General features: G+C 37.7%; 21 protein-coding genes and 1 long non-coding RNA gene across 54 annotated transcripts; 12 read left to right on the forward strand and 10 right to left on the reverse strand.

The window, feature by feature from the left end:
* Nucleotides 1-62,993: 62,993 nt before the first annotated feature.
* Nucleotides 62,994-76,157, reverse strand: LOC143361525 (uncharacterized). 6 transcript variants are annotated; one of them, XR_013083480.1, is made up of 3 exons: nt 75,347-76,157; nt 66,204-69,691; nt 62,994-65,403 (listed from the first exon to the last, which is right to left on the reverse strand). XR_013083480.1 is itself a non-coding variant. In XM_076800998.1 (2 exons), the coding sequence occupies exons 1-2, from the start codon at nt 75,452-75,454 to the stop codon at nt 69,398-69,400; spliced, it is 402 nt and encodes a 133-aa protein (XP_076657113.1). In that variant the 5' UTR covers nt 75,455-76,157; the 3' UTR covers nt 66,106-69,397. The 6 variants fall into 6 exon arrangements, 1 of the variants encoding a protein (XP_076657113.1); XR_013083478.1 differs by lacking the exon at nt 62,994-65,403 and having other exon boundaries at nt 66,106-68,388; nt 68,774-69,691; XR_013083479.1 differs by lacking the exon at nt 62,994-65,403 and having other exon boundaries at nt 66,106-66,359; nt 68,174-69,691.
* Nucleotides 76,158-77,650: 1,493 nt separating this feature from the next.
* LOC143361227 (dolichyl-diphosphooligosaccharide--protein glycosyltransferase subunit 1) lies at nt 77,651-79,763 on the forward strand. Its single transcript, XM_076800462.1, has one exon. The coding sequence runs from the start codon at nt 77,798-77,800 to the stop codon at nt 79,622-79,624; it is 1,827 nt and encodes a 608-aa protein (XP_076656577.1). The 5' UTR covers nt 77,651-77,797; the 3' UTR covers nt 79,625-79,763.
* A 198-nt stretch (nt 79,764-79,961) lies between these two features.
* LOC143361521 (deoxyribonuclease TATDN1) lies at nt 79,962-82,267 on the forward strand. The gene is made up of 5 exons (XM_076800991.1): nt 79,962-80,087; nt 80,248-80,427; nt 80,850-81,243; nt 81,312-81,515; nt 81,585-82,267. The coding sequence occupies exons 1-5, from the start codon at nt 80,048-80,050 to the stop codon at nt 81,688-81,690; spliced, it is 924 nt and encodes a 307-aa protein (XP_076657106.1). The 5' UTR covers nt 79,962-80,047; the 3' UTR covers nt 81,691-82,267.
* Tmem214 (Transmembrane protein 214) lies at nt 82,197-86,237 on the reverse strand. Its single transcript, XM_076800990.1, has 9 exons — nt 85,887-86,237; nt 85,474-85,673; nt 84,708-85,391; nt 84,414-84,624; nt 84,208-84,347; nt 83,234-83,360; nt 82,881-83,146; nt 82,665-82,816; nt 82,197-82,591 (listed from the first exon to the last, which is right to left on the reverse strand). The coding sequence occupies exons 1-9, from the start codon at nt 86,119-86,121 to the stop codon at nt 82,465-82,467; spliced, it is 2,142 nt and encodes a 713-aa protein (XP_076657105.1). The 5' UTR covers nt 86,122-86,237; the 3' UTR covers nt 82,197-82,464.
* A 207-nt stretch (nt 86,238-86,444) lies between these two features.
* On the forward strand, nt 86,445-89,245 carry LOC143361524 (NPC intracellular cholesterol transporter 2 homolog a). 2 transcript variants are annotated; one of them, XM_076800996.1, is made up of 5 exons: nt 86,445-86,556; nt 87,498-87,636; nt 88,620-88,733; nt 88,812-88,993; nt 89,066-89,245. In XM_076800996.1, exons 2-5 carry the CDS (start codon nt 87,537-87,539, stop codon nt 89,147-89,149), a joined length of 480 nt encoding a protein of 159 aa, XP_076657111.1. In that variant the 5' UTR covers nt 86,445-86,556; nt 87,498-87,536; the 3' UTR covers nt 89,150-89,245. The 2 variants fall into 2 exon arrangements, with proteins under 2 accessions (XP_076657111.1, XP_076657112.1); XM_076800997.1 differs by lacking the exon at nt 86,445-86,556 and having other exon boundaries at nt 87,481-87,636.
* LOC143361523 (serine/threonine/tyrosine-interacting protein) lies at nt 89,175-91,259 on the reverse strand. Of its 3 annotated transcripts, none has more exons than XR_013083474.1 (6): nt 91,047-91,228; nt 90,561-90,659; nt 90,319-90,470; nt 90,053-90,241; nt 89,642-89,978; nt 89,175-89,543 (listed from the first exon to the last, which is right to left on the reverse strand). XR_013083474.1 is itself a non-coding variant. In XM_076800995.1 (6 exons), the coding sequence occupies exons 2-6, from the start codon at nt 91,083-91,085 to the stop codon at nt 89,768-89,770; spliced, it is 690 nt and encodes a 229-aa protein (XP_076657110.1). In that variant the 5' UTR covers nt 91,086-91,103; nt 91,182-91,259; the 3' UTR covers nt 89,175-89,767. The 3 variants fall into 3 exon arrangements, 1 of the variants encoding a protein (XP_076657110.1); XR_013083475.1 differs by having other exon boundaries at nt 89,175-89,564; XM_076800995.1 differs by having other exon boundaries at nt 89,175-89,978; nt 91,047-91,103; nt 91,182-91,259.
* Nucleotides 91,260-92,795: 1,536 nt separating this feature from the next.
* Nucleotides 92,796-94,980, forward strand: Eif1 (eukaryotic translation initiation factor eIF1). Its single transcript, XM_076800468.1, has 3 exons — nt 92,796-92,978; nt 93,188-93,345; nt 94,150-94,980. The coding sequence occupies exons 1-3, from the start codon at nt 92,951-92,953 to the stop codon at nt 94,294-94,296; spliced, it is 333 nt and encodes a 110-aa protein (XP_076656583.1). The 5' UTR covers nt 92,796-92,950; the 3' UTR covers nt 94,297-94,980.
* Nucleotides 94,981-96,859: 1,879 nt separating this feature from the next.
* Larp4b (La-related protein 4B) lies at nt 96,860-110,032 on the forward strand. Of its 7 annotated transcripts, none has more exons than XM_076801096.1 (11): nt 96,891-96,978; nt 97,074-97,230; nt 98,613-98,979; nt 99,543-99,792; nt 99,928-100,068; nt 100,429-100,653; nt 101,052-101,197; nt 101,690-102,532; nt 105,560-105,779; nt 105,995-106,098; nt 106,201-110,032. In XM_076801096.1, exons 2-10 carry the CDS (start codon nt 97,215-97,217, stop codon nt 106,088-106,090), a joined length of 2,304 nt encoding a protein of 767 aa, XP_076657211.1. In that variant the 5' UTR covers nt 96,891-96,978; nt 97,074-97,214; the 3' UTR covers nt 106,091-106,098; nt 106,201-110,032. The 7 variants fall into 7 exon arrangements, 6 of the variants coding, with proteins under 6 accessions (XP_076657214.1, XP_076657211.1, XP_076657212.1 ...); XR_013083490.1 differs by having other exon boundaries at nt 96,906-97,230; nt 106,201-106,487; nt 106,566-110,032; XM_076801099.1 differs by lacking the exon at nt 97,074-97,230 and having other exon boundaries at nt 96,860-96,978.
* A 465-nt stretch (nt 110,033-110,497) lies between these two features.
* On the forward strand, nt 110,498-117,488 carry Unc50 (Unc50 RNA binding protein). Its single transcript, XM_076801102.1, has 8 exons — nt 110,498-114,239; nt 115,639-116,093; nt 116,214-116,313; nt 116,408-116,559; nt 116,638-116,824; nt 116,927-117,060; nt 117,126-117,224; nt 117,326-117,488. Exons 3-8 carry the CDS (start codon nt 116,222-116,224, stop codon nt 117,460-117,462), a joined length of 801 nt encoding a protein of 266 aa, XP_076657217.1. The 5' UTR covers nt 110,498-114,239; nt 115,639-116,093; nt 116,214-116,221; the 3' UTR covers nt 117,463-117,488.
* Nucleotides 117,489-117,971: 483 nt separating this feature from the next.
* LOC143361584 (uncharacterized) lies at nt 117,972-121,993 on the reverse strand. The gene is made up of 4 exons (XM_076801101.1): nt 121,663-121,993; nt 119,372-121,539; nt 118,895-119,181; nt 117,972-118,572 (listed from the first exon to the last, which is right to left on the reverse strand). Exons 1-4 carry the CDS (start codon nt 121,735-121,737, stop codon nt 118,403-118,405), a joined length of 2,700 nt encoding a protein of 899 aa, XP_076657216.1. The 5' UTR covers nt 121,738-121,993; the 3' UTR covers nt 117,972-118,402.
* A 787-nt stretch (nt 121,994-122,780) lies between these two features.
* Nucleotides 122,781-127,260, forward strand: Egl (Egl_like_exo domain-containing protein). 2 transcript variants are annotated; one of them, XM_076801494.1, is made up of 8 exons: nt 122,781-122,905; nt 123,526-123,669; nt 123,755-123,927; nt 124,062-125,531; nt 125,618-125,698; nt 125,799-126,043; nt 126,176-126,558; nt 126,828-127,260. In XM_076801494.1, the coding sequence occupies exons 4-8, from the start codon at nt 124,122-124,124 to the stop codon at nt 127,187-127,189; spliced, it is 2,481 nt and encodes an 826-aa protein (XP_076657609.1). In that variant the 5' UTR covers nt 122,781-122,905; nt 123,526-123,669; nt 123,755-123,927; nt 124,062-124,121; the 3' UTR covers nt 127,190-127,260. The 2 variants fall into 2 exon arrangements, with proteins under 2 accessions (XP_076657609.1, XP_076657610.1); XM_076801495.1 differs by lacking the exon at nt 122,781-122,905 and adding an exon at nt 122,973-122,994.
* A 2,105-nt stretch (nt 127,261-129,365) lies between these two features.
* On the forward strand, nt 129,366-132,933 carry LOC143361886 (bifunctional purine biosynthesis protein ATIC). Its single transcript, XM_076801594.1, has 7 exons — nt 129,366-129,729; nt 130,540-130,743; nt 130,819-131,107; nt 131,187-131,678; nt 131,765-132,157; nt 132,246-132,510; nt 132,581-132,933. The coding sequence occupies exons 1-7, from the start codon at nt 129,711-129,713 to the stop codon at nt 132,698-132,700; spliced, it is 1,782 nt and encodes a 593-aa protein (XP_076657709.1). The 5' UTR covers nt 129,366-129,710; the 3' UTR covers nt 132,701-132,933.
* LOC143361888 (uncharacterized) lies at nt 132,662-133,200 on the reverse strand. The gene is made up of 2 exons (XR_013083546.1): nt 133,106-133,200; nt 132,662-133,051 (listed from the first exon to the last, which is right to left on the reverse strand). It is a non-coding gene; the product is annotated as an uncharacterized LOC143361888 (long non-coding RNA).
* A 76-nt stretch (nt 133,201-133,276) lies between these two features.
* LOC143361887 (prefoldin subunit 5-like) lies at nt 133,277-134,167 on the forward strand. Its single transcript, XM_076801595.1, has 2 exons — nt 133,277-133,641; nt 133,766-134,167. Exons 1-2 carry the CDS (start codon nt 133,437-133,439, stop codon nt 134,044-134,046), a joined length of 486 nt encoding a protein of 161 aa, XP_076657710.1. The 5' UTR covers nt 133,277-133,436; the 3' UTR covers nt 134,047-134,167.
* A 12,082-nt stretch (nt 134,168-146,249) lies between these two features.
* LOC143361596 (mitochondrial intermediate peptidase) lies at nt 146,250-161,831 on the forward strand. Of its 3 annotated transcripts, none has more exons than XM_076801131.1 (11): nt 146,658-146,768; nt 156,751-156,936; nt 157,012-157,274; nt 157,391-157,577; nt 157,674-157,753; nt 157,837-158,025; nt 158,099-158,240; nt 158,316-158,654; nt 158,927-159,148; nt 159,227-159,457; nt 159,522-161,831. In XM_076801131.1, the coding sequence occupies exons 2-11, from the start codon at nt 156,802-156,804 to the stop codon at nt 159,822-159,824; spliced, it is 2,091 nt and encodes a 696-aa protein (XP_076657246.1). In that variant the 5' UTR covers nt 146,658-146,768; nt 156,751-156,801; the 3' UTR covers nt 159,825-161,831. The 3 variants fall into 3 exon arrangements, with proteins under 3 accessions (XP_076657249.1, XP_076657246.1, XP_076657247.1); XM_076801132.1 differs by lacking the exon at nt 146,658-146,768 and adding an exon at nt 152,287-152,374; XM_076801134.1 differs by lacking the exons at nt 156,751-156,936; nt 157,012-157,274; nt 157,391-157,577; ... (5 more) ...; nt 159,227-159,457; nt 159,522-161,831 and adding exons at nt 146,946-147,346; nt 147,554-148,092; nt 148,173-149,563 and having other exon boundaries at nt 146,250-146,768.
* Hdac6 (histone deacetylase 6) lies at nt 149,709-156,129 on the reverse strand. 2 transcript variants are annotated; one of them, XM_076801129.1, is made up of 19 exons: nt 155,624-156,129; nt 155,045-155,212; nt 154,538-154,960; nt 154,361-154,458; nt 154,131-154,304; nt 153,862-154,054; nt 153,588-153,647; nt 153,389-153,478; nt 153,210-153,316; nt 152,991-153,134; nt 152,813-152,919; nt 152,436-152,605; nt 152,017-152,357; nt 151,749-151,944; nt 151,236-151,365; nt 150,583-151,146; nt 150,354-150,520; nt 149,970-150,257; nt 149,709-149,880 (listed from the first exon to the last, which is right to left on the reverse strand). In XM_076801129.1, exons 1-19 carry the CDS (start codon nt 155,630-155,632, stop codon nt 149,803-149,805), a joined length of 3,507 nt encoding a protein of 1,168 aa, XP_076657244.1. In that variant the 5' UTR covers nt 155,633-156,129; the 3' UTR covers nt 149,709-149,802. The 2 variants fall into 2 exon arrangements, with proteins under 2 accessions (XP_076657244.1, XP_076657243.1); XM_076801128.1 differs by lacking the exon at nt 153,588-153,647 and adding an exon at nt 153,688-153,747 and having other exon boundaries at nt 155,624-156,128.
* Cul4 (cullin 4) lies at nt 161,166-166,291 on the reverse strand. The gene is made up of 11 exons (XM_076801130.1): nt 165,868-166,291; nt 164,921-165,284; nt 164,473-164,661; nt 164,255-164,401; nt 163,994-164,180; nt 163,712-163,904; nt 163,328-163,629; nt 163,024-163,254; nt 162,654-162,932; nt 162,418-162,570; nt 161,166-162,318 (listed from the first exon to the last, which is right to left on the reverse strand). The coding sequence occupies exons 1-11, from the start codon at nt 166,166-166,168 to the stop codon at nt 162,223-162,225; spliced, it is 2,442 nt and encodes an 813-aa protein (XP_076657245.1). The 5' UTR covers nt 166,169-166,291; the 3' UTR covers nt 161,166-162,222.
* A 491-nt stretch (nt 166,292-166,782) lies between these two features.
* Nucleotides 166,783-169,117, reverse strand: Ak2 (Adenylate kinase 2). Its single transcript, XM_076800574.1, has 4 exons — nt 168,799-169,117; nt 168,419-168,655; nt 167,999-168,166; nt 166,783-167,923 (listed from the first exon to the last, which is right to left on the reverse strand). The coding sequence occupies exons 1-4, from the start codon at nt 168,913-168,915 to the stop codon at nt 167,684-167,686; spliced, it is 762 nt and encodes a 253-aa protein (XP_076656689.1). The 5' UTR covers nt 168,916-169,117; the 3' UTR covers nt 166,783-167,683.
* Nucleotides 169,118-169,557: 440 nt separating this feature from the next.
* LOC143361566 (guanine nucleotide exchange factor DBS) lies at nt 169,558-187,522 on the reverse strand. Of its 11 annotated transcripts, none has more exons than XM_076801059.1 (19): nt 183,429-183,558; nt 181,982-182,418; nt 181,390-181,632; nt 180,836-181,301; nt 178,359-178,454; nt 178,155-178,269; nt 177,991-178,081; nt 177,667-177,897; nt 177,338-177,597; nt 177,010-177,244; nt 175,795-175,989; nt 175,327-175,503; nt 175,064-175,249; nt 174,663-174,995; nt 174,269-174,586; nt 174,000-174,197; nt 173,719-173,927; nt 173,281-173,479; nt 169,558-173,088 (listed from the first exon to the last, which is right to left on the reverse strand). In XM_076801059.1, exons 3-19 carry the CDS (start codon nt 181,540-181,542, stop codon nt 172,861-172,863), a joined length of 3,690 nt encoding a protein of 1,229 aa, XP_076657174.1. In that variant the 5' UTR covers nt 181,543-181,632; nt 181,982-182,418; nt 183,429-183,558; the 3' UTR covers nt 169,558-172,860. The 11 variants fall into 11 exon arrangements, with proteins under 11 accessions (XP_076657174.1, XP_076657172.1, XP_076657175.1 ...); XM_076801057.1 differs by having other exon boundaries at nt 181,390-181,655; XM_076801060.1 differs by lacking the exons at nt 181,982-182,418; nt 183,429-183,558 and adding an exon at nt 184,777-184,895 and having other exon boundaries at nt 181,390-181,655.
* Gyg (glycogenin 1) lies at nt 187,523-206,925 on the forward strand. Of its 5 annotated transcripts, none has more exons than XM_076801070.1 (9): nt 187,523-187,680; nt 197,944-198,079; nt 198,165-198,339; nt 198,444-198,733; nt 198,860-199,040; nt 200,452-201,618; nt 202,306-202,509; nt 202,596-202,716; nt 204,490-206,925. In XM_076801070.1, exons 1-9 carry the CDS (start codon nt 187,674-187,676, stop codon nt 206,043-206,045), a joined length of 3,837 nt encoding a protein of 1,278 aa, XP_076657185.1. In that variant the 5' UTR covers nt 187,523-187,673; the 3' UTR covers nt 206,046-206,925. The 5 variants fall into 5 exon arrangements, 3 of the variants coding, with proteins under 3 accessions (XP_076657185.1, XP_076657183.1, XP_076657184.1); XR_013083488.1 differs by lacking the exon at nt 200,452-201,618 and adding an exon at nt 203,171-203,246 and having other exon boundaries at nt 187,525-187,680; nt 204,490-204,628; XR_013083489.1 differs by lacking the exon at nt 200,452-201,618 and adding an exon at nt 203,144-203,246 and having other exon boundaries at nt 187,525-187,680; nt 204,490-204,505.
* An 862-nt stretch (nt 206,926-207,787) lies between these two features.
* Nucleotides 207,788-210,371, forward strand: LOC143361707 (leucine carboxyl methyltransferase 1). Its single transcript, XM_076801300.1, has 4 exons — nt 207,788-208,137; nt 208,873-209,056; nt 209,137-209,488; nt 209,792-210,371. The coding sequence occupies exons 1-4, from the start codon at nt 207,928-207,930 to the stop codon at nt 209,994-209,996; spliced, it is 951 nt and encodes a 316-aa protein (XP_076657415.1). The 5' UTR covers nt 207,788-207,927; the 3' UTR covers nt 209,997-210,371.
* Nucleotides 210,372-212,646: 2,275 nt separating this feature from the next.
* Nucleotides 212,647-216,158, reverse strand: Acadvl (Acyl-CoA dehydrogenase very long chain). Its single transcript, XM_076801299.1, has 8 exons — nt 215,887-216,158; nt 215,394-215,601; nt 215,103-215,321; nt 214,475-214,903; nt 214,060-214,323; nt 213,611-213,967; nt 213,303-213,515; nt 212,647-213,217 (listed from the first exon to the last, which is right to left on the reverse strand). Exons 1-8 carry the CDS (start codon nt 215,955-215,957, stop codon nt 213,080-213,082), a joined length of 1,899 nt encoding a protein of 632 aa, XP_076657414.1. The 5' UTR covers nt 215,958-216,158; the 3' UTR covers nt 212,647-213,079.
* Nucleotides 216,159-282,177: the final 66,019 nt, after the last annotated feature.

Below are 282,177 nucleotides of genomic sequence, written 5' to 3' on the forward strand. Positions count from 1 at the left end.
GTGTTAGTAGTGTTGAATTGTTTGAAATTTACGATCTACACCCGGTGTCCATCGGGGTTTACCGCGTCGCCGTGGAACCGTTTTATTTCTTTCGCGTCGTCGAATTTCGGAGAGTGAATTGTAAGAGTACAGAGAGTTTCGAGCATAGAATAATAAGCCATGTTTTCATCCTCACGATACTACCACCTGCAAAATAAATTGAACATTTTAAATTGGTCGTGTTGGTTCAATACCGAAAAAACACGGGCCCCACGTTGGCCGAGGTAAGTGACACCCGATTACCAAAGATTACCAAACACAGTGTTTACTCTATATATGTCCGAAATGCCTAGACGATAAAAGTCGCAGAACTATCCCCACTCCCACGGGGTATACCCTGTGAGGGGCCAAGAAGCTCCGATGCGCCGATGCAAGGTCGCGTGGATCAAAGAATATTACCTCCTACCCGATATATGTCACTGACTAGACCCGTGTTTTGGACATGTATCGAGTAAAAACACTGTACACCTCTTTACCGTAGGAATTGAGTTTCTATTTCTAACTTTCAGTATTTATGCGAGTAGTTTCGCCACCGTAATGCGCAAGAAGACAACGTTAACGTGCGCGAGTTGATCAAAAAAGGTAACACAAAGAATTGTGGTGGAACAGTAGACCACGAAGAGCTCATGTCACGACGATCTCAGGAATTTTGAGCTCGACCTGGAGGAATGTAATAACGCTGTGTAGTTCCGTGCTAACTGCTCGCAAGATGTTTAACGTGAAAATTAGGCCAACTCCGAAGTCTAATCAGACACGGCGGGAATTCATTGGAGCGCCGGGGATCGCATTATTTTCGATACGTACCCGTGACCGACGAGACCCGGCATTATACGATCGAAAGCATTGACGAAGAACAACCGCATAATGTAGTTCCGGGCACGCACGCAATTACGCACCACCGACAATCCATTAGTCCTGGGGAATACACGCAACGCCGCGTCCGCTCACGTTCGACGATCGATTCCCGACCTTTGCGGGAAGGTCGACAATAAGCGTAGCTTATTCCCAACGATTAATCAAAACCCACCGGATAATGGGTAATATCCAGTATCTGGTAAATAGTAGGTCGAGAGTGGATACGCGTTTCCGGACCGCAATCACGGAGAATTGCGTTGCTTCCTTTCCGTTAAAATACACGTCGTTTCTTCACCTTCTGATATTTCGTATATTAATTATATATATGAATTTTATATTGTACTTTATATTCTATTTTATATTCTATTTTATATTCTATTCGTTTTAGACAGTTTAATATGTACCATCTCAGCACACGCTTTTGCACACTTAATCCTTAAATGGTACAGTGAGTTCGCGATATATGTCGCCGAGGCTCGGACGATAAATGTCGCGGAACTATCCCCACTACCGCGGAGTATACCCCGTGTGGGGCCAAGAAGGTAGAGTCCTGCAAGAATACAAACCTACAAAGAATAGTAGGAATCCATTCCTCTCGCACTTCTACTCGAACTGTCACTCGCAGGCCTGACGATACGACATTTACGGAGAGTGTAGTCTCTGCAAGTAGTATAGTCCGGAGCGACGCGCGACATATGGGTAAAGCAGTGAGTGGTATGTTGTTCCGAACGTGAAAAAGGAAGGTAAGAAAAAATTCATCAAGCGGAAATCGATCGGCGACATTAGAAATGTAAGAGAACAGGTACGTGCATTTTTTGAAATTTTCGTGACAAACCCACTTAAAAAAATTGTGAACAGCTAAAATTACTATTTCTTTCGTAATTCAGACTGAACGCAATTTTCACGAAATTTTCGTGACATATAATCTAGTAAACTAATCCGTTTAGCTTGGCAGTAAAACTGAAGTCGTGTGGTGCATTTGTAAAAAAGTTATGCTGGTTTTAAAATGTATGCCCAGTCGATTATGCGACTGACTGTATACGTTGCTTCCAAGATGTTCAGCCGGTGTTTTCGCTTATTTCCATGCAGTGACTATAAAATATCGATCGATGCCGCAAGTGTTTGTTTCGCGATGGGGGGGAGTCCACCCAGGTCGCAATTTTTCATGGCGCGACGGCTCGATTCGCCCCCGGAGAAGAAGAAAACAGGTAACGAAGAACGCCGAGGAGAAAAACGCGGATGACGACGTCTTCACGAAGATTCATACCTCATTGAGCTAACAAATTCTGCGAGACTTCCGCATTAACATACTACGATCCCGTTCGCGTTGTGAAACTTCCGCGTGAAATACTACGCATTACGTTCTCATTTTGGCACCCGTCAACCGCCGAAGTACCATTTCTAGCCATCGTGAGTTCGGTGCAAAAATAACAATTGTTTACGACCAGCTGTAAACCAATATTCACGCACCGTCTTTCAGTGTAGCCGAAAAGAGAACATTAATTTAGATTGTCAACAATAATTTACTGAAAATTGGTACAAATATTTCTAAATTTTTTAATGGATGCTTGGAAGTCAGAACGGACACGTATCGCTTTAAACAATGGACATATTCATTGCAGCTATCGTTTTTAGGAACCGCAACTAAAGCTCAGCGGTAATATGTATCATCCAGGAGACATGCCCGAGGCCTCTCGAGCTTCTTGGCCCCTCACGGGATATCTCCCGCGGTAGTGGGGATAATTCCGCGACATTTATCACCGAGGCCCTGGCGACATATACAGAGAAATCACTGTATTCCGTTGGAATCACCTCAACCCCACACTCCTCGGCGACAGAGGTCTCTCGAGCTTCTTGGCTCCTCGGAGGGTACCCCGCGGTAGTGGGGATATTTCCGCGACGTTTATCACCGAGGTCCTGGCGACATATATAGAGAAATCACTGTATTCTGTTGGAATCACCTCAAACTCACACTCCTCGGCGACAGAGGTCTCTCGAGCTTCTGGGCTCCTCACGGGGTATCCCCCGCGGTAGTGGGGGTAATTCCGCGACATTTATCATCGAGGCCCTGGCGACATATATAGAGAAATCACTGTATTCTGTTGGAATCACCTCAAACTCACACTCCTCGGTGACCGATGTCTCTCAACTTCTTAGCCCCTCACAGGATATGCCCCGCGGTAGTGGGGGTAATTCCGCGACATTTATCACCGAGGTCCTGGCGACATATACAGAGAAATCACTGTATTCCGTTGGAATCAACGCGACCTTACACTCCTCGGCGACAGAGGTCTCTCGAGCTTCTTGGCTCCTCAGAGGGTACCCCGCGGTAGTGGGGGTAATTCCGCGACATTTATCATCGAGGCCCTGGCGACATATGTAGAGAAATCACTCTACAATATATTATTCTCTGACAAAACGCAAGACCCATTTGCAAGGTATCGTTACAAAATTTCGAGGTATATGCATACATAAGGTTAATAATTTTTTCCTTCCGCCGATTAGGCTTTTCGCAAGGGACATTCTTTCCGTGGATAAGGGAAATTGCTCGGACTTCAAGAAAAGCCGTGGCGAATCGGTCGGTTTCCGCGAATTTCGGACAGTTTAACATGAAATATTATTCGGCTGGACAACTGTTATTGAATGTTTCAACTATTCCCAAGCGGTGGGGAATGAATTCAAAATGAAGCGCGGAGACGTAAAGCGCGCGAGCTGTAATAACGGGCGCGGGATTTTCGCGAAATTAAGTTAATGGCTCAGCCATGTATCAGCCTTCACTTGAAGATTACCTCGCAATTCCGGCGAAATAAAGGATTTCTCTACTCTCTAATTCTCTCCTTTAAACGCGAACCTTGCAGCTCATTTCCGTGAGTACCTACATATTAGATAGACATACGCGAGAATAATGGTCGTCCCGACGTCAAAACACGGTAATTTTTAATACGTAACCTGTAGAACGCGTGTTATCTCCTCCCTCCCGCTCGTCCCGATTTTTCTTCCGGATCCTTATGAAAACTCGAGGTTGCAATAATAAAAGCGTGCTCCACGCGTGACCCGGTGTGCAACTGAAATTTTACTGACGAGCTGCTCCCGCCGTATTGATTTTACTATAAACTCATACATGATGTTTTTATTCTTATATTATTCTTATTTTTGACACGCGAACGTTTCTCGCACATTTTCCTATCCTCCTAATATTTTGATTTTGCCGGAAACCTGCGAAAAATAAATATCGTTGTTTATGCAGGAATAAATGCAAATCGTCAATACTCGCGCAGGAGTTCGAGCACACATATAAAATACTCATTGCGAATTGTAAATCTGCTGCAGTTTTTGTGGTTATTTAAACAACACTCTGGCAGGCATGCTTTGTTTCTCATTCAATTCACAGTATACAATTTACAGTATACTTTTGAGAATTCAACGTAATACTTTCTGTATTATTTCATTATTAATAACATTCTAAACACAAAACCCATTTTCGGAATTAAATCTTACAGTTTTGAGATAGAACTTCCGGGAAATAGGTGTTTACAATTTTTCACGGATCATGATTTCTTAAACTTTATTAACTAAAGCCGAAACAAGATTTTCAGCTGAAACTAAGGGTGTCGTGCAACGATAAGGAATTTTCTTAGTATGCCACGTGTTCTATTATTAGTTCACCGAATATAATACTATGTACTTCACAATCTGAACTAACGGACAAGTACAAAATTAAATTAAATTAAAACTGCTAAATTCAATTAAACGAAAATAAATTAAAAGCAAAATTACATTTTAAATTACAAAATTAAATTTTCCTCGTGTAAAGTACAAAATCACAATGTCGAGTGGAACCTGTTAAAAAGTTCCATAATTCTTTCGGTCGCTGGTCCCTTGTTCCGCTGCGTGTTCACCCGGCTCTCATGACAGACTCGCATGAGTCGCTGTTATGGTTGCATTAGAGAAATCACTGTATTCCGTTGGAATCAACGCGACCTTATACTCCTGGGCGACCGAGGACTCTCAGGCTTCTTGGCTCCTCACAGGCTATACCCCGCGATAGTGGGGACAATTCTGCGACATTTATCGTCCAGGCCTTGGCGCCATATACAGAGAAATCACAGTATCCCGTTGGAATAAACGCGGCCTTACACTCCTCGGCGACCAAGGTCTCTCAAGCTTCTTGGCTCCACACAGGGTATACCCCGCGATAGTAGGGGCAATTCCGCGACATTTATCACCGAGGCCCTGGCGACATATACACACAAATCACTGTATTCCGTTGGAATTGACGCGACCTTACACATCTCGGCGACCGAGGACTCTCGAGCTTCTTGGCTCCTCAGAGGGTACCCCGCGGTAGTGGGGATATTTCCGCGACATTTATCATCGAGGACCCGGCGACATATATAGAGAACTCAGTGTATTCTGTTGGAATCACCTCAAACTCACCCTCCTCGGCGACCGAGGACTCTCGTGCTTCTTGGCTCCTCAGAGGGTACCCCGCGGTAGTGGGGATATTTCCGCGACATTTATCATCGAGGACCTGGCGACATATATAGAGAACTCGGTGTATTCTGTTGGAATCACCTCAAACTCACCCTCCTCGGCGACAGAGGTCTCTCGAGGTTCTTGGCTCCTCAGAGGGTACCCCGCGGTAGTGGGGATATTTCCGCGACATTTATCCTCGAGACCCTGGCGACATATATAGAGAACTCAGTGTATAATATATTATTTTGTGACCAAACGCAAGACCCATTAGCAAGGTATCGTTAGAAAATTTCGAGGTATATACATACTTTCCTGCTCTCATGACAGGCCCGCAGGAGTCGCTGTCATGGTTGCATTAGACGCGGTTATCTCGCGGTGCAGTTTCAATTGAAACAACCGCGTAAATATATCACAGAGGAGGCGAGGAACGGTCTGACTTAATTGAAAAGGGCCGCGCGGCGGAAAATAGTTCGGTTGGTAATAAACCGAGGCGTGGAAGGGAGTGTTAGCGGGTCGAGTTCTGCACTTGGCGGTAGTGCACTTATGGCGGAAACTGGATCAAATGCGCTCATAAAACAACCTGTCACCGAGGCGTTTAATCCACTCCTGCCTCCATCGGTCTAATGCATCCCCCTTCGTCGACCTCTGTTTGCATCGTGCGGCGAAAGATCGCCGACGAGGAACAACAACCGACAGAAAAAGGAATCTATTGTCTCCGCGAACGGAGGGCTGCACCTGTTGGCCGTTACCGGGGATCATGGCCTGTCGGCTATTTGTCACGAAGGCAGCGTTCGATAAGCTCTCCACCCTGACCGAACAATCTTTAATCTTTCCACTGTCATACAGTGTCATGGTTCGCCTACGATTACGGGCGAGAAATTTCCAAAGTGCTCAACGAGGCTTTTTCTTGTCTTAACCCCTAAATTGTGACGCCCGGCGAGAAAATACAGTGAATTCTCGATATATGTCATCAATACGGGTCTTGCCAGCGTCGTGTATCATCTAGGAGACATACTCGAGCCGTGTTATGTTTGTACTCGTCGGCGTCCTAGACCTCACGGGTATACTACCGTGGGGATAATGCCGCGACATTTATCATCGAGGTCTTGGCGACGTATATAGAGGAATCAGTGTAATGCGTGACAAATTTGGAAGTACAGTAGAACCTCGCTCGTTGTGCACGAAATTATTTCGTGTTTAGTGTCATTTTAATCAGAAGAATGCCACAAATAAGTTGGCGAAAGTCCCATAAAAAAATAATTAAAAATAAAGAAGTTTATTAGATTAGGAATAGTAGTGAATTAGTAGTGGTTCACACCGATATACCCGACCCGGTGTCGGATTACGCGACATGTTTACACTTTATACCGTTCGGCGACCGACTCAGTTCAAGGTTCTTGGAGGTCAGTGGTGGGGATAGGCGAACTGACTAAGATCGTGTAGCTCTGTTCGACTTAGATCGTGACTTTACTGTAAGTGGATCGTGTTCACGCTAAAATTAACCCTTTGCACTTAAGTGGTTGCAGTTGTGGCATTATTTCAAAGAAATTACAAAAGATATTACAAGATATTTGTTACATTACAAAATTTGTATTCAATAGATCACTAAACATTTAACTATTATATGTGGAAATCGGATCAGTTTCGTATGAACAAAATGAAAAATTTAGTTTTAGAATCAAAGTACCGTCGAGTGCAAAGCGTTAAGTCCATATGGTTATGGCCAAATCGTGTATTGTGAAAATTTGCAAAACAGCGGAAAAAGTAGCGGACCGTTTGAAAATAAAGGAGTCAAGGCGACATGGTCGCGTGAAAACGAAACTGGGATACATATCGCTGTTAATATGAAACCGATAATCAACCGGGGGCGGGACAATTGGTTCGGACTACTCGTTCGACATCTACCATTACACGGAAAAAACGGGGTGCAGAGAGAACCAAAAAAAAAAAGAAGAAGAAAGGTGAAGAGAACAGACGGAAATTGAGCCGATGAAAACGGCTTCTCGGTCGCTGACGAACAACAGTCTGCTCGTCTTCGAGCCGGATTGGAATCCATTCTCCCGATTGCTCGGGAATAAAGTTACGCGAAAAGAATACCCGTCTCCTTCTGTTCTTTTCCTAATACCTCTCCCGACCGCTTCTGTTCATTTCCTAATACGTCTAAGTAATTAACGGGTCAGGATACCGGTAATGTCGTCGCCGGTGGTTACCAGAGTCGATCGAGGAGGTCTGATTGAAACATTGACTTCTTCTCGACCGGCTGTCCTCTGACGAAGACAATCAAATTTCGCCCTCCCAAAGTATTTAAGCGGAAAAATTTTCACATTTACCATTCGCTTTTCGAATGTTTTCAAAATAAGCGAAACGATGTCTGCTTTTATTGTCGGAGTCACTTTCGGTACTTTTCACTCCTAATGCAAAAGCGTGGTGTCCGTCCTACGTTTACCCATACAGTGTTTCCTCGATATATGTCGCAAGTATCTAGTCGATAAAAGTGCCAAAACTATCCCCACTGCCGCGGAGTATACTCTGTGAGGGTCCAAGAAGCTCGGTAGACCTCGGTCGCCGAGGAGTGTATCATAACTGACGTATGTTTAGCCGATATACGAACGAGTATGAGCGACAGACGATTGTTTGAACTCTTGTATGTCTTAACTGCAACAACAAATTGCCAATAAGAAATTTTCTAAAAGCAGCGCGTTATTCTCGACGTAAGTTCAAAATTCAGTGCAAGGTCGCGTTGATTCCAATGGAATACAGTGATTTCTCGATATATGTCGCCAAGGTCTGGATGATAAACGTCGCAGAATTATATCCCCAGTACCGCTGGGTACTGTGAGGAGCCAAGAAGCTCGAGAGACCTCGGTTGCTAAGAAGTGTAACATAACCGATATATGTCTAGCCGATATACAGGGTCATCCGTTTTTAAACGGCCAAACGTCAACCAGCTATAGAGGACCCCAAATGAAACAACTTTCACCCCTAACACTTTTTTTGATTCGGTCTTGATTTTTAGATAATTGCAAAAACCCGTCATTTTTTGCGTTCACTTAAGATTAAATATATTAGGGCTGCAATTATGTATCTTGATGATTTTTCCTTTGTTTGGTTTAAAATAAATAGGGGCATCTTTTTTATTAAGTCAACTTTTTTGTATGACCTTTGGATCTTGGTTTTTTTTACATGGGGCACGCCGAGGAGACTGAATGAAATAACTTCGAATCAAAAAAAGTGTTAGGGGTGAAAGTTGTTCCATTTGGTGTCCTCTATAGCTGGTTGACGTTTGGCCGTTTAAAAACGGATGACCCTGTATGTCCGTGGGTCGAACCGCGTTGTGGACATGTATCGAGAAAACACTGCGACAATTAAAAAATTGATCGATTTACAACTATGTAACGGTTTAAAATATACTGTAAAGGGGAACAGTGGAATGCAAAAATGAGGAATGTAATAAAAGGACCTGTTGAAGACAGGTTCCGTCTTCGGGAACAGAGGGGAAAAAGTTCGGACGGTATTGTGCGCCGGAGAACTCTTCCGAAGCAAACTTTCGCCGTCTGTGTAGACATTCATCGACCTCCCCTTTCAGTTTTCGGTCGGTCCATCGAGGTCGCCGTCCATTCCATTGTCTCCATCAACGAGCATCCAGCAAAGTAGTTTATTTCCCGAGGGTTGGCCGGACGGTCGGTGCTTTCGCGCTAAAAGCTCGGTCAGAAAAGCGGGCAACGCGGCCGCCATTGTTTCCACGCACGAATCGACACGTACACACACACACACACGCACACACACACACGTTTGCACGCGGTCCGCGTGGCAAAGCGAAGGGGACAAGCAATCCGCGCTTGCCAAATTTTATAATGGCAATTATAACTTCGAATGGAAGTTTCAGCGCGGCCTCCGATTATTTCGTTGTGTGCCCCGGTGAATTGAAAATAAGCGATTAAGAAGAAGCGGAGCGGCGTCACGGCCATTTTGATGAACAACGGGTGGGGAAGTTTTTGTCGCGGCCGGTCGCCCCTTGTTTTCGGTTACCGCTCGCGAACGAACAAATAAAATATTGATCAAAGAGCCGCAGCCGGGCCGCTCCTGGGAAAATAAATGTGGAATTCAGACGACGATCAACGCTAGCTGGCGAATCAAAAGGCGAAACTGCTCTTTGTCGGAAGCACGCTTGAAGCCACTTGAAGAGGGCTCGGCAGTGGCCACTCGGTTTCAAGCGGAGCCGAAGAGGATTCAACGCCGTGCATTTTCAACCTTTTAATGGAACTTTCGGGGTACTTGCGTTTTGCACGTTGCAAATAAAAATGAAACTCGGGCGACGCCGCGTGTCTGCGAAAGCATCTTGGCCAACATCCACTTTCTATGCATTAACCTTTATGTAGACGTAGATAACATTTTCGGAATTGACATAGATCTACAAAATGTATTTTATCGGTTTTCAATATGGACCCACATAAAAAAGTTTTAAAATACAGTGATTTCTTTTTATATGTCGTCAAGGACTGGGTGGTAAACGTCGCGGAATTATCCCCACTACCGCGCGGTATACCCCGTGAGAGGCCCAGGAGCTCGAGAGGCCTCGGACAACATAATCGGTAAACATAACACAGCTCGGGTATGTCTCCTGGACGATACACGACGCTGGCAAGACCAGTGTTGTTGACATATATCGAGAATGTTGACATATATCAATTCCATCGTTTTCAAACATCTTTGTCACGGTATGTAGTAAACTTATTGTTTTCTAACTTCTAATCCAAGTGGTATGGTCCAGTATTAAAGACGTTATCGTCCTTTTAATAATGTCCGAATATTAAATAAAAATGGACTATACAATCCTATGTACTGACTAGACAATATTAACCTCGCGATAGTCAAATTAAATCCGCCTAAATATATTTTAAACGGTAAAGTAGCGAGCATGTAGCATTACATAAATGAGAAAACGAAATAATAATAAATCCGTGCAGATTGAAATGTAATAGCATGATTGTATAGCACTGTAAAAGTTGATCATGCGTTTGACCATAACCATAGAGGGGGTCTCATCGATGCTACCAGTCCGGAATCGGTAATTCAAAACCTGGCGCAAACAAATACTCCGTTTACCATTCTCCGCGAGCACAACCATGGCTGTATCGACTCTTATTCGAACTCGAATAAAACTCAAACAAAAACTGATAGGAGCACAGCAAATATCATCCGGACACCGCCGCAAATGCGACCAACGAGTGCCAAATAACGATCGCTATCGTACCCGGCACACGTTCAATAAATCGATAGTCGCCGTAAAATTACCGGGGTGTATTAGTTCAACGGGCAAAATAAAACAGCGTACTCGCCGAACATTTCTGGAACACGAAATAACGATAAACAAAGCCGACAATAAAAACAGACGAACCGATTTCTCTCGGTGACAAAAAGTGGACCGCGCAATATCAGATTTATTCCCAACTATAGGATGGGTGGGGCACGGACTCTCAGGAGCGTAATTAGGCCGCAGAAAACCCTCTATGGCCGAATCCGGCTGTTTTGATTCCACCCAAGGTCCCCCATTTGGGCCCAGGGTGCCCGATTTGGCCCTGTTTTGGAGTTAAGGATTCGAATCGGTTCATGATCTTCCGTGTTCACTGACTTGGACACTCAGGAGCGTAATTAGGCCACAGGAAACCCTCTCTGGCTGAATCCGGCTGTTTTGATTCCACCCAAGGTCCCCCATTTGGGCCCGGGGTGCCCGATTTGGCCCTGTTTTCGAGTCGAGAGGTCGGATCGGTTCATGATTTTCCGTGCTCATTGACTTGGACTCTCAGGAGCGTAATTAGGCCACAGGAACCCCTCTCTGGCCGAATCCAGCTGTTTTGATTCAACCCAAGGTCCCCCATTTGGAACCGGGGTACCCAACTTGGCCCTGTTCTGGCGTTAAGGGTTCGGATCGGTTCATGATCTTCCGTGTTCACTGACTTGGACACTCAGGAGCGTAATTAGGCCACAGGAAACCCTCTCTGGCTGAATCTGACTGTTTTGATTCCACCCAAGGTCCCCCATTTGGGCCCGGGGTGCCCGATTTGGCCCTGTTTTCGAGTCGAGAGGTCGGATCGGTTCATGATCTTCCGTGCTCAGTGACTTGGACTCTCAGGAGCGTAATTACTCCACAGGAACCCCTCTCTGGCCGAATCCAGCTGTTTTGATTCAACCCAAAGTCCCCCATTTCGTCCCGGGGTGCCCGATTTGGCCCTGTTCTGGTATTAGGGATTCGTATCGGTTCATAACCTTCCGTGTTCATTGACTTGGACTCTCAGGAGCGTAATTACTCCACAGGAACCCCTCTCTGGCTGAACTCGGCCGCGCCAATCCGGCTGTTTTGATTCCACCCAAGGTCCCCCATTTTGTCCGGGGATTTGGCCCTGTTTTGGTGTTGGGGAGGTCGGATCGGCTCATAACCTTCCATCATTGTCTTCAACTCTCAGGAGCGTAATTACTCCACAGGAACCCCTCCCTGGCTGAAGTCGGCCGCGCCAATTCGGCTGTCTGGATTCCGCCCAAGGTCCGATCCTGGATTCTACACAAAAGGCTTCACTGAAACAGTGTCTTTTTTTTTGGATAACAGGTAAACACATTTACATTTCGTTCAGACCACCTAGCTCCAGTCTCTCCTCTACACATTTTCACTGCGTTGTGTTTCTCCCACGATCGCCGAGGAAGCGATCATTTTTGTGACGCATTGGACTGATGATTCGAACTAATTCCTGTGATTGTTTGCACGACGACGAAGGTGGAAATATTGCGGCCGCAATCCACCAGGAGGAAAAGTGCAGACGTTTCCAATTAACCGACTTGGAGTCCCGTGTCGCGCGGCACGGCTCAGCGGAAAGACGTTACAGTAAAAGACGGGAAGATAGATATTGCGAAACGATGATAATCCAGAATCCAATCGGTGGTTTACACAGTAGCGGGACCGTATCGGCCGATTCCGCAGGATTATACGGATCGTGGGGATTTGTGGTGGCGGTAGTGGTAGTCGAGTGGTAACGTAACATCGGCGTGTATTAGGCGTGTGCTTGCCCTTGAAGTATATGTACAGAACGGAATTTCCAATCTTACAACCGGCTATCGACGATATTTGGAATTAGCGCCGGCGAATATATACCCAGCCATTCTATCGGAAATCGATATTCCGGTGCGACACTCTTCGAGTGCCAATGTTCACGTAACCGTATCTCCTCTTTTGTGTCTTTACCCCTGTTTGGCCAGCCTTCCCAAAGGCCGTTCACCGGTCAGTTTATTTTGAACGGTCGGCACCGTCAATCGTTTGACCACCTACTCCTGTCTATTCGTGGATTATGAGACGCGTTATGTTAATAATCAGACCGAAAGATCCGTGGCTAAATTGATACCGGTGTACGTTTCACGGGTCGCGTGTCTCTAAACGGTTGAAAAATAACGGAAATTCAACAGCATTTTTGCGGCACCTCTTACTCGATCGCCCAATCTTTCCATCTCAGTAATATTCATTTCCATATCAGTAATATTCGGACACTCTTAACAGGACGATAATAATATAGAGGTATCCGATAACTTCAATAGAAAATAAGCGAATTTAAGTTCCTGGAATTTTTTGAAAATCAATTTTATAGTAAAAAATTTGGAAAAAATTCACGGTCCCGTGTGCTATTCGGTAGAATGTTCATGAATTTCTTTGTCGTTTATTCTAAAGCAAAATAGGCCAACTAGAAGATAATTCACTAAACCGTGCTCACCCTATAACTACCCTTGTTGTGGGAATACCAACTTGAAATTTGCCACAGAGGGTTTTCTTTGGTGGCCCTATCGAATGATCCGGCTATACCCTTCGATCGGAACCCATCCGCAGATCGATCGATTTCTCCAAGAGAATATAATAAAATCCAAATTTTAAAAAGTCGGGTCGAAAGGTTTAAACAATGTTGAACATTTCTGTGTCCATTCTCGTGAACTTGGGCCCTTGAGACCTGCCACATGCTGCCGTATCTCCGACAATACAGGGAATAAAATAATAATTATGTTGACCTTCTTGTCAGGTGAAATCGCTTTTCTGTACAGTAATTCCGGCTAGGACTTACACACACATACACGCGAAGTCCTCGGATAATATTCGTATCGTGCGACCGGCGCGTGAAGTAAAGCAGCCTGTGGCAGGTATTCTCCGCTGGTACGTCAATATTTGCGTTATTAGGGGTATAAAATTCCGCGGGCGTTGGGCTCGAAGGTAAATTTGCGAGAAGAAACCCGAAGAATAAATAAGGCAGACAAGAGGCGGTGATTAAACGCTCGCGGAATGAAATCTGCATTTGATTACCGTCACTGATTGATAGTGGGCTGTGTATATTCCGCGTACACCTGCTAATCATATTGGAATATTTTATGTCATTAGCTGCAATTTTAGTGTATACTCTCCGCCGCCGCCGCCGCCGGTCCCGCTTGTTTACGCTGGCTAACTTAAATCCACGATTCATCGCAATTCATGAAAATGCAGAAGGCGCCCGAAAATTACTATACCGCTTTTGGTTCGTCGCCGCGACGCGACGCGACGCGTTGGTTTATTTCAGATGTAATTTACATAGATCCCGCGATTTCGTTCGAAACTTTCGTCGGAACAATGTCTGGTCCGTGGCCATTCATTTTTTAACAGATTTTATTTCATTAAATGTTCACGGCTGCAGGTGATAATGGCGCGCAGCGAGGGACTCCTATTCGTACAGTGCGGACGTGGAAACATAGGAGGCTACATTCTTTTTTTTTTTTATGTAATTAATTATGTTATTAAGCCTGCACTTTGCAGAAGATACTTAACGCAACTTCAGCACGGCCGCTTTTTATTTAGCCCTCGGTAAATTCTATTGTCCAATCGCGTGTGCGCGAAATGAGTGGTCACGCTGAAGATGCAGGGTAAAACGAATTAATTCTTGCTCGCGTCCGGACTACACGCAAGCCACGATGTTAATATTACGATGACAAAGGCGACGGACGGCACAAAGGTTCAATTTTCGAGAGTCGTGGAAATGCAAATGGTAATTATCAACGCTAATGGCAACTCTATTAATCCTATATATCCCTTTCTTCTATTCCTTTGTTGTAACCTGAATTTTGAACTTACATGCGACAATAACGCGCTGCTCTTAGAAAATTTATTATTGGCAATTTGTTGTTGCAGTTAGGACAGAAGAGTTCAAACAATCGTCTATCGCTCATACTCGTTCGTATATCGGCCAGACATATATCAGTTGTGATACACTCCTCGGCGACCGAAGTCTCTCGAGCTTCTTGGACCCTCCCGGGGTATAGGCTTTTATTAGATAGATACTTCAGACATATATCGAGAAAACACTTTATCAAGTCGGTGAGTATGTTCAAAGATTTTCGACCACTTTCCTTCCTTTCCATCGACAGGTCAGAAGGAAGCTGCTTTATCGAGAATCGATATTTGAAGTATTAACACAGACGAGGTATAGGAGTACCTATTTACCATATGGGGTTCCGTGTCTCACACGAAACAACTCCCTTTCTTACGCCCTCTACGCTGACAAATGATAAATGCTGGAACTAGATCCACGAAAACGCGATCAAATCTGATCAAATACATACATACTCCAAATCATATTACACACACGTTGTAAAATTAAAGTATATGGAATATTCAGTTCTTCTTAATACTAATATCAGTAAATATTTTTCAGTTCGATTTCTTCACTGTTTTCGTGTTACAGTTTGCGAGTTGTGTAGCCAGGAAAATGATTAGAACAACAATTCGAGCTCTACTTAATTCTACTTTTCGCCGCTGCCTTTTTAAGTTCCTGCGAGGTTCCTCCTTAAGTAAAACACTCGTCAACGCTGCACATGGTATCGGCTGGTACAATCGCCTGTACACTTGCCATTCGACCAGCATGCAAAACGGCCCATACCACATTCTACATTTTAATTCTGTTTTGTTCTATCTTGTAATGTACACGATTAAAAAATTGTAATTTATTTGGTGAAAAATAAAGATAATTAATTATAACTATAATGTGTTCTTCTTTCTGCACCCTGGACATGAATATTTGACATTAGAATTAAGTTTAATATCGTCGAAAATTTCGGGAACAGCAAAATTTTTGAAATTGCCGCGAAGTTTCATGCCACCTCTTTTGCTATCATGTTCTCCTAATACAAAAGTTATATTTTTCGAAAATGTTCGGAAAAATTTCGACCGCCTGGCCTGTCGTTGACTTGTACTACTGAAATTTCGAAATTTTCGAGCGGCTGGCCTGACGTTGACTTGTACTACTGAAATTTCGAAATTTTTCGAGCGGCTGGCCTGACGTTGACTTGTACTACTGAAAATTGGATACCTCCTTCGATGTCATGTTCTCCTAATACAAAAGTCCAAATTTTCCGAAAATTTCGTGAAAATCTCGACCGTCTGGCTTGTCGTTGACTTGTACCACTGAAATTTCCGAGAATTTCGGCCGTCTGACTTGACGTTGACTTGTACTACTGAAAAACGGATACCTCCTTTGATATCATATTCTCCTAATACAAAAGTCCAAATTTTCCGAAAATTTCGTGAAAATCTCGACCGTCTGGCTTGTCGTTGACTTGTACCACTGAAATTTCCGAGAATTTCGGCCGTCTGACTTGACGTTGACTTGTACTACTGAAAAACGGATACCTCCTTCGATATCATGTTCTCCTAATACAAAAGTCCAAATTTTCCGAAAATTTCGTGAAAATCTCGACCGTCTGGCTTGTCGTTGACTTGTACCACTGAAATTTCCGAGAATTTCGGCCGTCTGACTTGACGTTGACTTGTACTACTGAAAAACGGATACCTCCTTCGATATCATGTTCTCCTAATACAAAAGTCCAAATTTTCCGAAAATTTCGTGAAAATCTCGACCGTCTGGCTTGTCGTTGACTTGTACCACTGAAATTTCCGAGAATTTCGGCCGTCTGACTTGACGTTGACTTGTACTACTGAAAAACGGATACCTCCTTCGATATCATGTTCTCCTAATACAAAAGTCCAAATTTTCCGAAAATTTCGTGAAAATCTCGACCGTCTGGCTTGTCGTTGACTTGTACCACTGAAATTTCCGAGAATTTCGGCCGTCTGACTTGACGTTGACTTGTACTACTGAAAAACGGATACCTCCTTCGATATCATGTTCTCCTAATACAAAAGTCCAAATTTTCCGAAAATTTCGTGAAAATCTCGACCGTCTGGCTTGTCGTTGACTTGTACCACTGAAATTTCCGAGAATTTCGGCCGTCTGACTTGACGTTGACTTGTACTACTGAAAAACGGATACCTCCTTCGATATCATGTTCTCCTAATACAAAAGTCCAAATTTTCCGAAAATTTCGTGAAAATCTCGACCGTCTGGCTTGTCGTTGACTTGTACCACTGAAATTTCCGAGAATTTCGGCCGTCTGACTTGACGTTGACTTGTACTACTGAAAAACGGATACCTCCTTCGATATCATGTTCTCCTAATACAAAAGTCCAAATTTTCCGAAAATTTCGTGAAAATCTCGACCGTCTGGCTTGTCGTTGACTTGTACCACTGAAATTTCCGAGAATTTCGGCCGTCTGACTTGACGTTGACTTGTACTACTGAAAAACGGATACCTCCTTCGATATCATGTTCTCCTAATACAAAAGTCCAAAATTTCCGGAAAATTTCGCGAAAATTTCGACCGTCTGGCTTGTCGTTGACTCGTACTACTGAAATTTCGTAAAAATTTCGAGCGGCTGGCCTGACGTTGACTTGTACTACTGAATCGATTCTCGGAATTTTCGAAAATTTTTCGTGAAAATTGAACTTGTGTATTAGGAGAACATGATATTGAAAGAGGTGGCACGAAAAATTTCGAAATTCAGTAGTGTAACTCAACGACAAGTAAGAAATTCAGAACAATTGAGGTTTCGATAATTAAATACGCAGATACGTCTGTTCAATACATTGTCTTTATTCATTCATTGTCGATTTTTACATAAACTGATTGTGCTATAAAATACAATATAAATGTTTATGTGTAATGTGGTTTGCGCGTCGTTAACTGCGTTATCGCACATGGTAACGTCCAGTAATTGTCATCGACGATTGTGCATATTAGTTCTTGCCGATGCGACAGGTTGTGACACGGAATGGTAACACATTAGAGCCCTCCGAATGTGAGACAGAAAAAGACATTAAATGATCGGTCTGCTTCTATACCTCCCGTCGGTGATATCAATTATGAATTATGTAGAATACTGCATTACCGGTAGCCCGTAAACTTACCGACTGTCGCTGCACCCGAATGATCGAAATGATTTTTCATTAGCTTCCGTGCACCGTAGATGGCGCGTACATCACAAGTCGGTAAAAGAGAAGTCTGAGCGAATTAATTCGGACTATGTTCTTGTTCAAACAACGCACGTAGAATCGCAATCTCTTTCAAATTCAAATTCCTTGGAGAACAATACTGGAACGTGGACAAATGGTCAACATTCGGTTCTCTTCGCTGAGACAACAATTTTACAAAAGATTTCGCAATCCTACGCGCGATAAATGCAGTCGGAATGCAACAAATACATTCTTTTTATGTAGTTGCGTAAAACCGAAGGACGGCGTCTAGCTAAAAATAGGCGAGCAAGAACCGCTATCTCGTGTTACTCTAGCCAAGCATGCTGAATCAGCGGTCTTCGGTTTCCCTTTTCTTCGTCTCGTACGAATGAAAAAATACGACGGAAAGGCGAAAACGGCTCCAGTCAGCTACGTTTTCTGCAGTTTTCCACCCAAGGTCATGGCATTCTATCAAAAATTCCACCTGCGAGTTATCTGCGATACCTTTTCAAACCGGGGAAGTCTTGCATACCTCCCAGTGGTTCTCAGCATCGTCGGGTGCCAATAAATCGATAAGCGTCCACTACTGAGACACGTTGTCATGGGTGCATACATGCATACGCAGAAATACGCTTCAAACAGTAATCCTGAAACACATAAATTCGTTAGTACTCGGTACATATTCATTTAATGATTACGCGCAACGAATATCCTCTTGCGAGTCATCGCGAACTTTTCATGAGGATGAAGAAATTGTAACATTGACAAATTTTGGATGACAATTACCCTGTTAACAAACGCGAAGCTGCATCGCGTACTTCATTTGTACTCTTTCAATCCTATTCGGGGCAATTGAAAGCCGTTCGGAGAAGTGACGAAGCGCAGAGGAATGCGTGTGCGGACGGTTTAAAAGTGCGCACCGAATGTCGCTATTGATTTTCACGTTGGCTCGTATCGAATTGCCGTCTAGCTGAGACACGTAAAGGTATAACAGACGGCCTGAAAGACGGTCTTTAGCATTGGAGACTGCAGACTTTAGGGCTCGGTTACGTGCACGCGGCACACAGCAGAGTCTCGCGGCCGGAAAGTGTATGTGGTAGTCACCAAGAGTCTTGGGGTAGGGCAGTGGAAATTTCCACTGTGCCCGCTGAGACGGTCAATACTCTCTCTCCGTGCCGTAACGTGTGCTACACGAGGACCACCCGGGTTACAGGCGGTTTCAATTGCGAGGGTCGCAAAATCGCGTGGGACAATACACGCGGCTGCGTGCACCGCCAAAACCCGTCGACAACAGTTCGACAGACGACAGGACATTCGGCAGATTGGTCTATCGCTTTAATGTGGTCACGTTCAAACGATTAGAGGGGCGACGGGGTTTCCTCTACGAATTCGGTTTGGCGACACCAAGGATCGCTGTACGTGAACGAGACTGTCCTTGCTCCGGATTGCGCGTCTACCGCAATAATATAGGAGACTATGGTTCTACCCGAAGATATTGACTGCACTTGCGCATAACAAACTTCGTGGGCGAACAAAGAATGCAGGATCGTTTCTCAGTGTAGACTTTCTTGGCGTCGAAAATGTCTCGTGGTCTGGAAAGAGACGACATGGGAAAAAGAACGATTGGAAAGTCTTAATTGCAGTTGCTTGTCCTAAAGTTGTCGTATGAACGAAGATTGCGCAACTATTTGCCGATTCTTTGAGAGAAATTTCTTTCCTTTGAAAGGAGGATTTAGAAATTCTTGGTTCCGCGAACGAACGGAGATAGGATTTTTTAGGATGGAAATATTTGCGACCTGCTTAGCGGTTGGGACGTTTTAATTCGTTGATATCCTGGTACGTCACATGTGCACCAGTCGTTCTATTGCCTTCTGTGCCCAGCTACCATTACTTTATATCGTCAATAGAGAACTCTAGACACGAATTTCCAGTGGTGGACAGTAGCACCATCTCGCCGAGACTGCTCGAGTCGGAGGCGTGCAGAGATCGGTAAATTTGACGAGTCATCGGTGGGTTTCTCACGAAGGAGCTGTACGATAATTACGACGAACGTGATCGACCTGCGCTGTCTTTTTTCTTCCGTAACGTTATCCAGCAGAAGCACGATTTTCTAGCAGCTGATATTGCGCACCGTCGATCGATGCGCCAAATACTCTCTTTATCGTCTTCTTTTCCGAAAACGATGTCGGCTTTATTCGAAAATCCCCCCGGGAGCCAGTCGCGTTCTCTCTTCTCGCATTGTAATAGCGAGTTGTTATTGTTGAATCGGTGTCAACAACAAATGCGCGTTTAAGTTCGCAAGAACGGAAAGCGCCACGTTGTTAATTGCAGCATAAAGGTCGTAGGTTAACAAACGGGCAGGCAGGCGCCAGGCGGCTACTGTCGATCTACTAATCAACATGATAACTCATGATACGAACAATGTACTATCGACATAGTTGAGCAACTTGTCGAATGTGTCGGACAGAAAAGACTCATAGCTCTCCCTGTCCCATCTGTCTGTCGCATTTCCGAAAGTAGTCCAAAAGTTAGCCCACCTTTGCCGTATATATAGACCGATCGGTGGGCAGAAAACGGAACAAAGATGGCGGAGCTTATGTCATAGCCTCGCTTGAAGACTTGAGCGAACTTTTGCGAGCAGAAATTGGCAAGCCGCGCAGATTGTACGGAGGATTCGAGTTCTACCAGCGTGAAATGACCTGTAGACACGGGATTTCTCTTTTTCTACACCGGGACGTTCTGCGTGTAGATGTGGAGGTAACCGAGGCTGAAGAAACGGCAGCTAGCCAACGGTCACGTGACACAATTTGAATGCAGCGAGAATCTTTAAATAACTGTCTGCGTGCGAATGCTTGCTTCTTCCAGCCTGTCTCCACGTCCCGGTGGAATGCGACAGGGAGGATATACTATCCTTTTCACTGTACCCGTGCACACTTAGACACGGAGACCGATACACCTCATACCACGACCACGCCGCCTACGTTAATGTTAAGTTATTTTGCGAGTGGTTCGTGTATTTCGGTCGTTCTATTCGTACGTTGCACAGCGTCCTTGTTAATGTTGATAATGAACTTTTGTAATTTGAAACCAGACGTTCAAGGGAAAAAAGGGCCGCGACCGAATATACTTTCGTTTCTGTTTACATTTCAACGTAGCTGGCCAGTCGCGAATTGATTCGTCTTTGGATGTATATGAGTTTAGGAACTTTTAAGTCTAAAAACAGCAGCTATGTACATAGTAACATATCATGTTCTTCGTTACCTTAATTCGGTGTAGTTTTCGTTAGCAAAACGGTGTAGTTTTGATTCGCTACAGTCGGCCCGTAAGGTGTAAATTTGAAAATTTCCTAAAAAAGGTGTCCTTCCCCGCGAATCAAATACGTTAAACACCGCTCTAACTTGGATAATATTTAGGATTTAGTTTAACAACGAGAGCGCAAGTCCTTCGGGTCACCGATTTTTAATTTTAATTTTGCACATTTGTAGATATTGTTCCCCGGTTTCTAGAGATATGGGCCGACACTCAATAGTCCTTTAAATATTTATAATTAAAGATTCGCTATCACTTTACATTCAGTTTTATTTAGATCCGTTACGAAGTAGCTGGATGGCATGGCGGCATCGTACCAGAATTCGTACGCGGTAGACCCGGGTTCGATCCCAATTCGGTGCGGATAGTTTTTTTAGTTTTTTAAAATCTTGTATCTATTTTTCGCACGTGAAAACACATAATAAATTTCGAATAAATTGTAAATAAAACGTCTGAGCTAGACGCGTTCGTCTTCAACGGTGTTTTTGTAAGATTCAGTGTTCTAAGTATAGTCCGATAAAATTATCGTTTAAAGACCAACAAAGTAAAATCGAACTCTTTTCGACGAAACTACATACACCACGAGCATCGATGTGCCAGATAATCTCGCCGACACGAAAGAACAATTGCGAATGAAGATGATTTACGGAGACGACGAACGTTAGATAGGAAGTCATCTGACGTCGATGGAAAAGTTAATTTTATCGCGTCAAATATAGATCCCGTCGATTGTTACGCGCGAGAATCATGAATATCCGAAGCCATTAAAAACCATTGAACGCGATAAAAACGTGCACGGCGCGCGACGTGCGTACATGTAACGACGTTTCCAGCGGTTCAATTGCGTAAATAAAGTAGGCTTTGTCTTTGATGCACGCGCGAATGACGACATTTTGATCTGGTATCATTAGCGCACGATACAGACGCGATTCGATGACCGTAATCAACGGAGGGTTCGCGGTATCGCGTGCGCAAACGAGGCAAAGACGCGACAATTGATCCGATTTAAACGATTCGAGCACGTTAACCAACGCGCGACGCGCATTTCCCAAAATTTCGTCTTTAACTAAATGCGCGTCGGCCGCTCAATTGTTCCTTGTTTTCGCATCGAGCGACTCAAGTGCCGCCGTGCCGCGCCGTTCCCTCAGGGACACCGTAATTACGCGGGGCCGTCGTCGTTGCATAAAACCAGCAATTAGATGAAAATAAAACGCTTCCTGAAAATGCACGTGAATTACGCCATTGTCTCGCGTACAAACGGGATATCGATACGCCCGCGTTGCGACGCGTCGCTTATCATTGTTTCCGTGTAAAAGCACGCGATAGAGACGACCGGTTTCCGAAGTCGCGAAGGATCCGCGTACACCCGGCTTTTTCCGTGCACCAGGATATTTTTAAATATCCAACGTTCGTGTTTTGCTCGCATTCCTTACGACTAATAATTTCGTCTCGACGCGATCGGTAACTGGATATTCTTCCAAGTATTGTATTTGCGTCAATTCGACGCCACTTAAAAAAAAATTGTGCGCGAAGATGGCCTTTGTTCTTCGGTTATCCCGACAATTCTTTGTCTTTAGGTTTCCACCCAGCGCCGTTCCGCGTTTGAAGAATAACGCGTGAAAAGAACTCTGAAACAGCAAATATAATGTAACGCTACGTAAACGTGCACTATGGGTGGAGCACTATGAGCGACTATTTTACACTAATTTATAATAACCCTTTGCACTCGAGTGGTGACTCTGAAGCACCACTAGAAATTGTTGTGGCATTATTTCAAAGAGATTACAGAAAATATTGCAAAATATTTGTTACATTACAAGATTTATATATACTAAACATTTAAATATTATATGTCGAAATCGGATCAGTTTCGTACGAATAAAATGAAAATATTCCAAGACGGAAGAAAACTTTAGTTTTACAGTGAAAATAGCGCCGAGTGCAAACGGATAATAGCAAGAATTTGCTGCCCAAACTTAGGCATCTTTTTTTAAATAGCATATACCCAAAGAAGTAAATTTGTTGAATAATTCCTCAAGGATGTATCTTTACAATCTTAATAATTGTAAATTAGAAATACTAGAGTCCGCCATTTTGAGGAGACCCGTAAGCCTAGTGTTAATAGGATTGAGAATTTCTGCTTCAATTCCGATTTCTATAGAAATTTAAATAGAGGGGAAAAATGGTTAATCTAAAATTGTAACAAGGTGCGAGGCAAATGACAATTGGAATAATAATCAAGAAAAGATCTTGACGGTGAGAATCGTAGTGGCAATACTCGACATGGACTCCGTTAAAAATAGCGAAGAAGCAATTAAAGTAGTTGCGGTTTCCATCGTGTTCTGACCCTGGTACATACACAGCTTTTTATCCGCTTGGTTTTGCGACTGTCAATTCTGACGGAGTGCAGACTTGTTTACGGACTGTCCGAGATATTTATAGAAAATGTTGCACATGTGCAACACACTTCGAACCCGGTGCGAATGTCGTCGCACGATCGACCGGATCCGCGATCGTTCGTGTCACGTGCGTTTTGTATACGAACCTGTCAATGATCCACGTGATCGAACCGGAGCACGGCTCCCGTGAACGAGCGCGGGAAGAACTCGAGAGCGCGGGTCTGCACGATAAAACGTGCATAAGGGCTTCTTTCCAGTCAGCCGTGTTTTATCGTTCGAGCGACGCCCTGACGGCCGACTCGGTCGGTAATCGCGTATCGCACTTCAAATTTCTCGAAGAGCTCCAAGTCATCCACAGATGTCATCAATCTAATTGACTTCGAATCGAAAGAAAAATCCTCGTCTGACTTTCAACCGCCGAAACTACTTTCCAACGCTTCGAAATATTTCCCGCGCGTGCATTCACTCGCTCAGACAAGCCTAACACGCAGTTAGACTAACGTCAGACACGATGCAGATACGCTAGCATGTACCGAGGGCGGTCAAATTACTATACTCAACGAGAGATTTACGTCAAAATGACGGGTTCTAAGATTTTTAACCCTTAGCACTCGAATGGCGACTGTAAGGCGCCGCTAAAAATTGCTGTATCAATATTCAAAATATTTTTTGCATTATTAAATTTATTTGTATTTAATCAATTACTAAACATTTCGGCATTACGAGTAAATTGCACCATTTTTGTATGTATAACATGAAAAAAAAAGGTATATAGAGGGAAAATATTCTAGGTCGGGAGAAATGTTTGGTTTTGGAGTTAAAATAGCTTCGAGTGCAAAGGGTTAATTTGTGATTATTGCAATTTTAACCCTCTGCACTCGAATCGCGACTGTAAGGCACCACTAAAAATTGCTGTATCATTATTCAAAATATTTTTTACATTATCAAATTTGTTTGTATTTTATAAATTACTAAACACTTCAGTATTGTACATATAGAAGGGAAATATTCTAGGTCGGAAGAAATGTTTTGTTTTGGAGTTGAAATAGCGCCGAGTGCAAAGGGTTAAAGGGCATTTCTTTGAGTAAGGGACCCAATAACTGTGTCTATATTAATTATACTTATTTTTAAAGCATAATGAATATTAAAAAAAGATATGTAACATATTTTTTAACTGATTTTAACGAAAAAGATTTAATATCCCTTTTCTAATATTGACTATGCTTTAGAAATAAATCTAATTTTTTTTCAGGCACAGTATTTGGGTCCCTTACCCTACATTATGAAAATAGTGGCTAAAAATTTGGATAGATAAATTCCAGAATTATTACAGAACATGTTGATCAGTAAATGAAATACAAATAAGCTTAGGGACAATACTAATAAAACTAAATGGTTCGAATAAATTGATAGGAGAAAATTCGACTTGCAATGATCGGCTTCTGAGCCCTTCGTATATGTAAGTATAATGCAATATCGAGGTTCAACTTAATCGATGTTGCCTGTAAGCGCGCCTCATATTGCGCAACTGCTCTGCTTCTCTATTTTGTATTTATAAATACAACTTCACTGCATAATAATATGTAATAATAGATACTTATAGAGAGAAAATAATATCATCAGGATTACGTTTAAAGGTTAGTTTAAAAATCACTGCGTGAGACGTTCAAGGAAATTTCCACTGAAAGAATAAATCCAAGTTTCATCGATTCAATTGTTTCGAAGAAAAAATTATTTCACGGTTTATTTTTAAACTGATATGTATCCTAGGATACTAGTTAGGAGATTGTTTTATTTGAAATGAAAATAAGACATAACTAGGATAATGGACCCAATTACTGTGGGGTTACCAATTACTGTGCCTATGTTAATTGTACTTATTTTTAAAGCATAATGGATATTAAAAAAGAGATATGCAACATATATATATTAACTGATTTTAACGAAAAAAATTTAATATCTCTTTTCTAATATTAATTAAGCTTTAAAAATAAATTATTTGCCATATACATTCAATATGTTATATTTCATACAACAAATACTTTTTTCATTTTGTATACATGCTCTGTTTTGATGTGACGATAATGCTTACTCCGATACGTGTCTATTTTTAGGGAAAAGAGATGAGTATAACGATTAAACTTCGAATTGCCCGAGATAAGGTGCTCACGATAATGAAATGTGGGTAATCAATATTCATGACATCATGTTTCGAAACACATTTGTAACCCGCTATTAACACAATGGTTGTCACATCGTTCAGGTGTACAGGTGACACGATTATCGAAATAAATATTGGCGATCAGACAAAATAAAAAAGAAACGAATCCGAATAAATGAATACTCGATAGGTGCTAGTACTGCCGACTAATGACCAGCATAACTATACTAACTGGTGTTTATAATGACTCGTAAATACGTGAAATGCATTCTAATATCCTCAAGGTTGATACCTACTGAAGAACATTTCGACGCATCAGACAGTCAATCTGCGATATTGTCAGCGCAGTTAACATCGTGTCTTTTAATTACGAGAATGGTACTAGGATATACGATTAGACGCAACCTAAGTGGATCCCGACAATTAAATCAAATTGAACGTGTACGCCCGTAATCACGGTAATCACCGTAATTAGTTTGGTTATGCTAATTATAAATGCCCCGGTGGCATGGAATAAAACAGACCGGAAGGAACATTATGTGATCTAACTGGCAAATAATCTAACCCATCCTTGGTGAACAGGTTGCCTGGTAAACACGGCGATATCGATGCGCGTTTGACGTCTGTTTCAAGCGAAAACGGCCATCAAATGTTCATCAAATTCTCTTAGGGAATGATAGCGGAGTATATTACGTTTCTGAGTCGACTGACTACCATCTGGCCTATTATCGTTTCGATTTCGTTGGACGATCTAGGATAATTATCAAGTTTCCAACAATTACCACATAAACTCCTCGCTCGGCAGTTTTTCCTGTCAATTTTTTTGCTCTGACGTGAAACCTCGACCACAAGAAAAACTGGAAACCAGTAAGCAATAGTGCACAGGGCACCGATCGACACACGTGCACTGAATCGATCATCGAAATCCTAACGATCATCTCCAAGCTGAGCAACTTTTGTTCAAACATTTTTTTCCGTGGGTCAATCCAAAACTCTTTTGCGGTGCTGTTAACGTTAATGAATTCTTAATTTCTTATCGAATGAAAATGTAATTCTTTCTCATTCTGCTGGACTTTTTTCGTAAAATTTATATTAGGGGTACCCATAAGTGATCAACTATTTGCAAAGAATTTGTTCTGCATTTAGTTCTGTACCGATCGTTGAAGAGGAAACACGTATTTTTTACAGTTTTCGGTACAGCAGTCTGTGTTCAAAATATTCTAAAAAGAATAACTTTTTTACAACCCTGTAATAAAATGGCGGCGTGCGTACCTTCCGAGGATCATATTCGTCATTGCATACTTTTTCATTTTCACGCGGGATTTAATGCAACGGTAACAACAAAGAAAATCTATCATCTATTAAAATCTCTGGAGCATTATTTAAGAAATAAAACATCCTGTAGAAGATGTAAGGAGCCACCATGAGTCATATTTTGCTTCACGAACCCTGAATTTCTATAAGAGGGGGATTGAAAATTTGCAGGAAAGATGGCAAACTGTCCTTGATAATGATGGAGATTATATAATAAATTAAGAAGTAAAAACCTGAATTTACTACAAACTTTCAAAATAATTGATTACTTATGGGTCCCCCTAATATATTCGTCATTGCTTGATTTTAATCCCCGTGAGGGATTTTGAAAATTAAACTCCGCAGTTAACTGATTAAAGGACATTTTACCGTATTGGGACGAAACGGACACCCAGTAGAGGAGCACGAAGTTACACACGGTTTGCTATTGTCGACGGTAGCCTAATAAAACAGTTCGACGACGTTATCGCGGACGCCAGGACGACGCGACGTCGTTCCTGTCGTTGCGTAGTCCTTGCCCGTCCGACTCTTTCACCGAGATCGATACTGCAGATAAGGATAATAATCCCTCGCGAACGTTTAAATATGTATCCTTAACCTTCGCGCGACATTTCTTAATCAACGTTGAATCGTTATCAATTTTGCACCTACCCATCCCGTTGCTTTGATCGCGCAACCGCGCGCGTTACATAAAGCATAATTCAATCATCGAAGATCGTCGATGAATAGAGAGGAGAATGAAAGGCTAGGGACAACGTGGAAGTCGTAATCCGCGGGTAATTAGCAAAATTACGATCACGGAATATTCGGCACGCCGCGCACGGTAGAACCTTTCCTAGAAATGAGATAGTACGATAATTCTCGAGGTTGAAGATGAAGTGATGCAGAACAACGGAAAATTATATAGAAAGAAACGTAAAAAATATTTGACTTTGAAAAGCTATGTTGATGCGACATTGTTCCAACAAAATTTTTGTTTATCCTTTATTCTGTGCTGTCAGATTTTATTCTTAGCATGTTACACGTCCTTTTCTATACAGGCTGACCCAAAAATGTACTTCCTCGAAAGGAGAGATTCTTCAGGTCATTTGAAGTAACTTTTTCCTTTGCGGAAATGTTCTCCGCGGCTTTGTTAACGAGTTATTAACGAAAAACACGGACCAATCACCGCGCAGCTATAGCGGACAGATTCCCGCTGGGCCACAGGCCCCACTGAGCGTGACGTTGCCATTGGACGAACCGCGATAAGTCCGCTATTGCCGCGCCCTGATTGGTCCGTGTTTTTCGTTAATAACTGCTTAACAAGGCCATGGAGAACATTTCCGCAAAGGAAAAAGTTACTTCAAATCGCCTCAGGAATCGCCCCTGAGGAAGTACAACATTTTTGGGACACCCTGTATAGATCTTATGATGCCGAAATTTAGTGAATTGTCACGTCTGTGAGTGAATTTATCGTTCATGCACGCAGTTGTTAAATCTGTGATTTATTTGAAATTTAGAAACTATTGATAAATATTAGTTAAGCTCACTTCGCGGTCCTAATCTAATTCTACAATTAGTCCGAGGGTCGCGTTCGTTCACAGATTAGAGATTATTTTCGCGTTCAATTTGCAAATGCCCGTAGGCGTTTCGCACCGACCTGCGAAATTTCCGAATGGAAAGTTTTACGTTTCTCCGCTCCGTGTTGGACCTCCCGCAACGTCTGTTCTCCCCTGAAGAAGCCATAGTCGACGGGACTAAGCATTCCACCAGCTTAAAGTCTAATTGTCTATTTGTCTTTGGGAATTAACTGCTTAATCACAAGACAATCAGACGAGCGAGATAAGAAACAATCAGGGGCTAAAACGATTAGCAGACTTTCTCGGATATGTTGAAGTCTCTGAAAGCAGATTAAAGCAGATTAAAGCAGATTCATAAAGACGCTAAGCCGTAGAATTGAACGCGACCTCGGAAGTCCTTCAAGCAATCGCACTATTATTTTTTCAAACGCACAAGATTTCTGTTACAATCGTTGATAATATTATCGTTAATTTTATGCTTTTAAAACGACTTTAACTGCAAAGCCTCCATAGTGCCTTTAAGCCGAAGACGAATTTTTTTAACCACTTGATAGAATAAAATACGTCCCGTTCAATTCTGTATTAATTGTGGAATAATATAAAAACACCTATGCGAGGGATTATGTGACTAATTCTTTCTAATTGTTATTGTATTACCGAGTAGATGACGCGTTTACCGCGTTGTTTTTGAAAATATGGAAAAACTTTGTTAACCAAAGTTTTCCAGTATAAACAAGTCTACAATATGGTAGTATCAGTTTTCTTTTTGTAGATGAAAGAGTTTCGGAGATTTCAAGGTCACCTTCATTTCTTTCAATAGAAACATATTTTTTACAGTATTTTATTTTATTCGGACTTATAAGTAAGAACTCAATTATTAATATATTGAAAATGTTGAACGGGGTTACACAAGTAACCATAGACAACTAAGCACGCAAAAGTAAATGACTTTCAATGACCGGTCTACTGAAATCAATACAAACGCTATTGAGTCTACATATTGCAACGTATTGCTAGGTATTGCTACGTATTGCCACATATTGAGTTTGAAGCGCAGAACATTGAAGAAAAAAGAGATAAATTGCAATTTTACAGACATATCCATAAAAAAAAACAACAAAGTCAAAGACGATCGAAAATTTATTAAGCATTAAACAATAACCGCAAATTGACTAACCTATCAGATGGGGATTTTTCACTAATTCTCACGGATAGAATATTATTTAATTCTAAAATAGAGCCCATTATATGCGTAGCTAAACAAATGTTCAAACTAGAGATCGAAAAAGTTATTAAACTTTTTGACCGCTAAAAAAACATGCGTACAATTTTTTGGAAAGCGTCCTTACGTTAATTTTCAACGGGAACGAATAAAGAAAAAATTCTGGAAAATAAAAGTTTTAGTTCGAATCAAATTCGAAAATATTCATTCCACACGGTGTCCCAGAAATGTTGCACTTCCTTGAAGGAGGTGATTTCCGGGGTCATTTGAAGTAACTTTTTCCTTTGCGAAAAAATTCTCCGCGATTTTGTTAAGAGGTTATTCACGAAAAACGCGGACCAATTAGAGCGCGGCTACAGGGGACTGATCGCGGCTCGGCCAATGGCAACGTCACGCTCAGCGGGACTTGCCGTTGAGCCACGCTCTGATTGGTCCGTGTTTTTCGTTAATAATTCATAAACGAAGCTGCGGAGAACATTTTCGTCAATGAAAAATGATTTCAAACGACCTTAGGAATCAAGGAAACATTTTTGGGACAGCCTGTATAAGAACATTTGTCCAAGGAGTCCCATGGGCCCTATGGGTCCCTATGGGTCCCTTTTCCCCCTGTGTTCTTGAGCAAAACATAGAAGTCGGAATTTGTTTCGAAACGAGTAATAACACTGTTCATTTCGATCCGTGGTGCTAACCTTTTGCAATAAACAAACAGAACGCCGATGCAATCGAATAGGATAGATTAACAATTAGTCGATTAGCCTCGTTCTCGCCTGTGCTCGCGATTACGTAATAACGGAATAAACGGTCGGACGACGAGGACGCGTTCGCACGTACGAAAATACTTGTTCCATTGATTAATTAAATATAAACGCGACGCAGGAGGATCCGAATTAATACCGCGGATGGATCGTTAGCGGGGTATATTTAATTGATTCCCGGCGAACAGCGCGGGTCCGCGGGCGCGTAAGCTGACAGTTTATTGTCCCTCGCGGTAAGGTAGATTAGGTGAAAAGAAGGCCACGACGTAGTAGGCCAACGTGAGTATTGATTTCGGTCGGTCGGAGCTCTCTGCACTCTGCATCCACGCTTTCAGTGTCATTTGAGTACGGCGTAGATACGGGAAAGGTGGGAAAGGGTGTGTAGGGGGGAGACGAACCGTTCTCATTCAGTAAAACTTCGTTCTACATGTTCGAATGAAAATTGTGAAAACAGCGTGGCCGCGATGCCCGGTCCAACGATCGGAACAACGAACCCTTTGTTTTCTAATTCGCTTTGGAAATGCGCTTTGGGTTGCGTCACGTCGTAATTTACGAACACAATGCGGACCCGAGTCGATCGAGTGACACGAATGTCGAACGTTCGGGTCTTATAACGGGAACGCACGGTTCCGGGAATCTTGAAAGCATATACAGTGTTTACTCCGTATATGTCCCAAATGCCTAGCAGATAAATGTCCCAGAACTATCCCCGCTCCGGCGAGGTGTACCCCGTGAGGGACCATGAACCGAGGCCTTCGCTATATGTCCTTGTTCGCTATAGGTCCCTGGCTAGACCCGTCTTTTGGACATATATCGAGTAAACACTGTACCCTGTAAACTAAGAAACCCTATTTAACCATATTGAGAAACCCTGATGGATTTTTGCCCGGAGGGCCTTCGTTTTGAAGAAAAACGAGTTTAAAGTGTCGCACTCTATTTTACACCGCAAAACCAACTTTCGTTTTATCGCCATCATATCATTGTTAGCAATAGTGCTTTTTTATAACGGCACGGTCTTCGTAAAGTCGGAAAAGAAACATCTTGCTACTCCGTCGTACTGACGAAGAGACCGGTATTGATTTTTCTGCACGGTTAAAAGTGAGACGGAGGCTTTAGTTATTCATCGAAGTATGTTCGAATGATTCAAATGTTAACATGTTCGGAAGAAGAAATTCCGAAAAATAGTTTTGCTGCTCGTACCACTAGGGTAAGGTACCTCTAATTACTGTGGGGGTAGCAATTACTGTTCCTATATTAATTATTCGTATTTTTAAAGCAAAATGAATATTAAAGAAGAGGTATTATATTAACTGATTTTAATGAAAAAATTTTATATCTCTTTTTTAATATTCATTTTGCTTTAAACATACGTATTATTGATATAGGCACAGTAATTGCTACCCCCGCAATAATTGGGTCCCTATCTAAAAGAAAAGGTTCAGAAATATGTAATTGAAAATTTAGTTGATTACTACGACAGACTAAAAAAACAGAGAAAGAGAGGAACTCAGAAGCCACGCGGGCATCTCGAACAATTGCATCGGATTGCGATCCTCGATTACTACGAATTCAGTGTTTATGCTCGCACGGAAACATAATCTACTTAGAAACGCAAGAACTCTCTGCGCAGATCGAATTCAATTCAACAAAGCTCAACGATCAGATCGTATCGATCTGAAATCGAATTTCCCTGTTATAACAATCATTTTCTTCAAAGTTGCAGCGGTGGTGCCGACAGCGTTCCCGAACATAATTTATTTCTCTAACATGGGTGCAACTGTTGTAGTCACCTGACACGAAAAATGCGAGAAAAGAAATGATTTTTCAATCTGTACATCCAGACGGGCCCCTTAAACTATCAAATATACAATTTCAGTTGTAACACCCTTTAGAGAGACGTATTTAAAAAAATAGTGAACTCTAAAAAGTGCAAAAAGAGAATTATTCTTTCAATCTGTACATCTTGAGGGGCCCTTAAACTATTAAATATACAATATCAGTTGTGACGTTTTAGAGAGACGTGTTTAAAAAAATAGTAAACTCTAAAAAATGCAAAAAGAATTATTTTTTCAATCTGTACATCTAGAGGGGGCCCTTAAGTCATCAAATATATAATTTCAGTTGTAACGCTCTAAAGAGACTTGTTTAAAAAAATAGTGAACTCTAAAAAGTGGAAAAAGAGAATTATTCTTTCAATCTGTACATCTAGGGGGGCCCCTTAAATTATCAAATATATAATTTAAGTTGTAAAATTTCAGAGAGACGTGTTTAAAAGAATAGTGAACTCTAAAAAATGCAAAAAGAATTATTTTTTCAATCTGTACATCTAGAGGGGGCCCTTAAGTCATCAAATATATAATTTCAGTTGTAACGCTCTAAAGAGACTTGTTTCAAAAAATAGTGAACTCTAAAAAGTGGAAAAAGAGAATTATTCTTTCAATCTGTACATCTAGGGGGGCCCCTTAAATTATCAAATATATAATTTAAGTTGTAAAATTTCAGAAAGACGTGTTTAAAAGAATAGTGAACTCTAAAAAGTGCAAAAAGAATTATTTTTTCAATCTGTACATGTAGAGGGGCCACTTAAACTATCAAACATTCAGCTGTAACGCTTTATAAAGATGCATTTGAGAGATTAAACAGTAAAAACTGTAAACACAAACGATTTTTCAATCTGTCAACTAGAGGGGGGCCTATTAAACTATCCACTATACTAATTCATCTCTAACACTTTAAAGAGATGCATATTAAACCGTAAAAACTGGAAAGAGAAACGATTTTGCAATCTATCAACCAGAGGGAGCCCGTTCAACTATGAATGTTTTTCATCATTGTCGCAGGCGAAAAATCGCGTCCCATCGGTCATGAATGATTCGGTGAATTTGAATGAACGTTCACCATAAAATCTAAGTGTTCGCTATCAGCGCGTGCTTCCTGATGCGACATTCATAATGAAACCGGTTCGACGCGAAAAAAAATGCTAGCTTGTGCTGCGATCCACGGACTTTTAAACGGCTGCATAACTGGTCGGTAACCGGTTGATGGCAGAACCTTACACCGACATCTGTACGGAGGGCAGAAAACCGACGGCGACGGCGAAGCCGGCTAAGACTGGTTTCGCTTGGGGCAAAGGAAAAAAAGAAAGATAAATAAAAGGGAATCGGTCCCGGCAGACAGCACCGGACCACGTCCAGTCAGATGATATCGTCCTTGTTGAGAATCAACAAGATCTCGTACCAAGGTCGATCCGTGCAAGCGCGATTATGCTGCGCCTCCTGGCCGCTTCGCTGAACCGTCTGATCCGATTATCAGCCTACCGGAACTTTCTACAACCACGATCAAAAGCTCGTCTACATACATGGCCACTGTTTTAAGTATTACGAGCATATCCTGCTCTCGATTATGCGGCCAGAACTATTGATGAATTCAATCTTCCGGCAGACACCTGGTTTCGCCATAAACCAATTTGATTCTCTAGGAATTACTTTTTTCTAATTGAAAATAAATATTCGAACAATTGCTAAAAGTTGTTACACATTTACCGTCATACACCACTCATATCTAGATGGTAGAATTATTTCTCAAGCGAAGCAAAAGATTGCAACTTTTCTAATTGTATATTTCTTCTTTTTTAACCTTTATCACTGTATTCGTCTCGTTTTTCCAATTAAAATGACACCAAACACGATCTAGTTACGACCATAATGACTTGTATAACAAGCTAAGTTAATAATTCGTGTACCTCTGCCGTAAATGTCAAGTCCGGAACATTAATCGCTTGTCACGCGAGTAATGGTCGTAATTATATCGTGTTTGGTGTCGTTTTAATCAGAAAACCGAGACGAATACGACGGCGAAAGTTTCATTGACGATAAACCAAAAATTAGAAATTTTGATTTTTCAATTTAAAATGGCACGAGACCTTCGACGCTCTTTGCCCTTTGTCCTCGCAAGTTTGAAGTACATTTCGGAGGTTCCTAGGGGTTAAGAACAGTTGATCCAGGTCGTGGATATGGTTCGTTTCAGCGGGCATCGCGTTCCGAAAGAAGCGCTAAAAGATTAAAAGCTGCATTCGCCCCCGTGTGTTTCAAATTCAGCCGTAAATGGAAGTCGCTAAGGAAGGGATCGACTAAAATAATCTTCCGAGCGTACACTACTGGCCAGGATGGTAGATTAAAAAATTCACGCGCGTCTTCGAGCGGACATTTGGCAAGAAGATCTCGCCTCAAGTATTTATTACCGTTCATACCGTGCCAACACCGCTCACAATCGACAATCGTGCTATCTTCGAGGGAGCAATCCTCGCGCGAGCGTGCGCGATTCCGCGGAGCTGCGTGGTGCGTGTTGCGTGCGTGATCCGAGGGAATCAGCGAAGAAATTTATCATTGCCTGTTACGGTTGTCAACCGAATAAATTACAATTCGATCTTTGGTCCATTCAGGTCAGACCGACAAAAATGTCGGCCGTTCCAATGTCGACGGTCTGCATCGGTACATTTATAACCAGAACTGATAGTATATCGGTACACTAACTAGCTTTATCTCTGGCACTTGCTCTCAGTTATTAACCCTTTGTAACGCCTTGCGAATTCGCAAATTTATCAACCTTCGTACAGTGTTGGAAAAATTCATCCGCATTCTCTTTATCGACATTGTCACGTATCTTCCTTTTGGATTATAAGATCTTCTTCAATTATAAACGAATTAATGTTTGTTATTCTAACCCGTTGAACTCAGATTTTTTTATCAACTTTCTGTCTCATTTTGTTTGTTGTGTTTTAATTAAAAGGCACCTCAAGAGACGCTTGTTGGTTAATGTTGAATTAGCTAAATACATGTGTATTGTTCATCGGACGATAAATGAAAAGATTAATATTATAATGCATATTTAAACTAGCAGTTTAAAAATGTCGAGTCGAGCAGAGAGTTAAAATGTTGAAGAATAGAAAATTGTGTATCGTCTTTTGCCACGATTTATTATAACTAGACTGGGGATCTTTATGCAAAATAAAAATTTTTTACCTGAATTGCAACGAACTGAAGTGAAATAGACATTTGTTTTCTTTCTTATTACGTTTAGCAGATTGAATATAATATAACAGTACGGTTAAATTTTTCTAATATTTTTGCTACTTAAAATTACATCTACTAATTTTTCTCATAAATGCATAAAATCCGCAGTCTAATTATAACATTTTATTGTCCTATCTTTCTTAACCTCTTAACCGGCGATAGCGAGTTAACTCGTCAATCATATTCCCTTCCAGAATTTTTTAATATAATATATATTTAATATACTCTATCTCTTTCGCTTCATTTAATCATAGTGTCAACATTAATATAAACGTTACTGTGCCTGCGTTCATTGTAGTAAACTATTGGTCTTTCGTTGGGTCTTCATAATTGTTCATAATTGAAAAACCACCCGGTTAAATACCAACCGTGGAATTCGCAATTTTTCCAATTGAAATAATGTTATGCGCGTTTCGTTCGAGCTTGGGAAAGATGAAATAATAGCCGGTCAATGTGCATCGTCCCAGCGAAATCAAACCGAGGATTATATCACGATATTCTGCAACGGTGTACGATCGAAGGCGCAATTGTATGGTTTAATTTTAGAGTTCGATTCATGGAAAGAGACGATAACCGTACGAGCCGGATCCGTTCGCTGTAAATCATATTTGCAAAATATGTCGCGTGCCGATAAAATACCGTGTTTACTCGATGTATGTCCAAAACACGGGTCTAGCCACGGACATGTATCGGCCAGGAGATAATATTCTTTCTACATCTTCTAACTCTCGAGCTTCAGGGCCCCTCGCGGGATACACCCTGCGGTAGTGGGTCTGCGACTTTTATCGGCCAGGCATTTGCGACAGATATCGAGAAAAGATTGTAATTTGTCGGGGATGTTCGCGGGTCGACGGAAATTTCGAACTGTCGCGTGCAGATAAAATAACGTTATACAGTGTTTACTCGATCTATGTCCAAAACACGGGTCTAGTCAGGGACATGTATCGGCCAGGAAATACTTTGATCCACGCTGAACGTGGTGAGGCCTCGGTTCATGGCCCCTCACGGGGTATACCTCGCCGGAGTGGGGATAGTTCTGGGACTTTTATCAGCTAGGCATTTGTGACATATATCGAGAAAAGATTGTAATTTTTCGGGGATGTTCGCTTCGACGGAAATTTCGAGCTGTCGCGTGGCGTCGCGGCGTCGATCGATGTTTATAATTGAATAATCAAGGCGGATCCGGCCGTCTATTAGCGACCGTGGCATCGAAGTTATTCGCTTTACACGATTAGGAGCCGTGAATCAATTATGAAGATACTAGTAACAATTCTGCCGGCTGGTAGCGGATCGCGTGCGAGCCAATCGAGGTGTCAGATGCCAACTTCTCGCGTACGCGCGAATCCAATTGGGGGACTTAATGCGAAGCAGACGGAATTGTCGCGCCAACTGCGCACGTCTCGATCATTATCATTATCGGGCTCGCGGGTGCGTGAAAAGGCTACGTATATATGTTCGTTCGGCATGCCGTCATTTAATAGCCTGTCGATGGATGCCGTCCACGTTCTTGGGATTCCGTAATATTATTTCGAAACGTGTCCGCACGCTCCGCGCATCGGCTGCATATCATTTTAATATGTTACGAATCTTGGGCAACCTATATACTAAAGGCCTTTAGAACAACTTTCGGACATCTTTTATTTGCGTCTCTCGCTCCGATCGGCTATTCCCGTTTGATTCGATAGGTAAGGTAACTGCACCTAATACGAAACACACCTGATTTTAAACGCTTGTCAACGATAAGAGACATGTCAATTTTTTCGTAAACGAAACGAACGTGAAAACACGACGAACTTAATGGATGGCTCGTGTGGTGGTGGTTAATTATGCGACAATTTAAATATCTCGAAGTAAAAAATGTAAACGAAAGGAAAACATGACTAGTCGAATAAACGGTAGATATGGAACACCTAGGAAAATCACAAGTGAATCTTGGAAAATTTTATTTTCTCGATGAAGAATTCGTTAAAAGGAACAAATCAACAAATATCTAGCATTTTCTTAAGTTCGTATCATATCACATTAATCTTCTTTTTGTTCTACACGTTGCACCACTAATGCACCACATTCTTCATTACCCCAATGAGAGCAACGAATGCGTCGTACCCATTTTTCACCATTACTGTCGCTTTCATAATTGTCACCGCAAAATAAGCGCGCAACTAATATGGAACGTGTTCCATATTACATCGTGTGTACACTCGCCGAAATTTCTATAAAGTCATCGTCATTTTCATAGATATTTTTAAAATATTACAATTTCTGTTGCTTTATCGTATCTGGCCTTGTGCTTTGTTGTCACTCGGATAGAAGGACCGCGCACTCAAGACCGCATTGTTTACTATTTACGTTTTTTTTTAATTATTTCTGCGTGGTGCAGAACACAAGTGCGAAGTTTCTATAAAGTCACTTAGTGTTTCTCTGGATTCTGAGCAGAGAACTACGGGAAATTGCAAACATTCTAAAAGTATTAGTTTTAGAACTCATAGAAATCCTGTTTTTTATAATTTGATTCGCGTATAGTACAATGCCGAGAGGAAAAGTACTAACAATTGAAGAAAAAGCATCGATCGATGCTTATAAAAATATGGGCTGCTCTAATCGCGCAATTGCTAAGAAAATTAATCGGTCATATACTGTGATTAATAATTATATCAATTTACGTGAAAATTACGGAAAAAATCATTTTAAAGGTGGTAATAAAAAATTGTCAAAGAGACAACATTCATTATTAATGAGGTCTGCGGCTAAGGAAACGAAAAATGCAGCACAATTGCGAGCTGAATTGGAGCTCCCAGTAACAAGAAGACGTGTGCAACAACTTTTAAATTATTCTGGGCAATTTGTGTGGACAAAAATGCAACGTAAACCAGCCCTTAAAGAAACACATAAACAGGCCCGTCTTGATTTCGCACGGGCACACATGTCCTGGACGAAAGAGTGGGAGTCTGTCATTTTTTCAGATGAGAAAAAATTTAATTTGGATGGGCCTGATGGCTGTAAATATTATTGGCATGATCTGAGAAATGAGAAAAGTGTAACAATGAGTCGTAACTTTGGCGGTGGTTCCCTAATGATATGGGCTGCGTTCAATGCTGACAAAAGGACTCCAGTGTGTTTCATAAAACACAAAATGAATTCTGAAAATTATACGGATTTGTTAGACATGGTTCTAATACCCTTTACAGAAAATATTGAAGATGACAATTTTATTTATCAGCATGATAATGCTGCAGTGCACGCGTCGAAGCACACAAAGCAGTGGCTTCTTGAAAGAAATATCAATGTTTTGCCATGGCCTGCTTGTTCTCCGGACATAAATCCTATTGAAAATGTTTGGGGTATCATTGCGCGACAAGTTTATAAAAACTGCAAACAATACAACTCCATTAGCGAACTAAGGGATGCGGTGACTGAAGCATGGGCGTCTGTTAAAACAGAAACGCTACAAAAGTTAGTTTCGTCAATGCCCAATCGCATTTTTAATGTAATTCAAAAAAATGGAGGTTACACTAAATATTAAAATAGATATAATAAAAAAACAATTGTTAATTTCAACTTTATCCGTATAAAACGAAACTGACATTATAGAAATTTCGCAGTCTGTTCTGTGTAAAATTATATTTTTGTTTTCTTTTATCAATAAATGTTATACTTATGTTTTGAAATCGGCGTGTATGCTTTCTTTATGTAATCCCGAAATGCTACCAAATACAAATTTTTCATTGGTAATGGTATAATTATAAGAATTCATTACAAAACACAGTGACTTTATAGAAATTTCGGCGAGTGTATACTCGACGGGTTCCATATTAGGTACACACGTATTTTGACAAATAAATCATAATTATACTAAGGAAATAAATCCGAATCTTTTATTAAAAAACAAACATGATTAATGGTGAATTATGTAAAGGTAATATTTTTTAACTTGCTTTCACTAAAAAATGTCACTATATAACTCTGCTAACAAAATCTTTAATTACGTTCTGTTAACTAGAACTTACGTTCTTTAATTAATATAGTATGGTATAACACAGTAAGAGTAAGGTACAATATAGTATAGTATAATATAGTAAGAGTAAGGTATAGTATAGTATAATATAGTAAGAGTAAGGTATAGTATAGTATAATATAGTAAGAGTGAGGTATAGTATAGTATAATATAGTAAGAGTAAGGTATAGTATAGTATAATATAGTAAGAGTAAGGTATAGTATAGTATAATAGAATAAGAGTAAGGTATAGTATAGTATAATATAGTAAGAGTAAGGTATAGTATAGTATAATATAGTAAGAGTAAGGTATAGTATAGTATAATATAGTAAGAGTAAGGTATAGTATAGTATAGTGTAGTATAATATAGTAGAGAAGGAGCAGAAATCGATTTATAATAATTAGAACTCACTTTTTCAGCCGTAAATGCACTTGCAGCTTCGAGATGTGTATAACTGCACTATTTAAACAAATATAAATTACCACTTAAATACAAATTAATCGTATGTTTAATTCACTCAGAATCCGTGAAATTTTTCCCCACTCGCGATTACTGTCCGCACTTACCGACACATAGCTACGTACTAATAACAATTTCAATATCACTTTCACGACCGATGAGATCGCAGAGTCGATAGGTGGGGGTCAGATTTACTACGCAAGGGAGACGCCGAGGGGTGCATAAGGGCTCGATATAAAAACAGGGTAACCAAATTCTGCCGACAGAATTTCCTTACCCTGTTTTTATATCGAGCATTTATAGACCCTCACCGACCGACCTGCCTATTATACTCTGACCCTAATTGTTCGAAAACAGCGTCCATCCTTCTTCCAGAAAGTTTCTCAAGGGAGGTATAGAAAGACGCCATTTTACCTACCTATCCTCTTTTTTTTATTTCGTTTAACTTTAGGTAATAAAATTGAAAGCTGTTTTGACTTTCTAAAGTATACGGGTGTACTATCGTAAGAAACGAATTAATTGTTTCAATTACCACGACAACAACCTTGTTACTGGCTCTTAATACAAAAAGCGTCTCTGCCACGTTCACCCTATTATAACTGATTGCGTGTTAACGTTCTAATATTTGAGCAGTCACGTTTCCCCGTTTAGTTCGGATAATCGTTCCACCGTAAAATCGTCCCCCATTTCTAAGTAAATTTCCACCGTAGCATTATAACGCAGGTAATCGAGCAACCCCCCGTAAAATCATGATCGTATCAGTCGCGGCGTCAACAGATGTCCAGCCCCACGGATTTACTCCGACGTGCGTAGCGTATTCGCCGGTGGAGGGACCTCCCCATTCAGGTGTCCATTTCGTTCATACCTAGATCACGCATGCGTGTCATGTTCGCGGCACTGATTGATGCGCCGCAGGTTTAACACGCTGCACACGGTCAGATTAACCCTTTGCACTCCAAGCTATTTCAACTACAAAACGAAACATTTCTTCCGACCTGGAATATTTCCCTTCTATTATATTCTTTTTCATGTTACACATACGAAAATGGTGCAATTTATTCGCACAATACTGAAGCGTCTAGTAATTTATTAAATGCAAACAAATTTAACCCTTCGCACTCGAAGCTATTTTAACTCCAAAACAAAACATTTCTTCCGACCTGGAATATTTCCCTTCTATTATATTCTTTTTCATGTTACACATACGAAAATGGTGCAATTTATTCGCACAATACTGAAGCGTCTAGTAATTTATTAAATGCAAACAAATTTAACCCTTCGCACTCGAAGCTATTTTAACTCGAAAATCAAACATTTTTTCTGACTTGAAATATTTCCATTCTATGTGTACAAGAGCCGTCGGACCAATACACCCAGTGGAACTGAAATTTTTCTTTTTCAGTAGGACTTTGAAATTATGATTTTTTTTCATTTTATAATATACAAACAAATTTAATACTGTAAACGATATTTTTAATGGCGCCTATTTCCATTCTATGTGTACAAGAGCCATCGGACCAATACACCCAGTGGAACTGAAATTTTTCTTTTTCAGTAGGACTTTGAAATTACGATTTTTTTCATTTTATAATATACAAACAAATTTAATACTGTAAACGATATTTTTAATGGCGCCTATTTCCATTCTATGTGTACAAGAGCCGTCGGACCAATACACCCAGTGGAACTGACATTTTTCTTTTTCAGTAGGACTTTGAAATTATGATTTTTTTTCATTGTATAATATACAAACAAATTTAATACTGTAAACGATATTTTTAATGGCGCCTATTTCCATTCTATGTGTACAAGAGCCGTCGGACCAATACACCCAGTGGAACTGAAATTTTTCTTTTTCAGTAGAACTTTGAAATTATGATTTTTTTTTCACTGTATAATATACAAACAAATTTAATACTGTAAACGATATTTTTAATGGCGCCTATTTCCATTCTATGTGTAGAAGAGCCGTCGGACCAATACACCCAGTGGAACTGAAATTTTTCTTTCTCAGTAGGACTTTGAAATTATGATTTTTTTTTTCATTGTATAATATACAAACAAATTTAATACTGTAAACTATATTTTTAATGGCGCCTCAGAGTCGCCGCTCGAGTGCTAAGGGTTAATAAAGTAGAAAATATTTTGCTACCTTATTATTTTATATTTTCCTATTTTAGCCATTCGAGTGGTAAGGGTTAAATCTCGCGGACTGCTGGAAATGGAGTGATTCTTGTCCACAGAAAAATGAAATGAACGTGCAAAGACATAATAAGCGGAACAGTTACCTCCATGCGCTGGAAAACTTACCCCTCTGCAACGATACTTCGAGAACTGACGCCAACGGTGAACAATAAGGGAACAAACATTTTTTAATCGTTTAATATCGACTGTATATCATTTACTTATCAGTAGCGAAACGTTTACGGGTTTAACGTTTGAGTCAAAGGGTGAAACCGTGAGCTAGGTGCAGCGAGTGCGACGAACCGACAAAGTATGGTATGGATGCAGGAGTTGGGCCCGTTTTTGCGGACACCATTGCTGCAGCCGGTGCAACGTCGCGACGCACCGTAGCCTGTTCCTCTGTCACGGTTTTCTATTTTTAATGAAAGGGATACTGGCTCGACCCAATCGCGTGACTCATCCCATGCACATGGACGAGAAGATCGATTGGGATAGGTCAGTGGTGACCGACGGTCGCGCAACCTGTGCGATCCAGGAAAACGGCAAAGCCGGGCCCTAGTTCGTCAAAAGGCGCACAAGCCAAATCACGTAACCGTACAGCAAACACGTGTTTATCATGATCTCGATTGGCCTATCGCGATGTGCCAGTTATTTTCGTGCGACGCCACTTTGTAGCTGAAATACTTAGCACGCGAGACCGGGGATAAATATACTGCGACGTCAATGGTACCATTTTATTCCAATAAGTCGACAGGGTCATTGTCGGTAGTTCGCATGTCCAAGTCCGGCCCGGCCGATTATGGGACAGCATGTTCGTCTTGTCCCCTGATAAGGAGGACCAACCGAATTTGAATCGGTGCCCGGAGTGGACCTAATTTACGTGGTCAATTAACACCGGAGATACCTGTTTCCGTCTTATAAGATACACATCTAAATCAAAAGGAAACCAAGAATTTTCTGTTTTGCGTGACACAAGGCGGATCAATATTCTTGTGATTTTCTTTTCTTAACGATACCCCAAATTTATTGATTGGTAAGATATATAGAAGACCTTGACCTTGGCATATGTGGTGAAGGTCAACATTCTGAGCAACTATTCCCTATGTATCTGTCGTACGGGCTTGGTTTCCGAGACATTCGCAAGAAAAAACTTTAGTTAAACTTAGGTTACAAGCACACTTTATTCTGGGACAAGCTGGCACCGAGCGGAAATTAAACTATACAGGATCTCGAAGAGAAAGTATAGTTGAAGGTGGTTGGTGCCAGTGTGATGAGGGTGCGGAGTGCAATGTTCCGCGTTTCGCATGGATTTTTGGACGTATCGACAACATATGACAAGGTCAAGGTCAACCGAACTGAATCCACTTTTGTCAACACTTTCCAAGATTAACTTTCTAGTTTTAAACTTTGGCAAGGATTGGGAAAGATCTATGAATACTCGTGTATTTAGAATAAACATTAGATAAACAATGTATTTTGATGTTTTGATGAAATATGTTCGATGGAACCGTAACAACGAGGAAACTCGTTGAGGAAGTTCCCTCAACAAATGATATGCATGTTATTAGCATTAATAAAAATGCGAAAGAAGAATTATAACGAACATATACTCAGAAACCTTCTTACATTCACGATTGAAAAAAAAATGTAAAGTACAGTACGCAGTGAAATATTTGCAAATACAACAGAGTATTAATCCTTCTCGTTCTTCTTCGCGCATGTTCGAGCACCGAAATATACTGTTCAGAGTACACAGCTCCGAAACGTTTAAGTATCAATAGAGTACTAGCGGAGAGCCAATTTTTTAACGTTGCCAAGAAAATGAAATGCAGGAAATTCGATGTATTAAAATGATTGATATACGCATTGGACCCGATCCCGTCTGGCTAAGAAATTTCGCGATGACTGTCGACAGTGGTAAACAGTCATACTATCCGTCTGGCGTGTAATCTAATCGCAAGGGCACACACGATCCGAACACACCCTTGTTAATGTGGTCAGCGTCTTATTCCGCAAGGACGTACCGCGCCCTTGGCGCGAGGATCAACGTGTGGCGTTCGTTGCATTCCCCACGTGGTCGCTCGTGAATCTTTCTCGCGGATGCACATCGTGCGTTTTCATAGTGAATCGAAACTGTTACATTGGTCCTTGGACATTCCTAAGAATACACCAATGTCGCGTCGCATCTGCCGAATCTCATGGTGCCCTGGTCGTTGCGACCATGATGAACCACATGATTTTGTATTTATTCTAGCTTGACTAGAAATAACCTGACTATTAGCTATACTATGCTATACTATACCATACTGTACTATACTATACTTTATTATACTAGACTGTACTATACTATACTATATTATAATATACTATCCTGTACTCTTACTATACTGTACTGTACTATATTATATTATACTAGACTATACTATAATATACTATACTATATTATACTAGACTATACTATACTATACTATATTATAATATACTATCCTGTACTCTTACTATACTGTACTGTACTATATTATATTATACTAGACTATACTATATTATACTAGACTATACTATACTATACTATATTATAATATACTATACTGTACTCTTACTATACTGTACTGTACTATCTTATATTATACTAGACTATACTATAATATACTATACTATATTATACTAGACTATACTATACTATACTATATTATAATATACTATCCTGTACTCTTACTATACTGTACTGTACTATATTATATTACACTAGACTATACTATAATATACTGTACTATATTAAACTATCCTATACTCTTACTATACTGTACTGTACTATATTATAGTATACTAGACTATACTATACTATCCTATACTCTTACTATACTATACTATACTATACCATACTATACTCTTAGTATATTATACTATAATAACCTGTACTGTACTATACTGTACTATACCATACTATACTCTTAGTACACTAAAAGAATGATAGGATTACGTTCCAGTGGGTGGTTTGCTGGTTCACGATGAAAATCAAAAGATCAATCAAAAACTTATATTATACCATATTATACTATTATATTATACCTTAGGATACTATACTATACTATAGTATATTGTAGTTTATTATACTAGACTATACTATACTATACTATATTATACTATAATATCCTGTACTCCTACTATAGTATACTGTACTATACTGTACTATACTGTACTATACTGTACTGTACCATACTATACTCATAGTACACTAAAAGAATGATTGGATTACGTTCCAGTGGGTGATGAGCTATTATAGAATTTTGTAAGAAATTCTAAGCTGTGAATCATAAACGTTTGGCGCCGGTAGTGTGCTAAGACAACATATCAATACACGAACAACCAAAGATCTCTTCCAGTTAAGTTTTGTTTAAAACCAGTGGATGACGTATCTATAAATCGCAAGATTACGTAAAATTACGTACTATATCACGTTATGTTATATAAAGCGGTATTCGAGCGAAGTCCCCACCAAAGCCAAGAGACAAGACGATACGATAAATAATAAGAAGCAGATGTAGAAATGTGTTAAGAATGGTGTCTGCGTCCAATTGACGACGCCGACGAGAAACGGTGATCGAAACAACGGAAATATCGGGCGAAAATCGGGCAGGTTGCGTCTATTCTGAACGCGAGCCGGCCTTGCAGCGCTGCACAATCGCTGCACCTACGTAAACGCATCCGTACGCGGTTGTCCGTGTCCGGGCTGCCGATGAACTGAACAATTTGGCAGTGTTCGTGACAGCGCGCGCTCCGAAAAATGTTCACGTGGGTGTCGAGACGGCGCGTCAGGACGCCGTAGGCGCCGCACGCTGCGACGACCTGCGTCGCTGTCACGCCGAAAATAACAAGGTAGACCCGGTGACTTATATGCACAGACTTAACATGTTCACGTCCCTCACGCGTGACATCGTGCAAACCACTTCGTCGCGGGCGATTATCCAATAAATCCCCAATACATACGTACACCATACGTGACCATCCTATGTCACCCTATCGTCGAACAGCGTCGGGCGTCTCGTTCGAATTATCTCGATAATTGTCACTGTCACAACGGCCGTGCTACCTGGTAATTCGTGGAAAACCGTGTCATTTTTCTAGAATCGCCCAACGTGAATTGTAACATATGCCAACTACACTGTCTGCCAGTGGATCTTGTTGGAACAGCGAGTTAGCCTGGCTTCGGACATAATGTAGCTGGGACATGTCTGAGACTCAGGTCTGTCTAATTGGCTCTTACGCTACAAGATCCAGTTAAATTCTTCACAGTCTTTTCTCGATATACATACGTCGCAAATACCTGGCTGATAAAAGTTGTAGAACCATCCCCACTACCGCGAGGTGTACCCCGTAAGGGGCCGCGAAGCTCGAGAGGCCTCGGAAGCCTAGAGCTTCGCTGTCCTATCAAAAAATAGTATCTCCTGGACGATATAAGACCCGTGTTGTTGACAAAAATCGAGAAAACACTATGGGAAAGAGATGAACCGCAATTTTTCCAAAATCTTCATTGCACATCATCCGGTAAACTGGTCCATCTAGCTTGGCAGAAAAAACTGAGGTCGTCTGGTCCATTTATAAATAAGTTATCCTGATTTAAAGTGTGTGAAATGAATTACGCGACAGACTGTATGCATATTAGCCGTTCTATAAGTATTTTTACGCGATCGTCTTAGTGCCTGCACGTATGTATTGTGTACACGAGAACTTACATTCGCCTACAATGTGCTCTTAAGAATGAACGCCGTTCAATACGGCGACGTCGTCATAGAATATTAGCATCCATTAACGCCGAAGACTATAAACGGACACGTTCTCGACTATCCTGCCCGTCAATTGCTTCAGCAAATTTTCCAAAGTCGTCATTCGCACGCTTTCAACCTCCGCTCTCTCGGAATAGCTGAGAGGATCGACTCTTGGCGCTAATCATTTCCGGTTTTCACCGGATAAATGCATCGGAGATTAAACGAACGTCCCGCGGAACACATTCCGACGCTTGTTCCGGGATCTCTTGGAAAGAGAAGGTTGATGTTGGCATGGGCCACAAGAAGATAGCTGGCGGATGATGAGTTACGACAAAGACGCGTTTCTTAGGGAACAGTGCAAAAGGTTGCGCGGACTATAGTAAACAGCAAAATTGAACCGATGAAACCATTTTCCCAGAACATCATTATTTATACGTTCATTAAAACGGACTTACGAAAAACTAAAAGGACACGCGATTTTACACTAGTTTGCAAATAAAAAATAATTTGTACATAGCTAGAATAAATATAAAATCACGTGTTTCAGAAGATTTTTGAAACTCTGTCTTTTCTCAATGTATGTCGCAAATACCTGGCTGATAAAGGTCGCAGAACTATCCCCACTAACGCGGGGTATACCCCGTGGGTCGAGTACGACGTTCAGCATGGATCAAAGAATCGGAGGACCATATATTAGGGGGACCCATAAGTAATCAATTATTTTGAAATCTAAAACAAACTTTGTAGTAAATTCAAGTTTCTATTTCTTAATTTATTATATAATCTCCATGATTATCAAGGACAGTTTGCCATCTTTCCTGCAAATTTTCATCTCCGGTAACGATTCTGCTAAGAAATGGATCTCTACGAAATTTGGATAGCAATGAAGTGCAAATTGATCGACGAATACTCTCGTTGGTCTCAGATAATTGACGAGGTAGCCATATTGCTTGCCTATATGCTTTTCCCATTTCGTGTAAGTGCCTTTGTATAGTTGACTGAAGAAGGTACGGACGCCGCCATTTTATTACAGGGTTGTAAAAGAAAACTATACTTTTTAGAATATTTTGAACACAGGCTGTTTTATCGAAAACTGTAAAAGAATACGAGTTTCCTCTTCAAAGATCGGTACAGAACTAAAGGCAAAACAAATTCTTTGCAAATAATTGACTACTTATGGGTACCCCTAATATGTCACTGGCAAGACCCGTGTGACATATATCGAGAGAACACTGTACCTGATTTTTTGACGAAACGGTGCGACTGATTCAATTTTGCTCCCCGCTGTATCGGAGACCGGCCGATCGTAGGCGAGGAAGCAAACGTCTGCTGTATGTTTGTGATCTATCCGCGTCAACTATTCTTCACAGCCCACAAACGAACGCGTGGGCTCGTTGAATTAACGTCAGGCGCGACCCACACGCTGCAACGGTAATGAAAGAACTTTTCCATCCTTCTCGCAGTTCGATTATTCAAATTCCCGTTCCGCCTTCGCTGAAAGGATCTAGTTATTCTGCATTCAATCATTCCATCGGAATCAATGGATCATGCGACGCGCGAAGGAATCGTACATAACTATTTTTAACGCTGAAATAGTTGCACAGTCCGGAAAACCCGGATAGAAATTCTTGCGAAAACAGCAGTACATTGTCGAGGCATTACGCAAATTTTATTGCAATAATATGCGTGCCGATAAATAAAATTTAACAGCTGAAGAACGACCTCGTGAAATATTACAAACGGCCCTGAAGTGCGCAATTTTCACCAGTCCGATAGGTCCAATTTTCAAGTGGAAATTGTACGAAAATAAGTGCGTTATAAATATAGTTCGATGATAAAATGGCTATCAAAGCAAATCACGGGAATATTCCTGGAACATTTGTCCGAACGTTGACGTGTATTCAGAGGATTCGAGAAAGTTTCAGCCAATTAGTCATCAGCGAATCTAATCAATTCATCTATTATTCGCACGAGATTATCGGCGGCGGCGGCGGCAGCGCCTTATCGACAGAAATAGAGTTATTACCGATGATTAAGAGGAACGGGCATAGTCTGCGTGTTATGCGAATTAACGATGACCCGGGGCCGGATAGAAAAATCAATCCAGCGCCGCTAAAATAGGCGCCGACTTCGCGACAGGTCGCGGTGACAAACATGTTTTTGCGAGTTGCAAATTTCCACACTAACACACTGTCGAACGGCTGGCGTATTATCGTTCAGTGACGCTCGGAAACGATCGCTCGTTATTATTAACAACCGCGCAGATAACAGAAATAAGTATCGCTCGCCCGTAGTGCAGGCCTGCACACAAACGTACGCTTCCCTCTCCAGCAATAAATAGCCAAGTTGGAGGTTATCGACAACCCGTAGGCTATCGTTACATATAATTTACATTATTAACATAATGCTGAATTGGTGGCGGACGATAATAGACGCACACCGCAGAAGGAAAAATCGAAGCAATGTCGCGCGACAATTATCACGCAGTCAGCATTGCGGCGCCAACAGTGGAAAATTCTCTGAGCATTCTTCCCCCTGCCCCACCCCAGTTTCCCTCTGTTGTTCGACTTCTTTGACATTAATTGTTTTCTGAAGGATATCGCCAATATCGAGCGAAATTATAATCGAAGGACGGCGATTGTCTTTCCTTTTTTTCGAGACAATCCCTCTATATTTGTCTTACCTCGATAACAGTTACAATATTCAGTAGTTTTCAACAAATAATTAATGAAAATGTAGATACTTTTGCAAAGACAAGTTGATGGTATCTGCAGTAATGTAGCGGAGTATACCCCTGGTAGGGTAACATGATTAGATATACATCGGTGAGATAATACTGATCCAATGATATCACTTTTTCGTTCTTGATTATTTTTTGCGAAACATTCGCCAACATACTTGTGACATTATTCTGATTAAAATGATACCAAACATGACATAATTCGGAGCACAGTTGCTCGTTCAATCGACGATTTCGTGGAACCTCGATTATCCGAACCGATGATATCTTCTTCTGCTAAATCGTCAATTGAACGAGCATATGTGCTCCGAATTATGTCATGTTTGGTTTCATTTTAATCAGAAAAACGTCACAAATGTGTTGGTAAACGTGCCAACGCCGATCCGGAATCCGTCCGCCGTAGCCGCGCTCTGATTGGTCCGCGTTTTCCGTTAATAACTCGTTAACGAAGCCACGGAGAACATTTTTACAAAGGAAAAAGTTACTTCGAATGAGCTCAGGAATTACCCCTCTCAAGGAAGTACAACATTTCTGGGACAGAAAATGTGATTATGATCCTCGGTAACCGCAAACAAGTGGAAACTTTTGCTCGTTCAAGCATTGCGAACTGGACTCGATTCGAGAATCATCTTTAGATCAATAAATAATAGAAGAAGGGTACGTTGCAAATTAGAAAAATTTGATCGAATTAGTCGACAAAGGGACGAATCAACGATGAAAAATTACAAACACAAGAATGAAATGTTTTGTTAAATTGAGAAAATTGTCACGAGTTTTCCTCGGAGTTGCCGTAACCAATATCTCTCGGACTCGTTTCGGTTTCGAAGGACTTCCTTAAACCGCGAAATTGATACACGCGTGTAAATGGATCACGACCTTGCGATACCACTGATCGATACGATTTTCCGAGTCCGAGTTCAAACGATGAAGCCGTTCTTCGCTGTCCCGCCTATTATCCAGCGATTAATCATCAACCGTTCCGTGAACAATCCTGCAACATGATTCCGATAAATCCTGATAGGATCCGATTGATATCCCCGAGTGCGCAAGATAACCGGGTAAAAACAAAACCGCGTTCTTTTGATCTCGGTTATCTCGATGAAGCATCGTGTCATGACGATCAATGGACACACGTACGCTTTCTTTGCTTCGCAATTAGCGAACGCGTCATCGTCGTTTTTACCGCGAAGCTTATTAGATGAATACCGAGAGATTGTCCGGCAAGATTACCATTCTTGGGAAAAAAGAAATGATCGAGGCGGTGAAACGAGCGGCTCGCAACTTCCTGTAGAAAGTACTGAATCTTCCGATGCTCATGTTGCTATCATTTTTACCGATCTGGCACGAAATAACAGGCTACTAAGTTTCCTTCTTCGGCTAAGAAGCGGTGCCGTTTCTTTCGAATCGAAAGCAAAACCAACGGCGCGAACATGCGAGGCGGAAAACGCGCACGCACGCGGGTGCATTTTGCGGGCGATTTTCTTGGATCGTCAACCTTCGCCGGTCTCGTGGCGAGTCTCGAGTGTAAACAGAAGCATTTCATAAGTTTCTCAGCCTTGCCGTATCTTAATCGAACGAACGCGAGGGCAGTTACGTTCTAAGAATAATTCGCTGCAAGTTAGAAATAGTATCGTCGCACGAACGTATTGATCGTCGGCCCTATTCTGCACCAGCCAGAAAGTCCATCGACCTGAATTCTTTTCCGGACCGCGTTGTACCGTGGTACCACCAGTACTACTTCAACGCTCATCGACTGCATCCAACCCGCTCCTTACGTCCTATGCAGGCTTCCGTTTGCCACTTCGGCAACCTCCTCGCTTATTATACTGTCCTCCGTAAACGATTTATATTAGGGGGACCCATAAGTAATCAATTATTTTGAAATCTAAAACAAACTTTGTAGTACATTCAAGTTCTTATTTCTTAATTTATTATATAACCTCCATCGTTATCAAGGACAGTCTGCCATCTTTCCTGCAAATTTTCAACTCCCCTCTTATAGAAATCCAGGGTGAAGCAAAATATGACTCAAGGTGCCTCCCTACATCTTCTACAGAAGTGAATGTTTTATTTCTTAAATAATGTTGAAGAGATCTGAAAAGATGATAGTCAGAGGGAGCAATATCCGGTGAGCACGAGGGGTGCGGTAAAACTTCCCATTCCAATTCTTTGATTTTTTCCTGAGTGAGACTGTATGGGACTGGGCATTGTCCTTTTTGGATCCAGGTGCCCCCTTTTTCAATAGTTCTGAATACAGCCGTTGTAATTGCTGACAATACAACTCAGCAGTGACTGTTTCTCCAGGTTTCAACAACTCAAAGTGAATTATGCCACGACAGTCCCAACAAATGCACAGTAACACCTTTCTAAGTGATAAGCTAGGTTTAGGGGTTGATATTGCGGTTTGATTTGCAGAAAGCCATTGCTTGGAACGCTTTATCTTATCATAAAGAATGCATTTTTCATCTCCGGTAACGATTCTGCTAAGAGATGGATCTCTACGAAATCTGGATAGCAATGAAGTGCAAATTGATCGACGAATGTTCTTGTTGGTCTCAGATAATTGATGCGGTACCCATATTCCTTGCCTATATGCCTTTCCCATTTCGTGTAGGTGCCTTTGTATAGTTGGCCATGCGGACCCAAGGCTTTTCGATAATTCTTATACATTTTTTGAAAATATCTCTCGAGATCTAATAATTTTTTTGCCATGGTGTCCTAATCATTTTTTACGTAGAATGAACAGAAGAATCGATATGTGCAAAAAGAAAATATGCATTTCTATTTAAAGAAATGATGCAATTGTTAATTGCACATGCACTGCTGCATCTAAAAAAAATTTAAAGGCCTACAGATGTAGTGCTCTTCGAACCATTTATCTTTCTCCTTTATCATTTGTTCGTAAATGCAATAATAACAGAGTTATGACTTAAAACAATTGCGTGGATCACCCTGTATACTTAATTTTGGATCAACTTCCACCAGAGATTTTAGGGTGTCATTATCAAATTCAACTGGTCGTCCACTTCGAGGCCTGTCAGAGAGTTCATAATCACCAGCAGCAAACTTTCCGAACCAACGTTGACACTTTTTGACCTTCAATACATCTCCATAAACATTGCAAATTTTCTTTGTTGTTACCGTTGCATTAAATCCCTCATGAAAATGGAAAAGTATGCAATGACGAATATGATCATCGGAAGGTATGGACGCCGCCATTTTATTACAGGGTTGTAAAAGAAAACTATTCTTTTTAGAATATTTCGAACACAGGCTGCTTCACCGAAAACTGTAAAAGAATACGTGTTTCCTCTTCGGTACAGAACTAAAGGCGAAACAAATTTTTTGCAAATAATTGATTACTTATGGATACCCCTAATACTTGGGCAGCTCTTCCCCAAATTATCTTCCAACTGCTGTGCACAGGGTGTCCCAGTGTTGATGGCACAACCGTGAACGGGGTAATTCGATATGAGAAAACAAGTCGAAAATGTGGAAGTTCTCACTTGACGCCTTGTTTCCGAGATTATCGAGTTTGATAATTCGGCGAACCTGCTGTTTATGCTACTGTAAGGGACACAGTCCTTGACCTACCTCTTGGTTGCCACTTCGTACAAATACAACGATTTCTCTATATATGTCGCCAAGGCCTGGACGATAATCGTCGTGGAATTATCCCCACTACTCGAGAGGCCTCGGACGCCGAGGAGTGTAAACATAACACTGCTCGGGTATGTCTCCTGGACGAAACACGACGCTCGACGTGCGTTAATTTGAACTTTAATCGACAGTGATTGATGTCGTTTAAATGTAAACGCTACCGTTCCTAGCACCGGTGTTGCGCAATAACAACAATCTTTCAGGAACACACGTGGACACCATGTGCGGAGAAAAAAAGCTGCGATGTTTCTGCGATGCTAAACGCGGCTTACGCTTCCTCCGTTTCATCGGAACGAGTCCGACATACTAGTTTCCAATGGGATTCCACGCGAAATCGTCTGTATGCAAAGCGGCTCGGCCGAGTACCGTTGAATCGAGCGCCCGTTCACGTGCCGAACGTACCTTCTAATTGCAATTACACCTGTGTAGATCGCTGGTCGACGAGTTCCTGCGGCCAAGGACAGGGTCCTCTCCGCTTCAACGCCGACCCTGTCCATTCTAAAGCGTGCCGTACTTTAAGGTCGCAGGAAATCGTTAGCTGGACTGTACGAACGCGCCGTGACGGAGGAACGAACGAAGAGAGGAATCAGCTGGCAGAAAGAGACCGAGCCGGGTGCAATAGAACGTGATTGAACGTGCCTAGCGATGGGACTAAACATTTCGCGAGCGGATCCGAAACAGTCGAGTACGTCGTTCGTTAGTCCCCGCCGTGCCCACTCCGACTTTTCCTTCGGCGGGTACATGAACAGAATCTTTTCTCGGCATATGTCCCAAATATCTGGCCGATAAAAGTCCCAGAACTATCTCCACTGCCTCGGGGGATACCCCGTGATGGGCCCCATAGCTCGAGTCGCCTCGGTCGTCGAGGAGCGTACTAAAATACGGGTCAGGTATACCGGTGTGAGACCAGGAGACCACTACAGTGTTTACTCTATATATGTCTCAAGTGCCTAGCCGATAAAAGTCCCAGAACTATCTCCACTGCCTCGGGGGATACCCTGTGAGGGACCCCAAAGCTCGAGTCGCCTCGGTCGCCGAGGAGCGCAACATAATACTACAGTGTTTACTCTATATATGTCTCAAATGCCTAGCCGATAAAAGTCCCAGAACTATCTCCACTGCCTCGGGGTATACCACGTGAGGGACCCCAAAGCTCGAGTCGCCTCGGTCGCCGAGGAGCGCAACATAATACTACAGTGTTTACTCTATATATGTCTCAAATGCCTAGCCGATAAAAGTCCCAGAACCATCCCCACTGCGTCGGGGTATACCACGTGAGGGGCCAAGAAGCTCATGAGCTCCGGTGTTCTTTTCTACGTTCGACCTGAATCAAAGAATAGTCGAAATATGTCCTAGCTGATATATGTCTCTGACTAGACCCCTGTTTCGGACATGTATCAAGTAAACACTGTACTAACCCAACAACAAAACTTGTTGAAAGATGAAAGACGAACCGATTTATATACACTGTGCCTTTCCATCTCCTTATCGAATACAAGGCTTTCTTCAGGGTGGGTAGCTTGGTGTAAGTTTGGTAACGGTGTGGTGCCAGTTCCTTTCAGGTATGGTCAGCTCGTTCAAGGTTTGACGAGATTTGAGCACACCAATAACGGTACCCTTTGGAAAACTCTGGGTTTATGGAGACGTTCGTTTGCTGCGGAGGTTTGAGAGGGTCAAAGAGGCAAACGAAATTAGCAAGCTAATGAATAGCCGAAGTCAACATCAAAGATACGGGGGGTCCCCAAGCGGACCATAAACCCAGGTAGTAAAGGCGTTGACACCTTGCTCACAGTGCTCGATTAAATCTTTACCGACTTGTTCGATGAATTGTATTGTTCATGGACGGTCAATTTGAAAGGGTCAGATTTATAAGTAAATTAGTTTGACCATAAATATTAACAGCCCGGCACGCTGTTGACAGAGGTCACTCAAGAAAGAAGTGTTCCTCTAGGATCAATCTAAAATCCTCTAGAATCTCTAGGATCCTCTCGGATGCTCTGGAATCTTGTAACACCTTGTTGGTGGTACGTCGAGCGTTTGTCGACCTTGACTTTGCCAGGCAAAGAGGGTGACTAATTAGAAATAGAAGAACTGTCGTAGGCTTCACTTCGATTAGGGATTGACCGGAGACGGGTCAATCGTCACGTCGTCTTGGGGTCAGACGTCACGGCAAAGGGATACTTTTATCCTGATCATTGCGACCGTTCAACTAATCACGGTCAAGGACGTTTCACGTCCCCTAGGACACTGTGATCGCAAGCAACCCAACCATGTTAACAGGATCGCGTCGTTCCGTACGCGTTGATCGTAAATACAAGTTGGACTTGGCTCCGTCGCTGAGCGTAGGTAGGCAGACTATGCGAACCGGCCGATATACGCCAGATGCGTGGCTACCAGCTGAATGGGAGCACACATTTCGGAGAGGCGATAAGCAGTCGTGGGTGTTGCTCCGTGCCTGCACTCTTCAGCTTCCTTCCTGTCGTCCCCCGACGCTAATTTCACATGCATGAATTACAGACACTTTACGGGTAAACCGGACTTCCTCGAGGGCATGCAACCGCCTCGAAATGATTTTATTTTCCGTAGTCTACTGATCATCCCTGGATCACTCATGCCGGATTTTTATCCAATAACTATTGCGGATCGTCGTCGTGACATTTTTTCGGCTGCCCTTAAGGGCCTTCGTAGATTCGCGATAAGGTAGAGTTACTACATTACCGTCAAAAAATGGGTTTACATGCTTCAAGTTTTCGTCCTTATGTGAGAATATTTTTCGTGCGGAAAGGGCTCATTCGAAAGAGGAAGGTTCAATCTAGCGCGCGCTGGTCAGGAGCTGCCGAGATTATGCAAATATTTGGTGATATAAGCGTTAGAAGTGGGCCAAAAATTGACGATGCGCATGCCGTGGAATCCAAGCATTCTTATGCCATTGGATGAGTTTTCAAGGTTAAATCGAGAGCAGCGCGCACTAGAAAATATCTCCGGTTACGAATTGAGCTATATTTTGTCTTGAAATAAAGCGAAAAACTTGAACCACGTTTCTGGCAAGTCAGAATTCATAATATCGATAATATAAAGCGAAAAATGTGACAAGTTTAGTCATTAAGAGCCGTCGGATCAAGACCAAGACGGATCTTAAGTCTGTGTCTGAAGGCTGTGAATGGAAACTATTAATTAAAAAGTCACGTGACTACCCCGGGCCCTTAAGCGTTTCTCAGCTTCAGCCGTTGCCTCTATTTCTGACGCGTCATTTTCGAAGCAGAAGCTCCGCCGTAAGTGTCCAGCAGGAATTGACAAGTTGCATTTTTTTGTTCATATTTTATTATAGATTTTATCGCGTTCCATATTCGATTCACTCTTTACAAAAATGTCTTTTTTTTCTCTACACACGCCCATGAAATCTGTTGACTGGACATTCGTTGCCGGAAACAAAAGATTGCGATCTCGAAAACCTAACGGCCACCGCATGACTTAAAGCACAATTCCGAGGCATTTAGTCCCAGCGGCACGAATTAATACAACTCCGTGACGCTCCTAATATTTCGTCGGATCGCGAGAGGACATCGATACCTTCTCTCGGTGAACCAGGGAGAGAGAGAGAGAGAGAGAGAGAGAGAGAGAGAGAGAGAGAAGCAGTCACGTGGCGAACAGTGTCCACGGATGAATCAGAAGCAACGGAGCAGTTCGCACGCGTTCTCGTTCTCCTTGTCGGCCGTTCTAGCGGCGAGTATTTTTGCCGGTGCAATTTTCACGCTAATAAGTCAGCCAGTGACACGCCATCGCGGACGACAAGGCCTCGAGGCGCCGTGGAAATTTCCATTCGCGAAAACCATTGGCGTAACCGACCGCGAGAACTCCGTGCGTGCGGATCATCGATCGTGCGGATTCTCTCCGGGTGTCGTTATCGCGACGATAATCGAATCCGCGGAAAGCCCGTTGTTACCGTCGTGCCTGTTCCTTTTGTGTATCCCCGGGTATCTCTAGATCCGGGAACAAAAGATCGGGGAACGCCTGGAACTCGCATTCTTTCGCGCCGTTCTGCTATCTGTCGCCGAGTGGAAAACAGATAATGCAACGATCGTGTTCCGTTTGTTTACTTCCAAGGGCACAGTCAATCGTTGATGAGTTAGCGCGCTGCGATTTTCTCGTAACTCGCAATCAGGCTGAGCTCAACCGCGAAATTCCAACGCCACGAATTTCGCTAGAGAGGTGCAGAATGTTAATTTTTTTTTGTCGAGCTGAAACAGAGCATAATTCCTTAACGCTAAGCCTATCGAGCCTTACAAGTAACTGATGCATGTCGTCTTATAAAAATGACGAGATTATTTGGATTTTGTGCGGTTCGTATCATGACACTGAATATGTATGTTTAATTGTTTTCCACGAAAGTATCTTTATACTTTCGGTAATAGTAAAATGAAAAATTTGGAACCGGTCATTTTGACCGGCGGTGGTAGGTTTAGTGTTAGAACCAATCCACCCTGTAACTACCCTTGCGGTAGGGGTGCCGGCTTGGAACCTGTCACAGAGGGTTTACTTGGGGGGAATGGTGTGACCGAAAATCAATTTGGTTTGGGGTCACTTCTGACCTTCTTATCCGGCTATGCCCTTTGTCCTTATATTATTCCACGTACGGTCTCGATAATCATAAATTTAAAATATTAACCTAGTGAACTTAGTGAACCTAGTGTTAACTGGAGGTTCTGTACTTTTTATTTAATCTTCCAACGTGACCTTCCACTATCTAAATCCAATTAAACCAGTGTTTTATCCGTCGATCTCGCAACTTTTCGATTTGAAATCAGGCGGCCGTACGTTATGAAATTCCATCGTAATCCTCGCAATCGTTTCGGACGTCTGACGCAACAGCAAACGGCTCATCGAATCTTGTTGTTCGCAGCAATGTGTATTGCTCCGTCATTATAGCTGTTTCTCCGCTTATCGAGTCTTTTATTATCTAAAATCTGCTTAAGCTTGCATTTTATTCGATACAACGCTGATTAGTCCAGCACTCGAAGCCCAGATAAGGCCGGCGTCGATTCAGTGTTTCCGGCCGATCTTGAAACCCAGACCACGGTTCACAGTTTCGAAAAAGTGGGACGAAAATCGGTATAACTTGAAAATTTAATTTATTTCCGTGTAACCTGTTCATATTCATAGACAGATGTGTCATGAGTTTTTCCAATGAAAATCCCATCAGAAGAGGTTCCGATAGGTTCCAAAGCAGTACAAATATTCCAATTATGGGATATACAGGGTGTCCCAAAATGCTGTACTTCCTTGAAGGGAGCCATTCCGGAGATGATTTGAAGTAATTTTTTCCTTTACGAAAATGTTCTCCGCGGCTTTGTTCAGGAGTTATTAACGAAAACCACGGACCAACCAGAGCGCGGCTTTTGCAGACGGAGTCCGGCTCGGCCAATGCCAACGCGACACTCTGCGGGGCCTGAGGCCCAACGGGAATCTGTCCGCTATAATCGCGCGGTGATTGGTCCGTGTTTTTCGTTAATAACTCCTGAACAAAGCTACGGAGAACATTTCCGCAAAGGAAAAAGTTACTTCAAATGACCTGAAGAATCTCTCTTTTCAAGGAAGTACATTTTTGGGACTCTGTATTACGAATCAGTGAACTAAATAATTTTTTTGCTATATTTTTTTTTTACTCCAAAGCCGTATTTTCAGTCTCTTAACACTAAATCTACCCAGCATTAACAGTATCCGGTAAATATTGCCTCACAAAAGTGACAATCCTAAATTTATTGAGATTGTCCGTAATTTTCAATATAATAAATGCTTCGACAAGAAGATCTACTCCACTATTTTCCATAAATGAATTGATATCGTTTCAATAATTGTGAGATACAAAATCGGTCATTTTGACCGTGGTAGGTTTAGCGTTAAACCATTCGGAACATGATGATTGAAATAATTTTCCAATCAAAAACAACTTATCAGACCCGCGTGTCAGATATTAATTCCATCAAATTGTACAACAATTTTCAATTTCTAAAATAATTCTTTCTCATTCTTGTCCCAGTTTTCGTTCTTATCGACCATTGTTGCGTGCACCGATTACCTTTTAATCCGGCTTGCGTAACCTCTGGCTCGCCTTATCTCCGTGGAAAGCTGTTGATAAGGGGACAGGGCGCGACCGCGTTTCTCGATCGCCGCGGCAGGTGAATATGTAAAATTTTGCGTTCAAGAGTCGTTCGTTTAGGGTGACATCAGAACGACGATTGCGGCAGCGATGACGTCGCCGACCGCGACGCCGCCGTCCGCGGTTACCAGTATTCTATTCTATTCTATTCTATTCCTTTTTTTTCCCCCGCGGCGCCGCGTGCAAAGAATACGAACCGAGACACCGGCAGTCGATGTCGAAAGTTCTGGAAAGTCTGCGTGGAGTTCTCAGATGGTCGATTCTCGAAGAACACGCGGTCGCATACCGCGCGTTTCGCAGGCCACACGGCGCGTTCTTGATCGATAATCCGTATTAGCCCGTCGATCCCTGGATCGATTTAGCAACTCTTTCACGGTAGAGGATCGGATAAGTTGTTTGTAGTTCATTAGCCGGCAGCGGACCTAGGCATGGGGGCTCTATAGGCCCATAGTTCTCAGTCAATTCAAATTAAAAACTTGAGAAGAATTACACAAAAATTTTTGGCACTCGAGTTAACTTGGGTTAATTGGGCAGGCCCCCAGTGTTAGCTCGGGGTCCCAAAATTAACGTTAGCTCGGGGCCCCAAAGATTAACGATCCGCCGCTGTCGTGAACCGACTGTTTTACTTTAACCCTTTGCACTCGGCGCTATTTTCATTCTAAAACTAAATTTTTCTCTTCCGTCTTAGAATATTTTCATTTTATTCATACGAAACTGATCCGATTTCCACATATAATATTTAAATGTTTAGTAATCTGTTAAATACAAATTTTGTAATGTAACAAATAAATTGTAATATTTGTTGTAATTTCTTTGAAATAATGCCACAACAATTTCTGCTTCAGGTGCTTCAGAGTCACCACTCGAGTGCAAAGGGTTAATATAAAAGAGTTCGGTCCAGGATCCGTCATCGCGTTGATTACCACATTACAAATTCCTAGAAAATCGAACGTATTCAAACCTACAGTAGAGCCTCGACTATCCGAACCACTGATGCATCGTCGCTATCCCCACCACTTCTTGGAACCAGTGTAAAATGCTGCGGTAGAATAAATTAGAATAAATTCAATCTTACTATTGGCATAAAGGAGTATGCCTCAGTCGTGTTTAGGAATATCAATAAATCTCGCTAAATCAATATTAATCGTCATTAAATAAAATAATGTGCATGACATCCTTGGACATTACACTGCGTTTGTCTTCTACTTAATTCCTCATTGTTCGATACAATCGAATGTTTCGACTAGCTTAATTTTTGCAATAAATTTCTGGTATCGCGCTAACTCTTTTTTCGAACCACCGACGAACGATAAAACGTGACGGGAGATCGGTCCCGGTTAACGATTATGTACACGTACTCGCGTGTGTGTACTCGAGATAATCGCGTCCAACACACGTTGCGACATAATTCGCGCAATACGCGAGAACAGATAAGCGTCGCTCACAAACACGAAGAAAATGCTTTTCCGCTGGCACCGGGTCGAGAAAAACGAATGAACTCGCGATCGGATCGCATGAGTAGTTCACGGGAACTTTTTATAGCCAGCAGAGGAAGGTGGTGTTGCATCGTAGCCCCTGGTTTAACGAACTCTAGAACCGAGTCATTCTTTTATTTTTCTCATAGCCGCCGGGATATCGATTCGCTTAGCTGGTTCCCGGAGTTTGCAGCTACGAACGCGTACCATTACCAAACGATAACCATAACTCCGCGTCGCGCGGCGCCGCGTCGGTGTGTTTCACTCGGATTCGTTGAAATTATCCGGTCACACGATAATTACGCGCGATGATTTAATTTCCTCGTGATCCCAGATACGCGGTCGACGATACCATCGCGTCTGCGAGACATAGTCGATGACTATTCTATATTGCACGTGAATCACATACTGTTTTTCGCATGTCATCCCGACGGCCTTCACGATCATCCGCAGTAATTTTAGAACCGTTCTCGTGACTCATTACCGGGGAATTAGTATTGGAATATTCCGCGAGCCGCACCATTGTCGAAACTAATCTGTGAAGAGAGATGGGCGAATACAGTCTTTTCTCGATACATGTCCACCCAGAGACATATATCGGTCAGGAGATACTATTCTTTGATCCACGCCAAACGTAGAAAAGGACAGCTCTAGAGGTCTCGGTTCATTGCCCTTCACGGGGCATACCCTGTGGCAGTAGCGATAGTTCTGGGTCTTTTATCTGCTAGACATTTGCGACATATATCAAGAAAAGACTGTACTTGTAACGCGAAGTAGGGATATTAGGGGGTGTAGATACCTACAAGTTCCTCTGTGCCACCTTCTCGTAGACGAGGAATACTTGCACAGTGTCTACTCGATATATGTCCAAAACGCGGGTCTGGCAGGGCCAATTATCATCTAGAATACTGTACTATTTTTTGATACACCGCCGAACGCAGAAAAGGACAAGTCTAGAGGCCTCGGTCGCCCACGAGTGTAAACGTCCTACACGATGCATGTCCAAAACGCGGGTCCGGCAGGGCCAATTATCGTCTAGAATATTGTACTATTCTTTGATCCACGCCGAACGTAGAAAAGAACAGCTCTAGAGGCCTCGGTCGCCCAAAAGTGTAAACGTCCTACACGATGCATGTCCAAAACGCGGGTCCGGCAGGGCCAATTATCGTCTAGAATACTGTACTATTTTTTGATACACCGCCGAACGCAGAAAAGGACAAGTCTAGAGGCCTCGGTCGCCCAAAAGTGTAAACGTCCTACACGATGCATGTCCAAAACGCGAGTCCGGCAGGGCCAAATATCGTCTAGAATATTGTATCATTCTTTGATACACCGCCGAACGTAGAAAAGAATAGCTCTAGAGGCCTCGGTCGCCCACGAGTGTAAACGTCCTACACGATGCATGTCCAAAACGCGGGTTCGGCAGGGCCAATTATCGTCTAGAATATTGTACTATTCTTTGATCCACGCCGAACGTAGAAAAGAACAGCTCTAGAGGCCTCGGTCGCCCAAGAGTGTAAACGTCCTACACGATGCATGTCCAAAACGCGGGTCCGGCAGGGCCAATTATCGTCTAGAATATTGTACTATTCTTTGATACACCGCCGAACGCAAAAAAGGACAACGAAGCTCGAGTGACCTCGGTCGCCGAGGAGTGGAAAATTTCACTGCACTAAAATTATTAGTGGAAAATATAAAATGTTCAGCCACTGTGTCCGGCAATTGTTGCACAAACATTTTTCATGTTTCATAGAGATACGGAGTATAGTTGTTAGTAATGTTACGACATAGATTGACGGAATACAGTGAAATGTATGGCATAAAATGACACAATCTAGTAACTTACCCATAATTTTGCGAGTAGGCATAAATTTCGTATACATCCGAGACACGAATCTCGTCTTACAGTGAATATCCAATTCCGGACTGATGATTATGTTATCCAAGAGCACAGGAACGCTCGCGGTATATTTTCCTCTGTCCAGACGTGAACCCTATCGATTATCGGTAGAACGATGAGTAAGAGTAATTGGTTCGGTAGACGGGGTACATACTTTAAAACTCATTTATTGAACATGACATAAAAATCACGATACATAATAATGGATAAACCGAGTCTATTTTAAGCTTCCAAACTTTCGATATATTAATCATTTGTTACCTTCGCGTTGTGAAATATCTTATCAAACGCTAACAGATTTACGTTATTCCGTACAAGTTTACGCATAGTGAAGGTCTTGTGGAATGTGCACCCGCCGTGGTGGTTCGCTTCGTGTCGGCGAACGTCGCCGTTCAACGGAAACAGATCTCGCCTCGACTTCCGGTTGAATCCGCGGGACTTTCGACGACGAACGTCTCTATATTAAAATATTTCGTCGCGGGCTTCTCGACAGAAGCGTCTCGATTACAGGGATGCGCGGGGCCCCGTTCAATACGTACTTACCCGACTGTCCCGGACCAGACCGGAAAAAGTTGAGCGGACTCGCACACCACTTCCGCCATCCTCGTCCGAAGGATTCGAACTGCAGGAGCTCGTTCGAGTCCGCGCGACTTTTCCCGTCCCCGCCCGAAATCAGTCCGGAACGGTCAGCCCGATCGGCCCGAGCGCGCCCGATTTCTCCCGAGCCCGTAACGTCAGGTACCCGCGCATCCCTACCCTCGAAACCTTGTATTGAAATCGGTTGTGAGGAAGGGGTTAGAAAAAAGAAACGAGCAACGGTCACGGGTTCTCCTTTCGACAACGAAAGCCGCCTATTCGTATAAAAAAAAAAACCCGAAACGAACGGAGAAAAATAAATACGCTAGATCGAAATACAATAGGAGACAATAGGGAGCTCGGTGACGACGGAATAAGAACCCGGCTGCACTAAAAAAAAAAATGGCGGCAGCCGGTCGTCACGTTTTTCTCGTTTCTTGAAATCCTTGGGGATTTTGGCAGTGACATTCAATCGTCGCGGATGAGGAGAGAAAGGGCTCTTCTAATCGGCAAATTTATTCTCGCGGTAACAGCCTGAATCGTATTATTTTCTCGAGCATCGATCGTTCTACGCTAACAAGAAGAAGCTGCGTAAAAAAAAAATTTATCGAAAATCTATCGATAAAGCATTAAACATAAACGATCGTTCGAACGTCTACGAGCGAAGCAGACATGTACAATTTAGTCCTTCTCTCCTCAGCCACACGCTAAAAATCAGCTCAAAATGTCCCGAGTGAGGTATAACGAATAATTATAAAGTACTTGAAATAGTAATACAAAAAATAGTCAAGTCGTCGAATAATAAATATACATATATGTGTTTAAGTGTGTATATATATAATATATATATATATTTATATAATATATTTCATATAATATTTATATATATATAGCTTTGTAATCGTGCGAACATTGTGACCGTGGAGTGAATATGGCCCGGGCTTGAAAGAAACAAAGACAACCAACCATGTGAAAACCATCTGCCATTTCACAGCTTTTTATATTAAGTTCACGTTCAAAAAAAAAAAAAAAAAAATAACAAACGAGCTGCGCACCTCTGCAGGATCAACAGGATAAATTCTATAGGTATACAAAAAAAAAAGCCAGGAAACCAGGTGAAACGCCCGATTCACGTTTACTCCGCGGTCCGAGGCCGCCGTAATAAATAGATCGTATTATCTCGTCAATCGTTAAACTCTAGTAACACCATTTTTAATTTCTTTCATTCGTCAGTACAAATCATCCGACGGGACGCGGGGGAACGAGGTCCGAGGGGGTCCGAACAGACATCCGAAGGTGACATCCTTTGCCCCTCCCCGTCGAACCTCCGCGGGACCCCCAACGTCCCGTCAAGCACCACAGTGTAATTATCTGATCGGTAATACAACTTTTTTTTTTACGCCTTTTCTCTCGGTTTTTACTTTTAAATTTATTCTTCAGTGTCTCTAAAGCAGTCTTACGTGTAACGGCAAACTTGTTCGCGTTATTAGTCCATCGCGCCCTCTCGTGGAGTTCTTTCCTCTTTCCGACGTATCCTGTACGCTACCGCTCGTTAATCCCGTCTCTTCTATACGCTAAATTGCTCTTCAGAGTCTATCGCAGTGCCGGGCACGGCATAATTACCAACCGTCCCCACCATGGGGCCCACAGTCCCCTCCCAGAAAGAGAGGGTGGGGGAAGCGAGGCGTTCGAGGGGCCCCAACCGTGCCCGGCCCGTCGAATCTCGTTGAGTCGTAATTCTCGCGAGAAATTTTCTCCCTCTCTCTCTCTCTTTCGCGAGGATCGTTGAATTTCGCAGCGAATAATTCGCGAACAGGGCCGAAAGTATTGTATGGTTCACTCACGCCAATCCCGGATGACGAGCAGCTCCGATACACGACCGGAAGAAGAGTCGGGGAGGAAAAGATCGTTTTAATCCCCGTGTGTCGGTTCTCTGCTCGTTCCTCCCGGTCCAGAAACGAGGAAAGAACTTTCCGCCTCCGCCCCTGAAAAAGAAAAGATCCGCGCGCCGATCGACGGATAATCGAAGCGTTCGTACGAAATCCTCCTCGCGATTACAACGTCTCTACTTCCTCTTCATGACCTCTCCCCTCTCTCTCTCTCTCTCTCTCTCTCTCTCTCTCTACTTCATCATCATCTTCTCTTTCTTTTTTTTTTGTCGTTTTGTTTTCTTTGATCGTTGCAAAATAATTCTACCTTATAGCTTACGGTATCACAGAGTTACACGCGGTATCGCTTAATTGCTCCCACTTCGTGAATTTCGCGAAACGATAAAGAGCAACAAATTAGAGATTAACAAACGTGGACGCAGAAGATGTCGTTCTGGTCAGCTACTCGATTCGTCCTCTAGGATCTCTCTTGCCCTACGCGTGGCTTTAATACTGACCAAATTGCAAGCAGTCGGTGCTTCATCGAAATGGAAGATCAACGAGTCGATGAAAATAACAAATTATTAAAAAAAAAAAAACGCGAAAGAGAACGAAAAAAAAAAGGAAAACGTAACCAGACGTTCTTTGGTCTCGAATTTTCTTTCCGAATTTGAATGTCTCTCTGTGATTTCGCTCGATCCCTTCGAAAGACCACGTTCTGCGTCCGAATTTCGAGAACACTTCGTCCATCGTGTGTTTTCTGGATCGTTGAGAGGTCAACAGCATAGAACGTACAGAAAACAAAATTTTATGTCGCTGTTTTGTTCTTTTTTTTTTCGTTGCGATTCTACTAAATTCACAAGAGTTCCAACAACAAATCCTTCGTAACGATTAATCGAAATAGCAGAATCGAATACCTCGGCCGCGGGACAGAGGGAAAGCGCCACGATGCACCTCGGTGCGTTGCGAGGATCGTCTTAAGAAAATATTTCTCTTCGACGGACAGGCTCTTCGTCTAGCTCGTCTTCCGTGAACACTTCCGGTTCGCGTCAAAACGATACCGTGGATCCGATCTACGCAGTCATAAACAGAAAAGAATAGTTTTTTTTAACGCTCCAACGGGCGCGTTGGAATATCATTCATGGCGGACAATGCAATATCGTTTATTTGTTTTTCTTTCGCGAGGTTCTTCGGAGCAAAGAACTTCCACAGAATTTTCAATCTCAATGAACATCAACATGACTCGTACGTAAAATTATATTACTACGGACTGTATTAGCACAGCCGACATTAAAAGCGAACGCGAATTTTCGTTTGCAGTACGAAATGCAATTTTGTCATGCGCAGTTAGAATATCTGGAATATAATTTTACTTCCGATAAGAGTGTAATCATTTCTGAACAAGTTACCTTCGAAAGATGGAAGTCAATATACTTCGTAACAAATACATTGGTAAATCGTGTACGTGTGTCTCTGTGTGTGTGTGTGTGTGAGACTGTGTGTACACGTTCCTGTTCGAATGTAAAATCAAATAGAAACTAGTTAGAGAGAGTTCCTTCTAACCGCGACTGCTCGAGGATCGAGATCGACCTGTTTTAAGTAAATTAGCCCCAGAAGATATCGTTTCGTCGCGGTGTCCGCGCAAGCGCGCGCCTCGACCCAATCGAGGGTTCGCGCGCGTAAGTACGACTAAACCGATCAACGTGATTAAAAGTTAAGTCTTCCGCTTAGGCTTCCGTTCTCTCGCTGGCTCACCTAGATTCGTTACCGAACACGTCCCCGCCGCTCTTTTCGCAAACACGCGCACACATCCCCTTCGGAGGCAGCGAGTAATCTTAACGATGTGAACGAGCGTTTCCGGTCGTCCGTGCACGAGAAGTCGAGAACCTCTACATCGCCGCCGGAATCCCGTTCGTTGCTTCGACGCGTATCTGTGTCCCCCGAATGCTTTAAAAACATACGTTTATTACAATCACCATTTGTACGATCGAAAGGCAAGACGTTCTCTCGCGAATGTCAATCGAGCAAAGAGAAACAAATAATAATTATAGCAACGGATGCTGGTGATCATGCGAGAAACTCGAAACCTACTGTAGCAACGCTGTTCAACGAATTCCGGAGCTCGTCGGACTTCCTCCACTCTATCATCGTTAATTGTCTTACTCTGCCTATCAGTGCTGTCCAATGTTAGCTTGGAGTCCTCCCCCCGTCCCCAATGTTAGTACAGTGTTTACCCTATATATGTCCCAAATGCCAAAGCGATAAAAGTCCCAAAACTATCCCCAGTATCGCGGGGTATACCCCGTGAGGGGCCTAGAAGCTCGAGAGAGAAAGAATAGTATCTCCTAGGCGATATATGTCCGTGGCTAGACCGGTGTTTTGGACATACATCGAGTAAATACTGTATCCCCCTGGCGTTAGTTACCGAAGTTCAGCTCCCCGGTTGTATCTCAGCTGTTTGCTTTTTTAATTGGTCACTTAGTGGAGCCAGTTTACGCGTCCCGCATAGAATAGAATGTACAGTGGACAGCACCGAATCTCTGTTCTCGGAGGTGTCTTTCCGAAAGAGTGGTTGTTCCCGATTGTCACCGAGTCGCCGCGCCTCGCAACCGAGTCGAAGAGAAGAGCGGAAAGCAATGTGTACTCGTGCCAGCGATAGTCACCGAAACTCGCCAGTAGAACTCTATACGCGCGATAATGTACAACGAAGGAACTAGCATTCTTGTTTCATTAGGTCCGGACATATTGAGATCCTCTATCGATCCCGACTGGCCATGAACCCCTTTGCGACTCGCGCACGCCTACACGAACGCGACTCTCTACGTATGTATGTACACTCCTGAACGTGCACCCCGAGCGACCGACTATTGCCGTCGCTATTATGTACCTCTTTCGTTGGATTCTTCGTGTCGTCGTTCTTCCTGTTCGGTCTTCCACGTCGATCCGATCACGTCCCCCCGTGATCCCCGATCCTAATACAACCCGCTCGCAAAGGAGCTGCAGCAACGCCGGCATCTTCTTCGTCATCTTCCTCTTCGTCGCGGAGAGAAGCATCGACCTTCGCCCCGCGCTCTCTCTTAATCATTCCCTTTCTCCATCGTCCTAAACAGATTCTCACAGTTATCCAAAGGAATCAGCTTTGGGTGGATTCTCGCGAGACTTAGATAGGTCAGCGGGTTTTGTTTTGTTTTTTTTTTTTTTTTTCGTTTCGAAAGGGGTAGACGCGAGCGTGCATCGACTCTCTCGTTCGGAAACTAAACACGGTAAACCCGATTATTCGCTTTTGTTTGTCCCATTATGGATTTGTCCGTCCTCGGCTAGCATGTACTGGTCTCGTTTTTGCGTTCGTCCTGCGTCTCCGTGAGCAACGTGCCGAAAGGGGTAGGGGGGGAGGTTGATCGAGCGAAAGGAACACAATATTTTCATTCTATCTCGCGACGTCACTGCGTGAGGAGAAACCTAGAGAAGAGAGCACACGGCAACCTACTGGTTACGCATATTCGACAGCTCGCGAAGCCCACAGCTGCCGCTCGCCGCACGATCCTTCGGCCTTGAACATCACGTACTCTCGCGAGGCTCCCTCTTCTCGCGAGCCGAGGAGACCGGAGAACTCGAAGCGGTTTTCTTGACCTTCGAAATCATTCACGACGCTTCCGTGAGTTTGTTCTTCGTCTTCGAAGCGACCGTGACCGTCTATCCTTCTTCCGTTTCTCGACTTTACTCTTCAATCTGGTGTTACGTTCGATTCTTCGTCCGGATACCACACCGCGTTTTCGTCATCGTCGTCGTCTTCGTCGTTGTCATGTTGTCACGGTTCCTCGGGTCCTCAACCTGATCGCCACGGGCGAACGACACGCCAACACCTTCTCTCCACGATCTTCTTCTCCTTCGTCTTCTGCTTCTGCTTCTGCTTCTGCTTCCGCCTTCCTCATCCTTGTCTTCTTCCGGTTAGCCAAGGTTTTGTTTACCATGCCGACGCCGGCGGATCCGGGCACGATCGTGCCACCGCCTCGTTTCTCGCTTCAGTCGCGGTAACGGGTGCGGAGGTGCGTCGGATCTCGATCGGTTTCGAGCCGGAGATTGGTGGTCGGCCCAAAACCCCTTGACTGTTTCACGACAAGTTCCGCTGGTCCTCCCCGCACTCCTCAGCCTTCCTCAACGACCTCTTCAGCTTGTCGACCAGCCGATTGTGGAACTTGTTCAGGGAGTTCGAGCTGCCGGTCTTCGGCGGTGACGAGCCCGTGCTTTTGCTCGGGCTCTGCAACGAGGACTGCGACGCCCTCGAGGACGTCCTCGAGAAATGACGGGAGGTGAGCGGCACCGAACGATGCGCCGGGGAGGTCAGGAAGTCCGAGCCCGGCGACGTCGACAGCGACGGACCCTCCGACTTTGAGCATTCTGACACCTGCAACCAACAAACGGCAACCCGTTCTTTAGACAAACTCTTATTGACCCACGTCTGACGGACGCCGGGTCCATTCGGACCCGTACGCGCGAAGGACATTAAGATTGATTTGTAGTATCCGCGCAGACACGGAATGTGTTCGTTCAGCACCGATCAGACAAATTGTTGCGTTTACTCGATGCATGTCCTAACACGGGTCTAGCCAGGGACATACATCGGTCAGGAGATCCTTTGATCCACGCCGAACGGAGAAGAGGACAGTGTCTGTGCGGATAATATAAATCGACCTTCAGACAATAATTATATATAGATAATTCCCCCACCCTCCTGTACCCCGTTTTAGAAGATCTTGTTCCACGGATTCGCATAATTTCCCAGCATCAGTTCCTTTTCGTGTTACCCAATGCCAGTGCGTGTAGACTCATTTAAGATCGCACCCGTCGTCTTTACTATGCAATAATTACGTGCGATTAAACGTACCGGAAATGTTATTTTATTTGTCCGTTCGATTGGTGGCAAAGAAAAAGCGGAGATAATTTCATGGTGCTCGAACGATCGGCGAGCTGAAAGTCGTTACTAATGTTTATCGAACGTGCGGATCATCCCATTGAACGCCGGTCGACAACTCATCTCTGCTTCCCGAGGTGAAACCGCGAAGACCGGTCTACTTTCACTTCGATTCTACCAATTTATAGCCGAGCCTCGCGAAGATATAATGGCGGTGCTCGCCAATTCGTTGACTTTCGAATTCCCGCGGTTTCAAGATATTGCCGGATGATCTGCTCTCCCGCACGAACGCGACCAGCGGGAATCGACCAGCGAACGAGTGCATCAAATGCATAATCAAAGCCGCACGTGTGCACGTGCGCCATGACCGCGGACACGATGAATTTCTCGCTGCAGTTTCCCCATACACAACCTACCCTCCCTCTTTCCCCCTTCTCCGCCCTTAACCTCCCCTCCCCTCCCCATCCGGAGTTACGCGCCATTGCATAATACGACTGACACACAAACACAGGTGGATCATGACACGTGGCCTTCCCATCGGATGAAAATAATATCCAGGCGCAACGTTTATCGGAAACAATTTCGCATTGTCTGCTCGTTCGCAAATTCTGCTGCGGTTACGCGATATTTTGAAACAGGAACCCCTCGAGAATTTTTGGACAGAATCTTTAACCGTCAAGGGGGTAACATCTTTTTTTTTTTTAAGATATTTGTAAAAAGAAAGATCTTCTTAGGAAACGTTAAGCAACATTTTAGCTTCATTTTCATATTTTTTTTTATTAGTGTTAACACAGTATCTAGCACCATGTTCAAAGTGACTGGAATATAAAAAATTGTTGCATTAACTTAAACGAGAATAGATTATCTTCGATGCAGTGAACGATATTTTGAATTTTCTAAATTGCTGAATTTTCGTAAGTGCTTTTGCAGCGAGAAAGATATTTCTGGTTTTAACAGTCACCGTTTCCTCATTTTTCAAAATTGCTAAAAAATAGTGCGCTACCTTGAAGACGATCTATTTTTGTTTAGCTTGGTACAACAATTTTTTTATATTCGAATCACTGGTAACACTATCTAATATTGTTAGTTTACGATTATAGAGATGCATCCATGAGGAATTATTCGAGAAATTTATTTCTCCGGATATATATTATTTAAGAATTAGTAATCAGTTATTTTAATTGCATCTACGGTTATTTCGGGCACAAATTGCGAAAACAGTTTTTAATCCTGGCGTTTCTAATTTATGAATTACTGCCGATAAGTTTCAGCCAGAAGCAAGCTTCCGGAACGGCAGTAAATCATTACCGATTGGTCCGGAGGAGCATTGCGCGATAGGGCGAACGTCTGTACTCATAATTGAAAGTGTAACACCAGAACAGAGGCAGACCGGCAATTTTCACGCCGAGCAATACACAGACCGATGACTATCTTTCCCGAGCCGGTAGGTATCGATTAACGCGATTTGTAGTTCCACGCAATTTACAGCGTCTCTCTCCTCCTCTCTATCTCTCTTTCTCCTTTACTCTCGTTTACATTTTAAAAATAATGAACCTCCTATATATGCTCGAGGCGCAATGGAAATGAAATAAATCCGATAATTTAATCGGGCCGAGTCGAAGATACAAATGCAATATTTTGAAACAAATGAATATTAAACAATTGTAAATGTAAATTGTTTCGGATTTTTAGACTTTGATTGTAGATTTTAATGCAATTATAGAAATAACAAAAATTTAATGGTTGAGAACATTTTCACCTACTTAGTACAGTGTCTACTCGATATATGTCCAAAACATGGGTCTGCCCAGGGACAATTATCGACTGGAAATAATATCCTCACGGGGTATACCTCGCGACAGTGGGGATAGTTCTTGGACTTTTATCAGCTAGATATTTGGGACATATATCGAGTAGAGACTGTATTTATTAACCCTTGAAGAAATTCTCTGAACCTATTAAGAGAACTGATATGAAAACTTTATACGCATGTCGGAAATGAATTTTATAACAACGCGCAATAAATTAATGAATATTTACAGATTTAGCAATGTCTCGGGATCAGCTAACAAAAGAAGCGAAGTTTTATCTCGACGATCGTCCCTGGTTTTTCCGTCGATTCGAGATACGAATGAAAGCGAGCTACAAGAATGCAACGCAAAATTGCGTGCGATCCTTTCTGTCTGCGTCGCGAAAAATCGTTTGTGCGATCGTTGACGCGAACAATACGATAACAAAAATAAAAAATATAAAAGAAGAACCTAATTGATACGTTTCAAGTATGAAAACATTCGAGTTTCGTTATCAATAACGTGCATCAGATTGTAACATGAATAAGGTATTCGATAAGGGAGTCCCCTAGTGAGAAGTCATGCAGCGCATTATGAAATTGAGAATCGAAGTTGCGCAATCGTATGTCACACCGACGCGGAGAGGCGTTTGGCCGAAGATATCGGTTTTAATCTAGGTGAAACAAGAATCGCTATTAAACTGCATCTGCTAACCAAATCCAATAATTCCGTAAGCCTTGTAATGTCAGTCTTCTGGTGTCTAGAATTTAATTAGGCGTTTTTGAACAGTAAAGAGTGTACACGCCGAAAATCTTATCATCTTTGGAATCGCCATTGACGTGATTGTTACACGATAAATTGTTCCAATTTTGTAAACCTTAACGTTACAACCATTATTGACGTAAGGACCAGCCATCGTAATGCAATACCGAACGAAAAATAGTTTTAACTTCCGTAAATACAGTCTTTTCTCGATATATGTCCCGAATATCTAGCCGATAAAAGTCCCAGAACTATCCCCACTGCCGCGGGGTAAACCCCGTGAGGGGCAATGAATCTTTGCTTTCCTTTTCTATCTTCTAGTCGATACATGTCCCTGGGCAGTGTTGTTGACATATATCGAGAAAACACTGCAGTTCGAGTAACAGCTGCGTCGCTATACACGTGCTACTTATGATTGCATTTGCTAGAAATGTTGGCCGTAATATTAACTCGCCACGTGTGGTTCTAAAATATGGAAACCTAAAGTCGTACGAAACGAACAGTTAAAACATAACGACATTGACCGTCAGTTTTACATAATGCTAAGCGCACCGATGTTAACCGAGTTGATAACAAAGTTAATTATGAAACCGCCGCAACCTTGACTACTCGAGTAAATTACTGTTCCATAATTTGCGAGAATTGGTAATTCACACGCAGATGTTTGCGCGTAATAAAAATCGCCTGCAGCCATTACAAGCAACAGGAAGCGGATAGAAATGTCTTTGCTCCGTTAATCGCTGTAATAAATTGATAATAATATTCTTCAATTCTTTCAATTCAAACCCCACTGATTCGTGGCATAAATAAATCAAATCGGCGGCTATGTCCCTCGGATTCTCAGTAAAACAATGAAAATTTCCGTCCTCTGTAACAGTAGACCGGCGTTCGCGATCGCATTCCGGACAACGAACGCAAGGAGATCGCCACGCGTTTTTCTTCTGTTGTCTTCGTCAGCGATGCGGGACTGTCAACACGAGTTACCTCACCGAGCACGCCGCGCCGAGCGAAATAAACTAAGCGGGTTGTGTTTTGTCATCCGTTGCCGGTGGCGGCGGCTTTCATCGCGCGTAATCAACCGTCTGACTAAGTGCGAAATTATTTTTAATCGACATTCCTCCGATCCTATATGGCGCACGGTCGAGATATTCCCCGGTTAAAATCCGCCGGACATTCGCGCGCGAGCCTGAATACCAAACGGAATGACCCCCGTCGTCGACGCTTCTCGAACGGAAACACGCGCGTCGATGTTTCGGCAATCGAACCGGTTCCCGTTCACTTGTCCTCTATAATTTTCGCGAATTAGCCATTCTTGAAATTAGGAGGACCCCGGGGATCGTCCTCGACCGGCGTGCCATCGAATCGGTGACTTCACTCCCGAGGAATTTTTTCCCTCGGCAACGCGACCGAGAATCTACCAAATTCAAATTTGACAACTGCGAAATTTTATTTACAAATTTTCCAAATTTATTATTTTCGAGTTCACGTTAACCCGTGAACATACACACCGACTAAAGCTTAATTTGTATTGACAGTGTAGGATATGTATAACTGTTGACGAGTGACAGTGCCCGTCATGCCTCGTTTTTCTCAGCGTTTCGCGTGCAAAGTGGATACATAACACATCATAGTCATCATTTTCCATTTACGGATGCTAGAAGACTCGATCGGAGAACGAGCAACGTCGTCCGTAAACCATAGAGAATTATGAATTCGCAATTGCCGTGAAAATGATTCAGAACGCACAGCTTACCGGAAGATGTTCAATAGGTTATTAATGTTTATGATTCACGGATGATAATTTCTTGAAAGATCATTTCACAGCAACGAAAATTTCGGACAGCAACAAACTACCTTCAGGAATGTAATCGAATCATCTCTTTTTGGAATAATTTTTCAAAACGAGATTTTTAAGTTCTTTTTTACGGAGAAAACACAAATTTTTTTCCGCTGAGAATCATATCAATATGAATCAGAAGTATTAAAAGACAATATATAATATAATAAGTTGAAGAAAAGTTAACAAGTATGATTCGGTATAATTTAATTACATTAATATGGAGCCTCGGATTGTTTCTCGGTTTTTCTAAATAAAAATAAATTTTTATCTTTTTTTTTCCACTGAGAACAATGATTGAATGATTGAATGAAACATGGAATGACCACTGAGAACGACTTCCGGTGAACAATGTGTTGAGAACGATATTATTGCTATTCCTACATGCGATAGATGCAGCTATTATTATATTCAGCTTCGCATTGCAGGTTTTCTAAAGCTTATTGTGAACGTAAGCTATTATCGTGTGATAATAAACATTGTCATGTTATGAAACTCCTGTTTACAGTGATGTCCACATGTCTGGATCGGGAGGGGTTAAACTGCGTCGATCTACGGGCTAACTGCGTGGTTCTACACCCTTTGGGTGCGCGGAAAGAAGGGTTCACTGGAATGTCTCGTTACGAGATCAACATTGTCCACGAATCGCTTTGGATTTCGGATCTCGAAATAACCGGAACGGTTAGTCGAAAAACGAGAGGGTATTCTAATTGAAAAATAGGGGGTACTCTGCGATAAATTTGTTGATGTGTCACTCACCTTTCTGCTGCGACAGGCCTGGGGATTCGAGCACTCCGATGATCGTCGGTTGCGATTAGTTTTGTAAATGTCCCACTCGTTTTTCACCACGGGCATCATAAACGCCATCTCGATCAGCCGGCACTCGTCAGCGCGCACTCTACTCCTCTTTGTCCCTCTCGCAGTTCCTTTTCTCTGTCTCACGCTCCACGCCTCTAGCTGCCGCCGTCTTTCTCCCTCCGTTTCTCTGGAAAGTTCAAACCAGGAGAGTACAGTTTTCCCCGAGCGGGTTTCGCACACCGCGTTCGTCTTCACTGGCCTCTGGGTCCTTTTGTCGCCGCCAGATATCCTACACAGCGTAGATTCAACGAGATCACGCGCGCGCGCGCCAATTTCTCCCTTTTTCCGTCTCTCTGGTTCCGCGAAAATGATATGCCGCGATTTCGGTCGACGATTATCCCTCCGTTTAAGGCGGTATTTATTCGCTATCGATCTGTGTGTGTTTTCTGTTTCGATTTCGTTTCTCTGGTTTGACGCGTCCCGCGCTGGTCCGGTGGTCTCGCTGGCTAATTAATGATCCGCGTGTTGTGCGGTCGATCGGTACGGATTGTTGGTCTCTAGTGTCGACTGGAAAACTGCATACACGTCCGTGTCGATTCCACGGAAGCTCGGCGTGCTGCCTTTTCAACAACGACGTTCGAATACACGCGCGTCCGGTATGGGCAGCTGTCTGCTACGGAATGAGCACGCCGGCCGCCGTGTGGTTAGGTGTAAAAGCTCGCCACGGTGGGGATCAGACCGGCAGCTGATTGGTCCGTACTGAGGCGGGACTCCTACGTCACGGGTTACCATTGATTTTCCAATGTTGATACACACGACGGCATGACGTTCCGGATTGATTTTCTGGCCGCAGTTCCTGCTGGATCGCACGTACGTAACCGCCGATGACAGACGTCAGCGTTAACAGCTCCACGGTCGACAAACGATCCTGTGGACCGCCATCTTCCTGGTGTTGCGCGACACGTCCTCGACCCTTTGACACCGAACTGCGAATATTACGCCTGGACCCGCTCAAGGTCGGCCGGTAAATTACGTAGGAATCGCAGACGAAAAGGCGCACGTGCGTCGCACGTTGACACCATGAACTCTTCTGATGGGAGACGTCGTTTTCTTGCGAAAGATTCTGAAATACGGAGGAATCGTCGAAATTAACTGTATTGTCATGACATTTAAAGAACGATGTTCGGTCGTCGACGTACACGTCGAACGAAGAGATTGCGATAGCTAAAATACAAGAATAATAAGGCTTATCGCACGTTTTATTCTAGTACGACGTTCAAATTGAAAATAATATTCCACTGGAAAATGTAGTTAAGCGCTACATGATTCACCGTTCGATGATAATGTACCGATAGATGGAGCAGTCGGAATACACTGACGGTCGATAATGTACTACATATCGATAATGTCGTAAAGAAATTCAACAACGTCGATAAGTAATTGTGATAGAATAAAAGATTCATTGTTAATACTCTTAAAAAATAATAAATCAATACAGCCATATACGTGGCCAAAACTAACATCTGATATGTTTTCATGACTCAATTTTCTAGAGCGCTGATGTCCAATCATAATTTCCGTGCACAGAGTTATTTGAACTTTATTATTATAAAAAATGAATAAACCACACAAATATGAAACGCCGAAAACACGGACGTGAGCTAATGATGGGCACTATCGACTAAATTCAACTATCGACTAATTACTATTTAGTTACTACATACGTATATCACATATATAGTTTATATCGCATAAATAGCAATAAGATTTTAACATCTAATATGAATTAAAGTATTGAAATATCTATTACATATTTCATTACTTGCATATTTGCACGTCCTGTCATAATCATGTATTTCTAACCTTTTCGTTTCATCGTGTGACACTGACATTTGAAATTTCAAGATGGCGACGTATAAAACAATCGACTGAAAATAGTAACCCAACCACTACTAAATTCGAGTCGATAGTTTAAAAAATCAGTCGACTGAAAATAGTAGTTGGCTAATATCGATTTAGTCGATAGTTTTTAGTCGATGATGCCCATCGCTAGCGTGAGCACTCTCGTATCCTCTCTGGTACCACGTTATGAAACACGTTGGTTCGACCAATAGAAAAATGTCGTATATTGTAACAACCAATTAGATTTGCATTCCTTCCAGATGACTTTCTTCGAAGCTATTTTCAAGATTCGTTACTTCCATGTGTTTCCGTATACGTTGAAAACATTGAAAATTGACTACTGAAAAATACCTGAGTTTCACCTCTGGTCATACTCTATGGTAATAGGTGGCTCCATATAACCGCCACGTCTGTGTTATGTGCCGATTTTATAACCGCACACCGGTTTATCAGAAGTATTGAGAGACAATATAATATAATAAGTTGAAGAAAACTGTTACGTTAACAAGTATGATTCGGTATAATTTAATTACATTAATATGGAGCCTCGGATTGTTTCTCGGTTTTTCTATCCATACTCTGGCCGCTACCGATGTCATTGACTCGGACCTGGTTCTGAAAAATGTGGAGAAACATATTGACTTACAATCTCAATTAACAAAAATTACAACTAGGCTCGTCCTAGAAAATGGAAGCAAAGATCGACACATACGTAATTTCCTATTTTCATTGGAACCCAAACAGAAAAATAGTCTAAGCTATATTGCTGCATATAGAGAACCTGTACGGGTTGAGTTAAAATTGGCTGAAGTGAAGGTAAACACATATCCAGATAAAACCTTTTATAAAATTGAATTAAAAGATCCACTTTCTCCTGGGAGAACTATGTCTGTTGAAGTTGTAATGGTATTAAGTCATGAGCTTATACCTCATCCTAAAGAGATCACACAAAAGGAAAAGCAATTGGTAAAGTACATGGGAAATATTTATCTTTATTCACCGTATACTGTAGTAAAGCAAACAACAACAGTATCTTTGCCATCGCGCAATGTTGAAAGCTATACTAAATTTAAACCAGTTTCGCAAAGCGATTCAATGATTACTTATGGTCCATATGAAAAACTTCCTCCATTTTCAATTGAGACATTAAATATTCATTTTGAAAATAACAACAAGTTCCTCACTGTTGTCAAACTGGAAAGAAGCATCGAAATATCTCATTGGGGAAACATTGCAGTAGAAGAACACACTGATTTGTTGCATACCGGAGCCTTATTGAAAGGTTCATTTTCCCGTTACGATTATGCCAGAGAGACCAAATCAGGGCAGGCCAGTATTCAGAGTTTCGATACCATTTTACCTGCAGCTGCTTCTGATATTTATTACAGAGATGAAATTGGTAATATTTCCACATCGCATACTCGTATCAAGAAAGATTCTGTGGAATTAAATCTTCGTCCACGTTTTCCACTCTTCGGTGGTTGGAAAACTCGATATATAGTTGGTTATAACGTACCTAGTTACGAGTACCTATTTCACTCTGGAGATCAATACACATTGGAGATGAGACTTTTGGATCATGTATTTGATGATATGGTGGTAGATGAATTAGTTGTGAAAATTATATTGCCAGAAGGTTCAAAGAATATTGAATTCAATCTTCCGTATGAAGCAACACGTCTACCCGATTCTCTTTACTACACGTATTTAGATACTACTGGACGTCCAGTAATTTCTATTACAAAGAAAAACTTAGTGGAGAATCATATTCAGGATTTTAAGCTGAAATATACATTCCCACGTATATTAATGTTACAAGAACCATTACTAGTAGCAGCAGCACTATACCTGCTCTTTTTGTTGGTGATCACTTACGTACGACTTGATTTTTCAATAGACAAGGACGAGTTTTCAGAGAGTAAGTTAAAAATAGCTGGACAGTGTGAAAAAATTCTAGCTGTTCAAGATCGACGTGTAACTTCTTACACTGAATTGGATTATCATTTGGGAAATCTCAAAACGAATAAGGATGCCAATGCATTCTTGTCTGTTGTTAAAAGCATTAACAAAGAATATAAAAATGCCACAAATGCTATTGCAGAAATTGCTCAACGATTGAAAGGAGAATCTGGCGATATATATGATCGTGTACAGGAATTACAAAAACATGACAAAACATTGAAAGAACTTTACAATCAACAACAAGCACTTTATGTAGATAAATTAGTACCAGGGAAAATTGGACGTCAACAATTTGTAGAAGCAGAAGCAGTTATTTCAAGGAAGAAAGAAGAATGTATCGAGAAAATTAATTCTATTGTGAAATCTTTGCAATAATAAAATTTATAAACAGTCAAAACTGAAGATTTAAAAAAAATAATTTGAAACTAACTGTAATCTTTTTTTATTATAAGTTAAAACAAAGTCCTTTCTGTATGATAAGTTAAGATTTGTAATAAAGAGATATAAATTAAATACTGTCTACTTGTACTTATTTAGAAATAACAAAAATTATTAATTATATTTATTACAAATTATTATAAATTTTCGATCAAAATAATATATTGTATAATCTCATATAGTTAATGAAACTGATCTGAAACTGCAAAAAAAATAATTTGAAATCATAACTTTCCCTCTCGGATAATGTCGAATACGTATTTAGTAAATCCATGTGTCAGTGTAGAACGCCGGTTAAATGAGACACCTGCTAACCTTTTAGACAGTGCTCGGAAAACTGTCACTTTGTTCGTACGTCGAATGATTGGAGCTAGAATGAGTAATTTACGGAAATTTATAGGTAATTGTATCCTTTCTTCGATGCTAGTCCTAAATATTTACCAATCCATTTGTTTAAATAAAAGCTGCAACATCCCTTTTTTTGTTGTTCATTTAAAATACTTGGCTGAAGGTTATACACTTACTATTTATATGTGCTATCAATCTTCGTTTTGATATAGATATTGGAGCAAATTTGACGGACCCCATGTACCAAGGAATTTATCACGGATCTCAGAAACATCAACCAGATTTAAATAAAGTTTTAGAACGAAGTTGGAATAATGATCTCTCCAAAATTATAATCACTGCCGGTAATATAGAAGAAAGTAAAAAAGCTATTGAAATAGCAAGAACAGATGGTACGATATTATTGCATAAATACTTTTAAAACAATAATTGCATTGTGTACGAATTAGTTAAAGAAATGAAACATTGTTACTGTCGCGTCTCTCTACCATAGGCAGCTGTAGTTCAGTACATAAGAACTCTATTTTGCATAAAAAATCAATAACTATGATACAATTAATAATTTATACACCTTGCAGGCTTACAACTGTGAGGCTAGACTTAATCTTATAATGTACAGCTATTGTTTATTTGTCTCGTATTAAATCACACATGAAGAAACCGCTGAAAGAGAGATGCGATGGTTGCTGTGATTCTGTTTCATATAACTACAACAACAAAATGCATGTCAATGGAAATATCTAGGTATACTTTGTATTATTTTCTTTTGATTTTATAAAAGTTGATCTGATTTTTATTGCTGCACATATTGCAGAACGATTATTTTCAACGGTTGGTTGCCATCCAACACGTTGCAATGAGTTTGAAGAAAGTGGAAATCCAGAAGCTTATCTGAAGTCGTTATCAGATTTAGCCATAGATAATAAGGATAAGGTTGTTGCTATTGGTGAAATGGGATTGGATTATGATAGGCTACAGTTTTGTTCAAAGGAAGTGCAGAAAAAGTATTTTGAAATGCAACTATCTTTATGTTCCACTTTGAAATTACCAATGTTTTTACACTGCCGAAATGCTAGCGAAGATTTTGTGAAAATCTTAAGGAAACATAAAGATACATTAACAGCAGGTGTTGTGCACTCTTTCGATGGCAATCCGGAAGAAGCAAATTCTATATTACAAATGGGATTGTATATTGGCATTAATGGATGGTATGTCAAATAAGTTATACAATTGTAATGTTCAATGCAAGCACAGCTGACTTTAATCGTATTTGTAGCTCTCTTAAAACAGAAGAAAATCTTTTTGCTGTAACAACAATTCCCTCGGATAGGTTGATGATAGAAACTGACTGTCCATGGTGCGAAATAAGACCAACTCATGCTTCTGCGAAAGATGTTATTACTAATTTTGTATCTGTCAAAAAAGAAAAGTGGCAACCGGATCGTATGATTAAAGGAAGGAACGAACCATGCACCATAGTGTAAATATTAACCTATTGTTGGAAAATAAATTAAAAATAACGAATTATTAATTTGATTCCTTTTTGCAGCCAAATTTTGGAAGTGCTTGCACGGATTAGAGACGAAGAAGAAGAATATCTATGTAATCAAATATACAAAAACACAATGAAGGTCTTCTTTCCTCATGAATTATAATTGTAACCGAAATTTACGACCACCATGCACAAAAGAAACGTAAAAAAAGAAAAACACATAAAAAGGAATTTTTACCAAATTCATTTCTTAGAAGAAAGGAAATGAAAATACTCATTTTTACATACATTGTTCTACCTATGTGACTGGAGTCACATAATCATCTCCATTAGTTGCATTATTAGCGCTATTATATTTATAATTATAATAATAATTATTACTATTCCTATATTTACTGATATTATTCTATTACTCCTGTGAACATCGTTATTGTTACTCCTATTTTTGTATCCAATAACGTATAGTAATATTTTACATCTATTAAAAAAATGAATCGTGCTACCCACTCCTACATTAATTTTCTAAGGGTACCAAAAAAGTGACTTTATTTAACATATTTTTCAATTTATATATAAATTTGTTATATTATCATTTAATCCACGTAATAGGAACATAAAAAAAGAAATAAATGTAGAAAACAATAGGTTCAAATTGAATCCTATATCAAGTGGTCTATATATTACTTTAATAATCATCTTGTTTGACATAGAGAATAACTTAAGAAAAAGAACTAACACTTTGATCAAATTTCCAGCATTTTAAAATGTCTCAATTCATTGGAATTATGATACATTCTTCAAATATCACAGGTGAAATGGCCGTCACAATATACATGTGGAAATATACAACATTTCAATATTGGAATGATAAAATTAAATGCTGAGAGTGGGAGAAGAATTACCGAGTTAATCGGTTATAACATCCAGAGAATTTCATTCATGGAACTTTAGATAATGTTTGCACTTTTTCGTACACCCAATCATAAGTTTGACTCGCTAATGTTTGGGTGGTATCAATAGCTTTTGAAGCATAACTTTGTAAATTTTCTGGGCTTAGCTTCCCACTAAAAGAAAAAGATAACAAAGTCATGAAATATATTCATTCACATATTTGTATGAAAAAATGTCACTACTTACATAAATACATTATGCTCTAACCACTTAAGAGTTTTACTTGAGTGTTCAATGACTTTCTCTGCACATATGCTAGAATAAACTTTCACCAGTTCTAATCCTTGATTACTTCGTAAATGAATTTCATCTAACATTCCCGGAACATAATGTTCGATCTACAAAACATATAAAACATTTATATTATGTACGAACACCTTGGATTAGGATTTGAATACTTACCGTTTGAAGTACCACAGGGCCTTTCTTTTCAGCATATGATAGCACATTACCATATACTTTGATAGAAACATTCCTTACCACAAGATAAACATCTCCCGCTAATTTAATATAAGGTTTACATGTTTCAACAGTTGCTTTGTAATACTCTGGTGAACTAGCTTCGATGAATTCAAGTGTTTTAGAAGAATAATCTTGTACTACAATCCATGTCTTCTGTCCATGTTCATATATTCCACTCCTTTTTAGTAGCTGATCTGTACTAGATTCTAAATAATCGTGGTAATAATTTACTATTGATTAAAACGATTATGAAACTTATATAAACCCAATTTTCACTTTTTTTTTCGCCTTACCTTTGTAACTACCATGTTGGTAAACATCGTAACCTACAAAAGCACCAGTCAGAATTAATAACAAAATAATTCCCTTTCTCCAGGGAAACTTCTTATCGGACGACGCTGTCATTTTTAAAAGTAAAACCTGCAATACAATATGAAGAAAATCATAGAACACTGCTTCTTGTGTGATTATTTATATAAATTACCAGTAACTACATATCATCGTGAAGTTTCAGGAGTAAAGGTCAAACATTATGTCGTCAATACGCATACACGAATTACAATTACTCCGATTGATGTATACGCATGCCTTACCTTTACAATTGATGCAGCAAGAAAATGTCTTCTAAATTATTCTGTTTTCACGGTTCCAAATGTATATTTACTTATAAAAAAAAAGGTTCGATGACGACGAAGAATGAGCGATGAATGTCGTCACTGATGGTGTTGGGGGGACAATATGCGATCGATAGTAGACTTCCGAAAAAACAAGCTTACCTAACCTAAGCTTTACGTTAGATTTGAATTTATCTGAATCGATCAAACTTTATTTGTTGCGTAGTATTGATAAGGGTCGAATCAATGTTTCGGCCGGTATCGTCAAACTGTACACTGAGTATTCGTTTCTAAATGATCCTTTTCAAATACAAACTCGGGCAATCGGCCAAAAATCAACTCATGTGTCGCGCACCGTTAAAATACTATACATAGATACATTTGCGCACACGTAATGCGTAGAACTTGTAAGACCGTGCGGCGCGGGTCATTTCAAACGAACTTGGACACAAAGAACTATACACAGCAATACACACAATTAACTGCTAAACAGATATTTACAGATTATACATGCAATGATATATTACAGATTCGAACATGTATTCTCAACTTAAATTAAAACGCGACAGTATTATTATGATTGTTATTATCATGATAATGGATACATAAATCTATTTTATGCAATATTCATTACATTTTAAATGGAAACCTACCTTGCATGTTTTACTGCAGGCATTAGCAAGACTTTCTTCTTTTCCTTTTCTCCATTTCTCGTCAGTGCTGTTGAATAGCATGCAAGTCTCTTCCATGCATTTTAGTTTTAAAGTTGTACGTAAAATACTCCATTTCGCATCTGAAGAATAAAATCAAATAACATTTGTAATTGAATGATTATTTAACTTATAACAATAAATCTTACCAATGTATGTCAATAGTAGTTGAGATTGATATAAATTTTTGGCATAAAGTGATCTCCAAACAGGAAAACAAAGAGGGTCAGTCACCAAACAAGCTACAAGATCTTTAATTAATTCATCTCTATAATTCGCATGCACTTTTTGTGTCATTTTTCCCATTAATATCTCAAACAGCTTCGTATAACTTATGTTTTTATTCTTAAATAATATTAACTGAAAAAAACGTTATAATGTATACATAGTCTACTATTTTAATGTTATTATATTAATATGTATAAACGTATATTGATGCTTACTCTCAATCTTTCAATGCTATTATTAACATCTCTGCCTACAGTGGCAGGAATATTAAACTTTCCAGAACATGTATCTTCGATAATATCAAAATAGAGTTCTGGTTTAAGATCATGTACATTTTCATGCCCAAAAACAAGATCATTCAGAATTTGTGCCACGTAACTAGAATAACTCTTTGTTTCTAACATAGGAGACATTACTTCATGCCATAATTTTAATCCTACAATCAAGTCTTTTCTACCAGCTTGAGATAAAGCCCATAATAAAGACAATCCAATTGTTTTTCTATTCTGGTAAGAATTTTTCACAATAATAAATTTACTAATACTGGCAATAACCATTTCAGGATTAGTATGTGCTAAAAGTTGTAAAAATATTTTATGACCAACAACAGGCGATCCTTTTACCATATCAGTAGCCATGGCTGTCAAAGTATTCTCATAAAAAACTTGGGCTGTCTGTTTTCCTGCCATTTCAATGGCTTTATCTAAAATAGAAAAAATTGGTTTAGGTACTATGCTCAATGGATAGTCTTTAGGTTTCCCTGAGAAGACTGCATCTTCTTTGTCAACAGGTATTTTTAGATTAAGAAATGCAGCAAGATCTTTCAGCCATATCAATGGAGCATCTGGAAATCTAATTTGACCATTGGTCAAAACACTTGAGAGCTCATCTACATAGATCTACGAAAAATAAACGTTTTGTATAAAGAGGTTAATCTACAATTATATAAAAGAATATATATGTAACTATATAGTGTTATACCATATCCAATGCATCTTTTATCGATTTTGGAGGCTTCTCTTTTGGTTCTTGCTTCTTTTTCTCAACATGTTGTTGTTGTTTCTGTTGTTTCTTTTTTTCTTCATTTTCTTTCGTTTTATTCTCTTTTTCTTTTGATGGTTTCTTGTTTTCTTTATTATTATCCAAATTATCATATAACGTCTTGACTTGACTCAAAGGTACTAAAAGAAGTGAACATTTTTGCAAACATATTTTTAAGGTATACAGATATTTCAGTATACAATATTTTATGACACATATTAATATAAAGAAGCCTGTACGTATTATGTTTTTGTTTATACTAAATTACTTTTTGATAGTTAATGTTTTAAGTAATAATATTCTGTAGAAATAATGCAACTTATTGTAAGTCGAGGTTAAAAGTAGTAACTTACGAAAATCTTCTACTTTCGGAGCATTCTCGATAAATTTTTTTTTTTCGGCCTTTGTAAGTTTATTGGTCTTTCCATTGCTTTTATCTTTTTTGTTTCTTCCAACTAATTCCCAACCGCCAGACGACATGGTGCAATAAATGTAGTAAACAAATAGACACTTAACAATACTACTAAAAGGCACTGAAGTGTTTGTTGGCAGTGTGTTGTCGACCGAATACTGTACGTGGTCGCGCATGCGTATTTAACAATTTGCCACGCGCTAAGTTTCGCCTATACGAAGCAATTTTCAATTCTTTCACATTACACATATTTTAATAGTAATATAATATGTCGTATAACTTATTTCAATTCATATAAATAAATTTTTAATTTTACGCATGTAAATTATACAAATATAGTTAAAACATATTTCCATTTAGTATGATATACTTTCTATATTATAATTTATGCCACTTTCACTTTGAAATATTTCGAAATATTTACACTCTTCTCAACTAATTATTGTTCCGTGAAGTATCATGTATCGAATGCCGATATAGTCGAAAATCTTTGTCGGTAACTGACATTGCTCATCCGCGCCAATGCTTTAACACCTATCTCCGTAGACTCGTATAATCTGAAAATAAGAATCTCGACAGCTCCATAATTAAGCCTCAGAATAAGAAAAGTTGTAAGTAACATTCGAAGAATTTGTATCAGATTAATGCCGCGAAGCTTGTTATATCTTCAGATTCCGAGCCTACGAGTTTCGACGCACTGCGCTTTTCTAAACTTCGCACTTGACATTTTCACTTCTACTTTTAATTAACTAATTCCACTTTGTCTTTGTATTTCTTGCAATAGTATCATAAGTGAGGACATCTCGTTTGTAGAACAGTACACACACACACATATATTATAATTCCTATTTTCCATTTTCGATAATCCTGATAGATTTTGAAATTGATGCTACGTTCGACGCAACTTTTCCGAACGTTATCGTGACTAAAAATGATGAATACTTTTTTTCTCTCCGATTGTTAGAATGGAACTGAACGTGCTAATTCTACGATATTCCTTAAAGTCACGCACTTATATATATATATTTAGACTGTATTGCAAAATAGCTGTGTCACCAGCACCATAAATAGTCACATGTACTTGCGACCCTATCCTTATCTATACTGTTCAATTGCATTTATAACTGCGCGCTAAATTTGAAAGTTTACCGCTATTACGAGAAGGAAAGTAACGTTATCTGGAGTGTATTATATTTGCATGAATCATCTACAGAGTTCAATTCGTTGAAGCGAAGTTGACATGCATTAAGTGCGTTCACTGTCTTTTTTTATCAATTGCGTCGTCTCGCGAGCAACGTCGCGTTCCATTTTTCTTTTGTCTCTTTGTTTTTTCTTGATGGGATTTTTTAACACGTAGGTACACCGATTGTACATTTGCATATTTCCATACATTGTATTTTGACCGAGGAAAATCATTCCTCATTATCGTATCATTTCATTATCTTCACGAGAATGAGTAATACTCAAATACATGTGCACACGTAACTTAAGAACAGGGTCGGTGACGCGACTCGAAATGTGGTTGATCGCCGACCGATGTTTATTTCCTTAGAGAGCTTCGCCAATAGTTTATTAGCCGCTCAGAGGTCGAATGAACAAGATGCGTCCAACAATCGTTCCGTTTCTTCTTCCCTGTGTCTTGATCTTTATCTTACCATCGATATGTCGAGCTGTTGAAATCAACGACTGTGGTAAGCTTAAATTTTAATAAAAATCAAATAGAGCACGTAATCGCAGATAAGTTGATATTTTTTGTTTTTTGTCAAAACTTTATTTTCGGATGAATATATAATTTGTTTTTTCGGGGTGTGTAGTAATTTATTCGATCTCGCGATTTTACATAGTCTAATTAAGATACTCATAAATATAAAAAAAAAAACAGTTAAAGAAATGTATCCATATTGTCTTCCCGATCTGAAGAAAAGCTTATTTATTTGAGGTACATCAGAGTATTTCGTGACTAATGGTTAACTGATAACGATAAATGACAGATTCATGTAAATATATATATATATATATATATATATCTACGTAGATCGTGAATAATAATTAAAAATTGTATTTCCCGTGTTTAGGAACATTATTTTGAATTTGTAATTAATTCATTGCGTTTTTAAGAGATATAAGTTGTTGACCTTTTCGTTGCTTAATAATTGTTTTTATTATTAGTTTAATTATATCGCAGATAACTTTTTGAACGCAAAAATGTATTTGATCGAATACAGTAATGGATTATCTAATTATAGGTTGCATAACGTACAATTGAAATAATGATATATGATCTCAATAATAACGGAGATGGGTTTTGCGTCCGGAAAACGAAGTTCAAAGTCATGGCTGTTGCTAGTAATTTTTTCTTATGTCAATATGGGAACCTTTTTACGTAAACAACTGAAACATCAACTGTTTCTGTGATATTTAAGGAACATCACATTCGTATAATTCATCGACTGCAGTATAATAATTGAATAAATAATGCGTCTTGATATTACGAACTTTATCATAATATTTTAACAAAACGCAATTTTACTTGTAAGAGTAACACATTTAACAACGTATACCTAACGTATATAAACGTTGACTCAGCCTATTAGTGCTAATAGGATTATACCCGAACGCTGAATTTGATAACGAATCCCTTATAAGCATTTCGTTTTTGTTTTCTTTTATACAGGCTCGAAAATTGGAAAGCTTAAATCTATAACTTTTAGTGGATGTGATATGACCAAACAAGCTTGTGATTTAGTACGAGATACGAATGCAACAATTGATATAGACTTTTCAGTTGGTTGGTATGCTTTGTGACAATTTTTTTTTTTAAGCGGAGGTTATACAAAATACGAAAAATTATTTGTTTTCTTTACAGAGGCGGATGTATCAAAAGTATTTGCAGTTGTACATGGAATTATCATGGAAATTCCTATAGCTTTTCCATTACCGAATGCAGATGCTTGTGAAACTTCTTCTTCAGGAATCAAATGTCCTGTAGCTAAGGATACAGAATGTCACTATTCAAATTCATTGCCAGTGCTAAAATCTTATCCTAAGGTAATGTAACATTACTATTCTTAATGAGATTTTTCATTTTTACTTTCTAATTAATCATTTTAATGATAATAGATCTCCTTGGTTATCAAATTTGAGCTTAAAGATGAAAAGAATGAGGACATACTTTGCCTGCTGATTCCCGCAAGAATTAAATAGGTAGCATTAATTTGATGTATTGCAATTTCATGTTTAAGAAAACTGTGTATTTTACAAAAGTTGTATGAAATAAATACAAAACTTAGTAATAAAAAATGTTTACCATGTTTCTTAAGCTGCATTGTTTCAATGTACACGATATACAAAAATTTTGTACAATGTTTATTGTAGTCAATAAAATAAATAGTGAAGAGCTTACAAATATTGATTGCATTTTTTTTTGTAAGCGAGTAATAAGTTGTCCACAGCTTGCATTCTGAATAAATAAAAATTAAGACTACTATTTATGACAGCATGTGTCTTAAAAATTATTTACTGTTTATTAATCACTATTAGCATGTGCTATAGTAAAAAATATAGGTAGAACGTCCAACGCTAGTAACACCTTGGTTACCTAAATAAACAATTACTTTAACTAGATACATTTGTATTACAATAAATTTATAATTTCTATATATTATATTAGCAATTTAATTTGATTTTACAATGTACCTGCATGTTTAGGTATCTTTTTGAACATGACGACATATAGCATGCCTTGTTGTTTTGTTAAGTCTATCGGTTTTCATCTAGTTTAAGATAAGTCTTTTAGTGATTTTATAATTTTTACAATTAGTATCAACTGTCCATCTCGTCACATCTATCTTCTGCTCGCTCAGTATCCATTTGATGTATAGTTCGTTTACTTCGTTGTTTCACTGAACTTTGCTGCCCATTTCTTAATGTCTTTTGTGCTTGATATATAGGTTCATATTCTTTTAATTGTGTCATGAAACCTTCATTAGGATTTATGCAAAACCTTCTTTGTTGTACCATTGCATATGCTCGTCTAAAAAAATATTTTCTTTCAGTGTTTTCCTTAATAAAGATGAAATATTACAATTTTATACATCAAGACATTACGTCTGTGACAATCCATATGTTTCCATAACATATGCTAGAACCAATGCAGCAGATCTTGATATTCCAGCATTACCATGTACTAAGACTTGACCACCGGAACTTAAACCTTCATCTATAAATGTTTTAACTTTTTGAAAATGTTGAATAATATTCTCGGTTGCTGTATCAGCAATGTTTAGAACAAGATACCTGCAACATGACTTATTAATACAGATATTCAATGTTCATGCATTATCTTTTCTTTTAAAGATTTTTATATTTCATACTTGAATTTGTCAGGAAAGTTGGGCTTTATAAAATTTGCTTCTATATCTTGTCTAACACACACTATATGAGTTATACCATGTTCTAATAAAGATTGTAATTTTGAACGACTAGCAGCACTGTATGGACCAAGGTATAATCTAGGTACCACCTCCTAATATAAGGTAATAATTAATTTAAGACATATAACCTTTCACCACTTTTTCTACGAGTACATCTCTTTTGCCAACTACATCCAAGATACCTGCATGTGCCTCCTCATTGTGTAGGTCCATTCTTTTGGTTCGTCCATGTGGATAGGTATTCTTGGATAATCATCTGATTCATTTTCACTAGTGGTTTCCTACAAAACAATATTTAAAGTGTAACATCATAAATTGAACTGTAATCAATTTATAATTGAAACAATATAGTGAAAGTTCAGATACAAAATTTCAATAATCTTTCCTTTTTAACAAACGAAAAAAAAGTTGTTTATACGTGATGTGTCCTATTAGAATAACAAAGCTATGAAAATGAAGTATTTTATATAAAATACGAAGGCGAAAATGTAATGTACAGCAGTACACATATGTATAGTAGCTGATTCTATCATTCTTTCTAGAAAATGAGTATACAATTATTAAAACATATATCTTCGAAAATAAAAAAGGTGTATATTATAATGTAACCTAAAAGAAGGAGGATCGAATGTTTGTGACAGTTTCAAATTACTAATTAGTTTACATACCTCATCCTGGTGAGTTTCATTACTGTCTAGAGACAGCATACCACTAATTTTTCACACCTGTATATACGAAACAATCAAATTTACACAACAGAAGAGAGAACACGATACTCTTTTTACCGCGATCAGAATATGTACATTGTTTTCTGGTAAAGCGGCCATTTGTGAAATATTAAACTTAGTTATTACTGCTCTCTGTTGTACGATATACGAAATACATTACTATACAGGGTGTCCCAAACTAATGGTAGTTTAGATTTTTAAGTCTTTTGTATAAAAAGTAAACATTTTTCAACAATTATTCGACTTAATTAGCGATCTCATAAAAAATTATATTATATTACTGATTTGACCAAAGATGGAATTTCTTATTGTCCACGTTATGTGAAAGAAATGTCAACACATGCATACTCAGATTGCCAGAAACAGTTTGTAGTACGCTTCCCTCTCCTCCATCAAATTCCCCTCTAACGGCTCTCGGCACGACGAGAATGTGCGATAAGTGTCACCAGATCGAGACATGTGTCCCCACTCTAACTTCCCCCTCTACCGCCGCGATCCGGTCACGTGACGCGTATTGTCTCTGTCGTACATACTCTGGTACTGGCAGAGAGAGGGTAACTTTTTCCCCTCAATTCGTGCTCCCACCCCTCATCTGGCGACACTGTGTGTGACAGCGGTTGGCAAGCAGAGAGTCGCTAGAGGGGAATCGAACCACATTTAATGGTAGAAAGGGAAGCATTTAGTATTGTAGCTATTGGCCAACGAATCGTCTTAGTGTTAGAACGCATACAGACTGTCCGAAAAATGTTGTACTTCCTTGAAAGGTGTGATCCCTGAGGCCATTAAAATAACGTTTTCCTTTGAAAAAATGTTCTCTGCGACTTTGTTAAGGAGTTATTAACGAAAAACACGGACCAATCAGAGCGCGTCTTCAACGGACGAATTCCGGTTTGGTCAATGCCAACTTCACACTCAGCGGGACCTGTCGTCGAGACCGAATGCATCCGCCGTAGCCGCGCTCTAATTGGTCCATGATTTTCATTAATAATTCGAGAACAAAGCCGCGGACAACATTTTTGCAAAGGAAATAGTTGCTTCGAATGAACTCGTGGAAGTACCCTTTTCAAGGAAGTAAAACGTTTTGGAACACCCTGTAGTATTTCTACAATACGTCATCGATTTGCCAATCAGGATACACCATGTGATGACACTAAAAAAGGAAAATTATAATGTCTATATGCTACTTGATAACGTCGCGCAATGTTACCCAATTTTATCATCCCAAAAACGCCATTCCAAAAGAAATGATTAAAAAATGTGCAGTACCCAAAGGAAATAAACTTGGATCTTATTTATAAACTTATAAAAAGTTCTTATTAAATAAAAGAAATATAAATGAAAACTGTACCATATATAGACAGTGCGACTATACTGTATAGGTATATATTATGTGTTCTGTATGTGTGTCATTTATTTAACGGATGCTACTGTTAATTTACCTTTGTTCTTTTCAATATGAAAATACGGTTGTTAAGATTAATTGAATTATGTTTTACGAAATGTATGTTTCCATTTGAGTAGACTTAAAACTTTATAAGTAATTCTGCATATTACGTATTTACATGGACTAAATTTGCTATTACATTTACCAATCAAATAAGAAAACATTTCTTTCATGTAAACGGAACTTTATCGGTTAGTACAGAGCGCATGCGCAACCCCACCTACTGTTCATGACAAATGCAACTTTTACTTCCGGTTGAGTGTGACCTCTGTACAAGGTTTTTTGGGTTTAGCAGTATTCTTGCGTGGTGCTTCTGTTATCGTACGTCATCCGTAATTTTTCTTAGCTGCACTTGCACTTTGCAATTCTATATCTCCCGGGGATATATTTTGTTTGTCGTATGTCCATCCAGAATCTCAACACATTCGGCAAGTATTATATTTTCTGTTCTGGAGCTGATCATATTCTAGAAGATAGTTTTGTCAAAATGGCGTCGGCGTCTTTAGCTTGCATCATAGTATGCAATCTATTAATGGTCTTCGTCAATTTTCCGTTCGCTCCTTTAATATAACTCTTCTGGTCATAAATACGATCGCAAAATTTTAACGTCAAACGAATTCTTTCTTTTTGTCTGCAGACCCCTTTGCAGATGCAATCAAGGGTTCAGATGATGATGTCCAAGACGGTCTCGTGCATATAAGGATCCAGCAACGGAATGGTCGTAAGACCTTAACCACGGTGCAAGGCCTCTCATCTGAATATGACTTGAAGAAAATAGTGAGAGCATGTAAAAAGGTAACTATAAAATTTTTTTAATTGTAATACGTGTCCGTTCTGATGAGTAAATCTTTTGTCAGTGTCACTCACTGTGCTAAATATAGAACCGACGCAAACGTTCAGCAGAAAAACATATAATTTTACGAAAGCTTTTCAAACAGTTCTAAACATTATATTTTTTAATGTGCAGGTTCGATATGTATTTTTTTCTATAAATATTATTAATTTCATATTTTTTTAAATAATTCAAGATAAAACTTATATACTTGTCATATCAGCTAAATGTAGATAACAGCTCACATCTCATAAATTTATTGTATATTGCTATATATCACTGCTTATTATATTTGTTAATTATGTAGATTAAAATATTTCACTTCAAAATTATTATATATACATTTAATTTATGTAACTTTAAGTATTTTATTGATTTTGGTTTTTTCTGTCTTTCTGTCTTGAGTTGCTTAAAAATCTATATTAATCAATCAAACCATATGTAGGAATTCAAAAGGTAAAGTAAAATATATTAATATGTTAGATACTGTTGAAGTATTTTTATTACACCTAGGAAGGATTAAATTCACATTGAATACACTGAATGAAGTAAATTGACCTATTTTTAACTTTTTGTCTCGCAATTACTGAAATTATGAAAGTGCTCTTGTGAAAAATTATTAAATAAATAACTATTTATTCATTCACATAGTATCTTGTAACTATTACAAAAAATTGAAAACTAGACATTTTTCGACCCAATTTTGGTGTTAAAATGATTTAGGGAAAAATTAGATAGAAATAAGGAAACAAAAATTCTCTTCTTAGGAGTTCGCCTGCAATGGGACAGTAATCGAGCACCCGGAGTACGGGGAGGTGTTGCAGCTGCAGGGGGACCAGCGAGAAAATATATGCCAGTGGTTAACAAAGTCAGGTCTGGCTAAACCTGACCAACTCAAAGTCCATGGTTTTTAACCAGCAAACACCCATGCCACTATCTAAGAACACACCACCATCATCAACACCTTATCATCTTAAATTATCTGTATCAGTCACTAATACTTGTTGATATTTCGTGAGATATCCTATTATATACACATATATATTTCAATAAAAAATATATAACGGTAACGATATAGGCACAATATTCTAATCAGACATTTGTAAGCTTGTAGGAAGCAATATTTTACAGCCCTATGTTAGGTAATCCACTAAACTCATCACGTTTAAAGTAGTAGCGATAACTAACTAGTAATTTTGAGAAAATACATATACAAGGGATAGATACAAATAGCAACGGATGGCTCTTCTTTTTGGAATTAGGTAGTATGTATCTCGGAGCTATAGATGTATTCAGAGAGAGATAAAAAAATAATTGTTTTAGGCTGCAGATTGGCTTACTGTGTGTAATGATGAATGCTTTGTTTTTTTTTTTATACACTAAGAGTAACCAGACATGATTTTATATTATCAACTCCAAGTTTTGTGCCTTTGATTCCGCATTGATTGTATTATTTATTGAAATGATCATCTTTTATTGTAACGGATTTTGTAGGGAGAATTGCCAATTTTTTCCTTTTTAATACAGTATTGATAACGCGAGAATTGTTTCCAATAAAAATGTGGCTGTTCTAAATAAATAAATGGTAATTCACCAGTTATGTGACTTTTAATTTATACTGCCCTCTTTCCCTATTCGCGATAGAAAGATATTGTATGGTTGAACATAATAGGATCTAGACTCTAGATATTAATAGTTATGTATTGTTAAACATCAAATAGATTATTAATGATAACTTGCTTTATTTGTTTAACATGCATTTTTATTAAAATTGTGAATTTTTGACTGTGTAAAACATGATTATTAAGCTTTGTTTGATTATTGATACTGTATGGCCTTTTCTGTGGCAATAATATTCTTCTTATGTTGATGCAGTAGAGTGATTACATTTCCAGTTTCAATTCAGTTAATTCCATTGTTTATTAGTATGTGAAACCTAAATTTAGTTTATTAACCAATTGCGTTGAAATGGTGTGAAATATATATCGATTATTAAATGTTCAAGACTTCCACACGCCATGTATAGCACATTGTTTGATATTCTTGTGCATTAAATTTAGACAAATCTGTCATGCGCGCCTGTCAATTAATTGTCAGTGCAAATACTTAAACGTACTTTTTCTTCCAAAAGTATATATTTCCTGTACAGCATTAGTTTAAATATTTATTGGACAGGCAGTACATAATGATAGTTTTTGCATTTTATGGTTTATTTGCTTTCGTGACCTACGTATCTATATAAAATACCTGCCACACCCTTTTCCTTCTACATTAACTTAATTCTGAATTTGCAGTTTTCGAAATCATGGCGTTTTTTAATTAAGGTAACGTGTGGTAATAATGCAACCTTCGGTTGAGACTTATATATATTTACCATCCTCGTTTCATTATTTGCATGGTTCGACACGCAAACTGGGACTATAACCTATTACATTTTTTATTTATTATTTAGTAATATGTTAAATTTGTATATATACATGTAGTAGTATATGTAATATTTAATACATTACGTATGTATATATAGACGTATACATATGTAATATATGTATGTATATATGATATAAATGAATATATACACACAGACATATATATACATGATATAGGTATATCATATAATATATATATATATTAAATATTATATGTATATATGCACATAAACTTCCTGAAACATTGCCTCGTGCGTATAGTGATCGGCTGACGCAACAATGTGAACATAAAAAAAGGCGCGGCGCACACTAGCGCCAATTACAACCACATTGCACTTTCAAATAAAAATTACATATCTTCAAGATTATTGTGACACTTCAACTGTCTATTTTATAGTATAACATATTATACTGTAGCATGGATAAGAAAATACATCTACAAGAGTGATATGTGTAAACATAGAATTGATTCATATATGAAGTATACTTGTGCATGTTCACTTTTATATGTACGTACAAAGTAGTATGATCTTACACATTTCGAATACATATGTGTATAACACACATTCCATATTAAAATTAGTTTAGTATTTTCATATGTAGACAATGGTTGTGATCTGTAAAGTCATTGTGAACTTTTTTAATCGGTTGCAAATCTTAAGCCAATTAATCAATTTCGATGAAATTTTCATCATGCATATATATAACTTATATGAATCCACAAGACAGATATTTTAAAATGTTCGTTACAACCCCAAACAAAAAAGTTGTAGAAAGCAACTTTTACTATCTTTTTCATAATTCAGACCAAACGCAATTTCCCAAAATTTTCATTACATATTATTTAATAGCTTGACAGAAAAACTGAAGTCGTCTGGTCCATTTATATAAAAGTTATTCTGATTTAAACTGTATGTCATCAATTATGAGACTGGATTGTATATCATATTTTATTTTTAGTATGTTTTATTAAATGAATCTAAATAATCTTGGACATATAGAAACCTTTAAATTTAGCGGGTTCGAGTTGTGCAGATTAACTACTAGACTTCGCTTCTGTCGGGCTACATACCTCCAACCCATAATGCATTGAGCTACGGCATGTGCCTTTCTGTGTCGGCCATTTTGTAGTTTCCTTGAGAAATTGTGTTGAGTTGATTCATCTTCTCGGTAAGAATTTTATAAAATTCTAAAACGGCGCGAATCACATTGATCCAAATGATGTAGAGGATTGAGGGCAGATGCTTATGGCTAACTATTCATAGCTTGAGAACGAGGAATAAGGTTGCGTTTTTTGCGCACAACCGTGTGCGCTCACGGTACTTACACCCGAAGAACGAGCCAGTAAACGAAGCTGCCGAGAACACCTATTGATAAAGGCACATGGAATCCGGGATTGTTTCGGGATGAATGGTGATTTCGGTAACGATATACGATACGCATAAGTGTACTGTCCAAGTGGTTGTCACCATATCTGCGTGCGTGAACGTGTTGGCCCGGCCAACGTCTCGCTCTATATTTGGCTAATCGCATCCAACATATTGCATATCTTGCCTTTTCAAAATTTTTACTTTCCATGCTGTAACCTTTCCCAAAGAACTATATCAGAAGGATACAATGTGACGTTTAAGTGTGAATGCTTGACGATTACACATTGATTCTGAACGAGAGCAAATCTTAGCATGTGGCACGGTTTGTACGATCAACATTCAGTTTTGACTTTAATCAGAGTCAATGGAACGTTTCATTTTTCATTATAATTTCAAAGTTTCATTGTTCTATTTGTATGTCGTTCGTTTTGATTTGAAAATAATTATCCGAAAGCTGTCGTTCCATAATGTCGTGAAAATTTTCGAACCTTTCATTTTCATGTTTATTGTTCTTTCACAGTTGATAGAGATATATAATGTAAGTTTGCATAATTTGAATACGCGTATATATATGCATTTGAGCACGCACACACGCCCGTTTGTCCGCGCGAGCGCGCGCGCGCGCGCATACGTGACGCATACATATACACGTCGTGAATACGTATTATGTGCTATTGAACACGAATGCGCGCGCGCATTGTACGTGCAACACACGTACACATGCCAATTACGTATACGTACGAACGCGTTCGTGTATGTGTATACGAGTATATATATATAGGTACTACAAATGTGTTACATCAGACTGGTATGTTGCATTACATACTGTTAATCGTAATTTCAAAAAATGCATTCATAATATGACTTTGTGTATCGAAATTTAAACCTTTTCATCATTAATGACAGATTTCTGTCTAAAACATATTTGTAAAGACTGTACATTCAAAGAAAGTTATGTCTTGCTTAATGAGTGTGCATATCCAATAATGTAAACAAATATTTTTTTCTTTACTACATAGTTAAGAAAGGGCAAGAGGTCGTTCTGAGAATTATTGATTTGTTTCATTACACTTTAAATAAGTTTGTAATTATTTAAAGTACTAGTAAGATTGCCACAGAAATTACAAGAAAGTATTTTTCTAATTTCATTATAATCATGCTACAGACAATTACTTTATTCTATTTAATGTTGTTTAATTATTAAATTATTGTACACATATACATTGATGGGGTTGTCATTTGATTTCACGTATTATATTAAGATATCGTTTAGACTTACATTTTATGAATAACATTTAACCTCAATAATTTATCTGGTTTTGTTACATGTGGTAACGTGTAAATACGATTTAGAGTGGATTGTTGGTAGTTTTCATGGGGTATAATGCCATTATGAGTTATTATTTTATTTAATATAGTTTTCATTTTTCATAGGGTACGTGTACATGAATGGGGACATTGGGAAGCTCCAACCAGGGGCGGTTTATCCAGCCACCCCTGAACCCTTGGGTTCAGTTGGGGGTGCAATTGGAAACGCTGCAACCAATTTGGAATACAACGCCATGAATGGTGCTCCAACTGGAACTGAATTAATATTAGAGGCAGGTGTTGGTAATTTGGAACCCTCGCCGCAGCATGCCATAGGTATAGGAGGTGCTGCAGGTTACGGTCCAGTGGATGTTGCTGCTTTAGGTGATGTGCCAAATCAAACTGCTCCAATGGCTGATTTATCATCCCCTGGTATACCTTTGGAACAATTAAAACAAATGCTCTCTTCCCAACTTGAATATTATTTCTCCAGGTAATTATATATACATCTAATATCAATATTATATTATCTTTGCGAATAAATACACACCTTTAATTGTCTATCAAACTTGAGGAACACTAATATGCTATGTTACCTTCTTTTATTATTAGTTCTAATTTTTCATTGGACATCAAAACTGCCTGCTTTACTACAGTTTATTAACGTTATTTAAACATATGAATAATTATTTTTGAGTTTTTTTTTGTTATTTAATGTTTTGTGCATATTGTTATTTCGCCATAAAATCTTTTTTATAATAATACTCGGTACAATTACATTGTTATCAATGGTATATTAGAATATAAAGAAGATATACGTTCATTATTAGTATACATTTACTGTAAAGGTTACATATTTCACCAAAGACATAGCATTTCATACGTACTTCAGTAAAATAAGTAACATTGAGGTTTATAAGTTAATTTGAAGTTATCAGAATGTATGTGGGTCCTTAAGCATGGGGTTAAACAGTAGAATAACCATCATGTTTCAAATATAGATTAGTATTCCTTGAAATATTGTAAAAGCATACTATATGTATATTTATTTTTTAGAGAAAATTTAGCTAATGATACATATTTATTATCACAAATGGATAATGATCAATATGTACCAATATGGACAGTAGCAAATTTTAACCAAGTGAAAAAATTAACAAAAGATATAAAACTTATAACGGAGGTTTTAAGAGAGTCTCCTAATGTACAAGTTGACGAAGAAGGACAAAAAGTAAGACCTAATCATAAACGATGTATTGTAATTCTACGTGAAATACCAGATAGTACTCCACTGGAAGATGTGAAGGTGAAAAAGTATTAATATCTTATACTTTTATTAACTGTTACTATTATTATTGTTGCTGTTGTAATTATTAGTACTGCGAATATCACTTCTATTCTCATTTGACAAGAATTAATAAAACTCTATTTCAACTTGTAGAACCTATTCTCTGGAGAAGGATGTCCAAGGTTTATTTCATGTGAATTTGCCCATAATAGTTCTTGGTATGTAACATTTGAATCCGACGAAGATGCTCAGAAGGCCTATAGGTTTTTACGTGAAGAAGTTCGGGAGTTTCAGGTAACTTACTATTATTAAATCATTGTTTTTATTTTAATTACATCTAGATTTTGCGGATAGTTTTAGTCTATACTTTACGAAATAATAAATGTTAAAAAATACCCTTATGCAATTCTGGATAATAGAATGACAAACTCTCAGTTTATAAAAAAAAACATCATTAGTTGATATTCACATTGTTAATTTTCATTCTTTCATTCATATATAAAAGACTAATTAATTAATCACTAATCATAATGGAGCAATTATCAAATATACAATCAATATACGTAAATTAAACGATTCATGTAGTGTGCAAGTTATATCAGTAGTTCTTTTATGTTAATATTTAATCCTAATAAGTTACTATTTATAATTCAGGGAAAGCCAATAATGGCAAGAATCAAAGCTAAACCAATGAATAGGCTACCAATACCAGCGGTTGCTGGAGTCGGTGGTATAAAAAATGGTTATAGAACTCCTCCGCCACCACCAGTTTACGATCCAAATAGCTACACAACTGGTCAACAACGCTTCCTTTACCCAAATGGCACTACTATGCCACAAACCACTATGCCGCCATATGCCAATCAAGTTCATTTATATGTAAGTAAATAATATTATTGTATTCTCATTCTATTGGAATATAATTATTCTATTTACATTGCAAGCAATTTAGCTTTGTAGTTTTTACATATATCTATTATTTGATAGAAAATCATTCACTCATAATGTCAATATATTTCTGTTAATATTAATCTATACAAAATCAGTATCCACTTTTCGAGCACTACTAAATTCAAGTTACAAAACATTTAAAAGATTTGAAATGTACATATTTTTTATAGTAATTAAGAAATGATAAACTCCATTTCCACTTTATGTAATTATTTGTACAGAAATTATGACATATGATTGAATTTATTCATTAAGAAAATGCCCTTTTAATAGATTACCATACATTTAGTTGTTATACACAACGAAAAATCTTATCGTATTTATAGCATCAACCATTTTATCCTACTGGAATTATGCCTTGGCCACCAGCAAGTCCTGCTTATTTCGATATGTCAAGTGTTTTTACAATGAATGGTATGACACCGCATAATACATTTAAGCCACACAATACAAGATACAATCCTCGACACAGGTACATAATTAATACTAATAATTACTTTGAATAATATACAATATGTATTTCTTTTATTATTGAATCTATATGCTATACTATGTAGTATCATATCCTCTGAAAAGTGCTGTTACCTACTTTTGCATATATATTTGTGCAAAAAATAAACCTTTAGTATATGTAATATACAATTTTGCAGTACAATCGACATTTTGTTTCCAAAATGTAATTATTAGAGGGTAATTAACCCGTCGGATCGGGACGGGTCGAATGTATCAGGATTCTCGAGAATGTCGATATACATATTCGAGAATATCCGACATTTTTGGGTTTTCGTACACCTCTAGTAATTATAAATTTATGTAATACAACAACATATAATTACAAATTGTTTGTTACTATATTGCATTATTAATTAATTCATTAGTTTAAATCTATGTGTATATATAATACAAACATGTATATATATATATATATGTATAATACATGTTTGTACGTGTATGTGTGATACAGAAATAAGCAAAGAAATGGGTCTGAAAGACCAGCTTTGATGGATGGTGGTGGCAACATGGTGCCAATTGGTCGGACCTCACATCCACCTATAAGTGGAGCACCAATATCCTTAGGAGCAACCGTTCCAACCTTTACTTCGAGCTTGCCTACAGTGAAGCCAACTTCTTCTTCCTACCAGACCGGCACAAAGTTCCATTCCCCGCATACAACCATAGTGACTGGAGAGGTTCAGTATAGTAACAATCACTCGAAAGGGACACAGGAAAATGACGCTCAAACTTTGGACTCGGGAGTTCAATTTCCGCGTCATCGTATGCATCGTAGGACCAAAGACCAAGAAATGTTGTCCAAGGCTAATAGTAGCCCCTTACCATCGGTCAGAGAACCTACCCCGGCCAGTAATAATAACACACAATGTAACCGAGGGGTACAATTCGATTTGGAAGCTTCTGCTTTTCCTCCTCTTCCTGGCCTAGATGCTGATCTTGCAAAATCCCATAATGCTTCAGTAGAGACTATCGGTACCGATTGTACGCAATCGCAGAATAGGCTTTCAGACGTAGTTAAAGGTACTGCAAAATTGAAAAGCGTTAAAGAAAAAGAACCTGCAGGAACTTCACAACAGTATCAACAACCGACAAGTAACAGCAGTAGGTCTGCGAGTCCAGGGTCAAGTGCTGGTGGTCACACTGGTTCGCTAGAAGCCCCAACTGGTTCTGGCAGTGCAACGACTACTCCCGTTACATCTACAAATACCAGCTCTAATGCTTCTGCTAGCAACAATGACTCCACAGACATCGCTCTCAGCACCATCACTCTCACTCCCCCGTCATCTCCTGATAAGTGAGTGTGCTTTCTTCTTATACCCGCGCGCGATCGCGCAAAACACACGCACACGCATACATACATTCATACACACATACACAAACAGACTCATTAGATGCATACACGGAATCAGGAAAATGCATATACACATATTTACACACACGTACATGTATATGTATGCTGTGTAAATATATGTGTGTAATAGAGAACATGTTTTATTTTTATTGTAAAGGCTAATAGTTGTTTAATTACATTTCTAAAGTATTGCTTATTATAAATTACTGTTAAAACTCTTTTAATTGCTTTTAATGATATATTTGCATATATTATACTATGTATATATGTATAGATATACACACGGATTATATTACATGAATATAAACACACGCACACGTACACAAACATCAGAATGATATGTACAGGAAGTCGTATAGAGCCTGAAAAAGAATGCTAAGCTATGTTTGATAGTGTTGGCTGCATTATATTTGCGTGCTATGCTCTGTATGGTGGATGTGTATTAGTGAAAGTTATATAGTCCACCTATATTTTCATATCATCTATATAAGAAGGAAAGGGAAAGATATTCATGATAGTCTATTAGTTTTAGTATATATTATGTTCTTTTAATATGGTATTATAGCAATATCGTTGAAGTTTATATTTAGTTACTCATTTGCAAATAGGACAAAAGTAAAGTAATAAATATATTAGTTTGATGAAATAATATGAAACTGGAAGCATACATTTTGTTCTTCTAATATTGCAATTTTACATTGTGTCTTATCAGACTTTATTATTCCAAACAATTGAATTTTTATACATCTTCTTTTAAATGTAAAAATTATATGAAAATTCTTGAGTGTCCTATTACCACTACTACAACTATTATTATTATTATTATCATCATCGTCGTCATCACCATCGTAATCATCATCATCATCATCACTGTCATCATCATTGTTACTACTATTATTAACTTGATTATTGTTACTGCTACTATTGCTACTACTGCTACTACTACTACTATTGCTACTACTACTACTACTGCTGCTACTACTACTACTACTACTACTACTACTACTACTACTACTACTACTACTACTACTACTACTACTATTACTACTACTACTACTACTACTACTACTACTATTACTACTACTACTACTACTACTACTACTACTACTACTGCTACTATTACTATTACTATTACTACTACTACTACTACTACTACTACTACTACTAATACTACTACTACTACTACTACTACTACTACTGGTACTCCACTATAGTTCTACTACTACTGTACTACTATTATTTCTACTACTAATACTACAACTACTACTGCTGCTGCGACTACTGCTATGATTACTATTTTTATTATGATATATTATTGATATTGTTATTATACTTTCCCTTTCTCAATTATATTATACTCATGTATAGTGCAGTAAGAAGTAGGTGTAACTTTCCTAAATTTACCAGTTATTTTATTATCCATGGTGGTTAATTTTGTAGGCGTGCTCAGTTGTTCTAATTTGCCATTTATTTCTATTCATTGATATACATACGTCTTCTTCCCCATCGAGTGACAAATTATCTAATTATGTTGTTTTGAATGCCTCGCTAATACAGTTCTTTTATTAAAGAACAGATTGTTTGAATAAGAGCTGGTGCTCCACTCGATGAAAGAGCAAATATTAAAGCATAAAATGCTCAAATCAGGGTATTCATTTAATACGTATGTATGCAAGAATGTATGCAGTACTCTGAGGTAGCACAATTTATAATACTTCTTGACCGTGTTACAGCGTCAAATGAACAATACATATGAACTAATCTATTATTCAGGGTTCTTTAATATATAATTTTATTATTATTATTTTGTCACTGTCATCATTATCATTATTCATCATTGCCACTACCAAGATCTTCACCATGATTATCAATATTATTATTGCTATTGTAGCTACTAACATAACTATGATCATCACTATTTCTTGCATTATAGTTATTGCTGAAACTATAATCGTTGTTCATATCATTTTTATAAAAATTGTCATCGTTGTTGGTATCATTATTAATTCCACCATTCTTGTCATTGTCATGTTAATGATTCTCTTCATGATAACTATTATCTGTTAGTAATATTAAAATAATACTGTTACATTAACAGTCATTATTGTTATCATTGTTATCAATTATTATTACTATAATTACTATTGCAATCAGTAGTTCCAATATTTTTACTGTCATCATTACTGCTACTATTACAATAACTAATATATTAACTATCATTCGTCTTCAACTATCATAGCATAATCATCACAATTATCATTGATACATTGTTGCTGCTACTAATATTACTATTGTTGTTATTACAAATTCTGTTGTTGCTGCTGCTATTGCTTCTATTACTATCGCTATTGTTACTGATATGGATTCTAATACTTTATTTATTATTATTCTTATCATCATCCATGATCATCATCATCATCACCATCATCACCATCATCATTATTTTTGTGATTTTGGACATCACAATAGTCATAAAATCATCCTCATTATCATTACCATTATGTCATCAACATCATTGTCACTATCATGGTTACTATACTATTATTATTACTACTACTATTACTATTACTATTATTATCTATTATTATAATATTACGTTATGTTATGCTATATTATATTATATTACAATTATTAATTGTTCATTTTCAAGTTACTCTTAAACGCATTTCAATTAAATTCTTAATTCTTAATATAAAATTAAGCTGTAATTTTTGGCACACGAGTATAATAAAAAGCATGGTTCATTATTAATGGATGACTATAGATTAATTGTCAGTGAAAGTAAATAAATGATGTGTATACTGGTTTGTTAAATAAGTGTTGCAATCTTGCAAGACCCATTCCCTTAACTATGTAGTGTTTTTGAATGGAAATGTACATGATAGTTATTATATTATTTTTGTGCATGATATTTTAATGTGCACAGTCGTAAATATTGAATATATGTCTATTATACTTATGCACGTTCAGGTTTAGTCCTTTATTATTGAAATGCACCGCTGACAGATCTGTAAAGACTGACGATACGAACATGGTGAATGGAGTGGATGAAGCTGTTTCAAATGCACACGCGGGGGAAGACTCAGAACAAGTGACTAGGTGCCTACTGCCTGTAATATCCCCAAGTAATGCCCCTACTGCCTCTCATAATTCCCAGTCGCAAGTGGGAGTGACGTCTACCTTTCCTCTCGTAAGTGTACTATTTTTTTTATTCTCATATCATGTTTTCTTTAAAAATTTAGTGTTGTTAGTTTTCAATTTTATTTAATCATACTTTGTTGTAAAGACAAAAAGTACTAGAAGTGAAAGATATAAATCGTGATTTAATCCAGAGTTGTAATCACTTACAGTATATATTGTATCGGTGTTGTTATCTTATTATTTTATACATTTTTTCTGTGTTAGGATCTTACGAGGCCAAGCTATGCCCAAGTAGCACAACATTGTCGTGAACTACCTTGTACAAAACATAAGACGGATGAAAGGGATGGAAATGTGTAAATCAATATGTGAGTAATTATATTTGGCAGTGATTTCTATTATTTGAAAAGAAAGGAAAGTAATGCAACTAATTATGGAGTTAAAATGTAGTGAAATAAGCGCCTTTGCAGATACTACCGCAATGAATTTCAATATTTAGCTGTTATTCTTCATCTGGATTGTATGGATTAACTACCACTGCTTTTATCCTACACTGGATATAGTGGGTATGAAGAAAACTTTTTACATTGTACAGTGACTTCGCCTACAATGAATGTGGTATCGATTAACTATGAATCATAAAAGATTATTTGAAGAAACTCTAATTCGCCGCATATATTTTAAAAATACGTTTGCTGGCAGGATAATACATTGTCTAGAAGAGTATTGTTATTGCTTTGGTTCTGTGATTTTGGAGGTACATATTTGTTAGCTTGTAAAAATGTTAAACTAAGGTATTAATCTTTTAATTCCTTTCTCCTCTCCCTTTTCATAGCACAGGGCCGTAACTGGGAAATGTTTATCTTTGTGCCAAAACCTTGCTATGTGCGTACAGCTTAATGAATGTTCAGAGTGCAACGAAACTTATTCTCAAACAGAATGATAATTACAAAAAAAAAGCAAAAAAAAAAACAATGTAATTTCCAAAGCAGATAAATGATAAGGATATTCGAAAAGAACTATTTCTGTTTTCTAATAATTTTCCATGTTTTATTTGAACTACTTATAAGCAAGTTTTGCATATTTTCCAGAATATTAATGACAATTATAATGGGTGATTTAAAAATTAATTTTCAAGTGAAATAGTACTATGTCTAAGTTGTTCCATTTCGTGCATAAATATAAACAATCAAAATGAAAGCAAAACTTAAAAAGGATACATTACACATGACTTAATATTTGTTTTTGCTCTCATCTTATTACTTTCCACAATTAACTGTATTCAGTTTCCTTAAATGCTAACAATTAAAGAGTTACCAACATAGAAACCTATTATAAATGTTACATCTACCTTACATATATTGTTACAGCCCGTTTTTTCGAAAGAAGGATCCTTAGATATACGATGATATATCTCAAGTTTCTCTTTCAAAGAATAGTCCAGAAAATATTATACTGCGATTATTATTTACTATTCAAAAACAATTCGAAACATGTTATTTGACGATTGCACCATAATAACAGTTGACAATGCAAAGTTGAGAGATTTATTAAATGCAAAAAGTTTTAAAATATTCATCTGCGTATTAAAATTAATCTGAAGGAAGATCTCGGTTTGTTATATTTTCTTCATTATATTTCATATATCTGCAGCAATTAATATTTTTGATGGTACAATTTATTAGTGAGTGCATTCTTCACAAAATTTACAGAGAGCATTAAAAGGTATCTAATGAAAAAAAGTATTAATTATGCAGCGGTTATATCATAATCATTGTATTATAAGATAAAAACATAAAATTGATATATTTGTACATGAAATTATCGATAGTTGATAAGACATGCATAAAGTAATATGATTCATACAGTACAGAAAACGATATAACAGAGGAAATTTATATAATACACTAGTAACTGAAAATATAACATTCCATGTTGCCTCAAGTACATTCTAGTATCTACTAGAAGCTTTAAAAATTTGTATTCCAAGCGGATGAGAAATAATAATATTAATAATAATAATAATAATGCACTACTTATTGTTATTGATATTCTGGAAACGAGATCTATATAGATTTTAATTTTGTGTTTATCTTAAAAGAAAGGAAAAAAAGATACATTGTTACTACGTTTAGGCACCTATTTACGGCACTGACTTTTCTTTTTAATGATACTGTTATATGAGATAACATACGATTTAGAATTATGCTTTGGCAAGTAATATAAGAGTTGTCAGAAGTGTATGGTCTTTGAGCACACATTTAAGTGCCTCAAAATGTTGTGTATATTACAGGAGCTTGGCTTTAGATGTTATACAATTACATGTACCTATACATTATAGCAAAGGAACGCATATGATATATTTGTTACTGATATGCGTGCAGAAATCGAAATAATGAATATTTAAAAAAAAAAAAGAAAACCAATCTCCTGAACTATAAAATGATTACCAACGTGTATAATTATATTTTACATTTATGATACTGCCTTTTAATTTTTTTTATATCTGAAACGATTAGCCGCAATGTTGGATATAATGAAAAATTTATTATCAGCTGTAAATGCATTAAGATATTATTTCAGTTTAAAATCGTGGTGCTGTAAACACTTTGCTTTAGGCTCATTCTTGTAGCACAACTTACATTTATTATATCTCAATATCTTTAAAAATCTGGTGTAACACAGTTAAATACATCGAGAAACAAGTATGATATATTTAATATCTACACATAAATTTATCTTTTCATTGGTAAATTCACTCGTTCAAAACATCAAATCTAACTAATTCTTTGGTACAATTGATATTTATTAAACGTACATTTGTTATCGTTCCCTTGATTATTTCTTTAATGTGTGCTTTATTATAAAAAGAGTTTATACGCGCATACATCGTTTAAGCAGATTTCAAGAATACGCACGTTCAAAAATATAAATAAGAAAAGATTTGTTTTATTAATAAGGCACTTCCAGAAAAAGGTATTGTTTAATCAATAAAATAGATACTAAATCTTTTCATTTAGTGGATTGCATTGATTTCAATATTATATGTATCTAGAAATCTCAATACCTGTCTCTAAATTTCTATTTGTTTTTCTTCAGAAAGATTCATTTTTTTTTATAGTGGAAAGAGTGTATCATAAATTACTAGACATATGCACACTACTTTTGCCCAAAGTAACTTATATCTTTTCATTGTGTGTGCATTGTTACGATTAAAAGAGGAGACAAAGGTAGAAGTACTTTGTAATTAAACGATACACTAACTTATTAAATAATTTTTTAGTTCGTACATGTAATGCACATTCACGAGAATTTACCGATAAAAAGATTAATATAAATACAAAAAATGCATATGTACTAAAAAAGAATTGGATAAGCATTAAAATACTTCTCGATTATAGAATTTTAGGAAACGTAAACGATGTTAAAGTGATTTGTCTTACTTTATGCGTTACCCCATAAATTATGTATAGCTAATTATGTGTATGCTTTGAATATTTGTTTTAATTACCGCTACGAATTATATGTAAAAAATTTGAAAGTTGATTCCTCTCTATACATTGTCTCTACTAAATGTATGGAACTTAATGTAAGAAACGTTAAACTGTTGGTATATCATATACCTGTACGATACAGAGTGAGAAACAGACACACCAATACCTTGGATCTTAATGATCGCTTGTCTTGTCAGGAAGCATTAATTGTTTATGATAACTAGTGAAAGTATCTGAAACTTTTATGTTTTAAAAGTGTACAAGGAGCAACACAGTAATCTTTTAAACACGAAAAGAGTTAAGAAGACAGTAAAAAGAGCTTTACATTGACAATGTAGTTTAATTAATATATATATATATATATATATATATATATATATATATATATATATACATATATAAAAATACATACACGTTATACATATATGTATATATATATAATTATTTCATGTAAAAAGGTATAAGAATAAAAATAGTTTCAATGGTCCAGGGTAAGGGTGGCATACTGGGTTAAAATTGTGATTGGAATGTATGGAAAAGGTATATTAGGACTCCGTTCTTTTTTGATAATCCTGTCACAAAATCGTGGCTGATAAACTTACGTTAACTCATTCATCAGAATAAACTGTGATTAGATTGAAGTCCAACAGAAATACAATGTATAATGTACTCCGTTTCATAGGCTGCAGGCCTAGAAAGTCTGATTTTTTAACTACTATGAGAACTTGTGTATTATAATATGATCTACGACGTTTGTTTATTACTATGTAAAGTGACAAATTTCAAAATTAAACATTAATTACTGTTATTGGTTTTGCTTTTACTTTAGAACTTTTAATCTCATATTATTGTTAATAATAATACAACATGTACATTTCCGTTCGTTAAAAGAAAATTAAACGAAACTGTACAGATACAACTTACACGGAACATGGCCTAGCATTGTGAATAAATATAAAGAAAACTGATGTATTCTCGTAAATGTAGTGACAATTAATGAATCCGCATGGACATGGGATAAAAAGATATCCCTGCATGTAATTTTTATTCAGGGCATAAAGAAACTGCCAATATCTTTAATACAAGAGACTGACAGTATCTTTACACAAGATGCAGATTCAATTCAAATCAACTCTGTTTTCGCGAATGAAAAACACATTTATTCGATGACACTCAAAACGAAATCTTTATATCTTACGAGAAAGAAATCGAATTATTTTATACTTTTATCAAATACGTCTACATTTTATTTATTAACACAGACGTTAATCATTACCTCGCTATGCTTATACTTTCTAGTCAATTCAACTTCGAAGATTCGTCGATACTTATTATTGCTCATCCTTAACAATAGTTATAGATAAAAGTTTAAAAATTAATATCATCTTGTGAGATATGATATCGAGAACAGATTGTATTGTATTTTTTGTCTTCCCTCTCCATCTTGTGTTACAGAATTTCTACTTAATACGAATTTACACATGATATGTCGAATTATATATAATGCGTCGTTGTTTTAACCCATTCTTAAAAAAACAAGAAGAATCAGCGAACATTACAAAGTATAACAAAATTGTTAGTAAATTTGCAATTTCATTTCGTTAAAAGTTATATAAAGTGTCAATATTTAAAAATTTATACCCTACATTATTAATTGTTTATCATTAACTTCTGCTTATTTTACTTCATTTACGATGAAATAACGCTTATCAAAAAACAATGTTAAAGGTAATAGTTTAATATAAAAACAAAATAGACAAATTTCCACTTTATTATTCATTCAAAAAGACTAATTGTTTGTAAAAATTATTAGGTGTACGATACAGTAAATTATTTACGGACATATTTTTCTGAATATTTTTAGTTATTTTTATATTGAAATTCATAGCCCAAAACATTTCTTATGACTTGAAAAACCAAGTGTACAAAACAGTCATTAAAAGAACAAGTGTTTTCAAAAATTTCTTATATACATATATATATACACATCGTAAGATTACTTTAAACACTTAACAAACTATCGCAGAAATTTTCATTGAAAAATTTATTGTAACGCAGCTGCGGTGACTAGGTTTTTAGATAAATATACAATAAACTATCGTTAAATATAAACGGAATAATATTACCTGAAAATTTTACCGTTTTGTCGTTTCGTACACAAAATTATGCTCTACTGAAACTGCGACAAACGCATTGTTATGTATACTTATATATTAGTTTAACAAACATTCCCGATTAAATTTTGATTGATCATTACTCTGCGTTTTTTCGCGTGTCTCGTTTACAACGCATTAACATGGTACGTCATGTCTATAGGTTCGATGAAAAATTACAATTTGTAAATAAGATTTATTTATAGTAGTGGGCACTGGACTACAATGTCGAAACTGAATGTTTCCAAAGATACAAAAAAAAAAAATAATAAATTGTAATTCTAATACGTTCTTCATCGCACATTGTAAATAGTCAATTTGTCTTCTGAACAATTAAAAGCTGTTACATTGTAAAAACATATATTTCCTCAAAAGAGTATTAAATTTATCTTGCAATGTGTCATACACAGCTTCACACAGAATATTTTATGTTAGAATTTATAATACAACATCGAATTATAACAAGTGTACATATTAATTATTATCCCCGTGCGAGAACATTAATTAATTCGAGCAAGTGATATTACACAATAATACTATGTTAAATCAAAAATTGTATTAACACGACCAAGATGAAGTTAGTTGAGCGGTTCTTATCTCTCGAATAGCCGAACGTTATTGTTTATCTGTAATCAATAATTATACTTCTACAGAATTTGGTAACGGTTCATTACTTTAAAACTCTGCCAAGTACACTCACGAAGTCTGTACAATTTCAAGTAACAAAAGCATACGTATACCAACACCTATTAAATAATACAACAATACATCATTTGGATAGCACATATCGAATGATGCGAATTATTAACAAGAATGTTAAATGTTTGCAATATAATGCCATCGTTATAAAACCAAGTCTGTATTTATATAGGTCCAAGGAAAGCGATTTACAACGTGCCTGTCGTCGTTTATATAGAAACAATGTTCAATTTTTCATATAATTTCGCTGATCTCCTCCTAATATTTACATACACTCAGACCTTTCGTTAACTTTTAAGGGTTTATTTCGAGATCTGTCGTTATTAAAAGAAAGAAAGTGCAATTAAATTTCTGGATGATACATTATATCATTTAGGTACGCAAAAACCTGGCTCGTACGTATCACGAATTTTGGAGGGAAGCCTGGATACGAGAATAATTGATGATTCTCATGGATATCGCAAATGCTGCTTCTATAAAATCTTTAACGCGTCACACATGAGTTACATACTGCGGACGAACTCGTTGTACGTTCAGTGCCTTTTTAGACATATGTATTTCTATGTATGTGAAGATCAATGAATGCTTTTGTATCTACCGATATATATATACATATATCTTCCGATTTCCGCGAGAAGTTTGGCACGATTTGAAAATAATCCGTTAGAAAGAAGAGGTTGTCTCCATGCCGGTCGGTGCAGACGATATTAAACAATAAACTCGATCAGAAGTTGGCTTATTGTTTGTACATACATACGAATGTATATAGAGTAAACCAATTTCGAATCAAGCGTATCTAAATATACATATATATATATACATACAATATATGATTCAACATTAGCATACTTGATTTGATGTGCATCATTTTCAAAGGTACACGCATATTTTTATAAATGTCGGTATTGATACGATGATTTTACTTGTATATAGGCCGAGTCCTCCCGAGACTTGGTGTATGCATAAATATACTTCCATTGCTTCTGGGAATGCAAATAAAATTCAAGGTGGAAATTGTTGGACTCTAATAAAACAGCACTATACTTATACATACTCAATTAAATCATACAACGTGTACTCGAAATATTTGAGAGCGATCACATAATTTGTAGATCTGAGGTGCAAAGAAATTGTTTCTATAAAAGTTCTTTTGTTCGGACATCGTATAGTGTGTGTGGTATTTCTATAGGCGGAGTATCGGAAGAGATTCCAAGGTGAACTGAATTTTTCGAAATGGAATGTGTATGAGCGCAATTTAAAGTAATTTCAATCGAGGGTCGTAAATCGCCATTGACTTGAAGTCACGAAATCTCCGTCTAACTTCCGGTTGAACCTTATGCGACCGTGTAGTTCACACAGGAACAAGCGACTTAATTTTCGACTTGTATTATGGGAAACCCGACAGCATCATAGGAATTACTGAATAGCTATATCTTTTTCTTCAACTTTACATCTACCAATATGTCTACCATCGACAAGGATACGGCAATACCATACTTTAAGGTTTAGAAATTGCGTTCCACATACGAGTGATTTTTATGGACAACTGGCCAATTAGCTGTAAATCATTTGTTTTTCCCATACAGGAACATTAGATGGCAAACTTAAAGGTCGAGGAGGGTTATAAACGAATGGAGAAACCGGTCCCTAGACTCGCACACGTCTGGGGCCTTGCTAAGTAATTCATTATCTTCCAGCGAATGGAAATATTCTCGTATTCCATTAAGAAAAAAAGAAAACGTTACGTTCGCCTTGAAATCTCTCGCACCTGAAGGATAAATATTGACACCATGTAATGTCCGAATAAAAAAATTTTTCTAGGAGCAATTTCTTTTTGTCCTTTATTCCTTATAAAATATTTAATCGTTCCCAGAAGTTCGGGCACACTGTGTGTTTTCGTAATTTACTCCGCAACGCGTAATACACGCACTGTCAAGCAGGTATATAGAATTCATTTTTGTTTGAATTCTTCTACGCGAAATTAAATGATGAAAGTGGTTCATTTGTCAGAGAGGATTCGTTAATCAGCATTGTTGGAATATGACAAAGATAGATTTAACATCACATTACGTGCAAATCTCCCTTTTCTTTTAATGTTACAGAACGTGTAGTATCGGTTAGTGTAATTATGTAACTAAAAGGAACACAGGTTTCATGGAAACAGTTAAGTGATCGTAACATTTTATAAATTCTGATCTTGAATTTTAAATCTAAAGCTTCCCTATTCAAAATCTGTGAGTAATACAGAATCTAACGAATATATTTGCAATTCCAGTCAGAGACGATTGGTTTTTGTTATGCAGTGCTACGTATAAGGGTGTGCATACGTGAACATGCATACATATATATATACACACACATACCCATGTACGTATATGTATATATATATATATACATGTATAGGAAATATGTAAAAAACGATGTGCGATTTACGACAAATGGTGTACACAACGAATATACATATATGTATATGTATATTTATTGTGTATTTAATAACATATATTATTATTTTAAAAAATGATAAAATAATGCGCGCAAGCACACTCATACACACATACACATACGAAATTGTACTCATAAAATGTGGAAACGAAAGTACACAAAGCTATATGTATTAGCTATACATATTAACTTGTGGTACGGTATATAAGTCGTAATACTGCTACACACATACTTTTGTGTCTGATGTGTGAACATTTTCGATGTATCCGTAATCATATATATTTGTACATAACAGCAGGTTCGTTTGTTGCGTCCATTATGTGGTTAAAGACTACTTTGTACATACTATAAATACACGATGAATGAATGAATAAATAAATACGTAAATAAAGAGACAAGTGTAATATATTTTATATTTTACATAATCAGAATTTATGTTGTCTTTGATAAATAAATTTACTTATTTAATAGACGCAATTTATACGCACAGAGAATGTAAGAATTGTTCAAACATAACATAAGTTTATTATTCAAATTATTATTTATTGCTTGAGTATATATAGCTCAAAGTATAAAAAATACTGTTAACGCATATATATACGCTTATTGTTAGTTGGAGTTTATTTAATTTACTTTCGTTAATTAATTATTAATATTACCGGTGCATATATGCATGATGTAGATGAATATATTCATCTACTATAGTAAATATATTTAAATATATATATGTATCGAAAATGTTTATAAGAGAAATTAAACTGTAAAGTTAAATAAAAATGAATTAAAACCGTGAAAAAAGCATAAATTACTAAACGAAAGGATAGAATGCAGCGTAAAATTCGAAAAATAAGCGCAATTGAACAGCGCGGTATATAATACAGTTTAAAAAGTTTGAATATAACATACACGCACAAATGATAGATATTACTTAAAAAGTGCAGCTATATTCTGGGTACACCAGATTTATTTAAAATATTCAAAACCGTTTTAATAAATAGTTTCAAAATTGAATGTATATATATAAATATATGTTCCTGCAATTTAAACTGATATTTTAAGAAATATTGTTACTCTTGTTGTTAAACTTCAACTTTTCACGACGCTGTTTTATTTGTTTCAGTTCGTAAAATGTAATCTGTTACATACAAAATATATGTTTGAGCCTTGGTGCTGGTGTATAGAATTGTCTCTGATAAAATATAACACGTACCAGTGCGCATGCATATATATATATATATATGTATAGTTTAACTCGATTCAATGGAATTGAATAGAATGGAGCCAATGGCCACTGCGCTTTCAGTAATCTTGATTTCTACAGCTGAGAGTGATGTTTCGCACACACTTTTCTCGGTGTTACTATAATAAATAACAATTCGTCACAATTTTCACCGAATGAAGGAATAATAGACATTATTACAGATCATAATTTAAATAGTCCAATGATCAATAAGTACATAATCATAACCTATAACAATACATGATACGTTTATCTGACAGTCATAGAACTTATTTGTTACAATTAAAGAAGGAAATCAGTAAATGTTATTAGTTATTGTGATAACAAAGAAATTGGTACATAAACCGTTTAAAATCTCTAAATAATATATTACTGCAAAATTAAATATCTAAAGGAAACCTATAAAGCAGTTCGTGTTTATTTACTACATAAGTCGTTCTTTTTTTTTTAAATAGGTTCTACAATGAAATATTCTACATCACCACCAATAAGTAGATGTAATTCACCTGGCCCAAGCGAGTTGGGCTCAAATTTACCAATGCCAGTAACCTACAGGTATTAACTAATTATATGTATTTACTACATTTTTATAGTTTACTTTGTTTTTACTTTATAGTAATACTTTGAACAATATAAATTTGTATTATAGGCAAGATTGTATGGGAGCAGCAACGAAATGTTATAAATATTTGAGGAAACTATTAAAGTTTGAGCAAATGGATTTCGAGTTTGCGTTATGGCAAATGATCTTTTTATTTATATCACCGCAAAAAGTATATAGAAATTTTCAAAGTAGAAAACGTATGTCATTCTATCCATAACTTATATAATGGTACGAACGTGAATAACATTGTGACTAGCGATTTGTTTTGATTTCAGAAACCAAATCCCAATTTGCAAGAGATGATCCTGCATTTTTGGTACTAGTAATGTGTTGTTTATGCATATCTTCCGTTGGTTTCACAATAGTTTTGGGATTAGGATTTTTCCAATTTATAAAGCTTCTGCTTTATATGATATTCATTGATTATCTTGTGGCTGGGTTAATAGTAGCTACAACATTCTGGTAAAATTTACTGAAATCTATAATATGAAATTGTATATTAATTCTAAATAATATTGTTAAAGTATTGTTGCATAGATGATACACATATATAACAATTTTCAGGTTTATTACAAATCGTTATTTAAGAATTGATAGAGCTCAAGATGTAGAATGGGGTTATGCATTTGACATTCATTTAAATGCATTTTTTCCACCTTTAGTGATACTTCATTTCATTCAACTACTTTTATATAATGGTAAGATCACCATGATTGTTTTGATATGATCACTCATACATAATAATTATATTATTTCATCATAGTAATCCAATATGACACATTTTCATCACGATTTGTTGGAAACACAATTTGGTTGATAGCTGTTGGTTACTATATTTATATTACCTTTCTGGGATACACAAGTAAGTAGAATTGTTATGTTAAATATATTCAATTATTTTAATTGAAACAAGTATTCTATTTTATAATCTACAAACTTATTAGACTATTTTTTTAATTTTAGGTATTGAAATATTGAGTAAACCACATGTGATATTGTCTGCATTACCGGTAACATTACTGATGTATATTATGACATTGTGTGCAGGTATTAATATTAGCCATTTAGTTATGGAATTCTACCATTACCGAGTTGTCTAAATAAAATTGATTGCTTTACCATTAAATTTTAGTTTAAGTTATATTTCTAAATAACATTTTAATGCGTTTCTTGTGAATAACAGAATAGGAAAACCAATTATTATTTAATGTACAAAATTAAATTCTATTGTTGTGTTAATAACTTACTAGTATATTACTTTTTTATGAAAATGTTTATTTTTTCATTAAAAATCAAATTTTTAAGAGCCACATTTTTCCATAATTTTTAAAAAATAAAAGTATCGTAACTAAATATTATAACAGTTATTTAAAACTCTTCATATTTTTATACCAATTTTTTAACATTTTGAGGACCATCTTTTTTAGATTCGAGCTCAGCCATACAATTTTTAGTAAAGTTTTATTTATGAAACGTAACATTTTAATCTTCCTTTACATGGTGTGTATTAAATTAAACACACTTTTTCCTGTAAAAAGAAGACACAATCAGTCAGCCAATTTTATGTCTTTGGTCCTAAAGGTGTTAAACGTACACTTCTTGTAGGAACAAAAAATATTATCTTTATATTATGTCATAAACAAAGTTATTATTTTCCTGATATACACGACTTTCAGCTATAAAATAACAATACACATTATTACATAAAGTATTTGTATCAGTTTTGTATATAATGTTTTTATGCTGTCAACTATTTCTTACAATACTCTATTCTTGAAATAATTTCTGTCTAATATTAAAATATAATAGAGGGATTGTAAATTATACAGTAAAAATATATTATCGAATGTAATTTGTTCTTACTCCTTTGGTTGCTTATAAATAAATATGGACGAATGCATTGTTTATGATAAGTGTTCATACAATAATAATGAATACATTTCGGTATGATTGATATGATATTAAAGATTTGATAGCAAACGAATAAGGATTTAAATATTATAAAACTCTTTAAATTTAATATATTGGTATCATCGATTTTTATAAAAGTTTAGGCTGTTGCTTTAAAGTTGAAATATCAAGAATCTTACTAGGACAAGTCGTTCTTGGTGTCTGAGTAAAAGGAAACCGTTGCAATGCAGGACTATTTTTTGTATTTGCAACTTTCTTATCAACTTTCAGAGGTACCTCAACTTGTATTTTATCAATGTCTGCAGAAAGAAAAGCAACTATTAGTATGTTATTCTATATTCCATATCCTATATCATACTTTTATGAACACAATGTAAAAATGTGCATTGTCATTGGATCATTCCATGCCAAAATTAGTTGCTTCTTCCAGTTAAAATTACAAGTAATTTCTTTTGTATTTGGAAAGAATTAAATCATTGAAAATTTCGTCTTTTATAAACAAATTTAAAATTTCTAAAATTCAATTCCACGATTAATAAAATTTCTTACAGTAAACGTAAAAAAGTAATCAATTTGGCATAAACTGAGTTTACGAAAAATTATGATGATTCATTGTGTTACCTTCTGTTTGAACATTATTCTTTCCTGGAAGTAATTGATATCTTTCTAGATATCGCATTGTAGCAAAAGACATGTTTGTGCCTTGTACATTACTAAGCATAAGATGTTTTACAGCTGTTGAACCTTGTCTTTGTATGGCTAATTCAGCAAGTTGTTCATCGGTTAAATATTTCAAAGCTAGTGCTTTCATATGCATGCTTGTATTCGTTTCATTTACAGCACTTGTAGCCTGTGTCATGTTTGCTTGATGATCCAAATGTGGATAGTATGAAGAATCAAATGTCATCCTATCAAACAAATTATCAAATTCATTAAGCATTATACAAACGCAATTAGCCAAAGGAATATTGTACCCATTCAAATTTAGATAATCAAGATTAATTTATCTTTAAATACTAATAAGTAGAGGTCGGGTTTTAGACACTTTCGGGTTCTCGTACACCACTATTAATAAGATATTATAAATAGAAAACATACTTATTACTGTTATTTGATTCTTTATGTTCTGGATTTTCGCTTAAGCTAATTCCAAGTTTTTTTAGTTGTTCTAGCGTAGCAACTTTGACAGTTGATGCTCTATTTTCGGTCTCTTCTCGTTCATTTTGGTTTATTTTCCTTGGATCTTGTTGCTGATCATCTATTACACAAGAATTCTGCAACAATTGATTCACTTGTCCTAGAACATTATTGTAGAAAGTCCATCCTACTTTTGAACTGCGTTTCATCTTTTCGCTATCTTCGTCACTGGAATACTCCTGCATTTCAACATGAATGCTAGGTTCTGGAGTAGGTGGCCTTTCATTTATTTTTAAATCTCCACCATTTAAGATCAAACTATCTTCAATACAACTGCCACGTTTAGCAGGAGCCTCATCTTCTTTTCGATGATTCTTGTAATATTCGGATGACCTATTTACTGTGTCGTTTGTCTTTATGAAATCGATATCTTTTTGTGTATTTAACTTGATACATTGACCTGCACCAGGGGAAACATTTGTTTTACGATTAACCTTTTCTAATGTATTATATTCTACTCTCTTTTGTGATTCTGGCATTTTTAAAGTTTTATGATTCTTTACTTCCTCTTTATTACTTTTTTCTAAACGTGCCTGAGTATTTTCAGTCGGATTTATTCTTGTGGTTGTACCTTTACATAACTTATTGTTAGGAGATTCTGCTCTACAATTACCTATTTCTCTTCGTGTATCTACATAGGCCTGTTTATCTAAATCTTTTATAGAGATACTTGCATTTAAATTACTACTTTGTTGTTGACTAGATGACATATAACTCTCAGAGTCTTCAACTATGTTTTCTAACTGCCCACTAGGTATTCTATTAAAAGAATTCTTATATCTTCTTAGTGGTTCATGAGCAACACCAGTGTCATGTAAATTACCATTATTACACAATTTTAAATTACCTTTTTCTTGTTGGCACTCGTTTTTCTCATAGTCCTCAATGTCCATAGTGAAAGGACTATTTTGTACAGTAAATTCAAAACTGGTCATTACACCGATAGAAACTTTTTGTTCCATAAAAGCTTGTCTTGATTGTGTTTCTTTTAATACTAATTCAGTCTGATTAACATTTTCAGTCTCGTTACAATGACCTATTTCTTTACTTGGCTCGTAATGATTTAGATGTTGTTTAGAATTTTGTAAAACTCTATTGTAACCAGTGTCTTCGTTATTTTTAATTAATTGACCTTGCTGTTGTATTTGAGTTGAACAAGAACAATTCTTCCTTTCCCTTAAATTTTCTTCCTGCATTTTCAATAATCTATCGACTTGTGTTTGCAAAGACTTAATTTGCTCATTTTGGCTATTTATAATTTGTAATAAATTTTTCACTGTTTCTTGATTATCAATATTATGAGGAGAACAAAGATGATGCTGTGGAAAAGGATATGTATTTCCATTCAAATAGGGATATTGTTGTCCTAGATAATGTGGTAATGGAAACTCATTTCTTTTCAAACCATTAGAATTAACAGGAAAATTTCGTATAGTAGATTCATTGCCTGAATCAGTAAATGGTACTTTTTGTTGCTCGAAATTCTGCGTTACTAATTTTCTTTCATATACCAATGGAGAATATTCTTTCTCTTTCGTATCATAATTATTTACATATGCTTTAACAACATGTGGTACATTTGATACAGAACCCATATGATTTGCTTTAATACTGCTTTCATTATGGTTTTGTTCAACTTGTACTAAATTATCTTCACGCATTTTATGATTACGTTTACGTATGTTGTCATTGCTTTCCCTATGCATCTCTTTCTCTTCATACCTTGAACTACTATTAAAATCTCGTCTAGAAATACTACTTCTTTCTTTAGATTCTTTCAATCCATTTTCTGTATTATAAATATCCATGTTATAGTTCTGACAATGCTGTACTTTCGGAGAAATTGTATTATTAAACTGCTTAGACGTCGGTGGCTTCCCTGAATAGTTCTGTTCTTTCCATGCTGCATAAGATCCATTAGCATGTAAAGGAGATGAGACATTATTTTTGCATTTTGAACCTCTGGGTTCTACGTACGACGAAGCAAAGACATTCTGATCCACAGTTTTGCAGCTTACAGGTTTATCAAATATTAAGGAAACTTCAGGAACTGATGGTAATGTAAAACACTGAAAATAAAATCTAGTCATGAAAAAGATAATGTTAGGAACTTTTGAAAGTCATAATCATTGTTTTGACAATTGTGTGGAAATATGCGAAAAATAAAAATTGAATTTTTTCGAAGAACTCACATCGAATTTAGAAGCAGGTTTCGGAGTAGTTCTTGGTTCGAATTCATCTTCATAATTACTGCAAGTTTGATACATATTTTTTCGAAATCAAACAAAACTTGTTTAGCTTGCAATCACTGTACCCGTTCAACAGCATTTAATGTCATCCTCAATTTTAATCAATGTTTCATTAATACACAAATTTATTTTTGTTACAAGTTTTTTAATAATATTTCAAACAATAACTTGTATTTATCGTACATACGTTTTGCCAAAATTAATTTCAAACTAATTGGTTGACAAATGATTCGAAATGTAGGTATAGCCAACTTAACGAAATAATTCTAGTAAAGTAAATGCAATGACAGAGAGGAAATGAGAGTTCTTACTTTTTCTCAAGCGATAGTGCTGCACCAAATGGACTACAATCCAATTCACTCCTCGTTAACATGGACTAGAACCACAGACGAGGTACAGTGTTTACTCTATATATGTCCCAAATGCCTAGCCAATAAAAGTCCCAGAACTATCCCCACTGCCGCGGGGTATACCCCGTGAGGGATCAAGAGAGACCTCAAGGTCGGCGAGGAGTCTAAGGTCGCCTAAATCAAAGAATAGTATCTTCTGGCCGATATATGTCAAATCATTCGATTCTAGTCCATGCAAACGAGGAATCAATTGGGTTTTCTCCCGCTTTGCGCAGCACTATCATTTGAACAAAAGCTAGAAACACTGATACTCCAGGCGTGAGCACGCTCTCATTTCCTCTTTGATTGTATGCAATTTTTCGCCTATTATTATTTTTTACTCTATTATATATTTAGAACTTCTTTGACACTGCTAAGTCATATTCTGTAATAGATGTATTTACGTATTATACGCGCATATGTACATATATTTTATCTGCGTATATTCACATTTTTACATAATTCTTTTAAATTTGAAAAATAACACAAACAGCGAATAATAATTTCGTTATTTTTTTTACACCGATCTCTTCAATTCAGAAAATACAAAAAAATTGAATTTGCATTGATATATTACTTTCAAATATATTCAGAACCAAAATGAAAGACAACTGTTGTAATTCTTATCTTTTTAATATTAATCTTTGTAATGTTCCTCTTTTAATACTCCCTCTTGTGTCTGTTTTACCAGGTGAGAATTAATTGGATATGCGTGTATCAGTATGTATAGAATGATATATTGCACAGTGCACCACATTGGCGAATGACTGAAATTTGACTACATATTATTAGGCAAGGTATATAAGAAAACATTTAATAAAGCGTCATAACATAACTGTCGTTTCTTGTTTAAAAAATATTCATGAAGAAATGCTAAACATACACTGTAAGATTACACATTGGATTTATTAGCGTTGTTGGCGTGGTATTTTAAATCTATGTCACAGAGTTGTTTGACCTGTGATATCTTAGAATTTGAATATCGTTAATCCTTCAATTTTTATCTTGTATTATCTATTATACATTGTTAAACAGAATCGTTATTTGTCACGGGTAGTTTTCTTGTTGCTTAATTACTCAGCAGTGTCTGTAACATAGTGAATTAATTTACAGACATATGTCTTATATATAATATATATTGTAACATTATAGCAAATCGTTAAGTAAGACTTTTAATTTATAAATCTGTAACGTAATAGTACGGCTTTATAAATATTCAGGTACATTAAATAGATATATGTATATACGGGCAATATTTTCCCCACATTCTCATTCATTAACGTATGTAATTGTGTAAAATTTTATCAATGTACGGAAACGTTCTATTATCGAATGTTAAGTATTTGTTGATATTTGCTAAAATTTAGTAGTAGTTAATAAGCATATGCATTAACACTAATGTTTCGTATTTTTTTAGGTTATGTCATTATTTTTTATTTTCATTAATTTAAGTATTCTACAAAGGAGGAGAAGAAAGATCTTATAATGTTCTTGTTTTCTACGAAGTGTACAATATTAGTAAAGAAGGAATTCTATTTAAAAGAAGTATAATCATTATAAGGTTTCTATTTTTGTTTTGTTAACGATAGGAAAACTTTTAGAATGAATAATCAATAGGTTAATTAAATCTTCTCAATCTCTTTTAGATCTAGCTTTTCCTCTGTTATGGTGGCTGTGCAATTATTTACTCATTGGAATTTAATCAATCTCGAAGCAACTATTTCTTTTCAACAAGAACCAATGAGGTGCTTATGAATGTGTACATTAAAAGATGGCAATAATTTATTTTTATGCTTTCATTCTGATGGTTAACATAATGGTAAGTATATAAAAAATGTTAATCATTCAATTGGTATAATTAAAATGAATATAAAGATAATTTTACAATGATTATTATGCGCAAATATGTTGATTAATATTTACATAATTTAAATTGTAATATTAATTCTTCAGGAATTGTAAATAAAAATATACATATGTACATGTACTGAAAGCAGAGGATAAAATAGAAAAATGGATAGTTTAGAATATGAGACTGTAAGAAATATGACACTCTTGTTTTTCTTCGAACTTCTTGTGGACAAGGGTGGACCACGTACATTGCATGATTTGAGCTGCCAGTTTGGAGCTAAGGGATTCACAAAAGAAATGCGTCAAATAGCTGGTGGATCTCAAAGTGGCCTTAAAAAGTTTTTAGCTCAATATCCAATGCTTTTTGTTATTAATGGCGATTACGTATCTGTAAATACTTTTCAACAAATTGCTGAGGAAGAAAATGGATGTAAATTGGGCAGTAAACGTGATTATGCACGAGAGGCTGTAGAATATTTTACAAATAAATTAATGCAATATGGAGTTGGTACAGAGGTGCCAATTAGTAGCCTTTTGGGACATCGATCTCAGGCTTCTCCAGAAGTTAGACATATTTCTGGACAACATTATAAGAAATTTAGAGATTTTCTTTTGAAGTATCCAGATGATTTTATAGTTACTGAGGATAATGTGATGTTAAAGCAATATGAAGGCATGAAGGCAGAGCCTGTATTGAAAATGGAACATAAAATACCTTTTTGTATAACTGCTACTAAGGAATTTTTGGATTTTCTTTGTGAGTGTATTGAACAAAAAGGTCCAATTCTTCTTGATCAAATGGTCAATATGATTCAGAACAAATTTTCTAATGAAGATGTGACTTCCTTATTTACGGCACCCCATGATGTGCGTTTATTTCTAAAAATGTATCCAGACGCATTTCATGTTCAAAGTGATTTGGTGACATTAGTTGGGAGACCAAAGTTTTCTGTAGTAGAAGGAAAAATAAAAACTGAAAACATTAATTCTGTGCGAAATCAAAATAGTACTTCAAGTCAAATAAATATGCATCAGTCTGTACAGTCAAACAATGACACAGAAACATTACAGCCATCGCTTGATTCAGATCCTATTATCGCTAATCCATTGAGCGAAGCTAACTCTGTACAGAATTCTTATTCTCAATTAAATGAAAGCAATAATAATTCTCCTCCAGTAAGTTTGCAGCAGCAAACTTTAAAGCAAAGAATAAATACGCTTGTAATGAAGACCTTGGCAGACAATACAGAAAAAGATCGCAGTTTGCAGGTTGCACAAATGGGAGATGCATGGAAATTGAAAATACTGCAACAGACTAGAGTAATAGTAAATCCAAGAGAAAGTCTTCAAATTATTGACGATATAATAAATCCTCGTAAACCACCACCAGATGGTAAAATTGTTGTATCAATGGATTGTGAAGGCATTAATTTAGGAATTAAAGGAAAATTGACACTTATACAAATTGGTACTATGTCTGGACAAGTATATGTATTTGATTTATTTACATGCCCTACTCTTGTTCAAACTGGAGGTCTTCAAAAACTTCTAGAACATCCAAATGTTATTAAAGTAAGAAATAATAATAATTTTTCGTTTTTTTTTTTGTATTTATCATTGAAATATACATTTTATGAATACTGCACACTCTGTTTCAGGTAATTCATGATTGTAGAAATGACAGTGTCAATTTGTACACACAATTCAACATTATGTTAAACAATGTGTTTGATACACAGGTATTTCTTTCTTATTAAATGCCATTCAAATATTGTTACTACAATATAAAGTAATAAAAGTGTATATAGCTAATAATATAATTTGCCAATTTGTTTATAGGCAGCTCATGCTGTACTTCAATATCAAGAAACTGGTAAACCTGTATATAAAGTTAAAAATGTTAACCTGAATACATTATGTGATCTTTATGGTGCTCCATCTAATCCATTAAAGGAACAACTGAAGAATACTTATCGTTACAATCAAAAGTATTGGTGTCGGCGTCCATTAACACGAGATATGCTTATTTATGCTAGCAGTGATGTTTCGAGCCTGGTTCCACAGATATATGTTTCCATAGCTAAGTATGATTTATTTGCTCAATATTTACAAAATATCTTTTTATTACGGTTATATCAATGAATTGAAATCTCTTTTTAATAATATCTTTGTATTTATGAAACATCTGTTATTGATTATTATTTTTTTATCATCAGATTAATAAAACCTGAAGTACAACCCCTTTTTGCTGAATTGTGTGAAGAGCAAATACAAATGTGCATTAAACCGGCAGACGTAAAGGCACGCAAGAAGCAACGAAAAGTGGAAATGGAAGTCGCAGATTTAAAAAAGAGAATGGAAGAAGCAACTACTAAAAATATTGTGCTGAGTAATCGTGAGATACGGCTTTTACGTTATTTGGATCTTACCGAGGATGAGAAAGAGAAGTTGAGAGGCAGTTATAAAGTTGCTAGAAAGTTGGAGAAACTTGAAAATATGGGCCAAGATAAAGGGGATAGCAGTGATGACGATGACGATGATAAAGTCGACGATCAATATCATAGTATGGAGAGTTACACTTCGGAAAACTCACACTCTGGTATATGTTACTTGTAATTAATGACACTGTTCCATAAATTATAATTTCCTTCTAACTAAAATCACTCTTAGTGAGCTATAGGAACCTTACAGAAATCCTTGCTGCAGGCTCTCTCAAGTTAAATGACTTAAACATGTTTTTAGTTCGACATATAAACATTTACAACAACCCTTTTTTGATTATGGGAAAATAAAATATGTGTTGGACAGCGTCACCTTTTTATTAATGTTTTCACGAATACAAATATTCGAATTTTCTTATTTAAATAGGTGGTATAATGTCACCGAGAAATACTGATACCCGCAGCCTTACGGAATCAATGCAGTTGATGGACGAAATACTTTCGGATGAACGGATGGACAGATTTGAAAAAATTGAAAAACTGGAAGCCATTCTTTCAGCAGTGACTGGTTCTGTGACGGATCAGTTTTCTTCAAGCAGTGCAGACGTATTTCCATCGAAATGTACATGTTCATGTCGAGAGAAAACTAAGAGTCCTCGAACAGATAATAATATGGGAAATAGTGTACCTTGCCAAACATATAGTACAGGTGATATAGTAATTACCAAAATATTTCTCACAGATGAAGAAAAGGAACATATAGATTTAATGAATTCGCCAAAAAAATAGATAGCAGATAGCAGCTGTGCAAGTGGTAGGAATGAAGTTGCCATTACTACAATTTTTTAAATAAAAATAACGGAGGGAAGGGGTGGCAAGATATATACAAGGAATAGTTAAAAATTGATCTATTTTACATAATTTGACAACATTGTAATCTTCGATTGCAATGAATTGAGTTTTATCCCTTGATATTGATTCATTTTTCCAAATCTGATGCTGTAGAAATCAGAATTTAGGAAAAAGTTGTTTCTTCATAACGAAGCAGTATTGTAAAATGTTTTATTTTTTAATAGAAGATTGTCTTTCTTTGCAAGGGTATAAGAAAGAATCAATCGAGTGCCTTAGCAATATATAATATATAAATGCTAATACCGTTTGTTTATGGGACAATAGAACTACTGAACGTTTTGATGCTATTAAGGCACAAACTTTAATGATTTTTAATGATACTTATAATCATGTGAAATGACGAAATCAATTATTAAAAGATGTGATTCTTTCTAGAAAGTGCTGCATTAAAATCACTGTTTTGCTTGGTATACAAATTTAGTTTCTATATATTTATTTTTTACAAGATCTTTTAAATAAAAAAATTTAATCAAGTATATAGAACGAAAATGTTAGTACAATGAGTACAGGTGTCTACCATAAAATTTTACACACGTAATGAATGTAATTATCTTACAGTCATACTGGTGCCAAGCCCTAATGCAATATATCATGCATGTATTATTGTTTTAGTAAGGAAATTTGTACATATCTTATATTCTTTTTAACAAGAAATGAATTTAGAAAACTTTTTTATTAGGAGAATCAATTGTAAAAATGACTACATACATGTATGTATGTATGAACGTATTGTTACTAGTATTATTGTTTACTAATTTCGGCTATAGAAACGAAAATAAAAATTTGGCTGTAAAGCATACATGTATGTATTACAAATAAATTATAAGATATACAAGGTGTTCGGTTACAGGTAGAAGAAAATTTGAAAGCTGTTTTCGCATAACAACATGTGATGAATATCAACCGTAAATCAGAGTTAGACAGTAATCGATCATTATGTGATTACCTTTCGTCATAAAATACAAAAGCAATCGCAAAATGTAACGTTAATTGGAATAAAAGTACTAAATTAACGTTACATGTAACTATATATACAATATTGTAAATAGCATTATTATAATTATCATAGTACCAATTTTTTCAGTTAAACATAGTAAAAAAAGTAATGATTTCTTAAAAATTTAATTGCTAATAGCTTGATAGTAAAGTTGAAAACTTTTAACTTTTAACTTTTCACTTTCATCTTACATTATTATGAAGACTCTTAAAAAGACTCTTTAAATTTTCTCCCACTTGTTACTGAAAACCTACTATAAAAACTGATATATACAATCACATTAAAATGCAGCTGTTTTTAATGCAATACTTTTAATAATTATAATCTTATACATCCATTAAAATTTTTATGTATGCATTGGCCATATTTTTTAATTTTAAATATCGTTTTGAAATGTTATATTTTTCTGTCGACTAGGTACGAATATAAAAATTGTTTAATTGAAATGTATCGTTACTGTGACGTAATCGTGTACGATACATTATGTTCTGTAACTTACAGTATATATTCCTTTCTTAACAAAAGTAAGCTTACCGATATTATTCTATATTTATTACCACACGTACTGGCGTAATATTTTCAGTTATTTTCTTTTTAAAGATAACACTGATCAATGAAATGCTAGTGGTAAAAATTAGAGTAAATTGCCTAACTTATACTAATGCATTTAAGTCATTTTAATTCAAAGTATGTATTAATTTTAAAAATGACAAAACTATTTTATCAGCAATAGTAGAGAATGTTGTTATTAACAGTGACTAATTTATTGCATCGAAAAAAAAAACATTTAAATGATGTGCATAATAAACATTTTATGAAAAAACTTGGTTTCATTGTATGAGATGTGTATTTATATTTTATGAACAAACATTCCTATGCCCTACCCTTTACTTTTTTCATCAAAATATGAAATAGTAATACTATATTTTAAATAATCAGTGGTATTAGTTTTTTGTAAATAATAATACTTTTTTAAATGGATAATTAATAGTTTATTCCTAATATATACGCGTAAAACATATTAGTGACGATTGATGTAGTAATAATTCTCAAGTTTAACTTTCCATAATATGTTCGTCACGTATTGTTTACACTTTATTGCAAAGCGTTTTATCTAATTTCGTAATGATAACATTTAACCTCTCAGACCCCCGCAAGTTATACGATATTTTAAATCTCTTAACGCGTGTAAAAAACACGTGCTGGTAAATAGTTATTTGCGTGTGGTAGTGTGCAAACTATATATAATGGGAGTACATATTACTTCAGGGTTGGACACTTGTTGGAGCTCTTTTGTGGCGGCTTCGAACCGAGAACGTGACGACCGGTGCAGCTCTATATAATAGTACTATTGAAATTAACTTTAATTTACAGAACTTAGTATTTCCTTAAAGTTGCACAATGTCTGCAGGAAATTTAGGTGAGATATAATTATAATCATCATGTAAAGTCGTGGGAAATAAAGACTTATACTCGTAATATTTAATATATGTATTAGCGTATTCGACCTCGTGGCGATTTTTAATATTATCTTAGACATGTTTTTAATATTGTATGGTGTAAATTGTATTATATAATATTTTTAAATATCTTATTATTATTATTATTATTATTATTATTACAAGCGCACGAACCAGGATACTTTCAAAACAAAAATGATATACACAATATTTTATGTTATAAATGACGAAAAAAATAGTTAAATAGTAAAAAAACAACTTCTTTATTTGGAGTTATAACGAAAAAAAAATTTCATCGAAATATTAGTCAATAGGTTTTCGAGTTATGATAACGATTCAAAATTATGAAAATCGCCGAATAATAGAATAAAACGGAAAAAATAGGCAGAAAATTGTGAAAAACTTTAATCTTCACCATCTTTAATCGTTTATAACTCGTAAAGCAATTAATCAATTTGGACGAAATTTTCAGCATGTATATAACTTACATGAATTTACAAAATTCATTTTTTAAATTTTCGTTACAAACCCAAATAAAAATGACGAAAAAGCAACTTCTACTATTTCTTTCGTAATTCAGACTAAACGCAATTTTTCCAAAATTTTCATTATATATCATCTAGTAAACTAAACCATCTAGCTTATCAGAAAAACTAAAGTCTTTTGGTCCATTTATGAAAAAGTTATTCTGATTTAAAGTGTGTTTAATCATTTATGAGACTGACTATATGTATAATTAATTTATCTTACTCTGACCATTATGTTTGCAGTTCTTTTAAGTGTGTCAGATAAAACAGGCATTTTACCATTTGCCACAAAACTGCATCAGTGGGGTTTAACCTTAGTCGCATCAGGCGGCACTGCAAAATTTTTGAGGGATGCTAGTATTCCTGTAACAGATGTTTCTGCTATTACCGGAGCACCTGAGATGCTCAATGGCAGAGTAAAAACACTTCATCCTGCAGTACATGCTGGTAAATTATGAATAAAAATTGATCTCTTCATGTTGCAACTATTATATAACATAACATGTTCTATTGCGATTCTAGGTATATTAGCTAGACTTTCAAAGTCTGATCAAGAAGATCTTCAGAAACAAAATTATAAGCTCATCAAACTAGTAGTATGCAATTTGTATCCATTTGTAAATACTGTCTCAAAAGCTGATGTTACAATTGAAGATGCAGTAGAAAATATTGATATTGGCGGAGTAACTTTATTAAGAGCTGCAGCTAAAAACCATGATAGAGTAACTGTTGTTTGTGATCCTAATGATTATGACAAGGTCAAAGAAGAAATGGAAACATCAGCTGACAGAGACACTTCTTTGAAAACTAGGTATACAGAGAATATCACGATAAACTAAGTGTTTTTCTATTCCTGAAAATCATTTTAATATTACGTTTATTAATTTTAGACAAGTGTTAGCTCTCAAAGCATTTACCCACACAGCAGAATATGACAATGCTATCTCAGATTATTTCCGTAAACAGTACAGTGCTGGTGTTTCTCAGTTGACATTACGATATGGGATGAATCCGCACCAGAAACCAGCACAAATTTATACTACTTTGAACAAATTACCTCTAAATGTAGTAAATGGTTCTCCAGGTTTCATTAATCTCTGTGATGCGTTAAATGGTTATCAATTGGTAAAGGAATTAAAAGCAGCTCTGAATTTACCAGCTGCAACTTCCTTTAAACATGTCAGTCCTGCTGGTGCAGCAGTTGGTGTACCATTAGATGCTGTACAAGCAAAATTATGTCAAGTGGATGATTTACTAAATCAACTAACACCCTTAGCAAGTGCTTATGCTCGTGCAAGGGGAGCAGATAGAATGTCCAGCTTTGGAGATTTCGTAGCATTATCCGATCCCTGTGACGAAGTTACAGCTAAGATTATATCTAGGTAATATAAAATGCTGTACTATAGTATTTCTTACACAAAGAAATTAAACTATATTTATAGTTACATGAATATACATAACTTTTTAGAGAGGTTTCTGATGGAATTATTGCACCGGGTTATTCAGAGAGTGCATTAAAAATCTTAAAGAAGAAAAAAAATGGTGCTTATTGCATTCTTCAGATTGATCCCACTTATGAGCCATCTCCAATGGAACAGAAAGTGTTGTTTGGTCTGACTATGGAACAAAAGCGTAATGACATTGTTATTAATAAGGAAACGTTTGCCAATATAGTAACTAAAAATTTGGCAGCTGTACCTGATTCTGCTATGAGAGATTTGATCATAGCTACTATTGCTGTAAAATATACACAGAGTAATTCAGTATGTTATGCTAAAGATGGGCAAGTAATAGGAATTGGTGCAGGACAACAATCAAGGATTCATTGTACAAGGCTTGCTGGTGATAAAGCTGATAATTGGTATATTATTTAAATGCTCCTAGTAATTCTTATTTCCCGAGTGTTTTATTGAATTCAATTACGAATTTAACGATTATAAAATCTATAGGTGGCTACGTCAGCATCCTAAAGTTACTGGCATGAAGTTTAAAAAGGGTGTGAAAAGAGCAGAAATTTCAAATGCTATTGACAATTATGTAAATGGATCTATTGGGAAGGACATGGACGAATCCGCTTGGGCAGCTATGTACGAAACAGTACCGGAAAAGCTTTCTGAAAATGATCGATTAGAATGGATCAAAAAGTCGGATAACGTTGCTTTGAGCAGTGATGCATTCTTCCCATTTAGAGATAATGTGGATCGAGCACGATTGGTATATCATTATTTGTTGCATAATTTATTTATTTTTATATACGCCAAAATTTAATCATTTTTATTTGCAGAGCGGTGTAAAATATATTGCTAGTCCATCGGGTTCGACAAACGATGAAGCCGTAATACAAGCTTGTGATGAACATAAAATTGCATTAGTTCACACTAATTTAAGACTGTTCCACCACTGATACAAACAAACGTGAAAAACATGTTACTCAACAAACCACGTTTGCTGAGTCATTGATTAACAGGTCTCGTTACGTAGCGCCATGTATTTTATTACTTTTTTATAATGGCTAATAATCGATTAAATAACATAATTTCTATGTTTCTATATTAAGTATAAAGTTTATACAATATTTTATATATACATTATACAGTTTAAACAAATTCATTCCAATGAAAATTATTCATTTGTTAAGTTTGATTATTTTATTATTTACATACACAAATTATGCAATAATTGGAAGGCTCAGAAGCGAATTAACGAAAGTCCTTGAGCATGAAAATTCAAATAATTAATTAGCGCCGTGGCCGCTCTCTGATTAGTCTGTGTTTTTCGTTAATAACTCTTTAACAAAGCCGAGGCGGACATTTTTGCAAAAGAAATTTTCGCTTTAAATGACTTCAGAAACCACCCATTTCACGAAGTTAATTAAATTTTGAGACACCCTGTATAATTTGCGCGATAGGCTCCATGTTGACTCATTTAAGATGGCGCGCATTTCTGCACGCATGCGCACCGGAAATTCGTTCTTGGAAAACGTCGCAGTGCATCTCTACGACTCTTGTCAAATACTCTATGGCTCTCAGTCGGCTTAGTGTTGACCGTTTTTGGTTGTAGTCTCGAAGTGTCGAGGTGTGTATGTTCAAAGAATATTTTGAGTAAAATAATTTAGTCTTTATAAAAAAAAGTAATACAAAATGTCGGAAATCTCGATGTCGGAATCGCCACATTTACAACAGATTGATCTGACAACATTAAATCTCCAACAACTTACGATCTTGAAACAGCGTCTGGATCAAGAGCTTGGAGTCTTTCAAGACTCGTTGCAAACGTTAAAAATTGCTCAAAGTAAATTTCAGGAGTCGGGATCGTGCCTTGATAAGATTAAACCCGCACATAAGGGTAAGACTTTGGTATAATATATTTAACGTATAGTATAATCATTATTCAAATTCCGGGTATAACCATTAAGGTTATGACATGTGAAGTTTATTAAACGTAATTTGTTCAAATGATTTTTTTGTAGGCAATGAAATTCTTGTACCATTGACTGGATCAATGTATGTTACTGGGAAACTAGCAGACACAAATAATGTATTAGTTGACATTGGAACTGGATATTTCGCTCAAAAAAGTGTTGCAGATGCGAAAGATTATTTCAATAGAAGAGTTGCTTACGTTACTGAACAAATGGAAAAAATACAACAATTGGGCCTTGATAAAAGTAAAGTTAGGGATGCAACAGCAGATGTCATAGAAATGAAACTACAAAGTCAAGGGCAGAAAGATGTTCCAGAGCATGCATAATATAATACACTTTTGATATTAAGGGAGCAAAATGTGACTTCTTTGCAGTCTATGCTAATGCAAATTGTCACCATTATTAAATTGTATCACTTTGTATTTTGTTATTAAACTTTAATCATTATTTTTATGCTTTATCTAAGAAAAATACATTTAGATTTATAAATGTAAAACATAATTTAGAATATCATCTGTTTCAAAAAGTATAGAAAAATATTAGTTATTTACACATTGACGTAATAGTTAATTTTGTACAGTAAAATAAATTTTAAATAAGCTACAATGGAATTTTTTTCAAAAAATGGATCAATAAAAGAAATTTTCATTCGTTGACCATTGGGCATTTTCAATAAATATTAAGGCGGACTACCAAGCTAGAAATTCAACCTTCTCACAGATTTCCTCAACTTAGAAAGTATTAGGGGTCTCGGATCGAAAATGTATTAGTTTATTTAGAAGTTTTGTTTCGATAGTATCGACAGAGAGTATAGGAGTAGACCAATCACCGACGAGGTATTGCCAGCCTTACGGGAGAATGTGTTGTTCGAAAAATGCGGTGTTTTCTACCGCCCTCTAGGATATATTTTAGCTGGAGTAAGAAACAGAAGGCCAACGACGGTATCTCGTCGGTGCAGAAGACGTATTCGAATTAAACAAATATTTTCTTTTTAGAATTGCTTTTTAAGATTTAAAACATTAAAAGTAATACTAATATCAAAGACAAAAAATTCCTGGAAATATTGTACGTAAGAAAAATTGTTACGTAAAAATATTCCATAAACAAACATTATTTCCTTACACTTTTTTTATAGATAATTGTTTCAAGAATCGATCTGTGGGAACAGAAATATGTTGAAAACCAGAGTAACGTTTATTTGACATACTATTCTGAATAATAAAGAGTTTGAGAGAGAATCACGTGGATGAATTAATATAATATAAAATAATACAATTGTATAGAAGAGCCGCGTTCGAATGGTGTAACGAGGACCGAGCAGTCAAAGACTGACGCGCGCGTTACAATGTAGTTTCGCCCAATGGCCCAAGCAGGGATCGAATAAAACTGTAAACTCTTATGAAAAACGTGAATTTCAGTTTGTAAATATGATTTTCAATCGAAAAATCGACAGAAATTCTCAAATATATATAAAAAAGTTTTGGAAAGTGCCTTTTCTATTTGCTTCTAGAACTCCAAGCAATTGCAACCTTTTCAAAATCTTTTTTGCACGTCATTCGGTAAACCAATTCTTCTAATTGCTCAATAAAAGTCTGGTCGTTTGGTTCAATATAAAAAAAGTTATACTGCTTTGAAGGGTCTTCGAATATTTTCGTGAGCCTGTGTATATGGGTTTTATCTATGTGTGCGTGATTACGCAGAGTCATAAAGGCGGCCCTCGTAAACAGGTACGAACCTGCGTTTGTGACGTAACAATCGTCGAGCCACCCCTTTGCGCCGATTCCAATTCGGAGGTAATCGCCGATCATCGGAGACAATCGTCCCCGATGTTCTATGTATACGCGCCCACTATTCGGGCCTCCTGCCCCCCACCACCACTCGGACCCTCGCGGCCGCGACGATCCGACCGCGAGTTCATTTTCATAACGAAAGTCAAAGTGATCGGACGTATTTTTAAGTATCTCCGCGAACTACCCTCTGTCCTTGGCAACCGCGTTGTTTCGAGACGCCGAAAAATTATACGACGGAATACCAAGGACCTTTACGTGGTGAGTACCATTTCTCTGTTTTATCATTCGATAGAAGTCGAGATTATTTATCTTAATTTTTATTAAAATTAATACTGTGCCCATTGATTTCAAATTTCAATTTATTCTCGAATCGTGTTGTCTTCTCGCGATAATTTACTGTTGCGTCGTATTTAAATTCGTGTCGTGCGATAGAAATTAATTTTATTTAACTTTGCTTCAAATTAATTTTAATTTTATATTCAACTTGAAATATTTATTTCTTATTAACCCTTTGCACTTGAGTGGTGACTCTGAAGCACCACTAGAAATTATGTGGCATTATTTCAAAGAAATTACGAGAAATTTTACAAAATATTTATTACATTACAAAATTTGTATTTAACAGATTACTAAACATTTAAATATTATATGTGGAAATCGGATCAGTTTCGTATGAATAAAATGAAAATATTTTAAGACGGAAGAAAAATTTAGTTTTAGAATGAAAATAGCGCCGAGTGCAAAGGGTTAATTCGGATTTATTCTTTGACGGCTGGTCGATTGAAATTAAATAATTAATACTGTGCCCATTGATTTCAAATTTCAATTTATTCTCGAATCGTGTTGTCTTCTCGCGATAATTTACTGTTGCGTCGTATTTAAATTCGTGTCGTGCGATAGAAATTAATTTTATTTAACTTTGCTTCAAATTAATTTTAATTTTATATTCAACTTCAAATATTTATTTCTTATTAATTCGGATTTATTCTTTGACGGCTGGTCGATTGAAATTAAATGAATTTGTTCTTTATGTTATAGAGCTTGAGGGGAAAAATAGGCTTCGATAAAATACGATATATCGATAGCCAAGTTCGAGATACAATGCGATTTCTTCGAGCAGGAGAGGATATGTGAGTACTGATACATCTTTGCAATTAAACTTTGTTATTGAACGTTTTCTTTTGAAATTATTCATGAAAAATTAATAACTTATCATTGATTCAATTTCGAGCAAATTTGAAGCTCACAGTGAAACTTCTCGATTATTTAATTCAAGTGACAATAGTTTCCAACATATTGTTTAATCGCGGTTCGACCTTTTTTTAAATATTTTTTTATGAGTCTGTTGTATGAATCCATTGTTTATTGAATTGTATATATTTTTTGTATCAAATATCAATAGTTTCTAACGTATCGTTCAATCGCGATTCTATCTTTTTTTTTATATTTTTTTATGAGTCACATTTTTCAAATGTGTTATTTTTCAATTGTGCTATTTTTCAAATGTCATTTTTAAACATTTTTTTAATGTGCTAATTTAAAATGAATGTAGAGTTGCGTAGAAAAAATCCCGTGCACACGGAAGTTTTACATATTATAATATTAATTAAATTAACATCACGAATAAGAATGCACTGGTCGCGTTTTTTTTAGACTTTTAAATACGTATTTATTATTATGCAAATTTTTTGATAATTTTATTCAAATGACCTTTTCAAAACTAATCTTTTGGACCTTCTTTTTATATTTTTGTTGATTGCATTCTATATATTTGTGGTATGTTTCTAAGCGAATTCTATTCTATATATCTCGTATTTATATTTTGAAGGCTACCTTAACTCGTGGAGAACACCAACTTTCAATTACGTTAGCCACCTTTGTTTCCAATATATTCAGAGTTTTTCATATAATATCAGTAGAGAAGTCCGATCGAGACGGTGGAGGTCCGGCACCTACTCTTCAAGTAGTGGACCTCGCAGCATAAGGCCGCGGCACACCATCTCTGGCAGTAAAGCCAGCGCTACTAGGCTTCGGTCTATACTCAAAGCGGCCAGCTCGTGGAGTGTATACTCGCGAGTTGGAATAACGTTTTGAGCGAAGGGGCGCATCTGTCCTGGCGTTACGACGTCCAGGCAGGTGGATGGTGTTGTAACGCGTCTGAATCCGGGGTGGATTCTGTGGGCTTGGAAACCCAGTCGCTAGCCGTCTCGTTTCGCCTCTACTTGAGTAGATATAAATTTATATTCGCTTTGAATACATTGGAAACAAGGGTAGTAAGGCTAACGTAATTAATCGTGGCGGAAGAACCTCTCCTGCTCATCAATAGCTGGGATCGATACGAGGAGTATCGAAATTTCTTCAAGCAGTACAGAATATGTGAGTACCGATATATCTTTCCAACTAAACTTTGTCACTTAACTTTTTCTTTTCGAATTATTTGCAAGAAATTAATATTAATTTATCATTAATTTACTTTCGAGCTTTTCAAACCTAATCTTTTCGATCTTTTTTTATATTTTTTTATGAATCCATTATATTAATCCATTGTTGATTGCATTGTATATATTTGTGGTATGTTTCTAACGAATTCTATATATCTCGAATTTTTATTTTGAAGGTTTCCCTAAATGAAGAAGAAGACCGTCTTCCAATCATTACGTTAGCCACCCTGGTTTTGAATATATTCAGAGTTGTATTGTCTTAGAGTTTTGAATATCTTTGATATTGTATAAAAGTAGAGAAGTTCGATCGAGACGGTGGAGGTCCGCACCTACTCTTCAAGTAGGGGACCTCGCAGCATAAGGCCGCGGCACACCATCTCTGGCAGTAAAGCCAGCACTACTAGGCTTCGGTCTATACTCAAAGCGGCCAGCTCGTGGAGTGTATACTCGCGAGTTGGAATAACGTTTTGAGCGAAGGGGCGCATCTGTCCTGGCGTTACGACGTCCAGGCAGGTGGATGGTGTTGTAACGCGTCTGAATCCGGGGTGGATTCTGTGGGCTTGGAAACCCAGTCGCTAGCCGTCTCGTTTCGCCTCTATTTAATTCAATATAATTTGATGATAATACGCTTTGAATACATTTGAAAGTAGGGAAGTAAGACTAACGTAATGCATCGATAGCTCAGATTCAGAGCCAACGTGTAGAGCTTACTGCAAGGGGGAGAGAATGTAAGTAACAAAAGGCATTTTTCCAATTAAACTATCTTATTGATGGAATTGTACGAATCATTTTTTAAATATCTTCTTGTTTCTTTTTTTGATTCCAGGACTCTAACGCAGCTTTCTCATCCCTCCAACAAGTAGTGAGTGAAAAAATAACTCTTTTTTATCATTATATTTGATTAGTAGTAATTGACTTTGACGAGTATAGTGACCGTGGAAAACGCCAGGCGTTTTCCACGGGTAGTAATCTGTTTCCTAGCTAGGTAGGGTCTTTTTGTACGTCGCGTTTTTTTTTTAATGAAACAATTTCGATAATGGTATCACCAAATTCCGAGAAGATAAAAATCTTCCGTAATTTGGTATACGATTATTAACTAGAGCCACTTTTTATCACTATTTTGTCACTTTTAAAATTTATTTAAAATTAAATAAAAAACGTGTTTTAAAATTAGTTTCAATTGCTTGCAAGCACTAGATCTTACGTACAAAAAGACGATTCGCGACGGATAGATCCTCGAGATAAAGTATTTTTTTACGAGTACATTACATTTAGTATAGTACTCTTTCAATAGTTTCGAAACTTTGCTTTGTTGAAAGGATCGCCCGAGGGTTTTTTTAATATTTTAGTAAAGATTGCAAATAAATAAATTAAAATCTTTCTCAGTCTTTGTGCTTAACAATTAACATTTTCTATTAGTTCTTTCAATTATTAAATATTTCCTTCATAATTTGCTATTATATCTTGAATTTCAAATAGTCTTTTTGCAAGAATGCATTAATTAGCCCGTCTACATAATCTAATGAATTCTTTTAGTTAGGATTTTCAGGATATTAAGGTTCCCTGTCCGTTGCTCGAATCCTTTCGCGTGCCCAGGAGCTACTCGGGAGGGTGAGAGCAACGGGCACATGGAATATTGTTTTAATAATATATATGTGTGGCGACTGACAATGGTTAGTGTATCGTGCACGACGTATTTTCCACTTGTGTGTGTGTGTGTGATTAGGCAGTGGAATTGCGTCGGTTTTTTAAACTAGATTCAATAACGCATATTCCTGTCGATCTGTGACATGCTACATAGATCTTCGTGGAATATGTACGCGCGTAACTTTCTCAAAGACTACGTTTGCAATATCCAGAATTACACGTAGTTTAATTAAGTCTCGAAAATAGGTTGTTATTTCGATTTACCGATTTAACTCGCAAAGGTCACTGCCATTGTCAGTCGATTTCAGGAAAACTGGTACGTACCTTAGTGTGTTTGAATGAGATTTCGACGTTAGGGTGTCGGAGGCGTCCCGGGACGTCCTCTCTAGGTATTAGGCTATTGCACCCTGGCGTCTGAATGGGGATCGTGTAGCGAATGTGTTGGTGAGCATGTGTTTTTTGCCATTTTTTAAATATAGGACTAGGTAGGTAGGTAGCTTACCTTGTTGGTGTGAATGTTAATTTTAAGTAGGTAGGGGCCGGGGCTGGCTACCGTTTTCTCTTTCGGGTAGGCCGCGATTCGCCCGGTAGTCAGTTCCTGGAAGAGCTTTCGAAGTTTCGTCCTCGAATCGAAATCGAACGAGGCATGACGTTCGATGAATGATTCGTGCTCGATTCTTCTTGCTCGCATAGCTTTTCGCGGACGCGGACGCGAACGTGAACGCGCGCGGATTAGGGCCTCGAAACGTTGCGCACCTGCTCGATTGCACCAGAGGAACGATCGACTTCTCTCGAGACTTGTCATTCGTCTCGGAAGTCGTCGATCGTTTTCCCTGCGAGCACGTTTAGGGTTTCAGATGTTCGGCGGACCGCGAAGAAAAAGAAGAGGCCCGACAAACAGTCACTCAAGAGGGCAGCAACAGCATGTCGTTTCTTCGTTACTACCTTGTCACTATACTCGTCTGTAGAAATACTAGAAGTAGTTGTAGAAGTAGTTAGTTGTACACATGGGCAGGCCTCGCCGCCCCAACGATCAGCCGAGATGGGCACATCCGCGATTTGCAGTAGCGTTGCGATAAAAAAACACGTGTTGCATTAATAGATTTTGAACAGAGGTTTTTATCAAAGTTAGTGTTGCGGAGATAATCGCGGTCTAGATTGTTTATAGTGTAGTGTTGCGAATTAAATAGTCGCGATTTTCATTTCATTTCCTTTTGATTGCTGCTTGAGGCAATTTTTAAGATATTAAGATTTTATAAGAATTTTCTTAGTAGTCCTTTTTCGATCCTCTGTTCGTTGAATTAGCGTTGCGCGGCAAAAAAGGATCGCGTTTGCGTTCGAGTCATTTTCGACATTTCAGGCGCCCATGCTCGAGCTGCAACGAACCACTGGGGAAGTGCAGTCAAAATGGCTGCCCGGTGTGGTGCAGGCATTCGCGGTTTCGATTAGAGTTGCGAAAGAATTACAACGGGTTGAATTAGCGTAGCGTGAAAATAAAACAGAATTTGCTTAGCCACCGTTTTTGCTAATGACAAAGTAAGGTAGTGGAGGAGCCGGACCTCTCCACCAATAGACTTTGTCAATCCTACTGCATGTCGCGAATCAGTTAATAAAAATACTATTTCTGTTTGAAAAATTAGCGTTGCGAGAATTTGTTGTCGCGATTGTCTTAGCGTTGCGAAAAATACCAACGCGTTGTCTTAAGGCGGGATTAACGTGCATATTCGAAAACGCAGAACATGAGATTTAATGATTAGACTCGCGACCGCGTGTATAAAAGTAGACGATTAACATTGCAGAGTCGGTAGCGCACAGAGCATACGAACATTGAATTCTGGAGATTTTATTTAGATTTTCGAGTTATATTCCTCGAGTTCTTTATTTCAAGTTTAGAGTTTTTGCTACCGTCGAAATGTGGAGCATGTGTCCACCGGACCGCTACACGTCGAGAAGAAACGTATTGGTACGTTCTCAGGTCGCAGTTAGCGCAAAATCACGGTGCACGTTACTACGTTCAATTCCGCGCGGTGTGCCCTAACACACGACTCGTTTGCCGTTCCAGCAATGTAACAAGTGTATCCGCTGTCGTACGAAAATACCATACACAAAAAGAAGACGTATTAAGTTACGTCACCTGTGGTGGTACGCACGTCAATGTCATGGTGACCATTGTATTAGCATCTAATGCGGTGGGAGCCATGGTGTTGGCGTGACTTACGATGGCGGAGTAAATCACTGTAGCTTCACCTGAACGTAGCGACGTGTGCCTTGGCCATTTGATGGTGTGTGAGCGCTAAATGCAAGGAGAACTTACCATTGCGTTTCACAAAGCATGTATTTTTTAACCAACGTAGTGGTTCGACCGGGTTAGTAAACATACACGATGTGTATGTAGAGAGTATCGAACGCCTCGTCGGCCCGTAAGGTAAAAGACGAGGTATCTTTACGTAGACCGTGCAGTAGTTTTGTCGATAGAACTTAGTGTTCGTTGTGCAATGCAAAACTGATTTTGCAATGTTCGAATTTGTAACAATAGTCGGGACCGCGAAGTATAGTCCCCTACTCGCGTGATATAGCAAGAATTAGAGATTCGAATCGATTTAATATGAAAGTTTTCCAATATGCAAACGGTAGAAAATCCCGCCTTTTAGAGTTGCGATAATTGAAATGCCGCACTGCACCCTATGACTGCCCCTGACTACCTGCAGCCCGGTGTGGCTGCCCCTGCAAACCCGCAGCCGGTGTGGCTGCCCCCAAAAATACCCGCAGCCATTGCTTCCCCTTTAGAGTTGCGTATAAAGAAATTAAAGTGCACGGGAATTTTCTATATCGAATTTAATAAATTAGTGTCGCGCCAAATAATGCACTGCTCGCGTTTGTTTCTTCATATTTATTATTTACTATTTGTAGATACTAGCGTTGCGAAGGAATAATTCGGTTTGGCCTCCCTCCCCATAAATTCAAATGGCTGCTATCGCGGTTCCATTTAGTGTTCCGTGAAAATAAATGAAAGTGCACGGGAGTTTGCTGTTTTGAAAAAAAAATAAAGTAGCATCGCGGTAGATAATGCACTGCTCGCGTTGTTTGGAGATATTTACATTTTTGTAGAGTAGCGTTGCGCAAAAACAGTCCACTCGCGCGTTTGTTTGAAATATATCGAGTGGACGACAACTATTTTGCATATGTATTTTTTTTGTGTTAACCCAAGATTCAGTATGTTTCAGATTTTCCATCCCTTGACAGATAGATGGTAAGACAAATTAAATTGAATTTAATGGATGGTAATGAATGAATTATTTAATGTATTATTTTTGAAGTGTACTATTTTTCAAATATGTGATTTTTCAAATGTCATTTTTTTTAAATTTTTTTTCATGTGATAATTAAAAATTAATATAGTGTTGCGTACAAAAATGAAAGTGCACGGGAGTTTTACGTATTATAATATTTATTAAATTAACGTCACGAATAAAAATGCACTGTTCGCGTTTGTTTTTTTGAAACGTTGAAGACGTAATTTGTAGTTTAGTGTTGCGAGAAAATGGTCCACTCGCGGGTTTGTTTCAAATATAGATACAGTGGACAATTATTTTTTAAATGTGTCTCTTTTTTAAATGTTATTTTTGATATATCTTATATTTAATATGTGCTACTTTTGCTATGTGCCAATTTTTAAATGTGTTATTTTTTAAAATGTGCTATTTTTCAAGTATGACAAATGTATTTCTGAAATGTGCCATTTCTTATTTATTTTCTTTTTTTTTTCATGTGCTAATTTAAAATTAAGTTTGTTTCAGATATTTTGCTTTTCTGATAGGTTGTGGTAAGCTACATGAGAACAGGTATAATTATTACCCACTACATATTGTTCTCAGGATGTGCATAATGTTGGTTGTGCGTTAAATATTAAAAAATTAAACCAAGGTAAAACCAAAATACAACCAAGGTAAACAATTCAACTTTAAGAGGTATTTGGTAATTCAAATACCTTTATTATTTATTATTATTTTATTATCTGTGTATGGTTGCATGTTGTGTTGTCTGTGTGTTGCATGTTGTGTTGTCTGTGTGTTGCATGTTCTATTTAATTCACTGAATTTTACATTTCAGCAAATTTGGGTTAGCTACCCACTACACACTTAGGTACACACACAGTTAAAATATAAAACACTTGTTAGGTAGGAAATATATGGGGAATTACACAAAAAAAAAGACACAGTTCTAAAAAGTGCAGGCAAGGGGAAAAAATTAATTTTTATAATAGGCAGGAGGTAGTAATTCGGCGGGTAGGCTTTGCAATAAGCTCTTCTTGGTATTCGTTTGTACAGTGACCGAAAGTTAGAGCACTGTCAAATGTGTACTAGGAAGAGTACATACAAAATTATGGATTTTTTTTATATTTTGTAATTTTGTTAACTTTCCGCCGGGTAGGACGATATAGAAATACTAAGCGGGTGGGCGGGTCTCCCTCACAGCAACCTCCACGTGGTGAGACCTGGACAATCGGTACGATTCTCGATTTAGAATATTTTCTTGCGCAAAGATTATACCAATTGCTCTATAAAATATTAAAAATCGACGATCGTATCGAGCTAATGGCTGTGACAATGAAATTATTCTTCGACATGAGTCTTTGACGAATATTTTTTGTTGAATAATCATTATTTTATATCGCAATATTATTTTCCAACCAATTACAAAATGCATTATTTCAGCATTCTACCACATACGAGGTACAGGAGTAGACCAATCACCATGTGGGGTTTCGTGTCTCACGATCTGAAATACCGACATCAATAACAACAACCAGACTTCTTACGCCCTCTACGCTGACGAACGATAAATGTTGCAACTAGATCCACGAGAAGATTAGACCATATACCTATAATAAATGGAGGGACATCCGATCGGAGGAATGACAACTTTGAGCAAAACGTAACACCAGCTCACGAGAGCCAACCTAATACCAGCTCACGAGAGCCAAGCTAACCCCGCACGCGAGTGCGGCCTAACCAACAGCAATTGGACAAGAGTAGTTGAAGTCAGAACTTCAAGCTACTGAAACGACGCTTCGGGTCGCCCCCGGGTTCGCCAATACCCGTACTCACCCACGGCCCCATCCGTGAGCGAGTCTCTGAGGGACCTCCGTTCGGAGGAATACCAATTTTATGTCAAAAATAAAATATAATATAATTTCAAGGAGAAAAACTTTTGAAAGTCTCGACGCACAAATTCGGATTAGAAACACGGAAATAATAATTGACGGCGTTCGTTGAATGAACACGAATTCCAAAACAGAAAGTGTATATTTGAATTGATACTTACAAAGAGCTGCTGAAAGTTGATCAAGGTGTGCGAATACAGCTTCCAAGAACCTCGCCGTTTCCAAGAAGCCCACCCCGAGCTAGCTTAAGGTGGACCAGGGAAAATTTAAATGACCGTTGGTCCACCTTAAGCTCGCTAAAGGTAGACCAAGGTCGGCCAGTAATGTCCAGTGCAGCTCTGGAGGATCCCTGGTCAACTGGAAGGTAGGGAAGAGTGGGCCGGGGTGGTCAGGGTGGGCCAGGGCAGCTTCAAGGTCCTTCGGCTTTCTGGTCCCGCAGCACTTCCGCTCCCTTTTGAGTGCGCACCTCGAATGACCTCGACTGACTGACTGAGCGCGGCCGCCGAGTTCAGTTGCGCGGTGCGCAACTCTCCCACCCCAATTAATTTCGGTAGATCTCGTTCGCCGTGATAGTAATAGTTGATAAATTTGTTATTTCTGGCTGTTTAATGTCTATAACCATTTCTTTTGGTAATGATATCAACAAGCACTCCCTTGACCATCTTGCCATCTAATTATTTAGTAAAAATAAATTATAGAACTCGAGATAGAGAGGAACTTTTAAGTCATGAATATTCGCACGTGTTAACCCTTCAGTGCATAGGTAAACTAAATATTAGGAACATGAATGCATACATGGGGTCCATTGAGAACCCCACTTACCTAATTCCTTGCTAACTTTGATTACAGCAACAATTTATTTCTGTAAACACATTAAACATAACCTAAATATTGACAGAAGCAAATAGCTGAACTCTCAGTTCACAAATGGCGCGGCTAAAAATGTTAACACAAAATCCAACACTGGGGTCCTTTGCGGACCCCACTCATGCATTTAAGGGTTAAATTATCGAACACAATAGACTGATAAATTTCTTATTTCTGGCTGTGTAATGTTTACAACAACTTCTTTTTCCAATGATGTCGACAAGCACACCTTCGACCATGTTGCCACCTAATTTCTTAGAAAAGGTAGGTAATAGGATTCAAGGTACAGAATAACTTTTGAACCATGAACATTCTCACGGTATTTCATTTCGTGCGACACGAAACAGCATAAGATATCTCGTCTGTAATATTAGTTCCACAATATTACTTCCACAATATTAGTTCCACAATATTAGTTCCACAATGTCAGTTCCACAATGTCAGTTCCACAATGTCAGTTCCACAATGTCAGTTCCACAATATTAGTTCCGACCGATACGGTAGGATGTGACACAAAAATGGTAAGGTGGCTCTAGAGCCCCGCGGGCGTGAAACAAAAAAATACATTGGGTGATTGGTCTACTCCTGTACCTCATGTACCTCGTCTGTGCTGTAGTTTATAGAATTTGTTATAGATGCCACCAAAAGTAGATACCTACATGTTATGAGTTTTTCTACACGTTGACGTTGAGTTGACACACCTGAAAATAACAGTGCTCATCGCGATCCAACGTGCCGTAAGAGTATTTACATTTAGTCTGTATTATACTTTACGTGAGATGAAATATTACAATGAGACAACCACAATATGGTTGAATACACTGTTCGGTTAAAACTGAAAAAACATCAAATTATATACAAACATTCCTCTGTTAGTTTTAATAACTTAACTTAAACAGATTTGACAAAAGATCGAAGGGTAGAAAGCTTGATTGTTTATTCAGATTACTCGCGCGTGAAAATGAGCTCGAAAAATGAATATCGCAGGTCGATAGACGAATATAAGCCTGCTGTTCCAATAAGAAGGAAGATCGGCCCATACTGGTTCCTGGCTATTTTACGAATTATTTTGACATTAATTCCACAAACGGGATACATCCATCCTGACGAATATTTTCAATCCATCGAAGTTGTATCTGGTGAGTTATATTATTAACTTTCGATAAAAATGATTATTATCTGTATCATATTCTTTGAAGTACATTTTATGAGCGGAAATTGAAATTACTCCATTGTTATGATACATCAGTCTCATAAAATTTCATTATCGTTATAATGAAGCTGATGTATGATGTAGAACTATTTAAATCTTTCAGGGGATTATTTTGATATTGATGTTCAGAAACCATGGGAATTCAATTCCACATTTCCCATAAGAACTGCTTTAATACCGCAAATTACTGTTGGCATACCATACTCGATCTTAACAAGAGTTTCTCAATATACACTTTTCTACTTTGGCATGTCATTAAAGACGCCATACTTTCTTCTATTACTTCCACGTCTATTGATGTGTGGCTTATCCTTTATATCAGACTATTGTCTATATAAAATATGCTACATGTATGGACAAAATTATAAAATAAGACTGGTCGCTTATGCCAGTTCTTATGTTATGCTTGTTTACGCGACTCGGACATTATCGAATACTGTTGAGTTGGTATTGACAGCTTTGTTACTGTACTATGCATCATACTGTATGGTATATTCAGAAAAGGTACAAATATTCTGCTTTAAATATGTAATCAAATATAGTTACATATCTACTTTTACAGGTATAGATAAACCATTAGATATTCTAATTTATAATTGTTAGAATGAATCTAATTATTGTACCCTATTAACCGAAAATTAAAACACAGCTACATGCCTTCTTCACAGTTACAAGAAAAAAACATAATGTAAAATATATTTATTATTTCAGGTAGTTGTTCAAAGCGACTATCTTTCAGAGAAATATAACAAAGCACAAACTGGAGTGGAGAGAGTAAAATATTACAAGCTTAAAGCTTCATTACCCCCACATTCTTTGAATCATTGCTTTAAAATTGCAACAATTACAGTAGTCGGTATATTTAATAGACCAACATTCATTGCATTTGCCTTTGCCCCTATATTTTTCTGGTTGCAAAGAGGTCTAGGATCAAGGAGCATAGGTTTTGGAGATTTTCACATTCGAATATTCAGTTTTGTAGCATGTGGAGTACCTGTGGCTATCTTCTTTATTCTAGTCGACAGCTTTTATTTTGGTTACCTAACTATGGCAGAGATAGGTAGACTTAGTATTAGTATGAGCAATTTTGTAGTTACACCACTCAATTTCTTCAAGTACAACGCAAACAGCAAAAACCTACAAAATCATGGATTGCATCCATATTATGTGCATTTCGTAGTAAATGTTCCTCTTTTGTTCAATGTTCTTGGAGTTATTGGTCTCTTTACATTTGGGAAAATGTTACACAGGTGAATGAATAATTTATCAATACTACCTATGTTACTTTGAATTGTTGATATGTAAATTTATTAACTAAAATTACTTACAGTGGCTTGAAAGCTCGCTGGTTGGATTTACCACGCATACAAAGTGTTGTCGGTTTGATGACTGCATCTTTTATTGTACCTATTGTAATGCTGTCTATTTTCCCGCATCAAGAACCTCGATTTATAATACCAACAGTGCTACCTCTGGTTTTCTTGTATGCACCAGACCTGAATCAAACTTCAGGCGTTGATACTATTGCAAAAGTTACTAAAAACGATGCAGAGAACAGTAACTTGGAAACAAAAAAGAAACTCGCGAAATTGCAACTGTGTTGGTTTATGGGTAATATTGTATTAGCATTCTTTTATGGGTTTGCTCACCAAGGTGGTGTTCTACCACTGATGTCTCATTTAGCTAATGAATTAAAAGCCAAACCAGAGCTGACTCATATACATCTATTTACATCGCATACTTATTCTTTACCAACTGCACTTTTACATTTGAGAAATACTAAGAGAACTTATGTAAGTAGTGGAAATCATAAGTACAAATTAGTCAAAGATTTTCATCTTTACGAAGAAGGATCAAAGTCTATAAATGATGTTTATAATATCATTGCCTTAAAGATCCGTGATTGTGAACAGAAATATGTTGCAAACAGGATACCTTATAGATTATATTATGCTCTTCCTGCCACTGACATGGAAGAATTTATTTCTATTCAAAATAACACTAACCTATTCAATTATCATATTGTAAAAAAATTTCAACCACATGTTACAGTCGAGAAATTACCACTCTCAAGAATTTCTAATGTTTTTATACATTTAACAAATATAAACACAATTTCAACCGAGACATTTAGTGAAATTATGAATAATATATTTAATGCATTTCAGCAATTGCAATTAATTTTAGTACGAATAGAATATGTAACCCATAATAAACAAAAAAGTATATATTTTTAATTTGGTTATTCATTTATATAAAATAAAATTAATTTTATATAGAATTAGTATATTAATTACAACAACAGAACATAAAATGGAGAAGGTAGTATAATATTTCTATCCTTAATAAATATTCTTATAAATTATGAGCTTTTTGAGATCACCAATTTAAAGTCTGTAAAAAATAAAAATTTCTAATGGAAAAAACTAGTCTATGTACAAATATATTTATAAATTATCAAAGACCGTATACGACTGCGTAAAATTAAAATTATTTACTGTCATTCAATCTACAATTTGATTATTATTGGCCTAATGATGATCATTATCCTGCATAGAAAAATAGAATATAAAGTTATCGCAATTTTCTATTTTACTTTAGTAAAATACGCTGTTAGCAAATAGTAATCTTAGGTAAACTTAATAATTAAATTACAAGTAGTTTGATTATCTCAAAATTAAAGTTTACACATTTACTATTTGTTATTTACTCGTAGAGAACAGAACTATTCTTACATTAATGATTTTATAAACCAATCTTATTATTGCTCGCCTGGATGAATTCCTAAACACAAATTATACTATAATTGAAACTCGGTAAGACAAGTCAACCAGTTCAAATGTAAAATAAGTAAATAACAAATAGAGAAACTGTGAATATTTCTATTTTGTAATATTTATAAATGTTAGAAAAATCATATATAGTACTGGTAACCAATTTACCAAAAGCTACATTGCACTTCAATTTTCATTATATGTCCACGGTAAATCCTCATCAAATTTACTTTGATGTACAGCGTTGCGGGCAGCAAATAATCGCTAAGAAATAATTTGAGAATTATGAATTATATTATTCATTGTAACATTCTAAATTTGTTGACTTAACGAACGTTGAAATCATAACTTACCGGATTATCTATGTATGCTTCGCACTTGTAACACCACACTGACAAATCGCTAAAACTTAAAGCCAATGGATGGTCCAACTCCTCACCATGTAAAAGACCATGCTGATTAACAATACGTGCACAATGTACAGTGTAACATTGCAAACAAATCCAATTTTCAACAGTGCTACCACATTCTGTACAAGGCGAATGTATATCTATTCCTGAAGCTGGTACATCCCTGACACTGTCCAAGTGTGGACAATCCTTTAAGGGCACTATAGCGAACATGTCACCAGCAATTAACACCTGTCAAATTAAGAAAACATAAATGCGTTTATATTTTTCAATATGCCGACTTAATGTTTATAATAATTACCTTGAACAAGAAATTACACTACTTACTTTCATATTCTGAGATAAGTAATCGCATAAATTTGTAGCTCCACCAGCTTGACCAACAGCTCCTTCATTATGTTCACTACTGCTACCTGGATCAGATCTATCAATACTTTTGTCAGAAAACGATCCCTTTTCAGGATTATTTACGCACTTCCTTTCACATTCAAGAACTAAAAAAAATGTATGAATCGTTTACTTCTTCTGCATTTATATATTTCTAATTCGGTATTACCTTTATCTTCACACATATTAAAAGTCTGCATGTTCATTGACTTATTATGTGTATTTTCAATAACTTTTAGTATGTCGTCGTGAGACGAATTTTGTATTTTGATGTTTTCAACCTCGTTCTGTAATTTGACTATCTCCTCGTCCGTTACAGAATTCTTATCAATCGAAAGTTTCAGCGCCAACTTTTCACTTTCTATTTCCTCAAGCGCTATCTTTGATTCAGACTGTTTACATGGCTCGTCTGCAGCTTTCATTTGTTGCTTCAATTTAGCTTTTGGTAGCACGTTTTCTCTCGGCAGAGAAACATTAAATATTAGATTCGACCAATATTGTTTCTGTGTTTTTAAAACATTGTTTATGGAATTAAGGGCGCTAGAACATGGAATTAGACCAGTTTCTAGCATCGGTAAAGGATCCCCGAGCAACGTCTTAGTACAGAGAGCCATTGCATGCGAAATTGAATTGATATTGTACCCTCCTTCGAGACTAAGAATTACGCGGCCGTTGGCTAACGATGATAGCCAGTGTACCAAATGGCCGTACATCTCTGGACTTACAAGACACCCTGGAAGAAGAAAATGTATAAATCAATCTATTTTTTTATAATAATAGTAAACATGATTTAAGTCGATGTTTATAAATCATTTTGTATACCTCCAAGAGGATCACCGATGCAAGCATCAAAACCCGCAGAAACTAAAACTAGTTCTGGATTAAACTGATACGCGATTGGCATTACCACTTGTTGAAATGCTGCTATGTATTCAGCGTCTCCCATTCCTTTCTATATGATATTGATACAAATACATATATAAACATTAGAGGTGTGCCAGAACCCGAAAATGTCGCGTATTATTGGAAGCTGAAAAGAAGTCACTGTATTGAAGATCTTAGGTCGAAAACGGATTAATTTAGAAGTTATTAATTTTCCACCGCCTCTCATAAGCAACCGAACACTGTGAGGCGTGCCGAGCGAGTGACCCCCGTTGTTCCTGCGCCGTCGCAGATGACTTCTTTTCAACTCCCAATAATACCCGATGGTCGGGATAGGTTCTCGACCCGTCTAGACCCAACATTTTCAGAGTTCGCGCACACTTCTAATATACATACACTAATTCCACTCTAAATTTTAATTAGATTGTCATACAGAAATGTATAGACACTAACCTTGTTCCAAGGTATATTGACATTAAAACCCTCTCCTGCTCCACAGCCGACGCTGGTGTAATTAGCATTTTTTGAATTTGGGAAGAAACTACCGTTGTCATATCTATGAACAGATATGTAGAGGACTCTTGGATCTTCCTCAAAAATAGATTGAGTTCCGTTGCCGTGGTGCACATCCCAATCCACTATTAGTACTCTAAAAATTATAATTTAACATTTACTTTCTGTCAAGGATATATTGAAAGCATATAAATGAAATGATAAGTACTTTTTTAATTGATGACATTCTATGGCATATTTAGCTGCTACAGCAATATTATTAAAAATGCAGAAACCACATGGCATGTCATCTTCTGCATGATGTCCCGGTGGCCTTATAATAGCAACACCAGACTGACTCTCCCCATTTAACACGCTACCAACAACTTGCAACAACGATCCAGTAGATACACTGGCACTTGTCCAAGTTTCAGGATGAAAATAGATTGAATTGAAAGACGACGCTAGTTTCTTTAATTCTTTAGCTTTTGTGCTCGCAGTTCCCTTTATCCTGTCGATATGATCTTTCGAATGAGCTAATAATAATTCTTCCATCGTTGCACTTCGTCCCTTTTCAAAAATCATTGGTAATATTATCTCAAATAAAATTATATTAGTGAATATAGTCTTTTAAATGTTTTAACGTACCTGTTGCACATAGCATCGATCAAGAATGTTGTATTCTTGAAACCGCTTGTAAATACCGCTAATACGATTTGGTTTTTCCGGGTGGGTGTCATCGCTTATATCACAATGCTTCAACATTCTTTCATCGTAAACAATACACACTTTGTTTGGAGCTTTAGATAAATTGGTAACTAAAAAAGAACAATTATTATTTGTTACAGTTATAACTGTTCACCACACCCCTACATATTACTTCAAACTTGCATCATAGAAGTGGAATTCTCAATTATTATGATTTCAGTTTTTTTTTTTTCGAAAAATAGACTATAGTTTTATGAGACTGATTATGAATCACAATTAACAATATTAATAATAGATGCTAACTAATAGATGCTTACGTTGTATAAGAGCATTCAATTTCGAATCGAGCATCTCAAGAACTTCTTTACTATGAACTGGATAACAGTCAGAAGTTTCATATATATCTGGTCTTTCTTCAGTTCCTCTATAATAGAAATGTTGCATGTAATTGCATATAATAATAAAATTACTATTAAAAATCTTTAAACTTCTTACTTAAATGTAACTACAGGTAAATGCTGACTAATACTTTGTTCCTTATTATTTGTTGTATTATTAATACTGAATGTATCTTGATATTGATAACATTTCCAATATGGTTTATGTGCATAAATTGTATTTAAAATGGAATTACGTATACTGAAATAATAAGAAATACATAAAAATCAATTTATTGATTCTTATTGTAAATATAAATAAATATAAAATTTTTACCTCAACGAAGGAAGTTCAAGGTTTTCTATCAAAGGGCATGGATCACCTAATAAAGTACGCAAAGTCAATGCTGCACTTTCAGCTAGTGACTTTAAATAATAACCGCCCTATAAAAGAACAATGCGTTAGACGCAATATTTAAACCATTAAACATACAATATTTAAAATTCCTTCTGTACCTCTAATACAACAGCAACTTTTCCAGAAGCCAAACTCATTAGGGATGACACTAAATGAGCATAAAATGCAGGAGTCACCAACATCTCGCCCTTAATAGAATAAGAAATAAATTTAAACATTAAATGTGTGCAATTTATCGAGAACGTATAAATAAAAATCAGAACAGAAAATACATAAGAGTAAAACAGAATGGTTAACCTTTTCATCTCCAAATGCTGAATCAAACCCAGCCGAAACAATGACAAAATCTGGATTAAACTAGGATAGAAAAAAAAATTAATAATTTGTATCCATTTACCTCTGGACAGCCCAAGGCTGCATCATAACCAGCTGACACTATTACGAGATCTGGTTGAAACTACAATGATTAAATTTACAAAAGAACATTAACACCTCGGGCCCTGCCCTTGTTTAGTGAAATAAGTCTAGTACCTATTCAAAACAAAGTGTGTCACTATAAAATGCTACTTACTTCATAAGCCATTGGTAATAAGACTTGCTGAAATATGGCCAAGTAATCAGCATTAGTCATACCAACTTTATTAAGTGGTACATTAAAATTATATCCTTGACCTAAATCATCTCCAACAAAGTGAAAATCAGATTCTCTGAGGTTTGGCCAGAATTCACCGTTCTCATAACGATGAATGGAGAAGTAAACAACTCTGTAAAGAAATTTATATGTGAAAAAAGGGATCACTCAAAAAGCAACCTAAACTACTTATAAAAGTAATACCAGACCGTGGGTCATTATAAAACATTTGCTGAGTTGCTTGACCATGGTGCACATCCCAATCAACAATTAAAATTTTACTGGCCCAATTATTACTTAAAGCTTTTTCAGCGGCAACTGCAACATTATTAAAGAAGCAATATCCACAATATTCTGACTTCATTGCATGGTGACCAGGTGGTCTAAAAAAAGTAACAATTAATTTTTTGTTTCAACATGAATGTCAAAATTCAGTTACCTAATAATAGCCATTCCATTTTGAACTTCTCCTTTGCAAATGCTCTCCACTAAGTTTATGGTTGAACCCGCGGCTAACAGAGATAACTTGTAGGTAGACTAGAACAATGTTAGCAGTTTAGTATTAAAATGAATGTGTTAAAAGAAATTATTTTACATTCTAGAAATATTCACATACAGGATGTACATAAATTGCATCATATTTTGATGATAATAACTCTAAATTATGTGCATCTGTAGATCCATCGGTAGCCTTTAAAATATCAAGAGCTTTTTTACTATGTTTTGTAAGTATCTCGTGTTCTGTAGCTTCCCGTGGTGCAATGAGCTTGCATCTATTTATTAAGTATAATTCTTCGCATCTTTGTAAAATGCTTATCATTCTATCAGGACATTCTGGGTACTTTGGATCCCAAAGACACTTGTGCTCTACCATAGACCGATCAAATACCAATCCAGTTTCCTTTCTCTTTAAAGAGTAAGCATCTATAGCTTTCTGGTATATATCGCGTACAAAAATATTATTCAGTTTCTTTCCTTGTAACATTTGCCTTTGTGCTGCCTGCTTTTTGGCTGCTATCAAAGCTGTAGATGGACAAACCTAATTAAGGCAGAAACAATTAACTCAGATAATATCATATATTATTTAGTTTTTAGTCATAAACATTTAAACTTCTCTACTTACATTAGATGTTTTCCCAGACTTTTTGGCACCTTTCCTAGACGACATTGTATTTGTATTACTTTTTTTGTTTGGTTTCTTTGAATTTTCTATAACTTTTAGGAGCTGGATTTCACTATCTGCTAGCTGTTTAGCAGCAGCGAATAAATTACCACTAATCACAGAGTCAGACTGTAAGAGATATACAAGTAATTATTTTCTTCTCTGTCGTTGCACCATACACAAATGTACAGAACACAATAGGGGACAAAATTATATTGGAGTACTCGAAAGTTTTTATTGCTTTTTTCATTCAAATCCTTGATAGAAAAATTGAATTTCTCTTCATTTAATTCGATTGGATAATGTAATTAGATAATAACTTTTGCATCGCACTTAAATTACGTCGCTCATCGCACATAATACGAAATGTTGACAAGTAATATGTGGGTGACGGTATAAGACATTTCCATGTATAGATATCGGTACCCCTTCCACTCCATACTTTATTGTCGCGCGTAAGCTCCACGATAACAAGAATTCTCTTCGCTTAATCACGCCGAAATCGAGCGAAGTTATTTTGTCTTTAGATCAGATCCTCACCATTGGCATTTAATGAGTAACCTCGAAATTTTTTGATTCCCTTCAACCCTACAACGAACGATTTTTACAGACGAATCATGCTAGTCCGGTAACTTTCAAATGCAGAAAGACAAACAGAAGCTCCTGTCCATTAGAATTTCGTCTTTGTTACAGAAACAGAATTATCTCGGTGGTCTTATTCATTTTGCACTTCCAATTTTCTTCTCTCAATCCATTACAACAAAAGGTTGACAATTGCTGTAGCAGTGGACTGCGGCTAAAATCACAGTAATGCCATCGTACCGTCAGAAATAGAATCACGATGGGAGTTCGTTACAATGCAACATTCCCTCCATGGCATCGCACGATTTCGGTGACATGATGCGACACTGGAGAGAGCGGTAAAAAAGCTTGGTCCCGCCCTCATTGGTTGACAATTTACCATTGCATAATGCTGCCTTCGTAAATAGTCAGAGATAAGAGGCGAATGAAGCAATAGTGTTGACTGAATTGGTAAAAACATAAATACTGATGAATACTAGGGATGTACGAGCCGCCCGATATTCGGGCTCAAGTCGGGCCGCAGAAAACCTTTGCACATAAAAAATTTGAAACGATTGCACGAATCTATCATAATATGACCAGAGAGGAAATTTCCTCTCTGTGACTATATATTATATATATTATGCCGATTCGAGATAGATTTCAATACAATAAAAAAGAGGGAATAGAATACGTGACACTAAGGAGGTAGCCAAACGCGACGCCACGAAGGAAATATATATATATGTATGTAGCAACGATATCAGTATACTTGGTGAACGAAAAAACATGTGGTACGTGTATGTAGTGTTTCGGTCTCCACGAAATGCAATTTTCCAACAGTAAATAAAAATATGCAAATATGGTACAAATTTGTCAAATTTCTAAAACATCGTTTTGTTTCTGGTGTTTTGTAATTTGAAATTTTGAAATATCATTTTAGCGGAATTGATTCGTACAGATGAAATTATTTGAAATAGTATCTGATCGGCGAAATGATTAAAAGAGAACAGTTTTTAATTTAAGTTTATAATTGTTATTAATCGTAAAATATTCAACGAAATGCGCAACTATTCGAACACTGTAAAATGACTCTATTTTTACAGAATGAATATTGTTGTTCTTGTTAGTAAAATCAATTTAATGGTATATACAAAATGATGAACTTTTGGAAGAAACAATTTATAAAGCATGTTAAACATAGAGGTGTTAATACGTGGTCTCCACTTGCAACAGCATTTAACTCCATTACCAAAGATAAATATGGTTTTGAGTTATCTAAGAAGGAGTCTGTAAGTGTTCTCTTTTCTTACGTTAAAGAGAATGTTAATTGAGCTGACTATTCAAGAGTTCTAAACATCTTGCAGGGTCTATTTGGGATACCCGAATTAAAAACTGCACAAGGATTCAGTATTTTAAAACATCAAGCTATGTCTGAAACAGACATGCTAATCGAAGAAGCTACGAGTCCAAACAGGAAACGTAAGATGGTAGAAATTTTTGATGACATGTCTGATACACTCTGCAAAGTTGCAGATTTAGCAGAGTTCATTAGAATTGCACATCCAGAGGAACAATATGTTAAGGCTGCAGAAGATGCTTGTATATTTATTAGTGGTATAGTAGAAAAGTAAATACTGCTGTAATACCAAAAGATATAGATTTTGACTTGGTAGAAACTTAAAGCCTTTCTTCTAGTGATACAATACATTGGGAGACACTGTAAATATTTGAATATTTCATCAGGTTAAATACTCATCGTGATCTGTACAATGCTTTGAAACAAGTTGTACATAACGGAGATGTTCAAGATACATCTATTCTGGACAACCATGTAGCCAAACTATTTCTCTTTGATTTTGAACAGTGTGGCATACATTTGCCTGAAGCAGAAAGAGAAACAGTTGTACAATTAAATGACTATATATTACAAGTATGTAAATGATTTTCGTATGTGCTATTTCTAGAAAAATTAGATCTTTTAATCTTCAAGCAACACATTTAAGTGGATTGCATTTTCGTGATATAGGTAGGTCAAAAATTCATGGCAGGTGCAGGCAATCCACGAGCAGTGGATGCTAATATTCTTCCACCTGGTGCAAGGGAGCAGTAAGTGGTACAATAAAATATTTTAAACAACAGAATTTGAGTGGTATTGAACTTGATCAAACTTGTTTCAACTTGTTTCACAGTTTTGCAATGAAAGATAATCAGATAATAGTACAAGGGCTTTATGTAGACTCCTCTAACAACTTGATTAGAGAGGCTGCGTATCGTGTATTTTTATATCCAGATAAAGGACAAGAATATCTTCTGCAAGAACTATTGAACTCTAGACATGACTTGGCTAGATTATGTGGATTTCCATCGTATGCTCATAGGTAGATATCTAAAATACTTATAAAGAAAGATTATTCCTTAGAGTTTATTTATACTTGAGTAAACAATTTTTAGAGCTGTGAAAGGAAGCACAGTAGAAACACCAGAAGTAGTATACGACTTTCTTAACATTTTGAATGATAATTTGAAGTTTAAAGCAGCGCAAGATTTCCAACAGATGCAAGAAATGAAAGATGCGGAATCCAGTACAAAGCAGGTGTTCACAGATTTATCTAAATGTTACAAAGTCCTATTCGAACTATTTCTCTAAATTTCTGTACGTTCTGTTCAGAAAATAATGCAGTGGGACACTGCTTATTTCACGGCAAAAGCAAAACGGTCTTGGTTGAAAATGTCAAGCAGTGAATTCACTCCATACTTTTCACTTGGTGCTTGTATGGATGGGATAAACATTTTGACTCAATCATTATATGGTATTCGGCTGGAGTCTACAGCAATCTCGTCAGGTGAAGTTTGGGCAAATAATATACAAAAGATCACTGTAATCGATGAAAACAACTCAGTGCTGGGTTATATATATTGTGATTTTTTTGAGCGAGATGGCAAACCTAATCAAGATTGCCATTTTACTATTAGAGGAGGAAGACAATTATCTGATGGAACTTATCAAGTATGAGATACTCTTACAATGAAACTTTGGGAGGATGTAGTTCTTATAGTTATTCAAAATATCGTAGAGATCTTCTATCTGATTAATTATTAGCACTTAAGGCCACTGTCTTGCAGAAAATACCGAAATATATAAATTATAATAACTTAGTAAGAACTGCGTTCTCCCAAAATTTCATTAAGATCCGAAAATGTCACTTCGGGATTGTCCCTTGTTAATGTAAACGATCAATTTAACAGGACTTCGAGTTGTATACGCATATTTTTTTTCAGACTCCTATAGCAGTATTAATGTTATCATTGCCAGCACCTAGATGGTCCAATCCATGCTTATTAAGTCCCGCTTCCGTAGAAAATTTATTTCATGAAATGGGCCATGCGTTACACTCCATGTTAGGCAGAACAAAATATCAACATGTAACTGGTACCAGGTGTAGTACAGATTTTGCAGAAGTTCCAAGTATATTGATGGAATATTTTGCAAGTGATCCAAGAGTAAGTTATTATAGATTATCACAGCAATAACTGGATTGTAGGTTTTATGATTACCTAATAATGAAATATGCGTTTAAGGTGGTGTCTACATTCGCACGACATTTCCAAACTTTAGAACAAATACCAAATTCTTTGTTAGAGAAGTTACACGCCTCCAAGAACATATTCTGTGCCTCTGAGTTACAAAATCAAGTATGTTACAGCATGTTGGATCAAGTTTATCATAGTGGAAAATTAGAAAAATCATCCACTACAATTTTAAAAGAAATACAAGGAAAATACTATGGGCTTCCCTATGTTGAAAATACAGTATGTATTTCATTTTATATTCAATTCATACAAAGACTCGTATCACATGTGATAATTATTGTAGGCATGGCACTTAAGATTTTCTCACTTAGTTGGATACGGTGCAAAATATTACGCTTATTTAATTTCGCGAGCTATTGCCTCGTGGATATGGCAAACTTATTTCCAAGCAGATCCTTTTAATCGCACGGCAGGTGATCGATATAGAAACGAATGTTTAGCACACGGAGGGGGTAAACCATCGTCCAAATTAGTGTCGGATTTCCTACATAAGGAAGCTAGTGCCAACAATTTTGCAAAATCTTTACTCAATGAAATTGATATGAGAACTGAACAAGTAAAAAGTGTAAGAAATAAAGTAAACTAAAATAATTTTTGTGAAGGTACAGTAGATGTTTGTAAAAATAAATTTTTAAAAAACATTCTAAATAATTCTAATTTATGTGTTATGATCAGAAAATAAGTTCGAAATTTTTGTCATATTTTATTACAAGTACGGAAACCTTATCCTATTTACAATTTTAATAAATCTATGAATGATTACACAAAAATAAGTTTTTCAGTGTAATACAGAGGAAACGCAGCATAAGGTAATTTATGAGAAGACTAATAACTCTATAACTTAGTTACAATTTCTTTCGTACGATTCGTTATACTATTTATAAGTAGCAAAAGATGCATTTTGTTTTATGCTTTACAAAAATGAAATGAAGTACCAAAATACGATATGGCAATACTATTATTATTTTATATTATACAATGATCTTTAAAATTATTTCCTGCATGAAGTTATCATGTACTGTGTTTAGGTTGTTTTTAATCCTATTAAAACTCTCCGTCAGGGCTTCCATTAAAATTAGCTAATGGTTCATTAACAACATTCTTCTTTGTTTTTATATAAAATTCTGTTAATAAGCTATTAATAATTATACTGACATAAAACGACTGAACAAGCCAATAGGTGATCCATTTCTAAATCTTATCAATACTATTAATAGTACATGTACATTACAATTTCTACATTATGCAATTCTTCGCTTATGTGTTTTTTATAGTTTTCATTTTTTTTTAATGTTTGATGATTTATAACTAGATATTTTGTATTCACAAAAAAGCACTGGACATGTTTTTACAATAGTCTCTTGTCTCCGTTTTCAGATTACACTAAAAATGATTATGAGAAATCGCGTATAATTCTGACAATTTCAAATTTACTTTTGCTTCAAAATCGATCGATAATCCTCGAAGGATAGAATTATACTCAGCATTTATATCAATTATGAATCATTTCTTTAACAATAGTTTGTAAAAACCTTGTAATACAGAGTCAATTTATAAATTTGTAGATTTTAATTGTTCAAGATTATAATTATACTAAGAAAGAAACCTTACAATTCAAATTAGTCAATATAAGATTAAAATATGAACGGTTTAAATTTATTTCAATATTTTTTAATACACACAAAACAAAATCATAATCCGCCCAAACCGATTTACATTATACAGCTTTACTTCGAGACGTATATGATAATTATACTTTTTATAAACTGGTATTTCGAGTAATCTGCAATAGCGCAATAGATATCTAAAAATTTATTAAATAAATGTAACATTTATTTATCTTTGTTCAATCTTATTTAACTCTAAAATATCCTATAGGTAATGGCAGAGTATTTTCATTACACTATAATATGAAACACTTCCACAATAATTTTTTATATATAATTTTATTACAGAATATCGAAGGAAAATTGGCATACATTATTTCAGTTTCGTCATAAACTAGTGGCGCGTGTATTTAAAACGAAGTGTATCATTTATTTATACATAAAAACTATATCTCGTAATGTCAATATTAATATAGATAAGCAGTCTTAAACAACATAGACAGTATTTAAAAAGTGCTTCATATTATTTTAAAGTTAAATTTATATGTATTGCTTTGCTATTGTTTCGACAAAAATGGATGACATTTGTACAATATCTATCTTATTTATAAACTCTGTATTATAAGGTAATGTACAAAAATTTGATACAGAAATACACATTATTTCCAATGAGATTCCTCTAAATCTTGCAGCATTCATCCTGTGCAGTATGCACATATTCTTTATATATTATATTCTTCTGGAAATGTTGTTTTTTAAATTTTGCGACGAATTAAATATTTTTAATATATTATATTAGGATAACATAATGTGCTTTCTCGATTAAAATGACTGCAGTGAATTGAGTTCAACGTTCACAATACACTATCTTATGTTTGCCATAAATAATGCGCTTTTTGTTCACTTTCAGTCAAATACATTGGTTTCTTATTCTTAGAATAGTCTTACTATATTATCATCTTAAATCTTTAATATGCTGTGAAAAACTGTTTTGCATAAAAAATTGTTGATGTACATATGTTTTTGTTAAATGCTACACCATTAAAGACATTTCTGCACATGGTCCTTTTTAGCGAAATCCAGAAACAACACAAGAATAACAACAGTAAAGCACTGTTTAAAAGGGATATCTCAATAATTGTCCAGTGTCCATTACGCACTACAAAACCCAAGACAACGAGGTCCACTCTAATTTCATTTTTTTTATCAACTGACCACACGCTGCAACGTTATGCTGACAGTCAATCAGTTACGAGTTCTTCGTTTTTCAGTATGTCACATTCACAATAGACGAACACCGAAATTAATCGATTGGTTTCTTTTTCTACAAAACATGGCGTCATCCCAGTCTGCAATGACTTTGGCATTTGGTTCAAGTTACGCAACATAATTGTACTCATTTGCATTATCTTTGTCTCGCTCCATATAATCCCTGTCTATAAGAGATTCAATTCGTTTTTTCAAATCAGCAGGCTGAAAAAATATGTGCATGTTATTACTGATATTAAATTTCACTTAATACATCCCATTTATGATACATAATTCGAACTGTGTTTAGTGTTAACTATGTACCTTCACAGGGAACTTCAATTGATTGTACAGTTCACTAATTAATAAGTTGTGTGTAAGTGTTTTCCTCATTTTCATAATTCTAACAATAGCTGCATCTATTTGATATTGTCTATCCTGATAAACTCGTTCTTCCGTAGCTTTCTGTTCTTCGTTCTAAAAAAGGAAAACATAAATTAGTTAATATGAATTAATCCTATAAAATGTAAAACCTTATCTTGTAAGGGGACATTCTGTACCGTTTCTTTCATTTGAATTTGATTTATTTTAATCCTGAATAATTTGTTCGTGAAATCTGCATTGAATACAAATCTATCATTATCTGCAACATCTCTTCCTCTTGGATTCTTTTTTAATACTCTAGCCTTTCCACAAGCTAAAGACTGCAAAGTTCTTCTAAGTTCACCATCTTCTATATTTGTTGCAGCCTTTATATCTTCCAGGGATAAGTTATCAGAATCATTAAACATGATTAGTACCAATGCTTGAAACAGTGATACTTGAAACTCTTTGTTACCCTGTTAGAAAATTGAAATGAAACAATGTACAGTATTCGAAATAATTACTATTGAGGTATTACAAATGTCACTTATTAAATATTAAAAATACCTGATTAAACCATGCTTTTAGGACACAATGACCTAGAGTAGGTTGCCATTGTAATTTTCTACCACTATGTTTTCCCAAGTAAAATTTGTTAAATACATCTTGATATTGAACCATTTCTGGTGGTAATGTTACCTCCATTACAGGGTATGTTGGCCAATAACCCATCGTAAGTATTGACACAGTCAAATCCAAATTACTTGCTGACAACTCATTTTGTAAATTTCCTGCATACTAAGCAAGAAGAATATTTTTATAATTTAATAAATAGAAAATATTTCTAAATATTGTTGTAAATCACCCTTACCTGTTTAAAAGCAATGTTAATATCTTTACTGAGCTCCATATCTTTAAACATTCCTTCTAATTTACTGGTGAAACCACCTCCGCATTCTTGCTTTAATTTCGACAGCATGGACTTTTCAGCGTCAACGGAAGCTGACTTGCCCACTAACAAACGTTTCGCCAAATCTTTCTTATAAAAAGCTTCGAATACATCTTTTCCATGTATAAATCTAAATAGTACCATAATTTTATCTAATAATCTTTCTAGTTCTTCCTCAGTCGCTTCTTTATTACCCGCTCGTAATTTGCAATCAACAAACTTGGCTGCAATAAAAAAAAAGCTACGTATGAAGTCGTCGCTGTGAAGAATAATCAAGATATCCATGTAAATGCTCAATAACATTACCTATTAATTCAGCCGGTTTATTCGCTCGTTGATTAATGAAGGCTTCGAAAGCTTCTTTTAAACTATTTGCAAATTTCTCGTTTTTGTGAAAACATGTGTTAACTATGTTATCCATTTTATCTTTAAAGTCCAAAAGCTCTTGAACCATAGTCTTGTCTTTTTCTGGATCTATAACTATGGTTTTACCCTTTTTCTATGAAGATTTTAGAAAAAATGATAATTTTAGTTTAAATAATCCACTGTATATTAAAAGCAATTATCGAGTAGAAGTATGGTACGTACCTTTATATAAGAATTGAAATTCAAACACAGTTCTACAAGGCCATTCTTAACTCGACTATATAAATTATAAAGTAAAGATAAATCACTAATTCTATTTTCATCCAACAAACCACTTAATCCTTTTTGTAAAATGCTGGTAATGTGCTCAGATAACAATTGTTTTTCTACAGTATGAATTAACGACCACCTACAACATTAAATTTCAAATATTATATACAAGAATTACTACTAATAATCAACATCAAAATGATTACTACGTACTTCGTAGATGCATCAAGGTAATGCAACAAACGTTCATTTTCCTCTTGAAGTCGTTTGTCTACATGTGCTAAGTACTCTGGGACATCATGTTCATTCATTAGTCTTTGTCCTTCTGCGGCATATAATCTTTCTGTAGCTATCAGGAATCTATAAACAAAAATTGAATAAGAAAACTGAAAAACAAACAGTAATTAATAATGCTCGTGAAAGATTTATACTTAGTGGCAAAGGCATCTTGGTAAATTTGTAGATCTGATAACATTCGTAATAATGACTTAAGAAGTGTTCTGTCTACTGTGTCACCTTGGCGTTCTTTCTCTATAAGCATAAGTAATCCTTCTACCGTACGTGTCTGAACCAAATTGTTTAGAACAATATATACTCTAAATAAATGTAATCCCATATCCCTAAAATAATATTTAGATTGAGTAAGATCTTTATACAATATGGTATATTAGTAGACTGCAGATTTTGTATGGAAAGACTAGAGAATTTGAGGACATTATTATGTAATTTTCAACTCTTTAAGATGATTAAAATAGAAAATACATTTTCGTTTATCTTCGGATCCCAACATTGAAGTCGAACAATTTTGATTTTGCAAAAACATCCGCAGTCTATATATGAATAAAGTAAATATTTACAATTGGGCATAAAAATACTTACCAAATGGACAAAATACTTGGATTTTGTAATACATATGTTCTATCCAGATATAGAAAAATACTCCTAATCATAATCATTTGTCTACAATGTGACTGCCAACATTCGTTCATCTTTTTCAAAAATATATGCCTGTCCATGGATTCTGCCAAGAATTGTTCTATATTAGCCTGAACATGAGCCTCAGTTAGCCCTGTTAGTTTTGTATATAACGTAGATGCCATTTTGTGATTACACATATTTTCAACAGCTTGGTAAAGCTCTTCCAACGAATAACGAATACTTTTGCTAGTTTGAATGGCAATTACAGCCTCTTGCAGCTTCTCCCATGTTTGTTCTTGATAATTTTCTGGTAATTTTGGTTTATCTAAACAAAATTTACAATATTAATGTTAACATATTTTGAAGTAATTCCTATGTAAGAGCTATTTATAAAACTATAAATAAATATAGGAAGAATGAAAATAATTCTGTCCTTTGTTTCAAATATAAAATACGATAAGAATCGAAGTTAAATTGATATTTAAGTGTTAATTCATCCATTTAAAGATCATTACAAAAATAGTTCGTACATATTTATTTTTGCATTAGTCATACGAAAAAAAGGGAAACGAAGCCGTGCAAGCAGACATCTTAAATCAATTACACAATCATAGAAAACACGAAAGTTCTGGAAACCGTATAAAAAACGACCAAATAATGCGTCTTAAGAACATTTATCCATTCTCAGTTCTATTTGATCTTCGGGTTAGGTTATGTCAGTTTTGTATTGTTGAACCGAAACAAAAAGTCTTTATCCGCAGTTGAACGCGTAAATACGCATTAGGAATAAAAAATGTTGCAATCCTCGGAGTGGCACAGTGCCAACGATAAATTATATACAGGATGAATCTTGTCACGATTCGTCGCCAGCTGACTTTGAGGTTAGGTGGTCCTGTGATGTCGCTTACTTTTGAAGTTTTTGATGACAAGTTTTCTGGCAGTGCCTGTTTTCACACTTGCCAAACTCGGTGAAATGACTCCGTTTGGGTTCCCGACGGTCAACGCCGAGAAATTAGCCCTCTTCTGCGTGTCTGTCGTGGCCGCGGCTGTGTCCGTCATGTTTTCGATCCCGTCGATCCCCGTGACCGGAACGGCGGACAGCTTGCTGCGTTTCGCAGCACCGACGTTCACCAGCGCTGCGTGATCGGCGGCTGTCCTCTTCACCTGTGCTGTAGAGGCCAGAACCTGAGTCCCTCCGAGCCTAGACATATGCGTGCATCACTCGGTCGCCGGCCTTCAGCACTCGGAAAACACAGTGTTCCACCGAGAAATCCACAACCGATTCTCCCTCTATCGTTCTACTTTTGTCCCCGTGCGTTCTAACAAGCGAAAAAAACTTATTTATCCACGAATACTGCTCGCGACGAAACTCTCGCGAACAATTGGCGATCTTTGCGCACGCGTTTCGCGCTTACCCGGCGCACTACGCGTGCTTGCCGCGGATCTTGAACTGTTTATTTTCCTTTCTATACATCTTCTCGCGTTTTATATACGAACCATTTTAATCGACGTCAAGTAAATAATATCTAGCCTGGAGAACCTCAATTCTGACTTATTATGTTTGTCAATGTATTTTGTTATAATTCGTTATTTATGTAAGTGTTATAATGGTTTTTTGTTGACAACAATATCATATATCACGCCCGATATGTTAATACTCTACTTTTGAATGTCAACGGGCGATAATATACAATATACAAAATTCGAAATATATAAATGCAATGTATAATATATTGTTATACATTTTAATGTATTATTTTTACATATTATTACGGTAAGGTTATCGTAAACATATAATATTGTGTAAAGTAAAAGGGAAGGTATTTGTTTGTGTATCAGAAATTTATTTTATCCAGATTTACATTCATTTCTCACTGTAAAATATTTACAATTGCATAATGATACATGTGTAGGCAGAAATATTATACCAGAATAGATTTTACTTATTTTCATTTATGGAAAATAGAGATTTTGATCTAAATTGTGTTTAATTTATAGCCGTTAGTAGAACTACTTTTTCCTGATAATATGTAGGCTTAATAATATCTTCGGTTCATCGATAGTGCTCTTAAAAGAAACGACGTTTTACATTAATATTTCTTTGTTAAAATATAATCTATAACTTAAAAGCATTATGAAAGATCGTACATGTGCGTATAAAACTGTGTTTAATATTCTTTTAACAGTATATAAGAAGATATGTTGATAATTATAATCCTGAATTTAAAAAATGGTATAATTGTGACATACATTCTATGTAAAGAAAAGTACATACATCTTAGAAATGTATACAGAACAAAATAACAAAGTAGAAACGACTAAAAAAATGTCTTTTATAATGTTAATTAAAGAAATAAATGTCCGTTGTTCATTATATACATATTATTGTTTATCTCACATAGTTAAATGACTATACGTTAGATTTATCACTGTGCTCAATATATTAATAATATGTGTGCATTCAATTTGTTAGCTTATAATACTTTCTTTTAAAAACCTACAATTTCATTGGCAACTAAGTCAATGCAGTAGCGATCGCATGCCTTCCTTCATTGTCTACGTCTTTCGTTAGCTACACTGTACACTGTTCAATCAAAAACTACATATTGTATCAACCATGTACTCCTAAACACGTAAATACTAAAACTGATCATATCCCATTAACTACAGATTGCCCTTTCATTTACAAGAGAAGAATGATCTGGAATAGTTTCATTAAACATCTTAAAAGAATCGACTAAAAAAACTTTTCTTTTTATCATCTTGTTTAATTGTTCGTAAAAATATACGATCTATATCTTTAAAGACATCTTTACTTGATTGAGCTGCATCAACGTAGTAATGAACTCCTTGCAAAGCATAATAATCAATTAAAGGTTGAGTTTGTGTGTGGTATACTCCTAATCGTTTCTTCAGTGCTTCTACATTGTCATCGGATCTTCTAATTAAAGGCTCCCCAGTGATCTATTGAGAACAAATATTATTACTTATGTAATTTGAATCAACCATTATAACTTACTAAATATAGTCGTTACTTACATCATCTTTCATAGAAACTTTTGGAGGAGCAAATTCTTCATGATATGATCTACCACTACCAGGATGTATCAGACGACCTGTGATTCTCCTTATCAACAAGTTATCAGCGATTCCAAACTCTATCACAGCATCCAGCTTAGTGTTTCTCTTCTTTAGCATACCATCAAGCTATTAAAAAAATTGATTTAGAAATTTAAATGTTATGATTTCCTTCATATGTACAGTGTAAAGTATACATAATGTCTTTAGAGCTTTTTTAATTAGTTTTCTTTCTCAATGCCATGTCAAGGTCAAGCATATTTCAAAGTCAAGTTTCACTTCAGCGAAACATAAATATAATTAAGCATAATTAAGCAATTATTTATTACATTAAAGAAATGGATTGAAGCTACTAATAATAAACTTCTGTTATCAACTTACTTTTTCAGCTTGAGGAACACTTCTGGGGAAGCCATCCAATAAGAAACCATGTTTGCATTCTGGTTTGTCCAAATTATGATCGATCAAGTTAACTACAAGGTCATCGCTAACCAATTTACCTTCATCCATTACCTTTTTAATTTCTTGCCCAAGAGCAGATCCAGACGAAGTCTCAGCTCTAAGCATGTCACCCGTGGAAAGGTGACATACACAATATCGTTGCTTGAACAGTGGAGCCTAAAAAATTATGAAAATTCATTCAAAAACACATGTAGAAAGATTTTTGGAAAGAAAGGAAAGCTGGACAATCATAGAAGAAGATTGACGATAAATATAATAAAAAATAATTATTATATTTTGAAAAAACAAGATAATTTTACCTGTGTCCCCTTGCCACTACCAGGCGGCCCCAATAAAACCGCATTAATTCCTCTATGTGGCTCTTCTTTTGGCAGTTCAGAAGTTTCCTTTTCTACTGTTTCCGTTCGCGGTGCCATTTTTTATTTATTAAATTTTATTTTAGTGAAAATATAGAATATAAATGCTCTTAGAAAATGCTTATGTCAAAGTTCACTATCAAGAGTACATATCAACCGTTACGAGTAATTTCGAGCACCTTTAATTTCCTTCAACTACTGTGTAATCACGCAACGCAGTGTTACAGTGTACTGATCAGAAGCGAAACTTCCGTTGGAACCTCTGATCTTTTTGTTCCACAACTTTAGAACCTTGAGAACAACTTCAAAGCAGTGTTGCCAATTTTTGACGAATCCTTTTTCTTTCAGTCATAGCAAAGAGAAGGAGAACCTGCATGTGGAAACTCGACAACATTGGAAACCGCGGTGATATTCAAAATGCAATATAATGAAAAACTGTATCTGAGAAATATGAGCAATTATGAGATAACTTAATTATAATATTAAAAAGAATTAATCGTCGAAAATTGCGATTGATTTAATAGATTGACAAAATTAGTTATCAATTACTGCATTATAAATGGGTCATTTGTTTCTAATTATTTTAAATATACTTTACTAACCATTAAATAGGCGACTATATTTTCATGAAAGGCATTCTCGAATAAAATACTTTTTTAAAGTATGAAATGAATTGTATTTAATAATGATATTATACTAATATATTATTTCTATAATTCATATGTATTTTTATCTTATTACATGATCTTTACAAATACATACGAAATATATAGAACAAAGTACAATATTAATCATACAATGAATACTTATAAAATGCCTAAATACCTTAATTAATAAGTAAATGCTAATGACTCGAGTAATTATTGATTTAAACGCAATTATTATAATACTAATCACAATGTTATTTCTCACAAATATGTCGAATAGAATTAGAATCAAAGGAAAACGCTACATATTGAACAATATCCTGCCATTTGTGTTCTTTCTACATTCAAAATGTTTCATTTGCTTCTTTATAAAAAAGTTTTAAGATACAGAAAAACTTTAGCATTCATAGTTTTCTTATAGATGTAAAAATAAATCTTTTTTTTACTATAAAGGAACAACCAAAGGAACCTTCATTAAAACATTGTAGTCAATGATCTAACTACTGTTCAGTGTTGTAAAGTAATACATACTTCAATATTTTGAACAAAGCTAGGATTTCTAATTTTCTTACATAGTAGTTCTATTAATATTGTACAGAACGAACGTTTGCTCTGTAAAAGTTTGCTTCTTATCAATATTCTAAAAGGAAGTATGTTAACATTTCATTCATGTCAAAAATTATTACTATGTTTGTTATAAGTTCAAAATGGAATCCTTCCACAATGGGCGTATATTTATTGTCTATATGTTAATTTAATTTCACCTACAAAAGATTCTAAAAACTTGAACGCCACTTTATTCAGTTGTGTGAAAGCATGTGTTTGAATGAGAAAAATATATTTGGTTGTCCCAAAAGTTCGTTTCGTTTTCAATTAATATTGCAAGATCAGAATGGCTTTGTAACACGGTGACTGAATAATACAGTTAATTGAGTGGAAGCTTATGAGATAATAGAATATTAATAGAAAGATATGATCGCTCTGTTTGTACATGCTCATGTTGTCTAACAATGTCAAATACGCACATTACGAATGAAACTTTTGGGATAGCCTAATAATAAAGCAGAATCAATTAAACTTTGAAGTCAAATACATGTGATGAAATTAATAATTAATTATACTGTGACGTATTTTGTAATTGTTTTTATACAAAAAGAGTGAATATTGGAGGATATTTTAAAATCATTTTCGCAAATATATGTCATCCATATTGAATTTTCATCATCGTGCGTTAAATTATTAGTGAACATGAATACCCGCGGATTCCTACAATACCTTTAAAACAAATCATGTGATGTATAAGTTAAACATTAAATATAAAATAATAAGTCATTTTATCTGGTTAAATCCTATAACTAGTTAATATTAGGACGGCGTGGAAATGGATAAACATGATGAATTATTTGCAAAGTTATCATAGTTAACATAATAGTAACTGATATTGACAATCTAAAATTAATAATACCTCTAGTTTCCTATCTTACCAAAGAAAAGTGCAGTTTTCTTTGGTCACATATGCACATCACCTTTTAATCAAACATTAAAGTGTCTGTATTACATATGTATACATTTAAATTATAGAGATGCATTTATTATGGTATTCAAGTATAATTTTTGTAACATGAATTTATTTTAATAATATTTTTAATATTAAAATAAATTATTTGTACTCAATATATATGTATCTTATGATCACAATAGAGTTTTGCTATGTATAAATAATATATAAGCTACATTCAAATAACACTTGTAAAAGTAATACGAATATATGTAATAATATACTTATGACATTGAATTGTAAAAAAAAAACAATTATATATTGCACTCTATGTATACCTACAAGAAAATGTTGCTTCTTAACAATTTTCTAATTCTTTCTGCATTCATATAAATTTTTAGTATAAATTACAGTATTATACACATTTCATTATTACTAAATACTTAAAGTATCAATAGATTATTAGCGCTGCTAAAATCGAAATTGCTTCTCTTACTAAAATGTTTTTGTCTATAGTTTCTTACAATCAATGTTAGATATTGCACAATACTTGGTGTTAATCTTTCATTTTCTAAAAAACTTGTATATGCGTTATTTATTTCTTTGCAATCATTTGCTTTTGCGTTATTTGAATATTTTTAAATAAGTTATCCATTATTCTCTAAAATAGTTACTAATATCAAGCTGTTTGGTCACAAAGACTTATTAACAATATATTCTGTATTCTAATATAACAACAAAGTACTTCTACTAACTCCTTTATAATTCATTTACAGAAGTACCAAATAAATATTTGATCTATGTATCTCAATTTAAAAAATTCTTCCATCAGTTTCCGACAATTCGCAAATATTCTTTCTTTCTGATAGCAGGACAAAATCTTACATTGCGCTATTTAGTGTTGCACTGTATTACGTGCGCAAATAAACAAATTTATATTCACGAAGGAACGTATGCATTTAAATTATATGATTATAAAAAGATACATGTAATTTCAATTCGTAACTGTACATGGAGTTGTACTATATTAAAAAATATTATAAGCTTTATTAACAAATTACATTAAACAAAAAATGATCCCAAATCTTGAACTTTAGAATTTTCGCATATAGCCAAATGGTGCGTACGTTTCGAAAAAGAGACAAATTTCATAGTAAATTCTCCCATGCAAATTTTTACAAATATAATAACAGAATTGTATAAATGATTGCATTTATTCGTAGTCATTTTGGTGTTCGTATTATAGTACGTAACTTGACATACTAAAATCTGTTATACCTGCAGCAATCGTAAATCACATAAATGCAAATATGCGTGTATATGATATTAATTCGCTATCGAAACTCGTTTTGTACAATTCTATAAATGTCATTCTCTTTGCAAGAATAGATCTAATAAATAGTATATTCGTTTCATAAATACATATTCTATTTTTTCGCATAAAGTTCTTACACCAACAAATCTTGTGGAGTGCACTTTATGTGATCAGAAGTTCATATAACTTCTCTATTCCCTGACTTCTTGCTTAAAAGGGATTACATACCAGCTACGTTCATGGAATTCGTTTTCATGTAATCTCAACTTAAAAAGTTTTATATTATTATATAGTCGCTTATTGATTAATTATATTAATCAAGCGCATATTGCTATGTTATGTAATGTACAGGTATAAGAAATTTAATATATAGTGTGTATAAGTTATTGGTTGCGTTTTATGCAAAATTTTCAAAGTCTCCTTCGTACTCCATATGATACAAAAGCCTCCATATGCAATTTTTAATACTGTAACAATCGATACTCATTAACGAGATACGTAGAAACCTAACACACCAGGAAAATCTAGTGTGTTAGACGCCTGTTTCATATAGTTTCTTGACTGTTCACCGACTGAGAGCTGCGTGAAGTTTTTCGATTTATTGGTTCCAGGTAAGCTGCAGGTGCCCATCCTTCTATTTCGGTGCCTATCAATTTTACAAACCACCAGCCAGCACAACCGACCTTAAGGAGCTCTAGATTGTCTCCCTCGTGCATAGTCACTTCCGATTGCCCAACTGCACAATAATCAGCTAATGCTACGTATCTTCCACCCTAATTGGATACAGTTTCGGATGTGGTGTTAACTTTATCTAACTAATTGACTAAACTACAATGGAAAGCGTAAATGGAGATATGTCTGCCGGCACCTTATTATAAAAAATAATTATATTCCTTATGTCTTACAGGCATCTCCATCAATGCTTCTTTGTGTGAATATTGATTTTTAAAAGGGAAGAAACTTACGGGAGCCGGGCCAGCATTTTCACTGAAGGCATCTTCATCGTCAGTGTTGCTGTTTTCTGAACTCCAAGCAACATCATCTTCTATTGATTGCGAGACGTCCGTAATGTGTGATATGACACTACTACCGTCCACCGAGAGTGTACGTAAAGATCCAGAAACACTGCCCTGAGCTTCCCACGAAATTGTCTGTCGCAGCGGTCTAGAATTATTTTGTGCAAAATGCAATTGCTTGTCATGTTATACTTTGAAGTTGGATGCATAGAAATTACAGCTGTGCGAGTATCCGAAAATGTTGGGCACCCGGTGGTCGGGACAGGTGGAGAAGCATCGGGTCAGGAGGAATCGTCAGTCCCGATCCCTAATAAAATTCTTGACCCGCCCCGACCTAACATTTTCGGGTCCTCGCACACTTCTAATAGCAATACGTATATCACATACTTATGATTGGTTTTTCCAAGAGCAGAACTTTGTTTTCCCTTAAGTTCAGCCAATTGAGACATTAAAACACCTTTAATTTGACGCACCCAGGTCTGTTTCACTTCAATAGTAGATGCTTGTATTGTATGAACTTCGGCTCTACCCTGAAGCCAAATCTCAAATCTTCTTTCATCGCCTTTGACCGATTCCGTGAGTCCAATTTGCGACATCTGATAAAAATATATTTAGTTGAGTAATTTAAGTAGGTTGTAAAAAAGATATATCGACACTAAGAAACTTACCTTCAGATATCTCTTAAAATGGTATGTAGCTTTATTAAAAATTTGTGGTTTTCTGAACTTACAAAATATAAAGGCCTTTTCATATAAGAAAATATGGCGCTGAGATGGCTTTAATCTGCGAAGTCTTTCTCGCTTACTGCTCCTCCATACACTGAAAGAGCCTTGTAATAGGAGGTCGCCTTGTGCATTTAAATCACCCTGAAATAACAATAGCAGTTCCATTTCACTGCTGAATGATATAATACTCGGATATCGAGCATCATACTTACTCCGAACCCAGTAATCGCAGTTTGATGCATGCTATCATTAACACATTTTAACACAACGAGCATGCAATCCAACGCTTCCTGTAGTTCGGTACAGCATGATGGTTCATCACTATATTTCAAGAGATCTTTTAATAATAACTGATATTTTGTTATACGTTGTACAGGTTTGAGTAGATACGCAGCGAGAGGCAACTTATGGCCAAGTCTCCGCTGACATGCTAGAAGAAACTCTGGTGAACCTTTTATCTGTTCTTGTAATCTTTCTGATCTCTGAATATTCTGACAGTAGTAGCTGTATAGTCTGAAGAATACTTCTCGCTAAAAGTGAAAACGCTTTCGTAAGTACATATCACTTAGAATTATTAAAAATTTATAGTAATTATATAATACATACTCTTTGTACAAAACATAGTGCAACAAGTTCTGTATTTGAAATACAGTTTTCTAAATCTCTTAAAAACGTCTCTCCATGAAATATATAAATGTCTTCTAAGTTTCCAAATAAGACATCTCCTTTACCTACTAATGCTGATGGTATTAGGGGTGCCATTGCTTTATTTGTTAATTCCATCTTGTACCCTTTAATTATAGAACCTAATTCAGCAACATAGATCCGTTCAGTTTCGACTAGTTCCGTCAAAACATGACCGCGCTTTAAGCGTGAAGCTACGTCTTTAGACTCATTCTCTGGCGATGATGATTCTCCCTCTATAGGACTCATCTCCATCTACACCAAATGAAAATTATTCATTACCCGATGTAAATTATTATAGAATGAGGAAAACAATTATTTACCTTTGGCATTGTATTGGCTTTTTTAAGAATTCGTCCAGGCTTCACAATTTGAGGCAGTGGTTGCATTGGCTTAACTGGCTCTGGTGTTACTGTTTGCACTGGCCTTGCCGGTTTAATCAGTTGCTGTTTTAATGTCATTATTCTTTTATCACACATTAAAGACACGTCTTCTATTCTTTGCAAAACCTAATAAAATAGTTTCGGTATATAAAACATTTTGTATTGACATTTGTAACGAAATTCTCCATCAAGAATAGACGTACTTGAGTAATCAAAGCTTTAGTTTCGGGCATTATAGAATCTTGGAAGATACATCGTGGATGATGGAATTCTTCTGCAGCTTCTATTAACTCTTGTAATTCTTGGAGTGCTTGGTCAGGCGGTGTTGTGTTATTTTGTGATGCGAGTAATTCTATTCCACGTGTACACCATGTGTTTGCCTGTATATTTCATATAGGGATGAATTTATAATTTATAGATGTGTACGAAAACCCGAAAATATCGGATCGAGACGAGTTCTCGAAAATTTCGGGATTTTCGGATATACTCGAATACATTTGGCTTCTCGAGAATTTTAGAGATTATTCTCGAGAATACTGAAAATTTTCAAGACCCATCTCAACCATAGGGTTACCCGACATTTTAGTGTCCTCGCACACCTCTAATACTTTATAATTAACATAGAAGAAATTCTTTTGTATGATTTTCTGAAAACATCAACATGTGGATACCTTGTCTATTCGTTCCATCAGTTCTCTGCATTTAGTCAACATGTGTAGTCGCCTTTCCAATCTTTGACTTAGAATCGTACAGATTCTCTGTAGTTCTACGAATTTAGGCTCCACAACATCTGTAGGGCACTGATGCCTTCCAGACAACAGTTGTTGACCAGCCGATATGACTTCTTCCGCTCGTTCTATATCCCCCTATAAACGTACGTAATTTTATTCATGTTTAACAAATATCAAAATAACATTAACAAGAAAACTACTAACAGTCATTGAACTTTGTTTTCATCTGTTCATTATTTTTCTAAAAAAAAAGAAAGAAAATACTATCTTACGTGCAGTGCAAAGTGAGAAATAACAATGATATTCATTCTCAAAGATCCACCATGCCAATACAAGGCATGAATTAAATCCCTATTTCTTCTCATAGACGAATATTTCCAGGCTTTAAAGTATATCTATCTTTAGACACGACAAAACCATAACATAGAGATTTAATTCACAAACCCATAAAGAAACCGCTAAAAGTAATACTGTTTTTAATTTTAATATCTCAAGATAGAGTAAACACAGAATATAAACGTTGAAATACTAAAATTATTATCACTGTGTTTAGAAATGTAAATCTATTACGGAAATATATGTATTTTGTTAAGTGGATTGCTTACCAAGACCCAAATCCACATGGTATGCGACAAATAGGACTATCGACAAAATGAGGAAAGCGGTGCAAAGTAACATTTGTGCATGATGTGCATTATATGTATATGTGACTGCATATAAATGTATCCAAACCAGAATTTTTTATTAAAACTTTATTATGTAAAACAATTTACAGCTCTAATTTAATGAAATGTAATATCTGTAAAAGTAGATATCTGGTTTGAATATTACACCTTGCTGCTTCAAGTGCATTGTGAACATTCTCGAACTAAAAGTGATTGAATACTGTATCACTCTTGTTTCTTTAGTTGTATGCTTTCATTATGCACGTATTCGTAAGTGGTACATGTTACAATAACTATAACGCGATGGTAATATTTTGAAGATATACTAAATATAAGATATGAATAGTATCCTCTGTTTTTCAGGAAAAGAATCTAAGTAGACAGAAATATTATCCTTCTGTATTTTTGTTGCTTCGCATTATAATTTAGAACAAACGTTTTATTTAGCAATATACGTTGGTGCAGAAATCAATGAAATAAAGGTACATACTCTACATATTCTCTGAAATGCTGTTGTGTCCAGTAGCAGTTGTTCAACTCTTGCTTGGGTTTCCCCTACTTCCGTCATGTCTTCGATAGTTTTTAAATGTTGGTCCAAAGTTGCTTGTAATTCTCTAAAGTCAACTTCAAATTGTCTCAAAGCTAGGCAGTGTCTCAAACGAGAACTATGATGTGACCAAAACAAGTCAAACGTACGTTCTGTTTCTTCCAACTGGACAAGTAATCTGAAGTCAGAAAATAATTATTCCTTTAGCATTCATTGATACAAGATATACAGGGCGTTGTATTGATTGCATTGACATAAAACTGTACTACACCTTTCTATTGCTGCAACATTTCCTAGTCGATCAGCTGTACCTTTGCCAGTTAATTGTCGGATACTGTCCAACAGTGCTTCACCATGTCTTGCAGCGCTAAGAATTTCTTCTTTTAATTCATTGTACTCAACTTGTTGTTGAGATAATAGAGCCGTGGTTGCAACAGTATTGTTAGGAAATTCAATTTCGGCTAAGCGCCGTGTGAAAGAATCTAATGCAAGAGATACGTCTTGTGTCATTGATGAAAATTTTTCTAAACTCTGAAAGTTAAAGTACACATTTATCAAATAGAGTTTTATAGAATTTTTTCTAATTTTTTATAGGCTTACAATTCGGTTTTGTATCCAAGTATGATGGCAATATGGTAGAGTACCACCGAGTTGCTCTGTCAGCTGATCTGTCTCAATAAACTCATGTAGCTCAGCAATATTTGCTAAAAATATGACCCTGAATTTAAAGTCCTCTCGAAAAAATTTATTAGTAACTTCAGAAATAGCTTTTTGTAAAAATCCAGCTGGACGTAGAACGTATGCTATGTGAACTAAGCCAGGAAAAAAACCCTAAATGGAAACATAGAATTGTGTCAACATCGATCTTAATACTGCACCTTGTAGTACATCATAATTATATTTCCTAATATAACGTATACTCACAGAGATTTTTAATAAAACAGTTTTCACAGAATTCCACTTATCATTTCTTCTGTCAATAATTAAATGAAATCCAAGATCAGCTTCTTGTAAACTGAAAGTGATAAATTTCATACTGTTAAATTTTATAATTTGTAACGCAAATTTTATAGAAATAGAAAACTTACGTTGGCACAGAAGTAAGGTATAGCATGAGACGTTGATAATCCAAGTCTGATAAATTATGAAAATTACCATTATCAGGAAATGTAATTATGGGGCAACCTTCTCGAGTTTTTCCTCCTATATACATATAAAATGTATGCTTAAGAGCAAAGACCACTAATTTAAACTATATCCTAATGATATTAGCTACGACTAATTTTAATTACCTGCTATAATAGCATACTGTGACTGGAGAAGGTCTGCAACATCTCGAATTGCCAAATCTCCATTTTCAATTTCACCAGTCATACTCTCTACATCTTCTAGAAAATTTAAATATCATTAAATTACGTTAAATAGATTTAACAATACAGCACAATATAGAATATATGTTTATGATCTTATAATATAAATTCATATAACATTTAAACACTTAAGATACTACACCTTGTAACATTTATATTTATAATATTTACAGTGTTCATGTTAGAAATATGTGCTATAAATTGTGTATTTATATGTGATTAATCGTTATTATTGTAACTTGCATATAGTACATTTTGTAAGAGACTTTCAATTAACATAGCACTTATAATACAAAACTATTATAAATGTGAGTAACTGTTCAAAGAAATCACTTGGAACAGAAAACTGCCTTGGGATATGTATCACAATTCATATTGACATTTACTTATGCAATATTTACTGTATATAAATGTAAGACCTCAGAGTGCACTCAAGTGACCTTGCTGACTCCAACTAACTGAAACAGTTCCCTGCTATACCATCAATATTTCTGTTGTAACTGTAAAACAAGAGGCTCTCAAACTTGAAATCAACACTTCATAAAGAAGATTTACTCTTTATAACAAAGTGAATTATTTTCAGAATAGAATAACAATTTAAATATTTAATTATTAATATTTTATAACAGTACAAAAAAAATACATTGTCTACATAATAAGTAGGAGTTTCAAAATATATGACAATGAAAAACATCATTAATGTTGTTTTGTTTTTATCATTTTACAGTGTATATAAATGTAATTGTTGTGTACAAAATTACTTTTTAACGATCTAATTTTATAATAACGTAGGCTAACAGTAACAGATTGATATAATACCATCTATTATATATTTCATAAGCAATTTGAGAAACACTGTACTAAAAATTCTTCACATACTTGATTTATACATGGAAATTTAACTATAGTAGATTGATTCATAAACTTTAATACATACAACAGTTGAGTGCTTATCATAATGATAAAAAAGACACATTTATAAGCTGTAAAAATACAGAATATTTATTGCATATACTTTTTTATTACATATTTGAAATATACAAAAGATTAACACAACACAATCACACATCATATGTTTAACATTTTTAAAGAATTACTTTATACATGTAACTCTATGTAATAGAATAAAATATTCTGCAACAAAGATTTATAAAACAGCAATAATTTGTTCTATGTGTATTTCTATTTCTTCATATGCATCAGTACCTTTTACATAAAATAGCGTATGAATTTGTACAAAAACTTCTAAAATAAGTAAAAGATTATAACAGAGAACAATAGTATTATTGCATGTTACTAATTTTACCATTAGAATTATCAAATCAATCAAAGTAACTAGTTTTAGAATTTTTATTTCACAATTATGGAAATTACAAAGATGCTTTTGCAATGAAGTTTTGAATAAGCTTATTTATTCAGGCACATATTATAATAAAAATTGTACAAAATTTTAATAAACGCAGACTTATTAGTTTTGTAATGTGATATAAACTATAAACCAGTCACTTTTAGTGCTTGGTAGTTCTATTGTTAAATAAGAGTTCTTGAATTGCAAAGAGAAACATATTCTCCTTTTATATAACCAATACTGATGTTTCAGTAAAAGAAAATAACATTAATATCATTATTGAACGTTTAATTAAATGGTGAGCAAATACTTGTTTTCCTACGTGTTAAAAAAAAATACAAAATTATAAATACGTCTTTTATGTGCATCAACTTTTACATTATAAAATATGAAATAAAATATTTATTTTATATTTATATATAAATATGAGTTTTACATATATTATTTGTTTTTTTTTACATATTTAATAGCAAGATCTCTGTTCCTTAAATAGCATTTACTTTAGTTAAAGTGATAGGCAATCCTGGTTTACTGGCTAGAAGCCCACTTGTAGTTATCTGATAGCTTATACCATCCTGTAATTTGCTGACTGGTGTCAAAAAGTAAGTATTGCTTTGTCCTGTCTCACTAGCAATTAATATGGGCAATAAGGCACCATCTTCTGTTATCAAGTCTGCTGATCTAGATGGTTTCTTATTAATTAATTCTGTCTCCAATTCAATTTTATTACATCCCTGGTTTTGAATACTTTGATTTCTAACTACAAATTCCAACTTGGCAAATTTGATTTGTGGAAATTGGACTTTCATAAATCTACTAAAGGTAGAATACCCCATTATTTTGATATTGGGTGATACTTTCCTACAATGTTGTATGTACGTATCATACACTACCTTACGTGTAATATCAGACGGTAAATGTAATGGAGCATGTTTTGCAAGTTTAGTTTTCTGTTTTGCTTCTTGTAGATCGATAAATTTTTTTAAGAACTCTGTAGCTATTTTATAAATGTCTAAGGAAAACGTATTGTGTGGAATCTTTCCATGATTACCATGAACTCGCGGTGTGACGCCATGAGTCATCAAATGCTTCCTGATTCTTTTTATTTGATAATGTGTACAGTTTTCCAAATACAAAAAAGCATCTAGACAAACTCTACGACCTTGATATACATATTGTGCACGTAATCTGCGTCGTTCAGTGTGTCTTGCTGTTTCATACGGATTTGTCAAACACGCCATGGTGACGCCCATTAAATACATATCATGTTCAGCCTTAGTTAATTCTGCAATATTTAGTCTATGTTTATACACTGTTTCAGGATTTAGTCCTTTGAAGCACTGGTCATCTTGACATTCACACCCTTTCTTAAATCGTTCTAACACTTGTGCAGGAGTGTCTTCTAGCTTTGTAGAATCGTAACCCGACTCTCCTTCTGGCTTAGGTTTCTTCGCTTTAATTTTGGTGATCGTCTTCTTTGGTTTAGGAGAAGTACTTGTTGTATCTGTACACGCCATCTATAATGGTCAAACCTTTGTATATAATGTAAACTTTAAAGTAATATGTCATTCTTTTTTACGAAGCTTGAAGTACGTAATCACTTACCTCTTGCTTTGTTTGCGCATGCGTTAATTGATCATTGACTATGTATTGACAATGAGATACCTGCGTTTTTTCATTTTTAACACATGAAGTATCTTGCGATGCAATCCCTGCTTGCATCACTATTTCATTTTTTTCACACAAATTAGTGTCCATGCTCCACCGATTAGATTATTCAACAATGTTCTTTCTAACACTGTTCATATATTCCGTTAAACATCAATACATCGATCATGGAAGAGCATACTAACAGAAACATTTAAGCACAACTGAAATAAAATAAAATGTGTCGCGTATTTCAATCCAGAGTATTGTAAACAAACGATCAGCTGATTACAATGTCACTTGTACGCACATCTGTCCTAACTGTGACATTTTATTTGAACAAAGCCAATTATACAAGCATTACAGAACATAGATAACCAGTCAATTTCAACGAACGCGTTATCGGATATATTTGTCTCTACATTTCGCCTAACGGAACGAAAAGGGGAAAAAACTACGTCGACATCAACAAGGTTGAGAGTCACTTATTCCCACGGACAGATTTACAAGTGTGATCTTTATGGTACGTGGCAAGATAAAGTTTACTTACCTTTTCTCAGCTTAACTTTTTTATTGTCTTCATATAGTCAATTACAGTACGTTTCAAAATATACTGCATTCGAGACTGTATGCTCTCGCAATACAGATTGTCCGTGATTCTCAGTGCACCGGTTAAATATTATGAAGCACCACGCTCAATGATATGGCGAACGTATTTCTTAATACCGCGTGGAGGGGAGAGCAGCTCCAGTCCCGTACGTGCAGCGTGCAGCACGGCTTCAAGTTGCACTCGATTCAATACGGAATGTTTCTAAAACGTCTGCCTACACTTTACTTCGCCCATTCTATTAACCGTCCGACAACGAAGTTGTCAGTTAATTATCATCTTCCAAAGTTATCCAAAAATTGAATATAACCCACCTCCCACTTTCAAATATTCAACATGTACGTATCATTTGAATATGGCAAAAATATTAACAAGTTTACCTGAATACTAAAAAAAAAGAGAACGACGATAATCACAATGTTAGTTCGTATTTGAATTGTACATTATGTTTAATATAGTACAGAGTTCGCAAAGTGGACTCCACCCGTTAATATCGCTAACACAGTAGCACAGAAACCATTTTTTGATCACGTATACTTCATTTCAGCCCATCATCGTTATTTTAGCACCCAGTTATCGTTATTTTATCCATCCGAGTTTGTAATCACGTACTACCGTATACATAGTAATTTAGAGGTAAGTTTCATTGAGCACCACTGTGCAACACTAGTGGGATAGAGACACCCCCCTCGATTTAGAGATGCAGACAACGGTTCTCCCTAATATAGCTTTTCGTCAATACGGTTAATAGGATGCGCTGGTGAAGTTTAGTTACTTTAGGAACACCCTGTATATCGGAAGACCATGCATCGTTGTACAATGTTGTCGTAACAAATCCGAAGTAATATGTTGTTGAACGTTCGCATAAATTTTTCTTGCTAGTGAACGATCAAATATTTAAATGGCAACACTTTAATTGCACAATACGTAACATTCGAGCGAGCTTAATTATTGATAGAGCACAAAGAGGTCTTCAAACGCGAATACACGCGTGACGCGATCAATGCAAAAATTGATTTAAAAGTTATTGCAGAAGTGTGCCTCTGTATACCGGGACACCTTTATTTATATACCGCCTGTTATAAAAATACTTCGGTTTATTTTAGAGGATGAATGATTATGTGAAAATATTAAATTAGTCCAGGTATCGGTTATCTATAACATGGTCCGACAACGAGTATGTAAACACACGAGACGTATCTATAAATCAATAGTCCCTTTATGGTTGCAATGAACTCTCGAAAAGGTGAACACCGTTTTCGACGTGCGTTTCTAATTTCAGCGCTGGTCAACGCTCACTCGTGTCGCATTAATTTACATGTTACATACATATACATATACGTATATATATACATGTATGCATGTATATATATACGCGTGTAATTCAAACCTGCACATCTGGTGGAACAGTGTTGATGGCAAGGGCAATTGCAGCCGTGCGCGGACTTTCGTCGAAGAATCATATCGCTTTTGGTTGTTATTTCACAGTCAATTGTTAATAAGCTAGAGAATGTTGTTACGCGGTACGATCAGTAAGGTCGACGGGCAGCAGTTTGGTCTGTCGTTAAACGGAAACTCATTTCATTGTTGATGCGGTGAACCGGGTCAATTTGTCGCGTACGTCAATTCAATAGAAACTCATGGTGATGCCGGCGCGACGCCTGTTTCACGTTCGATCATGCGGCCGGAGTATGTATTCCCGGAATAACTCCCGGTACACCCCAACGATACGTAAATTCTTGAACCGCCCTATATCACCACTCCGCGCAACGTTCGAAAGCCGTGAATTTAGAATCTAATTGCGACGTTATCCGTCGATCATGCAATCGGCGTAGGAGCGTGATTAACCGCGATACAGTCGGTATTTCTTTCGCGAGGCTACTAAATGCATCTTGCAACCCTGCAGTTTTACAACTCGACGCGACGGCATGAGGGACCACGGCAACGGGCGACGACCTCTATCGTAGCACGACCGAGCTACGTCGCCATAACGCCGCTCCCACGGTGGAGGTAATGACAGAGGAAGAAACAACCAATCACGGAAGACTCGATTCCCAAAGAGGGGTAGCTGCACGTGACTCGCAGCATGTCACTGTCAAACTGTACGATCAAATCGAAACGAATTTGATTTTGCTCGATGACGATGTCACTATTTGCATAATCTTCTGTCCAACAAGAAGAAGCAGACCTTTTAATTAGAACTTTGTTTGAACGTGTCGACGCGCCGAGTCAATCATAATAAATACTCTGTTAACGATGAAAATTAGCAAGATGCGATTGAAAAAACAATAAAGATTGATCGTAATCGGTTCTCAAGGAAGTACTGGAACGTACGAACGAATACAAAATACGTACATGAATCTTCTGTTGTAATACATGCTAATCGTAAATAAAATTGCATTTTATTATGACAACGAACATGCACGTGTGTTATCGAAGTTTTCGAATGTAACAGGATGGAGGAATATAGGAAAAACATTTAATACTTATAATATTTCGTGTTAAGATGCAAATGCGTTCGTTCGATACGTGTGCGGTGGACGACGAGTAGTTTATATATTGTGTGAAAACGGGTGCACCGAAATGTGCGAGATACGCCCGAAAAATCAATGGACAACAACGGAAAAACGGTTGCACTTCCTTGCGATAATAAATTAGACGGTAATCGTAGGACAAGACGATTAAATTTGAAACGAAACGGGATGCTACGGTGTGAGAAAGTAAAAGCGGAAACTCACCAGCATCCAAGATCTCAAGATCCAGGTTACCACTTCGACTATGACTGAGACTACTGCTGCAAGCATGGAAGCTGGATCTGTGGGACTCCTCCATAGCACGGGAGGCACTGCGTTTAAATTGTTCGAGAAAACTGTCTATTTGATTCTCAATGCTGGTCGGTGAGCTGGCCATTTTTCCGCGCGCCACTCCTCTCGGTGTATGTCAACGTGCTGGTGACGGAAACGGGAGAGCTGATCTCATAAGTTAGAAGTTTTTGCAGGCGCCGGTGCACTGACTTCGGCTGAAACGGCTGGGCTACATTTTACGGAATCAAACGGTTCAGCCCGGAATCGGACGGACGATAGCGCGCGAGCGAACGTGTCGCCGTAATTTTCACCGCTACTAGATCTTCTCCCGCTACACGATGCATGTTTTGTTTGTCCGTCGAGGAACGCCCGGAACTGAAACGACGCATCGGCTGCCGCAGCGTTTTCGCAGCAGGTGTCGCGAACGGCTGTAAAATTCGCGCGCATGGATTATTCGGCCAGCGTTCTACTGCGCTTGTTCGATACACAATACACAGGTTTAATGTTACATTCGATTCAACCGATGCGGTAAGTGATCGGCTGAATACGTTCTTACACGACCGATTTTCTTTAACCTACCGTCTCTCACAGTCAAGAATCATACAGTGTTTATCTACGGATATTTGAACTAAGTTTAGTAACAGGATAAGGAATTTCATAACTTGCGCAGAAACTGAAGAAACAGAAATTATTCTTTATTAGAAAAATCTGATCGGAATTGACCTCGCCTTCGAAATTGTACAATATATGACATAACACATATTATTTTGGTTCCATCCGTGAAAATAATACTCTTCGAAAAGTTATCATTTTTATTAATGTACTCCTTTGCGAATTTTAATCTTCTTTTCTCTATTTTTGGCATTTACGTAATTATGTTTTTTCACTTACAGCTGTCTGTAAATCAGAGCTGGCCAACATGCATATCAGCGGGCAAGGGCGCTCGTCGATGTCCGTGGGCACAGCTAAGGGCAAAACTACGGGCAAGTGACTTAGCGGAGTGGGGATAGGCAGATGTTGAACGTACAGGTAAGTCTGCTGAAAATAGTTCAAAATGTCAGCGGAAATTGTTGGGACACTTTCTTTTGAATTCTTTTGCATTTTTCGAATTATTCATCTTTCATCGCTTTTCTTTCGCTTTTTCTTTGAATTAATTTTCGTTTCGTTCTTTCAGCGGTTTTCTTCTTTAAAACGTTTCATTACGTAGTGAACTGTTGAAACACTTCTGTTCATTATTTTTCCAATGCCTCTATAAAAATTGTTGTTTGCCTCATAGTCAATTATTTTTATGAAAATCACAATAGTACGTGTGTACTCAGCGTGTACACTGAATTGAAGGAACAATTTACCAACAAAAGATCGCATCAAACACAAACGACACATTTGTTCAAATAAACGCGGGAAGTTCAAATGTACAATTTTGAATGTGAGGTTAATTTCCGTCATATCTTACGTTTTAGTTACTTCTTCGTAATAATAAATAATTTCCATTTTCATATTTCACAGGAATTATGAAAATTTGTTAAGCTAGAAGTTGATAATTCCATTTTTGTCGAAAATGAGTATGCCATGCTGCGACGCACTGGCACTGATGGCGGCATACAGAGGAGGCCAACAATCAGAGGCAGTTATGATTATATGCAACGGCTCCGTCAGTTCAGTCTTGCAATGAGATATACTCAAAGTCAGGTGAAAAGGTACATGTGTAGGAAGTAATACAAATGTTACTACGCTTAGCTATTGCAATTCAGCCTTTCGATTAGGTTTATCTTAAACCCATTACGCGAGTAATCCTCTTATGGCGAATATTTCCGATGATAATGCAGACGACGATGCCGTAGTAAGTTGACCAGACGTGCCGTTTTTGCGGGATTTGTTTTATTCGTTGTCCCGATAACTTTATGATACATTTTCCGGGACTGTTATTACAAATATTGATAATTTTTAGCCTTTATTTACTATTTACTATTACGGTTAAATGTTGAAGTATTTTTATCATTACTACAGAAAGGAAGTTTCCTGGTTAACTTTCATTTTCTTCGTTTCTTTTTTAATCGTCGCATCCTGTGATCTTCAGTACTTCGTTTCGTACTTATCTCGATATCATTTTGGGAATGCTTCGAGGGTCAAATTTAATCCATACAATGTAACAAAGGATTAAAAAATTAATTCTTTGCGTTTATGACAGAAACGAGTAGATGAAATTTAAAATAGTAAAAGGATTAACACTAGGTTTACGGAGCACTAAAAATTACTATTTTACATTACTTTATAAAAATAACATGAATGTATCTGTCAAAATTTGTAGTCATCTTTTAAACAATATATACCCAAGGAAATTAATTTGTTAAATAATTTCTCATGGTATTCTCAACATTCGTAAATTAAAAATATTAGAATCCGTCATTCTAAATCTATTGTTAAAAGCATGTAAGAATATCGGTATACATGTTATATATTCGTCTGGTCGAAATAATTAAGGAAAGAATGACAATTTCATTTGGGTCGAGTTTCTTAGAATTTCGATTTTCCAGAAAAACCTGCGGACTAGCGATATGGAAGGTAAAAACTTTTTTTGTTACGAACTCTATTGTATATTTTGTTTGTGGTAGTGTCTGCAGGATCTTCAGTCGATAACTCGGGCTCCGTCCGCACGGGACGAAAGGTGGGGATAGCGCCGCGGCATGGAAGGAGAGCCTCGAGTCGTCACTCGTGTTGTAGCGCTGATGAAGTGCGTACGACTTTTTGTCAGTTGTGCGGGCATCGGCGAGTGTTGAGTGTGTCGTAGAAACTGTCCGTTCGAAAAAGAAACATAGAGTTTCTTTCCAACCATGGGTGGTAAGTACACGAACCCTTTTACCGTTGCATTCATACTTACAATATTTCTCACCGCCCGGTGGATTCCAGCCGGAAGGTTGCGATCATTGAAAGAGTTCATTTGGGGTGTGTGATAACGTTGCCGGTAACCGGTCTTGACCCAATGACCTTCATACGATTCACATCTCCCGTAGACAACGAGCAATAACCTCTTCGTGCGTAGATTTTTAGACGATCCGGCGATTTTCGAAAAACGGCTTCGCGAAACGGGTTGCTCGTTCGTAACTGTAACATTTTTTTCTCCCCCAATCGATCACTGAACACGCACGTGCCTCGTTTTAGTTTATTTCGCCGGGATCGGACCGATTCGCGCTCGGCTTTCGTGTTTCGCCCCGAGAGCACATGCGCGAGCTCATTTTTCTTTTTTCGAAGCAATTTCGCGCCAGTTTAATGTTGCACACTGTAAATGTTCTACACGATGGCATTAAATATATTTTCGGTAACCGTAACACAATTATCTAGAATTAAAAGTTATGTTAAATTTTCTTATTTTCTTTCTTGTCAATTTTTTTTTTTTTGCGAAGTTGCTCTTAAAAACGGAGAATTCTGTTTGCATGAACGTAACCGAGCGGCCATCTTTTTACATTCTGGGATATCACACGAATTAGAAGAGTAAATATACGTTGACAAACGGTTTCCTTCGTGTTTTGTACGTTTGAAATTAGTAAAAAATTATGTATTTGATAAATGGAATTAAAATATAGTATACGTTAGTTCGCATGCTAGGAGTGTATGTAGTTAAACGCTTTGTTCGTTGACTTCAGCGTAGGTAGTCATTTCGCGTCTCTTCGTTTTTTTCTTATTAAGACTCGAGATTCCTTCTGCATAAAATAAGATAACTGTCGCCGGTATTCCAACAGTTTATTCTTAGCTGTCTGGGGGAGAAATTGCGGCTCTCTGCCAAACCCCGTCCACTTCTCTATATTTATTTCACACGTGTGGTAAAATTGCTTCTTCGTCAAAATTTTCCCGCACTCGTCCGCCATCTTTTTTTTTCGCAAGATAAATATAATTTACAATACAGATAGACGATAAGTCCACATCGTTTGATCGCGGATAGTTTACGTATTCATATTCTATATACGAATACATAAAAATAATAAAATCGAAATTTCTTAAAAGTAATAATAATTTATTTAACTGTAGTCCTTTAATATGAAAAGTACGTAATCCTGGTATATTTAGTAATATAGATGGACGTACAATGAAAAGTATTACAATTAAAAGAATTTAGTGAATTAGAAAGAAAGTTTCAAGAAAATTAGGCATTTATTTACACTCTAGACTGTTACATTTTCGAATCGGCATATACAAATTTCAATTTGCATGAACATTGGCGGTCCACTTATCCCCATTTTAATTAATTACCCGCAACTGATGTTACTTAATTAGAGATTTCTCCAATCAGAGATTAACGTAATTACGATATTAATTTACAATTTATTGATCGATACGAGGTGGTGATGTAACAGCAGCAAGATACATCACGAGGAGTCTGTGTCGAAAAGGAGGAGCGCAGAAAGAGTAAAAAATTCGACGTTCGTGTAATAAAATTCGCCTCGCTACATTTTTTTTCTCTTACATTTTAATCGTCATATTTTAGATAAATTGTACCGAGTACGGAAAGGTCGTACACTGACGCTCGAAAGTTTCGGGTTACGTCGTTTTGCAGATATGAAACTTGAATTTCTTAATAGAAAAAATATCAATGGATTTTATTATTTTATTTGTACAACATGTTTAAATTTGTCACTAATGATAGTAATAATAGACGTACAGCGGCTCGCGAAATGAAACTTTTTTCAGTCCAAACGACCTGACCTTTTTTTCATAGACCTATAAAACCAATACCTTAAATTTTCTTGACGGGCTCAAATACAAAACATTGAAAAAAATGTTTCCATAGACGCATAAAATCTGCAGTCGAAAAACCACAACAGTTGTCCACCTCGCTTTCATTACTTCAGAGAACATAGGGACGGAATGTTATTGTGATTTCAGGTATCTTCTTTCGAAAAACATACCGTAAACAGCAGTAGGGCGAGGGATCCAATTACCGTGCCTATATTATACTTATTTTTAAAGCACAATGAATATTACACATGCTTTCCTATTTTTTCTAAGTCGAAATAAAATTTAATTCGCTCGTCGTTGATATTTGAGCCTCGAATTAAATGTAGACTACTAGGAAATTAATTATTATTATTGAACTTAATCCCGGAGTAGTACGAGAAAATGATTAAGAGAATGATAAGAGATATTCAAACAGATAAACAGCAAAAGCAGAGACTGCAGATTTTATGCGTTTAAAACAAGAATGAATCGATGCATTAGTTTCATCTAATTAAAATCGTGGAAAGACAAGAAAAATTTCTATTTCGAAAAATATAGTTCCGCGGTCGTGGTAATAAGTAGACTGAGGATTTTATGCATTTGCGAGAGAGTCGAGTGGGAGGAATTTGAAACGGTAGAAAGTTTCGAAGAGTTCGAGGATATCGATATGCAATTCTCAGCTTTTTAACGATCGTGAAGGAAGAATAAAATTTCTATGTGGTCCGTCCCTTGATGGAGACCATTTCTATTTTGTACGAGGACCCGCAGCCTAATAAATAATAAGTTTCGAAAATAGCAGCGCCTGCCAAGCCTAATAGTACGGTACAGCGTGTTCTGTACAGCCCGAGTTCTCCGAATAAAGAGCGTTTGGGAGCAGCCGAGTTAATGTTACGCTAAACGGAAGCTTGCATTGTTAAGTTCATTGTACCTCGATTGACGCTGTTATAGCTTGGACGTACTATTTTTATGCGTGTTCAGTCTTGACCTTCGTCCTCGGTTGGAACCCGAGAATTCTAGTTTGCGATGTTCGCCTAGTTGATCGACAAACAAGACCGCGCACCGGTGCTCCTTATAGAACTCGGATTTCTAATTAAACGCGAGAACGCAGCTGTTTTTTTTTTATTGGCCCGTTGTCTGCCCCTGCGAGGCACGATCCTCTCGAAATAGGTGTCGAAAGACTAATCGCGGATCGCATTCCCGCGAATCGATCTTCATTTGCGCGGCAACGAGAATTGCTCGATTTCTCTTGAGACAATGCAATCTTGAATGATTGCCAGTTGCGTGTGAAATTTATCCGGCCAAAAATTCGTAAGATCATGGCTCGAGAAAAAATACGTCATCGCGACAAATCTCGAGTTTCGCAGCTTCCGCTTCGTTAGAAAATAGATTTTAACCTTGCCAGAGGAAGTGTAAACATTGGAACGGGCCGCGTGTTTACAATAACGCGTCCAATAAAATCCGCAAAGCGGTAAATTTAACTCTTGACATATGTCTATTAATTCGAAACATTTCTTGGACAGAGGATGTGTATTTGATATTTCTTCCGCGCCAGCTTTCGGCGTCTTCGACTTTCTAGAAGGAGAACATTTCTCACCCCGTATAGAAACAACACTATGAACGGAAAGGGTACAGGGTAAATTTGTCTTATTTCAGTCCTTACTCGATAAGGGGCTGAAATAAATAATTTGTTTCCTTCCTGAAAACTGATTCCTCGAAATTGAATAACTACTAACAAATCCTTCTACATCAATGAGCACGATTGAACTTACCTCCAATGTGTAACCTTGTGTTCTCATATTATGAAACTGTTAGGTATGTACTAACAATAACTATCGGGGATGTTGACCTTTGTCACAAATTGTGCTCAACACCAAACCTACCACCGCCGGTCAAAATGACCGGTTCCAGATTTTTTATTTTACAATTACTGAAATTATTAGATGCTTTCGTGAGAAATGATTAAATACAAAATAAATTCAATCCAAAATCCAAATAAATTCAATCTCAGCATTTTTATAAGACAGCATGTACAGTAACGAGCAAAACTGAGTCAACACTATTCGAAGCAACATAACTTTTTAAAAATTAGATCAAATGACTTGAATTTTATTGAGAAGTTAGAAGGATTAGTTTATTAGACTAGGTGTAAAAAATCTGAGCCTGTATTGAAAATTTAAAGAATGTATTTGATTCGCTCGAATAAATTATATCCATGCTGAAAATTTCACCGATATTGGTTAATTCGTTTACGAGTTGTAAACGCTTAAAAGTGGAAAAATTGCCATTTTTCGCGATTTTCGACTTAAAATCGCACTTTTAATCGTTTATAACTCTTTAAATTTTCAATACAGGCTCAGATAAAAAAGCTGAAAAAACCAACTTTTACTATTTCTTTTGCGATTCCGACCAATTCAAATTTTTTTTCAAAAATTTGTTACACCTCGTCTAATAAACTAATCCTTCTAACTTCTCAATAAAATTCAAGTCATTTGATCTAATTTTTAAAAAGTTATGTTGCTTCAAATAGTGTTGACTCAGTTTTGCTCGTTACTGTACTTTTAAGGCTCGGTAGGATTAGTGTTAATTTTCTTCGGATCCGAAGAATTGTATTCTAATGAGTTAGTGGCACAATAGTTCCATGTCCGGATTATTATGTTGTCTTGATCCCGTGGGCAAGGGTGTCGTAGGTTATTCACGCCTCTAGTATGCGGAGAAAGTGTCGATTCGCAGACGATATACGTGTGCAGGCACGACGGATCGCATAAGGAAACCTCGCCAGACCTGGCCGACAAGTGCTTGACCTAAGGCAAGAGTGTATGAATGCATTTTGTACAAACGCTAGGCCCGGTTGCTATTATAAGCTGGACGGCTTGTATAAATATAAACCTGTGTGGCACAACGGCACTCTGCCTCTCGGGTTTCGTCTGCGTGTTACAATATACGAGTGAAGCCGAGCGCCGCGTTTCTCATAGCCAAGATAAATGTTTTGTTGTTTTTTCTTCTTTCCCCGTCTCCCTCGGTTCCGTCGTCGCTGCCGCCCTAAACGCGAAAATGCGAAACGCCGCGCTATAGAACGATTTTCCGTCGCCAAAAGTTTGCCTTTGTCTCGAGCATGTCCGGTCACGATGTTGGATCGCTAGAAAATTTTCGAAGTAAACAAATGAAATTCCGACGCAACTTTCTGCCCGGAACGGACGGATCCTCTCGGGCCTCAACTCCGCTTATCTTCGCCGAGTTATCGTAGAAATAGACACTCGACTTACACGTGAATTTCTCATTGGGACATCGTGCCATTGGCACATTAGAATACCAACGAATTTCGCGACCGTATCTTTCCTACCGGAGATCAAATCTTCCGCGAACTTCGTCGTTTTCAAGTTTTTCCATTTTTAACCATTTGCACTCGAAGCTATTTTAACTCCAAAACAAAACATTTCTTTCAACCTAGAATATTTCCCTTCTTTATATTTTTCTCTCATGTTATACATACGAAAATGGTGGAATTTACTCGTACAATACCGAAAGTGTTCAGTAATTTATCAGGTACAAACAAATTTAGTAATGTAAAAAATATTTTGAACAATGATACAGCAAATTTTAGTGGCGCCCTACGGTCCCCATTCGAGTGCTAAGGGTTAAATAACATCGTGACGCTCGTTCTTGCATCTCACCGTTCAGGAAATAGTGTGGGAGCAAGCATCGATAATGAGTTCATGTTTCTAATTCAATTCTCGTCCGGAATTGACCAAGAACGAGCGGAAACTAGAAGAAACAATAAATATTTGTTTGAAACGGTCACCGCGGCCCACCGTCTCAAAAATATTAAAATTTCCAGCTTATTTATACCATGTCGGTGGCTCAGAGGAGGGCTAATCCGCGTAGGGTTGAGCCGCACGGATTCCGCGATTATTTTTAGCGGCCGGGGAAAATGCGCGCGGTGAAAGGACGCTGAAATTCACACGGACAGATTAGGTTTCCGATAGAAGTTAATTCGTCCAGGATCGACATGACTGAACGGATTGTGTTCCGGTGAAGACCGGTAGCAGAAATCTGAGATCTATTCTCTTCCTAGGCTCTCCCGGCCCTCCCTTCTTTCTATAGCCGTGACTCATGGCCGTTCCTTTGGATTCATTGCATTTAATTTTACCAGCGTCTTCGATGCATCCGCCGTGGCACGTCCCTACGGGTAGCATACTTCTCGACAGCGCGTGTAGACACTAGACGAACAATCCTAATAGCAATGTTGTACACGCGTTGTCCACTTGACCGGGCACTCGAGAGATTAGAAAACGACACAATAGGATTGCTCGCATAGTTCTGCGTACAGGCGTGTGCACGCTCATCGTGACAATTCGATAACGCCCGGTGTCGTGTTTATTACCGATGCAAACCGATACTAATTACGTGTAAATTGAACGGTCAGATTTCCGGGGCTGTAGACGCTAATTGCTGACAAGCGGAGAGACCTCTCTGCGAGTGTGAAATTGACAATAAACGGGTTCACAAGATACGAACCATCACGCTCGCAATTGTTTCGTTTCAGCGCGCACGTCGGAGCCACGATTATGCCAGCTAATCTTTTTCTTGGTATTTCACTTATTTTTATATCGCTCGCACCGTGTTAACTGCTGGACCCGTAAAGGGGAAACCGCTTCACGAGACTGCTTGGCTTTGAGTGTAATCGGTCAAAGACTCGTTAAACAATCAACATAAGCAGAGCGAGCTTTTTTTGTTACATTATTTTTACCGACGTCGTTATGTTGAATCGTAATCGTCCCAGGCACCGCGTAATCGTAACTATAGCTGGTAATGTACCAGAAAGCTTTTCTCTGTTGGAGAGCCGAGCGATTGTTACGATGGAAAATATTTGAGTACCGTTTTCCATATTTTTCGTTCAACTAAATTTCATTCGGGGATATTTTTCAACGGAGGACATCTTTACATGTCGTAACAGTAATGTTCGGGTCAGTCTTCGAATCCCCTACCGGAAATCTAGAATTTCGTCAGGCATCGAATGTGTATTGATAAGCATGTCTGCTGATAGTGGCGCGACGATTGCGGTCTTTACGTGCTTGCGATTCTGAAATTAAGCCGCGGAGGAATCGTAGACGGATCTAAATCGGGCCAGCAGATAAATTACTCCGTTTCGGTAAATAGGGAAGGGAACCAGTTACTGTGGGGGTATCAATCAGTGTGCTTACATTAATTAATCTTTTTTTTTGTATTACCTAGTAAACCAATCCTTCTAACATCTCAAAAAAAAAAAACTCAAGTCGTTTGGTCCACTTTGCAAAAAGTTTTTGAAGGGTGTCCGCTTAATTTTGTCCTTATCTTAATAAATTTAACCCTTTGCACTCGGCGCTCTTTTAATTCTAAAACTAAATTTTTCTTCCGTCTTGGAATATTTTCATTTGATTCATACGAAACTGATCCAATTTCCACATATAATATTTCAATGTTTAGTAATCTTTAAATACAAATTTTGTAATGTAACAAACATTTTGAAATATTTTTTGTAATTTCTTTGAGATAATGCCACAACAATTTTTAGTGGTGCTTCAGAGTCCTAAGGGTTAACATTGACCCTTTGTGGTCCAACGGTGTCCCCTGCCCTATTTCAAAACTTCCCGCATCATATAATTCTATTATGTTCCTATACGTGCATTTTGCAACCTGTTTGGAACAGTTGAGAAATATTACAAACGCTCTTACAGATCACGTGTGTAATTGTGGTATTATTGATGAACGTAATGCGAAACCGGTAAAATAGGTGACCGATGCAAAAGTCAATGTCGAGTCCAACATAACACTGAACAGTATTAACTATCTGTCGCGAGTATTTCCAAGGAAAATAAAAATTGAATTAATTGCAAGATGCAGGGGCTCTTTTCTCAACAATTTACCGTATTACGGTATCTTTAAACGGTTTAAATATTTTCTCGATTTTGTGTTTCATTTTGGTCCGGTCACGATCGTTTAATTTTCAGAATGAATCCAAGTGATAGATATCAAATTTCACGTTCTCGTAGTAAATGGCCAGGCCTGGTTAACATTCGAGTAAAACACGGAAACGAAGAATGTGTTCGAGCTGCGACAATTAGAAGGCTGCGAAAACGAGGAAGGAGTGTCGGGGCTCTCGATTCCATGTGACACGCTGCTGGTACACGGTGCTCGAATGAATCTTGCCGGCCGGTCCATGCCCGTAACCAGCTACACGCGGCAAGAATCACTCGCGCGCGCATCGCGCTGTGCACCTAACGCAACGAAACCTAATATCCCATTCAATGTCGATAGGTAGAACGCGACCATTCCAGAAACATGAACGGTATATTTTCAAGGCTCGAGACGAGACTACATGGGACAACTCGAGAATTGTCACATATGTGACCCGATTTAGACACGGCATTTCGTGAAACCGGAGTGGTCGCGTGCTATAGAGATCTTTCAAGAAAAATTTGATGAAACCTCTCTGCTGCTTCACGCCAGTTTTATGATCCACGACGACGTAATACCAAAACGACGGGTTCGAACAAGAACTGGCGGAATACCGGTGTTTCTACTTTTTTTTCATCTGGTGGACTATAATAAATGGAGACGCGAACATTAACTTTGCAACGCTAAAGCGTGCAAAGTGGATCTTTGAAGCTCTTACCACTGCCGCCATTAATACCGAGCAAACCGAGGCACTTATTGTTACAGTCACTTTCGCAATCGATAAAATATGATAATCGAGGCATCCAATTTTTTACTTTTTTTTTATTTGACCATATGTAACAGTCTTTTTGTCAAGGCGAATCCTGCCTCGGGCCCCGCGGTCTCTAGGAGCGGCTGTGCGGCTCTTCCTAATCTATCAATTATTCAAATGAAGATTTGCTCGTCCCAAGTCGAATTCGATGCTTCGATTCGGCCCCAGAAAGGGTAGAACAATGGACTGCTGGTCCATATCTTGGTGTTTCAATGTTATATAACGTTGCCAGCGCCACGGTTATCTGCGATATTGGTAAAATAGTTCTCCGAAAAAATGTAACGAGAGGACGAAACGGGGTCACGAGTGCTTCAATAATTTGAAGAATACTGTCGACTAGCATGTAGACTCTAAGACCACAGCTACTCGACAACCGCTGATAACCATAATTATCGTTACACAGAGGCCCAACGACTCCGTTTCGGGATGATTTTGCTTTTTATATTTTTTGTTGTTTTTTCTTCTCGGTTCTTTTCTATGTTACGATTATATCGTATCTGGCGGATAGAAGCAACTGTGAATACAGATAAAATGTTCTATATATAAAATTTTATCCAGGAGAACTATAGAGCCAATGTTCTTGGCGACTCTGGCCGCGGATGGCGCGGCGAATTCTTCGCGACACGCCGCGAATTAGAAATAGGATGCGTTTTATAAATAAAATCTGATGAATTTCTTTGTCCTCGTGGAACGACGCACCTAGATTCAGCGAGCTTTTTGGATCTGTAGGTCTGGCTGCTATTTTTATCAGGTTTCCTATCCGAGACGAATGAAACAGATAAAGATATACGCTCTCCGTTTTCGAATGCCACTTCAAACCTCTAGCTTATTATCAAAAAATACCGTTCGCTCTTGTACACATGGATTTTATGACCTTGGAGTGACCTACGGTGTTCGCTGGTCTTCGTTCCTCCAACGAACGGCTCAAGTTCACTTAGGCAACGGATTCTTAACGTTCTAGAAACTCTGTTAGGTGTTTTGTAGAGATTTAATTAGGGTATTTTGTAGGATTATAATTGATTAATGTTAGGCTATCGTCAAATTGTCTTTGGATTTACGTAATCGTTAATACGATGATTGAGAACGTAGAGTCAATGGCACTGGTAGAGTTCAGAATGTTATCGTTTTGGAGGAGCAGCTTGTATCGAGAGAAAAATGCATTCCTAATCGACTCATGTCTTCTGTGACGTAACGTCGAAGACAATACAATACAGAAATCAATTTAAAGTTAGAATGTCTGCCATGCGAATCCGATTCGCGACAGACGCCTTATCAATCCGTACGTACGATGATACGATGCATTTGATATCGGGTAATGAGGAATTAATATGCATATCGATCAATTAGACAGTTTTTCGTTAACTTATCACTAGACAGCGGATCTTCATGCAAAGTAAACACTTTCTACACGAATTGCAACAACCCGGAGTGAAATAGAAATTTATTTTCTGTTCTAATATGTTTACTAGAAAATAATATAATATTTTTACTGTCTTACATTACACCCAGGATAAGGGACCCAATTACTCTGGCGGTACGAGTAGTTATGCTTTAAAAATAACTATAATTACCCCCACAGTAATTGGGTCCCTTACCTTAATAAGATTATAGTCTTAGAATTGAGTAACAAATTATATTAATTTCAGGATATGCATGGGTTACATTGGCCACCAATGATGCCTACTCTTTGGGAGCGTTAGTTTTGGCACACTCTCTGCGCCGAGTTGATACCAAATATGAATTGGCTGTCTTGGTTACTCCTGGAGTAACGGAAGTAATGAGGTGGGCACACCTGGTTTACAATTTCCTCTAATTCAAACAGAAACTAGGATTATAGATAATTGAAACTTTGCACTGATTGACACAGGGAAAAATTATCAGCAGTGTTTTCTGTAGTAATGGAAGTGAATGTACTTGATTCCAAAGATGAAGCTAATTTGGCACTGTTAGCTAGGCCAGAATTGGGTATTACATTTACCAAACTTCATTGCTGGAGACTAACGCAATACGATAAATGCGTCTTCCTTGATGCAGACACACTTGTAAGTGTTTGAAACGATTAACAAAGATACTCTGTTGGAGATTTCATTATTACCAGTTGAACCATTGTTCTCGTTTGTAACTGTTGATATACGATGCATGTTAGGTGGTCAGAAACTGTGATGAGTTATTTGAAAGAGAAGAGCTGTCTGCCGCCCCTGATGTGGGCTGGCCTGACTGCTTCAACTCTGGTGTTTTCGTGTACAAACCATCTCAGCAAACTTTCGCATCCATCACCGCGTTCGCCGCTGCTAAAGGTTCGTTCGACGGAGGTGATCAGGGTTTACTGAACATGTACTTCAGCGACTGGTCCCACAAAGATATTTCGAAACATTTGCCATTCATCTATAACATGTGTTCCACTGCTGCATACTCTTATCTTCCTGCGTTCAAACAGTAAGAAACTTTGAATTTTCTATTCTATGTATACGTAGAGTAGATAAGCATACATATGATTTGCAATTTAATCTCAGCGGTGTGCAACTAAAAAAAATGCTAATCGTAGATACTTTTACTTATCAGGTTCGGAGATGATGTCAGAATAATTCACTTCATTGGTATCACCAAGCCTTGGTTACAGTATTTTGATACTCTAACTGGTATTGTTCAACCACCAATGGAGGCCACACATTTGCAACCATTGTTGCAATTGTGGTGGAATATATTTTGCGAAAAAGTCCATCCTCAATTATCCCCTGTTATGGTAAGTTTAACGAATTGTTTGAAAAGAAATACGATATGACAATGAGTATCATGTTTGACTAATTATGAGTGCAAAAAATATTGTAAATATAATGGTTTTTTTAAAAAATAACTTTGTACATTTTCTCTTATTTCTAATGCATTATATTAGACTTTAAGATTTCAAGTGCCAAAATAAAGAGAAAAGCACTAAGTTAGTGATTATAAGTACAAGGAATAAAGGTAAGGTAGAATGCTTTTATTCCTCTTGTTAGTGTGCCATTCACATTGTAAGATTTTCCTTAACATTTAGAGAATTAGCATAGATAGCATACCACAAGCACAATCATGCATTAGTAGATATAAACACGGCTTGAAACGGTTCCAACAATAACTGTTCAAAACTGTTATACACAGGTTCTGATTAAATGATTTGTGAAGAACTCTTCTTTCGAATAACTGTTACGAAGAACCGAAATTTCCATCTAATATCTGTTTCGATTACAGTTCTTATATCAATTCCAAACAGTTATTTTTTCGGTTCTACATATAATATCTACATAAATTTCTTTTATTATAGTATCGAATAGTTCGAGATTCTATAACGGCAAGAACCAATATATAGAACCGAGAAAATAACTGCTTGGAACCTATATAGGAATCGTAATCGAAATAAAGATTCTTCGTAACTGTTCTAAGAATCGAAACGGATATTACAACAGTTTTCAAGTCCTGGATATAAACATGCTTGATCAAATAATTAAGACTTGTATATATTGTACATATTTGAGAGTATTATCATGAAAAATGTATTTGAGAATTAATGAAAATAATACTGCTTACCATTACTTATTATGAATGGCATCTTCTGACTTGACTTGTATTCTTGTGGCATTTAAGGTACGTTTTTGGTTTTTCCTTTGTAGTATTATAATCTTCGATGTCGATAGTAATAGCTAAAGTGATACAAGTGATACTTCATAATTTTCTATTTCAAATTGGTACACTTTGAACTTAATCTTTTTGTAATACTTTTTTTTTTGTAGATCAGTGTCCATTTTTTTCTTTCATTTTATCATATTCACAATATTTACATTTGTAGTTTGCAAATGTTGTTTAATTAATATTTAATCTCCTCCACTTATCTCGGTATTTAGTCATTTATTTAGATATGCTTGTTGTACTTTAAAAGTCTTGTGATAGACAAAGTAGCAGCAATATGCGTGGATAGAATATGTGCAATATGCAGTTACCGAGTACACAAATATTCAGAGTTAAGATATGCCATTCAATAATGTGTATATCGATGAGTATCATAATACGTACATACTTACCAAGTAACAATACTGACATAAGAAAAATGGACACTGTTTATAGTTTTCTACTAACCAACTGAATGTGCATTTTTCTGTTTTGGCATGATGCTTGCATAGGCCACCAGCACATTGGCACCAATTTGGCACGAATTTTCTCCTATGCCTTTTCGATCCCCTGTTCCACAGAATCCTATTTGCACAGACATACAAGACAAATCACAGAACGACATTTACATAGAACCACCAGACTTCTCGGAATTTAAAGATCCATGGGAAAATTATTGTGCACAAGACAACATGGTTAACCTTAAGCAAGAAGACAGTAATGCAACTCAACAGTATTATTCCACAATCGACAAACCTTCACCTATAACTATGTTAAGCGACTCGTTTAATTCTGTACAAACTATTCATCAGTCTCATCATGAACCATCACTAGAACATAATAGGGAGGTGTTCTTGCATAAGCAGCAACACAACGAATATAATTCGTCTCCTTTACATACTCAAAACCATCACAACCAAGAACAATCTAATCAATTTATTAGCGAATACAAACAACCACCGCATACATTCTATCATTCTGAAAACGCGTCCAACAAGCAAGTTCATAATGATTTTTGGCCAAACCAACAAAGTGTAGAAAGTTATGCTCCTGTAAATAATACGCAACATCAGCATTTCAATGAATCTCAAGATCATCATAATGTTGACTACCAGCACACCCATCATCAACATTCTTGCAGTAATGTAACAGTTCCAGAAGAAACGAGACAACACGTTGATCATCACCATGCTTATCAGCATTCTTGTAATGACAATCACAGATCATTTTCAGAAGAAACAAAACAGCATGAATATCAGCATGTTCCCCATCATTCGCCTAATGACAGCAACAGAGCATTCCAAGAAGAACCAAAGCAACACCAACACAATCACCATTCTGTTGTTGATCATCAGCAAAGTCAGCATCATCAAATGTATGATAATGTAACCAATCAGCAACCCACTCAACATTACGAGCAAGAGAATCATAGTCATTATAAGAGAGAAGAACACGCAACTAATAACATTGATTGTGCACAGCCTAAAGAAACTGCTATAGTTTATCATAACGATTTGTCTATTAATCAAAATGCTGAACAAGGCGAAAATCTAAACGTTACAGACGTACGGACTAATCCACTGATATCTACTAGCCCTCCTCCTAATTCCAAACCTTGTACAGATACCCACAATGTAGCAACGCAATCTGACCCACACATAACGGAAGACAGTACAAATGTAAGTAATTGTTCCCACATTCTTCTGTAGATTGCATTAAAATTAGGAAAAATTTATACATTCTCCGTCATCTTCGACAGTAGATATCATGTCCTTAAATTTTTATTATAATTCATTGAATGTGTAATTCGTTAATAGTCTTTGGGACATTACTTGCAGTTTTAATACATTTTTTTTTACATTAGATCCTTCAACATTTTCCTATAGTTGTACCAATAAACTAAATAATAATATTTCCTTAAATACTCGTAGGAAGGAAGTTTATTACTTAAATTTTATAACACAGACTGTTGTTATTATTAATTTACTAATTTATGCCAGTTTTGTGTGTGTTATTTTTTCTACATGTTTGTGATATCTGCATTTGTATGTATATTTTGTTATGACAATGTATTGCAGTCGTATAAGGTAAATTGTTAAAATAACGTTTGCAAATATGTTTTGTGTTTTGATCTTACTGTATTGTTGTAAATTTATTGAAAGGAAGAGATATGAACACGTTAAGCGCGGAACTTGTATCTATGGACTTTCCGTTCACGCTGCAAGTAACCGCAAGTTTGTGTCTAAACAGAAGTCACCTCTCTGAATGGACCGTCGTGTCACCTAAATAAAAAGCCTAGTGTCGGTCCCCTGGGATCGATGTAGCGTTTAACGTGTTAAAGAAGAAAGTATTTTTTGATTTTATAGGCTGGTCTCGCTGGTGCCTTGGCTCAAATTACATTGGGTGAACCTAGAAGCGCTGAACAAATTGCATTAGAAGAACACATGCGAAAACAAAGTTGGGAGCAGGGACACATTGATTATATGGGTCGTGATAGCTTTGACAATATTTGGAAGAAAATCTGCCAAACACTTTCTCTGGCACCACCTCGATTACCTTCTCCTCCTAAGGTAATTATTTTATTAATCAATTATGACTACAATTATTAGTTACGAGTAAGGTATATACATAAATACGTTTATAATCTAATCCATAGGAACTAGAAGAAGAACTTGAGAAGACTGCAGCTGATAAGACTACTAAATCTACTGACCCCACTGAACTTGTTGAACCCACTCAGCCTGCTAAATCTACCGATGAGGTGGATAAAGGAACTGGTATGTTCGATTTGGATAAAAATTAATTTCACTTAAATAAATATTTTGAGTTTTACAATTTGTCTTTACATATTCTTTTAAATATATGTTTACGTGGCAATTACGACTGCACAGAAAGAAAGTACAAAAACAGATCGAACCAATGTAAATGTTGAGCAATAATGAAAATTGTGTAAGAAATTGAAAATCAAAGTGCTCATAGTACAAAGCGATTAACTGTTTTCTTGAATACGCTTTACAATTTTCTTTTTTTTCTTTTTCTTTCCTCTTTTCTTTTTGAATTACAGCATGTGGTATTCAGATTGATATTTAAAAATGAAGTTTTTGTTATAAAAGTTGAATACAAGTTTCAGTTACAAGATACTTAATAATATATTGGACAATATTATATATAATTAAAAAAAGTGAAAATATCTTTTTTATACAGTTTATCAAGTTTAAGTGTTTGAAACAGGAACGGAGGACAGCAACTAACAGATCCTGGCGCCATAGCATTGCTACGTCTTGTATTGTCATTTTGCTTTAATGGGGTAAATATTTTGAGAACTCACATCATCACAATCGCGACTTTTACAATCACATTTCTGAATAGTTAAAAGACGCTAATCGAGCGTATCTAAAACAACACACACAATTTATTACAATTTCTACCATCAACCTTAAATCATGTTTCAATAAATCAGAATACTCGTTTCTCATTTGTTACATCTTAAGGTTCTGCATATGCTCATAAAAGTTAAAGAACACATAAATGTTTAGTTGTAATATAACAATAAATATCACAAAACTAAATTTTTAATACATAATTATATAGTTATACATAAATTTATCTTTAATTGATGCTAACGTAAGGACTTAATAATTCATAAGAAATATTTGATATCGCATAAACTAATAACGTTTCTTTAAATAATTCATTAATATCTTGTTTCATACAGGGTGTTCATGCAATTACTAGCTAGCATTTTTCTTACAAATAATAAATATTAGAAAAAAATGAAAGAGGAAAAAGTGATACTGTTTGGTAAATGTTGAGAAAAGGGGATCCAGCTTCAATGATTTTAACCTTGCCTAATATTTATTATCTCTAATATTTATTATTTGCAAGGGAAACGCTAGCTATATAGTAACAGCGTGAATACCATCTATAGTTACGTCTGTATGCTTTGCTTACATATATCGTAAAAAACTCTTTAAGTGTTCATTGGTTGGGTGCATATAATACGTTGCTAAAAAATCATATATACATTTACAATCATCGTGCATGACATGTTTGTCCATATCAATGTATTAACACATCATTTTAACGCTTATATAATAAGCTAAAAACATTATAAACTTATATGCTGTTTGTGCTTTATTTTAACACGAAGCGTTCATGGTATATTTGTATAGCTAGTAGTACTATTCAGTAGAATTTAATGAGAGCACTTTTACAGCAATAATTTCAGTCACAATCATAGTATTCTCACTAAAAGTAGACAATTTCTTCAGGTATTTGTATCTAGAACACAATATTACATGGACAGAGTTATTTACTAGAATATCACCGACATTGTATACATATATATATATATATAACTTTAATAGATAATCTATTTCCAATTATGTATTTTTCTTCATACATGCCTTGCTATAAACATTAATAATAATCATACATACTTGCTAAAATATGTATATACGTACAGTAAATTTATATAGCAAGGAATGTACCAATTATCTCTAAAAACTGCTCCATTTATATATATATAATATTGCTATTTTTTTATTTAGCTCAATCAACAGCCAGTCGCACTGAAGAACAACAATCTCTGCTTAACAATGTTCCTATAACAGACAACGAAGATACAGAACCTAAATTATCTGAGGAGACTGAACAAGTTACTGATATTACATCTTCTGGTGAAAAAAGTATAAGCGAACAAACAGTATCAGAAGAAATAACAAAAGATATTTCTCAGAAATCTGAAGTAGCAGCAAAAAGTGAGTCCTGTGTCGCAGTTGTATCTGTGTCTCCCACAGAATCTACAGTACAGGTACCTAAAAAAGATGTGGATGAACTTGGTACAAGTATACTATTAAAAGAAGGCACACAAGAAGAGACTGAATCTTTATTATCACAAGATTCGGCTCAATCTTGTGCAGTAGGAGAACAATGTGTTAAAGTATCGTACAACAAAGATAATGTAAACTTTGTTATTTCAACGCAAGAGCTTCCGAGCAATGTAACTAATCTGGAAATTACTGTAGATACTCAACCAATAAAAGTAGACATTACAGATGAAAAACATGCAAATGAATTATCAACTGCTTCTGAAGTTCTCACAGTTAGCCCGGTACCAATACAAGTTGCAGAATCAGTTCTTCAAGTAGAAGCCAAAGAGTCTGTGTCAGATTCTGAAACAATGAGTCGAGAAATTCTTTCTTCGACAATAACACCTGTTCACGAATCTAACATACTCAGTTCTGAAATTTCATCGGCTTCGGAAGAGAAAACTCAAGTAAATAATAGATCGGCGCCCGCAATAGAGTCTACTCAAAATGTAGAAAAATTGGAGCCAGACACTAATAAATCTCCAGAAAGTATTGATACTATTGATAAATTGAGTGAATCGTGTAAAAAAGTAACGGAAGCTTCTGAAATTTTAACTACTCCAGAACAACCTGAACTCACAAAAACGACTGCATCGTCATCATCACCATCGTCGAGTATTACAATTGACACAGAAACACCAAGAACGTGCCCCGATAAGAATTTGCAGCAAGAAAGTGAATCAGTCGAACAACCTAAAGAACCCGAAACGTCCACAACAAAAGAAACAGAATTATGTAAACCTTTGTCAGAATCTAAAGTAGTCGAGTCACCTTTGTCAACCGAAAGCCCAGATAGGCCATCGGGAGCAAAAGAATTTTGTCAGCCTTCAAAAAGTGTTCAAGAATCTCCATCACAGGAGAAGGAAAAAGTAACAAAGAAAACTGCAAAGAAATCTTTAGAGAAGTCCTTGTCAGAGGGAGAGCCTACAGAAACGACAGAGGGTGATATTAGCGGAAAGAAAGTTGTGAAAAAGGTAGTGAAAAAGGTTGTAAAAAAACCGAAAGCAAAGCCAGAGGAAGGACTGGACGATGGTGCGGAAGATAATTCTGCTAGTAAACCAAAAAAGACTGTAAAAGTTGTTAAAAAAGGTACAAAATCTGCACAAGTTCTCGACACAGATGCACCTGTCCCTGAAAGCCCATCATCTAGTACTTCCGATGCACCAATCCCACCTAAAAGAAAAGCAAAAACCACAGCCACAAAACCAGTTGTTAAAAAGTCCGACATAGAATAGTGTAATCACAATATATATAAACTGACAATAATAATGAAAAAATACTCGAAGGTTTCAAAATTAAGAACCGCAAAAGGAAGAAAGTAATAAATGGTGATACTTACTAGTCTCTCCTAATTTTTATATTTTTAATATGTCTCAAATTGTATCACCCATAGTTTTTTCACGTTTGAATGCTTACGAATTTTCAAGCAGCATTATATTCCAATGTTATGTTTTGCTTCATAATTTATACATATTTTATAATGTGTCCCATTTAATTAAGTGTCAACATTGAATAAATGCTTTTTTTTTTATATATTTTACTCCCACTTACATATTTACCTACGCGTTTGGAGTAAAACTACTACTGTCTAGGTATAATATTCTGTAATTATTACTTTATTAATATATTATTTTAATATACGTGTCTTGACTAACTTTTCACTCACTTATTTAGTTTCAATGTATTTAATGATACACAGATACAAGTAACTATATGATTGATCGCCTATCAAATTTCTAATATTTTGCTAAAAAACAACACAGAGTAATTTGTATTGCAATTCATAGAACTATGTATGTATAATGAACGAGATGTGAAAAACTAGTTAAAAATTTTTTATTTTACACAAAGTTTATACATTTTATATGTATTGACTTGTATCTTTATATTTTATACATACAGTATATATATATATATATATATACACACACAGAATGCATCATCACACAATAAGTTTCTTGTTTGAGAAATGCCAGAATTGTTAAATTAGTTTCAAAGCTCACTAAAATCAAATAAACTACTTCTATTTATTACCCATTTAAAACTAATCTATTTCAATCTGTAAAAAGAAAATTTTATGAAATAATTCAATAATAAAGTCTATTTATACTTCTATGCCTTTATATAGTATAACCGTTAAACTATCCCTACTTCACTGATTATGTGATAAATATATATAGTTTAAATGTTAAACTGCAGGGGCTTATACAAATTTATATATCTATGGACTAGTCTTTTACAGGTTAATAGTTTGAATAAATTAAAAGTAAAATAAGTTTGTATCGAGTTTCATCAAAATCTGTATTTCAATAATTATTTCTAAAATTAATATAGTAACAGTCAACATAAATTTAACAATAATTATGAAATTCAATAATAACGGCGCACATCTAATACAATAATGAAAAAAGGAAAAGTTAAAAATTTCAATTAAATATTCTCTTTTCAGAAAGAACAGTCAATTTTTTCTGTTCAGTTTTATTGAAAAACAATGATTTAAAATAATATCGTTTGAAACTACAGTAGATATTCCCTCCGCGGTGTCACGTTTGGTGCCTTCTACAGCGTCGCGTTTTCTATCCCCACCATTTTGTTGCGCATCTGGCAATGCGCAGGCTTTCAAGAAAAGGAGAAAGCGATGAGCATGAGAGATAGAACGAAAGCAAGCGTGCGCTTGCATTGCATGAAACAGTACTCTCTATTGTTATCCTACTCCCTCGGCGTTGTCTCTCCTTGTCTATGGCTGCGGGAGCAGCACGGTCGCAACAACGAGCTGAGAACCAATCAGGTCGAAGAGAAACTTTTTCTATCTTCCACTATGGTCTCGTTGTGTCACCCGAATTGCGCGACGTCGCGGAGGGAATACTGTGGCTATATAGGTCTGGGTTACGAAATGCCCCCACTAGCAGAAAACCCGCGCAGCGACACAAGTCTGCGCCGCAAGTGGATGCGAATGTAATATGTACGTACACGCATGCATACACCAGTATAGCCAGTATGGTCGTTTATGTAGGTTTTCTCCCGTGAGTAGTGAGGTAGAGCGCGCGGTGTTCTCGGTTGAAGAATAAAACGCAAAATAATGATTTGTCATAACTGAGGTGAACCGAAATCGGTATAATGATAAAAGATATGGCTGATCATGAGGCCATACAGGCCACAAACGACGATGCGAGTGAGTGTAAAAGATATGCGGTGCAACTTGGTTACTGGTCCGATCCATTTATCAACTTTTTCGTGAAACAAGCCGGACGAAAAGCGCCTGAAATCAATCGCGGTTATTACGCGAGAGTGAAAGGGATTGAAGTGTTTGTCGACAAATTTCTCAAGGTACGTGTTTCCGGTCCATTCTACGTGCTAATCTCGTTCATTCCGTGATCAAGATTCGCATAACCTAGAAACATGTAGAAACAATCCGGGATACAGCTGATTCGAGTAACGAAGGATGTGTGCGGTGCCGGAAACCTTGACCTGACCGAGGCCCTGTCCTAATTTCCGAGGTCCCCCTCTTTTATCGTGAAACAACAATATAGGTTGATCTCGTACATCACTGTCGAACTTTCTTTTTTTTTTTTTATTAAAACAATACGAATGTACATATACGAAACGGAATTCTAATATTCTTGAAATTTGTTTAACGAACGTCGTCGTAGAATGATAGTTATCCATTAATTTGCCCTTATTATAAAAATAATAACATGACAATAAGAAAAATGAATTATTAATCCTACAATACAATCGGATATAGTATGCAGTGTATACACATTAGTTATACATATTACACTTGATTAATGACTAAATAATAAATGTATTGTCCAAAAATAGAACAAAAATGTATTATGTTACGTTACACTATAGTAATTATATTAATATTAATATACTATAAATGGGAAACAATGACTGAAGTATCTTTTGACCAAACTATGTTAGTAATTGATCATAATATAATAAAAATTAAATTTTAAAGTAAAGATAACATTTAATAATCAAATAGGTCTTACAAATATACGAACAATTTAAATATGTAATATTTATAGAGAAAATTAATTCATTTCATTGGTATAGTTGTCTGGTGAGAAAAGCCAAATCATAAACTTGGGTGCTGGATTTGATACACTTTATTGGAGACTTAAAGAAACAGGAAAATGTCCATCAAATTTTATAGAGCTTGATTTTCCAAGCATTACTGCTAGGAAATGCTATCACATCAAGAAGCACAAACAGTTGATAGATATGTTGAATACAGAAGGTTATATTTCTCCTCTAAAATGTTGTATTTTCATTTTGTAGACAATTAACTATTATTATTAATTAGTTACTCTTTTGCAGATGGAGAAATTAGGTTTTCAACAACAGATCTACATGCCGCCAATTATCACGTCATGGGAACTGATCTGCGGCACATATCTCATTTTACTAATAAATTAACACAAGCAGAAGTTAATTTCAATTTACCGACTATGTTCCTTACAGAGTGTGTCTTAGTGTATGTAGATCCAAGTGCAGCTTCTGCACTATTACAATGGTTTGCAGGGAAATTTCCAAATAGTATTTTTGTTAATTACGAACAAGTGAACATGAAAGATAAATTTGGGCAAGTTATGTTGTCTAATTTACGTAGTCGTGGATGTTTGTTAGCAGGCGTAGAAGACTGCGAATCTTTGGAAACTCAACAAAAACGGTATACATTTCTATTTGTTGTACTTAAAAATCTATTAACCCCTTATTCTACAACAACGAGTGAGACTCGTGGTAAGAAATTTGGGCCAAAAACACTAAGCACGAGCCTGATCCGTGGTACCTCGTTCCAACCAAATGTAAACAACACGAGTCAGGCTTATGGCTTGCAATATAAACAGATAAATGGCTCGACGCGTAACCGACCTTGTTTATTGTGGCCAGAGCAATCGGAAGTTAGCGGGTAGGATAAGGGGTTAATCGATGTGCTTTATTTGAAGAGTGATTTGCAATGATTGTTTTTCAGATTTACGCAAAATAATTGGGAAGGCTCTAATGCGTGGACCATGGTAGAGGTCTATGATTCGCTGCCTCAATCTGAGCGTAGTCGAATCGAGCATATAGAAATGTTGGATGAACGAGAACTTTTAACTCAGTTATTACAACATTACTGTATTTCGATTGCTTGGAATGGACAAACACTTAAAAATCTGTCTATAGCACAGGGTTAGCTTTCCTAACTCTTTATAAGTTACTCCAGGTAGTAATACTGCATCATTAAACAAAAAAAAAAAAAAACTCTATAAGCTTGTAACTATGTGTGGCAACTAGTGATGCAAAGTCATTATTTGTTCATGGGATGAATAAGTTTAAAGTGTTTCAAATTCAACATATTCTTCTTTTCTCTCCGAAAATACAAAATTTGATGGATTAGTTTGTGGATAAACATCTAAAACGTTTATACGTATTTGGAAGATTTTGTGTGCATTTTCTTTTTGTGCAAAACGAACATATAGTTTTTTACATCTATTAAAGTACGCAACACTTTTTAAAAGATATTAAAACATTGTAAGTAGAATTATATGAAAAAATACTTTGGCATTCGAGTATCTAATTTGATTTGAAAGTTACAATCTGTGTTTCTATTGTGATCATAATTGTGTGTTATAAATGTTATAATGCGTATACTGTGAAAATAATATTGATGGAGTTTAAAGTTTATTCATATCTTTCCAACTGCTAGATATAAAAAAAAATTAAATTCTAAAAATACACATTAAATATTTTTCACTTGTGCAACGTTTAATTAAGTTTCACAAATTCTATTCATTTTCTGTAAAATAAATCTAAACACAGTTTATGATATAGACATCAATCTGAGGTACACAGATTAAAAACATTTATATTGCAAACATCTGTGGATCCATTATTTTCTTATATGAAACTTACTACTTTGTACTTGAAAATTCTTATCTTTATAGAATTTACTATCGCATAATGACGTTTTTAAATATGCTTTGAGTATATTCATATATTTCTTACTACATCGTTATAAGTCAAATTATTACTAATTGCAGATTATTAATTGCATTTGTAGTTTTCCCTGTGCGTGATCATATAAAATACTAACATGCAACGAAAACGAGATTTTACTCAGATGCAAAATCAGTATTTGAATGTATTATTTGCAAAGGTTTTAACTAGTTTCAGTTTGATTGATTTTGTGCACAGAAAGGATTAATTTGAAATACAGCTGATGTTCTTACTTGTACTGCAATTTATGCTACTGATAGAGTGTAATACTCAATTTTTTCTGTGAATTAGGAAAGAATAAAATGTATATACAGGAAATTGTATTTTCACCATTGTCATTATAAGTAAGTCTGTAATATGTAGGTGGATCATAAAATGATAACAAAGAAATTCTCAGAAAGCGAGTTGTTGGCAGATTAACGAGATTATACTTACATGTATTATTAATTTCTTTTCAAAGGATTATATAAATTGACTCATTAAATTGCCTACAGCTTGATTGCTGAATTAATAAAAATTAATTTTCTTAAAAAGGAACATCAGGGTTACGATATACACAAACTAAGAATAGTATGAGAATTTACACAGAACTTCCGTTATAACAACAACACAACAAATTCTTACTTGCCTCATCTTTCAATGTATTAACTCTAAAAGTGATTGCAAATGTATTTTTCTCATTATTCGCGATGATATATTCGCCAATATTCTCGTAATGGCTTATTAGACCATAAGATGTAACATTATATAGAAGAAGCATATAAATATATTTAAAAAAAAAAAAAGAATTGTGAATTCGTATTATTGAAACTTGTATGTTTTTGAACATAGGATTGCATACCTGGAGTAACAAGCACTAAAAATAACAAATAATCCAATGTTCTATTTTTCTGGAAAGTTATCACGGTTATATCTATCAGCGGCAGTAGATCGATTCTTTCCAATTTCGTGTTTCAAATATTCGATAATAAAATTATACTTTGTCAGACTAGTTTTCATACAATCTCACTTTATTTACTCGAAACGATATCGAATGTACATGTTAAGTATTTTAGACAGTTTAAAGTTTGAGAATCAAATTGTTCGTGTAGTTTTTTTTTTTTATTAAAAATTGGAACAAAACACTGCCAATATATCATTCGAAAATTTTTAACTGTGACGCACGAGTAAATGATAATTGCGTTTACAAAATTGAAGATTTTGAATCAAATCAGAGGTGCCGATATCAGTATTATTTTTTGTTTATTTTTATTCGAATAAATGCATCGAATCTACTTTATAATTTTTAAAAATATAATAGTTTGAATCTCAAACTTAAATCTGAAACTTTTACCTTTAAGAAACGCGAATTTCACAATTCTATGTTTTTGCATGTAATTTATTCTGCACTTAATGTTATTACTGTCTTTTATGGATGCTGTAAAAGTTCAATGATACAATGGCTATACAAGTATTCTGTGTGCTTCCATGTTATAGACGGGTGTGAAATGATCAGAAAGTATGTTCTTACTTTGCGTAACGTTGTGATATTGTTAAATTATGCATTTATATATCGAAATTCAATGAAAGTAATTGAAAATTAACATTAATTAGAACTTAAAAATATTTATGAGATTTGTTTTCTTGTATTTCATAGCAAAATTTTACGTGAAAACAAGAGAATAGAGGTGCTTTTATCGGATATTTTTAAATGTGTGATAAAGTACAATGTATAAGTGAATACAGTTTTTCAACTTAGACTTAATTTAATTTATTACACAAAAAGGACATGAATATCATGTATATTACTCTTCTTAAAACTGGTTTTATTATTCTGTGAGGATTAACGGAAAATAAACAGCATCTATCTTCATGTGTATAGTACTATTTGTAACAATTTTATTTATAATAATTTTCTTATGTAAAAATATGAAAAATATACTATGAGTACAATTATAAATTTATATAAATTCTCCAATACTATATTAAATATTGCATTGCTCGTTGCTTTCAACCCTTCGAGTCCCATGGACGCATATATGCGTCCGGCGAAAGCTATTAGTGTCGACTATGGACGCATATATGCGTTCAGCAAAAGTTACCAGCATGGACTGTGGGCGCATTTATGCGCCGTCCATATGGAGAGCTTCGGCAGGAAATATTCAGCACTCGAAAGGTATAAAAATTTTTTTAAAAAGAAACTACAACTTCGAGTTTCTTATTCGTGATCAGCTAATTTCACATCATACTTACAGATTATCATAAGGAGGGATAATTTCAAGCACCAATAGTTTCCTGATTATTAGAAACCGAGAGGATTCAATTGAACACATCCTCCATGATCGCACACATTCCTCGAAATTTTATTCAATTTGTTAAACATGTCCAATTGTTTACCAGAAGAAATTACGTTCAAGTTTTGTTTCACGCGATCGGACGCCTGCAATGCAATTGACAAATATAAATATAATAAGAACGTACCATAAATAACAGTAAAATTGAAACCTAACAAAAAATATTCTTACTTCAGTACACCATGTCAGGGCCATAATACATTCATGTTCTGCACTTGGAAGATTTTTATTAGCAGCCATTGTTGCTCTGCTCAATACAACAGCCATAGTATACGTATCAAAAGCTACTTGTGTGATTCTGTTGAGTATAAATTGTTCGTCCACAATTCCATGTCCGTATTTCCTGAGAACATCTTCTATTCCTTGACCAAACATTTCTATACCCTATAAATGAATTATTAGTTACTAATACCTAACTTAAATTGCCAATGATCAAGGTTACCAAATGATTGGTATTAATAGTACAAATTAATATAAACCTTAGTACATAGTGCAGCACTTTCTTCCAATTTTGGATGAACTAAGTGTGTAAGACTAGGTGCAGATCCTAAACCAATAGCTCGTGTTGCTCGCTTCGTTGCTTCCTCAAAAATTAATCCCAGATTAGCAGTGGGATTTTTGAAGGCTCTCAGTAATTCTGTCAAATGACTGCCTGCATACTGAATTCCAGTCAGTGCAACAAAGAGACGGAGGATGTCATTAGTTCCTTCGAAAATTCTGAAGATGCGCAAATCTCGCATAACACGTTCAAGAACAGCATCCCTCATGTACCCCATTCCACCCAATATTTGAATAGCTTCATCACAAACCCACCACGCAGATTCCGATGCAAAACACTGTGAAAAGATTTTAAAGGTATTAAATATTACAGAATCCCCAGTATAATAAATGAATGTAATATATTTTTATTTTATTAAGAAAATTATACTTTAGAGATTGCAGCTTCTAAATGGTAGTCTTGACTTCCACTATCCATATTACCACAAATTGTGTACGCAAGAGATTCAGTTACGTATTGCAACATTGCCATGCGACCTAATTTCTCCTGGATAGTTCCATAATTATCAATTGTACGTCCGAATTGTATACGCTGCGTTGCGTGGTCAGCTGCTTTCTTAATACAATAACGCATAGTACCAGAAAGAGCAGACACCATCCCAAATCTACCATTATTTAGGATGGTCATTGCCACCTGAAACAACATATAAAGTATGACAATTTTTTATTATTAATTAAGACTAGCGGTGTGCGAGATGAGTCGGATTCTCGAAAATTTCGGTCCCGATCCCGAATAACATTCTCGTCTAGTTGTGACCCAACATTTTCGGGTTCTCAATCAATACCTTAAAGCCTTGACCCTCTTCACTTAGAATATTTTCTGCTGGTACTTTAACATCTTCAAAATATATTGAAGTGGTATTACTACATTTGATACCCATCTTCTTTTCTGGTGGTCCACTTGTTACACCGCCAAATGACCTTTCGACAATAAATGCTGTAACCTTTTCCTTTGTTTCTCCTGTTTTTGGGTCCTTTGTTGGAACTTTTGCGAACACAGTCATTATTTCTGCTAGACCACCATTTGATATCCAAATTTTGCTACCATTTAATACATAATGTGAACCATCAGCAGATTTAACTGCTCGAGAACGAATTGAACCGGCATCTGAACCACAACTTGGTTCAGTTAAACAAAATGCTGCCATATCTCCATTACAGACCTTTGGAAGATATTTCTTTTTCTGCTCTGGTGTACCAAATAGAAGTATACCCTGTGTTTCATAAATACATATGAGAAAAATCTTTGAAACATCCAAATAGTGATGTAATAAATTCCAAACCACAGCTTTATCATTGCACAAATCTGTATTAAGTTGGAATTTAAATTTTTAAGTTTAAGAGAATACGATACGATTTAATCATTATAAAATCTAGGAGTGGTATGAACTTTGTCAGTTACTTAATACATACCTTAAAACCTATACTCTGATGTGCTCCCAAGGTAATGCCAACACCTAAATCATGGTATCCGCAAACTTCAACACATCGGCAGTACTGAGTATTATTTAGTCCCAAACCTCCATATTCTTGCGGGACCTGAAGACAAAATGCTCCTGTCTCCCACATCATATCCATGGTTTTTTTATCTATACATGCATTTTCATCATTCTTCATTGGATCATTAACTTCCTTAAAACATAATATGAACAAAATTAATTTCTAAAATATAAAAATATTTTGTTTATTTGTAGACATTAATACCTCAAAAAATTTTTCAAAAGGATCAATTAAAAGTTTTAATGTATCATGTTGATCTTCATTTAATATTTCTGGGAATGGAAATACTTGAGTTGGTTGTAAATGGCCTCGAAAAATGTTCATAACAAAGGATTGCGTTTCCTTCGTTGATGTATTTCTTTCCGGTTTTTCGTTCGGTGCATTATTTACAGCTGCTTGAGTTGCTAAACATCTGTGAAGTTTATTTCTATATGTCATTGGATGGTTCAAAGTCCACTTAATCGATGCATTTGGTATCAACATAAATATCAGATATTCGAATTGACAAATATCTGTAGACATTAAAGATGATATTTTTCAATAATTTTAAAGTTTAAATAAGCATCAATCAACAACCGTGTATACATTAAGTACCCATTTATTTACTAAGAGGCATCATTAAGAAATAAATACACTGGAACAGATTGTATTTTCGATGATATTCAAAAGGTAAAATTTTGATATTAAAACAACTCACCTCAAATTCGAATCAATAATCTTTACAAAATTTTGAGGTTTTTGAGCAACAAAATTCGCAATTCGAAGCATTTTGTCCAAATTGTTCAAAGTATTATTTTAGTCTTGAACTCGCACAGCAAGTGACGCACTGCAAACTGATTCAATGCACTGTAAAACCTACACTCATAGAAGTAAGGCAAGGTTCTCGTATCGCCTTTGTTTGTTATCGATATTCAAGGTTGCGAAAAAATAAACAATTTTATAAATTGTCTCAATTATATAACTCTAAATAAGTGTGATACATATAATACGTATGATACGCACACATGTAGTATATATATATATGTATGCCTATAACCTATGACAAATGACAACACAAATAGCTTATGGACAGTACACATGCATACCTATACGTATATGTACGTTGTTACACATGAACGCATACAAAACCGGAGATGATACGAGAATGCTCACGCCTGGGATTTTTGTGCCACTGGTATATAGTGCTGCCCCCACACATTTCTGTGTCACATCCTACCGTATCGGTCGGAATTAATATTATGGAACTACTATCACAGACGAGATGTAGGAGTAGTATAAAAGTTACTTTGACATGCTCAAAACATGCTCAAAACATGCTTTAAAAGTTACTCTGTACCCCGAGTACTATTAGCCATTTTTACTAAAAACGTTAGGTGGCAAGATAGCCAAGAGCGTACTTGACAGCATCATTGGTATCATTGGCGAATTATTATAATCGTTAAACAAGCAGAGATAACAAATTTAGCAGTTTATTGTGTTGAATAAATTAAAGCGTGCGAATGTTCATACGGTTTAAAAGTTATTCTGTACCTCGAGATCTATTACCTACTTTTACTAAAAAATTAGATGGCAAGACGGTCAAGTAGTGCTTGTCGACATAGTTGGCAAAAAGAATTGCTATAAACATTGACCAGCTAGAAATAATTAATGCGTGCAAATATTCATGGCTTAAAAGTTACTCTCTATCTCGAGTTATATAATTTATTTTTACTGAATAATTAGATGGCAAAATAGTTACGGGAGTGCTTGTTGATATCATTACCAAAAGAAATTGTTATAAACATTAAACAGCGAGAAATAACAAATTTATCAACAATTACTAGCGGCGATCGAGATCTATCGAAATTAATAGGGGTGGGAAAGTTGCGCACCGCGCACCGCGCAACCGATCTCGGCGGCCGCGCTCGGTCAGTCAGTCGAGGTGCGCACTCAGAAGGGAGCGCATGTGCTGCAGGACGAGAAGGGCAATGGACCTTGGAGCTGCCCTGGCCCACCCTGGCCCACTCTGACCACCCCGGCCTACTCTTACCTACCTTCCAGTTGACCAGCGATTTTCCAGAGCTGAACTGGACATCACTGGACATCACTGGCCTGCCTTGGTCTACCTTTAGCTGGCTTAAGGTGGACCAAGGGTCATTTAACACTTCCCTGGTCCACCTTAAGCTAGCTCGTGGTGGGCCAGAGATTCTTGGAAGCCTTCACCGCTCACACCTTGGTCAACTTTCATCAGCTCTATGTAAGTAACAATTCAAATACACACTTTTTGTTTTGGAATAAGTGTTCATTCGACGAACGTCGTCAATTATTATTTCTGTATTTCTAATTCGAACTTGCGTCGGGACTTTTCAAAAGTTTCTTTTCTTGAAATTATATTATATTATGATATATTTTTAACATAAAATTGGTATTCCTCCGATCGGAGGTCCCCCAGGGGCTCACTCACGGGTGGGGCCCGTGAGTGAGTACGGGTATTAGCAAACCCGGGGCAACCCAGCTTGTAGGTGGTTGCGTCCCAATTTCGTTCGATTTATTTTCGATTGAAATTGTTAGTCTTTCGAATTGAAAATTACTTCTGAATTTTCAAAAGTTCCTACTCTAAAATTGATATATCTGATTTAAAATTGGTATTCCTCCGAATGGAGGTCCCTCAGGGGCTCACTGCTGGGGGTGAGTACGGGTATTGGCGAACCCGGGGCGACCCGAAGCGCCACCTCAGTAGATTGAAGTTCTGACTTCATCTACTCTACTTGGTTTCTTGTAGGTTAGGCCGCACTCGTGTGCGGGGTTAGCTTGGCTCTCGTGAGCTGGTGTTAGGTTGGCTCTCGTGAGCTGGTTAGATTCGCGCTCTTGTGCGTGCTAGGTAGGCCGTACTCGTGTACGGGGTTAGCTTGGCTCTCGTGAGCTGGTATTAGGTTGGCTCTCGTGAGCTGGTAGATTCGCACTCTTGTGCTTGTTAGGTAGGCCGTACTCGTGTACGGGGTTTAGAGTTTGCATCTCGTAGTTTCTTTATTCTCATCGTTTCTTCTCATCGTTTCTTCTCATCATTTCTTCTCATCGTTTCTTCTCCTATTCATCGTGATCTTCTATTTTTGTTCCTGCATTGAATTGCGACTAATTATGATATGTCTGCTTCAGCTGGAGTACGACAGCTCATCATCTTTGTCATCGTCAGAGGACAACACATCGACCGAAAACGTCAACAACACCAACAACGAACGAAGTCGTCAACAACATCAACAACGAACGAAGCCGTCAACAACATCGTGTCTAATTATTGTTAGTCTGTTTCAGCTGAAATACAACAGCTGAGCATCTTGGTCGTCGAGCGAAGTCATCACATCAACCAACGCATCGACGAAGACCGATGTAATTGTAATTTAGAATTAGTTTAATTGTTAAGATCGTCGTTGTAATTATGTCGAGTAATTATTGCCCTAACTTCACTTTGCTCGACTCGATTGTTAACTCCGACACAGCAGAAGGCTGTGTCGGACCTTGCTTGCTAGTTTTGAACCGGTCCACGTTGCGATACTCGACGTGGATGCACTGAGAATTGATGGTCAGGGAGCAGTACTCGCCAGGTAGATCCCTTCCTTCGTAAAATGTCTGCCTAAGTCATGTCGACGCTGGCGTGGCTCGCGCCGGGAGCAGGGGTTTCATTCCCCATAAGTCTTTCCGTCGCCTTGTTGCGTCAGCGTCGCTCGTGGCGGGTAGTTGGGGTTAGGTTGATCTACCAAAAGGTGGAGGCGTCCCTGGCCATCGTTCTCTGTGAGGAAGCGTCGGGTACCGTACTGGTCGGCAGATAGCTTGTAAGCATTGTACGCGTCGCGTAACCCTTGAACCAGAGCCTTCTGCTCTGTTTTGTTTCTCGCTTTGAAAGAATCAGAGCCTTCTGCCTGATTCGTTCTTGATCCCCCGTGGATCGGAGACTTCTTCTCCGATTTACAACTTTCCCCGCAATAATTACTCGACATACGTTAAATGGTAAAGTGAACTTTTCTTTCTGTGGAAAAGTGATCTTTTCCATTTAGCGATCTGCGAAATTTAGTTTGTAAGATTGTAAATCGTCATTGTAAGAAAGGGAGTCAGAAGGAAGCGTATTGAATTCCTTCTGCCTTCCTTTCGGGTCTCTTGTGCAGCAACCTCCTCGTGGTGAGACCTGGGCAATCGGTATTATTCTCTATTTGTAAGAACTTCTAGTATCTTACAAATAGAGAATAATATCGAGCTAATAGCTGCTCATTTACAATTTGCGATCACTTTGTAAAATAGAATTTATGACTTACTAATTATAAGAAAAAAAAAAACTTGTGTATTTAATTTAATTGTGTCTGAATTTACTTTAGGCTAGTTCGGGACGGGCCAAGGGGCCTTCAATGGTTTCATGTTTACCCTGGTCCCACCTTCATCTTCTTGGTAAGCTCCTTCCAATTATTAACCAAAACACACAGTGTTTGTTTCGGAGTACCTTTTTATTCAATGAACATTACTTTAGGAACATGAACATTATTATAGGTATATGGTCTAAGGTTCACGTGTATCTAGTTGCAACATTTATGATTCGTTAGAGCAGCGGGCGTAAGAAATCTAGTTGTTAACGATATCGGTATTTCAGATCGTGTGACACGAAACCCCATATGGTGATTGAATCTACTCCTGTACCTTGCCTGTGGCGCATTTTGCAGCTAAATCCGAATACTTGCTACCAATCGTTCTCGCGTCCACCATTGGGTAACGCGCTGACCTTAAATTACTGGACGTTTCCCATGTGCCATAACGTGATTACCGATGCGGAATCCATATTACATACAAACATTTATATTGCATTTTAGCATAATCATTTTATGTAAGAATCGACAATGATGAAATAAAGAGAATGGTAAAGAAAAGAAGTATCTGCGTATCTGATTATTGAAACCTCGTTTTTTCCCGATATCCCACCGAAAAGTGTACAATTTTCGTGACACCTCTTTTACTATCATGTTCTCCTAATACAAAAGTCCAAATTTTCCGACAAATTTCGACCGTCTGACTTGTCGTTGACTCGTACTACTGAAATTTCGAAATTTTCGAGCGTCTGGTCTGACGTTGACTTGTACTACTGAAAATTGGATACCTCCTTCGATATCATGTTCTCCTAATACAAAAGTCCAAATTTTCCGAAAAATTTCGCGAAAATTTCGACCGTCTGGCTTGTCGTTGACTCGTACTACTGAATTTTCGAAAATTTTCGAGCGTCTGGCCTGACGTTGACTTGTACTACTGAAAATTGGATACCTCCTTCGATATCATGTTCTCCTAATACAAAAGTCCAAATTTTCCGAAAATTTCGTGAAAATCTCGACCGTCTGGCTTGTCGTTGACTTGTACCACTGAAATTTCCGAGAATTTCGGCCGTCTGACTTGACGTTGACTTGTACTACTGAAAATTGGATACCTCCTTCGATATCATGTTCTCCTAATACAAAAGTCCAAATTTTCCGAAAATTTCGTGAAAATCTCGACCGTCTGGCTTGTCGTTGACTTGTACCACTGAAATTTCCGAGAATTTCGGCCGTCTGACTTGACGTTGACTTGCACTACTGAAAATCGGATACCTCCTTCGATATCATGTTCTCCTAATACAAAAGTCCAAATTTTCCGAAAATTTCGTGAAAATCTCGACCGTCTGGCTTGTCGTTGACTTGTACCACTGAAATTTCCGAGAATTTCGGCCGTCTGACTTGACGTTGACTTGCACTACTGAAAATCGGATACCTCCTTCGATATCATGTTCTCCTAATACAAAGATTAATTTTCGGAAAATTTCAGAAAATTTTCGAATTTCTACTAGGAGAACATGTTAGCAAAGGAGGTGGCATGAAATTTCCCGCTAATTTAAAAAATTTGGCGGTTCCCGAAATTTTCGATGACTAAATTAATTTTAATGTGGGATACTCATGTCCAGGGAGGAGAAAGAAGAACACATTGACTGTTGTAACTATTATTCTTTATTTTTCACCAAATAAATTACAACGTAAACGTGTACATTACAAAGTAAAACAAAACGGAATTAAAATGTAGAATGGGCATGGCATCTCGTATGCAGGGCGAGGATAGTATAATGGTGATTGTATCTGGTACCATGTGCAGTGTTCACGAGTATTTATTCTCGTTCTGGGGATCGATTTTGCACGTTCTACGCGAAAACTATTGGCGGTCTTGTTCCCTGGCCTGTGAGAGCTTCTCACGCAAAAGATGCTCGCAGAAACTTAGGTAGGAGTAGAGTTGGGTAGAGCTTGAGTTGTTGCTCTAGTAATTTTCTAACTAAATCTCGCGAAATTAAGAGAATCTCTCAGCGGCAGCCATCTTGTGACGTCATACTTGCTTCAGAATTCGAATTTTCTGCCGAATATTGTTAATTACTCCGCCATGAGGTAGAAATTCGAAATTTGGGCTCTATACAGACATAAATTGGACTTTTAGCAAACACAAGTGACCACTTTTAAACTGCTCATTGCAATATTGAAGCGATAGTTTGAAAAGGTGTTGACCCATGCATAAGCATATGGATTTCAAACCCTGCCGGCCCCCTTAAGCCAGCTAAAGGTAGACCAAGGCAGGCCAGTGATGTCCAGTTCAGCTCTGGAAAATCGCTGGTCAACTGGAAGGTAGGTAAGAGTAGGCCGGGGTGGTCAGAGTGGGCCAGGGTGGGCCAGGGCAGCTCCAAGGTCCATTGCCCTTCTCGTCCTGCAGCACATGCGCTCCCTTCTGAGTGCGCACCTCGACTGACTGATCGAGCGCGGCCGCCGAGATCGGTTGCGCGGTGCGCGGTGCGCAACTCTCCCACCCCTATTAATTTCGATAGATCTCGATCGCCGCTAGTAATTGTTGATAAATTTGTTATTTCTCGCTGTTTAATGTTTATAACAATTTCTTTTGGTAATGATATCAACAAGCACTCCCGTAACTATTTTGCCATCTAATTATTCAGTAAAAATAAATTATATAACTCGAGATAGAGAGTAACTTTTAAGCCATGAATATTTGCACGCATTAATTATTTCTAGCTGGTCAATGTTTATAGCAATTCTTTTTGCCAACTATGTCGACAAGCACTACTTGACCGTCTTGCCATCTAATTTTTTAGTAAAAGTAGGTAATAGATTTCGAGGTACAGAATAACTTTTAAAGCATGTTTTGAGCATGATTTGAGCATGTCAAAGTAACTTTTATACTACTCCTACATCTCGTCTGTGATATTAGTTCCACTGTATTAATTCCGACCGATACGGTAGGATGTGACACAGAAATGTGTGGGGGCAGCACTATACCAGGGGCAAAAGTCTATGGGCTTAGTAAAGCTTCTTTTTCATACTAAGAGATGGTGTGCGTTCTGTTCCATGCTAAACGTGGACGTGAGATCTGATCCAGGCTAAGCGTGGATCCTCTTTACCGTGGATGTGGGATCTGATGCGGGCTAAAATGAATTTTGTGGCAGCACTATACCTGTGGCACAAAAACCCCGGTGAACCCAATCTATTATCTTTTTCTGAGACTAGTAGTGAGTACCCGCCTTATACAATTATCATCTCTAAATCATTTTAAACATTCCTAGTAGAAATGGAGTATACAAGATACTCGATTCTCATAATATCTCTTGTTAATATTTGATGAAAAGTAGCAAAAATCATTATTAATGTATAAAATATAATTATCAATTCAATACGAGCTCCAGTATTTGTATATAATTTATATATGATTAACTGATTTTAATGAAAAAAATTCAATATCTCTTTTTTAATATTCATTGTGCTTTAAAAATAAGTATAACGAATATAGGCACAGTAATTGGTACCTCCACAGTACATGGGTCCCTTACCCTATACGACAATAGTTTTATTTATTCATTTTCGCTTTGTTGAGAGAACGTCTACAATACGAAATAAAACTTATTGTAACTCGAATTATTTACTACACGTCTAGATATATTATTTGATCTTCTCAACTGAAATTTAGAATAGCAAATTCTCTGCAAACCGAAGTTTATCTCTACAAATCGGACTTTTTAAATACGTAATAAAAGATACTAATACGATAAATAATTTACGTTAAAACATTCAATTTTTCTTCCCTCAAGCCATAACAAATTAGAAAAGTAACGTGCATATAAATTCCAAGCTTAGTTTATACAGCCAAACGTTGATAATTTGTTAGTATATTTTAAATACTACGAATAATTGTTATAATAACACCATGTCAAATGAAACTCAGAAAACTGTTACATCCTGCGAGGACTACATTCAGTCTAATAATTTGTACACCGCTAGATCTATTAGCCTAGTCTATCATCAGGCTTAATGAAAGAATCGCAGATAGAGTATGCGGATGCACACTAAATATTTGTATACGGTAATGTCCGAGGTGAATTCGAAGAGAGAGAGAAAGAGAGAGAGAGAGAGAGAGAGAGAGAGAGAAAGAGAGAGAGAGAGAGAGAGAGAGAGAGAGAGAGTCGGCGAGCTGTTAAGTAACAACGTTTCACCGTGATTGAATGTAAAACGTCGTTTTACATTATTTGCCAAATTGCTCAACGGCCATCGCGCGCGACCGTATCGGCACACCTGCTCCCAAGCAGATGTCGTGTTCAGCGCGGATTTTTTCTTTATTTCCGCTGCTTAATGCCGAGATTGCTGTAATGAGAAATGTAGGCCGGTGAAATTTTGCTCTGCTTTTCTGAATTTTTTTTATCGAGGCGCGCACCCGGCGAGGACGCGCGCGCGTTCAGTATACCAAGCCTGGATGTATGTATTTATTTAGCCGGTCACTGATTGAATGTTTCTACCATAATGAAGCTCGGGATTCAATCATCTTCGTCTTAGGTAGGCCAAGGGCAGGGCCGGCGTAAATATTTGCGGGGCCGAGTATAAAAATTCTGCGGGCCAAAAGAAAACACTTTTAAATACATGATTTATTACAAACACATTATTAGTAATAACAATAATAATATGTAATGATTTATTACATATTACATGGGATGGTAGAGTATTATTATATAATTTTTCTGGCCTTTTTCGTAAGGGAGCCAATTATTGTTGCGGTACCAATTACAGTGCCCATATTGATTATACTTATTTTTAAAGCATAATGAATATTAAAAAAGAGTAATGAATATTTTTAATATTCGTTTCTTTAATTGTGTACAACATCGTGGTCATACTTACCAATTTTTCTCCTAAAAACCCACTTGACGACGGATCATTTGTTGATAGAAGACGTGCTGAGGATAAAAGCAAATGCGACGCTGCTATTGTGATAATAACCTCAGGAAATTTTATGGAAAGTGTCCTTATCGTGTTCGTGTTAATGGCGTGGGCCGCACGCCATAACAGCGAATAGGAGAAACCGCTAGAATTTTTTTTATGAGCGTCCTTTTTATAGCGTGCCATTCGGCGGGCCTACCGGAAATTTTGAAATTAATTGTTAGGTGTTAAAACAGTTATTTCGGCTGAACATTGTCCTTGAAATCATGATATCCGATTCAATTCAGGCCCCGGGGTTGACCAGCGAATACGAGAGCTCCGTTTCGTTACTGCTTCTTTTTTCCAAATAGGTTGTAAAACTTTGAATTTATATAAAGACTCGCTCTGCAACGCTTATTGCTGCCACTATATCTCAACGCACATTATGTGCGTCCCGCGTTTTGACCGACGAAAAAAAAAACTCTTACTCGCACCGGAGAGTGTACTTTCACACGGAGCGAACCTAAAAATAAACAGAAATCATGAAAATGCAGGAACTGCCCCGTTGTCGACAGTGAAAATATGAGATTCGGTTGAAAAAAAAACCGATCAGTTTCAACTGCTTACGTAAAGAGAAACAAAGTGCAATAATTTTTCGGGCGTGCAGAAAACTGATACGATTTTTTGGTAGACATACATACACTCTGCGACAATGCTACAAGACACCATATAAAATCATACAAATTTATGTTACAAAAAGGAATAGTTTTATAGTTTTAATTGGGGAGGGCTTTCTTCGACACCATATTGTATTTAATGTTTACATAATTAACGAGGAGAATTTTGATTGAATAATAGTGAACACGCAATATTATAAATAACAGTAAACTCGTCATATATTTGTTTGTGCAAAATTCGGCAAGGAAAAAAGTCCAATGAAATCAAAATGAACGCGGTTTAGATATTTTAAAGGGCAAATTTCATTTATGAATCATTGTTCTCTTTAATTACTTAAAAGATAGCACGCATTTCATTAAAAAAAAAACACAGGTGATCGTCTAAAAACAGTAATTTCGAGGGAAAGACATAACAGTTGAAATCGGCGTAAAGAACAAATCTCAGTTTAGTGGACAATAACGAGTTCATACGAGTGCGATTAGGCTTTGCAGAACAACGGACTCCATTCGCTGGTCTAAAGCAGAGTCGCCAGATCAAGACTTGTTCTCCCACTCTAATTTCCCCTTCTATCGCGCTATTCCCCACGCTTCCGCCGCGGTCCGGTCACGTGACTCGTCTCGTACTGGCGGAGAGGGGGTAACGTGTTCCCCTCGATTGGTGCTCCCTCCCCTCATCTGGCAACGCTGGCCCAAAGTGCTCGAAACCGAGCCAGAAAATCAGTATACAACCACCAAGACGAAGTCACGCATGCAAGCCTGACCTTAGTCGAGTTAACAACCGACAAACGCAGGCGCGAAATAAAAAGCGAGCTGCGAGCGAGAAACGCTGGGCGTGTCTCGGCCGTAACGTAACACAATCGGCATTATTATTCGTTCCGACACCCAGCGATCTCTTACGCAGCTTCTCAGCATCTCGCATAATTTATTGGACTCCTACCCGAGGAGAGAGAGAGAGAGAGAGAGAGAAAAAAAAAGACCAGCAGAGACGGTTCGACGGAGTACACTGTTCTCCAGCGGCGCAGTAATTGATGTCGGATAACAATGTGCGTGTCTCTTTCAAATGGTAATATCGCTACGGCATTCCCGAATGATTGATGCTCTTCGATAGCCGACCAGTAACAGTTACTAACTTTCATTAAATATTTGTCGCGACTTGTCACGGCAGTGTATTAACATAGAGAAATGAGTTGCGCCTCTGAACGCAGCTTGACGTAATAATGTTAGAATACGTTTCGGAGCTACTCGACGCTTTGCAACATTGCAAACATACGACTGGACGTCGTCGTAGACGGTGTCGTTTCCCAGTAAACAATTTGCTTTGAATTTTGCACCAAGTTTGCAGCAAAGTCTGCAGCCAAAGTTCCATGCCAAACTGAACCCAAACCTTGGCTTCGTTCAGCTTCGTTGTAGAGGGCAGGTCGATCGCACTAAGAGGAAACCTAACCTCCCAGTAAACAATTTGCTTCGAATTTTGCACCAAAGTTTGTCTCCATATTCCTATCCGTATGTTTGCGCATTAGGCTCGGTATTCGAGTGCAAAGTCTGCAGCAAAATTCCATGCCAAACTGAAGCCAAACCTTGGCTTCGTTCAGCTTCGTTGTAGAGGGCAGGTCGGTCGCAATAAGAGGGAACCTAACCTTGTTCTGAAAGTAAATGTGGGGCAAAATCGGAGTACAATACGTTTATACACATATTTTCTTTTTTATAACACATTTTTTACGGAACTTTGTCTTTCACGGCACATTACACGGTGTTTACGCACCACTTTTGCGAACAAGGTTACATTCGCTCTTAATGCGACGGACCTGCCCTCTACAACGAGGGCTAAACGAAGCCAAGGTTTGGCTCCAATTTGGCATGGAATTTTGCCTGCAAACTTTGCACTCAATTGGCGATCCATCTGTCTCCGACGTTTGATTAGGAATTCGTCGACAAATTTTGCTGCCAAATTCATGTAAAATGGAGACCAAATTCTGCTCCGAGCAGGGTTTGGTACCAAATTGGCAAGTCTTTTGCTCGCAAAGTGTGGCGCAAACATTGCGCTAAATTTGCTTGAAACAGCATTTGTCTGACTGGGTTATCTTGTCTAACGAGTCAAGCAGATTGTGTCTCGTGTCCGATTAACATTTCCGAGGACTCGAACAGTGCTACACGACATTGATGATGCATTGATGATGCAGCGTCTTACAGTATCGAGACTCAATATGGACTTATCGTAGTATTTTGCAATCTGCGTCACTCTCTCTCTCTCTCCCTTTCTCTCTCGGTGCACCTGCGTCCAAACACTTTCAATAATTCTGAAATTACTTGATCCACCGCCGGCAGCGACGGCTCTGTCCGCGAGAAGATAGTTTGCGGCGTCTTTTTTTTTTCTTTTCAAAACGCAAATAATAACGGGAATAATCATGAAAGCCATTACCGTTCGCGGTGTTCGACGAAACACCGTCTGTAATGGAATACGTGGCGATCTAATCGCGCCGATATCGACACATCGCGAACAGATCGGCGCGCACGTGTCGTTACGCGGACCCATTTATCCGGCAGCGATCGTTAGCGCAACCTCGCGTTCACTTCGATCGGTTTGCCCTCTCGCCGCGCCGCGCCGCGAAGCATCGCGAGGATTCTCTTTATTAGCGTTTTGAAATAGATGTTGAGCAAGAACGATCTAATGGCCGCAACCGATCTACGGACTGTGAATCACGTACCCGGAATCTACCGTGAAATACACTCCTCGACAAAATGATAGCGCATCTCTGCACTCTTCGATTTCTCGAGGACTGCGCTCCGCGACAACGCTATGAGACATTACGCAAATCTGTGTTATGAACACAATCGAATTTGTTCCTCCCATATACACACGCTTACAGTGTTATTGCTTACTTCGCGAGAATCATTTTACGGTATAATTTATAACAATGGAACGAATAAAACTGAAAACGCAGGACGGCACAAGGGCAAAGGGGCGGGGGCTTCGCTCGCTCCGCCTATCCCCACCGTTCACGCTCCACTAGTCCAATGCTAGGCTTTGACGTCACACGCTGTATAGTATGTGCGACCGCTTTAGCCAATAGAGCAGCCAGAGGCGTGCCGCTTCCACTCTGACCAATCAGCAGTCCTTTCGCGGGACTTCTCGCGCGGCAGGCACAGTACTTTTGACTGTAACAGATTTTCTATATAGATTATGCTGTTTTTGAATTGCTCTCCGATTTGAATGACCGTTTTTTCGGTAGTGTAGCAAAAGGTACGAGAGTCGCCAATATTCTCAGATTGAGACAGTCCCTGTAGTTGAACCCGCAATCCCATGACCTTGTAGATTCTACTGGACACGCGTGTGTACATAATTCATACGTGTATCTCCGAACAACGAACGATTTACGATTAATCGCAGGGAAAATGTGCGATACCGTGCACACGATACCATGAAAAGTGCGCAGGTTACAAAGCCTTAACTATGAAAGTGGACCTCGCTTTGACCTACTGTGCTATAAAGTAGGAAATGAACGGAAGGTCGCAGCTATCGACCGATAGCCAAGCGCAGAATTGAATTATTGTCGATCTATTAAACAATTGTAGAACGCAGTGCAACATCGTGCGTATACTTCATGTCTTGTCACGAGATAGCGGATCGTTCTATCAACGTACAGGAGAGCGCGTACTACAAGATCCTGTTCGAGTCGAAAATAATTCACTGCAACAACTTAATGCGTCAACGGCTCTGCGCAGAACATTTCGCGTCAAAGTTACGCTTTCTTAACACGGCCGTATTAAAAAATCTACAGCATCCCAGAAGCCTTTGCCGAGCCAAAATGCAACGTTGCTCCGAAGTTATCCTGACACAGTGATTTCTCTGTATATGTCGCCGACGCCTCGATGATAAACGTCGCGGAATTATCCCCACTACCGCGGGGTATATCCCGAAGTGACGCTGGCAAGACCCGTGTCGTTGACATATATCGAGAACTCACTGTATAATTTCGTTCATAATTACTAGACTGCGGATTTTATGCATTTATGACAAAAATTACTAGGTGTAATTCAAAACAGTACAAAGATTAAAAGAGTTTAACAATATCGATATAGCATTTTGGACATATAAAGATTATTAATCAGCAAAATAAATGTTTACTTAGCTCTGGACAGCTAGCTTAGCTATAGATTGCAATTGACGCATAAAAATGTTATTTTGCATAAAGATCCGCAAGTCTAATGATTAACAAGGGGAGGATCTATCTGCGCAACCACGGCGCTCCGATGGTTATCAGCGAAATCGCACATTGTCTCTGTTTAAAATGAACACGATCGATCATCTCGAAGAAACGTTGGTTGGCGTATCAAGGACGAGAGAGATTAATTAACCAAGTTCGCTAGTTTTTTGCGATAGCATCTGGCCGATGGATTTTCCTATCTGAATGTAGCGCGATTAACGTCCACACCATGGGATCACGATCCACGGAGAATTCAGCGCGCATCGACCAACGTTCCCGACTGGGTCACTGTTTCTTATGGGCTGCGAGCGCGGGCTGAAGCAGGTTTACCGGTCTCTTTATTTTCTTCTCTTACTTTGGAATTCTTTGTCCTGTGTCGGCAAGAGAAAATATCTTCTTTCACGAACGATTCTAGCCGTGCTGGTACAGTCCCATAAATCTGTTCCTGGGAATAGTCGTTGGATCTCACGCGTCAACGTGGGAGTAACATGTTCGTTGTCCGCTAAATGTCCTTGCACGTCACCCTATCCAGAGTAAGGGACACGAATTACTATGGTGGTACCAATTACTGTGCTTATGTTCATTATACAGTGCTTACTCGATATATGTCCAAAAGACGGATCTAGCCAGGGACATACATCGGCCAGGAGATACTATTCTTTAACGTAGAAAAGGACAGTGAAGCTCTAGAGGCCTCGGTTATACCCCGCGGCAGTGGGGATGGTTCTGGGACTTTTATCGTCTAGGCATTTCGGACATATATAGAGTAAACACTGTTCTTATTTTTAAAGTATAATGAATATTCAAAACGGAGATATTAAATTTAAAATTGTTGGAAATCACTTTATAACTGTACGAGTGTTTCTCCGCCTGTCTTGTATTTAATGTGTAAATAACAATATCTGTAAAATGACTGACGACCTTACGCGAGAATGTATAATGTTGCGATGAGCTCGGGCTGGCTGCTTTCACCGGACTGACAAAGGGCCTGGCTTCGTGCTCACCTACCTGGGCCTTTCTGTCCTTGGGGAGAAACCACCCCCTTGATACTACCCTCTTATACCTGGGACGCTATGTTATGAATTCCAAGAAAAATTCATTAATACGTCATGTATCCGTTTTCTTTTTAATAGCCATTGTGCTTTAGTCACAATAATTTGGTACCCTTACCCTATTTACTGCCTTTGTACTGTGATTTGGGTCCCTCACCCTATTTACTGCCTTTGTACTGTGATTTTTCACTTTTCTCTAACCGCAATAATAATTCCAGGTGCGTTCTCTACAAAATGGCACCTGGTGCAACCCCTACAAACTGCCACGTTCGTTATTATTTGTTACATTACGTTTTTCGTATGAATATTTTCAATCGAGTAGCTCTTCGTGTACTGTTACGTTTGCCTGTTTAATAGAGGCTGGTTTATGGTCCTGTTTGTATGTTTTCGAAATTGTTAATAATGATACGACGTCGAGGAACTTCTTCGAAAGCAAATATTTCATACACAGGAAGGAGAAATCCTTTCTTATAACGTGGGATGTTATATTATTCGGGGGGTGTATAACTTTAATAGTACTTCCTGCAAATTTCACGATGAAATTCATAAAATTAGCGAACTTACGGCCGGCAATAAACAAGCATCTACTCCAACGGTGCCAATAAACATTCTAACGGCACTTGGAACGTCGAACGCGTTTTTCTCAAAATTATTACTTCGGAATTGGCGTACGTACGTGCACCTGCAAAAATAGTTCCGGTATAACACGAGTGTTTGATAGTAAGATTATTGTTCAATTATATTCTTTTAATTGTGCAAAAACCGATCGTGGCGGTCGCAAAAATTTGACGCTATAGAGTATATAGAGGAAGCATCAGCGATGTGAACGACTAGATAATAATCGTGCCGCTCGAGACAAACAAATTGAATGGATCAAGTTTTTACGGGGGAAATTCCATTCGGTCCCTTGTTCAATAAATATTTTTCTTAGCATAAATTCCGAGTTTTTCTGCGTCGTAATTCCCGTACACAACGGTACAATAAGCGTCCTAGACTGCGGATTTTATGAATTTATGATAAAAATGAGTAGGTGTAATTTAGAACAGTAAAAACAACTTTTAAACGTTGACCGATTTAGATGAAATATTCAGAATATGTATAATTGATACAGATGTACAAAACGTACTTTTTAAATTTTTAATATAAGCCGGCATAAAAAAGTTGCAAAATACAAGTTTTAGTACTTACTCTGCAATTTCGACCAATTGCAGTTTTAATCAAACATTTTTCTCACGTTACGTAGCGATCCAATTGATCTAACTTCTCAAAAAAATTCAAGTATTATAGTCCAATATTGACGAAGTTATGCGATTTTTAAGACCGTCCGAATATTAGTAGGAGTCACTGTACGTTGCGTTCACATTCTGTGACTGCTATCTTTCGTTTTTACAAATTCGGTGTCCTGCAATAAATAATTCCTCAGATTGCAGTGAAAACAGTTTTACAATAGTGATTCGAAATGCAACCTGAAAAGGGACGTGTCATCGAATGTTGCTGGCCTCCATTTGATTAAAACCGCGGGCAATCGGTTGAAGCGATTGATTGAGGCAGCTTACGATTACTTGATTAAGTGTTGTATCCGCAGCTGCATGTGAACATTGGTATAAATGATTAAGTTATGCGATTTTTAAGAGCGTCCGAATATTAGTCGGAGTCACTGTACGTTGCGTTCACATTCTGTGACTGCTATCTTTCGTTTTTACAAATTCGGTGTCCTGCAATAAATAATTCCTCAGATTGCAGTGAAAATAGTTTTACAATAGTGATTCGAAATGCAACCTGAAAAGGGACGTGTCATCGAATGTTGCTGGCCTCCATTTGATTAAAACCGCGGGCAATCGGTTGAAGCGATTGATTGAGGCAGCTTACGATTACTTGATTAAGTGTTGTATCCGCAGCTGCATGTGAACATTGGTATAAATGATTAAGTTATGCGATTTTTAAGAGCGTCCGAATATTAGTCGGAGTCACTGTAAGTCTTACAGGAGTTCTGTCGCGGGATGTAGTTGCCCGCCGCTTCATCATACATAGGTATCCGCTATCATCATCGGTGTCGAAAGAAGCGTGTAAATTGAATTAAAATTGTATTAGAAGATAGGCGGTTAATAGCAGTGTGTCGGGTTTCGAGGGGCAAAAGGACGAGCAAAAGGAAGCGGGCGCGTGGTCGATTACAGCATCATTAGAACGTTGTTTCCCGATGGCGATGGCGATGGCGATGGCGATGGCGCGTTCTGCCTACACTCGCGATTCCGGGAACGGAAGAAGCGTGTTCGCGGGAATACAAGTTTTCGCGGCGCGTGGTATTAAAAGGGCGAAACGGGAAGCCGCGATCAGTATCGGTACGCGCTCATCTCGTTCTAGCCATTCCGATTCGAACACTCGTAACTGTACAACCACCGTATTTTTGCTCGTCTCGGTGCCCGGACTACGTCTGGAATTACACACTGTCGTCGTTCCTATCGTTCGTTTTCGCTCGTATACAGGAACGTTTTCGCTAGTTATTCGCACGCGATCCGTCCACGCCGCATCAATGGATGTTTTCCCGGTGGTTATAACGCGCGGGCAAAAACGATTCCGGAGTGGCCGGCGATAACGAAGCGGAATGGGTTCTCGCGGCACCCGAGGCTGGTTATTACAAACTCATTTCTCCCATTACTTTACCTTTCTGGTTTCGAGAAGCTCGTACGTGCCGCGTACGTCTCGGTTCTCGAACCGCTGGTCCACGTTCACGCAATTCGCTCCAATTAATTACGAAAGTCGCGAATCGGAGTAATCGCGTCGGTAATGGCGACAGCCTTGATCGCTGACCATTTCTGGCGGGACGATGGGGACGTTCTTGGGTGTGGGGATCCATCCCTCCGATAAATAATAACCCTTTGCACACGAAGCTATTTTAACTCCAAAACGAAACATTTCTTCCGACCTAGAATATTTCTATACTGAATATGTACAATACTGAAGTGTTCAGTAATTTATTGAATACAAACAAATTTAATAATGTAAAGAATATTTTGAATAATGATACAGCAATTTTTAGTAGCGCCTTACAGTCGCCATTCGAGTGCTAAGGGATAAATTACCGGGGGGGGGGGGGGGTAATTTCGGGAGAGACTTTTTGCTTTTTGTTATGGAATTTTTCAATGAAAACAAACATGGCACGGTAATCCACGGTTAGCGTTACCTTGGGTGTCGGCAGTAAAATTCTCGCGAGACGGGGAATTTCAATTAATTTTTTTTTTAATATAACTCGTGACAAACACTTCAAATAGAGTTGACCATTGAATTATTTGTCCAGGTTTTCAAATGAATTTTTACGTTAATATATCCATTGTGTGAAACTTGATTAGGATCTGTAAAATGCAAGAAAGTTGGAGGACCACTCAATATCCGTACATTTAATTTTTTTCAATTTTTATTTCATTAAATAACTTACTCCGATTTTATAGAATTTTTCAGGTTTCTAGTTTGGCACTCTGTTCCGCGAAATGTATAACTTCCAACGTGCTGATACAATTGTTAATTCTGAATACTTGCATAAATACTGCAGATATTATGATTTGAACAGTTTTGTTATGTAAACTATTCCTTTAGTTGCAACAGTGTCCAAAATATTCAACTAATTATTTTTCTTATCTCGAGTCCTATGTTGATCTTATCCTTCCGATATAAACAACATCGTGTCCAACACAACAAATATGTTAAAATATTTTTATGAAAATTATTCCTCACTATGGTTCTAAGAAAATCTGTCTATGTTACTTCGGAACGTTTCTTTCTTAGTACAGTGTTTATTCGATACATGTCCAAAACACGGAGGACTAGCCAGGGACATATATCGCACAGGAGATAGTATTCTTTGATCCCCTCGGCCATTGACTCTTTGGAAGATATGTAGAGTAAACACTGTAATCATTCGAAAAAAGTGCGTCAGACGCATTGTCCCGAAACTCAGGAAGCAATCCCTCCGTTCTCCAAACTGATTATTCAACACGAACAAGTTGAAACTCTCAGATAAAAAGTTGATAAAAATCTCTGAATATAATGTCTTGATAGAGCGAACAAAAACGGTTAATCTGATTTGCGATTGCTAATGAATTAGAGTGAGCGATATTCCTCGACGTCCTGAAAACGTGGAAACACAATCTAGAAATCCCGTTACGTACCCGCAAAACCAGAAAACTCCGCTAAAAAGTTAATGAAAGGTTCCCTACAGTTTAAAGAGCTCTTAACATCTCGTTTCTCTCTACAAGAAAAAAAAAAATACACTTTTTTCTCGGCGGCTCTTTCAGTCCCGCTTAAGCATTAAACTCAGGAAGAACCTGATTGTTCCGTTTCACTTTTGCTTCGAAAATTCGCTCTTCCTTTCACTTCTTCGCGGCGCGTAGCCGCTCGGCCTGTTCGAATGTGCAGGGCCGCCGACCAGATAAATCTGGAATTTTTTTCGGTCAGTCGCACGAAATGAAATCACTCTTAATGTAACATTTCATTCAATTTAATCGCTAGGAATTGAGCGATTACAGCTCCTTCTGTACAGCGTTTACTCGATCTATGTCCAGAAGATGGGGTCTGGCTACTGACATACATATATCGTCCAGGAGACTATTCTAACTATTCTTTGATCCACGTAGAAAAGGACAGCGAAGCCCTACAGGTCTCGGTAGTCCTCTAGATCCTCGGGAGGCCTCTAGATAGTTCTGGGACTTTTATGGGATAGGAATTTGGGACATATATAGAGTAAACCCTGTAACTAGCAGATGAGGTATCGGGCTGAAACTTGACAGAAAGGTTTCTGTTTTGGCAGGCTATCGAATGATTCAAGCTGGATTAACCCTTTGCACTCGGCGCTATTTTCATTCTAAAACTAGATTTCCCTTCCGTATTAGAATATTTTCATTTTATTCATACGAAACTGATCCGATTACCATAATATTCAAATGTTTAGTAATCTATTCAATACAAATTTTGTAATGTAACAAATATTTTGTAATATTTTTTGAACACAATAATTTCTAGTGGTGCTTGAGAATCACCACTCGAGTGCAAAGGGTTAAAATTGGGCCGGGGAGAATTTGACCTGACTATAGCCTTTATACTGTTCTTCTTTATGCAATTAATTCTCCGGATTTACTTCAACGGCCCTGTATTTTATCAGTTATTTTTTTCCCATCGGATCGAAAGTAAGAGTTGATCAATCCCGAGGCGCGGTTGAAAAATCACGATCTTGGGGAGGATCGGCTGCTCAAAAACCACTAAATCACTCGATTTATCTCGCGAATGTCTGCCGTTGCGTAGCTCGAGGCGTTCTGTATTTAGCGTTGGCCGCGTCGAACAATGTTGAAAAACTGTTGCGGATCGCGACGGTCGATGCCGATCGAGCTCTGCAGCATGGGCCTGATGAGGGATCGCGGTCGTATCACGGACGACAATGGATTAATGGGACCCATTTAACCGCAATGATTCATTTCGAGCAGCCCTCGGCTGCGTTCCCTGCGATACGGGCCGCTCGAAGATTGCAAACGTGACCCGAGGGACCCGGAGGAGGGATCCGAGCAACTTGTTCGTTGGTGCGGCGAACCGATCGTCGATCTTCGATTTAGTTGCAGGAAACTCTGCCCATCGGCTACTCGCCGATGATTTATATGTCAACGTGATGGCCAGATAATGCGCTTGAACGGCCGGTAAATAACACCGAGTTACAGAAGGTTACGGAGGTGAACAAATTGGAAAATCTCGTGACTTCTTTGCCCGCAACATTCGCCAGGTAGCCTACGTTCGCCTACCTCGAAGTAAAAGTTGTGACGTAATTCGGGGGAAGATGCCAAACGACTGTAATCTCGTATCCCATCCGTATCTGTCAGTCGCTCCGAAAAGTATTGCCATGCCGAAGGGTGTAGCCGGATAATATATGTGCCGCCATTTTGAAAAATCTGAAAAAATTACACGTTAACAAGCGCAACGAGTTGCTGAAACTGTAAAAATATGAACTTAGTGTCTCGTTACTTCTACGAGTAATCGGCATTTCAAAACTTTTTTATTTTTTAAAATTCGGCTTCGAAGCTGAAAATTTTGAAAAAATTCATGGATGTGCACGCTAATAGCTAAAATATGCCTGATTTTTTTCAGAATTTTCAATTGTAGGGGATAAGAGAAATTACGGAAAACCCTGATTTTCTTTGTCACCCCATTACTACCCCCCACGTCGACATATAGGATTGAAAATTGGCACGAAGCATTTTCTTTGGACGTAACGTCTAGTAATCAATAATGACCCACTGCGGCGGCGAGAAGACTCAACGCTTCACGCTAATGAATAAAGCAATGAAAGTTCAACATGTGAAGGGAAACGAGACGTAATCGCTTCCGGTCCGGGCAATGTCGCTGGTATAAATCGGATCGTTTGAGGAAACGTGGTTCGTTACGTGGCCGGTGGAAGAAACGTCCATCGGCATCCCGCAACAATCCATTTCCTATGTAATTTCTCCCTACAGAACGTCGATCTCTTCGGACATACCTAATCGTACCTGCGTTCCCTTTCGCGGCGGCGATCTCTTTAACACCAGGCTTACGCGGCATTAAAAGAAATTATTTTACATCACTTTGTAAACACAGCAAGAATTTATCTGTCCGTGTTTTAGCCATTTTTAATAATATATACCCGAAGGAATACTTGGAGCAGAATTTGGCCCCTATTTGCTACGAATTTGCCACCAAAACTTGACGAATTCCTAGCCTAGTGCGGAAATAGACGGCTCGGAATTTGAGGACAAAGATTGCAGATGCAACTCCATGTCAAAACTATGTCAAATCCATGTCAAATCCACGCCAAAACCATGTCAAAACCATGTCAAATCCATACCAAACCTTACCCTCGTGCAGAGCTTGCTATAGGAGGGAAGACGAAATTTTATTTAAACTTCTAGATTATATAATTTTAAGTTTCATGTATTTTCAATAATTCCGGTCCTGCTACAACGGTATTTGGGTTTAGAGCAAGGTTAGGTCCGCTCTTAGTGCGATCGGGCCGCCCTCTTCGCGAGGACAAGGTCTGGCATGGATTTGACATGGAATTGCAAGCTTTGCACCCAAATTCCGAGCCTAGTGCTGAAACAGACGGCTCGGTATTTGAGTGCAGAGTTTGCAGGCGCAGTTACATACCAAATCCATGTCAAATCCATGTCAAATCCATGTCAAATACATGTCAAATCCATGCCAAAACCATGTAAAATCCATGCCAAACCTTGCCCTCGTGCAGAGCTTGCTATAGGAGGGAAGACGAAATTTTATTTAAACTTCTAGATCATATAATTTTAAGTTTCATGTATTTTCAATAATTCCGGACCTGCTACAGCGGTATTTCGGCTTAGATCAAGGTTAGGTCCGCTCTTAGTGCGATCGGGCCGCCCTCTTCTCGAGGACAAGGTCTGGCATGGATTTGGCATGGAATTGCAAGCTTTGCACTCAAATTCTGAGCCTAGTGCGGAAACAGATGGCTCGGTATTTGAGTGCAGAGTTTGCAGGCGCAGTTCCATGCCAAATCCATGTCAAATCTATGTGTAATCCATGTCAAATCCATGCCAAACCTTACCCTCGTGCAGAGGGCACGTAATTTCGGAAAAATCGAAGTGAAGCTTGCTATAGGAGGGAAGACGAAATTTTATTTAAACTTCTAGATTATATAATTTTAAGTTTCATGTATTTTCAATAATTCCGGACCTGCTACAGCGGTATTTGGGTTTAGAGCAAGGTTAGGTGCGCTCTTATTGCGACCGAGCCGCCCTCTTCTCGAGGACAAGATCTGGCATGGATTTGGCATGGAATTGCAAGCTTTGCACCCAAATACCGAGCCTAACGGGGGGAACAGATGGCTCGGTATTTGAGTGCAGAGTTTGCAATTCCATGCCCAAAACCATGTCAAATCCACGTCAAATCCACGTCAAATCCATGCCAAAACCATGTCAAATCCATGCCAAATGGACGAAATGCACGAAAAATACCATTGTAGGTACCGAGAGCTTGGCGAGGGGGGAGGTGGCAATCGTAAAGTTAATTAATTTTTAAAAAGTGAACAGATCCATTCATTTGGGTATCAGAGAAGACAAATGAAACGCGACCCTTGACGTAACGTCCGCGAAGACCGCGTTCGCCGGCGTCGAATCGCGGAAATAACTGTGCTGGATGCATCCAGCCGACGTATCGCTGAAAATATCGTTGGCCGAGGATCAAAGATAGATGCTGCGAGATTGTAAAATCGTTTACAGTTAAGACGCTCGCGGGCGTCGCGGTTCCGTCCACCGCACCGCACGTGCTCGCTTCACTTTCTAATGATCGTCGGACCGTTGCGCGTTGCCTTCCCGAGCGAATTGAAGAATCGCCTAACACCGTCGACAAAAAGACCGTCCCCGTCCGAGCCGTCTTCGTGTTTGCCTGTTAAGAATGCTCTTAGCCGCGGATCCGGTGTTGTACGTTTGATTAAAACCGTGTAATTAGAGCTTCGACTTCTCTGCTACTTTTGAGACGCGACCGGGCAGACTAGCAGCAGAAAAAACCGGTTGGTTTCCTGAAGAAACAAATAAAGGAAGGGAAACGGTTTGAAAGGTGGACAGTCCAGAGCGAGCGAGCGAGGAAAGATCGGAAACATTGCCCAGGGGCGTCGAAGTAAGCGTCGAGCAACCGCGTTGCCGGTTTGCCACAGCAAAAATCGAACACGATGATGTGGGAGTAGTGATCGCAACCATGTTGCATCTTTTTCTTCGGCGTACACGTTATCTACGTATATAGTACTCCCGGCAGGACGGCAGAACGACGCAGGTTATCATACTTCTGTCGGACGCAGTCCGCATTCCTGATCACTGGACTGCGGATCTTTATGCGAAATAAAAAATATTTTCATTGATTGTAGGACACAGGTGCGAAATGAAAATTTCTTTCTTCCTTTAAGTATTCTGTTAAGGCAAAACCAATACGCTGGTGCCCTTGAATCTTTTTAACCCTTAGCGCTCGAATGGTGACTGTAAGGCACCGCTAAAAATTGCTGTGTCATTATTCAAAATATTTTTGACATTATTAAATTTGTTTGTATTTAATAAATTACTTTTGTTCTGTTTTTCGTTGATAACTCCTTAACGAAGCCGCGAACAACATCTTCGCAAAGGAAAAAGTTACTTCAAATGATCTCAGGAGTCAACCCTTTCAAGGAAGTACAATATTTATTGGACACCCGGTATACTTGTGTATAGAGTATGTTTAAAAAAAAGATGTGTTGCCCTGATTCCGGCCTGCCCACTGACCAAAAACAAAAACATGAGAAAGTGTTTTAATCAATAAGAAAACGACTACGATCTGAACCAAAATAAATAAAAAATCTTGATCCCTTTGCGTTTGAAATTTAGACATTGATATTGAATGACAATTTCCATTGATTTTGGAAATAGTTTTCCCCCTTCAGCGTGTTAAAAAAATAAGAGAACTCAGAGAAACTTCAACAAAAAAAAATGTTTATCTCTGATCTGATACTTTAAAGATAGATTCACAATTCTGCGTTCTTGCAGAACTGAATTGCATTCTTGTGAACTGGGCATTCTTTGAATATCGAAGATGGAGAAAATGTGATTTTTGCAAAATTCTAGACCGGAACCTCCCCTCAACGAAAATCCTACTTCCTCTTTTGCTCCTCTTCACAAAACGTTCTTCCGTTTCTAACCAGTCATCGGCCCGATACAGGTATACTCGACGCGAAATCTGAACCGTGCAGGTGTTACAAATTGGCTTTCCATCGAGACGATCTGTGATTGGTGCTTTCGCTTCGACGATTCCGACTTCCCTGCCGATGAAAGGTGGCATTACTCGCGTTTTACGTTGATACGCAACTCGAGTAGCCTACGGTTGTGCATTTTTTCTCTATTTTTTTTTTTTTTTTGATATGGTTTACGATTACAGACTGTTGCAACGTGTAAAGGAAATTACCGGCCGATTTGGAAAAATCGTAATAAATGCTTGCGAGTTACATGAGCTCTGTCCTGCCGATTACAATGTGCGGTAATATCCGCGCCACTATGTGCAGTCGGAATGGTTCCTTTATGCAAATTCGCGAAGGAAATCATGTATGAGATTTGTACAATTGTAACTGATGCATATATGTACAAAACGCATTTTTTCAATTTTCAAAAGATGTGTAACGTAGTACATCGTTTACTCTATATATGTCTCAAATGCCTAGCCGATAAAAGAAGTAATAGCCTACTTAATTGTCGATCCGTCCCGTCGTGCGTCGTCTAGTAAACTATGTTCTAATATCTCCAAAAATTCAAGTTGTTTGAAACAGGTATTTCCTTTTAACACTAAACCTACCAAGCACAAAACATATAAAAGTGAATCGTCTTATAGCAGGGAGAAAATTGAGTTTACTTAAACTTTGTACGATTTTCATTACAATATGTGCTTAAACAAAGAAGTCAATTCAGTAATTTCCAATGAAAACGTTATTATAATTTCAATAATTGTGAAATAGAAACTCGGCCATTTTAACCGTGGTAGGTTTAGTGTTAGAGAGTGTACGAATATTAAATAAGAGTCACTGTGCACACGTTGAAATCATAAATAGGCTTGTCTAGGCTTTACGTGTAATATCTTTCTGGTGACCTTAATGCGTGCTCATACACAATTCTCTGCAAAATGTGCGTGTTCGTTAGAAACACTTCAGATAAGGCTCAGGCATGAATGAAAATGTAAAATATTATTCCGCAGAATTCCAATGAAATTCGCGGCAATTAATTCTGTTAGATCTCTTCATTTATCCCATTTATGTCCCGCATTTACGGTGGATTCCGAAACTGTCCGAATGTTATAAAACGAAATCAAGAATTCGAGTCGCATTAAGAATTCCAGAGTGGTTTTACGACAGTGATAACATCTAAATATGTTAACGTGTAATGATAACGCGTGCATAACCACGTATATTTCATTCTTGAAGGGTATCCGGCAATGTAAATAATATTTCTTGGCAACATCGTCCAGGTGTTGTTGAAGGACCTTACGAACTTGCTCTAACACGTAATAAAATTAGATTAATTCCACCTCTTAATTAAACTATACTATCAAACTGTATTCTCAGGCTTCCGGAGTGTCCAGAAAATTAGTTTATTTTCGTATTGATTAATCTGCTATTTGTTGCTTAAAAATCATTCTTAATTTTCTTATAAACCTATTACTATTTCCGATTTGTCCAAAACACTGGTCTAGCCACGGACATACATCAGCTAGGACATACTAATCTTTGTTCCACGCGGCCTTACACTCTCGAGCTTCTAGGCTCTATCACGAGGTATACCTCGCGGCAGTGGAGATACCTCTGCGACTTTTATCGCCTAAGCATTTGCGACATATACAGAGTAAACTCTGTAACTACCCTGACAGATGAGGCATCGGGTTGAAACTTGGCAGAAGGGTTTCTCTTTTGGTAGGCTATCGAATGATTCAAGCTCGATTAAAATTGGCCCGGGGGCGAATTCGACCCCCAAAACCCGGCTGTTAACCTTCAAACTGTTCTTCTTCTTTATCCAATCACTTCTCCGGGTTTACCTAGTCGATCCTGTACATATCGTGTAACGTGAACGTCTTCGTGTGAGAAGGCTGTTATTGTAGTGCCATAAAACGATCGAGAAAACCTTGATCTTTCGTCGGCGAGCTGGTTGCTTTTGAACGTCGGCGTTTTCAAACGTGAAACGTTTCGTTCGCACGCGTTCGAATACTTTGGTGACTCACCGGGTGACCGGTAGCTTACCCTTAATCCGGGAATCGACTGCAACGAAACGCACGGGCAACGAAACGCACGCGAGCACCTTTAAAATCCTTGCTCCAATTCACCGCTAGATGTTCAATCGAGCATAGTCCGCGCGCGGTACAACCGGTTCCAATTAATATCAACCGGGTTGCGATGCTGTCGGCGTCGGCCATAAACAGGCATGTGTACGAGCGTAACGCTTAAGTTCACGAGGTCGATTGCAGCTTGTAACGTATCATCAAACGCCCTAGGGTGACACGAGGGAAAAGTGAACATTTTGCCCGGGGTCTGACTGCGTTGCCCGTGTACCTCTGCCAGCGTATACAGAGTGTCCCGCGGAAACGCGACCCACCATTTCTAAATCATTCATGGCCATGCAATTGAAAAATCTGTTGAATTTAATCGAGTGCTCTACAAATCACCGCGAAAAGAATTCCCAAAATACTTTCTTCACACAGCGAAACCAAGGTCACCTTGGTTAACGTAAATAGGACCGTATGTTTCTTTTTCTATCACGAGATTGTGGGGAACTTCACGACAAATTCAACAAGCATGTTACTTGACAGTTTTTGAAAATCAGTACCAGGTTCACGGTAGTAGAAATGATACCCGCTGACACATTTCATTTTGGAACTAGGCAGAGTCACCAGGACTTGTTCCCCCACTCTAATTTCCCCTTCTACCGCGCTATTCCCCCTCGCTTCCGGTCACGTGACGCGTTTCGTCACTGTCCTGCATACTTCAGAGTGCTGTTGGAGAGAGGATAACTTTTTCCCCTTGATTCCAGTGGATTCCCCTGATCTGACTATAGTTGCCGGATCGAGACTTGTTCCCCCACTCTAATTTCCCCTTCTACCGCGCTATTCCCCCTCGCTTCCGGTCACGTGACGCGTTTCGTCACTGTCCTGCATACTCCAGAGTGCTGTTGGAGAGAGGATAACCTTTTCCCCTTGATTCCAGTGGATTTCCCTGATCTGACTATAGTCGGCGGATCGAGACTTGTTCCCCCACTCTAATTTCCCCTTCTACCGCGCTATTTCCCACGCTTCCGGTCACGTGACGCGTTTCGTCACTGTCCTGCATACTCCAGAGTGCTGTTGGAGAGACGATAACTTTTTCCCCTTGATTCCAGTGGATTCCCCTGATCTGACTATAGTTGCCGGATCGAGACTTGTTCCCCCACTCTAATTTCCCCTTCTACCGCGCTATTCCCCCTCGATTCCGGTCACGTGACGCGTTTCGTCACTGTCCTGCATACTCCAGAGTGCTGTTGGAGAGAGGATAACCTTTTCCCCTTGATTCCAGTGGATTTCCCTGATCTGACTATAGTCGGCGGATCGAGACTTGTTCCCCCACTCTAATTTCCCCTTCTACCGCGCTATTCCCCCACTATTGCGCCACGGCTCGGTCACGTGACGCGTTCCGTCTCTGTCGGAGAGAGGGTAACTCTTTCTCCTCGATTCGTGCTGCCTCCCCTGATCCGGCGACACTAGATCCGACCGAAATAGTGAGTCGCGTCACGCGGGACACCCTGTAGAGTAGAGTGATTCAGTCGATGCGATGCGATGGTGGCACCGAGCGGCAGTGAACCGCGCGTTAACTTATCGTATTACGGAACGGGAATCGCCAGAAGCATTTCGAATTTAATTTGACGCTTGTCCGTTCCCTCCGTTGTCTGAACGTCCACCTAGCCCGACGTATGTGTTTCACTTTTCACGATGAGAACCCGGTAACATTTTAGTTTCGGAGCCACCACTCGCGGATACATGCTCCTCGACGTCCATAGGTCAAACACAGCGGTCGGACGGAAGGTTTATTAATTTGCTGAAGTTGTTGGCAGGCATTCGAAGGGAAAGTATAAACCTCTTCATTCCGAGCATACGATACGTGCACCGTGTGTTTAGACACACCCATTACCGAGCGATTTTCATATCATCCGTGCCGCGATCGCTCCGTTTTGACGCAACACGGGAACGGTCTGCGTGATTTTGGGTTTTATCATGTATAATTTACTAGGTATTTTACTGGGTACGGATGTTGTTTATCGACTCGATCATCGTCCGTCAAATTCTGGTTTTGAAATGCGTTTAAACACTGATCCCACTGACCTGAAAAATGACTGGAATGAGTTGCTGTGTGAAAGAAAAGTATGCCTCTGCTGACATGCACGATGTAGATTGTTTTTGTGAATTGATAAAAATATTTAACAATACAGTGCTTACTCTGTCCCAAATGCCTAGCCGATATAAGTCCCCACTGCCGCGGGATATACTCAGTGAGGGGCTAAAAAGCTTCGCTGTCCTCTTCTACGTTCTGCAGTGCATCAAAGAATAATATCTTTTGGCCGATATTTGTCACTGCCAGACCCGAGTTTTAGACATGCATCGTGTGGGTCATGAATGCTACACTCCTGGGTGTCCGAGGTCTCTACAGCTTCGCTGTCCTCTTCTACGTTCCGCAGTGTATCAAAGAATAGTATCTCTTGGCCGATAATTGTCCACTGCCAGACTCGTGGTTTGTACATGCATCGTGTGGGACATATATGTTACACTCCTGGGCGACAGAGGTCTCTACAGCTTCGCTGTCCTCTTCTACATTCCGCAGTATATCAAAGAATAGCATCTCCTGGCCGATATATGTCCCCGACTAAACTAAAATGAATGATCATGTTGTAAATTTAATAAGAACAGCTTCGGGTACGTGTCGCGAACGATCTATACGATACGATTAAACTCTGTCACTTGAAATATTGACTGTAAATGGATAATAAGAGACGCGCAGGTGTCGTAAGTGTGAAAATTATGATTAATTCGAAAAGCAAAATCGCGTCGGACCAACGAGCAATAATCGAAGTGCGAGGAAATTAATTTGCATTTAGTAGGCGTTACCGGTATTTAGCGTGTATGTATTACATCGAACGGGCCGTAATAATTTCCCAGTCAATAAATCTATCGACGTTTCCCGCTATTTCTCGTTTTTTCAGGACAGGGGAGGGGGGGGGGGATTAGTTAGATATGCGCCGCACAAGGAAATTCGCGCACGTTTCTATGCATTTTCTGCCGTATCCTTCCCCATCGATCGCAACCAGACGGGCAAATATGCGACTTGACAGCCTCGTCGTAATAAATGGCCTGCCTCGGTAATGCTGTCATTCCTTGCGACAACTTATCATTACCATTTATTATCAGCGCTAAGTGGCCATTGCGGATCTACTATCGAGTGACAAACGAAACGATCTGTGCCACGAGAACTTCGTCCAGAGACTTCGTCGATTCCGCGAAAATTAGGGTCAAATGATCGTTCGGATCACTGAGTATGATTGCGGTGATTGGTAATTACCTAATGGTACTTTTTATGATCTAACAAAGATCAATAGGTGAAACGATAAGGACATCGATATTACACTGCTACAAGGTATCCCCAAAAAATGTGTACGTAGTTCGAATCTTGGTCCACTTGTTGTCTCCAATTAATTACACCCTGAAACGAAAGAAAAATCAGGAAGTTAAACAGTGTATAAATTTTTTGGGGACACCCTGTATTTATTTTGTGGTTACATCAATTAGAAATTTGTCATCGAGTTTATATTTATTGTACGCCTGTCGTTTCTCCAAAAAATTCGACATTGGAGCAAGAATGGTAACAAGTGCCATTGCTGAAGCCACTCGATTCCGAATTCTTCGTGTTCCAGTTTCCCTGTGAGAGCATAGCGTGATCATGAAACGTTTGGAAACGCGATACGCGGATAAGAAGGAGAACGAATGTCGTTCCGAACACGGTCCTCGGGGCCCGATTGTCGATCGAGCACGAGAGTCAAGGCGCGCCATGTTATTTTTAGAGATGGCGACCGTGTTTCGCAACGCGGCCCCCGTTTCGGCAGCCGAAATTTCATCGTGACAATGGGATCAAATTATAATCGCTAATCCGGAGGAGAGTTTCGCGGCTGCCATCTACGAGCACGTTCACGATGCTAATGTAACGGGCACACGAGAGTATTTTAGATACGGATCTGTTATGCATATGTACGCGCCGTTAACGCGTATTCATTAGAGGAACGAAAGCGGACTGCCATTCAGGCCCCCATATTCATTCATGAAGCAACGGTTCGGTAAGCAGATATCGTTGCGGGTAATTGGACAGACGATACGCGGAAGTCTTCTCAATTATAGCCGCGATTGCCTTTAAATTTGTCGAGGAATATGCGAGAGACCGCAACGCCGCGCCGGCGAACAAACAAACTTCAATCTCCGCCGCTGGAAGTCGTTGGATCGCACGTTTCACGGGTTAGCAGCCGCTGCAGCAGGGTTGCAAACACTTCTGGAAATTTTCAGCCGGTCAAGGACGACCTCCCACAGTGGCCTAAAACGCGAAATTTAATGACATTAGTGACATTTAGTGAGATTTTGCCAGAAATCAACTGTCTCATGACTTACGTTCAATGCTCATTGCTTCCTAAATGTCCATCAACCTTGAAAATGTAATAATTAATAAAATTGAATAAGTAAATATTACTGTAATAGACGGTTAAAGTTGGAAGTTTTGAAGATAGCCTTTCTCATGGAAAAAATTTGCTTTTCTTCTTTGAGATATTTTCCTTCCAATTTCTTTTTAAATGAAAGGTTTATCTTCAAGCTGTAAATTACCCTTGTCGATTAAAAATTACTATTCGTAACGTATTAAACATGTTACGCCAAGTGCAATGTAGAAAATTTTCAAAATTCTTAAGACTTCGCGAGGAATATCTTCTGTATCATACGAGATCATAGAATTTTACAAAATCGAGTATTTTCAGCATACTTTCTTCTACACAATCATGTAAGAATTATTTCCCATCTCGTCCCATATCACGCGTTATTATTGTTTAAAGTCGCCCACGTCCGTGCGGCTATGCGCATAGGTTCTAGGATACCGTTGTCCATTAGTTCAGTATATCTTCTAAGACAGAAGAGATCATGGAACTTTACAAAATGGAATATGTCCAGCACACTTTCTTCTATATAATCGTGCAAAAATGATTTCCAGGCTCGTCCAATATCACGCGTTATTATTGTTTAAAGTCGCCCGCGTCCGTGCGGCTATGCATATAAGTTCTCGGATACCTCAGTATACTTTGTCCATTAGTTCAGTATATCTTCCAAGACAGAAGAGATCATGGAACTTTACAAAATGGAATATGTCCAGCACACTTTCTTCTATATAATCGTGCAAAAATGATTTCCAGGCTCGTCCAATATCACGCGTTATTATTGTTTAAAGTCGCCCGCGTCCGTGCGGCTATGCGCATAGGTTCTCGGGTTCTTCGAAGACTAAAAAACACTTTAGGCAGTAAACCAAATTTGATTTGAAGAGCGATTTTTCAAAAATTTAGAGGAATAAATATATTTACCAAAATGTGTTTCTAAAAGTTGTTAAATGTCCTTCGGACATTGTCAATAATGGACTTGGGCCACTTTCAAAACAAACGGCTCAATCGATCGTGTTAAACTGCGGTTCGTTACCGTAAAGATAATTATCGACGTGCGGTCAGGTCGACCGAAATACGCTCGCGCCGTAAACAAAGGCGTTCTCGTGCAGCGTGTAAAACAAAGAGGCGAGAGAGGATCGTACAGTTCGCAGAAATGGTTGCCGCGAGACCTGTGATGGTAGGAACACAGGAAGCGGGCAGAGGCGAGAAAAAATCCGATGTTCCCAGAACACTAAGGATCGCGCGATCCACCTGATCCATTTATCTCTAGCATCTTTATCCCCGTGCGCGTCAGACGGGGTAAACGTTCGCCCGGTGGAAACGGAATGCCGGGGGGGAATTCTTCTAGGCCGGTGAACCGTGATCCAGATTTAGGGCATCGCGTTCGGGCAGCTTAATTAACGGGGCGATTTACAGGGTGTTACGTTTTCATTGCCCCGGTCGCCCCCTTCGGTACCCTTTCCCATGATCTCTCCGCGGCCGCGTTCAATAAAACACGGCTCTTAATGGCACGGAACAATTAACCCGGATGAGTGGGCTCTAGGATGCTGGACAGAGGTCTTTACGATCCTCTAGGACGCGTCCCGTATATTACGCCTCGAATCCGCGGCGTTAAGCGACCGACCAGCGTGCTCGCGTTTAATTAGCCGCCGCGCCGTATGAAACATTGTTCTCCACGGCCGCTATCAGAACAGACTAACAATAACACGCACACCGGCTCTGCTCCATTGTTCGCGGTTCTGGGATTCGGCGCTTGTTCGCCGCCTGTCGTTGACCTTTGCCGGCGCAATTAAACACTCGGACCATTAGTACGCCAATTTACTTTTACAGTACATAGCGTGAAACAATGTTCACTCTATACATGTCTCAAATTCCTAGTCACAGAACTATCCCCACTTCGCTGTCCTTCTCTACGTTCAGCGGCGTATCATGGAATAGTATCTTCTAGCCGATATATGTCCCCGGTTAGACCCCTGTTTCGGACACGTATCGAGTAGACACTGTATATTGTATTTTAACACTCTGTGGCAAATTTCAAGTCGGTACACCTACCACGAGGATAGTTATAGGGAGAGCACGGTTTGATGAATTATGCTCTATTTCTTCCATTATGTTCAATAGAAAATTACGAAAAAATTCATAAACATTCTACCGAATAGCACGCACGACGGTGATTTATTTCAGAATTTTTGGTTGCTGAATTGATTTTGAAAAAATCCGGAAGTTGTTCAAGTTATCGTAGCGCTTATTATTATATTTAAACATGACTACAATCGAAAGAATAAAATATGTCATTAAACAGCTTTACCGTGGTCAGTTCAATGCGGTGGCTAAAGGTGTGCACTTAAGACAAAGTTACGGTTCGTTGGTCGCGTGGATTGAGAAATGAATTTCAACATCTAATGAAATAAAAAAGAAATAATGAAAAAGTAATGGGCAGCATAACGAATAATCGAATGAAAATTTGTCTTGTTCGGTGATCGGGATTGCTTGGATCGTCGGATTGAGACGCAGGTTCAAGATAAATGTAAAGCCGGTGGATGATCGATCGCAATCGAGAAAGCTCCATCACGTTGGAACGTTTAAACGCGGAATGACAATTTTCGCCTTTGTAAGCTCCACTTATGTTACACTCATCCGGTAATGATCTTATCGTGCGTGCAAATCACCGCGATATATCTACTTCGCATTGAAATCGCCAGACGCTACACCTGCCGCGCATTGAAATCACTCGAGCGGCGTCTACTAAACGTCGTACACACATGTACACGTGAACCGCGGCATAAGCGCTTTATGCTTACCAATTACGTTCGTTGTAATCTCTCAAATATAAGCTTATCGCGCAATAAAATGTTCAGCACTTCGCACGTCGGCCATTCGAGTCACTGAAAGTGTGCTATTAGAACAAAGTTAGGGACACTTCTCGCGACGCGTACTATCTGAAATCGTTCGACTGCCAATTATAAACACGCGATTTAATTAGTCGGAATCCTCAGGCTTTCGCGGCTCGCCGAAAAATACGCACGGTATCCAATATTCTTCATGTTTTTGGCAAAAATGTCCCGAACGATAGTTAACCCGCGTCATCAAATGTTTCTTCCGTCTTAGAATATTTTCATTTTATTCATACGAAACTGATACGATTTCCACGTGTAATATTTAAATGTTTAGTAATCTATTGAATACAAATTTTGTAATGTGAGAAATATTTCTTGTAATTTCTTTGAAATAATGCCACAACAATTTTTAGTGGCGCTTCGGAGTGCGAAGGGTTAACGTGACAATTTTTTATTCGCAGGATTCTATGCGTTTATGGCAAAAACGAGTAAGTGCAATTTAAAGCAGTGTACAGGTTAGAAGAATTTAAAAATATCAATGTGTCAGCTGATTAGAAGCATTAAGGAAAAAATGAAATGTTGTTTTGGCTCCTGGTTTGTATAATTTATGCAGACAATTTCCATTTTGCATAAAGATCCGCAGTCCAGATATTACAACAGAGACCAACGTGTCAGGAAGTACCTTTAAAAGCATATTCAAAAAGAATCAATAATTAAAGTCGCAAACGGTCGTAAACATCGTCGATTAATACAGTTCTAAAAAAAGGTCCGCCGCTCGAGGGCTAATTAATTTCGGTTGAGCAAGCGCGCGGTTATATCGACTCGCTCGACAAACAATGGGCACAGAAGAAACTGACAGTGCCGGGAACACGCACCGTGCGAAGCAAATTATATAGTTAATAATAGCCGATAATTCTCTAGCCACACATTGAAATCGCAAGGTGCTACTCTCGCCGCGCATTCATGTCCCCGAGTGCTGTCCATCAAACCGTCACTCGAGCCTCTTCAGTGCGCGTTAAAAGCATCATCGCCGATCTCTCTCGTTTACTGACATGTCCAATAGAAAAAAAGAAAACAAATAACGAAAGCTCGAATACGCTTCGCCTCGAGTAAATTAGTTGCAAGAACATTCCTAATTTCTTTCGGGTTGAAACGAGGTCACGGCACAACGGGAACGGGCCCAACGTTGACTTTGATTTGACGCGGAGGAATTGATTTCCATACCGGCCGCTGACAGGTGTGTCAAGGGGACATTCTGGTTTTCCATTTTCAAAATAATCGATTTATTTTGCCCTTAAATGAACCATCGGGGTCGATTCGGTGACACTCAAACTCATGAGTAATGATTTAATGTGTAATTGATAACTAGACTGCGGATTTTATGCGTTTATGACAAAAATGGGTAACCACAATTCAAAGCAGTGGACATATTAAACAGATTTAAGGATATCAGCTTTCAACTTAATAAAATAATTAAAAGAAGAAATAAATTTTTAGTTCGTTCCTGCGTTTTGCAATCGATGCAAACATTTCTTATTTTGCATACAGATCCACAGTGTATTGATAACATAACTATTCCTGGATTCAAATGAAATTTTATCATCTTACCATTTATTATTTATTATTCCGATAGAGATATTCAATGTAAGTATGACTGGAAATATAATTGCATTGAAGCATTGCAATTTTCTCATATGTCCAGTTGACCAATTGACAAAAATATTGGGAAACAAAATTTTACATATCCGTCAATTTTACTATTTTATTCTATCATGCTGAACTCCGAAAAATGTCGCCATTTTGTATGAATATATTCATTGAAACGGTCTTAGGCACAACCTGCCCACAGATCTGAGTACAAAAATGAATATATTACAAAGTTTAACAGTAAATTTAGTACAGTGTTTACTCGATACATGTCCACAACAGAGGTCTACCCAGGGACATATATCGGCTAGAGGATACTATTCTATGACACATTGCTGAACGTAGAAAAGGACAGCGAAGCTTCTTGGCCCCTCACGGGTTATACCCCGCGAGATTGGGGACAGTTCTGGGACTTTTATCGGCTAGATAATTGGGACATATATCGAGTAAAGACTGTATAAATCCATTTTGTAAATAATCAAGATTTTTATCTTCTCTTGGTCCCCCTTGGGTGAAAGATCCGATGGGACAAATTAATTCACCGGGCTGTCAGGCGAAAATAATTTATTAAAAAAAATTGCTAATAATTTTTTAAACAGTTCCTGGAGATTTGTGCAGAAACAGCTTCGAAAACCAGAATACCCCGTTGATCGAACAATAGCGTGAAACACCTGACCGAACAAATTAACTGACGTCGCCGGTCAGGCGAAAATAATTTATTAATTATGTCGCCGCATAGGTAACGCCGGACTGCGAATAAAAAAGGGCAGTAATACGAGTGTCCTTTCACTCGGCGAACGCCTTGACATTTCCAGCGCGGCGAAGACAGGATGGAAAGTCGTCAACTTGCTTCTCGTCTTCTCGAGCGCACCCTGCTTCGTCTTCCTCGCATTCCACGATTTCAACGATACGCCACGTCGGCCTCCGAAATCGGAAGGATCTGCCCGAAGCCCGAAGCCCGAGCCCGAGCCCGAAATTTTTCACACGCCTCTCGACAACGTTACAACGAGACATTCCATTGTATTAGGTTTGTCCAGAAAATTCTCTGCTCGCCCGACCTACAGTGACTCCCACTAATATTCGGACGCTTTTAAAAATCGTATAGCTTTGTTAATATTCGACCATACGATTTGATTTCTTTTAATAAGTTAGCACAATTGGTTTGCTAAAAGAAATTTTCTTCAAGAATTGCAATTGGTCGAAATTGCAGAGAGAACACTAAAAGTTGTATTTTGCAACTTTCTTATGTGGACTTACATTGAAAATTTAGGAAGTACGATTTGTAGATCTGTATGAATTATACAGATTCTGAGAATTTCATCAAGATCGGTCAACATTGCAATGAGCTACAGATGTTCCAAAATTGACATGTCCAAAATTCTGCGATTTTCGCCCTTGAGTTTTCATTGTTACACGTTTGTAGCTCATTGCAAGGTTGACGATTTAGATGAAATATTCGGAATATGTATAATTGATGCAGATGTACAAAACGTACTTTTTAAATTTTTAATATAAGCCCGCGTAAAAACGTTGCAAAATACAACTCTTAATACTTTCTCTGTAATTTCGACCGATTGCAATTGTAATCAAACATTTTTCTCGCGTTATGTAGCGATCCAATTGTTCTAACTTCTCAAAAAGATTCAAGTAGTATAGTCCAATATTGACGAAGTTATGCGATTTTTAAGAGCGTCCGAATATTAGTGGGAGTCTCTGTACGTTGCGTTCATATTCTGTGACTGCTATCTTTCGTTTTTACAAGTTAGGTGTTCTGCAATAAATAATTCCTCAGATTGCAGTGAAAATGGTTTTATAATTGTGATTCGAAATGCAACCTGAAAAGGGACGTGTCATTGAATGTCGCTGGCCTTCGGTTTGATTAAAACCGCGGCGATCGATTGAAGCGATTGATTGAGGAAGCTTGTGATGACTTAATTAAGTGTTGTATCCGCAGATACATGTGAACGTTGGTATAAATTATTTAGAGAAGGAGATTTTCACTTAGAGATTTTATTATCAGAGGAGATTTTCTCTGATAAGTAGACAGCGGATATTTATGCAAAATAAACATTTTCTACCTGCATTGCAACAAACTGGAATGAAATAATTTCTTAATATCTTGAATATGTCTTAAATATGTTTATGTTTAATATTTCTTAATATGTCTGAACTATTATTTTTGCAAGACGAATTGTTACTTTCCTTGAAGAGAGCCCCTGCTGAATCAACAAATGAGTTTGCGAAACAGTCAGTTTTTAAGTAAAATCGGCATTTTATGAGAAAATAATTGCAGGAGAATTATCGAATTATCATTGTCGAAGTATTCACTGTTATTATCATAATAACCTTCTGTCGCTTATTCAGTTCGAACATCGACGAGTGATTTAAAACACGTGTCCGTTAAACGATGTTGCAACGACCCAAACAAATGGTAATCAGATAGAGTCATGCCAGGGCGAATAAGCCATCAGTCATAGTTCCTTCGCCATAGGTAGCATAAACCGTTTGGTCGGCTTCAGTTAGGGTTTTTCCGAGACTGAAAGCTACCAGCGCACAATGCCGAGCGTGCAGTCTACCGTGTGCCATCGTATAAACTACTAATTTATAACGTTGCGTTAACGGATTTTAATATTAGGTTGTGCCTATTCAATCATCGTTGCGACGCTTCAAAGGTTAGGCGAAGAAGAACTCATTCGTACATCTAATATTTTTTTCCTTTGATATTAATTTAGACAGCGAATTTTACGCATTCATGGCGAATTTTTATGACGGAAGATGAAAACAATTTAAACGTCTCAATACATTATTCTCGATTTATCAAAATTTATAGAGCAAAATGGATTCGATTTCCATCTCTCGACACAGGAGATTTCTGGTCTACGTTGAAACACGTCGTCACAAAAATAAATACATTTTTACAGCGTCGAGAAAGGCGAGGCCGGAACGGCGACAGTAATCCGAATTTTATCGGAATGTTCGAACGTAGGCAGTAAATTTTCGAAATTTTTCCCCATCGATTCGATGCATACATTTTTATATTTCCGACTCAGTGAAACGTCTCGATGATACGCTCGATGTGCCTCCGCAATGTCATCGAACCGTTAGGGCGTCGACGCAAATCGAATTTACGACGGGGATATGGATTCGTTGCTCTCGGAATCTTGAATCCCGTGTTTACAATCCGATGGAATCCACGTTCTAATTGCCGCTACGGGTCTGGGCTACGAAATTATTCAGAAACCTACCGTTCGGACGTCTAGACTTTAACCGATTCACGCTCGTCTCCTATGAAATAAACGGCCACTTTCGGCATTCGGATCGCTCGTTTAGTTCCGTTTCGACGATTCCCTTCATTAGCAAAATACTCCTAAGTGATTGTTAATCGTCTGTAACGGACTAATCGATAAATAAGGATCCTGCGGCAACAGTTGCGCTCTAATTTCTTTCTTCTAAATTTCGTTTCTCGGCCAGACGTAATATTTCGGAGACGGGGTTAGGGACCCCATTACTGTGGGGACACCAATTACTGTGCCTTGATTAGTTACACTCATTTTTGAAGCGTAATGAATATTAAAGAAGAGATATATGGCGTATATATTTATTCAGCTCTAAAAATAAGTATAATTAATATAGGCCCAGTAATTGGTACCCCCACAGTAATTGGTTCCCTTACCCTAGCTCAATTTCTATAGGTTTGTGCAACGATCTTCCTCCAAATTCCAAGGTATTGTGCATGCAGAGCCGTCCAGATATAGTGAAGAGCAAAACTGAGCGAATCCAAGTGCTTTTTCTATTATAGGAAAATGATATTTTATTTATACCGAGCGAACCACGTAACATGATCACTAGACTCCGGATCTTTGTGTAAAATAAAAAGTGTGTGCTTCAATTGCAACTCACAGGAGCTAAATATAAATTTATATATTTCATTGATAATTTCAACGTATATAATAAATGTCCGGAGTTTCACCTTCGAATTTTAATTTGAAAACACTGCGAGCTTTCGTTCGAACCAACCCGCCAAAATGAAAATGACCACTGCCAGACGTCATTGGTGCGCGACGATGATATACGAGTTTGTTGCTCCACTTAACGGTCGCTAATGCACGAATTAATCACTTTGACTCGGGAAATGTTGTCTATTAATTTACAACACGATACATCATAATCACCGGGCGCTCGATTCCGCGAGCACCGGGCGCGTTCAACTTTTGCCCGGGACTGTAGCAGCATGCGTTGCTCGCTGAATCGCGCCAAATTAATATCGTTCAATTTACCGAATCGCTCCGAACTCGTCGAGCGTGTTCTTTTAGGGCCGAGCTTGACGTATATATCGCTCGGATCGCGAGACAGTTCTTTTTTTGCCGCGTTGGTCGAGAATTATCTCGTCACGACGGAACGCGAGGACCCTCGGGGAAACAGCTGATGCTGAAGAGACCAGAGAGTCGCGCTCTCATGTTTTCGCGGATTTATTGTCTGGAAACGATACCGAGAGGCTTTCGCGCGATTTCTCGGCAAGAAGGATTCACCGGGCCACGCAAAACCGCCGGCAAGAAAGAGCAAACACTGCGTTCAAGATCTCGATGATCATGATTTTTATGTTTATACAGTGATTTCTCTATATATGTCGCCAAGGCTTGGACGATAAACGTCGCGGAATTATCCCCACTACCGCGGGGAATACCACGTGAGGGGCCACGAGAGGTCTCGGACACCGTGTTGGTGACAAATATCGTGAATTCACTGTACAGTGTTTACTCGATATATGTCCACAACACGGGTCTGAAAAATCTCAAATTTAAGTGTTAAAACACTTGGTATAGTCGTAACTTTTTATATTTATAATAACTGTCCCGAATGATAAAGATTAACACCATTAAACGACAAAATTTGTTTGGCCATTGAATAATATATAATTTATTTCAGAGGCCATTTTGAGTAACTCCGTACTCCAATGTGTAAATCGTTGCAATAATGCAACTCAAACGCACTAGGCAAGCGTTGAATGATAACGGGAAATTTTTTAGTGCCGTCTTATCAGAATTGAAGTAAAATAAATTAGTCAGTCACAGTCTAATTGCCGCAGGATCAAGTACTTGTGAAGTCAGATTAATTATTATTAAGAATAAAGTGTAATTGGGTATGTTTTAACTTCTACTGTATACTTTACCAACATTACACGGACTACATATTTTTTCAGCCTTTTCAACATTACTCCCAGATCGTATTTGGGTTTGAATTATTATAAACAATTATTTCAATTTGTCAGTGGTTTCAAAGAAATAAATATTATACCGTTATAATGAAGATGAGTGAGACTAATAACAATGTGGATGTGGAAAACAGTGAATCATCTGATCGTTCTTCGATACATCATTTATATTGCTGATGAATTGATCACAAATAATATATTATAACAGAACTGTTAATACTCATTTGTATGGAAAATCTGTAATAAAAACATATAATAATTAACTTTTTCTGTAATAAAAAAGTTAAACACTGAATTTAACTTTATTACTTTTTTAACTTGCCAAATCGATTAACTCCACCAGTCACATAAAAATTGTAACCTTACTGACGATTATTTTTTGGCTATTCTTTCTTATAAATTTTATATACCGTTAGATGAAAGCTACATCTGTATTTATGCATTCTACAATATTTATTTTAATTTACATTATAAAGAGAATTTTAAAAAACAATGTACATTATATTTCATCGCATTTTTCAACTTTTTGTTTCATGGAGTTAATCGATTTGTGCAATGAACGGCTCATATATCGGCCAGGAGATACTATTCTCTGACCCACGGGGTATACCCCGCGGCAGTGGGGACAATTCCGCGACATTTATCATCCAGACCTCGGCGACATATATAGAGTAAACGCTGTATCTCGGAAAGTAAATATGAATCCGCCACTAACGAGGAGAAAGTAGTTCGAAATAGTTGAGATTTAGAACACATTCAAAAATCATCGAATCCGAAGGAGGGTTGGTGTAGATGTTCCGCAGTTTCATCCGGAATATAATGGAACATTACGGCCAGGTGAACGTTCCCGGACGAAGAAGATCCGTAAGAACCTCCGCACGAGGTAAATCACAGCCGACTTCGCGAGAAGTTCGTCCCTCGAGTAATCGAATACCCGTGCCGTAACCCAGATCACGTCCGCCATCTTTGAACCTTCTTCGCCCGACGCACGTTCCCGTTCGCGGCGAAGTAGATTCGCCCGGAGAATGTTCCGTCGGACTTTCTTCTACTTAGTTTTCGATTTATTACCGGCTCAACGACGAAACCGTCCGTTTCGCCCGAAGGAAAGCCTTCTGCAACGTTCGATCGCCGATTGGTTTACCGATAGGCCAAGCAGACCGAGGCGATTAGGTTCGTGAAAATGTGCCGTTCGGGATGCATTCTTTTCGCATATTAACACCTCTTGCGTTTCTGCGTCGCGCGTGACCCGACATCAATTTTATCCACGGGAACTCCTACGTCGAATGTAATTCGACGTTATTAATGGGCTATTTACACTCAAGGCCGTCAATTTTAAAAGATTTATGAGATAAGAACTGGGATGTTTACTGCAGGTCAAGTGTCTTACAATTTTGAATGTGATAAAAAAATCGTCACTGTTATTTAAATTATAGAATCACGCGAACGAAAATATTCTTAACAAAATGGCACTCTCTTCGCAGTTTGGCATATTGACATAATTCTAGTTCACGCGAGAAGGGGGTCTCTATTTTGGAGTGTGTAAAATTTGAATATTCACCATTTCATTATCGAGATATGGCAGCCATGAAAAGTTATCTGTTCTGGAAATCATGGAATAATTTAAATAATGGTAAAAATAATTGCATAAAAATTACACTGTAAAGGTGTTAAGCTACTAACGAGTACCAATTGATTCGAATCTTTTTCTAAACAAGTTGTTTGATAGAATCATTCTCCCGGGGAAACGGCCGAGGCTAACGGGACCATTTCTATGTTCACGATATGACGTCTGGTGCTAAGTGACTGACAAATGGCCCCCGTCGAATAATACCAGCGTGCAGTATTTAGGCGGGACATTCTGTGTATCCGGCGCGATCTAGATTTCAGATAACTTCTGACAAGATCCTAATCGCGGCGAACGGTTCACGTTCGCCGCAGACGTTTCTCGTTTCGGCCACCCTTGGACCGACTGACATTGGGTGCTTTGCTCTTGACAAGTGTCCCGTGTTCCATTTCCTCGGTAGATGCCTGGCTGGTTTCCCTGGAGGCACAGCGGGGCCAGGACAACGCGGCGGATAGCCTAACGTCGAACACCGTTAATCAAGCTCGTTGCGCAACCGGGCCAATCAGTCGGCACGTTCTTTTCCCATTTTCCTTTTCTTACGGGCGCGATAAATGTCAGCGACAAACGGCGCTGAATAGCCGATGTCAGTCAACCTGTGCGCGAGAGAGCCGCTCGCAAAAAGTTCTCAAGCAATCAGCGAATTCTTCGAGATGGAAGAACGAGGCGCCGTATTCGCCGCCATGATTAATCCTTACACCGAGTCACATCCATTTCGAGGATCGAAGCCGAGCCTTTCAAGCACACTACGAACTTTTGAAACTTACATGGCGACCGCTCAAATATTTATGTTACCTTTTACTAACATGTACTGTCCAACTATTTCTGGGATATAATGGCGGTCACTTGAGCTGAGATTGCAATAAAATTTCAATAATAAAGGAGATATTTGTTAGAAATTACCTCTTACGGGGTTGGAAAGTATTTGTGGAATATAATGGCTGTCACTTATGCTGAGATTGTAATGAAATTTCAATAATAAATGAGATATTTGTTAGAAATTACCTTTTACGGGGTTGGGAATTATTTCTGGGATGTAATGGCGGTCACTTGAGCTGAGTTTGTAATAAAATTTCAGTAATAAATCAGATATTTGTTAGAAATTACCTCTTACGGGTTTGGAAAGTATGTCTGGGATATAATGGCGGTCACTTGAGCCGAGTATGTAATAAAATTTCAATAATAAAGGAGATATTTGTTAGAAATTACCTCTTACGGGTTTGGAAAGTATTTCTGGGATATAATGGCGGTCACTTGAGCTGATATTGCGATAAAATTTCAATAATAAATCAGATATTTGTTAGAAATTACCTCTTACGAGGTTGGAAAGTATTTCTGGGATACAATAGCGGACACTTGAGCTGAGATTGCAATAAAATTGCAATAATAAATCAGATATTTGTTAGAAATTACCTCTTACGGGGTTGGAAAGTATTTCAGGGATATAATGGCGGTCACTTGAGCTGGGATTGCAATAAAATTTCAATAATAAAGGAGATATTTGTTAGAAATTACTTCTTACGGGGTTGGAAAGTATTTCTGGGATATAATGGCGGTCACTTGAGCTATGACTGGAATGAAATCGTAATAGAAGATCAAATATTTATTACAAGCTACTTTTTACGAACTTGCCCTGTCGTACTATTTATGGGACATAATGGCGGACACTTACGCTATGATTGCAATGAAATCGTAATAGAAGATCAAACATTTAGTACAAGTTACTTTTTGCGAACTTGTACTGTCGCGCTATTTATGGGGTATAATGGCGGTCACTTAACCTATGATTGTAGTCGACCTGCGATAAAAGGAGAGATATTTGCTGGAAATTATTTACGGGATATAAAAATAATTAAGTTGAGATCGATGCATTTGCTGAAATTAATAGATAAATAAAAGATGATTGCTACTGTACTACACACACCTGCGGGTAATAACGGTTACGTTGTCGGCAATCATAATGTAAGAGCTGCTACAATTTTCCCGCGCATAACGTTCGTTGAATGTGGCGCACCTGCGGCATTCTGAATGAGCACAGAGGCTGTGAGATGCGCACATCTATGGACAATGGTGTGATTGACAAATAAATATATCAAATGATATATTTGTGTCAAATAGATACATCAAATGATATATTTGTGTCAAATAGATACATCAAATAATAATTAGATATATCAAATGTCTTAAGGACAAAGTGGAATGGTTCAATGGGGCTCACACGATGCCACAAAAATATTTGTTTATATGTTACTTTATTTATAGAGATCTCAAGGTCACCTTCATTTTTTTTTTAAACAGGACTATCCCTTTTTAAACACCTCCGAACACAGGTGTTTGCCAGAGGTGTGATAGTCCCTGAACGCAGAGCGACTGAAATTGCTCAAGGTCATTCAAGGTCACAGACAGAAGAAACCTACAAGATTTAAAATTTGAAATCAATGGACCCAAAATGGGGTGAATATTAGGGCCACTCTGTCATCCAGGTATTACTCTCGATTGCCAATCAGCCTGAAAACTGTTGAATATTTTATGCAAATCCCGCGTAACTGAATATTCATTCGGGAGGGCCGAAGCTCTGCGCGATATGAAAACAATAACTTCTCTTTTGCATAGGGCTCCTAATTAGCTGTTTATACACTCGGCGCCCGTTGTAAATATTCAACGAGCGACCCGCAAGGTGTTCCGGTCCCTTTCAAATTGAATATTTTCATAATTCGATCGTTCGGCGGCCGCGCGCGGATTCGCCGTCCCGGCTTTTTTGCCGCGTCGCGACGACCGTGATTCGGCCGGGCAGAGCGCCTTCGGGCGATTTGCGCGCGCGGTTATTCGTCTACTTTCACTGGAGCAGAAACCGGGCGACGAAATCGTCGGCTCGTAAAAACGCCTCTGTCTCGAAGGAGGCGTCGATATATGTCCTCTCCGGCAACTCGAGCGCAGCTTATTACCACCCGGTTAAGTCACGCGTCGCATTCCTGAAATATATTTTCACCGGTGAACCTGTTTCGTCGCCAGGGGAGACGAAAAGATGCTGCCGCCTCTCTGTGACCTCGGATCATTATCTCTGCCCTGTGAAAGACGCGTTGCACCCAGAGATCTCTTCCCGTGGAACGATCGAGGAGGAGGGGAGGAGGAGGAGAGGAGAGGAGACGAAACGATGATTCCACGGACTTTTGTCACGGATGCCCCGTTCCCGATGGGAAAACACGGGGCCGGATTAAATCGAAAATGGACGCCTCTCCCCCCTCCCCGCCCCGTTCGAGGTGCAATTAGACATGGAGATCTTCACGCGTAAATCCCCGCGACCTGAAACCCGGAGGATCTCGTGGGACTTTGTGGTTGGTTCGGGCGAAACGTAGCTGAAGAGTGTCCTTCTTCGGGGGGGCCCGAAGAGGGACTTCTCGGAGGTACTATATTCGAAAAGGAAGCAATTTAATAACCTTCAGTATGTGGAAACGCGTGTGAAAGAAAAAGAAATGTATACAAATCGCGAAAAGAACGCTGGAGGTCGTACAAAAGAAAGGTGAGGTCACACATTATTAATGTAAGGGTCAAATAAAATTTATGATTTGATTCTTTCTAAAGTGTCGCATGTCGAAGTGTCGTGGCTACAACTTACCTATTATCGATGTTTTGTGTTTTGTGAACCGTAGCTTCAAGGCAGGCGTAGAACTGCGTGCAGCGTTACTATACGATGTAAACAATAACATTAGAAATAATGAAAGGAAAAAATTCATCGAATACAGTTTTTAATAATTTCCTTGTATGTCGCATATCAGTTTTGTCGCGCGGAGAAATGTTTGAGAGAAGAGAAACCCATTACAGCGTTTACTCGATACTTGTCCAAAACAAGGGTCTTGCCAGGGACATACATCGGCTAGGAGATACTATTCTTTGATCCACGCGACTTCACACTCATTGGTTTCTCGAGGTTCTTGACCCCTAACGGGGTATACCTCTCGGCAGTGGGGATAGTTCTGGGACTTTTATCGGCTAGGCGTTTGGGACATATATAGAGTAAACACTGTACATGGTGTACAGAAGTTTTATTCAGCCGGAGGTGCTGAAGAGTCAATTGAATTTTTTTAAATGGAGGCCTCCGAAGGCAATTTCAATGAGCTTGGTCACTCATGGTCATTCACGGTCATTCAAGGTTATAAAACAGAATGAAAAATATTTTATTATGAATTATCGTGAAATGGAATGTTCCCGGGTTCGTGACTGAAACGAAGCTAAATCATGTAAAAATGTATTACGTAGGTGGTTATAGTGAGGTCACTTTGAAAAAGATTTATGAAAATTATTATATTTTGCAGCGTTCACGAGATTGTCCCCTTAAACTCATCGCTTTAAAATCGTCGGTTCACCTCGACTCGCGTGCTTTTATTCATTCAGCTCCCGAAACCTTTTTATTTGCAACCTTTATGCACTCTGGATGCAAATTTCATGCATAACATTCCGCTCGCATGAATATGCAGAACGCAATAAACTAAGGCAGTTTGCACGCAGTACGGAAAGTTCTTGTATTATTCGCCCCGCCCCGTTTCATTCAATTCTTAGCAACAAATGCGCGCGTAAATATTTGAAATTGTGGATTAAGAAGATAATAAAGAGCCTCGTTTATTAAGAAAGGAATTTGACGATTTTATCTGTTCTTTACACTTTGCCCTTTGTTTAAATAATAGAAGACATATTGTATTAAAAAAGCAACAGGTAAAGAGACCCGATTACTGTGGGGGTACCAATTCACTGTGCCTACATTAATTATACTTATTTTTAGAGCATAATGGATATTAATAAAGAGATATTAAATTTTTATCATTGAAATCAAATATCTTTCAAGATAAGTATAATTAATATGGGCCCAGTAATTAGCATCCCCACAGTGATCGAATCCTTTACCCTAGGACAGTTTGTTTTATTTTTACGCAGTTTACCATTTCTATGTGCGCCCTTTGTATTGGAGGACCAAAATAATATTATTATTTATTGAACGAGCAATTATTTTTCACTAAACAGTCAACAGAAAAGAACGTCATGTCCAGAATAGGAGTATGACATGATTAAACAGCTGGAAATGGTGAGACGAGCATAATTATTCGACGTCGATCGAGGTCATTGTGTTTGTTTTACAATTCATAAAATTCTTTTCTAATTTGCGGTCGATTGTTACACAGCGGACGTTCGCTTTGCTCGAACGAATACTATTTGCGAAGGCAGTAATGTCTCCTAATAGTGAACGCAGCTGCGTGTAACTTTCGCGCATCGGATGCAATTATCATCAATAAACAGCGGCGTGGTGGTTCGACACCGTGGCTCACCGATCTCACCGGTAATCCGCAATTAGCACTGTGCAGCAATCGTTTGCGCGAACGAATCACCGTGACGTATGTATTCCAAGAACATGAGAGGAGAGGTTCGCGGGCTAATGCTCGCTTCCAGAACGATTAAACCGTGTGTACACTCCTGGACAAAATGTGCCTTCTTTAATTTTTTCCGAGAACTCGGAATTTTTTAATGGAACACACTCTATTGTAATTATTACGATTCAGAAAGAAAGACAGTGGACAAAAGTTCATTTCGCTGGCTTTTTCAAGCAAGCCGAAGAAACACAGAAAGCTTGAAAGCTTGAGCCAGTATCGCCAAATGAGGGGAGGGAGCACGAGTCGAGGGGAAAATGTTACCCCCACTCCGCCAGTACCCCGGAGAATTCAGGACAGAGGCGAAACGCGTCACGTGACCGGCCCGTGGCGGAAGAGTGGGGGAATAGCGCGGTAGAAGGGGAAATTAGAGTGGGGGAATAAGTCTTGATCTGGCGACTATGATCAGGTCAGGGGAATTCACTCGAACTGAAAAATGACCTTCGAAAAGTATCGATGCTAACGTCATATCTGCCCCTTCAAACAGAGCAACAAAGAGTTTTTTCATAGCGTCATAAGTAGTCAAAATGAGGGGGTGTAATTCGAAACAATGAAAACATTGGAAGAATTTAAAAATACTTTCGACCTATTAAACATATTAAGAAAGAAAATAAATTTCTAGTTCACTCGAGTTTGTTGAAAATTAGGAAGAAAATTTTTATTTTCCATAAAGATCCGATGTCCAGTCATAAGTAAGGGGGTGGAATTAGGTGATCCCATTTACCCGCCCCACCCTGTACATTGGGGAAACAGTGTCGATGTAAACATTGTCGCACTAATTGTTCTCTTTGCAAAAAGATTCGAGTCGTCCGGTGCAACGTTAAAAATGTTATTGTTTTGTTGAGAGTGTCCGAATATTATTGCGAGCGACTGTACACAAACTTTGTAAAAGTGCTGTTATTTCGCCACCGGGATTTCTGTTTTTCTTCTGCTCGTTCTGAAAGTCACTCGAGGTGAACTTTGTTTACTAGCAGGTCCCACTTTCTGCGTCGTGACCATTATGATATACTGTGTGCTATTATTTTCTCCAGGAGTGTATGCAGCTACACGACACCCCCCGTCCGTGAATTCCGGGCATGAACGGAGAGGAGCACGCCGCGATCGTTTTCACCGTTGAGGACACCGATCGGCGATCGTCGTCGTCGACAGCCTTGGCCCGAAGGAGACGAGCTGCGCGTTCGCAACTGATAATTTAATCGTGTAATGAATATCGATGGCCACGAAGCCGGAGCAAATTTTATGTCAAAACCAGTCGGCGACCGGCCAGGTTATGCGAACACAAAATTGTTGTCGTGACAGCCGGTCGACAACAAAATTCATCTCCCTGGCTCATTATCAGCTTGTCTTTAATCACACTTTCGCCACTTCGCTCGACCACACCGTTACAACCATACACAGTTAAGAACAATTTCACAATTTTTTGCATTTTCTTTAAGCGTAAGTGTTCTCGAACATGTGTACGAAAGGATTAGGTTTTGATTCCTAATGTCGATTTAGTTGTAAGCGTATGAGGAAAAATTTTGAGCAATTATTTAAAAGTGCTTTGCTTAGAAAAATAATAATTAATAAAATAATAATGAAATAGTAATTTGTACTAAAGACACAAGACAATTAGCGAGCAGGTATCGACAAATGCAGAAGAGAATTCGGAGTGACTCTGACCATGATCAAAAGTTAATAGTCTCAAAGTTGTAAACAATTTTTCGTTTCGGTTATATCGGGTGGCCAGTTCGCACGCGATACTCGAGCACGACAGGCAAACAAGAGATTAGCCGTGCCCTTCACATTTTATGGGCCATGTCGTAATTCAGGATTATCTTACCATTAGGCTGTGCCAGAAGAATGTCAGAATTACGTCAGAAAACCAAAAATGTCCGCAGGACGGTTAGAAGACAGTTAAGTGTCGGGGAATAGGCGAATGTGTTAATTATTATTTTACGGAAGCGCGACACAGATATGCTGAAAATTTTCCATATTATTCTAGGGTAAGGGTGGCAATTACTGTACCTATATTAATTATACTTCTTTTTATAGCATAATGAATATTAGAAAAGAGACATATAATATTAACTGATTTTAATGAAACAAATTTAATACCTCTTTCTCAATATTCGTTATGCTTTAAAACCAAGTATAATTAATTCGAATGTTGACTGTATTATATGCATATTGGAATTCCCGAATTTTCAAACTCGATTTTCTCGAAAATGAAGCCCCCTATGAAAAAACTGTATTCCTCATTTTCGACTAGATTTTACGCGAGGAATCATACCGTTGCCGGTTGTACCGCGATTTCCCAAACACCCTGTATATTACCTGATTTTTTGGGGCTCGTTATCACGTGACTTCTAACACTTTGTCCGATAGAACCGCTATCCCGTTTACACTCGAACGGCCGACACCGCTGGTTAATTGCTCGGAAGGATGTTACAACATAGGCGCGAAAAACGATACCGGCGTGTAATGAAATTAAGATAAGGCGGGGAACGGGGGTGGGGAGGGGGAGCGATCGTTCGAACCGTTATTCGCGATCGTTTCGTTCGCCATTACGTGACTCGACGATTCCCCCGAGTGGACCCACACACCACCGGTGAAAATTATTCGATCGCTCGTGGCACTCGCAGTTTAGAATGTAACGCACACCGGTGATTATTATTTCGCGATCCCGTGGGCCCGTTCCGATCGAACACAGTTGGGCCCCGGGGCTGGAATCCTGTAACAAGTACTTACACACACGTTAGTTGACTGACCTTTAGCTTTAATTAAAACTTGTCTCCTTGAACTGCTCCGTTAAATCCTTACGTCGCCCGGTCGACTCAATTTTCTCTCCGATATGCAAAACGTTCAATTCGCCGGAGCAATTACGCTGGTGGCCAACTGCGTCGCGTTTTATGCAAAATAAAAATCGTACAGATTAAAATTGCAAGTCGCAGAAATCAATTGGGAATTTGTATCTCTTTTCACTGGTTTCACATTAAGTTGCGAGAAATGTGGGGGACCCAATTACCGTGGAGGTGCCAATTACTGTGTATTGCTTTGCACTCGAAGCTATTTTAACTACAAAACGAAACATTTCTTCCGACCTAGAATATTTCCCCCTTCTATATATATTTTTTCAAGCTATACATACGAAAATGGTGCAATTTACTCGAAGAATACTGAAATGCTTGGTAATTTATTAATACTAAACCTACCACGGTCAAATGACCGGTTTCACATTTTACAATTATTGAAAATATAAAAATTCACTTATAGAAAATAGTGGAATCAATTTCCTTGTCCAAGCATTTATTATATGGAAAATTACGGACAATCCCAATAAATTTAAGGTTGTCATTTTTATAAGGCAATATTTACCAGATACTGTTAATGCTTGGTTGGTTTAAGGGTCAAAAAAGAGATATTACATTTTCTCCATTGAAATCAGTTAATATACGTCATACATCTCTTTTTTAATATTCAAATGCTTTAAAAATAAGTACAATTAATACAGGTACAGTAATTGGGTCCCTCACCCTATACTCTTAAATTCTCAATCTTTTTATTGTACGAAATTACACCCACCAATTATCGCCATAAAATAATACAATGACCCGTAAAGGTGTTTCCGAAGAATGCAGGAGTCCGATTGACTTAATCTTATTGGACTTTTAATGGCGTTCCAACGTGCCAGGACACCGGTCGTAATGAACGTAACGTTTCCAGTTAATGAAATTGATTACGTTTATGAACATTAATTACACAGGATCGTTTTACGTTCGATCGCCATTAAGAGGCCCATAAAATCGAGTTAGATAAACCCCGCGCGCGCGTCGACACTTTTGTAGGTCACTGTGTTTATAGAATGCAACATTCAAGAGCGGATCATTTGTACGGGAACGAGTCCGCGTTTAACCGTGTAGCTGGTGCAAGCTTAATGGGTAAGTATCTTCGAGGCTGTCGCTCGTTGGCTCCTAAAATGGGGTGCTGACGTGTCCAGGTGCAATCCGAATGCAGCATTACGATCTGCCGGAGGATCGTTAAAAAAAAGAAAATCGGCGTAACACTTCTCCGTGTGGTTCTCGTTAGAAACGCGGGCCCATGTCGCTCGTCATACGTCGATAGGGATCTTGGGAATAACTGTCGGAGAACAGTTAATTCGATTGATAGAAATCCTGGAACCACCCTCTCCCCTTCTCGGCCAGGAGCAATAGGAGCGTTTAATTGGTCACGAACGAGCTTCTCCTTTAAAGGAGACGTCATAACTGGTTTAATTACCGGTGACATGTTGATCAAGGGTTGCTGGTCCGGTGATTGCTCCAAGCTCGCCGTTCAAGTCCCGAGTGACTTTCAATCGCGTCGTAACCGAGTACACGATCCACGCGGATCGAACGGACAAATAAATGGAAAATACGAAGCACACAGGCCGCACCAATGATTGATTTATTTCCTGTCAACCGGAGACGCTGGGAGAATGCCGCGGGGACACGATCTCATGAAAAGCAAAACGAGCGACGATACTAATCGAAAATCGAAACAGAAATTACGACGTAACAGGGATACAGACATTACGGTATCGGGAGAGCTCGATTGCTTTTGCGTCGAGACGACTGTAATTAATTGTTGTTAATTCGTTTGTACTGGAATTGCGGACAGCGTGGAAATTATTTGTGGAAATTCACTTTCTTTCGGTTTCAACGACCTTGAAATTAAGGTCATCGAACAACTATTTCCTATACGTGTTACGGGGGGCTGAGCCCATCCCCCTGCACCCCCTCCCCGAAAATCTGACTCAGACCTAAGTAACATTCGTTCAGAATTACTGTACAATCTTTTGTTAGGTTAGGAAAAGTATTTGAATTTTTCTTGGAGTTGACAAAGACTACTTTGGTTAGGTCTGGATTAGAGGAACCCTTCCACTGCCCTGAAGGGCAAATTCGGTCATTGAGAGAAGGTACAGTTCGCCATAGTCATTCTTAACAGTCTTCTGCAAATATCTAGCAAACCAAGGTCGCCCGGCGGTAACATGTAGAAGAAAATGTTGTTGGGAATGATGACCTTAATAACGTATTTGAAGGTCAATGAAATCGCTAGGTTAGGTCGTGTTGGAGGTTAGAAAATAGAGTCTGTGCAATAGGTACAACTTTTTGCGAATATCTCGGAAACCAAGGACATCCGGCGATAACATGTATAGGGAAGAGTTGTTCAGAATTATGCCCCCAACAACATATGTCAAGGTCATTGAAATCGGTGAGAAGGAATCCCCTATTCCGAATAAATACCATAATTCAAAATGCCCAATATCTGGCAAACCAATTATTTAATTTGAAACACCGTAAACAATAAAACTAAAATAATAAAAAAGCGTCAATTTGTAACAATTATTATTTTGTAGCAATTATTCACCCGTTGCAATCGTCGTTAAAATATGTCAAACCTTCCGAATAAATAATTTGCAAGATACCTTCTTAATAATTGGATATAAGATATCTCGAGACTTAGAGTACCTGTACTTCAAAATTACTTGCAGCCTAATGAGATCATTATACTTTATGTCATTTCATCAATTAAGACCTCTGGTTCTGCTAGAAGCCTACTCAGGAAAAATAGTGTAAGGATGCGGGGTATGATACTGAAATATTGCAAGAAATATTGCTGAAATATTGCTGAAATATTGCAAGCAAAAAAAAAGAGGAGATGAGGAGCATGACGTCACCGGTGCGAAATCAGCACGGAAGGAGAGGAGTGTCGTGGTTCTCCGAGAAGTGGGAACGTGACTCGCAGTTTCTCAACACGAAATTCGCGTATCTGATTCGAACCTGTTCGCACACATGACAAGTAGCGAGCGCGAAACCCGGTCGGCCGATTTTCAACGACCGCAACATGAACTTGATCCATTAGTATTGTGTAATGGATCACGTGGGTGCGTAGGCTACTCGTTTTACCGGTGTCCTTTTTAAGACCCGGACGATGTAAACGGGCACACATTGACGAGCACAAAGCGCGTGCGCGCGCGCGCACGGCGCACGACCATTCGAATGTGAATCCGATATATCGATATTGGATAGACATCCGCCTCAATGCTATAATAAGAACACAGCGAGAAACAGAAGCTTCGATAGTCTCTGGCAAAAATTTCATTCCAGTACGGGAGGCCTGAAATTTATTATACTTTAAAATTGTAATATTAAATTTTATATATTGCAATTGGTTTTTCATAGTTTTCCATTTATTTGTCGTTGGGCGAAACGGAACTTTTTGTCCAAAACAGTAAGGTTCGTCAATAATTAAAACTTTAGTAAAATATCTTATGTTTTTAATGAGACAAGCCACTATTGTGTAGGTAATATTTATTTCTTTATGTTTAGGTTAACATAAATATACTATCTTTGGCAGAAAATCGAAACGATAATAACTACGAACATTATTTTGGAGGCTTGTATATATACATTAACAAAAATCACTAGTGCACTTCGTCTGTAAGCAATGTCCCCCTCTCCCTAATTTTTTTAGAATAATCTATAAATATTAATAAATACTGATTGTGAAAAATGACGAATATTACCTACAAAAATTAATGGTACACTTTGTTTGTAAAACATGTCTCCGTGTTTCTAATTCTTTTCGAATAAACTATGAACATTGACAAATATTCATAGTGAAAAACGACGAATATTTCCTGCACTCACAAAACTCAATGGTATATACTCCGTGTGTGAAAACATGTCTCCTCTTTTTAATTCTTTTCGGATAAACTATGAACATTGACAAATATATTGATAGTGAAAAACTATGAATATTGACAAATATATTGATAGTGAAAAACTATGAACATTGACAAATATATTGATAGTGAAAACGACGAATATTTCCTGCTCTAACAAAACTCAATGGTATATACTCCGTGTGTGAAAACATGTCTCCTCTTTTTAATTCTTTTCGGATAAACTATGAACATTGACAAATATATTGATAGTGAAAAACGACGAATATTTCCTGCACTAACAAAACCCAATGGTACATACTACGCGTGTAAAAAAAGTCTCTTTCTAATTCTTCCGGGATAATTTATGAAAGTTCACCTGGCGATCGTCGTTCCCGACGCAACCGAATAGAAATGGCGGAGCCGCGCGATCGTAATGCAACGGATCACAGAATCGACTTTTTGGTTCAGCAAACCGTGAACGCTGGCGAGTGATCAAAGGATTTTTGAGCGGCTGTGTATCAAGACAGCTTATGATAGGTTATTACCAGGCACGTGAACAAATGCACGGGTCACCGGCTCGGGTCCCTCCATCTTTAATGCCGAGATGCTTGCACGTTCGTTCCTCGAGCGTCAAATGGCACACGTTGTTCGCGCGGGACTCGGAACGGTGCATCGGGATCGGTGGATCGAGTGCATCGGTGCGCCGAGATCTCGTTGCACCGTTCCGGTGGCCGCGGCCGCGGCTCCCTTCGGTTGCAGGCGATTCGTTTCACCTTCGGGAATCAAGCGGTGACCTCCTGAACTCTCGACGATCGAGGAGAAAACCCAGCAACGGAACCCGACCGACCAGTTCCCCCCGTTGACAAATGCGAGCCGCGTTTTTCACGGGGATCATCGATTATCCGCGCGAACTGCGACCGACCGGCGAGATACCCGAGAGGATTAATGACGCCATGCTAAACAGTTACCTCACGACTCGAAAAGAACCAATCAATTAGGGTAGAGGGCGCACGAAAGTCCCGTTTTTCGTATAAACCTACGCAACATTTAATAGCAACGACCTGGAGATTTCCTTCTTTGCAGAAACTGTAATCATCATGCTTTAGTTTTACACGGGTTTTTTTAATGATAAAAAAGAATTGAAGCAGTTTGGTCCTCATTTAAAAAGGTTACTCGTATTCAAAGGGTGTACGAATACTTTTTACACCGACTGTACAAGCCACGACACCGATTCGGGACAACCAAGTCGATAATCGTGGCACATGAACAAAAACAGTGATAAATGATTTATCGGTCCGCCGCAGACATTGTCCGTTGTTATGACAACAAGAAAATGTTGAAAGTATTTGCAGTTTACGACTTGAAAATTATTTTCATTATGTGGTTCGACATACTTCGACTTCTTTATATTTTAATTAGCAGGCGGTCTTAAGAGTTGGCCGCCATTGTAACTGGATTGTACTTATCCAGGTTGAGCACATGGTTTTTGTGAGTGTTGTCATTTTATTGGTTATGATAAATGAAGGTCCCACTGTATGTCGGCTTTCCCGTCATCGATTTTTCACTCTTTGTCCCGATTCGTGTTCGACACTTTAAAATATGATTTACAGCGCGAACTGCGACCGACCAACGAGAATCTTGATAGGCTCAAAGGCACAACGGTAAACCCACTATCCGAAAGAAACCAACGAGTTATTCCGTCTTTTCCTGTCATCGATTTTTCAGCCCTTCATCTCCCAGTTTCTGTTCGACGCTTTAAGGTAGAATTTATAGTCGCGAAGGAATTTTAGTCGTTACCGTGTCTCTGTTTCCGAGTAATTTATGCCTCCGGTTATGCTGTCGAGTTGTTAGCATGCATTCCTGACGGCCGCTTTTGGACGGATTATTTTTAGGATTATCAGAGTGTTTTGATACCGTTTGCCACGCCTTGGAGCCACCGGTGATACATTAGGTTCGTGTTGAAATCTTATGTTGGTTACCTGGTTACCTTAATTGAGGGATCACTAATGACTTCGACGACCGGTAGACGAATCGTTGGCGATTTCAACGCGTGGTAGACGTATCGTTGGTGATTTCAACGCGTGGTAGATGGATCGTCGAGGAATTTCACGCGCGGCGAACGAATGGCTAGCGAACTGAACGCGTGGTAGATGACTCACGAATGACTTCAACGCGTGGTAGATGGATCGCTGGTGATTTCGACGCGTGGTACCTGCGTGGCTGATCCAATTGGTTGTAACTGGTTTGCCTAGCAACTCATAGAAGGTGGATTGTTGATGATTTTAATGCGTGGTGGATGACTCACAAGTGAATTCAAAGGGTGATAGATGACTCACAAGTGAATTCAAAGCGTGATAGATGAATCACAAATGAGTTCAAAGCGTGATGGATGGACTCACAAATGAATTCAAAGCGTGATAGACGATTCACCGATGAATTCAAAGCCTGGTAGATGACTCACAAATGAATTCAAAGCGTGGTAGACGACTCACAGACGAATTCAAAGCGTGGTAGACGATTCACAGATGAATTCAAAGCGTGGTTTATGACCCAAATAATTTTGAAGCGTGGTAGATGACTCACAAATTGATTTAAATCGTGGTACATGACTCAAATAATTTTAAAGCGTGGTAGGTGATTTACAAATGAATTCAAAGCGTGGTGGATGACTCACAGACGAATTCAAAGCGTGGTAGACGATTCACAGATGAATTCAAAGCGTGGTTTATGACCCAAATAATTTTGAAGCGTGGTAGATGACTCACAAATGAATTTAAATCGTGGTACATGACTCAAATAATTTTAAAGCGTGGTAGGTGATTTACAAATGAATTCAAAGCGTGGTGGATGACTCACAGACGAATTCAAAGCGTGGTAGACGATTCACAGATGAATTCAAAGCGTGGTTTATGACCCAAATAATTTTGAAGCGTGGTAGATGACTCACAAATTAATTCAAATCGTGGTAGACGACTTACAGATGAATTCGAAGCGTGGTAGACGACTCACAGATGAATTCAAAGCGTGGTTCATGACTCAAATAATTTTAAAGCGTGGTGGATGACTTACAAATGAATTCAAAGCGTGGTGGATGACTCACAAATGCATTCAAAGCGTGGTAAATGACTCAAAAATGAATTCAAAGCGTGGTAGATGAATCGCTGGTGATTTCGATGTATTTTCTATCGTCGCACGGGACGTCGTAATCCCCAATTCGATTTTTACCTTGAAAGGGCAGTGTCCTCGATGGAACGGATTAATAACGCCGAATCGAACTCGGGGTGATAATAAAACCAGTTACACAATTCACGGGATAGAGATTGGCTGTCTGTCAAGCCTGACGCTCCGACAGCCGAACAGAGTCGAGTTATTTTCCACGGGCATCGGGCCGCGCTAAATTAGCCATTCACTTCGTCAAACGCGACCATCACGCGGCGAGACAATAACGTTAAGTTCATTACTGAACTCTCCTGACGTCTACCTCTCGGAAGTAACGTTAATGTTCGACCGAACCGTGAGATCATGCTCGGCTACACTGTTTTAGGTCGAGTGAGCAAGAAACGTCGGTATTCTCAGCAAGATACGGATGCAAATGGTTCTCAATGCAGGAGACTTTGACACTCCTAATGTTCCAGCAATATTTTGCGCGACGTGGCTTATTTTCAATTAGACTGACAGGTCGTTATCAATCTCGACTGGCCTGTGTCATTTATCATCGGCGAGATTAAGGTCTCCATCGCGAAAGTTTTCGTAACACAGGCTTTCGTTTATAGCACCGGTATACAGTCTTCACTCGATATATGTCGCAAATATCTGGGCGATAAAAGTCCCAGAACTATCCCCACTACCGCGGGGTATACTCCGTGAGGGGCCAAGAAGCTTCGCTGTCCTTTTCCACAAGTATAGTATCTCCTAGCCGATATATGTCCCTGAGTAGACCCGTGTTTCTGACATATATCGAGTAAACTCAACTTCAAATGGATAAAATGCATATTCGATTACAGCAAACGTACAAAAATGAGTAAAACAGTTATAATTTTCTATAACAACGTGTACAAGCCTGGCAAAGACTTTTGCAGCATCAAAAATATCGTGCAAAAACGGAGAAAGGGCACGAAATCGAATCACTTTCATCGATGAAAGTATCCTTCTTTCCGAGCGCCGGAAGTGACAAAACAATTGTTAAGTAATTCCCCAATCTCTTCCGTTTTATATAATATTTGTAAAACTCGACGGTCCGCGGAGGCCCGTTCCTTTCTCGATTTCCAATCCGTCCGTAAGACTCATCGATCCCCGGATAATTGCTCCGTACAGCCAGGAATTTTTCTTGAACATAGGTATTATATCGTTATTGGCAATTTAGCGGGAACAACATTTTCGAGATCCAAGCAGGAAATATGTATAGCGAATCGTACGCGGTGACTAATAACTGTACCGTGGAATCATTAATTTCTTACAAGCTCGAGCGATAGAACGATTGTGGTGAAAGGGAGACGGGATGCCCGGACGTCGTTCGTGAAATTTTGCTCGCGTACGAGTTTTCGCAAACCGATTTCAGCTGCAGTTAGGTGCATTGCGCGCGTTCTCTGAAGAACCAGCCAACAATCAAATCAATTAACGGGCTACCAACTATCAAACCCCTCTAATCCCTCAACTTATAATAAATATTTTTGTCTCTTGTCTAAAAAGCTTCCGCGAATTTTTAGTAAATTTTAAGAGTTTTAAGAGTTATCAACACTATTATTAAATTCAACTATATTTTCCAGAACTCAATCAAACCCCTCCAAAGATAAAATACTCGTTTACAACAAACAGTATTTCGTCCGGGTAATTTTTCTATACAGCAGCACGAGCTCCATAGTGATAGGTTGACCTTCGAGTGTCCTCAGGTTAAATATTCAATATTTTCTCGAGCAAGAAACTCGCGGTTTTGTGTGCTGGACAAATGTTAGCTCACGATGGCCGGGGACGTTTGTCAAACATTTACTCTCGGCAGGCTGGATGCGAGCACATTTGGAAGTTAGATTCAACTATGTATGTCTAATGCTTGTTCAGCCACTTTACGGAGCCACCATTTTCGATACTGGAGACGAACTGTTCGGGAGGAACCATTTTCTGCCTATAATAATGCACACAACCTTGACACTCGCCTCGGGAATCTACAGCTAGGTAAACGAAAAAACCAGGAACCATTCAATCTACAGTTAAACGGAAGCAACAAACGAACCCGTCTTCTCTAATACGCTAACAATTCTGTTAGAACTTCTCCAAGCCATTTAGGCCCGAAAATAATTCGGTCAGGATTTTATTGAAGCTTCGTTGTACAGAGTCGACAAAGCCTCTATTCTCTATATATGTCGCCAAAGCCTGGGTGATAAACGTCGCGGATTTATCCCCACTGTCGCGTGAGGATCCCCGAAGCTTGAGAGGCCTCGGACACCAACGACTGTAAACATAACTCCTGGACGATATATGACGTTGGCAAGACCCGAGCTGTTGACATAGTATATCGAGAACTCACTGTACATTGATCTAGTAGTCCATATTTAAATCTAAGCGAACAATTTGTTGACCTTTATATAAATTCGCGTGACGCTCAATGTGCGACACATTTCTAAACTTCTTACTTTAATAATATTATTTGAAATGGAGATTGACGGAAATATCATTATTCGAAATGTGTTTCAACTTTGTTAGAGGAGTTTAATATGATTAATGAAGTGAACGGCTAATTTTGTTTGTTCAGTGTGAAGTATGTTCCTTCGCTGGGAGGCGTTCACCGGAGTGGTCACCGTGTCGAACAAAAAGCGTATAGATTCCCGTTCATCGCGGGAATGTCTGCGGGAAACGGTAATTAATTAGCGCGAGGCTCAAAGTGAAAAGGAAGAATTTTTGATACGTTGCAATTACACCGGCGATTATTCACGACGCGTCGCGTCCCGAGGTGTGGAAAATAGGAATAAGACGTACGGGACTCGGTGATTCAGCAAACGCTACAAATTTCACCGCGATAAGAGCGACGAGCTCGCGTTAAAACCGACTCGTAAATCAAACGCGGCGCATGTATTAGAAACGTACCGAGGGAATTTCATACGCTCCTGCCGCGCGCGTCTCTACTTATTAATTCAACGTTGTCCCCGTTGGTCGAGTGGCTCCCCGTGTCCCGAGGGGAACACTTCCACGAATCGCGTGCCTGAAAATCCCGCGAAGAAACACAGGCGATCGCCGCCGCGTTCCCCTCGCGAACGAGACGCGGGATCCTAAGCGACGAGAGGGCAGAGGCAGCCTCTCTCGATCGGTCCACAAATCAGAATTAAGTAGCCGCTCGTTGGTGCCTCGAACGTTTAACGGAGCTTTCGACAAACACGGGACCCCGTGTATGTATACGCGTTCCCTCTATTAACGCGACGAATTCCCTCTCTGTGTACACACTTCGCGCGCCATTACCCTGAAGCTGCCGTTGCCGCTGCCGCGCGTTGTCCTCGAGAATGAACAGCGCTCGCTCTTCCCGCGATAAGATCTCTCCCGATGCAAGAAGAGGCTACCCCAAGGGGAAACCGGTCAAATGCGTCGCGTATTCAGCACGACAACCATTCCGGATGAGTCCCGAACGATTTGACACATTGTTGCTGTCACCGACGGTTGCCAGCGCCGGTCGAGTGTCTCCCCACCGAACAGAAATACAGAGAATTCTCGATATATGTCAACAACGCGTGTCTTAGCCTCGTGTATCGTCCAGGAGACATACACGAGCCGTGTTATGTTTGCACTCCTCGGCGTTCGAGGCCTCTCGAGCTTCGGAGTATACCCCGCGGTAGTGGAGGTAATTCCGCGACGTTTATCATCCAGGCCTTCGCGACATATACACGGTGCCCCACGTAACAGTTTTCACGATTTTTCAAGCACTCGTGATAACCCGACAAACAAATGTTTCAAACGAAAGTTGATCGGTTTTCGATTGGCTGTACATTGCAATAAAAACAAGCTCGAGAACAATTTTTTTTGTAGTATTGTCGAGGTCACCTTCATTTTTTGATATGGCACTTTGTATTTTTGACTTGACGGTATTATAGCCCGTATCAGGACGAATTCAACGACCTAGTATACAATGACCTTCGGATGACATTGAAGGCAAAGAAATGAAAATTTCAACAAGAAATGACAGTCTGCTCGAATGGGTGATTATAACTCCACTAAGATCCCCTGATTTGTCACCACTTGATTTTTTTATGGATGTGTTATGTGGGACACCCTGTATAACGAAATCACTGTACTAGGCAGAATATTAGTACAGACACCCCGATGGAAGAGGATTAGTTCAGTGGGCCAGAATCGTAAAATAGCTGGATAGAAATCCTAAAATGCTAAAAAAATTCTAAAATAGAAATCCTAAAATTTCTTATCATGTATTAAATTTAGGTTTATGGAATAGTTTATACTCGTCTGAAACGTTATCGTATTTCGAACGTTTGCTTTCTTTTTGGATAAATTGATAGGACAGTTTTCACGTTCAAGAGCCTCGACAAGTGAAACTGTTCGCGGTACTATAGATGTTCACGCTGACTATGTGTACACGCAAGAACACTATTGTGCAGACACTTTTCGATGAAACACGAGAAAGCCGGAACGTACGCTAGACAGATACCGCCGACCCGTCGCAGTAACAAACCAGTCATTCTAATTATAACCGTAATTAGAGACTGGATTCATTAGATTTTTATTATCCTAGCCACTCTTATCCTTGATGATCATGATATATAGTTGACCCTAGGTCGAACATTTCCTCCAACTGTTTCGTAACACTGGCTTGCTGTACCTGCGCGACTGAGAGCCGTTTGTTTGCAACACGTGATTCAATATAGTTGCAGAAATGTAAGCAAAGATTGTAATCTTGATCGTCGCTAATTTCAGTATTTCGTCGTAAAAATGTTATGCGCGATGTTGTTCGATAAACTAGTCACCTATTCTTCCATAATCAAGTTAAATAAAAGTTTAGTTACATAAAGCTCTTATAACGATTACTGATGAATTTCTAAATTCTTGGCAAAGGCCACTCTGCATTATTTATAGAATTCTTTTAACGAAAGTGTTTACTACCTCTTAAGATACAAAGAGCGTTATTTCGATCAAATAGTTATTAAAGTAAATTAAATCTCCGTAAGCGATTGAATATTTTATAAAAACAATGTTCGAGAATTGATAGATAAATAATATATTATTCAAACGAAAGCTTACGTACCTGCATTCGACATCTTTCCACTCTGTGACACGTTGTTCTTCGATAGTAATAAATACACTGCGGATTTTTGCGAAAAATTTTCCGAATTAATTGTAAGAAACAGAAATTAACTAACAGTGTACTTTTTAAAAATAATTTTGATAAACCGAACATAGGGTAATAGTCCGTCTCTATCGTGTCTGTGTCGCAATGTCACGTGACTAACCGGGTACTGGCAGAGAGGGGGTAACTCTTTCCCCTGGACTGGCGATTATGGCTTCTAGATGTCTGTGACTCTAGCAGCATAGTTCAACGTCGCCAGCTCAACATTTGTGTCCCCACTCTAATTTCCCCTTCTACCGCGCTATTCCCCCCACGCTTTGTCCCTGTTGTGAATACTCAGGTACTGGCAAAGAGGGGGTAATTTTTCCCCCTCGATTCTGACAATTTTATGGGACCCATAAACTCTCGGACCGCTCGAGAACAAAGGCAAGCCGAATACGAGCCTAATCCGAGAAACGGCAGATTCCAAAGAGACAAAACTCGAAAAAAAAAGGAAATCTCAAAAAAGCTTTGATTGGGAAAAACTGTATTGACGCTTTTCTGTAATTAGAATTGTTTTTCCTTATACTACGATTTTCCTGGATTTACTTCGACGACCCCTCTGTATGAATCATGTCGCTCACAAACTGCGAATGAACTATGGATTTTAACGACCCCATCGATCCCTTTCCTGTTTACTTTCCCGTCCCCGCGTTATTGCACTAACAGGTGTTTATGGCAGAAAGAAGGTCGGGAAAGAAATATCGGTTCACGAATTTACACGGTCGATTATGCATCGAGCCCACGAGGATGACTGATGACTCCACGCCGGATGAAGATTGATGACAGGAAGCGAAAGTAATGTTTAACGTACAATCGCCGTATTCTAATCCGCGGCGTTCGCATCACTCTGTTCGCTTAACGTCCTCCATTTTATGTCACTTCGCGGTTTTTTTTGTATAAATAATACACGTGGGATCCGCCAAAAAAAAACAACAAAAAGGATATACTACGAGTAGAAAAGGGAATCGACGGTCTTTTATTGTGAACGAAAATACAAAAAACGTATCTCTTAACGCTAGAACCCTTGAAAAAAAAATCTAGATTATGTGTTCTGTACACTCACGTCGAAGCTTGGCATTGGTCGACATCGTAACGTGGGAATTTTATGCGTTCGCGACTTATAGAAGTATGCGAGAATAAATAAAACGCGATCTTTACATCGGTACTGTTTATTACATCGCGTTTACGTCTCTGTCGTCTCTGTCGTCTCTGTCTTTTCAAAAGTGGACCACCGAAATAATATTTTTGTGCGATTCATGTCAGTGTTACCAATTGATTTCCCGGATTTTAATCGACGAAGTCCGACAGCGATGTAATAAATATTTCTCCTAAATTCAATTGTAGAAATCTTAATCTTTACAAATGGCCATAGCGTGTTGGTTAAGTACCACTCACCGAGGTCATTTCAGTTTCATTAATTACTGTACATGGAAGTCCGAGTTTGGCACTCGCTGGCACACAGCAGACACTGGTTTACACGCCGCTTAATAATAAATATCGTTCATTTACACTTTACATGCTTACATAATTCTACTCCTCTGGAACATACGTACAATCACCTTTCTGTTAATGTCTTATCGTTTCCTGAACTTTCATTTAGTCTGTCGTGTTCCATTTGTTTCCTCGAGAAACTGCAGGTTTATCTCGATATAAGACGACGACGTTCATTTCGCAATAAGACAATCGCAGCCTCCTTTTCTCCTTTTGGAATTGTTCGCCGCTTGGTGCCAGAGGTCACGCCATATTCCATCCTTTTCCAACGAATGATATAGCCTGCTCTGCCGACAACTTTATGGTCTGCCGGACAACTTTATGGGAACCATAAACTCTCGGCCTACTCAAGAGCAAAGTAGATTAGGGTAGTACTCCCATCCGAAACAGGACGAAAACCGGTACCGAGCCGTCGTCTTATATCGGAATAAAACTGAGTTTGCTAAAAAGCACATCGGTAAAAGATGAAACGAACTTTTGGGGTGATCTAATGTTTTTTCATTTTCGAAACGGGACTCTTCGCGACCGAAGTTATTTTGACACAAAAGCTCGATTTCATCGAACCTAGAGTATTTTGTAAATAAGAAAAAGTGAAATTGAGTGCATTCAGTACGTACCCCTCTTAAATTTTTAGCAATTTATTAAATACCAATAATTTTAGTAGCGTAAAACTTTGATAAATTCGAGCGCAAGTAACCAATACTTGGTCATTTAAAATGTTCCAATTTCAGGGTTTAATTTCAACACTGGTAATAAAATAAATCATGGCTAATGTGATAATTCGCGTACCTAACCGATACGTGTCATCGCGAAATGACAAGTTCCTGGAAAAAACAACTTTCCAAACTATTATGGTGTCTCCGATGACAAAGCTACTTTCGAACGAATCTAAAGCACTTTCTATCGACTAATTACATCCGCGGAGACAGTGCTGAATTGATTCATCGAGTCCAGCTGAAGCTCATTATCCTCCAAACCCATTTACTCCGTTCGATCCTCCTACGTACACTCCCGTCCATAAGGTTATGTTAACTCTTTCAGTGCAGACCGAGAAATTAAACAGCGAAAAATGCTCACCCTTTGTGACATTCGAGAGGAATTCAAAAAAATCAGAATAAGATGCGGATCCTGATATTAGATTAAAATTCTGATATAATACATTAGAAAAAAATGCTCATGGAATAGCATTCAAAATCGAGTGCAGTTGCACCTCGCAACTTTTGTAGAAAATTGCTGGAAGATACAGCTTGTTAAACATTGCAAAACTTTCCTGTATACTGTATCATAGTTACTGTTAGGTTGTTGCAGATGAGATGTCCGATTTCAAAATGAAAATACTTTGTTTACTCGATGTAAGTCCAAAACACGGATCTAGCCAGGGACAAATATCGGTCAGGAGATACTATTCTTGTGGAAGATAGTCAGGTGGATCACGACACTGGATTAGATAATATGTTTAACCACAGCACAGATGCGTGTGTCATATGGACAAGAGTCAGTACAGTAGAGAGGTTATAAAATATAGTACGTTAATGAGTACAGTAATTTCCAACAATTCTTTGATCCACGCTGAACACAGAAAAAGGAATCAATAAGCTTTAGTTAAAAAAGGTTACGTTTCTTTAAGGTTACTGTTAAAAATCGCCAACAACCTGATGGTTTCATATGCAACAATCTAATGATTGCTATGTTTCAGTAAAAATCCCTAAAAAATTGGAGAAATCCAAAGAAGTAATGTAAAATGGTTACCTCCCGTGACTCGTGGATCTAGTATTAATGGCTTCGCAACTATCTTTGCAATTAAAAGAGTGTCCACACACTTTTGAGGGGTAACGTAGATGTCTGCTGTTTCAGGGGCGAGGGTGTACGTAGGGGAATGGTAGTCGAAGGTCCCAAGCCCTATAGCAGTGTACGCAGAACGCGTGAATCCTGCACGTTTTCCTGATTCGTAGACGTTACGTGACTCGTTACATCACAGATAGCGGGTCTCTGGTACGACCCGACGATCGGGTTCCTCGCGGCGGGAGAGTATTACGTTATCTGGCCAGCAGAATGGCTCCGATATTCATCCAGCTGAGCAAACAGTTCGAATTGTCTTGCGTCAATTATCGGGTAAGGCATCTACAGTGCAGGGATAACATCTACTTAGCAATCTAGACACTCGTTCTACCGATAACAGGACGACTCTTGTTCGACCTGTATTTTTATTTGCAGATCCACTGCCGGCTTCCGGTTATTATGGTCTTGCCGGGCAAACAGGTTCTAATTGCTACTTTGTAGATAGAAAGCTAGATCGGTAGAATCTAGAACACCCTCTTATTTTGTAGACGATAATCTCAACGCGACTCGGCGAGGTACT

This window comes from Halictus rubicundus, chromosome 15 (genome assembly GCF_050948215.1).
Source record: "Halictus rubicundus isolate RS-2024b chromosome 15, iyHalRubi1_principal, whole genome shotgun sequence".
Taxonomy (NCBI): domain Eukaryota; kingdom Metazoa; phylum Arthropoda; class Insecta; order Hymenoptera; family Halictidae; genus Halictus; species Halictus rubicundus.

Excerpts from the sequence above, each read along its gene's own strand:
- LOC143361707 (XM_076801300.1), top strand. The coding sequence starts at position 207,928 with ATGATAAAAGATATGGCTGATCATGAGGCCATACAGGCCACAAACGAC. Across the intron at positions 208,138-208,872 it reads TTGTCGACAAATTTCTCAAG|TTGTCTGGTGAGAAAAGCCA; the intron begins GTACGTGTTTCC and ends TCATTGGTATAG. Across the intron at positions 209,489-209,791 it reads TTGGAAACTCAACAAAAACG|ATTTACGCAAAATAATTGGG; the intron begins GTATACATTTCT and ends ATTGTTTTTCAG.
- LOC143361524 (XM_076800996.1), top strand. The coding sequence starts at position 87,537 with ATGAACAAGATGCGTCCAACAATCGTTCCGTTTCTTCTTCCCTGTGTC. Across the intron at positions 87,637-88,619 it reads TGTTGAAATCAACGACTGTG|GCTCGAAAATTGGAAAGCTT; the intron begins GTAAGCTTAAAT and ends TCTTTTATACAG. Across the intron at positions 88,734-88,811 it reads TGATATAGACTTTTCAGTTG|AGGCGGATGTATCAAAAGTA; the intron begins GTTGGTATGCTT and ends TTTTCTTTACAG.
- LOC143361227 (XM_076800462.1), top strand. The coding sequence starts at position 77,798 with ATGATTCGGTATAATTTAATTACATTAATATGGAGCCTCGGATTGTTT.
- Hdac6 (XM_076801129.1), bottom strand. Across the intron at positions 154,055-154,130 it reads ATGTTTTATAATGACCCACG|AGTTGTTTACTTCTCCATTC; the intron begins GTCTGGTATTAC and ends ATTTCTTTACAG. Across the intron at positions 152,606-152,812 it reads ATTGAATGCTCTTATACAAC|TTACCAATTTATCTAAAGCT; the intron begins GTAAGCATCTAT and ends GTTCTTTTTTAG.
- LOC143361525 (XM_076800998.1), bottom strand. The coding sequence starts at position 75,454 with ATGGCGTTTATGATGCCCGTGGTGAAAAACGAGTGGGACATTTACAAA. Across the intron at positions 69,692-75,346 it reads AGGCCTGTCGCAGCAGAAAG|GTGTCAGAATGCTCAAAGTC; the intron begins GTGAGTGACACA and ends TGTTGGTTGCAG.
- Gyg (XM_076801070.1), top strand. Across the intron at positions 198,080-198,164 it reads GGAGTAACGGAAGTAATGAG|GGAAAAATTATCAGCAGTGT; the intron begins GTGGGCACACCT and ends TGATTGACACAG. Across the intron at positions 199,041-200,451 it reads CTCAATTATCCCCTGTTATG|GCCACCAGCACATTGGCACC; the intron begins GTAAGTTTAACG and ends ATGCTTGCATAG.
- LOC143361596 (XM_076801131.1), top strand. The coding sequence starts at position 156,802 with ATGATGAACTTTTGGAAGAAACAATTTATAAAGCATGTTAAACATAGA. Across the intron at positions 156,937-157,011 it reads AGTTATCTAAGAAGGAGTCT|GGTCTATTTGGGATACCCGA; the intron begins GTAAGTGTTCTC and ends AACATCTTGCAG. Across the intron at positions 159,458-159,521 it reads TTCCCTATGTTGAAAATACA|GCATGGCACTTAAGATTTTC; the intron begins GTATGTATTTCA and ends TAATTATTGTAG.
- Acadvl (XM_076801299.1), bottom strand. The coding sequence starts at position 215,957 with ATGCTTCGAATTGCGAATTTTGTTGCTCAAAAACCTCAAAATTTTGTA. Across the intron at positions 215,602-215,886 it reads ATTATTGATTCGAATTTGAG|ATGTTTAGCAACTCAAGCAG; the intron begins GTGAGTTGTTTT and ends TAAACTTCACAG. Across the intron at positions 215,322-215,393 it reads CTTTTGAAAAATTTTTTGAG|GAAGTTAATGATCCAATGAA; the intron begins GTATTAATGTCT and ends TTATGTTTTAAG.
- Unc50 (XM_076801102.1), top strand. The coding sequence starts at position 116,222 with ATGAAATATTCTACATCACCACCAATAAGTAGATGTAATTCACCTGGC. Across the intron at positions 116,560-116,637 it reads AAATTTTCAAAGTAGAAAAC|AAACCAAATCCCAATTTGCA; the intron begins GTATGTCATTCT and ends TTTTGATTTCAG. Across the intron at positions 116,825-116,926 it reads ATAGTAGCTACAACATTCTG|GTTTATTACAAATCGTTATT; the intron begins GTAAAATTTACT and ends AACAATTTTCAG.
- Eif1 (XM_076800468.1), top strand. The coding sequence starts at position 92,951 with ATGTCCATCCAGAATCTCAACACATTCG. Across the intron at positions 92,979-93,187 it reads CCAGAATCTCAACACATTCG|ACCCCTTTGCAGATGCAATC; the intron begins GCAAGTATTATA and ends TTTTGTCTGCAG. Across the intron at positions 93,346-94,149 it reads TAGTGAGAGCATGTAAAAAG|GAGTTCGCCTGCAATGGGAC; the intron begins GTAACTATAAAA and ends TTCTCTTCTTAG.
- LOC143361523 (XM_076800995.1), bottom strand. The coding sequence starts at position 91,085 with ATGCTGTCTCTAGACAGTAATGAAACTCACCAGGATGAG. Across the intron at positions 90,660-91,046 it reads ATGAAACTCACCAGGATGAG|GAAACCACTAGTGAAAATGA; the intron begins GTATGTAAACTA and ends ATTGTTTTGTAG. Across the intron at positions 89,979-90,052 it reads ACATATGGATTGTCACAGAC|ACGAGCATATGCAATGGTAC; the intron begins GTAATGTCTTGA and ends ATATTTTTTTAG.
- LOC143361584 (XM_076801101.1), bottom strand. The coding sequence starts at position 121,737 with ATGTATCAAACTTGCAGTAATTATGAAGATGAATTCGAACCAAGAACT. Across the intron at positions 119,182-119,371 it reads GAATCAAATAACAGTAATAA|GATGACATTTGATTCTTCAT; the intron begins GTATGTTTTCTA and ends TTTGTTTGATAG. Across the intron at positions 118,573-118,894 it reads GAATAATGTTCAAACAGAAG|ACATTGATAAAATACAAGTT; the intron begins GTAACACAATGA and ends TTCTTTCTGCAG.
- Cul4 (XM_076801130.1), bottom strand. The coding sequence starts at position 166,168 with ATGTCTAGGCTCGGAGGGACTCAGGTTCTGGCCTCTACAGCACAGGTG. Across the intron at positions 163,905-163,993 it reads ATTTCAATTCTTATATAAAG|AAAAAGGGTAAAACCATAGT; the intron begins GTACGTACCATA and ends AAATCTTCATAG. Across the intron at positions 162,933-163,023 it reads TAAAAGCATGGTTTAATCAG|GGTAACAAAGAGTTTCAAGT; the intron begins GTATTTTTAATA and ends ATTTTCTAACAG.
- Ak2 (XM_076800574.1), bottom strand. The coding sequence starts at position 168,915 with ATGGCACCGCGAACGGAAACAGTAGAAAAGGAAACTTCTGAACTGCCA. Across the intron at positions 168,656-168,798 it reads GTAGTGGCAAGGGGACACAG|GCTCCACTGTTCAAGCAACG; the intron begins GTAAAATTATCT and ends ATAATTTTTTAG. Across the intron at positions 168,167-168,418 it reads GTGTTCCTCAAGCTGAAAAA|CTTGATGGTATGCTAAAGAA; the intron begins GTAAGTTGATAA and ends TTTTTTTAATAG.
- LOC143361521 (XM_076800991.1), top strand. The coding sequence starts at position 80,048 with ATGATTGGAGCTAGAATGAGTAATTTACGGAAATTTATAG. Across the intron at positions 81,244-81,311 it reads TATATTGGCATTAATGGATG|CTCTCTTAAAACAGAAGAAA; the intron begins GTATGTCAAATA and ends TCGTATTTGTAG. Across the intron at positions 81,516-81,584 it reads AACGAACCATGCACCATAGT|CCAAATTTTGGAAGTGCTTG; the intron begins GTAAATATTAAC and ends TCCTTTTTGCAG.
- LOC143361886 (XM_076801594.1), top strand. Across the intron at positions 131,108-131,186 it reads GACACTTCTTTGAAAACTAG|ACAAGTGTTAGCTCTCAAAG; the intron begins GTATACAGAGAA and ends TATTAATTTTAG. Across the intron at positions 131,679-131,764 it reads ACAGCTAAGATTATATCTAG|AGAGGTTTCTGATGGAATTA; the intron begins GTAATATAAAAT and ends ATAACTTTTTAG.
- LOC143361887 (XM_076801595.1), top strand. The coding sequence starts at position 133,437 with ATGTCGGAAATCTCGATGTCGGAATCGCCACATTTACAACAGATTGAT. Across the intron at positions 133,642-133,765 it reads GATTAAACCCGCACATAAGG|GCAATGAAATTCTTGTACCA; the intron begins GTAAGACTTTGG and ends ATTTTTTTGTAG.
- Larp4b (XM_076801096.1), top strand. Across the intron at positions 101,198-101,689 it reads AGATACAATCCTCGACACAG|AAATAAGCAAAGAAATGGGT; the intron begins GTACATAATTAA and ends TGTGTGATACAG. Across the intron at positions 105,780-105,994 it reads TGACGTCTACCTTTCCTCTC|GATCTTACGAGGCCAAGCTA; the intron begins GTAAGTGTACTA and ends TTTCTGTGTTAG.
- LOC143361566 (XM_076801060.1), bottom strand. The coding sequence starts at position 181,542 with ATGGACACTAATTTGTGTGAAAAAAATGAAATAGTGATGCAAGCAGGG. Across the intron at positions 177,898-177,990 it reads CTGTTTTATTAAAAATCTCT|GGTTTTTTTCCTGGCTTAGT; the intron begins GTGAGTATACGT and ends GTTTCCATTTAG. Across the intron at positions 175,250-175,326 it reads CTAAAGCTTTGATTACTCAA|GTTTTGCAAAGAATAGAAGA; the intron begins GTACGTCTATTC and ends CTATTTTATTAG.
- Tmem214 (XM_076800990.1), bottom strand. The coding sequence starts at position 86,121 with ATGCGCGACCACGTACAGTATTCGGTCGACAACACACTGCCAACAAAC. Across the intron at positions 84,348-84,413 it reads ACTACTATTGACATACATTG|ATGCGAAATGGAGTATTTTA; the intron begins GTAAGATTTATT and ends TTTATTCTTCAG. Across the intron at positions 82,592-82,664 it reads TTAGAGCATAATGTATTTAT|TGGGAAGCTAAGCCCAGAAA; the intron begins GTAAGTAGTGAC and ends TTTTTCTTTTAG.
- Egl (XM_076801494.1), top strand. The coding sequence starts at position 124,122 with ATGGATAGTTTAGAATATGAGACTGTAAGAAATATGACACTCTTGTTT. Across the intron at positions 125,699-125,798 it reads ACAATGTGTTTGATACACAG|GCAGCTCATGCTGTACTTCA; the intron begins GTATTTCTTTCT and ends ATTTGTTTATAG. Across the intron at positions 126,559-126,827 it reads TTCGGAAAACTCACACTCTG|GTGGTATAATGTCACCGAGA; the intron begins GTATATGTTACT and ends TTATTTAAATAG.